Below are 247,739 nucleotides of genomic sequence, written 5' to 3' on the forward strand. Positions count from 1 at the left end.
GTTTTATTATCTTTTACTGCAATATGTTTTTCCATTTCGTGGACAAAACCTAAAGCTTAGTTATAATAATGTGTTTTAGTAAGCAAATATAGATTTTGAATCCTCTTAAGTATTACCTATTGATAGAATTGTGAAAGCCATGTATATCAGCTTTTGCTAAGACAGTGGAGAATCTAAGCTAAACTATCTATAACTCCAGGAACTGAGAGTATAGATTTCTGTGTTATATACTGTACTTTAAAACGGACATTGTCTTTAACATTTAGTGATGCATAAGCTCACAACTAACTCTGTGTAGATTAGTCATTTGTGGTAATTCGCAATAAATATTTCATCCTGGTTGCCTTCCAACTAACACATTTATTGTTGGTAACTATCTTGAACGCACTTTACCATTTATTCAATGACATCACCTCCAATGTTTAACTTTTCTATTCCTTACTACAGGATGGTGCCATAGATCCTATTAATATTATTATAATTATTCCCATTGTACAATTAAGAATACCAAGGCTTTCTGAGTCTTGTTGAGATTTATTGAAGGCCACACATAGTTTGCAAAGCAATAAAACTAAGCTTCTTGGTCCCAAAATTCATTTATTCTTTGCAACATACTCAAAAGTCCACCTTTCTTTCCCTGTTCTAGAATCACAGGAATGTACATCTTCTTTTTTTTTTTTAAGATTTTATTTCTTTCATTTCTCTCCCCAAAGCCTCCCAGTACATAGTTGTATATTCTACGTTGTGGGTCCTTCTAGTTGTGGCATGTGGGACGCTGCCTCAGCGTGGCTTGACGAGCAGTACCATGTCCACGCCCAGGATTCGAACCAATGAAACACTGGGCCGCCTGCAGCGGAGCGCACGAACTCAACCACTCGGCCACCGGGCCAGCCCCCAGGAATGTACATCTTATTGCTATGTTCACAAAACATTTACTAACCCTTAAATAAATTACTCATCTTTTCATCTATGAAAGAAAGAATTGAGTGAGATCATTTCTTGTTTGAGCTCAAAAACCCTGTACTTTCATGAGAGCCAATCAAGCATGAACATGTTCATTATAGTTATTCAATGTCTGGGAAACAGTGTTCTTCTGTTTCTAGTAGAGTCGGGGCAATGTGAAAGGAGCTAGAGAGACAGCTGATCAATATTTGGTAAATAATTACCAGGATGTTAGAGATAAAGAGGAAGTGGGAAATATGTGAACTAACAGGCAGTATTTTTTTAATTGTAGACTAACATATTCTCTATGCATAGTGCTTATGGCTTAGAGATACAGGCAAAAAATAAAAATATCCTTGGCTGCATGCTTTTAATGCCTTCTAGGTGCTTATTATAGGGGTCAGCTTTTTGAGTATCTGCTCGTAACAGTCCTTTCAACAGCTCTCCCTCCCTGATCCCCAGAGGTGAACCTGCACTCCTGGCTACCGTGGACGAGAGCGGGATCTCCTGACCCAGCCAAAGAGAACAGCTGCCTGTGATTCTGGCAGCTGTGGGGGCCAGCCTTCCCTCACAATGGAGATTCAGGACCAGGTGGGCCAGGGCACCGGGAGAAAGGGATCACACCAGTGTGGAAGGAGAAGCAGTGACAAAAAACAGAGCCAGAAAACTCCCAGTGACTTCCCGTTTCTGGCTTCAGTCTTTCCCAAGATCCAGATACTTTCCCGATTGGGGGTTAAATGAGAGACACAAAAAGACTCCATTTTTGCTTAGTTGGGCTAGATTTCTGTTACTCTGTGGAGTCCTAACCGGTTCACTCACTGCAGGAAGCCAAATGCCCTAGCCCTGGAAAACTATCAAGTACATCTCATATTCTGGGCATCTGACACTTCATTTATTGACTTCTTCAAGCTCCTGCGATATGCCAGGCACTTTTTCAGACACTGAAGTTACATCAGTGAACAAACCAGATCAAAATCCCTCCATCAGTGGAGTTTACTCTGACCCTTTAGATAAGTGGAAAGGTACGCTGTTTCCAACGCACACGTCACCCTTCCGCCTCTGTCTCTGTGTTCATAATCTTCACTTCTCTTGACAGGCCTTCCCCCGATCTGCATATGGAAAATTCTACCAATGTCTTAGGTCACATATTCGTTCTTCTCTAATGTCTTTCTTGTCTTCTCAGTAGATAGAATCCTTTTTTGTTGTTGTTGTTAATTACAAAACAACTTCATGTTTTATTTTGTGGAATATGGTTATTTGTTAAATTGAAAGACCTGGCATAAGGCAAAATGTGAGATTTTTATTAAATTAGTGTAGTATACACTTAAAATCACATATTTATAAAAGTTGGCAAAAGATAAATTAAAATGAAACTTTATCTGTGCTACCTTATAACGCTATTGCACTTGTCCCTTTTGATGGGCTGAGAGTTTTATGTACATATCTTATTTGCCTCCCAGATTATGAACTCCCTGTGGAACCAGTTCTCCATTTTATTTATCTGTGTGCAGCAAGTTCATTTATTGAGATATAATTTCCTCTTTCTCGCTGTTGTGTTTCCAGTTTCAAAGCATGAAAAGGTAATCTTCCCCCTTTTCTTCCCACCCTTGGTGTTAGTCATTCATTAGGACAGGAGATCCTCTGTAGTCTTGTCTCAGAAGGTGGAAGGAATATACTGGCTACTTCCTATGTGACAATATGTCTTCAACCTGTGAATGCATGGTTGCTAAACTGACTAAGAAGCTTGGCCTGCACCTTTCCTATGAGAGAGTTTCTAACAAGGCAAAGAGAATGAAAGCATAAGATGTTCTTTAGCCTTTAAAGGGTTCTTTCTGTCATGAGAACTGGAATGTTACTTTAGCGTAGCTTTGTTGGGGGCTGGCAGCCTCAGTTCACTGCTCAGTGCCCAAAAGAGAAAAAGAATACTATAATGGGACATCCTTGCTGTCAATAAATCTTGAGTGTTAAAGAGGAAGAAAGGGGGCCTGTCCCATGGCATAGTGGTCAAGTTCATGCACTCCGCTTCACAGGCACGGATGTACTCCACTTGTCAGCCATGCTGCGGAGGCATCCCATGTACAAAGTAGAGGAAGACTGGCACAATTGTTAGCTCAGGGCTAATCTTCCTCACAAAAAAAAAAAAAAAGGAAGAGAAGTAACTCAGATGGAAAAAGCTGTGCCAGGGCTTCTTGTCTGTGAGTTCTAAGACAGGAGACTCTTCTGTTGCGATTAGAACTTTGAAAGAGTTCAAGGGAGAGTGCAACATCAGAAGACTGAAGAGTCAGTGTGATTCATATCTAAACGTAATATGTTCTTGTATAGAAAATGTCAGGGTGAGGGAGAAACTGCTTTTTTCCTTTCTTGTGTTCTTACGGCTGGACTAATAGTAAAATTGACACAAGACCAGATTAACAGGAGGAAAACCCAGTTTTATACACAGGTATTGGAGCCCATAAAGGAATGATGCTTGAAGAGTGAACAAGCCAGGCAGAATACATATATCTTTTACACAAAGAAACAATGGATTTGTGAAGAATTGACAGGACAAAGACACTTAGGTTTGGGGTATGTAAATAGTGAGGAATTTAAGCAGAGTTTAGGCTGGAAGTAGTCAATTAGCAAGGTTTGTCTGTGCGGGCTTCTTGGCCCTGAATCCCCAGCTCTGGGGAGAAGGATGCCGAGGAGAGCTCCTTTCACCGGGGAGAGCTCCTTTCACCAGCGAGATTGATTTCTGGCCTTCAGGGGAACAGAGATGGGAGGGTCAGAATGCCCTCTTTGCTTCTCATTAACCTTAATTAAAAATAATTAATATACCATTGTGGGATATTTTGGGGGGGCCTTCCCTGGGTCCCAACAAAATTAAAGGGAATTTGTTATCAAAAGTTTCTACTGGGTGTCCATCTCTTGGAGTTCTGAACCTTTTAGTCAGCTGCTTTATAAAAACTTAATTAACTGTTAAGTAACTTGGGGCCCGGCAGGGAGAAGGGGGCCATCCTTGATCTTTGGCTAAAAATTTTGCAAAGTAATGTTCAATTCATTATGTTCTGAATTCTGGATTCCCTTGCTCAGAGTTATAAATGGCATTTGAGTTTTAGGGCAGAATATGTTTCCAGATTCTCCTGTGATTTGTTTGGGAATCTAGGCTCCATGAGCTGGGTTCCTCCCTGAAGGAAAGGGGTCTGGATGCTGGTGTCTGGAGTTGAACTTGGGCAATGGTCTGACCTTGGCATGGTGACCCAGAGGATATAATGGTGATGCCGCGAAGGCTGCAAGTGGTGGCAGGTCTTTGGACAATGTGGTGAGTGATTCCAACATCGATAGAAAGTGCCAGAGCCAGAATCTGAAGCCAGACTTTATGATTCTAAACTAACAGGACCACTGTGTCATTACCTGGCTTCAAATCCTGGCTTTGCCCCTTGTGGTGGGAAAGTGGAACTCAGCTAAAGCACAGTACTGATATGATCCCACAATAAACGTAATTTACCACTTCAGGACTTTGCTTTTGTGGATGTGAATTTCCCAGTACTTTTTTTGTACATGCAGCATTGTGCAAACATTTACTACCAATCTTTCCTGTGCCCCAACCATTTACTAACACAGTGCCTTTAGCAGCCACTATTTCAGAAACAGAAACCATTTCCTAGAAGAAAATAATGAACTCTTATCTTTACTTTTCAGGTTAATTTGTCCTTTTGAAAATGAGCCTTAAATGAATGTGGAATTTACCTGCTATTAGATAAATAAATGCAGAAACTGCAATTAAGAACCTCTTTTAGAACTAGAGCCAACTAATTTTTCAGCAAGTTTAAAGTTACAATTTACAAAATTGGCCTATTGGTTTCCGAGTGTCTTGTCAGTACTAGAAGGTAGACATTGGAAACTGGTAAAGTCCATACATCATACCAAAAAAAACTTCAGCTATTTTTTCAAATATGATATCAAAATATTTGAGGGCCTCCCCTCTTGAATTTACTAAATCAAAGCTATTCTAGGCTTGTGATTTTTCACTCATAGATTGCCATTGTTTAAATCACCTGCGGTATATTGAGCCTAAATAACTGGAATTGTTTTTCTTACTGATTTTATTTCTCTAGTTTCTCTAGCATCAGTGTGTTTGTGGGTACACAGAGAACTATTTAGAACTTTATTAAAAGTTTCTTTAAAAAAATCATTAAAATTACTCCTGATTTTCTCTCTCTTTCTGGTAGTGGAGAAAAATGAAGGGTAAGGATTTTTCCTATCTCATCACTATGTTGTATTTTAAAATAAGAGAGTAAGAGAGGGAGGTTGTGGGATTCTGATGCAGATCATGAGATCTCCCAGTCTCCCCATGCCTTCTCTGCCATTCCATCCAAAGCAATCAAAGCCAGAATTTAATTATAAATCCTCAGACAATCATTTCCTGGGATTCAGTTACATCTTGTTGGAAGATTTCCTGCAATTTCCTTTCAATTACATAGGCAGCCATTGGTGTTGGAAAAGGAAATAATGGTATTCCTAAACCAAATAAATAGGTTTTATGGACAAGATATAGTAATACACAAAACTGATTTCTCAAAGGGGAATTAAATATATAGATGTTTATCTGATGAGGTCAGCATTGCAATATTGGTTCAAAATGGGTATTAAATTACAAAACTACTTTTTATCATTTCCTATAAGTTCTTCCTTTATTTACAACTACCTAAGCAACAATTTAAAAATCACTTTATCATTTCACAGTATATACATATATCAAATCATTATGCTGTACACCTAAAACCAATACGTTATATGTCAATTACATCTCAATAAAAAAAGTCACTTTAGTGTTCTGTATGAATTTTCAATTTTAAATCCTTTATTATTTGGGGGCCTGGCTTATTTTTGGTCTTTTTTCTTCAGTTAAAGTGTCATAGCACAATATCAATATTTATTGAGGATGACATCAAGGTCATTTCTCATAACAACAAACTCTTTGCCTTTCCCTAAATAAACCAGGAGCCATCATACCTTCAATACTTTGCTTCCTTCATTTCCTCTGCTCAGAGACCTTCTCTCTGACCACATTCCCTCCACGCTTTCTCTGTGCACCTCCCCACCACCTGACCCCACCCCATAATCCCTTTGGGAGCAAGAACTATGTCTTATTTATTATTTTATTCCCCAAACATATCCCAGTGTCTGTGTTTGAATTAAGGTATTTTCTGAAGATGAGCTGATGACATCTGCTGACTACTGATGAATCAAAATCCCAGAATGAAATTCCACTAAAATTTACAGGTAGGCTAAAATAACTTTTTAAACTTCATAAAACAGAATGTCAACTGACATAAATCTTTACCACTGCTTTAAGGAGATGATAATCCTTGAGGAATTGTGTTGCTGGAAAGTTCTCATAGATCATCCAGACAAGGGTTCTTGTTTTAGATAGGAGGAATGATGGCAAGAGAAGTGATGGGACTTATGCAAGGTCACACAGCTAGTTTTATGCCACAAGAGTCCATTCAAATTTTTTCCACAATCTAACTATGAAGGAAATTAATATCGAGTAGGTGCATCAGCACATAAGGAGCAAAATGGAAGTGAGTGGAGTATTTCTAGATATGCCACAACTGATTTTCACTCATGTTTTGACAGAGAGATGGATGTGATGGAGTGTAAGATTGCAGTTACTGTTTGAGAAGGTGATGGACTAACCAACATTGGTTTTAGCAAACGGTAAAGACAGTGATCGTCCTTCAGTCTAGCTCCACATGCTGATCTTAAATATTAACCACAAAGTGTTCAAGCTCAAGGACATGAGCACCAGGTACTCAAGAGTCTAACACTGACAGCTTTCAGGAGTGCAGGTCCAAAGAGAGCAAATGGTCTTGAAGTTCTAGAATTTCTTTGTAAAGCCAAAATGTAATCTAAAAATATATTTTCTGTTTCTTTAGGCTGATAAACCATATTTATGTGGCAGTTATCTTTCATAAATGGAGACAAAATATAATGTTTCACATGCCTGAGCTTTGTGCCTCTTTCTTTAAATATATGAAGTCTTCATAAAGCTTTGGCTCTTGAAACAAGATCAAAGTACATCATAATATTTAAAGCATTATGTCCATATCTACTGCCACAGGAGGATAAAGACAGAAAAGAAACATAAATTAAATTTTTTAAAAATGCATGACCAATCATAAAAAAAACCGTTACTGTGCTGGTTCTATTCTCTGCTCACATGTGATCTTTCCCATCCTCTTAAGTCAATCACACATTATGCTTGGGTTTTTACAGGGTCTATTTCACGCAGCAATTTTCCCATCTTTGCAAAGAGGAGTCAGCTAACGCTTGTGCTAAGAAAAATATAGTTGATTACTTATTAGAACCCAAACATCAGTTTTCCATTTTAATATATCTTTAAATCAACCACATCACTTGTGTACATGTTGAAGAGGTTTAATTAGGGTTTTTTTTTTTTTAATGAAAAGGGCTTTCTTTATACTAAAGGAAAAGCTGATATTTATGAAGACAACTCTTTATTTACAGAATAAAACTGAACTTTGCTATTTGTCAAGAGCATAGCCAAACTACTGGTAACGTATGCAAGTGTCATTAGAATTAGGTGCTGCCATGTTTCTGTGGAGATTAACGCTTTTCACACATCCCTAAACAGTTTCAGTCTTCAGAAATCCATTTAAAAGCTCACACAAATCATATGTGATTATGTCTCTTCCTCTTTCTTTCCTTGGGAAAAGCAAGAATTCCACTGTGGGCCAAATAATGGACAGAAGTCTGTCAGGGCCACTTCAGGGCTTCAAATTCTTTAGAAGAGATTGGCAAATGAGTGGGGAAGACTCGTGGAAAGCCAGATGGTAGTTACATTTACCCTAGTCTTCCTAGAATGCCTTGGAAATTTGGGAGCCCGTGAGCTGAGTTGCTGCTTCTGGGATTGCCCATACTCGTATCAGATAGCAGAGCACTAAAATGTCTCACTCATGCCTGGGATCCCTTTAGACTTGAGGGTGGGAGAGAGGTGCTAGGCAGCAGCACTCTCATGCTTAATGGCAAGTCTTCCCTACCTGGTCTTCTGTGGTCGGATGAAAGGCAAACAGATTTCTCTACTTGTTATGGGATGATGAAATGGCTCAACCACTTTGTCTCAATATTTTCCATGGCATTTGATACATTAGGAAGCTCAGAGACCCTTTTACTTCTTTCCATGCTCCACTCGTTCTCTTTGAAAGTCTTTTACATTCTGGTTTTTATCACTACATAAAAGTAACATATTTCTCCTCTTTGTGCGGAACAGTAGGCTGGATAAGCAGGAAAGGGCTCCTTCTGGTCTGCCCCTCTTTAATTAACACATAGGGATGTGACCATTTACATTTTTGTTCTCCTTACTCTTTCTGCAACTAAGCAAATACAAAATGTGGATCTTTCCATGACTTCAGCAATGATGAAACTCAGAAGTCATTTGCCCTACTTCACATGGTAGTTACTTCTAAGGTTTTATGTATATACGTATTTCAGCTCTTTTATATATCTATTATATATGTATAGATACTTAGCTGTTTGTTAACTTTGTGTCTCTTCTTTTCTGCTTTCCTGTCACTCTCTCTTCTGCTCCCCAAGACAGCAGTACCTTTATTCACATCTTCATCTGCCTGGAGTCTGCTCTCTAGGGTGTTACAACAGAGCTACCTGTCCATGAAACATCTGTTGTTCTAAAATTTTACCTCTGATTCAGTCAGGGTCCTGCAAGAAAATAGATGCTATACTCAAAAGGGATTAAATGAAAGTAATTCAATAGAGAAACTATTCACTAAGTAGGTTAAGATGATTGACAAAACACCCAGGAACCAGCAATGGAGAGAGCCAGTGCCACCCCTGGCTCTTCCCAGGCAAGAGGAGGGCGCAAAGACACCAGATCCCAGTGATATCTGGCGCTTCGGGATACCCCACAGGAGGTTTCCCAGAGAAAAATGCAACTCCTTTTTTAGGCCAGAAGGTGGGGTGTGGTGGCTGAGATCTTCCTATTTCCTGCTAATGCCTGCCTCGGGCTGAGCCCAAAGGAACCCAGGAGACAAGGGTCTGATTATGTCTAACCATGGAAAGTGGCCTTTGGGGGCTGAGGGTCTTTCTCCTGACCCGTCCCTGAACCTCTTCTACCTGACATCTCACCCCTCCCACCACTCCCTTCCCTGGACATGAGTTCTGCAGCTCAGGCCGGGGCAACCTTGTTCCCAGGGCCACCGCCCTTGCTGGGCTCTGCAAATGCTCTTCTCTCCAAGTGCACATTTAGTCCTCCCTACTGTTGCATGACACTGGGTGCCACATCATCTGGTTTTGGCTCCCTTAAACCTGCTCTGTGTCCAATCCCTTTATTCACACTCTCTCGATTAAAACTTCCATTCCTTTGCAAGCATAGGCAGGATAACTTGCAAGTTCTACCAGATGTGAAGGGCTGTTGGGAAGTGGGGGGAAAGGACATGTCCCATCTTCTCTCTAAAAACACTTTTTTCTCTTTCCTTAAAAAAGAAACACATGGGGCTGGCCTGCGGCCGCGTGGTTAAGGTCACGCGCTCCGCTTCAGGCGGCCCAGGGTTTCGCTGGTTTGGATCCTGGGTGCAGACATGGCACCTCTCATTAGGCCATGCTGAGGCAGCGTCCCACATGCCACAACCAGAAGGACCCACAACTAAAAATATTCAACTATGTACTGGGCGGATTTGGGGAGGAAAAGCAGAAAAAAAAAGGAATATTGGCAAGAGTTGTTAGCTCAGGTGCCAATCTTTAAAACAAATAAACAAATAAACATGAATTTAAACCATTTTACAGAGATGAGTAAAATCTTTATAAGATGGTTCTGTTTAATACTTTTACCCTTAGCACAGTGCCTAGTATATGGTAGGTACTCAGAAACAAATATTTTGTTATTCAAACATTACTATTTTCAAATTCTTAAAATGATTTAAGAGGAATAATAATTAAAACTTCACAACAGTCTCATGAAATAGATACTATTATTATGATCATGGTTTTATAGATGAGAGAACTGAGACTCAGAATTGTTGAGTAACTTGGCCAAGGTTGCACAGTAAGGAGATGATTAAGTGTGGTTTTGAAGTCAGCACAGTTTCCAAAGTACCTAATATTACCATGAGTTCACACTGTGTTGTTTTATATAAGGTTAGAGAGTTTTATATCATATTATTCACATTATTAAATCACAGTGGTATGTCTTTGGGCCCTAAGTTCAAAGGCAAATAAGTGGGAGATGACACAGCTGCTCCTTGGTGCTCTGGATTACATCACGTTACGCTCACACAGGATGTGATGGAGGAAAGGTATTTCTACATGTGGCCAACCCAGGATAGTTTCTAGGTGTGTGGTAGATCTACAGCCTGGATTTCTGCCAAACATATTGGGGGGTGGCGTGTGGCAGAGTGGGAGGGTGGCAGATGGCAGCTCTTCCTTCTCACTTGTTTTGGATTCTTCAATCTTCCACAGAATGTGAAACAATGGAACTATGTTTGGAAATACTCTCACCGAGTCAACAAATCAACTAAACACTTGAGGAGTGGAGGGGAGTAGCTTGCCTCAATCTGGCAATGCTTTAGTTTCCAGAAGGCTACATTTGTTAAAAAGGGACAGGCTAAAAAAGCAGAACTGCTGACCACGAACATTTGACAATAGGAGTGCTTTGGCAAAGCTTCGTGTTGCAAACATCATACTCAAGGAGGTGTTTTTTTCTTGACTCATTTTCTAAAAACGAGTGCTTTCTGGCTCTGCTTGATATCTTTGAAGACACCAATCACACAAAAACATGACACTTCCTAAGTTTTAAAGCCTTGCTTCTCGAAGTGTGGCAGTGAACTAGCAGCATGGGCATCTCTTGGGAGCTCGCCAAAATGCAGAATTTTGGGCTCCACTTCTCCCTGCTAAGGTAGAATTTGCGTTTTAACAAGATCCCCAAGTGATTCCTGCACACATTAAAGTTTGAGAAGTAGGGCTGCAGAGTACAGTTGGCAATGACCTTCACGGCCGGCCTCGGCTCTTTCAGCCCACTTCCCTCTGCACCAGAACGCGTACATCAGCCACTCTGCCATGCTCTCCATTACCCAAGCACTCCTGCGCAATTTTGGAAGCCCTGCTTGTACAGACTGAATCAGGTACCCCTTTTTGTCTTCAACCAAGCAAACTGCTAACCTAGCTTCCAGTAACATTTTGTATGTCAATTGTCCATTGTGAGCCTTTAAGTAAAAATTAGCTTTCCAGTTTCTCTTCCCCCAGGCCCATTCTGCAGTCAGTCACTGTTAACAATTCCTTTCAAAACTTTTCAGAAATTTCTTGTGTATATCCAGGCATCTGAAATATATATGTTTTATATCTTTTTTCCAGAGATGGCATCATACTATATATATTGATGGATGCCTTGTTTGATTTACATAACTTATCTTGAACCTCCTACCTTGTTATTATTTACAGTATTTCAGTATTTATATAAACAGATACACCAAAATACCAACACTTACTTAATCAGTCCTCAAATGATAAACACATATTATTTACAGGTTTTTTATCTGTTTGTTTTGTTTTTTCTATTTCAAACAAGGCTAGTGTAAGCATCATTTTAGAAACACTTTTCCCACTTGTACCAAGTTTTTCTGTAGGCTACATTCTCAGGAAATGGCTCTGCTAAGTAGAAGGGTACGTGCCTTTTAACTTTGGTAGATATGGCTAGACTTCCCTCAAAAGGGTGGCAACATTTTATATTCCAGCAATAGCATTAGATACCTGTTTCTCACACCTCTGCCATCAGCAGGAATTATCAAACTTTTCTTTTTTAACTGTGAAGTGATATCTAGGCCAAGTCTTGACTTCACTGGGAGTTTCCCATAGACGTTTTCTAGGAGGTACACAAAGATGTGTAGAGAAGAAAGAAAACGTGCTTTTTAAGAAGATGAGATATCGCGTACAGACAGGTGTAAGGTTGGGTCTGTGGATGTGGCTAAAGTTTGGACGGATGGGCAGATGGCCAGATCACACAGGATCTAGCACACCTGCTACAGAAGAAAAGCTGGAACCAGTTCCCGAGGAAAACAGACGAATATGGTGTTGAAAAGTTAAAACCAAATATTTTGTTTTTTCTTTCCATCAGTTTGAGGGAGCCATCTATTTTATTTCCTGTCAAGGCATTGACTAATACTAGCAATAGCCTTATGATTGGCTTATTTTCTCCTAAAACCTACTTTAGCCAAGGTGAGTGTGGTTGGCTAATTGTCAGGAGGACAATGTTTAGTAAATCTGGAGGCCAAAACATTTCTTTTCTTTCTGTTGTCCCAATTGTGCTAATATAAAGTTTTCTATTATGATTTTACTAGAAACTGTATATTGAAACCAAAACTCTCTTACTATTACTGCCACCCTCCCTTCTCTCAATGTTAGATGGTCACAATATTATTCTTACGAGAGTTCATATGGAAGATTGACACCTGTTCTCTTTTCCTTGCATCCCCAAATGAGACAGTCCCAACAGAACGTTGACAACAACTCTTTTAGATATCCTATTTCATTGCTTCACTTGTTGGACATGAAAACTAAATATAATGCCAATTTATTAAAAAACTATAAATTCATTTTTTAAAAAAATAAGAAATAATTTTTCACAAACCAGCATACTAATCAAACAAAATCCAGATCATAAGACATATGTGACTAATGATACCTTTTTAGGATAATGAGGAAAATGCCAAAATTGAGTCACTTATATGTCTTTAATTATCAATAGATATATGAAATGGGTCTATTAAATCTAGTCATCTTGGATTTGGTTGTTATTTGGGTGATCATGTTCCAGAATTAAACTTATTTACACAGAATGTTAGAATTAGAAAAAATCTGAGAAATTATTTAATTCACGCTCTCAGTTGTCAAAGAATTTACCTTAGGTCTGTAGAGATTTGTGTGCTTTATCTTTAGGTCCAAATTGCTTTTCAAAATAAATAAAATTAGTCTAATTCAAAATTTTTTTCCAGTAACATTTTCTTTTCTTCCCAATAGTTGTTCCTTCCACTGTGAAGAAAAATTTCTACCATTTCCTAGGCTTTTCATATCTCTCAAAGGATTATTTACCCTGATAATATAATTTTTTAAGAACGGGAGCTTAGATTTTAGAAAAAATAATTTATAAAACTGGACATATGGCTAGTTAATTATCTTAGAATGTTGCATTTCAAAAAGTATATTTAAGGACCAAGTGAAAGATTTCGAGTATTCATCCATCGTTAGTCTTGTGCTGCCTAACTACCAGTTCTTGGAACATTCGTCCTTGAATCCAGCATCTTTTGAGTCTCAGATCTTGATATGCATGTCCTAGTTGCTCAGAAGACACTAGGAGGACTCCCTGAGAAGCTCTGTATATTTGGGAGTATATGATGCCAATTATAATCATAAACAATTATTTTCTGAACACTTTTAATATCTGAAAGACACTGAAATAAACTACTTGACATACATTATCTTTTTAAAATTCTGATGAGGAGATAAGGCAGCTGAAGAAACTCAGATTCTCAGAGAGGTTAAAGAAATTGCCTGTGGTCACAGAGCTAACCAGTGGTAAGGAACGGGATTGTCTGACAACAAATTTCCTCCCGGAACTCTGCTAGGGTAGGATACAGATTGAGAACTTCCACTTTAACGTTGAGCTGAGTTACAGCTTCAGAAAAAATGGAATTCACATGTACTATCAGTTCATTTGGATTTCATTGTATTTAATATGTGTTTTAATTAGGCTCTATTATTGAATTAATTTTTATGATTAATATTCTAAAATAGAAGAAAAGATCTTTCAAGTTCTTCTTGGGTATTTACTATAAGATCAAGTAAAGTTGCAAGTAACTATGTGATCTTGGCATTGGGAAACTAATATTTTTTTTTTTAAAGATTTTATTTTTTTCCTTTTTCTCCCCAAAGCCCCCCGGTACATAGTTGTATATTCTTCGTTGTGGGTCCACCTAGTTGTGGCATGTGGGATGCTGCCTCAGCGTGGTTTGATGAGCAGTGCCATGTCCGCGCCCAGGATTCGAACCAACGAAACACTGGGCCACCTGCAGCGGAATGCGCGAACTTAACCACTCGGCCACGGGGCCAGCCCCGGGAAACTAATATTTTAAAGGAAGAATTTACATTTGATATTGGCAATAATTTTTCAGGTTGTAAGTCTGAGAAAGTCTCTATATCAAACCCAAAAGATTTTTTCTCAAGATAAATAAAGAAAGTAGCATGAGTGATAGAGAGTTGCAAAGATTTCCAAATGTATTGCAGCCATGGAATCCATCTTTTCCTTTTGGAATTTGATTTTTCCTTTTAGATCTCATTTGCAATTTGCTGTAATTTAATTTTTATTTATTTATTTTTTAATTGACTAGGCTGAAAAATGTTATGTAAAGTCCAAAATATAAAGGAACTAGATAGCAATGATAATTAATTCAACATTCATTCAATAAACATTTACTGAGACTCAGTATATGCCCAACATTGTGCCATGGGCTGGGATGTACTGGTGAAAAGAGATGGTCTGTTGCTGTGGCTCCACTTTGTCTTGTGAAGACAGAGCAGATGGCCGGGTCAGTGCAGTAACTGCTAAAGCTGAAGTTTAGGTTAAATTGAATTCAGTGTCATCTCTTAAGTGGGAGCATAATCCGATCCTCATGGAGACTTTGAGAGCGTTAAGTGACATAATACATGTGACTATGACTAGTATAATGAATGATGTGTTGAAATGATTCCATAAGTAGTTAGTAATACATATAAAGAATAATTAATTAACCATATTATACAAATAAATGTATAAATCAGGGAAAATGTACTAATCCTAGCAACTAAAGCAAAGAATTGTAACACATATCAGCCCTTATACTCTCTGAATGACTTTGGAGCAGGAAGACTCTTGAAATAGGTCGTTATCAAAAAACCCTTAGGAATTGTACCCACCATTGTGTTCAAACTACATACACTATTGAGTCTTGCCTTGTAGAAGAGCAGAAGAAGAAGTGGATTTGGCATCTGGAGATATTGAGCTTTTCTTTTCTTACCTGCAAAATGATAACAGTAATGGGACCTATTTATAGGATTGCTGTGGCTCTCAGAAAGGGTCATGTCTATGAAGGTACTTGGAAATACAGATATAATCATTCATATATAAGCTATTATCATTATTTCGATTAAATGAAATGTAACTATCTGGAACTTTTGTGTGTGTGTGAGAGGAAAATAGACCCTGAACCAACATCTGTACCAATCTTCCTCTATTTTGTGTGTGGGACGCTGCCACAGCAGGACTTGTTGATTGTTATATAGGTCCATGCACGGGATCTGAACCTGTGAACCCTGGGCCACTGAAGCGGTATGTGTGAACTTAACCACTACAGCACCAGGCTGGCCGCTGGTACTTTGTTTGTATATACATTTTAGCTTAAGTTTCTTAATTCACAGATATCTTAGAGCAAGACTTATTTGAATTTGTAGTACAGCATACAGAAAAGAATTTCTAACACTTGGGAAGTGTGTGTATGTGTGTGTGTCTGTGGTATGTGCGTGTGGACTTAGCTATTTCTACCATGCATTTCAACTCCAGAAAATGTTGGGACTGAATTGCTGAACTGTTTGAGGTAACAATTCATGGGCAGATATAATTTAAAGTTCTGAAACTCTAGTGTGTAACCTGTATACTTTTAAGGGCCAAGAGCTATCGTTCAGTATGACTTCTAAAGACATGAAAATGATCTTAAACTCAAGACTTGTTCCAGCCCAGTGACTTTATGATTTATGATTATGTAGTATGAGCCCAACTGCCTTCCATGAAGGGGGGATGGTGCTAAGCTGAAGGCCTTTGATATTCTGAACTCTTTGATGGGTTTGTGCATTTACATCTGGATATATGAGCTATGGAAAGCTGGACTGCCGTGCATACCAGAAGAAGAATTTGGAGCTCTCAGAGCATCTTGCAGGGAGGGGGTGTGGAGCAGAAATGGAAGACAGAGGGGAGAAATCTATTAAACTTAAAAGATGATTGATATAGATAAATCTCTGGTGGAAACTAGTGACAGATGAAATCTGGGTCTCATTTTTAGAGTGATGAGGTGGTATTCATAGAACCAGGACTCCAGGACCCAGGATGATATAAGACTTTAAGTTCCTGAGAAGTTGCAAAAGGGTTTTGGACTTCCAGACTATGGAATTGGCAGGTATTTCAGCAAATTATACCTAGATCTTCAAGGGGGCAAACAGGTCCCAGCTTACACGTTGAGTTATACCAGTAAGACGTGTTTATTTATTTGCAATTTTTAATCTGTCTGCCTCCAAAAGGAGAAATACCACATTTGTTGTATTATTTAGTATAATAAAACTTTACATAGGAGAGTTAACCCAGGTCAGTGTTTCTCAAATGTGGGGAATGTGTGCATGATGGGGTGGGAGGGGCAATTTTACCCTCAGAGGATACGTGTTAATGTCTGGAAATATTTTTGATTGTCACAACTTGGAGTCATTACTGGCACCCTGTGGATAGTAGCCACAGATGCTGCTCAACATTGTATGATGTACAGACAGACTCCACAGCAAAGAATATCTGACCCAAATGTCGATAGTGCTGAGTTGAAAAACCCTGACTTAAGGCAATCTCTCATCTTACAAATGAGAAACTGAACACCAGAGAGAGTCAGTGACATATGCCAAGTCACACAGTGAGCAAAAGAAGAGGTCCTTTAGTGTTTTTGCCATCACACTATATAATTTCTAAAAGCTAAAAATGGAACTTTTGTAAAATAAAGCTTCTTAGGGACAAATTTAGGCTTAAGATGTGCTAAACAATTACATAAATCTTTAAAATATAGTACTGCTTGCATTGGGAAATTTAGGCCACCAGGAAAATGGAGAATTTCATTATGTCATGGATCTTCCATTGTATGTAGTAAAAGGTATTTTCATGATATTTAACCAAAGTCCTGTTCAGCATAGTGGTTCTCAGACTTTAGCTACCTCACAATAATCACCTGGAGGACTTGTTAAATCATGAATTGCCCCGCCCCAACCCCAGAGGTTCTGACTCAGTGAGTCTGGATCGAGCCCTGAGAACCTGCATTCCTAACCAGTTCCCAGGTGATGCTGCTGCTGCTGGTCAGGAGATGACACATGGAGAAGTGCTGGCCAGCATTCGTAGGTGCTCCACGAATATTGGCCAAATGTTGTAGGTCACCAAAAAATGTAATCTCACTTCAGCATAGATTAATTAATAATGCTAATTCATGTTTAGAGGAATATAACTACAGATGGCAGAACCAAAACTAACTTTAGACCTCATTTAACTCAAATCCCTTGCTTTAAAAAGGAAGAGATTAATATAACTTTTTAGGCTTCATTTCCAGAAAGAAGACTCCCTTTTAACAATAGCCAATAAAACAGTATTAAATGAAAATCATTTATAGACAATTTGAGTACTGACAGTGTTATGCTAAAGACTGTGAGTTACAACTAAATATGTAAGCTTTATTTTTAACGTTACATTTATGAAGAATATTCTACATGCCAAACTAAGTAAAACTCAGTCTGAAGGGGGCTCTTAGGCCAAGCTAAATCTATGGGGAAAATGCCTATTGACATCAGTAATATAAAATCAGGCCCTGAGGGATCATAACCGTCTCTTCAAATTATTTGGGCAAACATGTACATGATTAATCAATTAAATATATCATAAAATGGTAAGCAATAGATTCCCATCATAAAGAATCAATGCACTGTTGTTAATCATGAATAAAAGAGTGAAAAGTACCCCGAAAGCAATTCATTTCAGCAGCACTCATTTTCATTCCATTAATTTAATAAAAAGAATGCAAGAAATTTCAGATACTTGAAAACTACCTGTTCACTTAGTGAGTGTGCTCTAATTAACCTGCCTCCTGCCAGTCCTCATGTAGAGACGCCCAATGACCGAATATTCAACTTTCCATTTACCTCTTTAACACCATGAAGACAGTTTACACAGCCTAATTCATGACGTCCTGTCTAAGGCACTGAACTTCACTTGCCAAGGGCACTCAGGAAGCCAAAACTTCTCGAACATGCTGCATCTGTCTTCAACTTTTTAAATATCCACCTATCTTTTAAATTAGGTGCCATCTGTTCCATCATCATCTCTGGTTAAATCTTATTAAAATTTCTTGCCAATATCACCCTGCTACCGCAATCTTACCCTGCCACTTCCCCAGGTTTTTCTGCGGCATTCACTAAAAGCCTGCTATTTTAACTAATTCCTGTACCAGGACACAGCTTGAGAGTCTAAAACAGAATCAGCGCTATACTGCTTCTACTTTTACTCCTAGAGTGAATAACTGTTCATGTCAAACCTGGGATTATGCCCCCAAGTCCCCTAAACACAGCACAGTTTGAATCAATGCCGTTGACCCAGCATCATTCAGCGCTGGTGTCGAATGGCGCTCCTACTGCAGCAGTCACCTTGGAACTAAGTAGAGAGGATTTATTATTTGTGCCAGGTTATGCAGGCTCCGTTCTCATATTATCACAGACAATCACAACAGATGACAAATATAGGAAAACATATAGCTCAATTGCAAGAGAAGCAAATTTGCAATCAGACAAGGACAATGTAACAGCCAAGAACTGCAGTAAATCTCTTAGAGCTAATAGCCCCATCTAATAATGCTCTCCTCCAACACCTTGGAGCAAATGGTTTGTATTCAGAGCTTAAACAGTCAAATCAACATTCGTTCCTCATGGTTAGAGATGATGCCTGATAAGCAAACCCTAATTTATGATTCATTTACTCCTTAAGTGTCTTAAAGCTAGGATTGCTAGAAGACTTATGCTTATTCAAGCATGCTGACAGAACCGGAATCTCTTAGTAATTTCTCTCTGCACCTCTCAGCATGGCTGACAGGCATCTGCCAAGACTATAGCATAGAAATCATTGAATCATGCAAAAATATTTACCCCCAAAAGATGTGGTACAAGCTCAGCTTCCTCCAGCTTCCATAGCCCCTGAAGTGTTAATCTGAAGGAGCAGTTCCATGAGTTTTCACAGGCCAGGAGTGTGTCTCCTACACTTGACCTAGACAGCCTTACATAAGAAGCATCGGGCTGGGGAGCTCTCGGAATGTCATCACCAGCAACGGTAAGAAGTATTGGCAGCAGCAGGCAGGCGGGCAGGCTGGGAGTTTGCATGAGAATCATGAAGTCTTTCTCTTTTGAACTGTTTTGCAAGGAGAGTTAAGAATAGCTCAGAAACTGGTCTCCTTCTTTTTGTGGGAAGAATGACCAGAAGGATAAAAGCTAAATCCTCCAGCAAGTGCAAGACACCTCTTTCGGTGTTTGCAGTAAACCCAACAGCATGAATTTTTGTCGGCAAAGTACCGTGCCACGACACCTAAAATGAAGGGAATGGGCAAGCAAAGTAACGACTCAAAGGCTGCCACTGGGAGCTTTCATCTACCTTTAACTCATTGTGGTGAGTATAGGGGGATATGTGTATCTGTAAGGAGAGTGATAGTGGAGGTACGAGCTGGTTTGCAGGATGATAACTAAAGGATTTGGAAAGAGTGTTCACATTCCTTAAACATCTAATTGCAAGCAAGATGATAGCATTTTTAATCTTGTATATCAAATTCAGAATAGGGTGGGTTAAACTGCTTGTGCTTAGTATATTTCAATTCAAGATATTTTCATGAAAGTAATAAGAAAGGCAGGTACCTCTCTGTGGTGGTTTGCAGACAACTGTCAGATGTGTTAATTAATTACATCCATTGTCTATACTAAAAGATAAGATCCGAATTTCAGCGTTCAGATTTTGCGTATAATGAATCTTTTGTTAGACTTTGAAAGCAGTTTCTCAGAATGGGAAAGAGGGGCAAGAGGATCGCTGGGCTTTTGAAACAAGCTTGGCTAGACAGAACTAGGTATCCAGGGGATGCTTTTAAACAGCAAATTAAAAACAGTGTACTCTCCATCTAATTTTCATTCAATTATCTCAAATGTGTGCAATTCAAGTCATGTCCTTGAAAAGTTAGGAACAATAAAACCAGTCCTATATTCTGATCCTGAGTACTGTGATTGGTGTTATTAATATAAGATGATATTATATCATTTAACTATATATAAAATTGTGGTTTGATATGTGGTGTGGGCTAAGACGTATAATTCCCAAGACAACAGAAATAGAGAAGCCATGCATCATTTAAAAATCATCTTAATGTGCTGCTCTTAGCTAGGAAACTTGTCTGTTAATGCATCACACTGAGAATAGAGCAAGGAAATAAGAGAATTTTAGGTCTTTGAAAAAACACAATGATCACTTAACCCCAAGGAAACCAGGATAGAAAGAAGTTAAATGATGTGTCTAAGGTGACACAGAGGAAGACGTGAGCGGAAAATGGTTTCCCTGATGTTCACTTGGGATTTTGCTTACCATACTCCAGTGAGTAATTGTCCTTTGATACCGCTGTGTAGGACTGATGTACAATGGTTTTTTAAAATCACAGAAATGACAGAAAACAAAGCAGGCACTAAATATCTGCTTTGAGCGGCAGTCTGATTTTGGAAAAACAATTTCTGTAGTGGATGGAATGAGAAGTTTTATTCAATTATTTCTCACAACTGTAATGAACATATTAGTGCAGCATTGAATTAAATTTTCAAATTATGAAATAGTGTTCTGAACGTCAAGTGATGGATACCAACCACATTGGTGGTTCAGATGCTTTATTTTGCTCGTGTTGATTGTGGTGCTGGGCTTATCCGTCTCTTGGAGAGCTAATGTGCATGAAATAAGCAACCCATAGGAAGCAAAGAACTGGAGAATAGAATGTTTTAAAATAGATTTGGCATTACTTTCAAGTAAGCTGAGACTCCTGTACTCAGGCACTTGCTTTTTGTCCTTGTATCCCTGCCCCCAGGACAGTGCTTACTGGGCCCTCAATAAATGTTTGCTGAATGAATCAATGGAGGGGTGATTCATACGGATCCAAGTACGGGAGTTGTGTATGTTATTGCTTAGTAGAGTTCCTTGAAGGAGTCATTTTAAGGAATGTGTAAAAATGATTTGTGAATATACCAGTTTAATAATCAAAGTAAGAATAATTAAAGTAACTGAATGCTTCTGAAATACTTGTTTGGAAACTGTTCTTATAAAATTTTTTTTACCATTCTCCTTGGATCAACTTGGTATAGGTTTGGAAGCTCATAAGAGAGAATTCAACTTTCACCAGTTTTAATCAAATAGAGGTTTTGTTTTTCTCAAGAGACATTAAGTTGAGTCAAATGACATTAAGGTAGGACTTAGTCCTGGCAGACCCTCAGTCCTCAGGAACCTCAGCTCATTTTTCCTTCCTCTTAGCCATCCTCAGCACTTGGCTTTCATCTTATCGTTGCCTTGTGGTCTAGAATGGCTGCCTCACCTCCAGCATCCTGACTCCATTCCAGGCAGAAGGACAGGAAGTGCAAAAGGCAAAATGCATGTGCCAGCTGAATCAGCTTTTTCTCCAAGAGTTTTCCCGGAAATCACCTAGAAACTGACTTACATCTACTGGGTCATAACTGTGAAAAATGCCACCCCTCCTGGGGGGGAGTCTACAATAATGGTGTTTTTAGCTGAGCCAGTTGTCACCCCCAATAAAGCTGGGGTTGTGTTTTTAAGGCAAAGGGGTTTACTTTCCCAATATTCATTCTCTCTATCATGTAGATTTGGTAGTTCTGGTAAAATCCTAAAGCATAATCATTTAGTCTAAGCTGATTTATCTTCCAAAAGAAGGAAAAGTCTTCTCATTTTATACCTAGGTCTTCTATGGAAAAAAATTATCCTGCTTTTGAAGTAGAATGTTACTTGGGTAACAGATGGATTTATAACTACACCGTAATCAAATGTATGCAAAGAGAAAGCTGTGGATAAACTTTTCAGAATGAAAAAGGGAAAATAATCCCCTTGCCATTTCACTCCCAAAATAAACTTGTCTAAAGTAGTTTCTTTCTGAAAAGATTCTCACTACAGAAGAATACATGGGCACTGAATTGAAGTTCTAAACCTTGAAATTTCTGCAAATAGTAAGTAAAATGATGTCTCGCTAATTTAGAAAAGAGGCTTTTACGTCATTTTTTCAGTTCTACCTGTTATCTTGCTGGAATCAGCTAGAGTGAAAAGCATGTGGCTTCTCCTGCTGGGCCGTAGAAAGACTTTACAAGGTGTCCTCGCAATTAGATTGCAAGAATGCCTCTCTAAGTCAGACGCTGTTCTTCCCCTTGGGACAAGAAATAATACCGACATCTTTTAAAGGACCTGGAACAAGATGATCTCTCAAACCAAGAGTTTTACTTTAAACTTGTAGAGGGTTCCTGGGTAGACTGGAACAGAAGCTCTCTAATTTTAAAGTAAAAATGATGATATTCTTCATTTCTATTAAACTCAACTTTTATATGGAAGATAGTTGACTTGTGAATCCAACTCGCAATCACCTTGAAATAACCTATTCAGAAAACAATTGAATAATGCACTAGCCTCTGCTACACTAAAAAGCCGTATGGAACATGGTATTCATTTCACTCTCTTGCAGGAATAAATAGGGGAAATTTGCAGAAAAGCAGACTCTATCCAGCATAACTGGAGACAGCAAAATAAAAATATACTTAGTAACTGGCAGGTATGGGTTTTGCAAGTCACAAAACTCAAGGGAGAACACAACTATACCTTTCTTGATTTTCCTAAAAATTAATTTCTATTTTAATGTCCCATTTTTGCCCAATGGCAGAAAATTTAATTATTTCTAGGCCAGCTCAATCACTTTAGTACTTTTTCACTTCACTCAGGTTTAACTCAGTAAAACATACGATTTTTATTTTTCTCCTTTATATTAGAGTAACACTAGCTTTAGCAACAAATACACCCGAAAGTCCTGCTGGCTTAGCACAATGAAATTGTCTGCCTTACTCATGCCAAGTTCTATGTGGTGGGTCCTGGTGGGTAGGTGGCCTTCTGTGTGATCGTTTGTGGATCCCAGATCCTTCTGTCTTGTGGATCCTTTTGCCTCTAGGTATTCAGAGTTAACCAATGGATGGAAAAAGAGATCATGAAGAATTACCGCTACCTCTTCAACCCAGAAGTGACACACAGGACTGGCTTATATTTTAATGGGGAGAAATAATCACATAGCTCCACCGAGTTGCCATAGAAGGCTGAGAAATGTCCCTAGCTGGGAAGTCACTTCCCAGAAGGGAGTATAAGTTATTGTGATGACCAAACTATCTCGGCCTACCTTTTATCTTTGCAGTTGAAGCATTTTTTAAAAAATGTATAGTCTTTTGACTATCATCTTTTGAGATTAAACTAGAGTCTGAGAAGATTTAATCTGGGGGCAGGGGTGTCTCTCCTTGTATTGGTGGTATGATTGATTGTATTTTGCACCTGAAAATGGAGTCACATCATTTTGCTTCTAGTCACAGAGATCAGAGAAATCAAATTTTTAAAAAAATTTTTTCAAATTTTTACACTATAGTACCTGGGATTCAGGTCTATATTTTACATTTTAAATAAACTACCCCAAATTGCAGCAGTTCCACAAGCTGTGAGAAACATGGCCAGCCTATATGAAACTTGAAAGGACGGTTTCTGAACCCATTCTGATGATGGCATCAGCGAATATCTTGGATATCATTCTGTATTTCAGGCACAATGTAAGAGGGACAAGGAGGAAGGGATAGAGCCTATATCAAGAAAGCAGATTTCTCAGAAATCCTCAGAAGACTTCTTCCTGTGTCGTCTTGCCCAGAATTTTTATATGGCCGCTCATAGGAGCAAGAGAGGAGGCTGGAAAAGATTGCTTTCAAGTTAGATTAGTAGATGTTTCAAACAAAATTGGTGTTCTCTTAATAAGGAAAAAAGAGAAGAAAGAATAATAGTTTCTGACTCAACGTTAATAGCCCCACAAATCAGTCTGAGGTGATTATAAACTTGTTTTATACTTCCCACAGGACTTAGTACCAATGGTGTGTGTTTCTGTGTAGGAGAGAGAGAATGAGACAGAGAGAGAGAGAGAAGAGAAGAGAAGAGAAGAGAAAAGGACAGGGTGAGAGAGAGACAGAGAGAGAGAAACATGGAACTGAATGAAAGTGACTTGATATTATCAGAAAATCAGGGTAGTAAAGAAATAGAATGAGCTCTAGTAAAAGATTCCAGGGAGCTCTGAGATAAAGCACAGATAGTTAAAGCATGAAGGATATTCTAGAATAATGGAGAAATAGATTAGCGATCAGTAGAAACATAAGGTGGTCTAAAAAATATATTACATTACATACCTGGAGCCGGTATGTTTATAACTAGTGCCCTTGAGTCTGTGTCAGAATTGACAGAATGAGCCTCACTCCGTCTGTATAGTAATGGCCTGAGGAATCTGCGTATTCCAAGTGATCTCTTTCCTAAGGGAGCTGGGGAAAGCAACTGTACTTAAGTGATGCCACAATCCTAAGCTGAGTTTGTCCATCTAAACATGTGGACAATAAATAAAAAGATCAAAGAGATGTTTTACCAGATGGGCTGGCTGACGTGGTGACTAAGGTGGATGGTGGCCGGCGCTAATGAGGTCCTCTTGAGCTCTGGTCATTGTTGGGGTTTTGAGTATCTGTTGCTGTCTGCACTGCCTCTGTTGCTGTGAATCGGGCTTCCAGCAGGAAGACAGGAGGAGAAAGGGAGGGAAGGTGGAAGGAAGGAGAGAGAGAGAGAGAGATTAGGTGTTGATTGGTGCTGAGGATGAATCCTAGGCAATCCAGAGACTGCTTTCATTTAAAATGTTTCTATAGGGACTGGCCCTGTGGCCAAGTGGTTAAATGCTCCGCTTCGCCGGCCCAGAGTCTCACCTGTTCAGATCCTGGGTGTGGACATGGCATGGCTCATCAGATCATGCTGAGGTGGTGTCCCACATAGCACAAATAGAGGTACTCACGGCTAGAATATACAACTATATACTGGGGAGCTTTGTGAGGAAGAAGAAGAAGAAGAAAAAAAGATTCTCTCATCTAGTGTTTAATGAACCAGGGTGTTTGTAGATTTATAATTTTGCCTTTCCGTAGTTTTCAGTCTTGGATGCTTTTCTGAACAAGCTTGTATATATTCAAAGTAGGTGTTCTACTTAGTCTAGAAAGAGGTGCCCTTTAAAAACAGCTTTGTGTTCTCCTTCCCAGCTGCCTCTCTTCACTAAACACACACATGGCCCAAAATTTCTAAGCTTTTAAATAAAAAGGATAATTATCTAGGTCAGGGAATGTGTGTGGATGGGAGGATGGGGAAAGACGAGTGCCTGGGAAGAAGGAAGAGCCAAATGTTCAATTTTTGTCTTTCCTGGTATTTTCTCTTTTCCAAGTTGGTTTCCCAAGTGGGATCTCAGAATGTGCAGGTCCTGGTTCGTTATCTAATACATTAGATTATCTCCAATATAGTCCTAAAGAGCTGGCTCACTGTACTGTCTTATCTTTTCTGAACCCCCACATTCTAGTAGATCTCTACATAGTCAGCCTTACTCAGGAATTCCCTTCTAGATCCATGAAAAATTCCCAGACCAAATCGAAAGATATAGTTTACTTTCCTACCCACTTATTTTGGCCACGGTTCCAGCCTCACCAAATTGGTTACAGATGTGAGAAATCTGTATGCTATTTTCTGCCTCTCTGAATTTGCTAATGTCATTCTCTGTGTTGGGGTCATTTATCTCCCCTCACCGTAACAACCCCTGGTTTTGCCATCCCATCCTCACTTCTTTATACCTATTAGGCTTAAGGACCAGTTTTTTTAAACAGCATTTCCTGACCCTTCTACCACCACCCAAGTGAAAATTACTACTGCTTGTTGGAATATTACCATGTCCCATAAAGTCCCAGTGTGTTTATATCACACTTTATTACACATATTTGCTTTCATACCATCTCCCTCAACTATCTGGTGAACTATTTAAAACCAAGACTGTGGTTTATTAGTCTTTGAATTTCCAGCACCTAAAATAGAGCCTTCCTGGGACCCAGTATGCATTCAATAATTGTTCCTTACAATAAAAAGTTGTGATTATTAATAAGAATGAAGATGAGCCCCACCCATCTGCTTTCAGAAAGCCAAGCATACACAAACACGGATTTATTAAATAGAAAATACTAGGGATAACGATGTATCCTATAAAAAGATGCTTCACTTTGTAAGAGATCACCAAATTTTCACTGAAAGTGTCATTTAAAAGTTGTCTTTACTTTCAATTTTTGCAGGAAAAAATCTATTTCTTAAAATAAGCAATAGCTGTTCTTCAAAAATCGAACTGTAGGCAATGGCTTGACTTTAAAAAAAAACAAAAATCACATCCCACAAACTAGAAGGACATGCAACTAAGATATACAACTGTGTACGGGGGTGGGGGGCGGGGGTTTGGGGAGATAAAGCAGAAAAAAAAAAAAGATTGGCAACAGTTGTTAGCCCAGGTGCCAAAAAAATAAAAAATAAAAAATAAAAAAAAATAAATGATAATCTGGTTATAGATTTTTGACTGTTCTCTACATATTTTATTAAATACATATGTAGGAATTTAAAAATACTTCTCTCTTTTAAGAAGCTAGGCATTAGCAGTCTATTTGAAAAGAATACCTAAAAATTATAGAAATGATATCTATTACTAACAGAGTTTAAATTTTTATTTTTTCCCTCTAGTATATAAGATGTTTTAGTTTCCCAAAACTCTCACAGTTGGTTTATTATTTTATTCTTACAATAGCCCTATAATTGGTGTTAGATTTCACCGTTCTACCCTGCCTCTCCTTTCATTAAAAAAGATGGAGAAAGAGTGCACATGACTCTTTCAAGTTCTCACAGTTAGATTGCTGATGGTTCCCTTGTAATTAGTTAATTTACTTTGGAATTTATGTTTTCTCAGGACGGGCCTCTGTTCTGTTCAATGTGCTCAATAAAATGTACTCAATAAAAGGTTTAGTGTATCAGCAAACCAAGCAGTCCACCAACATTTCTGTGTAACAGCCTCTATTGCTTTTATAAAGTCTGCAGGCATTTTTCGTTAGAATTCCAAATGAAGCTACGGTGTTTGGAACCCAGCTTTAGAAATGCTATCTTCAGATAGTAAGTCTTGGCTCCCTCATACATTTTGATGTGAAAATCTGTGAGTACATAGAGCTTTAACCCTGCAGAGCGCCCCCTGCTGGAAGGCAGAGTCCTCCTGGAGGTAGGGAATCACGGCTGTAGATGCTGAACTGGGTAACCCAGACCCATTTATTTGTTTGTTCCTTTTGCCTCATCTCTTTTCTATCCTCCCAACTTCAGATGGAGAAAGTCTTGGAAAAATTAGATGACTTTCCTTAGCCCACATAGCTGGTTATCCCTAGGGCTTGGCCAAACTATGGGGATTCTTGACCAGGGTCAAATAAATGAAAAATCAATTATTGAAATAAACAATAAACAGCCCAAATTTTTTCTTGTAGCAATAGCTGGATTATAAAAAATTTAAAATGAATTCCATTTAGCAAAACCTCTCAACATGTTCGTCATAGTGACTTTATATATGCTAAGTCATCCTCTCCTTGCCCTTTTATAACTGAAAAAGTTGAGGAGAGTGTTGGGCTAATGACAGATAAATGTTAATCATAATTTATGTTTGTATGAACATGCTTCATACTTTACAAAACACTTTCACATATTTGATCTCCTAGATCCTTACGAGATCCACATGAGGTCTATAAACATCCCTTATCTGACTCCATGCCTCTACTAAGATGCTGCTCAGGATGCATCCCAGGTTGTGGAACTCTGCATCAGTGATCTTTGTGGCGTATCACACTGTGGTACTCTCCTAATCAAGTGTAGAGCCACATGGATGTGAGGGGGAAAATGGGAGTGAGGAATGTCCAATCCTAACCCCAAGCTGCCACAGAGAGTCTCTGTTACTGCTCAGACCTCCTCTTGGGCTTTTGGAAGAGAAGCTCAGGATTTCAGAGACGGGCTGAGACTTGTGAAATCCAGTGATGAACCAATTTTCAGAAATGCCAAGCTCTGTTATTATTCTGAGTAACAATTAGTTCCCAGATGATTTTTATTTTGGGGAAGAAAATCTCAGAAGTGATTAGTCAACTAGCAGAACAGCTGCAAATGTCTTCAGATTTGAAAACATTGCCCTCTTTGCAGAGGACAGGCAATAGGGCTCCAAATGCAAGGAAATCGTGCACATATAAGGAACTACTCTGTCAGCAAGTTTAATTAGGGAGAAAAGTTTGCCTCTAATTCCGATATTCAGGTGCCTTTAAATCAACCAATCATAGGATTTGGAGGCTGGAGGAGACCCCACTTTTGCTATTGCCCGCATGACTAGCTTGGCAAATATAGAAACAGATGAAATTTGACTTTCGTTAGTGTTCTTTTTTAAAGGAAAATTATTCCTAGAACACATTCTGATCCACAATCTTTCCTTGCTAATATAAGACAATTTTTAAATGTGAGTTGTTTGATATTTAATTGTTGATCCCTAATGAATTGTTCATGTTTAATAAACAATAACACTTGATATATATTAATGAGTGTTAAAAACACAAACTATTTCATTTCTTAACATAAATTTATTTTATAAAAAAGAGCAGAGGGAATATTACCTACAAAAAATACCACATCTTGACCATATTCTCTCTGTAACTCTGGTTCCCTAGCATCCAGGGCAAATTTTGTAGGGGGAAAATGGGGATAATAATGCTGCTTTCCTAGGATTGTTGTAAATTTTAGTGGGAAAATATGTTAGTCACTGGACATGTGGTGGGTGGTCAATAATGTTCACTTCCATAGCTCTTGCTTCCCTCACATAAGTATGGGAATTTTGATCCCTGGTCAGCCAGAGAAAGACTATTTTTAGCCAAGTACACCTTCAGATTAAACTAAATTAGAAATCTTCTCTTTGAGGTTCTTTAAAAAAAAATTTTTTTTGTAAGGAAGATTAGCCCTGAGCTATCATCTGCTGCTAATCCTTCTCTTTTTGCTGAGAAAGAGTGGCCCTGAGCTCATCGTCCTCTATTTTATATGTGGGACGCCTGCCACAGCGTGGTTTTGTAAGTGGTGCATAGATCTGTGCTAGGATCTGAACCGGTCAAGCCTGGGCCACTGAAGCAGGGTGTGTGAACTTAACCACAACGCCATCAGGCCAGCCCCTAAAATTTCTTTTTATTCTCATTTCTCTGTAACAGGAAATGTGGGAGGGCTGGACATATCCCTTCTTCATAGAGAAAGCTCACTTTCAGCATGTGTGTTCACCAATGATCCATTGATAGATTGAATGTTTAAAGCACCCTTGCTTCTGATGTACTTCGCCATTTGCTGTGCATTCACTCTAGCTATTAGCAAGGAATATTTATTGACTCCCTACGCCCCACACCCATCTCCTAGAACATAACTCAAGCCTTTTGGAATGTTTTAGGTCTGGGGAATATATGATGATATTACACGGTGTTGTGTTGAGAACTGGAAATATAAAGTATGTCGGAATTCAAAGGAGAGCAAGATGGCTTCCTCCTTTGCTGGTCTGAGTTATCTTCTTGGGGAAAGTGGGATTTGGGTAGTGAAGTGGAGGTGGGGATATCACAGGGAAGAATATGGAGAGACTGGAGTGGTTAATCTTTCCTGAAGAAAAAAGGGAGGGAGAGGAATATTCCAGAAAGAAGGATTAGGCCAGTTTATCTGGAGCTGATGGTTTGTGCATTATCATGATTAATCACAGGAACAGTTGCCAAGCTTTCATCATAAAAATATTCTCCAGGAGAATTCAAGTTCTATTGCCTATTAATTTCTGTTGATGCATTTTATTTAGCATCCTCAATGACAGAGGACACTTTTTTTCCTGAAAGAAATGAAGGTAATAAGATGAAATTTATTAGAGGAATGATTTATGTGTGATAGTTAAAAACTGAGCAATGTCATTGCCCCAAGCAAATTACAAGTGTTTAGTTTTAGTACAACTTGGCAACGTCCTTGGAATTTCTAAATATATGACTTGACATTTTCATTTAGTACATATCAGTTGACAGTGTATTATCATTCTATATTTATTATTTATCAAAAAATTATGGAACAAGACAATATAGTGCTGTGGTATGCTTTGATTTGGAATTTTAAAACTTGGTTTATAGTCCTGCTTTTACCATTAAATACTCTTTTCTTGTATGACCTTGAATATATTTCCCATCTGTGAGTCTGTATAATCACGTACAAAATAAGTGAGACTAAACTTAAATGCATTTTAATCCCTTCAAGTTTTAAAATTGTGTAATGTATTTTCAAAACCCCCCCACAATCCTCTTTTATTTTTATCCTTTTCAAAAACCGTGTTCATAATGAATTGGATCTTCACAGTTCTAATGGTTGTTTTCTTAGGTGGAGAGAAAATTTTTCAAGGGCTACCTAGCAGCTTTTAGAACAGTTAAATCTTAATGTAAAAACCAACACCCTAAAGAAACAATGAAATAAAGGACGATTTTAAAAGGAGGAGGTCTTCTTTCTGCTCCTGATTGGGGCTTGCAAAGAATCCTGAAATTTGTGTAACTGAACATTCATTACAGCACTTCATGAGGCTTTGCAGTTCTAAAGTGTATTCACCATACAATTACACTTGACCTAAATGGCCCTTTATGGAAGATAATAACGTCTTCAAGCCTCACCACTGGAACTAGTGAGGGATGCCACCATTATGAAAAGTGTGTGCTATCTTCCATGTTAAGGATATCCCCCCAGGAGGCCAAGAGCTGATGGATGGTCACCCCACTTAGGAGTATAGCCAAAAAGTCCCTCTGGTAAGGTTACTATCTCTTCCCACTTCCCCAGAGAAAGATTGAGCTCCCGCTCTCTGAGCCTGCATATGTCAGAGAGAACATTGGCAGACATCAACCAGCACAGACCATTGATTAAGGATGGCTGATGCATCTCTATCAACAGAAGCGAGGGGGGGGGGGGGGGGGGGGGGGGGTGGTTCTCAGAACCCCTGCAAGTAAGCTCATGACAGGCTTCTGCATGGTCATAGTTTCTCACAGCCCTGAGAAACCCTTTCAAACATTCTCTTCAGCCTGGGTCCTCTTTGGGCTTGTAACTCTAGCTACGTATAAATAAATAACATTGGTGCTAACAGTACATACACTTTTTGTTGTGAGGTACTTTTGTCCTAAATGCCTATTGCTATACATTTTTAATTCCCTTCGGAATAAACAGAAGCTTTTCTTTACAAAGTGATTAATGAAAGATTAAGCCCTTTTCTTCTGTTTTTCCATTTGATGAAAACAAATTTATATACCTTCTTTAAGGTTTGAGAACATGGGAGACCTTATCTCTATTTCCCAAAGCAGATTTGAATTTTCTAGTTTTACTTTTTTAATACTTAAGGTTAGTATATTATATAAACCAAAATAAGAGGATGATTATAAAAACTATAATTCACAATAAACCTGCATTACTTAATCATTTGAAGTTAGTCATGGTGGAGTGTAAAAATTGTAGTAAAACACAGGTAAATCTGGACTAAGATTCTGGCTCTATTAGTTAATAACACTGTGACTTCTGGAAGTTACTTAAATTTTCTGAGCCTTTACTCTCATCTGTTAAATGAGGATGATAATCTAAAATCATAGGGTTGTAAAGTAAGATAATGAGATAATGTGTTTGGAAAATCAAAGGCATTCAACAATTACTACTTGCTGTCTCCCTTATTTAGACCTCAAGCCCTTCTTTTGGAACAAGGGTAAACCTGTATCACAAAGCCCCCCACTGTCAAAAATTATCACAGATTTTCTTAGAATTTGAAAATAGTCTCTATGTTATTGACAATCTCTTATTTCTAAATGGAAAATAGAAAATAATTCTAGTCAGGAATTTCATAATAATATCTGACTTACTACTATTAAATCTCTCACTTAGATATGAGGAGAGAATATTGAAATCTAGTAGATTCTTATAAAGTTTGTTGGTAAAAACAGAAGCTATTTTCTAAAGTCCCAATATTATCTTTGTTTTTTAAATACTTGGGGAAATTGCTGGCGTCAGTGGGAAATCTGCACATAATTATATGTTCATTCCCAATGAAATATCGAAGAGATGAATTGGTAGGAAGACTCTTAGAGGGTTCTAGAGTGAGGGAAGCCATACCATAGACCCACCTCCCATGTGAGAGCTTTGTTTAGGACATAGTATATTGTTCATAAAAAGACGTCAACCTCTCAACCTACAAATTTTGTATTGAAGGAATAAGAATTTGCCCTCAACCAATATCCCAGAATATTCACGCTTTAGAGCCTTGTCAGAAACTGTAACATCAAACTCTGTTTTCTGACTCTTATCAAAAGTTAGAGAAGTGGAGTTTAATAAAGGATACCAAGGGCATGCAGTTCAGTCTTTTCTGCAGTTTTTCCAGACCCCATTATTGGGTAAATGGAGAGCTTTATCCTGGGACCATATTGTTTTTCTCATCCAGCATAGAAACTAGATGCACAGAATGATCAAATTCTGGAGAAATCCAGGTTTGATGTGATTACGATCCCATCATTTTCACTGATGTAGAATCATAACAGGCTGCAGTTGAAACCGCCACAGTGTCTGTTAATTGTCTGACCAAACAATTGTTGTTTAAAACCAAAGATCATCTAAGTATGTATCTTTTGGACAAAAGAGAAGGAAAAAAATGTCCAAACTGAAAATTGGCTTCAAACTCAGGTTTAAAAAGGATTTTACATGAGATCATGTAGGTCAAACTAAAAATATATGAGAAATCACTAAATACTGACTATGAAACTTAGCTCATAAATCCTACACTGGAAAGTAGTTGGACAATTCTTTGCTTTCTGGGGAGTGTGAAAACCTCCAGGCACATGGCCAATAGGCTGAATGCCTGGTTAACTTCAGGCTGGCTGGACACTTGCTGTCATTATTGAAAGCCTATTGAAAGGCTCAGGTCTAGCTCTGGCAGGTGGGATCAGGGGAAAAGAGAAGACCATGTGGCCAAGGTTGTCCACCGCAAAGGGCTTCTCTACCTTTGCAAGACAAGGTGTATTCTTGTCTCCGGGAGGAAAAGGAAATTGTTTTAAGAATTTAGATGGCTCATAGATTTTTAAGTATATATATATATATGTGTGTGTGTGTGTGTGTGTGTGTATTTCAAATTTTAAACCAGTTTTGTGTTTAGAAATTAAACATTTTTCTTAGTTTTTGCATTACCCATCCAAGTTGACTCAAAGAGAACACAAGAGATCTTGAGATTTTTATCAGAAAAAGTCAAAAGATGGTTGGCTTCAGGGCTATCTTGTAGGACTAACTCTTATGTCCACCTCATATCCCCTTGGCTCCACATGCCATGATCTTCTGCAACTTTGTACCTGCTTTGTCCTTGCTACCTCTGCTTGTTTGAGTCATGGAAGCTGCAAAGGACACAGGTGGTCACAGAATATCAAGGCCACTGTAAGGAGTCTCTCTCCCTGTTCACCACATCTGGTCTCATGTGAAGCATTATGCTACAGGGATGGGCAGGGTATTAAATCTCTATAGGACAATCGTTGACCAGGGGCAGACAGGAGAAAGGAAGGAGCCAGCAGGTAGATTTTGTCTCCTTTCCCTCTTCTTATGGACAGTTCCAAAGCCTGGTGCTGTTGTCAAGCCTGTCCAGAGACATCCCACATGGCTGAGTGATCAATTGTCTCTTGGTGAAGCAGGCCAGCCTCATCATGCACCACCTGAATTTACTTCCCCTTTCTCCAACTTACTCCCATTTCTCTCTCATTTGCTCCTCTGTGACGGCCTCAGGCTGTTTTCTAGTCAACCTTGGCTAAGACTACAGCATAATCATTAATTACCGCTTGATGAAATAATTATGAAACACTGTACATTCCAACCATGTGCCATTTCCTGACTCCAGTTTAATACTTCTTTTCAGCATTATTGTCATGAAGAAAACAGTAGCTAAAAGCCAGAGAAAAATGAGGAAGACTTAACTGAAAAGTACTAACAGTGGTTTTCTTTGGCAAATTTATTGGTGATTTCTAGTTTCTGTTTTCTTCTTTTTATTTTGCGTATTCCTATTTTCAACTTTTTTTCCTGAAGTGCAGATATTTATTTATGTATTTAAAGGACTAATAAAAGAAAGCAAATGAATTTTTTTTGTATTTTATTTTGAAATATTATGGTTAGTATCTATTTCTTCTAATCTACTTTAAAGGATTATTCTACAAGGTTGTCTTTTTTTTCATTGTTATATCTCGAGTACCAAAACAGAATTTAGTAGGCGTTCAACAAATGTTTGGGTGACTAAGTGAATGTATTGAAGGAAGCTATGAAACAGGTATTTCACTCATTTCCGAAAGATCATTTTGCCTCTCTAAATTTCTACTATCTTACATCTTGCCCTCCTCCGTTTTTACCACCCTAATCCAAGTCCCGTGATCTCTTGCCTAGACTATTGCAAAAGCTCCCTAATTATAACCCCTGCTTCCATGCTTACCTTATTCCTACTCCAGCAAGCAGCTGGAATGACCTTTTGAAAATGTAAATCAAAGTATGTCGTTCCACTGCTTAATGAATCTAGAAGAAAACCCAAAGCCCTTATCAAGCCACCCAAAGCCTTCCATGATCTGGCCTCATTTCCCATGGTGCACACCAGCCTTCTTCTCCTCAAATACCTTGCACTTATTCCCAACTTAGCAGATTTGCCCATACTGTTCCCTTTGTCTGGAATGCTCTGACTCTAGTCTTTAAATGGCTTATTTTCTAGTCAGTCCAGCCTACATTAGATACGACCTCCTCAGCAAGGTGTTTCCCTATCAAACCAATCCAATTTAGTTTCCTCCTGCCTCCTCCTCCATAGTCATTGCCTCTTGCATCACCCTAACTTCCTTTCATCCTAGAACCGACCACTAGTGGAAATTAGCGTGTTCCTTTATTTGTTTAGCTTTTGTTCCTCTCATGCCCCTCCCTCACCCAGTGTACACACACTAGGCTCCATCCTTTAGGTGAACGTGAACAGGGGTTACTTGCATTTGTTCAGCACCTGGTGCGTACCAGACACAGAATAAAGATTTATCTCCATTGCTTAAGTTTGGACTAGTATTTTATAAGTTTCTTTTAAAGTTCCTTCATCTTAAAAATGTTATTCTGAAACCTCAGGCAGCTTTAACAACTTGAATCCAGTGTAGGAAAAACAAGCTAATAAACTACTACTTTGATCAGAGTGCTCCACAAAGAAACTAAATGATATTCAGCTACTTTGAAAAATTGGGTAAGCGGTGGGAAGAGCCTCAGGAAGAACTAACTGTTCACTGCTTCAAACTCTCATGTCGTGTTATTGATTGCTTTCCTTTTTAAAAACCATGCTATAATCTTTCTGGAATTTTAAGATACATTAGTGTTTCCACATTTTTGTGGTTGATGTTTTCTGTTTCACAGAAGTACATGAGTCTTCAAGTTGAGATGATCCTAGTTTAGCTTTTCTTGGAGGCAAATACTTGAGGCATTTCCCTGCAGAATTTAAGACTGCGATTCCCCAAAGCAATTTCACCTAGTTAATTATTCCACTGTGATCTAAAAGACCTTTCTTTCTCACTACTGTATCAGAAATTTGACATCATCAGACAGTGAAGCAAGACGTAGTGACAGCAGAGGCTGAATGATGGCCTCAGCCTAGTCTTGGCACATCTGTATGAAAAGGCTCTAGCTACCAGCTGACAAAGAAGTCAGAGAGATTGCTGCCACCACAAAGCCCTTCCTTGGAGTTAGGAACTCAGGTCAGTGATCCCAAAAAGCTTTGGAAGCTACACTGAGATTTCAGTTTCTTCTCTCCTTATTTCTTACCCCTCAACACACACACATTTTTATACACCCCCAAAAAGTAGTATGAAGCAGAAATCTCTCTCTATATATGTATACATATATATGTGTGTATATCTGTGTGTTGTGTGTGTCATACACACATCCTAGTTCATTGCCTAGTTTATTCACAAAGAACATTTTTCTTAGAAGAAAGGACTTTATATCATAAAAGACATCCCTACAGGAGTTATTTATTTTTATGACATGCTTCCTCTATTTTCCTGTGGTGGAAAGTGCTCTGTAGCGAGTCAGTAGAATTGCTAGCTTCCACACTGGTTTAATGTGTATAGATGGAATTAAAAACACTTTAATGTGCCCTTCAGTCCAATATTTCCACTTCCTGGCCATGTTTAAATTGGGTTTAAGTGCTTCAATGTCTGCCAATAGCATTATCCATGTTAAACAGTGACTGTGGGACATGTGAAATGTTTCGCCAGTGCTTTTGTCTGGAGTCTCTAATGCTGTCTTTATAGAGGGGAACTAAGTACAAGATATTGGATATTTTCCGTGTGCACTGGATGAAATATTTAAACAAATTTGTTGCTGGGAAGGTGTAACAGTCAGATGTATTAACTGCTGTGCAGTTTTATTTCTCTTTTAGTTGTACCCTGACTGTAGCAAGCTTCTCTTTGCAGTAGAACACATCTCTTAAATTTCCTTTTATTCCACGGTTAGTTGATAGAAAGAAAAAAGGCAAATGTGAATGCATCTCCTACCCAATCCTTGGAGTGCCATAAAAATGAAAACATCCTTATCTTATTTTGTAGTCATTTTGATCCAAGAAATAAAATAATTTCACACATATTAAAACACTCCTCAGCAAGAGATTAAGAGGTATGAACATCCTTTTTAGAAATCAAGCTCCAAATATTTAATAGTGGATTCAAAGATTTCTCATCAGTTTAGTGATGCCTGTTGTCTAACTGAAGTATCATATTTGCCCATGAAAATGGGACTGATTCATTGCCTTCAAGCTTCTTGTGTTTTTCAAAAATATCAAGCAACTACTCACTGGTTCTTGACTCTCTTCCATATACTAAGAAACTAAAATGTTGATTTTTCTTGTCTCTTCTTCTTTATGTCCCAGTCTTTTTCTTTTTCTGTCTAGGTTTATTATACTCGCTAGTAAAATAAAATAACTTGCTCAGTTCTGAACAGCATGTGCACCCAGAATCATTCTTTAAAGTGTGTTCATACTGAGACTAGCTTTCTTTACTCTAAAGGAATCTTATTTTCTCAATAATTTTTTTGTTTCCAAGAAGACTTGAGGGCTTTGGGGCCCACTGCTAAGAGGAGAGTAATTAGAATCTTCTTACAGAGTAAGCTTTGTACTTACTATTCTTTAAGATAATAGAAGTAGTTAAAAGGAACCCAAACGTGAGAAACACATACTGTAGAAAAATCATTCTTTTTTTGAAACTTCATACAGTCAACTTGTGGTTTATTTATTCTTAGGCTTAAGGTATTACTCTTTGGCCAAAGTAAAACTAGTTGGTAAATGTTTTGTAGATTTATGAGTATATCCAGAGACTAAAAATAAGAAGTATCTCTGAGACCTTTGTGATTCTTTGGAGATGCTTGATGAGTAACTGGGCAGCTTATCTCACCCACTGCCTGTGTTTTTGAATACAACTCAATTCTTGCAACCTCAGAGCCACTTGGGCACCAGAGATCCATGTCAGGCACAGCATTGCTGTATTTTGTTAATTCATTCTTTTTCCCCTTCAGCATGAAGCGGTTACCTTTCACACACAAACCTCCTATTCGATGTGAACCAGTTAGAATCATTACCAACACGACCTTACAGAAGTACCCAAGTAGACAGTGAGGTCTGGATCCTGAAAGTATCCTCACTTGGTAACCTCCCTGCTCTCTGCATTCATGATTGACCCCACTGTGCTTCCTGCCCAAAAGCTCATACCCATACGATGGGGCTCAGTCTGCCGCAAGGTAGATCAGTTGTTCTTTATTTGGAACCCTAGTTTCCATCATTCTTCTTTTGGTAAGAATGCCAGGATTCACTTTGGACAAATTACCTCTCCTCATTTTTGTGCAGGCAAGATGTCCTGCTCTCTACTGGTCAGGAGGAAGAGAAAATAACTTACATTGGGTCAACTGAATTTTCTCTCTCTCAAGACTTAGAACCTTGAGCAGAGTGAACACAAGTGTAGAAAAAGTGGTCAGAGTCTGTTCGTTTTGGTGGTGGCATTCTGATGAGTCTGCTCTTTTGGACATTTAGAGCCTTGTTGATACTTTCTTCCCCAAGTTGTCTTCTTTAGCCATCCTATGAATCGTTAGCCTCCCCAAAATTCCTAGGAATTTTGTAGCCTTCCTACAAAATATCCTTATAATACATTATTTTCTCTTTAAGTTAGTCAGAGTTGATTTTGTTGCTTGTAACCAAAGAATTCTAGTTGAAATATGTTGCTTTCTTGAGTGTAAGTCTGAATTGCATCTATATTCCTTATGGATTTAATCAACATAATTATTTCTGAATGTGCATTTTGTGTAAATTTTGACAGTTTTAGAAATGATTTCAAAGAGGCACCCAATAGCAGCTTGCATTCTAGGCCTAGTTAAAGAAAAGAGTAAGTTAAAATACTATATTTCTGCTCGTGCAGTAAGTATTTGTTTGGGTGCCTGTAAAAAGCATATTTCTTTGTTGGATTAAGAAGAGGATATAAAATAATAAAATATCCATATCTGCACACTGAAAGAAGATTTAATTTCATAATCTGATGAGGTTATATTAGACACAACCACAGAAAGTTAAACAAAAGTGTAAGTCTTAAGTAAAAATAAAACCATGATACAAAAGATGTAATAAGGCAATCACAGGCTTCATTGCCAAATGAGGGATAGAGATAATGAGTGCTGTGATGCTGAGCAACGTGAGACATGTGTACGTTGAAGCTTTCTAGGGAAGTTTCATAGAGGCCTGGGGGAGATTGGATTTAACTGGGCCAAGAGGGATGGGGTGTCTAGTAGAGTAGTGAGTTCATTTAAGGATATCCCCCAACTCTGCAAAGCATGTCAAACCACAGGAGAGGACAGCTGTAGAGGATACATAATAATTATATTCCCAAACTGGCCTCTGGCACGCAGATACCTCCTTCTTTTTACACCCTCCAATTCAACTCTCACATTAGCTTTTTGATTTTCTGTTTTACCCGGATCGTCTGACTTGGCAACGCATTTGATCAAATCTCAGAGCTCTAGATTCTCCCACTTTACTTGCTGGCTGAAAATTGCCTCTTTCTTTTAATATTGATTTTGGAGTGTCCTCTTGGTAATGCCCTTCTTGCAATTGGCTCCTCTCCTGATATAAAACTGCCCTTTTGAGCAGCGCCTCCTGGATATGTGCCAAGCTTCTCTCCTTTACAGTCCCCAAAGGCCAGACTCAAATAACTTGGAGGACTTGGACAGAGTGAGCGAAAGAGACTCCAGAGTGATAAAGTACAGGCAAAACAGCACGAGGCCAAGAGCAGATGCAGAAAAGCGGATGATATAATCAGGGGAACAGCTATGACTAATTGGGGTGAGAGGACTGAATGGGGAAATAGTGAAGGACTGAAATGATAAAGCAGGTTGGAGTTGATAAGAGTGATAACACCAGAATAATCATATGGATTTTATCTGGTAGGTAACGGAAGCACACCAATTGTTCTTAAGCAGCGCCATCTATATGAACATTGATTGGCTTGTAGAGAGATTAATTTGGGAAGGTTATGCCTGATAGATTGAAAACAGCAAACTCTTGCAACAATCTAGATATGAAGAGATAAGGACCGTGTCCTGAATGGTGACAGCAGATATGGAAATAAATGACTGATACAAGAGCATAATAATGTTCCTAAGAAGCCAAATGGCTTTTATTGTACTGGGCTTATGCAGAAAAATTACCAATGATTATTCTGCAGATTTCAGAACAAATCATGATAATAAGAAACAAGAATTCTTGCTATTTTAATCAGATTACTTGTCAAAAATAGTCTGATTCTTCAAAATTCTTCTACTTGAGATGTGCAGACATAGAATAACCAATACTGTCATGAAAATGGTGGCATAGGAGACCCCAGCCTCCATCCTCCCACAGAAGATCAACAATTAGACAGCTATCCATGAACAAAAACAGCTCTGGGAAAGCTCAGGAGTGCACTTAAGAAACTCCAGCAACACAGTGGAACAAAAAACCTGAGTGCAACCACACAAAAAGAGAAAGATGACTAGCTACCTTTTGCCTGCATCCTCCCACCTCATCAGGCCGGCACTGCTCTGTGCCAAGACAGAATGCCTCTGCTAGAAAGAGTTCCCCTCCCCAAGCAGAGAGAGCCAAGGGAGCAACCAGCTTTCCCAGCCTTTTGGGTCACTGCATGAAGGACTTGCCTCAGTTTCACTGAAGAGACTGGCAAAGCTGAGATGTATAGAGACAGTGGCTAGAAACAAGGAAGAAGAGCAGGGGTTAACAATGTTAGCCTGACAGAAGGAGCAACTGTGACTCCCAGTGATTTGCTCTGCAGAGGCCCCCAGCACCTTTCACCATTGAGGAAACAAATGATCAGCACAGCCTCCGTGGACTCCCCCTGCAGATTTTATCAGTTTTCACCTTATAGGTATTAGCATTCACAGATACCAATTGCCTGAGTCCCCTCCTCTATTCTCTTCCCCACCCTACCAGAGTCCAGGAGCCTTATCACTAGCCAGTCCAGGCATCTGTGGCTGTGCAAGTGCAAGGCACAAGCCTAGACCCCCATGGCCGATTCCCACTGCTATGCCCTTGCTCAAAGCTGGCCTCTCCAACTGTACACATGCACACCACCAGCCTGATGCCTGTCACTGGCCTCCACTGATGTGTTTGCGCCTGTGGCAAGATCCTGTAGCCATGGAAGTGCTGCATGCCTCCAGTTGAGGCGTGCATGGCTGCATGTGGGCCCAGATTTGGCCTTATCTTCTGTCACTGGCCTGCACCACGGGGCTTACCTTCAGCTAGCCCCTCCAGCTGTGTACCTGTGCCTGATGACTGACTTGGGCCTCCACTGCTCTTCATGCGCCCATGGCAAGACCATGCAACCACAGGAGAGCATACTGATAACCAGGGCCCATGCAGCTGCCAGTGTACCTGCAGTTGGTCCTGGCCCTCATAGTTGGCCTTACCAACACCACCCCACCCCTCATATATGTGTCTGCAACTGGCCTCTGCTACTACACAGGCTCCTGCAGCTGGCTCTGACAGCTGAGTGTGTACATACCACTGGTTCTGGCCACCACCACTGCCTGCCCTCATTCCTAGCTGCTAGACCTGGAGGCACTGCTCAGTACCCCCCAAGAGCCCTTAAAGCCACTGCAGACTCCCACAGGGCTCACCAAGGACCACACAATTGTCATTGCTGGTGAACCCAGTGGCCTGAGATGACAAAATATCACACTTTGCTGGGTCCTGGAGCTGCCACATACCCCTACACTTGGCACCCGGTACCGCTGGATCTGGGGTCACAGCACATTCCAATATGTCCCCAGCCACAGTAAAGGACTTTCTTTCACTGAAGTCAGTCCATAAAGTCTGGAAGAGGTGACTGCTTCTTCAAGTATACAGAAACCTTTGCAAGGCTACAGGGATCACAAAGAATCAGGGAATCATGACATCATCAAAGGAACACTGTAAGCTTCCAGTAACTGACCCCAAAGAAATGGAGGTACATGAATTACTCTATAAAGGATTCAAAGTATTTGTTTTAATGATTCTCAGAGAGCTACACGAGAACACAGATAAACAATATGACAAAATCAGGGAAACAATATCAGAACAAAATCAAAAGTTCAAAAAAAGGTAGAAAACAAAAAAGAAAAGAATAAAAATTTTGAAACTGAAGAATACAAGGAAGAACTGAAGAGTGCAGTAGAGAGCCACCAGAGAAGATTGGACCAAACAGAAGACTTAGATGGCTCAAAGACAGATCATTTGAAGTGATCCAGTTAGAGGAGAAAAAGAAAAAGAATGAAGAAAGCCTATGGGACTTATAGGATATCATTAAGAGAAATAATCTATGCAACACTTGAGTCCCAGAAGGAGAAGAGAGGGAGAAATGGGCAGAAAGCTTATTTAAAGAAGTAATGGCTGAAAACTTTCAAAACCAGGGGAGAGATATAGATATTCAAGTTCATGAAGCTAATAGGTCATTCCCAAATTTCAACCCAAAACAATCTTCTCCAAGAAACATTATAGTAAAACTGTCTAAAATCAAAGACAAAGAGAGAATTTTAAAGCAGGAAGAGAAAAAAAAATTATTCATACAAAGGAATCCCCATAAAGCTATCATTGGATTTCTCAGCAGGAATCTTGCAGGCCAGGAAAGAGTGGGATGATATATTCAAAGTGCTAAAAGAAAAAAACTGCCAACCAAGAATACTTCATGCAGCAAAGTTGTTCTTCAGAAATGAAGTCAGGATAAAAACAGTCCCTAAAAACAAAAGCTGAGAGAGCTCATCACCACCAGACAAGCCTTACAAGAAATGCTGAAAGTAGTTCTTCAAGCTGAGACAAAAGGATGCTAATTAGTGAAATAAAAGCATATGAAAATATACAACACACTGGTAAAAGTACAAATAGTCAGATTTAGAATACTGCAATGCTGTAATATGGTGGTATGTTAACCACTTTAGTAAATAGGTTAAAGGAAAAAAGTATTAAAAGTAGCTATAGCTATGATAATTTATTAATGGATATATAATGTAAAAAGATGTAAACAGGGACGTAAAAAACATAATATATGGGGGGGGAGTAAAAGGATAGAGTTTTTGCATGTGATCAAAGTTGTTATTAGCTTAAAATACACTGTTATATCTATAACGTATTTCAAGTAAGCCTCAGAGTAACCACAAAACAAAAACTTATAGTAGATACACACAAGATATAGAAAAGGAAATCAAAATATACTGCTACAGAAAATCATCAATTCACAAAGGAAGACAGCAAGAGATGAAGAAAGGAACAAAGCAACTACAAAATAGCCAGAAAAATTAACAAGATGGCAAGTAAGTAAGTCTTTACCTGTCAATAATTATTTTAACTGTAGATATATTAAATTTATATTAAATATCTAATCAAAAGGCATAGAATGACTTAGTGGATTAAAAAGCAAGACCCAACTATATGCTGCCTACAAGAGAGTTCAGCTTCAAGAATACACATAGACTCAAAGAGAAGGGATGGAAAAAGATATTCCACACAAATGAAAATCAAAGGAGAGCAGGGGTCAGCTATACTTATATCAAGGAAAATAGATTTTAAGCCAAAAACTGTAACAGGAGACAAAGATGGTCATTATATAATGATAAAAGTGTCAAATCATCAAGAGGATATAACAATTGTAAATATATATGTGTTTAACGTTGGAGCACCTAAATATATTAAGCAAATACTGAAAGATCTGATGGAAGCAATAGACAAAAATACAATCATAGTAGGCGACACTTCAGTTCTCCACTTTCAACAATGGATAAATCATCCAGACAGAAAATCAATAAGGAAAAATTGGATGTGAACTATACTTTAGTCCAAAGGGACCTAACAGATATGTACAGAGCATTCCATCCAACAGCAGCAGAATACATTCTTCCCAAGTGCACATGAAACATTCTCCAGGATAAATTGTATGTTAGGTCACAAAACAAGTCTCAGCCAATTTTAAAATATTGAAATAATACCAAGTATCTTTTCCAATCACAATGGTATGAAATTAGAAATGAATAACAGGTGGAAAACTGGAAAATTCATAAACGTGTGGAAATTAAACACCACACTCCTAAACAGTCAATGCATCAAAGATGAAACATAAAGAGAAATTTAAAAATATCTTGAAACAGGGGCGGGCCCCATGGTCTGGTGATTAAGTTTGGTGTGCTTTGCTTCTGTGGCCTGGCCGTAGACCTACGCCACTCATCTGTGGCCATGCTGTGGTGGCGACCCACATACAAAATAGAGGAAGATTGGCAACAGATGTTAGCTCAGGGAGAATCTTCCTCAGCCAAAAAAAAAAAAAAATCTTGAAACAAATGAAAATAGAAACACAACATACCAAAACGTATGGTATACAGCAAAAGCAGTGCTAAACGGGAAGTTCATAGCAATAAATGCCTACATTCAGAAGAGGAAAATCTCAAATAAACAACATAACTCTACTCCTCAAGGAATAGAATAAGGAGAAAAAACTAAGCCCAAAGTTAGCAGAAAGAAGGAGATAACAAAGATCAGAGAAACAGAGATAGAAAAACAATAGAAAAGATTGATGGAATTGATTTGTTTTTTAAAAAAGGTAAACAAAATTGACAAGCCCTTGGCTAGACTTACCAAGAAAAAAAGAGAGGACTCAAATAAATAAAATTATAAATGATACAAAGAATGAATGGATAAAGAAGCTGTGGTATCTATACACAATGGAATACTACTCAGCCATAAGAAATGATGAAATCTGGTCGTTTGTGACAACACAGATGGACCTTGAGGGTATTATGCTAAGTGAAATGAATCAGAGGGAGAAAATCAAATACTGTATGATCTCACTCATAAGTAGAAGATAAAAACAATGACAAACAAAGACATAGAAACAGAGATTGGATTGGTGGTTACCAGAGGGGAAGGGGGGAGAAAGGAGGGCGAAAGGGGTGATTAGGAACGTGTGTGTGGTGATGAATTGTAATTAGTCTTTGGGTGCTGAACATGACATAATCTACATAGAATTAGAAATATATTGTGATGTACACCTGAAATTTACATAATGTTATAAACCAATGTTACCACAATAAAAAAATAAAAAATAAATATAGACAATACATAAAAAACTATAAAAGATAAAGGAGACATTACAACAAATACCACAGAAATACAAAGGATCCTAAGAGACTACTATGATAATTATATGCCAAAAAATTGGATGACCCACAAGAAATGGATAAATTCCTAGAAACATACAGCCTACCAAGAGTCAATAATGAAGAAATAGAAAATTCAAACAGATCAGTAACAAGTAAGGAGATTGAATCAGTAATCAAAAACCTCCCAACAAAGAAAAGCCCAGGAGCAGATGGCTTCATTGTGAATTCTACCAAACATTTATACAAGAACAATTGCCATTCTTTTCTCAAACTCATCCAAAAAATTGAAGAGGAGGGAACAATCCCAAACTCATTTTACAAGGCCAGAATTACCCTGATACCAAAGCCAGAAAAAGATACTGCAAGGAAAGAAAACTACAGGCAAATAGCCCTGATAAATATAGAGGCAAAAATTCTCAACAAAATACTAGCAAACTGAATTCAACTAGTAAACTTTTAATTCACATTAAAAGGATCATACAACATCATCAAGTGGGATTTATCTCTAGGATGCAAGGATGGTTCAACATATGCAAATCAGTCAAAGTGATATAACATATTAAGGAATGAAAGACAACAATCGTATGATCATCTCAGTAGATGCAGAAAGAGCATTTGGAAATATTCAACATCCTTTCACGATAAAAACTCAACAAACTGGATATAGAAGGAACATATCTCAACATAATAAAGGTCATTTAAAAAATCTGTAGCTAATATCATATGCAACAGTGAAAAGTTGAAAGCTTTTCCTCTAATATTAGGAACAAGACAAGGGTGCTTACTCTCACCACTCCTATTCAACATAGTACGGAAAGTCTTAGTCAAAGCAATTAGGTAACGAAAACAAATAAAAGGCATTCAAATTGGAAAGGAAGAAGTGAAATGATCTCTGTTTGCTGATGACATTATCTTGTATATGGAAAGTCCTAAATATTCCTCCAAAAATGTTAGAACTAATAAACAAATTCACTAAAGTTCTAAGATACAAAATCAGCGTACAAAAATCAGTTGCATTCTATACATTAACAACAAACTATCTGAAAAAGAAATAAAGAAAACAATCCCACTTACAATATCATCAAAAACAATAAAATACTTAGACATAAATTTAACCAAGGAACTGAAAGATCTATACACTGAAAACTCTAAGACATCGATGAAAGAAATTGAAGAACACACAAATGAATGGAAAGATATTCTGTGTTCATGGATCAGACGAGTTAATGTTAAAATGTTCATTCTACCCAAAGCCATCTATAGATTCAATACATTTCCTATCATCCCTATCAAAATTCCAATGGCATTTTCACAGAACTAGAATAAAACAATCCTAATATTCACATGGAACCACACGACTCTGAATGGCCAAAGCAATCTTGAGAAAAATGAAGCTGGAGGCATCACACTTCCTGATTTCAAACAGTATTACAAAACTATAGTAATCAGAGCAGTACAGTATTAGCACAAAAAGAGACATAAAAATAGACCACTTGAATAGAATTAAGAGCCTGGAAATAAACCCTCTTATACATGGTCAACTAATATTTAACAAGGGAGCCGAGGATACTCAATAGGAAAAGGAAAGTCTTCAGTAAGCAGTGTTGGGAAACTAGACATTCACATGCAAGAAAATGAAATTGGAGCCCCATCTTACACCATTCACAAAATTCACTCAAAATGGATTAAAGACTTAAATGTAAGACCTGAAACCGTAAAATTCCTAGAAGAAAACATTGGGAGTAAGTCCTTGACATCAGTCTTGGCAATGATTTTTTTAATATAATACCAAAGGCACAAGCAATAATCAACAAGTGGGACTACATCAAACTAAAAAATGAGAAAACAACCTAAAGAATAGGAGAAAATATTTGCAAATCATACATCTGATAAGGTGTTAATTGCAAACATATAAGGAACACATATACTTCAATATCAAAAAAAAAAAAAAAAAAAAACCCCAAGCAATCTGATTAAAAAATGAGCAGAGGATTTGGATAGATATTTTTCCAAAGAAAACATACAAATGGCCAACAAGTACATGAAAAGATACTCAACATCACTAATCATCAGGGAAATGCAAATCAAAACCACAATGAGGTATCATCTCACACCTGTTAAAATGGTTATTCCCCAAAAGAATGGCTATTACAGCAAATGCTGGTGAGGATGTGGAGAAAAGGGAACTCTGGTGCACTGTTGCTGGGAATGTAAATTGGTGCAGCCACTATGGAAAACAGTATGGATTGCTTAAAAAGTTAAAAATAGGACTACCATGTGATCAGCAATTTCACTTCTGGGTATACATCCAAAGGGAATGAAAGCATTATCTCAAAGAGCTATCTTCCACGTTCACTGCAGCATTATTCACAATAGCCAAGACAGAAACAACCTATATGTCCATCAACAGATGAATGGATAAAGAAGATGTGGTAAATGTGGTGTGTATATATACATGTAATATATCCAATGGAATATGATTCAGTCATAAAATCAAAGGAAATTCCTCCATTTGCAACAACATGGATGGACTTTGAAGACATGATGCTGAGTGAAATAAGTCAGACAGAGAAAGACAAGTACTGTATAATCTCATTTATATGTGGAATATCAAAACATAGATTTCATAGAAACAGAGATTAGAATGCTGGTTGCCAGGGGTTGAGGGGTAGGGGAAATGGAGTGACGTTGGTCAAAGGGTACAAACTTTCAGCTAAAAGATGAGTAAGTTCTCGGGATCTAAAGTACAGCTTGTTGACTCTAGTTAACAATACTGTATGACATACTTGAAAGCTGCTATGAGAGCAGAGCTTTAATGTTCTCACCATAACAACAACAAAATGGTAATTACGGGAGGTGAAGGATGTGTTATCTAACCTTATTGTGGTGAAAAATTTCTCTGTATATACATGTATTAAATCATCATATTGTACATCTTAAACCTACACAATGTTATATGTCTACTCTATCTCAATAAAGCTGTGAAAAAAGAAAAAAGGATAATCAGTACTGCAATATTACAATAACTCACAATCTAATATCTATTTGGTGAAGGTTTTGTCCAGACAGGTATATTTTCTCCAATTTTAATATCGATTTAAGTCTTTTATAGTAAGCCTTGGCCTCTGTAGTGGGCAGTTTGGTATTATTTTTTAGTGATTAAGAACACATAGCCTTCAAGTATCTTCAGGAATTTGATGTGAATCAGGTAGCATGCTATTTACCTAGCGACTTTGTAGTTTTGATTAAAGCTTTACAAGATCGATTAACTGAGGCAAGGAAGGCATATAAATCTCTGACATGAGCCTTGGAAAAGAAGATATTATTTATGTTGCTGCCATATTCAGAAAGATAAATGCCATGTCATTTTCTACGTATCATTTCAGTTGTTGCCAAGCAAATAAGCCCTTGGCAAATAAGCCCTGCCCCATAGGGGAGCCTGTGTTTGCTCAATGCAATGCTCTGCGTTTGTTCCTCCCTGTGCTGGTACCACTGTCGGTACTCCACCGCCCACTCACTGGAGCATAGACACAAATACCACCAGGCGAGGGGCTTTGCTGAACTTAATCTCATAAAGGTTTTGTTTTGTCTGGTTTTTAAAATAAACTAGAAAACATGTCTTTTTCTGCTGATAAAAGTAACATACTTAATTTTAAAAATATTCAAACAAAAAGTGAAATACATAAAATACAAAAAAATTAAGAAAACACACCCAAATACCATTATTTAGAAACATTAGTGTATGATGTATATGCTTCTGCACATTTTTATGAACTTATATACACATGAACTTGATAAGAGTTTTAAAGAGTTAAAAACTGGTTAAAATAAGTAGAAATATTTTCAACCTCCTCCCTTTGGAAAATATTTTTAAATACATATACATACACTCACTCTTACTGTGATTGTAGGGACAATACATGACCAGATATGTGAGGCTACCTATGATGGAACTTTGAATCTCATGGGGCCTGCCCCCAGGACTAGAGAGCTGGTTTAGTAATTGTTTGTAATTGAGGGTTCCCATATACATTTTATTTAGGAGTGTCTCCCCTAGAAGGACTAACATTTGGAAGCAGAACTTGCTGATGGTTTTTACTCTGCCACTGCTAAGAAGCAGCACACAAAATCCAGCTTCATTCCCCTGCCCACTGTATCCAAATAAATTAAATTAAATAGTACAGCATCCATATGGTGGCTCTGGGGAGTGGGGACTTCTCATCAGCACCAATGCCTTCACTACTGAGACAGAGAGAGAGACAGATAGAGAGAGACACACAGAGAAAGACAGAGGCAGAGAGGAAGAGAGTGAGAGAAAGCTCTGTAAGATCAACCAAATATAGCACTGAGCTGACAGCTGACAGTTTTAAGAAAAAATCCTCTTGGGTTACTGTATAATACCATGACCCTATCAAGACCACATGAAAACACCAAAATCAACTTTGCCTGCATAGAAGGAATGAATGGGAGGAAATGAATCAAAATGAAATAATTGTTTATTTCAAGGGATTATGACTATTTTTTTCTTCTTTTTGGGTTTCTGTGTCTTTCAAATTTCTACAAAGAACACGTTACTTTTGCAATCTGAGGAATTAATCCTAGATTTCAAGGAAATAATAAATGTATGTTTCTGTAGTACAATGTGTTCCCCCAAACACATGAGGCAAGGCAGACCCCTGTGAGACGACCAGCGAGATTTGTCTAGCCTGGTGAGATGTGTTCAAGAAGCCTACCTGAGCTGGCCAGGCTGCAGAGGACTGGTCTGTGATCAATGAATAGTGAATGTGCACTGAGATTTGGTTCACAGTTGCTCTCACTTTAGTTCATACCAAACCAGCAACAAGCGATGCAGGTTAAAAACCAGATACAGACACAAGTGAGTGAGTGGATGCAGCTCCCCAGAGCCCTCCTTCCTGTCTGAGGAACAACCAAAGAGAGCTATCTATAAGCAGAGTGAGCAAGCTGTAAGGTCATGGAATCCAGAGCTGTGGACTGATTGCCTTTTATATCTTTGGAGGCCAAGTCATAATTCAAGACTGACCTACTACCAGATAGGGCAAACCCTGCTGTCCACCAATACATACGTTCTAGTTCCATTTCCTTTCATCAGACAGGGGGCCTTTTACAGTGAGATCTGTGGAACTTATAGTTGTCGACCAAGGTGTTCCTGACCTGGTTTCCCTCACGGTTCTAGCTTGCTTGTTCCAGACTTTACTTTTCCTCTCTTAGTTCTCTTGACTTTGAGTCATTTAAGTGGGACCATGATAACAGGCTTCTTTTAAGATCGATCTCAGTGCTGTGTAAGTACTAAATCCCCAGACAGCCGAGTGCTGCTCGGGGCTGTCCTAACAAGGTGCAGTGAGGAGGAGGACTCAGGCACGTGGAATTTATAACAGAAGCATGCTCATCGTCAGCATCCTCCCCTCCACCTGTGATCCTCCTTTCTGCCACATTGCTTAGAATGAACTTGGACCATTGTGAAGTTTCTTACTACAAATGAGGAAAGTGAAGGACAACAAAGAAAAGATAGGGACAAAGAAGAAATTTGTTACAAGACTTAACTGAAGAATAAATTAGTTGAATAGATCACTTAGGATTAAGTAATACATGCTCAACTACCGTTAGCTATTGTTATTCTTGTTTTTATTATTATTAAAGGCCGGAACTTTTGTCTGTTTTGTTTTATTCCCCCCAGTGTCTAGAACAGTTCTTAATATAGTAGGCAATCAATAAATATCCTGTCGAATATCTGTTGAATTAATTATCTTACAAAATTTCACTGGTTATTTCTTTTCCTCATACACTTTATATCAGAGAATGTAAGACTTTGTTAGTAAGTTAGTGACAATGCTGGCCCATCGGAGATTCAAAGGAGGCTCGATGATTATTTTGATGTTAAAGTATTTATATACTATTCTTTTCTACAGTTTCTTTACTATACTTTTGAGGTAATGAATTCTTGTCCTTTCATTTTAATAAAACTATCTAAAATATCTTAACACTAAATTAGTAGAAGAGACTGAGATTTTTCACAGCCATAGTGGTGACATAAGACAGTAGCAGAAGTTTTCTATTTCTTATAGAGACGCTATAGAGAAGAGGGTTTGATGTTTCTTCCTAACTTTTTTTTATTATTCTGCTAACTTCTTGCATAAGCTTTATCTCAAAAGACATATTGACAGATTCAATATGTCTTGGTGTGAATAATGTCTTTCATGGTGGCCCAGGACATTCCAGTGCATACAAAAATAAATCATAATTTCTGTAAGTAAATATTAAGAGTAAAAATATAATTTCTATTTAAGTATGTCACTGCCTCCCTATTCCAAGGAAAGATTTTATTCCTCTTAATATAAAGCAAAACATAGCCATAATGACAACGAGGCTCAAACTAGATTTCTAAAATACTAACCTAGCTGTATATGTTAATATTCAGTTATATTGAACCAGTAATTTATATTTGGTACGGGCCAGATAGACACTGAAATACTGTTGAAAATTGTCTGCTATTTTACTGTATTGCATGAACTAAAGAATATGGGAAAATTGTGTTATGTTTGCTAAAGGAACATCAAATAGACTTGGGACAAGGAGAGTAAAACATTTCCATGAGATTTATATCCAAAGTGAGTTCATAGTCATTATTTTTCATTTAAGTACACTATTCATTTACAATTAACTTTGCTTTTCAGTAGATCTTCATTCTTACTAAGCTGAGCCCATAAACCCAAAAAGATCTCATATGCATATTAGTTCTAGATCTACTACTGAGAGGCTTGCTTTCTGCTAGACATTCCATCTCTAGGCACCAAACTTTGTTTGTGGGTCCCTGCAGCTATCCATAATTTCTCATTGCTATTTCAGCATAAATTTCATAAGATTTCTTCCAAATTAGCGTGAAAATTTGGGTAGGAGCATGAGACATCAAGTTTGCATGAACTCTCAGGGGTAGCAGCAGGAGCTGAGCACCAGCAGAAGAAGTATCAAGAGGGAAGGCTGAGGAGAGATGACAAAGGAAATGAGAGGAAGCAAGATATACACAGCACCATTTGTCTTTCCATGGCAGCGTTAGAGAGACTGGGGTCAATTTAAATGATAAATAAAATTCTCAAGGAAGTAATTAGTCAAGTCTGTGGGACTTTTCTGACTCATACTAGATGAGCTTAATTATTTGTGGAACATGAACTCCAACTGCATTTTGGAGACTGAGAAGTCTTTATTTCACTGACCAGAAGAGGGAGCCATTATATAAGGAATTTAAAAAACTTGCAGGGCAAAATGGAACCATAATTTCTCTCTTTGCTATAGTATTATTTTAAAGCATCTTATGGAATCTGAGTTGTCTGTCATCTTGTTTTTAGCAATGGAAAGTAGGTAACATGTTTAACCTCACATATACAGAGAAATAAAATGTTAGGCAATGGCCCTTAGTTAAATAAGCATATACATGGGAGATTCATAGCTTCTCTCCTTGATGGGTAGATTCTATGAGGAGACACACATGTAAGCTAGAAGGAGATGTTGCTTATTTATACTGTAGAATTATAAGCAAATTGGTTACCTTGGACCAAGGAAATTTCAGCAAGCAGAGAACATTAAGCTGCTAATCTTTAACATTCTTGTTTAGGATTCTCATATAGCAGATGAGCTGGGAGAATATATTTAAACTAGGAGCTGTGCTAATTTTTTTCATCCATAATGTACCTTTTATAAGCACTGCTGTCATCATACCCATAAATAATAATTCTTCCCTATAACTCTTCAAACTTTTCCAAGTTCTTTTATATCCTGCTCTCTATTATCTATACTTACCCAGAACAAGGGACAAAACAGAAAAGTTAAATGTTATATTCAACTAAGTAAGGTCACACATGCAGTAATTAGCAGAGACCAAGTAAGACCCTAAGGTGAGCCTTTTAATTGACAGCTTAGGGGCAGTCTACTGGATCTCTCAGCTGGCACTCCAGTTTCTACTATTCAACACACACTTGAAACAAAGTAGGAAACTGAAGGAATGAGTGCTTTTCTGTTGGGTCAATTTTGGGAGGAGACACCAAGAGATGTGTGTAAAGAATATAGTACCTACGGGTTAAAATCCAGAGTGAATTCTATTGGTTTTCAAATTTAGCTGCACTTTAGAATTACCTGGGTAGTTTCTAAAATCCCAAAACCCAGGCTGCACCCCTGAACAATTAAAGCAGAATCTCCGGGATGGGACTCAGGCATTGGTTTTAAGGTCCCCAATTGATTGCAATATGCAGTAAAGTTTGAGAAGCAGAGGTCTTGACTGGTGCTTTTCTAGCTGTAATGTTATACAAACTACTTGGCATCTGGAGCATCCCTACTCCAAGTGTGGTCACTGGACGAAAGCCTCATCATCACTTATAAACTTCTTAGAAAGGCAAATTTGGGGGCCCACCTTAGATCTACTGAATCAGAAACTGGCAGTGCGCCCAGCAATCTGCAGTGATTCGGACATGTGCTAACATCTGAGAATCACTGGTCTAGCTCAGGACTAATCTCCTCCTACTTTATCCCTAGCAGGTGATGACTCCATCTTTCAAAGGGATGGAAGTTATTCACTACCTCATTGACAGTTTTATCCTAGAAACTGATCCATGTTTGTTTTTCACCAGGATTGCCAAACAAGTAGACACATTGTGTTTGATACTGAGTCATTTTTTCTTTCTATGCCTACTCCCCTCCACGTCTAGGATGTTAATGTTCAGAGGGAAGGGGTCAAAAAAAGAGCTAGAGAAAAAAGCAAGAAGAGGAGTAGAGAGAGGTGTTCCAAGATTTTGCTGGTGCACTGAACTTTGATTAATCTTCTACTTTTAGGATTCTTAATCCATCTAATTACATATTCCACATATAGTTGATGCTAGCAATAAAATTTGCATTATCTGTGAGACATCCAGGATATTCAGAAAATAGACATGCTCGTAAGAAGCTGCTTGATATTTAACTAAAGTCTTGTTAGTTTTTTTGTTGCTGGGGTTTTTTTGGTGTGGCTTTTTTTGACTACCACTCCCTGGAACTAATGAAAGATGTGGTTCCTGAGTCAGGAGACCTGGCTTTGAACTCTGGCTTCATCCCTTTTGTGATGTGTACCCTTGGGCAAGTTACTAAGTTTATTTCCTCATTTCTGACATATGACTAACAAATCAGTTTTATGGACTACTCTAAGATAGGAGAGACTAAATATAAAGTGCTTCACACTGTTCTTGGAACATGGTAGAGGTCAGCGTTGTGCTGGAGCCAGTTTGGACCAGCTGGAGAGGGCTAATGGTGCCCATCTCCTCCTACCTCCACATTCAGTGACTTCAAGTAGTTTGCCTGAAATTGGCTGTAGTGGGAGTATTTACACCACAGAAACCAACAAAAAGTACATAGAAGTAAGAGTTGTTTCTCCAGGAGAGCCAGTTATCAAATATTTATCAGTACACCACTGGTGGGCATTCCTTTTGTGGTTGTTTATCTCCTGATGGGCTGATTTAGGAAGTGATTTGCTTTTGACTTATGAAGAAAACAAAAATAGCCAAACATGGCCCCATAATGTGCTATGAATGAAAGAATTCCAGGAAAGTCCTTCCCTGCCATCCCTCTCTCACTATATATTCCTAGGATTTCTCTTTTAAATTCACAGAACCATGGAAAAGGTAACATTAAACTTATGAGCAGACGCTGGCCTTGTCATGGTATTTGTCCATCAGAGCTTTTCCTTTTCAAGCCAAACTGATGAAGTTCAGGGCTCTGCAATAATCTATTTAACTGATATTTACTGAGCATCTGCTGGATGTCAGGCCTTCTAGGGATGGAGATAGCTAAAATAAATAAGGTCTGTAGCTCATGGGGTTATATTATCAATTGAAAGGAGATAAGTAAACAAATAGATAAAATCATAATTTTAGATAATAGTAAATGGTGAGATGAAAGTAAAACACTTTAATGTGGTAGAGAGTGACTAAGGAAGTGGGATTGCTTTCAGTAGACTGATTAGGGAAGGCATCTCTAAGGAGGAGACATTTGAGCTGAAATCTAAGAAGGCACAGCTGTGTTCTGAATCAGAGGGATGTTCTAGGTGGAGAAGAGCAAGAGCAGAGGCCCTGAGGCAAGAGTAGACTAACTGGATTGAAGAACAGAAAGAGAGTGGAACTGAAGTGATGTGAGTTTTAGAAGAGGGCGTTTTGACGTGGGGTACTACAGATACAAAGAGGCCAGATCACGTAAGGCTCTTTTGAGAGTGCTAAAAAGTCTGCCTTTCATGCTAAACAACCTTAAGAAGAATTGAGGCAATAGGGAGAATAGATTGATCAAAATTAAAGTTTCAAAGAATCCCTCTGTTTGATCTGTGGAGAACAGTCCGTAGGGAATCAAAACTGGATCCGAAAGACTAGTTCAGTGGCTACTACAATAGTCCAGGCAAAACAAAAAGGGGGTTAGGACTAGAGTGAAGATGGTAGAGATGAAGAGAAATGGGCAGATTTGGATTATATTCTACAGGTTGAAACAATAGTATTTGTTGATGAATTGGGTATCTATGCAAGGGAAAGAAACAAGAAGGCTCTGAGATTTTTTTTTTTTAATTGAGGGACAGGGTAAATATTATATCTATCAGCTCATTTCTAGTCTGAGATAGGTTGTAAAGAGAATGGGTTGTCTAAATGACGAAGAAAAGAAAAACCTTTAGACTTATTGCAAGTTGAAAAAAAGAGAGCTGTTCATATTGCATCCTTCATTTCAAGTCATTCCTCTAAAGATAAATGATTAATGCATTTATAGTCCATCCAAATTCTCAGATAGCTTTGAGTTGTTAGTGAAATGCAATTACAATGCAGTAAGAAAAAGAGGTTTCCATTAGATCAACAAATAACTACTCTTATATAAAAGAATCACAACATCTAAATTTACACACTTAAGTCTCAGACTTAATGAGTCTTCTTGGATAAAATATTTTTTTCCATTTCTCTACTACTTTTTTTAGCTATTTCTAGGTTTGCTCTGGGAGGCTTTAGAAATGGAGAAAAAAATTATTTTGGAAGCCTTTGTTTTATTAGAATGACCTTAGTTTTTGTGACTGTCAGACAAAGTTACAGGAGATCCCTAGACAGGGAGCATGCTGCGTCCATTGAGTGCCCAGCAATTAGATGACCAGATATCCTGAAAAACTAAACCTGATATAAAATGTCTGTTGAGTGAAATTTAAGAAATATCTTTTGAATGCCACGCAAAGCTTGCAAGAAATTAAGGGAAATTCCCAAGAACCAAAAACAAAGAAGCAGCAGGAAACAAAGCAATAAGATGACACTGCAGCTGAGCCACCTGCAGATAGTGGCTGATCTCCGTAATCCTGAGTCTTGTTGTTGTTACTTATTACATTATTGACGCCTAATAAATATACAGTACAGTGAGAAAGCCACACAGCTCAAAAATGCATATTTGCAGTTCCATGTAAACACCACCCAGGTTAAGATATGAAATATTTCTGGTACCCTAGAATTCTCCCCTATGCCCCTCAAAGTCAATAACCTCCCAAAAGGTTACCAGTCTTCTTTTATTAACAGAATTAAGTTTTTCCTGTTGTTAAGCTTCATAAATTCATTCCTACAATGTGTAATCTTTGATATCTAGCTTCTTTAGCTCATCATTATGTTGGTGAGATTCTCCATGATGACACATGTATCAGTAAGTTGTTCTTTCTTGTGCATAGTATCGTGTTGTATATATCTATACTGCAATATTTATCCTTTTTAACTGTGATGGATTTTTCTGTTGCTTCCTGTTTGAGGCTATTATGAATACCCTATATTTGAACATTCATATAAATGTCTTTTGATGGTTATAAACACTCATTTTTTGTGTATATATGCCTAGTGCAGGATTTCTGGTCATAGAATTCATATATGTTTAGCATTAATAGATGCTGACAAACATATTTTCAAAGTAATTGTACAAATTCACATTCTTGCTAGCAATGTATGAGAATTTCCTTTGCTCTGTATCTTTGACTACACTAGTTATAGTCAGTCTTTTTCAAATATAGCCATTCTGATGGTGGTCTGGTGATATTTCATTGCTGTTTTAATTCTCATTTCTCTGATGAATAACTCAAAAAAAGGGAAGAAAAAGACTGACATTCCAGTGCATTGATAAAGTAGCATTTCTGTTTGCCTTTCTGTTGCTTATTTTCTATATGTCTTACGTCTTTTTTTCTCCCTCAACCCTTCCCTTACTGCCTTCCTTTGTGTTAATAGAAAGTTTTAGTGTTCTATTTTAATTCCCTTGTCACTTCTTTTATTGTATTTTTTGAGTTATTTTCTTAGTGGTTGCCCTGGGGCTTGCAATTAACATTTTAACTTGTAAAAATCCAGTTTAGGTTAATACCAATTTAGTTTCAATAGTATGCAAAACCTTTGCTTCTAAATATCTCCTTTCCATCCTCATTACTTGTGCTACTATGTCACACAGATTGCATCTTTACACATTATGTGTCTATCAACACAGATTTAAAATTATTGCTTTACGCCATTTTTTTAAAATTATGTAGGAGAAAAAGAGGAATTAAAAACAAAAAATACATTTATATTGGTATTTTATATTAACTGATTTGGTTATCTTTATTGGTGCTCTTTATTTCTTCAAGTAGATTTGAGTTACTGTCTAGTGTCCTTTCATTTCAGCCTAAGCGCTCTCTTTAGCATTTCCTGTAAGAAGGTATGCTCACAACAAATTCTTTCAGTTTTTGTTTATCTGAGAAAGTTTTAATTTCTCCTTCATTTTTCAAGGTTAGTTTTCTAGATATAGAATTCTTGGTTCAGTCTTTCTTTCAATATCTGAATATGTCATCCCCCACCTCTTTCCTCCATAGTTTCTAATAAGAAATCATATCTTATCAGGTTCACATTCTCCGCCTTCCCCTGGGTTTGTCATTGTTAACTTGTTGTGGTGGTGGTACTTTTGCTGCTGCTGCTTATTTGTTTAGTGACTTTCCTGAACTAAATCAGCAAAGTCTATATTCTTTGTCATGTGTGGAACCGAAGTCTCTGCTCAATTAGCTTAGTGGTCATCTAATGATTGCACAGAACTTTCTTTAGATGCCTTGGACCAATAAATCTCCCAGCCTTTCCTGAGGGCCTCTGTTTGCCTGTCGGGACATGCCTTTAAGATTCAGGCAGGCCTTAACTTGCAACAGTGCCTTAGCTGTCACTTTCTGCTGATGCAGAGCCTCAAAGTCAGAGTCAGTCAGAGGTGAAGGCTCAGGATTTGTGTGCAGCCCTGGGTCGTTCGCAGCCCTCGGATGCTCACAGCCCTGTACGTGCATGTGGCTTGTTGATTCCCAGAAATATGTTGGAGTTTTACAAAGTCCATTATGGACATCTTATTCCCCAGCTTTTTCTTTTAAATTTCTTGATTGTCTTGTTTATCCCAACTATTAATTCTGCTTCAGGCAGCTGCAATGTTAAATAATTGCAAACAACCCCAGGAAAAAGGCTTTTTGCACTGGGTGAGCTCCGAGTCAGGCCAGATAAAGACAGCTTTGCAAATGGGTTTTCCAAGGAATTGACAGACAATTTTTTGGAAACAGGGCTTTTGGAGAGTTGCAAACCTGTCCTTCCCCCTTTAGGCTGCTGGTTCTCACTGTGATTGTGGGACTATTGGTTTTCAAAGCTACTAGGGAGCTGGCTGTTCTTACTAAGATTCACCCAATTTTCTTGAATAACTGTTCCTTTGGTTAATTTCCAGAGTTCTGAAAAAGTTGCTTTCGACGATTTTGCCAGTGTTCCTATTCTTTTACGGAGAAGTGGGTTTTCAAAATTTCCTAGTTTGACGTTTCTGCTGATGTGCTGAAAGCCCAATTTAAAAATAGATGGAAAATGCAAGTGTATACTTCAAAAAAGAGGATATTCAATTTGACTTCTTACTTTTCCATTGGTTTTTTTTTTTTAAAGATTGGCACCCGAGCTAATAACTGTTGCCAATCTTCTTCTTCTTTTTTTTCCTGCTTTTTCTCCCCCAAATCCCCCCAGTACATAGTTGTATAATTTTTAGTTGTGGGTCCTTCTAGTTGTGGCATGTGGGAGGCCGCCTCACTGTGGCCTGATGAGCGGTGCCATGTCTGCGCCCAGGATGCATACCAGCGAAACCCTGGAACGGCGAAGCAGATCTAAACTCATGATTTTACTTAATATGATGCTGCTGTGTGTATATTCATACGTTTACATCTTCTGACAGTTCTTAAAGGCATAAGATGGTCTTGCACTCTGAAAAACAGAGCTCAGATTTCTTTAAGTGCTTTCAATGTCATGTCTAATTTGCTTTATTGATCTTATAAAGAGGAAGAGATTAGTTTTGTTGGTTTTAGCTCCCAAGATAACAGAAGCAGGGAAGGAAAAAAGAGTTCTCTTATTCTAGGAGGGAATAACTGGACAGGACGAAATGCTAATAGGGAAAAAATGCCAAAGGCTGCCATTTTAAGCTGCCATAATGATTTCTCAGCTTTGTGCAGATTAAAGGGCTTTGTTTTTCTACACAAACGTTGGCTTCCTTACGCCAAGTTAATCATGCCCCTTCTAGCTCTAAGGCAGGAGAGTTAGTGAATTTTAACTTTATTTCAAAGGGAAAAATTTAAAATGTGCTTGCTTGCAAAGATTCACTTCTGCCTGCATTCTTCAGATTTCTAGTATAGGCTGTGGCTTAGAGTCAGGAAGCTGAAGTAGATTGCTTTGCTAATTCTCCCTGGCTCCCTTCCAGATCTCTCTGTGCCCATAACCCAGCTCTAGGTGGTATTCTGGCTGAGCTTTGTAGGAGGCAGACACATTTGGCTCTAAAATAAATGGACAATGTGTGATTCTTTAGAGATAAATGCATCTTTTTTTTTTTAGTTGCAAGTGCCAGGGCCAAATTAGGTGACTCTAAACCAGTTATCAATCTTTGTTCTGAATTTAGGGTCGAAATGAAGATGGTTAGAGTAAGATGAATATATAAAAGGAAATAAATTAGGCAGGAAAATGAAGCATGGAGGAATTCTTTTCCCACTTCTGTTTCCTCCCAATCCTTATCAAAGCTGATTCTGCTGAGGGCATCAGATAGAACCAATATATCAAGATGTGCTGAGCTGTTTAGGGAGATTACAAGGGAATTCTATCTTTACTATTTTCTTAAAAAGAATCAAAATATTTGACATTTAGAAGTCTGGTCATTGTGAGCCTCACAGAATGTTTTAAGAAAAAAAGATATTTCCTATGGAGTTTTTATACTTATTTCTCATCCATAAAATTTTATTACAAAATTAGTTCTTGATTTCCAATATTAAGAATAATATTAAGGACAAATGATAATATCCTAGCTTCACCCAGAAGTGCAAATTTTTAACTATAAATTTTAATCTTTGTCTCATTAAACCTTTGGCCTAAACTGCCAAAGCAAAATGACTATTTTAAATGTTTTTTTTTTTTAAATAGCTCATTTGTAGTAGTGAGAAGTCAAATAACTATTTAGAATGAAAAGTTAACTCCTGAGTGATTGCTCTGGCAAAGCAGCTTATAAGTTACTACAATGAATGACTAGAGTAAGTGTATTTAGAGTTACAAAAATTTGCAGGAAAAAATGTGTACAACCTCAAGTCACTATTTTTAAGTGATGAACAAAAATTACGAAGCTTTTGCGTGGTACACCCTGAAACTACCTAAGTATCATAAAATAAAATAGTATATAATGTAGGTAATATAATATATAATAAAACAATCTAATACATATAACATGTGCATGATTTATAATGTATGATAAAATCAATATAATATTGCTCTGATATTTATAATCATTCACATGTCATCATTTTTGTCTCCTCCCCAAATAAAAGCTCCGAGGGGGAAAGCATTTGTCTGTGTCTTCAGTGTCTGAAACAGGAACTGACAGCTGAAGGTGCTCAGTAAATATTTATTGAATGAATGAATGACTAACTCGTGTATCATATTTAGTTCTCTTTGAACATAAACTGAATTTTGCTAAGTTTGACACCCTAGAGATTAATCGGGAGCGAGAAAAGCTTTAAATTCATGGATTTGATTTCACAGGCTGAGGTGGAAGTGAAGGTGTCAGCATCGCTAAAACTCTGTGGAAAGACCAAAAGTAGATGGGGTTTGGGTGACCTTTTGGGAAGGTTGGAAACTCCACTTTCCTGTAGTCTCAATTTATCAGGAATCTTTCTCAGACCTTGTCTGTGAACTGCATTCTTTCCCTCAATATATTAAAGAGGTTTTCTTTGGTAGTTCTCATCCACATTTTGCTAGGGGTCTAATGTAGTTAAAATCAATTCTATTTAAAATTCTCTAGGGTTAAGAAATCTCAATATGTTCTGACTGAGTTGAAATATTTCCGTTGGAGCCACCTGCTAGTCTGCACAGTATGTAGCCTTTTCCAACCGGCTTTTTTCATTTAGTCAAATAGTTTCTCTTTGCTTTTCATTATTCTGATTGGTTCATAAAGACATTCCAAGCTGTTGCTAGAGTCACCTTGTGGAAGTTAAATAGATGTTTTGTCATGTACGAAACAACATCAGAACTAGGACATGTCAGCAAACATTACATCTGAAAAAGGAATAATTTCAGCTCAATTCTACCAGGTTTTCAAAATTGTCAACAAGCTCTGAATCTTTTCTATATACCTATTGCCCCTTGTTTTATCTAACATTTTTTTGCATTTCAATTGTTTATGAAAAACATTAGATGAAAGTCAAGCTAAAGCACATGATACAGACATTACACATGCCTCCTAAATCTCTTAAAACTGGCTTTTTTCTTGGACAGATCAATTGCTAATGTAGGTATCTAGTTACACGACTCAGAATAATAGGGAGTTAAGTGCGGCATGTTTGTTCTATTGCTTGTTTATAGCTATCAATTATTCATGTTTCTCTTCCTGTGCGCTTCAAACGCTGTTGCACCAATGCTCCCTTCTGTTCTAACCAGTACACAGTTTTTCTCTCCCTTGAGAGAGATTACCATGAACTCTGCAGTCCATTTTCCTTGGATTATGGTATAGTGTTATCTATAGCAAGGAAGAATTTGACTTTTTTGCTGTCAGAACTTCATGTGATTGTCAATCAGTTACGTTGAGATGGATGATAGTACTGTTCAGTACTATTATTTTATTTTGCAGAGTGACTATCACAACTGCCAGTACAGAGATCCCTAGGAATATTCTACACCTTTTTACATATCATTATAACAACCCAAAAGATCAAAATAACCGCCCAGCAAGTAGCAATGATTTTTAGTATATCTTATTTAAAGACCAATAACAGGACTGGATGCTCACAGCTAAAATAACCAGAGGTTTGGATTGACTATTTAGCTAATTATGGGAACTACCACCTCCAAATTTTTTTCTTGGAAAAAGCTAAACCTTTGCAAATATGCATGTTTCCTTGTTTTAGCCTATTGTTTGAATTCACAAATCTCAAAAATAGCTCAATTTTGAAAGATTTTGGTGTATATGTCACATCACTAAATGTTTATGTAGGGGAGGAGGACATTTCCTCTCCCCAGATGTGGGTTCGTCTGGCTGGAGAACGAATTAAATTCACATGAGACAGAATAGCAAGAGAAAATTAAACAAAGCTTTATGAGGAACCATGGCCCGGGGCCTTTCTTCCCGAAGGAAGAAAGGGCACCGAAGAAGTGGGGTGCACAGAGTGGTTATATAGCCCCCAAACGGGGTGTTTCACATATGATTGAAAAGTCCCTTTTACAATAGTCACGAGGCTGTTCTGTCAGCACAGCGCTTGATGGAAACGACAGATAGGTCTGCTGTCCCAGTGAACCCCGCGGGGTGGCAGGTGTGTTGCCTCAGGCTGGGGGTGGGGGTCACAGATGAGCGCCGCAATCGATTCCCCGCCTAAAGAAAGATGCTTAATTTTTAAGGAGACACCAATGTTGGGAGGGGGAGGGAAGTCAGTTACAGGAGGTTACCAGACTAGCACAATAAAATGTAGATTTTAAGTCCTTGTCTTTGGTATTGATTAAGAGTTTTTGGAGAGTAGGTCATCGCCTTTCCTCTTCCTGGTACAGAGAGGGAGGCACCTTTTACAGATAGAGATTTACCTTACAAATGTAAACGTGTCCTAACAAAGGGCAAGTTCCATTCCTCAGAGCCTCCTTGCCTGTCCCAGTTTATCAAAAGCAGTGAGCCTCAAATAATCCTGATGCCAAAGAGACATATCTTGGGGTGGCCAATTTCAGGTCCCCACATTTACTACATATCAAAAGGATGCATGAGACTCTTTTGGGTACTATATTTATACTTATCATATAAAATAGAAGAAATATCATTATTATTTAACATTTATGTAGAATGCATTGTGCTCCTATATGATGGAGAGGTAGCCTGAGCTCATACTTTTAGTGGCAACCTGGCTGCCACACTAACCACTACTACTATTATCAAGTCTTGATTCTGTGTTGTCAGGCTTGTTCTAATTGCTTCATATGGATTTTCTCTTTATACCCTTACGACCATATTGCAAGTAGTACTGCTATCCCCATTTTACAGATGAGAAGGCTAAGGCACATAGGTTAAATAATGCATTTAGGAAACTCAGAGTCATGGCTCAGCTGGTATCCAAATACAGTTCTGGTTCTAGAACCCAAGCCCTTAGCCATTATGTTTGCTATACTATGTCTGAAGGCTATTACACAAAAAAGATACATATTGTCACAGTGCGGTTTAATGTTTGTATATTTTCACTTCCTGTCTCTATTTTCTCCTCCCACACAAACTCTGTTGTGGATTTCAATGAATTACTTTGGAATTCTATATTCCTTGTCCCCATCTTTCTTATCCTGGAAGACTTCTTCCTGGAGGACATTTGAAGCTTTCCATCTTTCAATTAAAAAAAAAAAAGCTAACAGTAGCTGCAACTTATTTAGGGATGCACTGAATTTATCTCCTTAAAGTTTATTTTCACAGAAACAGAAAATACAGGCAAACATGATTTTTTGGGATGACTTTTATTTTTAGATTCTATTACAATGTGTAAGTCTCAAGTATTAACTACAGTATCATTTATGACAAACTCAAACATTTTGAGCATTCATAGATGTATGAAATTTGTAAAGAATTCTATGTAAACGGCATTATTATGTTCATGGCTATTCATTCTTTTTGAAGCAATTCTTGATTGTTTTCCTCAAGAATATAACATAATAAACTACAGATATTAAAAAAAATTGGCGGCCTTTATACATAGCTCCTAACCCAGGCCAGTAACTTGGCCATTCTAATTTAGCGGGCCCTCCTTTCATTATTTCCATTAACATTTCTCTGAAATTGCTATTTAGAACTGCTTTATTTACATATGCATTTTATCTTACCTCTTTTTAATAAAGCTATCAAAATTCTATAAAATCATGCTGAACATCTTGGGTTGAGGTTTTCAACAATCAGCCTTGTTGAGCATCAACAATCAGAAACAGCCCAAAGTCATGTAGATCTTTTGCAAACTATGTACCAGTGAAAAAGGTAAAATGAGATTCTCCCATTTCTATCCAAATTGTATGTATGGATTTGTGTTCAAATCTGTTCACTTCAATTTGATTGTGATTTAAATTTTACAGTGTAACTTCCATTCTATATCATGAGGTGAAATGAGTTCAATGATTAGGTAATTTAAGTATTACTATGACAGTGCCATCTGGAGGGTGATATCTCATATTCAGTACCAAAGAGTAACCTACTTGAAAAAAGAAGTCTCATTTTCCTTCAAGCTTACACTGTACTAAATGAGTGCCTAGTTACAATTACTTTTGTTTTTAATTGATAAAAAGTCACAACCAGACATTCCTGGGAAAACATATATATACAAAACCTAACTATGTTATATTTAAAAAAAAATATTGTTCAACATGGAATAGGTTCAGCATGAACTAGAAGGAAGAGTGACTTTGTAATTTTTCTTTTTTTGAAATGCTAAGAAGAAATTGTGTTGACGAATCAGTTGCCGATATTTTTTTTTTACATAGAAATCAGGCAATGTAAAAATATCAATAGTAAATGACACATAACCTGTCCACTTTTCACACTATATTATATATGCAGACTACAGTTATATTTATATGGATTTAAAATAATGAGGACAGACTGAATTCAAATTTAAGGTGATATTAATATCTTAATTTAATGTATTAAAAAAGTCTTACAAATGTAATATATTTTGCATGGTTCCCTAACTAAATTGTCAAAACCTATTTTCAGTAGACTTAGCAGGTATGTGATGTGATGCTCTACATAGTCTAAGAAAACACTGCATGGTATCTTTTGTATTAAATAAAAAAGAGGCTCAAATAACCTAAGATGAATGATTGAACATAGTTGTAAAGAATCTTTGGCCCTAGATTTAATTTCATATGTACCCTAAGACAAATGTCTAGAAGTGATAATCTCCTTCATGAATGTTATAAAATGCATCACAATTTTAAAATGTACTAGATAGGAAGTTCTGTGGAAATGTCTCATTTGTTTTTATCTATCTCAATAACTTTGTTTCTTAGTCTTTCTTGCTATCTCTCATTCTTTACTCTTATAGGTATGTTTCTTCTTATCTTATAGGTACGTTTCAATCTTCTTTATTTTTAACTAGCCAGAACAACAAAAAATATGTTTAAATACTTATTATAGAAATATAATTTCTTTTTAATTTAAAAAAGCAAATGAATGAAATATGTTCTATATATTTACTTTGAAAACTCCCACAAAATCTTCTAAATAAAGCTACTTTCTACTTCTGTAACTCAGTTTTTGCCTGTGCATGAATAACCTGATAGAAGAAATATCTCATATTCCTGGGATAATCTCATGAAAACATGTATCACGGCCATTTCTTTTCAAGCCAGAATTAACAAGGATTTTTTTAAAAGCTAGATTTATAAACCTTGGTAGGAAGACAATAGCTAAAGCAAAATGAATATGAGCTTGGTAAACTATAAGCTCAGGGTCCTTTATTGACTGATACATAATATACCTCATAGTTATAAAATTTGAAGGAGAAAGAGACACCCTTCTCATTTTATAGATGAAAGACTAGAGGTCCAAAAGGATTACTAGTACAAATTAGGATAGTAGGTTAGTGACAGGAAAGCAAGTGGCAAGAATCCCAGTTGAATGCTCTTTCATTCATACGAAACACAAGTCTGTTGAAAGCTTGCCATAAATTGTGACTTAAAATCTTGCCATACACATTTAGGATGGTTTGGAGGTGAAGCAGTAAATACTGTGCCCAAGTCGTTATCTGCTCAAACATGTACCATGGTATCAAATAGCTGTCTGCATCTCAGGAAGCACTTCATCGAAGGGAAATATCAACTTTGTTTAGTGCTAAAGAATGACTAAACAATACTGCATGAGGAAGCAGAAAATTGTGACAGAAGAGATTAAGAGTTGGGTCATTATCGGTGTTTGGGGGCAGCACGGTACAGTGTAGATTTGATAAATATTAGTGAATAAAGCTTTCTTCAGTTGCTTCTTTTCTCAATTATCTTCACTTTTTTTCTTTTGAGGACATGTACTTAAAATAATTTTTCATGGTCTGTGGCTATTGTATGAACAAAGAAGGATATAAAAAAAGGCAGGCTACGAAGCACAATACTCTAAAGGTGAGTCTTATCCTGGGTGGTGTATGAGTCAGGATGAATGAAAAGTATTTGGTGAAATGAATAACCTACATAGATTTTCCCATGGCATTTTATAGGCATGTATAAACTGGTTCTGATGCAATATAGAATAAATTTAAGCACCTCAAAATATAGAATGACCTCTGTACATGGATAAAAGAATCTTGTTCCCTAATAACAAGATGTTTTAACTAACCATTCATTACTAATGTCCATTCCTTCTAACGGGGCATTTCATTGCAAAGCCAAGACAAAATACTTTTGTAGCTATCCAAATGATAGATATTTGTGTGGTGTGTGTGTGCGCGCCTGTTTGTATTCGCATGGGAAACACGAATGTTTACAATCCTGTGAAAATATGACAAGGCAGATTTTCTACCTGCTGTTTTGATTGATTAAAAGCAAATAAAATTAAATCACCTTTGTTTACTATAATCAATAATCCCTATAGACTTATTCTTAGAATTCAAGTCACTTTTACCAATGCAAAAATAGCCATCTGCTAATGCTGCCCACCTACCTTAGGGAATCAGAGCTAGCGACTGCACTGACTTTGAGAATATTTTGATAAAAAGTTTTGGCATAGACCTCCTTAAAAGAGTCTTATTAACACAAATATATCACCTTCACAGGCTGTAAACAATATATCAAAAATGAAGCTCTATTTTTTGCTTTCTTTGCCATCTTTCTCTTTGTCTTCCTTTTCTGTTTTGTCTTTTTCATATTTCTCTTTGTCTGGCTTTGTTACACTATCATATGAAGGGGGAGAGACTGTGGATGGGGTTGCATCTGTTTTTTCTGTACTTGAGTTCTCATTAACATTATCAAAAACCATATCTTTTTTACTAGGCAAGTCATCATCTCTGTCTCCATCTTTTATATATATGCTTGATATATTTTTGACATTTTGCCGTAAGCGGTAACGTCTGTAAGCACGCTGAATGACAGTAGCAGACACATCCTCTTGTTTTCGTTTTAGAGTAGTTGTGATCGGTTCATAGGACACTTTAGAAGGATTTGCAGACATGAACCTTTCTTCCATCTGTGAACGAAGAGAGTCCATCTCTCCACTTTCACCCAAAACACGCTTTGTAAAGGCAAATAAGATGTCAAGACAATGGATCCGGTCCCCACTGACCATAGGCAGATCCATGGCAATGAGCTGGACTTTGTTTGGTTTTGCTATGAGAAGAGGAGGATCCAGGGCAGCTGCAAAATCAGAGAGCTTGGAGAACTCTATAAACTGAGTGGCATCAGGATCAAACTTCTCCCAAACCTCGTAGAACATCTCAAAGTCATCCTCACTCAGGGGTTCAGTACTTTCCTCAGTAGCAACACTGAAGTTCTCCAGGATGACGGCGATGTACATGTTCACCACAACCAGAAATGATATGATGATGTAACTGACAAAATAGAATATCCCAACTGACGGGTTCCCACAGTCTCCTTCAACTGAACTTCCAGGATGAACTTTTCTTGGGTCACAATCGGGTGGTGCACTGTTGAGAATAGGTGCTAGCAATCCATCCCAGCCAGCAGAGGTGGTAATTTGGAACAGGCAGATCATGCTGTTGCCAAAAGTTTCGAAGTTGAACATGTCATTAATTCCAGCTTCCTTTTTAACATAGGCAAAGTTGGACATTCCAAAGATGGCATAGATGAACATGACCAGGAAGAGCAGAAGGCCGATGTTAAACAACGCAGGGAGGGACATCATCAGAGCAAAGAGCAGCGTGCGGATCCCCTTGGCCCCTTTGATCAGACGTAGGATTCGGCCAATGCGGGCAAGACGGATCACTCGGAACAGGGTAGGGGACACAAAATACTTTTCTATCAAATCAGCTAGAAACATACCTGGTGAAGAGGGAAGGAATAAAAAGGAAATATTTAAATATCCATGCTACAGAAAATCATGACTCTAAACAGTTTTATCTCCCATCTCATCTCTTAGGATTTCAGGACTGTCATTTTATACTGAAAGCAGTTTCACAGCAATCAAAGGATTGAGAAATCTCAAAGAAAATTAGAATTACCATGGTGACATTTTCTCGCCTTTACTATTGCTGGGCCTTATTTTTTTCCTTCACATTAATTTTGTAAATTATAAGGACAACATCTTATACTCATGTAGAAAATTCAAGCAATACAGTAAAATGCTAAAATGCTAAAAAGGAAATATAAATCGCCCAAACTATCATCAACCATAACTATCGTCAATATTTTATTATCACCCAAGACATTTTTCAATGCTAGCACATACAAACATATACACATGAATGTAATCATATTATACAAGTTTTTTTTTGTAATCCAATTGGGTCACTTCATCATATGTCATGGAGATATTTTCATACAAATAACAACAAAATAATTCCTTATAGTTGTATGATGTTTTGTCAAAATAACCACATATTGAAGAATTTTATGTTGTTTCCAATTTTTTTGGCTGAGATGAACATCCAAGTTGGTATATTTTTTCTAGTTGCATGAGCATATTTTGATAATATATTAATAGAAGTTAGGTCAACCAGTATATTTAAAATTTTGTTCTATATCACCAAATCTATCTCCAGAAAGTTTATACAAATTAACACTCCTAATAGAGGTATGTGAAAGTGCTCATATTGCACATGCTTATCAGCACTGTCATTCATCTTTATAATTTTTACTAGAAAATCCTTATAATGTTCACAACATCTAATTGTTCTAATTTATGTGCATTTCTTTTGGAAAAAATAATCCACATTTTTTGTTTATTGGATATTTTGTATTCTTTTTCTTCTTTTTTCATTTTTTGCTGAGGAAGAGTTGCCCTGAGCTAACATCTGTGTCAATTTCCCTCTGTTTTGTATGTGGGTTGCCACCATAGCATGGCCACTGACAACTGGTGTCGGTCTGTGTGCAGGAACCAAACCCAGGCTGCTGAACTTAATCAGTAGGTCACAGGTCAGCCTCAGACATTTTATATTCTTGTTGGCTATTTTCAACTTTCTCTTTTTTTGCATAATTAGGTTGTCTTCCCACTTTTCTAATGGGAGATTTAGTATTTTATTATTGATTTATGAGAACTATTTTACTATTGGAAGTACTAATCCTTTCTTGGCCTTAAATGCTCCATAATTTTTTTTTTTTATTTGTCCTTCATTTCAGCCTTTTTTTTTTGGTGGTGGTGAATTTTCCTCCATAGAACATTTTTATTTTTATGCAGTCATATCTATTGTTTTTTCTTTATAGACACAAGTTTGTGTCATGAATCGAAAGGACTATTCAAGTTCATGGTTAAAAATCTATTTCTACTAGAATCCATTATTTTACACTTTATTCTTTGACTCGTGACCTTTTCACTGAGTAAATGAATAATTCTCTATGTATTGACGTTGAATTATCTATTTGAATTCAGTAAGCTTTTTAAATCACCGTTTTACTTCATCAATGTTACAATGTTATAATAGTCTTAATATCTAGCAATATGTCACCACTCTAATTTTTCTTTTAGATGAATTTTAGAATCATTTATACTGATATTGCCAATTTATTACTCCCATCACACAAAAAGACTTGTTGATATTCTCATTGGGATTACACTGAATTTACAGGTTGATTCATAAAAGAGGGTCACAATGATAGTGAGAGCCTTCTTATTCAAGGACAAGATAAGCCTTTTAATTATTTAAGCCTTCTTTTCAGTCTGTTAGTTTTCGTCATAGAATTCTTATTAAAGTTGTTACTAGATATTTACTTTATTTCTACAGTAACTGTGAACGAGCTTTTTCTTTAAGAACATTTTCTAATTTTTTTGTCCACATATAAAACAATTATTACTGTTGGTACATGTAATTGAAAATTTGTACCTTCTGAACTCTAAATGAATCGATTTTTTTAGTTGACTCTCTTTAATTTTTAAAGAATGCCATAATATGATGTGACGATAAAGATAATTTGCTCCACTGTTTAAACATAAGTACCTCTTTGTTTTCTTTTTAATTGCATCAGCCAACACTGGTACGAAAGAGGCAACAGAGGGACATTCTTTCTTCTTCTTAACTTAATGGGAATGCTTCCACTATTATGCTTGTTGGTAGTGTGAGATTCCTACCTAAGTTTTAATTTGTTTCCAAATATCTTAATTTTAATGTCACCTCTGGTCATAATACTCTTTTTTCAAAAAATTGATTTTGAATGCTCATTCTAAGTTCCGTGGTACTCAGTGTTATGGTTCCAGGTTATGTGAACTTTAATCTTTCTGGGCCTGCCTGTTTCATAATCTGTAAGTTGAGTTTGTATTAAATGATCTCCATAATTTCTTACTGTCTAAAATTTACAATTCTAAAAAGAAATGCAATCCTAAAACACTGGGCAAGGCACATACAGATAAGGAAAAAAAAAAGAGGATAGAAAAATAGCTGTGGTAATGGAAGAGGAGGAAGTATAAAATCATGTACTGTGATTCACAGACATGACTGCGGATGGTTGAGAAATGACTACATTTTACAGACTTGCCAAGTATATGGGCATGAGAAATGAAGATGGCATTTTGTGAGACCTTAACTTCACTTTGAATTCAGGAAGAATTTTCTCAAAGAGTCACTAATATTCTAGCTATTAATATTATCATTAATCAAGGGACAGTTCTCATATGTGCTAAGAAAGGGAAGTGATTTCAGATTCTGCACTGGTCTTCTAAAACATGCCTACATGTAGACATAGTTGCTACCTTTGTGAAGGTAATCTTGGAACTCAAATATCAAGGAGTATTATGTGCTTCCAACAAATAGAAAACTTGTGGCTTTGTGTAGCATGAACCCAGGAATTCTGACACAGAAGTTTTTGTTTTGTTTAGTTTTGTTTTTAAGCTTCCTTCATTCTTTCACTTCGCTTACTCGGAAGCAAATTTACATTCAAGAATTCAGAAACTTCTCTGAGCATGTGTGTTTGGTTTGATTCAAAATTAAAATCTCATTAATAAATGGTCTTACCTACAATGGAGAGAATCACAACCACAAAATCAAAAATGTTCCATCCTACAGTGAAGTAGTAGTGTCTGAGGGAGACCAGTTTCAGCACACATTCTCCAGTGAAAAGGATAATAAAAACCACGTTTATCCAATATAAAACATCAGTCATGTAGTCACTTTGTCCCTCTTTTTCTACCATCATGGTGACCATGTTTAGGCAGATAAGAACCATGATGGAGATATCAAAAGCTTGGTTTGTTACGAGGTCAAATATACATCCTTGGAACTTGTTCTGCAAAGAAACAGGAATAATATGGAATGTAGAGTAAATTTACAAATAGTGTTCACTAATCATTGCACTAGTAACAATTTTTTTAAAAAGGTATGTCTTCAAAACTTGCATAAATTATCCCTGGCCTTGCTTTCCCTATCTTGCTTTCTACAAGGTTATCTACAATTATCCCTATCTTGTTTTCTGTAAGAAATATTATCAATGGGTTAAATCCAAGTGAGAGTAAATGAAAACTTTTTGTTGTTGTTGTAGACTTTCAGTATATCAGGCCAGTCTTTAGTTAGCCTTGTATACGAACATTTGCTTCTAAGCTTATATCCACCCTAGGATGTTATATATGAATTGCCACGATTGTAAGGTAATTTTTTGTTAAGAAAACCTCAGCCCCATTGCCTGAAGTATTCCAAGTTTCTATAACAACGTCTCTAAATTTCTACTTTGTTTTATTATTTTAACTAAAGTGTTGCTTTTTCTTGTACTGATATTACTGCTAAAATATCAGAGACCTATATTTTCCTATCTCTTCCTTGCATAGAACATATATTTCTAGACATAGCCATACTTACTTATTACCTTTCTTGTCAATCTCACTGCTAGTATTATGCTTTCCAGGAAACACATTTCAAAATCCCTTTAATAGTTGTATAGGCAAGTTTTAAAGTATTGTATCAAGATCAGGTAGAGTACTCAAAAAATTAAATACCAGGGCTTTAAATTCATAGATTATGATTCGGTAGGTCTGGCTGAGACCTGGCAGTGTTTCCGTTTAAAAAGTGCTGGGGGATTCTCATGTAGCTAGCTCGGTAATAATTGGGTATCCACCTGTAGGATGCTCTGTCTTTAGGTATGACTCTTTGGTAAGGTGTGTTACGTTGAATATAAATTGAAACACGTGATGCATTTAAATGTTTTTTTCAATTGTTAGAGGAATATAAAGTACTCTTTGACCGCTAAGCCTCACTATTTCCATCTGAGCCTATTCTGGTCTTTGACCCCACGGTAGGGTAAAGTTCAGATTCATGACCAATTTAGTTGCTTCTTTTGCTATTTGTTGTAATATCAAAGATCTACATGTTAGTTTCACCCTACTGATAGATAGCAATCGCTACATTATAAAATCACCATTTGCATAAATAAATTTCATTCAGAAGTACATTCTATTTTGATTCTCTGTAGGCCATTGTACTAGTAGTAAGTTGTGTGCTAATATAAAAGTAAAAACATATATAGTTATTTTTAATTTTTAAAGAAAAACAAAAAATAAGAAGAAATATTAAGAACTGTGATCATGTTCAAAATACATATATTTAGTTATATAAGGACTTTTCAAAAGATTAGCATTCATGTTTAAAAAATAGTACATTAAAGATGAATTTAAAAAATTTGAAAATTTACATGCTAAAGATATATATATATATATACACACACATATACATATATTTATTTATTTTTACCCCTGGCCGAGGTATTGGTTTTTGTGGTTTCTTAGATCCCAGCTTTTTCATTGCATTATAGTATTTCTTCTGCTCTTCTGTCATAAAGATGTCTTGACCTCCAAGGTAAAGAAATAAAAAATAAATCTAGTTAAAACCAGAATCATTGTCTAGATCATTCCTCAGATCATTACGACAGGTTAAAAATGTATTAATATAGAAATGAAATGCATTTTATTATGTGCAATGTAGCTATAAATAAAACCTGTCTTAAGGGATTTACCTACGTGTAGGCTCATGACTCTCCATACATAATGTAATATGTATATAAAATACATGTATTACATACAATAATGATTGGCTCAACTTTCTTTTGGTGAGGTAATCTGTGTTATTTTAAACTATGTGCTGGTATCACATTTTATCTGCTACTTTTCTCATCAGACATTTCATTGCTAAATAACAAATATATTAGGAAGGATTATAAGAAATAAAAGTAGTGAATACTTTTTTTGATGATTTAGCTAATATTTAAGCACTCATTAAGAATATGGGCCAAAATGTGTAGCAAAAATGGTATTAGTTTTATGTTCATTTGTATTCATTTTAAAATGCCATATTCCTTTAGCAGAGAAAAAGAATATACAATAAATATGTAACACACATATCCGTACGTGTATGTGTGTGTATTTCAAGAAACTCTTTAGCTACCTTTTAATTCCAAATAAAGGAATTTTAACATAAACGCTTTATCAGGTGTCAACACTATGCATAACAGAGTTCTAGGTAATGAGGAAATTACCAATAATCCAGGGCCCCTGACCTGAAGCACTTTTTAATTGAACACACAACTTTTAAGATTCAACAGCAAAAGAGTCTAACATCAAAATGAAGTTTCCGAACTGTAAAAGCCACAAGGGGGCCTAGACACTTTGCCTGTTCTTTTAGGGTCTGCTCATGTCTTAAAATTACCTGTAATTTTTACAGATTGATGCGTATTCTACACTGATCTGTAATATCAACTTCTTAGTTATGGCATAAATTAGTATAATCCATGTAATTAGGAATTTATTTTGGAGAATTTCCAGTTCTAAAATCGTTACTGTAGATTCCTGGAGTTAAAAACAATCTGGTTATGGTTTCCCTTTAGTGTTCCTGGATTAGTTAATATTCAGCTTCCTGTTATACTGCATTTTTAAATTTATTAGATACCTAATGATAACCAGACTCCCCTTTCTATCCTAGAGTGTTTTAATTCACCTTTCCTCTTGTTGATATGGAGTCTTTTTGTAATGTTGATATTCATCTGATCTATTGATGCCAGGCTTGAGAGACAGCCTTCATGCCAATTTCAAGAGCGGATCCTTTATAGCTCACTGATGGAGGCTGAATATCAAGAGCACGTCAAGAACTTACCAGAAGAAGCTAAGAAAACACTGGGGACAGAGCTCTGAATTAGAGGTAAAAATCAAAGCAGCAGATTTTGTCTTCCCTTGATGATACCCTGGGTGTCAACATAAGGATGAGTGGAATGAAACTAAGGGGAGATTACAAGATGCTCCCATAGAGAAACTTGCATTGCTGTTTTGTTCTACTACAGCTTATATACACCTTGTGTAAAATGCATTCCTTTAAAAGTTAGATGGGAAACACTCTGTAAGTGAGGCCGGTCTTTTTCTATGTTACACTCTATGTCAAGGTTGTATTACGTAGCAGTGAAGACTTTAGTTCTGGTATCAGATCATCTTCATTCAAATCTCATCTCTGTTGTCCTTGGGCAAGTTTCTTAATCTCTTTAAGGATAAGTCATCTCAGCATTACAAGAGTAACTATCTCATTGGTTTGTTGTGAGGATCAATTGAGATAATGCATTCAAAACACTCAGCACAATGCCAGATACACAAGCCCTCAATAATTGTTAGTTACTATTACTATTGATATTATTAACCTTCCCAATAAGGTTAGTTACTGAAAGGGGTTGCTATACTTAGAATTTACTCTTATGTATCCAGTTCTGTATTAGGCATTTGTGTAAGTATATTACCTACTTTTCCCTTCTATAACTTGAACCCATTAATTTTTGTTCTAATTTTTAGAAGTGTTTTTTGATGAACTATTAAAACCCAATTATCACATGAACTTATTAAAGATGGTAACATTACTTATAAGGATGATGGATAGCTGGAAAAACTAGTAAAATGGGGTTTATTATTTGAAAGAGATATGGGTAGTTGGTAGAGTCATAAGCTGAGATCAACGTATTGAACTTAAAAAGCCTTAAGAGGCAACATTGCCTCGTGGAAAGAATATGGGCTTTGAAGTCAAACAGACCTTTGGATCCTGACTGCCAGTGGACCTGTTACTTGACTTGAAACAAGTTACTTATCTTCACTAGGCCCCAGTGTAAACACTTGTGTAAAGATGCCACTTCCCTTGGTTGTTCTATGGATCAGATGAACTTATATATACAAAGTTCTAGCAGAAGGCCTCTTACGTAGCAGGTTAATTGAAGGGTTGCTCCTGTCTTCTTTCCTTCTCTTAGTAGAGTGGAAAGAAACCCTAAGCCATTCAGAAAAGGGCAGAAAATAAAAGGTTTGCTTAAATCGTAAATGAAATACTGGAAGAATGGTAAGGGATAGTCAGTGTGTCTAAATTAGTAACTTTTGCCTGACAGTAGTGGTAATGGTGCCAACCCAACCCATCTTCCTGCAGTGGAAATTCTTGTTTCACAAATAACATTTAAGAGCAAGGAGATTAAAGCATTTAGGGCTGTGATTGTCCCGTCCATGATCATAGAGCTTTTTCTAGATACATGTTTAATTTATCCTGTGTAGGGAATGTTGGGGAGTCATACGTGTGTGCTTATATATCAAAATACACATATATAATGACTAAAGTTGAAAAAATAATTAAATAGAAAATTAGAGTATACTTTGTAAAATTATTTGCAAGAATAATTATTAATTATTAAAGACTCTCTGTCTAAAGGCATGAATATATAATGTTAGCTAAGTTTGACTCTTGGAAATAAACTGTAAGAATGAAACATGGACTTTTAAAAACATCTTTGAAAAATAAACACCTGTACTTGGAAATGAAAGCATAAATAACATTTAACATTTACTAAATTTTCCATCACTTGCAAATATCAATCATGCACAATAATGACATTTCATTTTATGTATATCCATCTTTTCTTAGACGCTAAGCCAGCATCTTAAATCACTCCCTCTTTGAATTCTATTCCTTATCCCCTCTCTTTTTCTGTGGGTGGTGCTACAGCCACAGTAACTCAGTCAACTTTGATGAGAAAATTGAGACCTCCTAGATGCTTTATTCTCTTACAAATCACAAACAATAGTGTAGACTCTCCCCCTCAAATCTCTTAAATGAAATATCCCCTATTCTCAATTGCTTCAAATGACTAATCTGGAGACTGAAGTGTGGTCCAGGCAGGAAGTAAAGCAGGGTCTGGCTTAGTCTTTGGTCTCTTTCCAGTCATTCTATGCATCATTACTAGATTCATTTTTTATTAAAACTGAGTTTTCATAGTCCCTGGAAAAAGAGACTCTGGAGTTAGATCTATGGTGAAGCTACTTCCTAGCTGTCAGACCATGTGCAAGTGATGTAACCTCTCTGAGAGGTAAAGGGGGGATACTATGCCTTTTAGATCTGTTGTAAAACTTGACTAAGATTACATGCGTGAAGTACTTTACACAAGATCAGACACATCATCAAGTCTTAATAAATATCAATGTCCTGCTTATATAGTAGTCCCCGTGTATCCCAGGGGATAAGTTCTAAGACCCCAGAGGATGCCTGAAACCATGGATAGTACTGAACCCTATATATATATATACTATGTTTTTTCCTATACACTTATATACTTATATATAAGTATATATAAGTATATATATATATATATATACTTATGATGAAGTATACTTATATATATACTTATGATGAAGTTTAATTTATAAATTAGGCACAGTAAGAGATTAACAATAACTAATAATAAAATAGAACAATTATAATAATAACTGTCCTCATCTTGTACTATTTGTCTTCTCAAAACTCCATCTCAAATCTCTATCCAAACTGGTTGGATGGCTATTCCTTCTGGATTGTTGCCTCCTTTATCAGCACTATGCATGTGCTCACACGTTTCTCTACTTCTCCATGTAGATTGTCCATCCTTTTTTCTCCCAGTTGCTACACATCTTCTTATTCATCTTCCAAGTCCTGCTCAATTGTCACATACATCACAAAACTTTCTATAGCTTTATCTATTTTTCCTCTGACTGTCCGTGTACATTTCTTTTGTTGTTTTTGTTAATTTTATTATTGCATTTATCACTATCTCACATTATAATATTTAGAGATACAGCAGGGTAGAGGGCCTAAATATATATATATATATATATATATATATATATATATATATATATGGTCCATGGGATCAACTATTGACTCTATTAAAACTCTATCACTTACTCTATGTATGATCTTGGGTTAATCACTTCACCTCTCTGAACCTGTCCTCATTTATAAGAAAAGGTTTATAATAATAATACCTTTTATGGTTGATGTTATGGGTTGAATTGTGTCCCTCCAAAAAAGATATGTTGAAGTCTAACTTCTAGTACCTCAGAATGACCTTATTTCGAAATACTGTCATTGCAGATGTAACTAAATTAAAGTGAGGTCATACTGGAGTAGGGTGGGCCCTTAATCCAATATGATGGGTGTCTTTTAAGAAGAAGAGAGACACAGAGTGAAAGAACACCATATGACCATGGAGGCAGAGACTGAAGTCATGCTGCCATAAGCCAACTAATGCTTGAGCAACCAGATGCTGGAAGATCCAAGGAAGAATCTTCCCCTAGAGGCTTTGAAGGCCCTGCCAACACTTTGATTTCGGGCTTCTAGCCTCCATAAATATGAGAAAATAAATCTCCGTTTTTGAAGCCACCCAGTTTGTGGTACTTGGTTACAGCAGGGCTAAGAAACTAATACAAGTGATGTGAGGGTTAATGAAACAGAAATCTCAGGGGAGTGCCTCACTTGCAACATTCAACGAATCTTAATTTCCATTACGTGTCTCATTTCTTCTGCTATAATGTAAACACCTTGACCTCTGGAACCATAGCTTATGTTGGTCTTGCTGAAGCACAAGCTCAAGACATGCCACACAGAACAGTGGCTCAGAACAGAATGAAGTAACTACTTACGAAATGTGTTTTGAATAAATAATTAACGCATTAATTTTTCTTAATTAATCAATCCTCTACAGGAAACATTGAAAAAAACCATGGCTTAAAAATAGTTATGACTTAAGAGATCATTATTTTACTATGCAGAGATGAATGACATTAAGCATAGCTATAATTGTATACTGGCCAATTATTTGAAAAAGAAATGAAATTCTAATAAAGCTAATTACTAACTGATATCAAATTAAATTTCATAATATGTTTTTGGGAAAATAATTGTTCAGAATTTTTAGTGCAATGAAAAAAACTTAAAATACTTATCTTCTTTTTCTGTTGGTTGAAATTATCTATGATGACACCAATGAACAAGTTCAAAGTGAAGAATGACCCAAAGATGATAAAGATGACAAAATAAATATACATGTAGAGGCTGTATTCGTATATGGGCTGCTTGTCTACCTATAAAATTAACAAAAGTTAGCAGTATGTTGACAATAACAGTCATCATTTTCTTTTTCACATGGTTTGACAAGGTAATCCAAACAGTGCTATCCTGGATGAACTTGGCTTTTCAGAAGTCATAGCATTGTTGAGGCGCAACATAATCACTCCTAAAAATTTATTCAACAGTACATAAATATTGATTACATGGTTACTACGTATATGAACATAATCTTTAAATGACTACACAGGGCTTAACCATATGTAATACTTGTTCTTAGACTTGTAGGATAATTTAGTAGCTAAATGACATAAAGTATGTTTTTTATTTCCAAAAAAGACTGTAAAAGAGATGATATCATATTTATATAAATTTTGCTGACTTTTTTTCATTTGATTACAGAACTGTCTTCACTGGATTTAACTTTCTTAGCAGAGAACTTATTTCACATAGACTCTCCCATGGCTCTTTAAAATATAAAAATATAGTTCTTATTAACTATGAATAAAATACATTATTTCACTTTTATTTTGATAAACTCATAATTAGTGAGCACTTCTTATTGCCAGGCTGTCCTAAGTGCTCTACTTACATTTTCTTGTTAGATCCTCAGAACAATCCCATGAGGGAGGCATTGAATTATTTTCTTTGTACAGTCAACAAACAGACTCAGAGAGGTAAGCAATTTGCTCAAAGTCAGTTGCAGAGCTTGTGTGAGATGGTAGAGCCAGAGGTGGAGGCAAGCTCTGTCTCCAAATGCTTCACATGTAACCACTAGACTACTATTGGGTGGAAGTTCTTCATTTTGTGTGGTACACACCAAGGGCTGCTTGGAGCTACTGTTTGAAAACAGCCAAATTAAACTAAGAAGCTTTTAAGAATTGTAGAGTTTAGTGTTATGTCAACCAATACTTACATTAACAGAATCAACGGCTGCATACATAATATCCATCCATCCCTTAAATGTTGCCTGTAAACAAAACATTTATAGAATCTGAATGTGAAGCTCATACTCTAAAATAGCCATACATGAGTTTAGTCTATTTATTGTTGCAATGCTTATTAACTAATATCAAATCACTAAGTATTACTGTATTTCAAAATACCAATTTAATATAAAGATGCTATATCAAGAACAAAAAGGACACATTCCCAAGTCATATTCTAAATCTTAGTCCAAGCTAATTATTTCCAGGTTGTTACAATTCCTGCAGACCCAGCCCTGGTGGTATAGTGGTTAAGATTAGGCACTCTCACCACTGTGTCCCGGGTTCATTTCTCAGTCGGGGAACCACGCCACCTGTGTGTCGGTTGTCCTGCTGTGGTGGCTGTGTGTTGCTGTGATGCTGAAAGTCATGCCACCAGTATTTCAAATACCAGCAGGGTCACCCATGGTGGACAGGTTTCAGGGGAACTTCCAGATTAAGCCAGACTAGGAAGAAGGACCTGGACGCCCACTTCTAAAAAAAATTGGCCATGAAAACCCTGTGTATAGGAGTGGAGCACTGTCTGATACAGAGCTGGAAGGTGAGAGGATGGTGCAGAAAGACCAGGCAGGCAGAGTTCCACTCTGCTATACACAGGGTTGCTAGGAGTCAGCGTCAACTCAAGGACACTAACAACAAACAATTCCTGCCAATTTGCACATCAACATTTATTTTTCCAGAAGTAGATGAGATTTTTATGAATAAGGCGGGAAACAATTTTTCTCCATTTCTTAAGGATTCTCTGTGTTAGAAGGAAGTCCCCTTATTCTCATGTTGGAGCAATATTCAGATGGAGCCAAATGACACCAAATGTCAGTCATGGATTAATAACTCTCAAATGCAACAGAACCTATGCTTCTTAACTCATGCTTATAGGCACATGTTCTAAGAAAGACTAAGTGTCTTTTTAAAGTCACAAAGTACTTTATCTTTAATTTCTAGTTAATAGATTATTTAAAGAATGACACATATTCTTCATCCACTGTCTACTAAAACATCAAACATTCATGAAAGAAGTCACTTACAACTTGAAGCAGAGACAGGTAACCAAGTCCAACATTGTCAAAGTTCACCTTCAGGTTTTTCCATCTCACATTTTGACTAACATTCATCAGTGCAAAACAGTCGGAACGATTTTGAACTTCATTTGTAAGAAACCGAGACCCATCTGTGGTGTTAACACACTGATAGAACTTGCCAGCAAACAAATTTACTCCCATGATGCTAAATATTAGCCAAAATATAAGACACACAAGTAGCACATTCATGATGGAAGGAATTGCACCGATGAGTGCATTCACGACCACCTAGTATTCAAAAGAAAGAAAAGAATGATGAGGATTAGTAAAAATGTTAAATGGGCAATATTAATAAAACACAATGCAGAATTAGAGAAATTAGAAAAGCCACCCTTAAATGTTTAATATGTCAAGTCAACCAACCAACATGTCTTAACCGAATGCCTAGTCTACACTCATCAGTATGCCAAGCAAGACAAAACAAGACGGGAGTCCTGTGATCAACAAACTTACAAAAATACGTGATGAATACACAGTGAAACTATGAGCAACAATACAAAACAAAATAACTAAGATAATATGACAGCTTAAATAAATAGAAAATAAATAAAAATAATAAACCAAAAACCTGATATATGTAAGGTGAAGTCGCAAAATCTGCATACTCTAGAAAAGAAAGAAATTTATAAATATAAATGCTAAAAAAATAAACAAAATGTATAAAGGTTCATAGGCCTAGAATTACCAGTGCTAAAATTCTCTTATATAGTTTATACTGGTGAGTATAAACTAGAGCTAGGATTGGGAGTCTTAGTGGTATGATCCCCTTAGATTTAACTGATTCTGCTGGTTGTATGATATGTGAATTCAGTTAAGACCTTGGGACCTCTGTTTCCTCATCTGCAAAATGAGAGCAGTCTTTTCAAATTTGTTATTCTAACTCTAAAAATACATTATAAATAAGCCCTTGGCTAAATATACATAGTACTGGCCTCAGTTAAAACAAAAATGATGTTTATCTTTAATTCTCCCATTATTTCTGCTTCTCAGCATTTCCACTGTTATAGATCACCAGGGCCTCTTGCCACTCCAATTTTCCTGCATGGTGACTACCATGCATTTATCACTGTCCAGATTTTCTTAATTACTCCATCCTTCAAAACCTACCTGTCTTCTTACATGTCAGCTCTAGTCTGAATTTGAGTACAAATGTGTCAAAGACTAATCTGTTAAGTAAGAGCATTGTGCTCCCTCTTTTTTGCAATGTATCAAGCGGGCTCTTAAGACATTTCCAAATGGTGAAACATTAAGGATCTAACTACTTTTGAGATTGTCTAGAGCAAAGGTTGGCAAACATTTTCTTAAATATTTTTAGATTTGGAGGGTTATATAATCTCTGTTGCAAATATTCAATTCTACCACTGTAGCAATAGATCATACATAAACAAATGGGCGTGGCTGAGATCCAGTGAAACCCTTTACACAACAGGCAGCCAGCCTGTCGGCTTTGGTTTCTTGACCCCTGGTCCAGAGCAATAGTTATTACTCTGGGGTCCATGGACCCGTAGAGGTTCCATGCGGACATGAAATTAAATGGAAAACATTATGGTATGATTTCCTTATGGAGAGATGATTCAAACTTTCATGAGATTCTTACAACCTACATGACACTAAAAGAGTGAGGAAGAACAGGATTAGAGAATAAGGTTCAAAGTGGCCAACTCTTGTTCAAGCCTACTTTTTCATCCTCATTTCCTGCTAACCTCCCTACTGTCTTATCACCTAGGCCCACTGATTCTTCTAGTCATTGCTCAAAAACATCTTGTATACTCAACTCTGTGCTTCTCTAACATGTAGCATCTCTGCCTAAGATGACTACCCGCCTGTGATTTGGGGCCCACTCTTTCATCAAGGCTTCAATGTTACTTCCTTGTGAACCCTTCCCAGACTTCTCCAGGCAGCCACTCCCACTTCTATGTTCTTGTAGCACTGTGTGTTTACTGTTTTATAGCAGATGTCACAGAATAACTACTGTTCCACTGTCTGTCTCTCCATGATCATTGTCCCTACTCAGTCTTGGGGGACTGGGGTCCATCTGGGAAAGTCAATAAGCTGAAGTGCCTCAAGGCTCAAAGGAAGTGAACTACAAAATACCTCAAATCATTATTTCATTATTTGACCACCTGACACAGGCAAGCCCTTGATGACTTGTATATGAGAGATGTTGTCAGCACTAATAGTGTCCCCTTCACTTGACTTTCCTAGCATAGGGAAGATTTTCATTTAAGAAGGGAAAAGATCATTACCTAACAATATTATATAAAGGAGGCATTCCTGGAATTGATTCACTCTTTGTTAAACAATATACACTGAAATACTGTGTATATATGCACATGTATACACATTTATATACATAGGCAGTCCAATATATATATATATATGTACATATATGTACATGCATGTCAATATAAATAGTCCATAATTTCTACATACCCATTTTTTCATATTTTATACTTCATTTAAAAACCAAGAATATTGTATTAGAAAGCTTAGTATTTTCTTACCCTCATTCCTTCAAATCTAGATAAAGCTCTTAGAGGTCTTAACGCTCTCAGTGTTCGGAGGGATTTAATGGGGCCAAGGTCTGAGTAGCCAAGAGTGTTTGCGACTAAAGTCACCAGAGAAACCTACAAAAAAAATTTTATTAATCATTTTAATGAAATAATAAAGCATAAAGAAGAAAAGTCAATTTCAAAGGTCACTAAGAGCAGCTCAAGAAGAACAATATGATTTTATATATCAAGTTATCTAGTCATTGCCTAAAAAATGGGTAAGATGGATACTTTTGTAAGGAAATAGATTTAAAGGAAGGTTAATCAAAATAAGAAGAAATAATAGAGGGAAGTTAGGTTATTCCTTATATCTGAATAAGAATCACACGTGATTTTCACACTTTTGTAGCCAATGCTATGTACATGCTTATTAATTCTGAACATTTAATTAGAGAAACTATCAAAATTTCAATTGAAATAAAACCCACGGCATAACAAAGTGTGTGACTCTGAAGCTAAGTCGTAGGAGTGTGGCATTAACTCAACCAAATCTAAATCCTAGTACAAACCTTATTCAAAAGCATTTTGGAGACTCATGATTTTGAGATGGGGCTAATTCCCCACAAGACTGCTCTGCCTTATGATTTCTCAGAATTGGCAGCAAAGATCTACCTAGTAGTGATTAGTGGGAGAAAATCTCAACTGTATTGAAGAGAGCATGAGAACCTCTAGGTGGTCTCACTGGCTTCACATCCACACAGACATCCAGAACTTCATCACGTTAGCCAGACCCACCACCACCACCACACCAGGACCCAACAGAAATTTGTGTGCTTATCACAAATGATCTCAGAAAAAGGAACACAGACAGAAATAAAATCAATACACATTTTGGTAATAGAGCAATATGCTCCTCAATGACCTTAGATCTGGATCTGGAAATGCATTCAGCCTCTGAATAAGTTCTATCTAAACTATCCATTTCTTTTACACTGTGTGTAGAAGGAGGCAATGTCTAAGAACAATGTCGGGAACGCAGCTCTTCCTTATGAATTAAGTATTGACTAAAAGATTCAAGTTTTCCAGGGAAAGGTTGGGACACCCAAGAGTCTACTTCCTTATATTTACCTACTGACAGAGTAGGAAAATTCATTGCTCACAAGTTCACTGCTGCTGCTGTCGGGACAAGTAACCTGATTTATGAATCGGGATGTGTTGTAGGGTTTTGTTCTCATGTAGTTACTTCCGAATGTCGCACAAAATGTAACATTCTTTTTAGTCCTCATGCTATATATCCAGCAGAACTAATTGTCCCTCATATCATTCTTAATTTTAGCCAGTCATTCAGGTCCCTTATTTTCCACTTAAGTACAGTTAAAAAATTAAGTATGCTTTTTAGTCAGAATAACAAGTGTTCCTTTTTTATTAGAAAAAAATAAAGTTTTAAAATGTCTATTATAATTTGAATAGCCCCCTAAGGAAACAGTAGACATGATCTCCAAACCATTGTTAGGTGTCATGATACTGAATATAATAGAAGCATATGATTGAGTAAACCACAGCATAGTCTGTAACTGAGAATATACAGGCATAGACATACATTTATCTATCTCTGCAAGCATATGTATATGCACGATCTATGTCCATACTGATGAATAATGCTCAATCAAGTAAGTTTCAAATATCAAGAAGCCTGAAGAAATCAAAGTCCATCCTCTGAATACCACATCAGATCACTGATTCTGAAACCTGAATACACACCAGAACACTGGAGGGCTTGTTACAGCAGTTTGTTGGGTCCCAACACCAGACTTTCTGATTCAGAAGATCTTGGGTGGGTTCTGAGAACTGTACCCCTAACAAGTTCCCACTTATATATTTACATATACCAAGATTTACTTACCTTTTTTCAAAATCTTAATATTTCAAATTGAAGCTGTATACCTCCCTGAGTTCAGCATATTACATACTCCTAAAAATTGAGACTCACCAATTCAGATTTCCAAATCAAAATAATTTGTTATTAAACAGCCATGTCTCTTTCTTAACTTAAATTCAATTCTACTTGCAACTGTTTTTTTTTACTCATTTTTTTTTAAATCTTGAATTTATCTATTTTTTTTTTAAGATTTTATTTTTTCCTTTTTCACCCCAAAGCCCCTCGGTAGATAGTTGTATATTCTTTGTTGTGGGTTCTTCTAGTTGTGGCATGTGGGACGCTGCCTCAGCGTGGTTTGATGAGCAGTGCCATGTCTGCACCCAGGATTCAAACCAACGAAACACTGGGCCGCCTGCAGCGGAGTGCGCGAACTTAACCACAAGCCCCCGGGGCCAGCCCCTCTACTTGCAACTTTTATTTCTTAAGCTGACTGATGAAAACAACAATTCGTGATAATATTTTTAAATATTTTTGAATATCTTAAATATTTTATAAATTTTAAAAGTTCCAATCATATTTAAAGATTAAGAGAAAAGAAAAGAAATAACTACATTCCTCCTATTATTTCTTTTTATTTTGGTTAGCCTTTGTTTAAAACTATTATATTACCAAAGCATCCATCTTACCATTTATTTTTCTAGGCAGTAACTAGGTAATATATATAAAAAAGATGAATCAAAAAGCAATCAAACAATATGAAATTATTAATATTAGGTATCAAAAATTAGAGGTCTCATACAGACAGCCTGAGAGAACATATGAAGTATAATGTATAGCTACATCTTGGGAAAAAGTTTTTTTTTGCAAACCACCTATATAGAAAACAAATATTTTTTTTTGGTAATGTTTTATATATTGACCTGTTAAAAAAGAGTTTACTGAGCTTTAGATAACATTGCAAAATCGAACTTTTGAGTAGATATGATTAGTTTGGGTTCAATTGTGCAGTCAGATTTTGCTTTTCATAGTTACTTTGATATAATTGTAATTTTGATATCTATGAATGATACTGTATTAACTTATCTTTTCTGAAAAGCTTGATGATGCACTCTTGGTTAAATATTTAGAGCGCTTGTTGGTACTATAAAAATGTGCACGTTGCCCTGTAATTGCAGACATTAGATGGAAAACAAATCTCTAAAAACTATGACTGATTATAGGATGTTCTTTCCCTGACCACAAAGATAAGGTTTTCTAAAATCTAGGGGAATTTTTAAGAAAATGAAGAACATAAATCATTCTGAGAAAAATATAATTGGGAGACTGAGGTCATGGATTAATTTAAGAAAGCCTTTTAAAATAATATAAAACATCATATAAAATAATTATTATATGCGATATATTATTAAATTGCATGATAAAAATATAGTATTTTATTATTATATAATAAAAATAATAAAATGGAGTATGCTAAATAAGAATGAATTGATAATAATGGGTGTGGTACCATTCATTTCTATATGAGATGCCTTGATATCACAAGCTGTTTTAGGATTCTCTTTCCTGACTATTTCAATAAGATGCCTAAAAAATATTTTTCCTTTGTCAAAAATAATGCATAAACTGAAGCATTCTTATGTATTTTCCATCATCCAAGTATTCCCCAGTTCTCTGATTTACTACTTGAAATTATTAATACCTATTTCTCTGCTCCACTGCCACTCTAGAGATGAAGCGTAAATTAGATGTTTGAAACGGGGACAAGAGTTGTGACTCATTTTGGTTTTACCTATCACTGTGACTGAGATAAACATTTTGAAATTTCCTGTCTTTCCTTATCCCTAACACAGAGTTATTTAGCTTCAGCACTCTCATTTTTACATAACTTTCAGCTAACATGTCAAGCAACTTGATATACCCTTTTATTTTCTAAATTTACATTGCATCTTTTTTCCTAAATGTTTTTTTATTTCCTAATTTTTTTTCATCTTTTATTTTCTAAATTTATATTGCAAAAAACCCAGTATTTTATCTTTTTAATCTGTGCCTCTGCCTTTTTCCATTCCCACCCCCCCCACCTCCTAGTTTTTTATTTTGTTCTTATTTCCAACAGGAATGCTATTCAAATTATATATAAATCACATCTTCTCTGATTGCAGAAAACACATACAAGAGTAAATAATGAATATTACAATGATACCGAAAAGAATTTACATTTGTTGAAGAATTTCTCTTTTAATTTTCCACACAGATATATTTCAACTGACTGCATTAATAGTTCTAAAAACATAAACCTATAGTCTGAAAGTACAGAAAGCTAACCAAATTTTAAATATGATGATACACAAGACTAGTGAAGGTTTTTCAGAACACTAATTTGTAAGAATTTTCAAGTTTACTTAAAGTACCTACATCAACAATTAAGAAATCCAGCCAACACCAAGCATTGGTGAAATATGTTTTATAACCATATGCCACCCATTTTAGAAGCATTTCCAGAATGAAGACGTAAGTGAATATCTTGTCAGCATACTCCAGGATAATCTTAATGTTCTTTTTCTTTTCAATATATATATCTTCAAAAGCCTGTGAAAATAATTTTCAAATTTCAATTCATGTACAACTTAAAGCTTATGATTCATGACGAAGCAGGAAATACAAGTCAGACAGAGAAACCACTAAAATATAGTACTGTTATGGGTCAGCTGACTTTATTCTGGTTTACAGCTAGTGTGTAATGCTTATTTCTAGCCTTCTCTAGTGACCTCAGCAGTGACCGGTGGTCACCAGAGATCAAGAGAAAGAGGGTGCAAAAGAATGAAATTATTTACAATCCTCTAAAAGAACCATAATCTCTGACACCTGCAGGAATTTCCACTCATGTGACTCTCCTTTTATCCCCCTTCAAATTTAGATGAGTCCTAATAATTTAAGACATGATTCCAGGGGCAGCTTCTGAGTCTTGCTCACCCTGCACTCTCCTTCCACCGAGCAGTAGGATTTGGAGCCTCTCCTTCAGCTCTCATATGCTTGTGCATTCCCAGTGCTTACCTGTCAAGACCACGGCAGGATGCAAGGGATGGTTTGCTAAACGAATGAGTGTCATAGCTTAATAGGGCTAGAGAATACAGAGGATGATTTCTTCCTTTGAATCTTGTACCAATATTTTATCATTCATTAAGAGCTTCAGCTCTACAAATCATTGTTATTCACTCCACAAATGTGGCACCTTTTAATACTCTCCAAGAACTTTTAGTAAGTGACAGACGATAATACTGTGGTCATAGATACAAGCTCCTTGGGACATAATTGAAATGGACTTTAAAAATTGAGCTCATGGGGCCAACCTGGTGGCACAGCAGTTAAGTTTGCACATTCCGCTTCAGTAGACTGAAGTTCACTGGTTCAGATCCCCGGTGCGGACCTACACACCACTTGCCAGGCCATGTTGTGACAGGAATCCCATGTATAAAGTAGAGGAAGATGGGCACGGATGTTAGCTCAGGGCCAATCTTCCTTAGCCAAAAAAAACCCAAAAACAAAAGGAGGATTGGTAGTGGATGTTAGCTCAGGGCTAATCTTCCTCAAAATAAATAAATAAAATTTTTTTAAAAACTAAAAAAAAAACCCTGAAAAACAAATTGAGCTCACTGAAGACATTGAAAATGATTGCTGACATAAAGAGGTCTAAAATATTAGAATTTTCTCTTTCAAGCTTGAACAATATTCACCATGTTGGAGAACATCCTAAGTGGGTACCATTATACTACTTGTCCATAGTCATGGGCCTGTGCCATTCTTATTCTTCTTATTTCAAGTTCCTCTATCAGAACTTTACAAATGATCCTTAGCACTTTTTGCAAACTGTTGGTATCAATATTGAAGAACATAGAGAAGTTGGGGCAAAGAGAATGGACAGATCTATTAAGATGCTAAAAGAAGGTTCCAGAAGCCGGCAAAAGTTCTGAAAGTCAATGGAACTGAACTGTGCAGGAACTGAAGTCCTGCCTTCATGACTTTGTTGTTTCCCCTTTCCACGTTCTGGAGCAATTAGTCAAGCTGCCTCAACAGAAACTCTGGCAATGCCTCAGTCCTTGCACTGCAAAGACAAGGAAGGGACTTTATCACAAAGAAGGGTGCCGTTCCCAGAACTGAGCTGCAGAGAAGGACCAACCACAAGTCTTGATGCTGAGAACCAAACATTCTGCCTGAGTACACCTTGCCCTGACTAGTCCCAGAGCCTGAAACAGGATTCATCTGCAGGGCTCCCACCTTTGAGGACTAATGTTGTAAATGTGGGAGCAAGGCGGCATTATGTGAGTTCAACTTGATTTGGGGCATAGGCTTTACTGTTACTCATTTCAGTTACCACTCCTTTGTTTCTACCTGGAGTGCACTCCCCTTTCTGAGGAGCCACAATACAGTGAAAAGATATGTTGGCTTTGACTTTAGACTTCAGCCATTGCAGCTCTGTCATTTACCAGTTTTGGGACATTAGGCAACTTTTCAAATTCTTTACCCAGCTTCCTCATTGGTAAAACAAGCAAAATAGCATAATCTCACAGGATTGTTTGAAAATTAAAGGAGAAAAATCTATATAAACATCTTGAAACACAATAAATATGTACTAAATTAGAGCTATTACATTATTTATTTTATTATTAATTAAAGTATTATTAACTAATTACAGTACTTTTAAAATCTACCTCAATTAGCAAACTCCCTGAGTAAAAACACCAGTTTCTTGAAATACCTTTTCCTTTTCTTCCTCATATGATTCATCTGAATTTCAGTTTTGAGAGTGCCCCTCCCCCAACAGGTCATCTTTCTTTTTAGACATTTTCAACAAGAGATTACTCTAAACTTTTCTTTAATTTTTTGTGATCTTTTTTCTGAAAGTCTCAGTCACATATGTGACCCAGCATGACTCATCAACTTCCTTAGTAATAATATTAGGAATACAAGATAATGTAGACACGGTCAAGAGTCCTACTTGCATTCCACCAGATAAGTAGAGTAGACTTTTTGTTATTGCAGCTTCTGTTTTTGCGAGAGGAGATTTGTTAGGGGAGGCAATCCACTGTGGGCCCTCGGCACCCCTGCCTGTTGTTGTCTAAGCATGCCAAGAATGCAATGCCCTGACTGCTCATTTCTCAGGGCTGTTTTTGCACAAGCAACCTTGAGGGCTGAGGTCCTCTTCTAGGACAAAGAGCAAGGTTGCTTGCTGCTTGCTATAAAAGGACGGGTTCCCTAAGCTCAGTGTTCCTCAGCTGTGAGGTTAACTTGCTATGTGTGAAACGTTTATTTAAGTCCCTACTACGGCCCCATCTGACGTGAGGACCAGGGGAACCAATGTAAATATGTTGAAGTTCGCGCTGCTTTCTATACCATGAGTAATAAAGTCCTTTGTCTCTGACTTGGAAGTCTCATATCTTCTACCCACATCCATGAAACAGTTAATTTATTGTAAGTAGAGTAAAATTAAATTCCAGTTCCATGAAGACTGTCTATGAGACAATATATAAAGTTCTTGAGTATTCTGTTTTTAGTATAATGGAATTTCCAGTGGTATCTCTACTTGGAATTGACCCATCTTTTTTGAGTGTCAGCAGGAAATTAAAACAAGTAAGAAAAGCCTCAGGGAGCTTGTAATTCTCCCAGATCTCTTTCAAAGAAGGTTTGGAATATGTACTTGTCCCATTTCACCCTAAACTATAGTCTATTTTCCCTTATAATAATATGCAAGATTCTTCATAAGCTCACATTGCCTATCTTTGTCACAGTATCTCTGGCCACCACCCTCCTCTCTGTATTTGCTCTTCCTTCCATGACACTTTCTACAGTTTGGCAACTTTTAATTTCCTGAATATCTAATACTGTTTTGTACTTCATTCCCCTCAGCCCACCTTCCTGCCTGGAAAATTCCTATTTATCTTTCTAGATCTTGCAAAACATCAGCAACCTTTCTGAAATCCCAAGCAGACAACTGTTCTCGCTCCAGAGCTTAATCATGTATATATTTCACTTACAAACACCTCCCAGTTCTGTAATCCCCGGTGCCTCTCTCTTCCACAATGCCCTCTGAGGTCCTTGAGAAAAGTACCTGGATCTTCTCCATCTTTGCATTCAGGGCAGCAAGGATAATCCCTGGCATATAATAGTGCTCCATAAATATTTACTGAGCTAAACTAAAATTTTGTCCTTGGTACTAACCATAGGGATGAATTCTTAGGTGAAACAATTTACCATGATATTTTTATCTTCCAACTCATTTATTAAAAATACCATCAATTTAATGCATTGGGTGTCAGATCACTTACCAAAGCACCACTGCTGAGCAGGATCATGAGAACAATGAAGCTCTCAAACCAACTGTGTTCAACAATCCTATAGCAGGTTTTCCTGATGTTCCACCAGATTTTTCCTTTCTCTGATTCTATGTTAACTTGGCAGCATGGGAACCTCCGTACACAACCTGGCAAAAAACATGCATGTAAAATCTTCATACTCAGGATAAATAAAATATTTAAAATACATTATTTAATACAAAGTGATCCCTATGACAGTTCCTCAACCAAACAATTTCTAACACTTACCCCTGAAGCTGCAAATAGATTCAACTTGGATGCCATCTCCTCTCCTCTTCTCTCTCCATGGTGTCTTCTTAATACTTGTCAGTAATTTCTAACTTAGAATGTATTCTTATTTTCTGTACTTCTCTGATTTCTCATCAATTTCCTCTACAGTGTTTAAATCACTTAGTATTTTTTATTGTTGAAATCCTAATACAATCCTAATCCTGACACACAATAAGCACTAAATAATTACTTGATGAATGAATGAACTAAAATCTCATGACAAAAATGCACTTCAGGGCCCTCTTTGTTGAAAGAGAAACCTTCCTTAATGTGGATCTAGCCTACAATCTGATGCTGCTTCAACTCCTCTATAAAAAACCCTTTGAGAAACACCATTCTAAGTAATATTAAGAAAATTAGTTGAAGGTCCCATAATCAAGTTCAAAAGAAACAGATCCTGATTAGAAGATGCAGATGAAACTGTTTCAAGTATCTAAATTAAAAAGAAATCTGACTTTGGAATCCTAGATGTAAAACCTACTGCTATAACAAATTGAGGAACATCTTATTTAATTTCTTTTTAGGTATATTCATTCATGTTTCCATCAAACATTTATTATCTTCTTTGTACTCAGCTGTGTACATAGTTTCCTCTTCTTGGGGATCTATTTTTGGTTTTGGTTAGGCAGTTAGATATAGAGATAAATGACTATAACTGGATAAGGCAACTAAAATGACAGATATGCAGGGGTTATTTTGGTAGATGGAAGAAGGCCACCTAACATGGCTTGTTTGCTGAGAAGGTGAGGTCCAAGGAGACCTTCTGGAAGAGGTCCATGGATACTTTCTGGAAGACAATTCTGAATTGAATCAAAGTACTAGACAACAAGAGTTTAGGTGGAATTCCAGGCCAAGAGGTAGCAAAATGTATTGTCCATAGGAATTACAAGCAGTTCAGAACTGTGATGAAAGTAAAGTGTACACAAGAGGTATGGCTGAGAGATAAGGTTAGAGAAATTGGTCAGATTATGGAAAGCATTTTCTTCACCTTAAAGAGCTTGCTCTATGACCTCTAGACATAGAGGACTAAGTGAAGGGTTGTAAGCAGAGAATGATACAGGCAGATTGCAAGTTAAATAGACGTCTCCAACACTTGTGTGGAGGCTAAGATGGAAGAAGAGAAAAAGGAGGGGTGTGGGGAAAGAAAGACCCAGAGCCAGAAAACCATTTAGGGTTCTGGTTCGGTATCCCTAACAAGGATAGCTTAGGGCAACTCTAGTTAGGAACCAGAGCAATAACAGACTCAAGATATATATGGCAGGGAAAATCAGCAGGATTTGTGACCGACTGGATATGGGATGTAAGAGAAGAGAGGAGTCCAGGACAATTGGGTGGGTGTCAGCAATGACATGAAGACCACAGGAGCAGGAGTTATTCGGAAGGGAACAAGTTTGAGATGCCAGTGAAACTTCTAAATACAGATATCCTGTAGGTATTTCCAGGTGTAAATCTTAAGCTCTGGGGATAAGTCTGGGCTAGAAAAGAATATGTAGAAATCTTTAGCATAGATGTGTCCTCTGAGATCAGGACAGTTATTAAAGTCACACGACAAAAGTATTTAGGGTGAGGAGAGCAAAGAGTCAAGTCTGGAACATTCTAGAACAGCAATATTAAGGGACAGAATCCAGTAGTATGCTGCAGCCAGCTCATACTGGCTCTTAACTACCAGTTAAATTGCCAGGAAATTTTGCTAGCCTGTTTTTAAATGCAGCCGTGATCAAAAATTAAATTGTACAAACTTAAAACCACAATTTACTTTTAAAAAAGTTAAAAATAATAAAAACTCTCTAATCACTTTACTATTATATATGCTCTTGTGTATATTTATATGTTCTGAATGGTGGAAAAATGTAATTGGGCTGCTGCGCATCTCTTCCCAACTCCACAGTCAGCGATGTCACGTCAGTAGTTTGACATCTGCCATGGTGGGAATCTTTACATTACAAAAGTCATCAAGTGCTATAAATCAGGGCTTGTTGATTTTCCAGAGTAGACTTAAGAAAGTGATGGAGGAAATGTTAATAAAACAGTAAAAGTTTGTAGCCATTACACTGTGAATGGCACAAAAAGTTGAGGAAATAATCTTTCATTATTCAGATTCTATTATCTGATTCAGCAAAGATTTGCTCACATCACTGAGGAATGAATGAAATTCTGACATGTAGTTTCTTTGTTTCCTTTCACCTTACTGATCAACAGATATGAAAACACCAACCAACCTTCACGTTAAAACTATATTTGTTCATCAATTGCAATCATTAGGTATCTATAAAACAAAAATTTTGGCAAAATTCAACAAAAGCATTCTGTGAGAATCAGTTAGCTATATGGAATGTACGATAAAGAATGTGGTTTATAGTATTATTTGTAAATTGGGCACCATATATCCTTTATATCATTAAAAGTTATAATAAGCTGATATATGTATGTATGTATACTTTCTTTTTCTTTGAGAACTGGTTATTAAACATTTACCTGCACACCAGTGGGACAGGTGGAAGAAGAGAAAACCTTGAAGGAGAAGGAGACAGAGTCGGAGTGGGAGAGATGTACAAAGGCTGCGGTAAAAGAGAAGTCAGAGAGTAAAAGGTTTCCTGAAAGACTGGTGAACAGAGCTGTAACCAAGAGAGGCTAGAAAGGTAATGGCTGAAAATTTTAAAAATTAAATTAAAAAATTTAAAGTTGATTAAAATATAAACAGAATTACTATGAAGAAAAGGAAGAATTTAAAAAGAGGAACTACAGTTAATTCCTCTGTTAAAAATTTTTAGATGAAAAATGTCATTTGGAGGGAAGGTAGGAGGTTGGAAAGCCCTTTTTAGATATTTGTTTCAGAAGTTTGTAAGTTAGGCACTTTAAAAAATCATTTCCTGGGGCCGGCCCCATGGCCAGGTGGTTAAGTTCGAATGCTCCATTTCGGTAGCCCGGAGTTCGGAGGTTCAGATCCTGGGTGCAGGACCTACACACTGCTCATCAAGCCATGCTGTGGTGGCATCCCACATAGAAGAACTAGAATGACTTACAACTAGGATTTGCAACTATGTACTGGTGCTTTGGGGAGAAAAAATAAAAGAGGAAGATTGGCAACAGATTTAGTTCATGGCCAATCTTCCTTACCAAAAAAAGCATACCTTAAAAAAAAAAAAGACTGAAAAAAGAATAATTTCCTTTTCTAGAAAACAATATATTTCATAAAAAATATTGAGTATACCAAGTAATCACTTCAGATAATCATAAAATGTATGTCCTGAAACAACAAAACTAGAATTCTCTTGATGAACTACACTTTTTAGACAATGTCTTATTCAGGCTACTTTCATGATTCTGAAGAGAAATTAGTTCATTGATCCAGTTAATAGGAGGATCTTAGCACTTTAATTTCCAGCTCTACAGAAAGATTGCAAGCTCTGTATTTTTCCCCCAAGTCTCTGATGGTTTTGCTTTCCTGTATATTTTATGGTTACTATCCTTTCTCTCTGGAAGCTTCTAAGTTCTCAGCAGGCTAAAGCTGTGTCTGTTAGGATTTTCCTTCTGTTCACAATACTTCCCATAGTCCTCACTATAGTCCTACGTAGCTGTGGATAGTTGATTTAAATAAAACCGATGTAATGCCCCCAAAAAAGAGTTCTAAAATCTTCTAAGCCTTTAGACACTATCTGAAAGGTTGCATCTCTGTGATTTCTAGAATTTACATAACGATTGGACGAAAACGGAAAAAAATCATGATGAATGGAAAATGTACACATGGCTTCACTTATTTAACGTTAATTATAATTAACATGATCTCAGATCGGACAGAATTTATCTTCATTGTATTTAAAATAATTACCTTACATCTCAAATGTATTTAGTAAAGAGAGAACATTTCACAAAATGATATGGAAAAATAATAAAAGTGTAGGGCCAAAAGTTGACTCCTAGATAATCTCTTTCAGGACAAAAGAAAACCTCAGAGACAGTGGAAACATTTAAGATGAATTTTTTTTTTTATATTAGCTTCATGCTTGAGACTTTAGAATTTATCTCAAATTTAAAAACAAAGACCTCGTGCAGAACAGAATCTATCTGCCTTGAGTATAATGGCCAGAGGGGAGAGCTATCCCTTTGGTTAAGAAGATTTTATTATGTGGGATTTATTTCTGTCAGTCTTACAGTTGAAGAGATATATTATTCTTACGATTGGGGCAAGAAAAGGCACTATACATTCTAATTAGAAAAGTGAGTAAACTTTTTATTTGCAACGACGGTTCAGAAATATTGCCCTCAGGATTCAGCACACCTCAGAGAGTTTCTCTTATTTTGAGGCAGGAGTGCTGGACAGCCTATCTGGCTTTTAAGCCAGAGCATATCCCAAGAGGTTTCCAACCTAGCCAGTTAGCAACGTTATCATACCTTCTTTTTAAAAAGGACTATTAATCAAATGTAAACATAACGAGGAGCTCTCAAACACTTTAATGGGTCCCAATGGGTAAAGGCTATTTCTTTTGGGTGGTTTCATTAATTTGCTCTCGTGATGCATTACATAAAGTCTTTACTGGGTTTCGTCATGTTAAATGAATGCTCTCAAATAAAAAAGACAAGACAGACTACCCATTAAGAAAAATATAACAGCATGATCAGTATAATTAATGTAAAAATTGATTAGGAAAATAAGTCTTTTATTTACTTCTTAAAAATTTCTAAATCCTCTAAAACAAATGTTTTGTTTACATTTTCCTTCCCCAAAGAGACAAAAATAAAAGGCAGAAAGGAGTTGGTTATTGTGTTATTAAAGTTAGAATTAGTTATTAGTTATTTTGTAGGAAATTGATGAACTCAGAACATTTTTGGAAGAAGTTGAGTTGTCTCCTCCTCCCAAATTAACAGAAAATATATTATTCGAAGAGAAAGAGGATGTCTTTATCACACCCTAACCTGATCTTGTCATTTATTAATTGTATAATCCAAAAGAAGTACAGTATAAAACCAAGCAGAGTCATGGCATGTTCGTAACCATACAGGTTGCCAAGACACGTAGATTTAAGGATAGAGAAGAATGCCAGATCTATGGAAGGAGCCTGAAATCTTGAATTATAAAGCTTATGGAACAGAACTAAGACAAGACATGGAGTAAGAGAGAGAGGAAGACTTGAAGAAGAGGAACAAGATGCAAATGAGTCAAGTGACAGTTTTGAAGTTGAAAAGGATCAATGAATGTGAGAAAATGAACAACAAAATCATTTTGGCATTCATCTTCACTGAAAACATAACTACTCTCATTTAACTCTCACACTTCCTTTGAGTTTTCTGCTGCCTTTCAGGGAACAAAAATCCCTGGAGGCCAAATGCTGCTGTAGAGTGGCATTGGTTCTGCTCAGCCCCTGTAGACCAATCACGGACTGGTGAGCGTCATTTCCAATGTACGTGAACAAGTTCCTGATTTCCCACCCTGATAAGGCCACTCATTTTGAAGTCGTCATGTGGAAACATATATTTCCAGTTTCTGAGGCCCCAAACGTGGAATCATCTTTGACTTTTCTCTTTCTTTCACACCCGACATCCAATCCATCTGCAAATCCTTTCAGCTTTAACTTCTGAATATACTCAGAATGTCATACTCCTGCCATCCCCAATGCTACTACGGTAGTCTAAGCTCCCCTCATCTCTCACCCGGATTACTGCAGGAACATCCAAGAAGTTTCCCAGCTTCGGCCCTTGCTATCCACCCTTGCTATGAAGATGGCATGTTGTGAGAATTTAAATGAGATGCTTATACCATCCGTCGAAGCTCTTCTGGTCTGGCCTCTACTATGTCTCTGACCGCAGCTTTACCATCTTCCCATCTCTGAACTTGTTCTATTTATACTGGCTCCTTGATTTTCCTCAAATGTTGTGCATATCTCCACCTCTGGGCATGTGCCATCACTACTCTGCCTAAAATACTCTTCCTTCGTACATTTGCATGGCCCACTTCAATTTTCTTCAGGTCTCTGATCAAATGTTACCTTTTTAGAAAGGCCTTGTCTGACCACTTTATTTATATGATAGTAGGTTCCTACCCCTCAACCTTAGTATTCCCCTTTTCATTTTAGTTCTCCACAGCACGCATCACTTATCTGACCTATGAAATACTTATATATTTATTTGGGTAAGGGACATTGTTTTTTCACTGCTTTATCTCTCTCCAGTGCTCAGGCCTGGGCCTGGCATACAGAATACAGAAGGTGTTTAATAATTATTTGTTGATTGGATGAAACAATGATTAAGTGGTAAATGGTTGAAAAGCTCAGCAAAATTGGTTGCCCTCTTTAATTTATCTGGGGGAGCATCTTAGCCCAGACGTCCAGCGAGTCTGAAGTCTCCAGTGGAGCAGGGCTGCTCAAAGTGATGTGACTCAGAGATGTGTGTTCCGTTCAGAGATTTTGTCTTTTAAAAAATCATTTATTTAACTTTTTATTGAGGTAGAACATACATAGAGTATGGTACACAAAATTTAAATATGTAGATTGATAGTCTCATGTAACTCACACGTGGGTCAGGATATAACATTTCTAGCACCCAGAAAGCACCCGTATGCTCTTTCCTGGTCTGTACCTCCTAAAGGTAACTACTAGGCTGACTTCTATCTTTGTAGATTAATTTTTCCTATTCTTCTCTTTTTTCTCTAGCTTTATTGAAGTATGATTGACAATTAAAAATTGAACATATTGAAGCCATACTACTTCATGATTTAAGTATATATTGTAAAATAATCAACACAATCAAGCTAATTAACATAAGCCATCACCCCACATAGTTATGTTTCTTCTTTTTTTTGGTGGTAGAACATTTAGGATGTATCCTTTTAGCAAATTTCAAGTATACAATACAGTATCGTTAACTATAGTCACATTATTGTTCCTTAGATCTCCAGAACTTATTCATCTTGCACAACTGAAACTTTCACTCTCAGTAGATTTTCAACGGTCAATATCAAAGTTCATTTGAAAATGTGTTTCCATAATATCTCATATATTAAATGCAAATTATAAGTAATGAATAATCTCAAAGTAATCCTCTAAGTATTCTCACTGATATTTTGTAGGATTAAAATAACATTTGTAAAGTTTGATCACAGTAAGATAGCACGTACAGCCTGAAATAGCTTAGCATTAATACTTTCTGTAAAGGATTTAAGTTTTTCTAAAGACTTTTTCTGATTTGAAGCCATAATTTGTTTGATAAGTTCAACTTCTTTCTAGTTATCCTGGATTTTAAGTCAAGGTCATTCATAAAGTGAGTGAAAGAAATCTTGGTAGTATCTGTACAAATTTAAGTTTACATAGTGCTAATCAATTTAATTTCATCACGACGATGAAATACATGATAAAATTCTAAATATCTTTTAAACATAAACACTTCGAAAGCAAACTCCATGTGTCTTGCTAATGGTACTTAGTTCAGCAAACACAAAATTTCTATTAATTTGGTGTCATACTTGTTTGCTTCTCACATAAAATGAGATTTGGCTTGTATTGGAAGAAAATTCTTGCATCCATTGCAGTTTGCACATATCTTTATTTGCCAGTCATTTTGTTTACTGCACGACTGTTATAGGATTCTAGTCCAGAAAATCTTGGAGAACGAAAGCAAGTCAATGATTTCTACAAAAAATACTGACGCTGAGGGTAAGTCCATGAGTAGATCATGAGTCCTTAGCATCGAGGCTATCATAGCTTCTACAGAGATGGTTAACAAAATACTTTAAAAACAATAAGGAAAGCAGAGGAGATGAAAGATAGGCACTGCGCTAATTAATTTATAAGTGTTATTTAATCTCAACCTCCCTATGATATGGGTGTTTTTGTTATATCCATTTCACAGCAGAGGCCTTTGGGATATAAGATTTGAAAATGTGCTCAAGATCTCACAGAGAGTTCGCAGTAGGCCAATGAGAACTCCCGCTAATCAGGCTCCAAAGTTTGTGCTCTAAATTTCTGTCTTATACTGTCAGCTGCTCTAGGTTTGTTTTTTTCCTTAGATGACACAATATTTGCTTAGAAAACACTACTTTCCTAGGTCAAGTTCAAAGTTACTACTTTGAATAAAACCCCTGAAAAATTCCAGGAGTAGTAAGAATCAGTGAGGCAGAGAGTGAAAAGGAATGAAGAGAAGTACTGTTAGAAAAGAATAGACTGAGGCCAAATGTAAAAGGCTTCACATGCCAAAGCAAGCACTTCCGCTTTTATCCTACCAAAGGTTCTCAAATTTTAGTGTGCATCAGAATCACCTGGAAGACTTGGGCCCTATCCCCACAGTTTCCGATCAACTTGTGGTTTCTGTGATCAACTTGTGGCTAGAAAGGAAGAGGTGAGGGCTGACTTAAAGTCTTTACCTTGAGAGGCGGGATAGATCATGATGTCACTAAGTGAGGTAAAGACCAGAGGAAGCTGCAGATTATATGGCGGGAAGCCCACTAAAGTTTGTTTCAAACTTACTAAACTTGAGATGTTTAATACAACAGGTAGATATGAGCAATGAGGAGTTGTAGGCAGATCTGGAACTCAAGACTGAAGTCGGGGTAAAGATAATGACTTAAGAGTCAATAACACAGAAATGGCTGTTCAAGCCATAGACATTAGTAGAACCCCTTAAGGCCAGAGAATAAGAAAAGAAGATAAGCAAGGATCAAAATGTGGGGGAACATCGTTACTGAAGGGATGCACATAAAAACAGTCACTAAAAGAAAAAGGGGAGGAAACTTAGGACTCTCAGAGATGTAAAAGAAGAAAGGTAGAGAGGTAGAGTGTGGCCTCTGAAACCAAGGGAAGGAAGAATTTTGAGAAAGACTGTGGCCACAGTATCAAATGATTTCCTTAAGAGTTAGTGAGTAGCTTCAACGTTTAATGTAAAGGATAACAGTACCATCTATCCAATAAGTTGTGTTCTAGTGACTCCATGAAGCTGGGAACATGAATTAAGGATCTAAATGAGAAGTATGACCATCCTACAATAAGTAGAGTGCTTTACAGTATAACACACTGTCATTGCAAATTATCATTAGTAGAGTATGGTAAGTGTGGAAATTGAAGCGTAGAAAGCTCCAGTGACTTGCCTTTAGTCATAGAGCCTCGACTGAATCAGCATGGAATGGAGTCTTCCGACTTTTTACTGTACAATCCTGGTAAGTATCAGGTTTTAAGACAAAAGCCAAAACACGAAAAACAGATGGTAAAGAAGGTCTCAATTGTTCTCTTACCATCTGTAAAACAGGCCTCTGGCTCATCTGAATTTACAGGTTCAGCCTCCGCTTCTTCTCCTTCTCCTGGCAGAGGGTTATCAACTGTGCTGCACTCAGAGGAACTCGATCGGTTCAGTCTCTAAAATGAAATTCGCCAGCCCCCCAGAGAGTTCATTTAGGGATCATTCAAATCTTGCATTTAAGCCATGTTTAATAATCAGAGTCATGCAAAGTGTTATGAAAAAATATTAACAGTATGATGGCCATAAAAAACATATAAACACACATTGAGGTCAGGAAACCTAACAATGCATCTATGCTTGATCTTTCTATCTACACATCCTGTGAAAAATAAATTTTATTATTTTTAGTATTCTAACAAGTAAGTATTTGGACAGAATTAGCATAAAGTAATATTTTTAAGTAAACTATAACATTTTCAAAGTGTTGGCCACTTTTGTATTTTGTTTTATGTTTAATCTAAATTTGTATACACCAATAATTATGATTTTAGAACAACCAAGACCCTAATAGCAATAATATACAAGTGCCAAATTGCCAATACTTGGTAATTGACAGGTCATATCTGACAGTTGGCAGAAAAAGCTTGCTGATCCTTAAAATTTAAAAAAGGAAAGAAATCAGTGTAAAATGAAATCCAAATGTACTTTTCCCATTATTTCTCGGATTTAAGAATATGTATCAGGATGATATAGATAGAAGGCCTTTCATCAAGCCCAAAAAAGTCAAATATTGTATTGGAATCAAAATGCCAAAGACCACAGCAATTATCTCATCCAACACCACCCATATTAGTCATAAAATTTCAGGATATAGTAGAAAAGATCAGAAAGTATTATTTATAATGTCAAGAGATAGTGGCTACTAAAGTGAGAACCACATGCAAACTCTGAAACAAAGATTCAGTGAAATTAAACATGGCAAACTAACACATGAGAGGAATGAATTCATTGTCATTATGATCATATAACTGATCATAACACAAACAAGCTTTTCCACCCAGAACTTTATGATCAAACATGATGTTTGATCACTTACACATACACACATACACATACACAGAGATTTTTAGAAAAAATACATACAGCAATTGTAGCAAAACTCTGTCAAATTTTCCTAATACTGTTTTATAAGGGGTAGAGCAGGACATCAATGGAAGAGTTCATTTTTCATTCTCATTTGCTAAACGACATGTGAATATTGAAAACTACTAGTTATTACAGCACGCACTTCTCTTCTTAAGATCACAGCTTTACTTTTTTTAGAATATTTTAAATAAATGAAAGTGCTCAAAATGAAGAAATACTCATTTCAGTTAAATTGATTCTCCAATCTATTAATTTGCATTAATATCATAGGCCCAATATAAAATATTAGCTTTTAGACTTGGAAGCTAAAATTGTTCTTTATGGGTACCACATTAAATTCTCAGTGCTACTATTATCACACAGTATTCAACATCAGCAAAAAAGGCATTGATAAAGTATTTTACATAAGGAATGATGTAAGTTCTTTTTATAACTGCAGTAAAGGATTATGAATACTCTATTAAATTAATACTTCTAATCTGTGTTGGCATAGAAGCACTATTTCCACTACATTGAAGAGTTTTAAAATACTGTGAGTTAGGAGCAGTATCAGTATGAAATTTTGTTTAAAAAGCAGGTTATTTAAATGGATTGAACTCATCTAAAATTACTTTAAAATAAAGCAAGTATAAATTAATTATGACAATATTCTGTAAGACTTAAGGCTTTAAGATATACATTACTCCAGGAAGCAATGGGGAAATTTATAATTACTAATATGTCCTACTGTGCCAATTGCCACAAAAACTATATTCCAAAGACTGCAACTATTTAGTGTCCTCAATTCTTGACCTCTCAGCAGCAAGTGAACTGTCACCAGGGAACTGAAAGACAAAGCATTATGATTCTGTGGAGATGTGACTAAGTCCTTCCCTCCTGAAAAAAAAAATGACTGGCTTGGATTTTGAGGCAAAGCAGTGGGAGGAATTGCTGATTGAAAGAATACAAAGCCCCTCCCCACTATTAGCCAAATACCGACAACTAGGAAATAGCTATAATGGTTTTCTCTCAGCTAGTAACAACTTTTAAAGAAAATAATTCAAACTTACAGAATTCTGACCAAGGCTAAATTAATGAAAACATCTTCAACCTCAGTATTTGGTTTTCTCACTTTTAAAAAGAGCATTAACAAAGAAGACTTATGCCATGTTAATTTATAAGCAATTAAAAATTAAGATGATTGGATATCTTGTCATTGAAACCTTTTCTTTTCTGTAACTTTTATAGCAATTTGTTGTCAATTAAATTCAGAATTTGGCTCAGATTTTGTATCATAAATTACAGTTATTCAAAATTGTTTCTTACTAGAACAGAAATTATCAAAATATTTAATATAAACTATAAATTGTACCACAAGCCAAATTACTGTGGCCTTTTAGAAATTCAATGTTTAGAAAGTTTTTAGGAATTCAGTGTTTTCCTGGGAATGCATTAAATATTCACACAGTAGCTATTTCAGTACTGTATATAATATTAAATATTTATCTGCATATCATAGCAATATAGACACTTTAGTTCTAAATTCTTCAGCTTTTAAATTCAATACTTATTAGAGTAGAAATTTGTTTAACAGAGTCCAAAAAAGATGCCTTTAAATAGAACGGCTAACATCTATAATAAAAGTCTCCTCTTGAAGGGAAATTTATTTAATTCTCACAGCAGGCATTGCTAGATTTAACTATTCAGGCTTCTTTTATTCTTGTTTAGTCTACAGAGAAGATCATGTCAATCATTTATATCATTTTATATAATTAATTACATGATTATTTTTATTTTTATAAACTCAATCATTTGTTGGTTTCCTTTCTTTAATTTTGGAAATGGAAGAATGATTATACTATACCAAGGGCAGTGAAATAAATACTTACTTTAGTATGAAAAATTTCCCTTTCAACACTAAAAATAGGTCATTTTGTAATTTTCATGTGGACTTTATTTTTAATAAAAAGTAAAATACACTTTTGTCTATTACTTCTTTGTTTGTCAACAAAGATAATCTTTTATCTTTGACAATCTACCTATAAATAAAAATAAAAATAAGTGTAAATACAGGATCACAGAAGAAGACTTACTCGTATTAGGAATAGGAAGTACGCCGTAGTTAGCATTCTTGCCTTTTTATTGAATAATATGATGTTGACTGTAGGAACTTTCTAAAATTTTATCATTTGTACTTTAAATAAAATCTATATACTTGATTCAACAATTTTAAATGTACAACAGTATATAGTGAAAACTAAAAGTCCCCTCCACTCGCTCCCTGATCTGTTCTCTTGAGCTAACTACTATACACTATGTATATTCTTGGCATATCTTTCCATGCTCTTCAATGTGCATCCATAAAACACTGAAGTGGTTTTGAAACATTCCTAATGTTGATTATAAATTTATGTAGCTACTGGAGAAGCTCCTTTCAATTATTAAAAATATGATCAAATCAAAATCTTTATTATTTTCCATGGTTCTCCTTTTGATTGCCTTAAAGGTTGTTTTCCACAACATTGTATGTGAGGAGAGACTGTTAAATATAGGTGTTGTATTAGAAATTGCCCCAAGCTGATCACTTATTGATTTATTACTGACATTTCCTGAGAAAGTCTAATATGGATGGTAGTTAATGTTAGTTGGTCATTTCTTGTTTTGAGAACTATGAAATACGATTGTGTAAGAAATTGATAATCTGGCGCTCAAAAGCAGAAAATCATCAAACATATAGCAGCACTGAAGAAAATCCAGAACTCAACAGAAACCTTATTCAAAGTGGATGGTTGGTATTGAAAACATCCCAAAGATGTTACATCTAAAGTACATACTCATAAGACTGTTTGTGTCACACAACAAAAGAAAGATATCCTTTCAGGAGCAGAGAATAGTTATTTCACCTGAGCATCGAAGCGAAGACACAGAGGACAGCAAGAAGATTGAGAGAAGTAAATCAAAAGGAAGGAATGGGCATAAATGAGAAGAAAAATTATGGGGGACATTATTGATAAGCTAAGCTCCACTGTACGTCAATAAGCAAGAAAGACATCTTTTAATTAGATTCAAATCAATATCACCTATCTTTTAATTTTACAGCCTAATTTTATAATTGATATCTACAATGAGGGTCGTGAATATTATGGAGCAAACGGTAAAGTTCAGAATAAAAGATCAAAGGACCTTTAGAGAGGAATTCCACAGATAGTTACTATGCTTTGTGTGAGTAAAAGTCCAATGTTTTCCAAGTTTACCATTCTATTATGGGATAACTTCAAGTTTAAATATTCTTTTCTGGTCTAGAACCAAAATATACCTTCCTCTCCCTTGCAGTTGCTAGGGTCTTTTTTTGCCTTCTGGAGAAATGCAAGCATTATCTTCTTAGAGCCTTTTTAAAATTGGAGATCACCTATGAAGTTACCACTTGTGATTTTCATCTTGAAAGTAATTTAGTTTCTTTACATGATTTAGCTTTCTGGGCCCCTCAAGGTCCCTCCAATCCTTTTCTGGTTGCTCTGAAATTCTGATCTCTCTCAGGATTCTGTTTAAAAGGTAATGTCCCAAGTTAGAAACTACTCCAGATATCCTTCATCAATGGGAAATTAAATAGTATTTTCCTCTCTGTTATCTAGATTTTCATTTTACTTCCACTTAATTTGGCAGAAAATTGTCAGTTTATTTACTAGCTAAAATAAATTCTTGGCTCACATTATAATTATGGGCACCAAAAACTCCAGGAGTTTTTCAAATAAAGGGCATGAAAACAGAGTTTTTTCCTTTCCTCGTGTTCTTTGTTTATTGTTATTAGAGAAACTGTAGGCCTTTTGGGAACAGCTGCTCATTCAGCAGGAAATCCACTTAACAGTTCCATCAGAGAGTCAGCATGGTATACAGTATTGGATGTTGGAGAAATAATGAGCTCAAATCTCAGTCACCACCAGAGAAATTCAAAACAAAGTCAATGATCTCACTGAGAGTCCTTAGTTTCCTAGAATCTTCCACCTAAGGCACTTTCTATCCAATAACTGGATAACTTAGGTAACTAAAAGATAAGATCTTGAATACAAAAAGTGTGAATATTAATAAAGGGAAACCTCATTTAAAATGGGGGGCCAGAAGGCGGAGCCCTCATCCACTACCATTCCACATCAATTGTAGGAAGGATTGTCAATTATAGACTTCAACAAGAAGAGATGTACATTGCATCCCTAAAATGAAATCGACTACCCCAGCAACTCAGTCAATGAGAAGCCATTACCACCCTGAACTCTCGCTTTCCATCAATGGACTTTTGTTCAAAACAACCTCTCCCAACTTCCTCCTTTTTATCTATAAAATAACTTTCTTCTCCTTTGCTTGCTGGACTTGCCTATGGCTTTTGCTATAGCTAGCTTGTCCCAAATTGCAATTCCTTTGCTATACCTGAATAAGCCCCTTTTGCTGGTAAAATAATTGGCTCTTTTAGTTTTAGGTCGACAACACAAACAAACAAATGAAACAAAGATTAGCCATATTAGAAGGTTGGACTGGCTATAGATTTCTTAGTCAGATCCTACAGTATCATCTTGGAACTTCTTCCTAATGAAAAGGCAAGTGGCATTCACCAAGAAGGTCTTGCAATATAAAGTGACCAACGGTATTTAAGGGCTCTATGTACTAACACAGAACTGCTATTTGCAGAAAATAGATATTTAAGTAGCTGGAATATAGTGGGTCAAATCAGAAAGAGTATCTCAAGAACTTTAGAAACAAACATTTAAACAGTTCTACTATTAATGTCTGCTAGAATATTGCAACAAGTGGGCAAATAAGAACTAGAATATAGGCAAACCTGACTGCAAAATGTAATGCAAAGTGTAGGCTCTAAGACTCAAGCTCAGCCCTGGTGGTCAAATGGTTAAGATGTTGTGCTCTCATTGCTGCATCCCGAGTTCCTTTCCTAGTTAGGGGACCATGCCAGCCATCTATCCATTATCATACTGTGGTGGCTGCATGTTTCCATGATGCTGAAGGTTATGCCACTGGTATTTCAAATACCAGCAGAGTCACCCATAGTGGACAGGTTTCAGTGCAGCTTCAAGACTAAGACTAGGAAGAAGGACCTGGCCGCCCACTTCTGAAAAAATTGGCCATGAAAACCTTGTGAATAGCAGCAGAGCACTGTCTGATACGGTGGCGGAAGATGAGAGGATGGCACCAAAAGACTGGGCAGGGCTCTGCTCTGCTGGTGACAGAGTTGCTAAGAGTTGGAATCAACTCAATGACACTAACAACAACAACAAAAACGAATAATTTTTTAAAAAACCAGAATGAAAAAGAAAAATTAAACTACCTATACATTTGAATGATTAATGCCATCTCCTAAAACCACCCATAATGAGGAAGGACAAGGAAAGACAAATTCCAATGAATGGAACAATTACCAGTTTTTTCAACACATGGATTTCTAATATCGCAAGCAAAAGGTAAAATAAAAATTGGTACTGATAAAACATATCTTTCCTAACCTTTACATAGGTAGCTTCTGCCAAAGAAAAGTACCATATTTCAAGTCATTCTTCCTAACTGAAATATCCAGAGTTTTTGTTTACCATGAGAATGACCACTCGTTAACACGCAACTCATGTTTTCTAACACTAGTTTAGTAAAAATATAGTAATAATAATTTAGGAATTAAACACACACAAATACATATATATATTTCTGGAAACAGCATTCTCAAAAATTGTGTTTTTTACCTATATATATGTAGATACTATTGTCTATGTAAGCGTGAGCATCTTTATTTAGGTGCTGGGGGAGGAAATTTACTACAGTCTGGAATAAAATTGTTTTCTAAGAGAATATTGCCTCTAAATCACCATCAATTTGAAATACAAAAATATGTCTTTCATTTAGGAGCATCTTTAATGTTAACTTTGGGTAAACTGGAACAATATGTCTTTTTTTTAATTGGAAAATGTTAGCATTATTATCCCTAGGGTGTATCAATTTCTGGATAAAATTTAACTTTTATCATTGCACAATGGAAAACAATAATATGAACATCCCAATAATAACAGAGAAATTCAAAGTATGAACTGGATTATTAAAAAAAAAGGCAAGATTCTTATTAACAGGGAATTTTTTCCCCCAAATAACTATCAGAGTTCAGTCATTCAACAAGGGATCCTAAAATTAAAATATTATACCTGGGTAGTATATTTTCTTTCGTGCTTGTTAGAAATATTAGATAAGGCAATCCATATTAATCTGTTTCTAATTTTAGGGAAAGTGTTTTATATCTGATTGACAGATTTCATGTTCATTTCATAATATGTTCCATTTAAACCTCTTATCTTCCAGAGGCTGCTCTGCATATCTCCTCAGGAGATCCGTACATAATCAGAAACTTATCCTCATCAGTGTGGACTATTGCTTCTGGAATCAAATTAAGCATTTCAAGCAAGTATAACTCATTCATTCAAAGGCAGGGCCTAGTAAATTATTGATTGATGCATTTTATATATGATCAAAAAAATGAAATGTTAATTACTGAATTGATTAAAGGAATAAAGGCCTAATTATCACTGTGCTTAAAATCATTTCAAAATGTACTCAATGTTTGGCTTGGAAGCTGGGTATTTTGGCTCTTTCTCCACTTTTCCAGATGTGTACTCAGAAAGCAGCTCACGTGTATGAGTCTGTTTCCTTATCCGGAAATACAAGGCTAGCACTAAAATGGCCCTTTCCTGTTCTGAGATTTTATGCTTATGCCTAAAATATTTCTCTGACAAAAATTATTTCTTAATAGAGTTTTAATTTACTGAGTTTAAATGTGACAATTTTTTTCCAGTTTTACTGAGATATAATTGACATATATAGTGGAAGGTGAAGATGTACATTGTGATGATTTGGTCTATGTACATATTGCGAAATGTTTACTCCAATAAAGTTAGCTAACACATCCTTCACCTCATACAATTCCCATTTTGTTGCTGCTGTTGTTATGGTGAGAATATTACAGCCCTACTCTTGTAGCAATAAATGTGACAATGTGATATACATTTGTACATATATAGCTTAAATTAGGGAGAGAAGTTGATAGAGGTTTTCAAATTAAATGTTGCTTCAAAGACTTCTGTTGCATTCCATACCTTACTTTTATAATCCGTCCAATAAAAATCTATAGATCATGCATTTGAATCACTGAAGGACATGAGAGATATATCAAAGAAGTCATCAAGAGAATAACAAAAAATGATGGAATTGCCCCAGTGACATGCTGTGATGTCAATTCATCTATGGAACAATTGTATATGTTTCTACTTTCTTGCAATGGAACAGGCAGAAAGATTTTGTAGCTGAAGAGCATGCATGACACTGAAAAAAAAATATCATATATGTATGATTTTTTTTTAGGTAACCTGTGTAAAAGTGGTCACATATGTCTCTGCCTGGTTAAAAGCACAGAGCTGCATCCTTGATTGATCCAGTTTGTTTTTACCCCTGTGAGAAGTAAGAAGGTTAGGGACTAAAGTTTAGAAATGCAGCACGAGGGAACAGCTTAGTCAACTGATTTAAAACGTTTAAAGTCACATACCTGTAAGCAGAAATTAGTCATATGCTTGACAACACATGCTACATGCTCAATACAAAGCAACACATTTGAAACACAGTAAGATTAAATATCATGCAATATAGACTGAAAAATAATGAACTATAAACAGTTATATAATTCTGTTATTTAAGAGATGAATTTAAGTACTACAATGTGCTAAGGCAATCTTTTGCATTCGGTTTGCTCTTCATAATAAACATTTTTAAATAAGTGATTCTCAATATTGGAGTGGGGTGAGAGGAAGTATGTGAAGATTTTAAAAACATATTCTAAAATCAGCATTTCTTGATTTACTTTTAATCATATTTATTCAATTTTGACATTTTAAACAGCATTACAGGAAAGGGATGTTTCCAAATTTATCAAAATATAAAGATGAAAAAACATTGATTTAAATATATCAGCCCAAAATTTCATTGTTTCTAGACACATGAACAAATCCAATAAAGATGAAAGATTTTTCATATAGTTTGAAACCAACATGCAAAACAGAAACGGTTTAAGTAAAATTCTATAGGAGTGTTTTGTTTTGTTTTGTTTTGGTAAGAATGCAGGCATAAAAGATAAGAGCAAGTGTCAGCTTCCCCCAAAGCTATATAGAACTAATTCCTAAATCTCACCAAGTCAAATGAATTCCTGGAAAAGACTATTATATTTTCTAAAATGCAATAAGAAGAAGAAATCTAAACTGCCTTCAACTGCTTTCTTGAGGGAAAAAATCTTTCTAAAAACTCTAAAGAGAGAGAGACCTGATAACAATGTAATTAAAACCACCAGATAGTAAAAAGAGATAAAATATTTAACCTTAATGACTGCAAATATTTAAACTTTTTATCAAATCAATAGAATGAATGCATTTAATAACAAGTAAGCACATTTAAGTTTCTCCAAAGATGATAGCTTTCAAAACTGAATACTGAATAGATACATGAGCAGATGGATAAATGAATGAGTGAATCAGGTGAACAATATGAATGATTGTTCCTCTGCCTGGGATTTCCTTCTCCACCGTATTCACCCAAGAAAATGATCTCCATCCTTTAGGGTCTGGCTCAAGTGCCACCTCCTTTCAAGTACCTTCAGCCTGACATAGTCTCTTACTCAATGCATCTTCAATGGTTTATTATTCTGTTATGGAATGTGCTCTGTTCTGCTCTGTATTATATTATTGAGGTCGATTACAGCCTAATAAATCAGCCTTAAGGAGGATTAGAAGCTGAACCTGAATCAGCAAATGCACAATACCATTATAACAGAAAATTTGACCCTGAATTGCAACGTTACGGGGCTATAACAGAAAATAATTATACTCCTACTCACTCTCTTGACTTTCTGTGATTTGTATTATGGTGGTTAAAGCTTGGAGTTTGAATTTTAAAAGACCCCTAAAAACATCAGAGATTAACGAGCATCATTTCTTAATCTTTTAGTGTCTTAGTCATCCATGAATATAGATTAATAATATCTACTTTCCCAGGTTGTTATAAGGAGGAAAGTTACATAATGTATATGAAAGTGGCTAATGTACACATTTTTTCCTTGGTCTCCTTGGTGCTTTCTTCTTTTGTGTCTACCGCTCAAGTGTTGAGTTGATCACTTGTGCTCTTTCTTTCTATGTTCCCTGCAGTGTAGTGGATGCTGTGGTGCACTGCCCAGATCCTCCTTTCAGGCAAGCCACTCATTCCTCCAGGTGCCAGGAGTGTTGGCAGCTGAAGGCTCACAGCTGAGTCCCTCTCTGGAAATTGTAACACAGAAGAAAGCTGCCTCACCCAAGGTTTCCTCCCTCCCCTGGAAAAGTGGAGGGAGAGCCTGCATCCAATGACTACTTGGTGCAGGGTACAAAGTCCTGACCCCCTTGCTGCAGTTTGGGACTACTCCAAAGCGTCAGCCCAGTGCCAGAGATGCTGTAGTAGTTTAGGCATCTGTTGCAATTGCAGAGAATTTCAACTTCTTCCTCTGCCTAATCGTCTTATGTCCCTCACTTCTTATTGGTGTTAGGTGTTGTTCCTGAGAACACTACCCAGTAGATCTCCGAAACACAGATTTCTCTCTCAGAATTGGTTTCCCAGGGACCCTGACCTCAGATTGTCTCCCTGCATAATCCCAAGGTTAACATAAATTAACATACAAAATTCCAACCTGTCTACAACTCTGACTTCTCTTCTTAAGAACTACATTTCCAAATACCTACTGTTCAGCATCACTTAGCATTCCTGCAAGTAGCTCACAATTAAGATTTCCCCAAATTAAACTCTGTATCTCTCCTAAAGTTTCTCCTCCCCCTGTATATTTTTAATAGCATCAATGTCTATCCAGTCTTCTAAGCCAAAACCTTCTGTTATGAGTCAGTTTGTATCTCCCAAAAGGATATGTTGAAGTCCTAACTCCTTGTACCCTTGCATACGACCTTATTTGTAGATGTAGTCAAGTTAAGATGAGTTTATTAGGGTGGGCCCTAATCCAATATAATTAATGTCCTTAAGACGAGAAGGAAGAACATCGTGTGAGGACAGAAGCAGAGATCGGAGTGATGCAGCTGCAAGACGTGGAAGGCCAAGAATTCACCACCACCCCCAGAAGCTAGGAAAAGGCAAGGGAGGATCCACTCTAGAGCGTTCAGTGTGAGCATGGCCCTGCCTAGACCTCCGCTGCAGACTTCTAGCCTCTAGAACTGTCAGAGAATAAATTTCTGCTGTATGAAGTCACCACATTTGTGACACTTTGTTATGGCAGCCACGGAAACTAACATACCCTTTGAAACAGTTCCCAACTCATAGATCCACGCCCTGAGCCCTTATAGTTTAACTTGCAAGTGTCTTAGAGTTTATCCCCACCTGCCACCATCACTCCCTTAGCTGAACACTCATCAATTGTCCTTTGGATAATTACAATAGCTTCCCAGCCCCTCACCTTTCTCTCCTGCTGGGTTTTATTACACCCCCAAATAAACTTTCTTTAAAAGGACGTTTGCTAACAACAAAGTATAGCAAAACGAGACCTTAAAGTTTCCTCTTTCTGTTAAATAAAAAGAAATTTTAATCTCTTGTCATGGTACATCAAGCCATTCACTATCTGGCTCCAATCTACCTCCATAACCTACTACTTCCCACCGAGAATACAAATCCTCACTTGTATTTAATGGGCCTTTTTTGCATCTGGATGCTTCCACATGTGCTGGCCCTTTACCTCTACCTGAAATCTCTCTCTCTCCTGATGTGCCTGATGAATTCTTTTTGTACCATAAAACCCACTTCCAGTGCCATCTCCTCTGTGAATTATCCCAATTTATTTTCAAGATCACTTACACTATCCCTATCTTGCCTCAATATTTTGTCTAAAACTCTGTTTTAATTATTTTTATGCGTTTAATTATAATTTCTGGTTTCTATATGTGTTTCTTCTCGAAGGCAGGAATGTTGCTTTACTCTTTATCACTTAGGCCAGTGCCAGAGACAAAGAAGACCTTCAGCCTACGTTTACTAAAGAAATGAGCACACCGATGACATGCCTTTCTAGGGTCTAGCAGGAGTATGGTAATAAGCAGTTGCTCAATAAATCTGAGTTAAAAAAATGAATAGTGATGATTTATAGAACATGTACTCAGACGTATTTCTTTGCAATTTTTCCTCCCACAATGATCAAAGTGAGGGCTTTATATGGCCCTCGCTTCCTCAAGGAACAGGAAGTTTTGCATAAATGTGTTTGCAGTGTTTTAAAGGACAATCTCTTGAGGGTGGGAAGTTTGATTACGTAAAATTTGAAGGTTTCATTGATTTCCTTTCTCCAAGGACCTCAGCTAGCTCCATCACAACTTTGATACAACATTTCAAAACACTAAAGAAGTATTAGGTAAAGCTAAGTATTTGCATTTGGCTTGAAGAGGAATAAATGGAGGATCTTTCTGTGAGGAAATTTTTACACAGCATGTTTTCCCCTCTGCTGAGTACCCAGGATGAGCAAATTCACTTAAGCCAGGCTTGATAAGTAGATACATTTGTCAAAAGAGCAGTAAAGAGGATTTGGGATATTAGACTCACAGCGAGGAAAGGAGCTTTTCTGAAAACTCTAAGAGTTTATACTACTTTAAAATCATATGAAGCTGTTATGTTTTTAAATATTTGGAAAAATAAACTGGATAAATTTAATGTTTTTCTCTGAAATTTGCATACACTTCCAAAATGAATGTTACAATTCTGTGAAATGGCTCTATTTCTATCTTTTCATCTTTAGAGAAGGAAGTAATCTGTAACAACTGAAAACAAACGGAATGTCTTTATAACTCGCTAAGAAAGAGCTCTCTAGTTTTAAAAATTAATTATGAATTTAGTTTTCTAGAGCCCTCAATTTTGAAACTTGGCATGACTGAACAAAAAACCACACTTCTTAAGAATTTAGTTAAGCTGGATGCCAATCACATTAAATTATTGCAGCTGGGTGAAGCAATTTTTTATTCCCTAAGCAACCGTTAGCACAGTGCCTGAAGCACAGTAGATCTCAATAAATATTTATTGAATGAATGGGTGCATTGCATGCTTCGTTTGAGGCTCATAATAATAAAGGGCTTCCTTGCTAATGGTCAAAATCTGCACAGTGTGTTGTTAATGTTTTCTGTGTGCTTAGAGCTGTGTTGCGCTCCAGGAGGAAGCTGATTCTGAGAGCCGCCATCAGTTCTGTGTCTGTGTTCTGAGAAGCAGTGACAGGAGTCTTATTCTTATGGGTCCACTTGAGATTACAGCATGCCTTTCTTGGCTCCAAGACAGGCTCTGTCTTCAGAGAAATGCTGATGTTCTATTGACAATTATTTTCTCAGAACTGTTTATGATATTTTATTCAACACTTTATTTGAACTCATTTCTGGTCATTTTCTGGTAAGGTGTTTATTATACAATATTTTGATTTCATTCTGGAGTGTATATTTAACAGCCTATCAAGACAAGGAAAGCTGTCTATCTGAGAGCTGATACTAGAAGAGGACAAAAACATTTCCATAAAATATAATGGAAAATAGGACGGTAGGCCATAAAAGAGAGGGGTTTTTTTTGGATGGGGAGGAGGCAAGGGAGAGAGGTGTCATAGGTCAAAGATGTTCTTTTGTCCTGTTCAAAATGCAGATTCTCAAGTAGGCAAAAGGGAGAAATATCCCCAGTTCCTGAATAAATAATATCTCAGAAACCTGGATCAAAACAATTTGGGATGAATTTAGCTTCATTTCCCATGCGAACTCAATCCATCACAGTGGACACTGGGAACACTGCCAATAAGGACTCTGAGGTTACATTCAGATTTAGGCAGAGAGAATTCAGAGGATATGGCCCAGAACAAGCATTTGTAACAAGCTCCCTAAGTGTCTTTACACACTAAAATTGTGAACCACTGATCTACATCACGCTGCTTCTCTTAAATTTAACCTGTAGCAAATGGCTACAGTGTGTACATGACAACTCAATTCCATACCCACAATAACTGTTAATTGGGCACTTACTTTCCCACAGGCATTTGTCTAATTATTTACCTAAATCATTTAATCTTAATTACAATTCTATTTTGGAATTGTTAGGAAACTGAAAAAAAAAAGGTTTTTGTAAATTGCTCAAGATCATAGAGTTAGTAAAAATCAAAGCTAGGATTTAAGACAAATATTCTGTCTTCAGAGGCTTTATTCTTAACCATACCCCAGGGTAGTGCATAAGACGTAAATAACCTAAATGTATTGAATCAGGCATTACTTTCCATTGGGTAACCAAGATCTGCCTCTTCGAGCAAGGTTCATCAAGAACATGGCAACCACTATTTTAAAGATATCCCGGGCATGAAAACATAAGAAAGTTACCAAGGGGGGAATAAGCAGTTGAAAAATCTGGGAACTTGTGTGGGAGCTGAAGATTAGGGGAATTAGAGCAGGGAGGTTAGCCTGGAAGGATCATAGAAACATTTTAGATAAGTAAAATCTGCATTTTTTCAGTGGTCCCAATTGAAAAACAAACCAAAAATAAGTCATACCTAGGAACATTTACATCTCCAGTAGCTAGAAAGAAAGACTCCAGACATAGAGTTGGTGACAGCTTAACATTATCTCTAAGTTACCTACCAAATTTCCTACAGATCTTGAACTCTCATTATTTCTCAAGTCCAGGAGATAGTCAAGTAGGTTTGAATGTATCCAAGATGATACTCTTTGAGATAGGTCATGGAAAATTTCTTACGAAGAAGGGCAAATTTTCAAAGCCCATAATTTTAAAAAGTCTGAACATTTAAATGAAAATGATGATGAATTCAATCATAAACAAAATAGCTAATTTTGGAGGGGCTTACCAACTCAGATACTGTGCTAAATGATTTAAAGAGATTAGTTTATGTACTCTGTATTATAACCTATGAGGTAGCCCCAAGCTCCTGTATATTATACCATGTAAACTACAGATATGAAATAGAAAAAAGTATGTTTTTTCTCATGTAGTTATGACTATAATGTCATAAAAAAAAAACTTTGATGATAACAAGACTATTAGAATGTTACCATCAAATGGTCTTTATATAACACAGTTTAAAGGCACTAAATTTCATGCATTTTAGGAAGAGTTTATGGGATAGGTAGAGGAGTAACTTTATGGATGGTTAAAATGGCTATTTCAGTAACCAGTCTACAAATGAAATCAGTAATTATAAAAGACAGCTGGCCACTGTGACGTCACAAACCTCCTCTGGACGCCACAGGGTCCATAAACTCTTCAGAAGCATGACTCAGACTCCAGGGGAGACAAACTGGGTATTATCTCCAATAGGAATGTGGGCTTATCCCTGAAATGGACAAAGACAGGGGACGGGAGGTGGAAATAGGACTGACGTATGAATCACAAGACTGGGACTCTTGTCATGGCTCTGCCTTGAACTAGCTTTACAACTGTGGACAACACCTCTTCCTCTTACTGAGCTGGCTTTCTCAGTTAGAAAATGAGGTGTTAAATGGGCAGATCCATAAGATTCCTTTTAAAATGTTATAATTCAACATACTCAGAATAAGAATTTTGCTAGCAACTAAGGAGATCCACGTAAAGTTTAGCTACAGGCTTTGAGCAAAGGAAAAATAACCAGATAAGAAAGGATCCTCCCAAATATTAAGACAAGTGGTGTTTGGTAAACTTTGCCAAACTACAAGGGCCTTAATACCTAGAATCCCAAGCTTATTCAGAAAGTTTGCCAGGCAATTAGGGTTTACAATTCTAATCTTCATTGGCAGAAAAATGGGTAATTGAGTTAGTTTGCCTTTCCACATGAAACAAGACCCTGATTACTGCTCCTGAAAATGGAGATGGAATCAAATTTCCTACATCCAAGCTAAAACAACCACAGCTTGCGAATTTGGGAGATATTACTTCTTCCATGTAAAGGTTTTCAAAATAAAAAATAAAACATTTAATTCCTTACATATCATCTTGGAAAGAATTTCTTTGGCTACTTAGAAATATATATTCATAATTTATTTGACCATCTATTCACTCAATAAGTATTGAGCATTTAATAAGTGCCTAGTACCACTTATACGGTCAGTACACACACACACACACACAGACGTCTGTGTATCTTTATTCCAAAGTCCACTATAAATTCATGGAGAGCAGATCTTAATATAGAGTTAAGCATATAGAAGGTGTTTGATAGATACCTGTCAAATATGACCTAAAGAATAGAAAAATAGAGATGTCATAAAAATGATTTGTCATATAACTCACATATGGTTATTATACTCCACATTAATAAAAATACAGTTCAATACATACTTTGAATATATGCAACCAGGTATGGGGGAGGAGAACACAAAAAAGTTTTAATAAAAGGTTCCTGCTCTCAATGAGTTTATAATACTCTGATACATATAATAATTTCTCAAAAAATTTAAAATACAAGACTAAATAATAAATCCAAGAAGAGGCATAAAGTTGTGTGGGGTTCAAAATGAGGAGAGATCATATCTGTTTGGAAAGAGATTAGGAAGGATGCCATAGCTCTACTACTTTTCAGCACTCTGAGTACTGTTGTAAGCATTGTACGTCTGTTAATTCACTTAACCTTCACCCAACCCTATGATGTAAGGACTAACAATTTCACACATGAGGAGGCTGACATCTATGTCTTTAAGGATGAGTATGGGATTTTGAATGAAGAAGGAAATCCCAAGCAAAGTCATGCAGGTAATGAGTGTTTGTGGCTCAGAAGGAAGTTAGCTTGGCTTGGTGTAGGAGCTCCGGGTGAGCGCTGGGCGATACAGCTGGTCAAAGCTGGTTGGGGCCATAGTGTGAAGGCTTTATCTACAGTCTGTCACTTGGGAGACTTTGGGGACCAAGGATAATTCAAAAGAGTGACTTGATTAGGATTGAACCTGAGTAAAATTAATTAAATAAGTGGACTAGAGTAGACGGAAAATGGAGGCAGAGACGCCAGTTGGGACTCCACTTGGAATGATTTGGGCAACAAGTAGTGAGTATGAAGGCAAAGGTGACAAAGAGGAGCGGTGATTCAACAGACACTGTGGGAGGAGACTGTATGTGACTTTACAACTGATAAACGGGATGAAGGAAAGGAAGACTCACACCCAGTGCTTTCAACTACAGCTAAGAAGGATTAAATCAATTATCAAGAACGAGTAAGTAAAACCTTACCAGATGAAGCTTCAGGAATCTGATGTGTAAACTCACACACAAAAAGTTACCCATCAGAATGCAATATTAGAAAGAAGTTACGACAGCAAAAATGTGAAATTCTGATTCATTTCATACTAATTAATAATATGAAACACAATGTGCATAAAACAATCTTACCCCTTTGCTGTATTCACTCTCTGAATCACTGCTAAGTTCCTCGGTATTCATATTTTCCAAATCAGATTCCCCAGGTGCAATTGGCACTGTCACTGTGAGGCTGGGATTATGAATAAATGATTGACAATCACTTTCTTCCATCAAGTATTTGTCCACGCTGCTTCTAAAACCACCGGTTTTATCTTTGTCCTTGTGGAAGTTGTGATCTTTGCTCATTTCAGCAAGTGTGCGATTAGAGATATAGTTTTCCTTCTTACTATTTAGATCTGCTCGTCTTATCTCTTTAGAAATCTTTGGCTTTTTGGAAAATGCTTTTAGAATAAATTCACGTAAGGTTTGTTTCACATAATTTATTCCCTTCTTAATTCTGGTCACTGCAATCTGGAGGTTGTTTGTATCAGTGTCTTCTTCAATTGCTGTAAGATTGTCTGAACTAAATGAGCTCAATAATAAAGCCAGAAATAGGTTCAGAACCTATATCAGGGTGGGGATGGGGTGTGGAGAAATGGGAGACAGGAAAGAAAAAAGGAAAATAAGCATGCTTTTCTGAAATACAGACCTAAATACAAACCAGTGATGAAGATCTCTGCACTTCACAAATAGATGAGAACATGTGATGGGTAGAGGAAAGGCTAGACTCCTTATCAGCTCCTCCATATCCTAGCTCCTGGGAACTCTAGGAGCTGAGGTCACCCATACATGAAGGACTAGCATGGGGAGCAAAGAGAATGCTCCCTTACCATTATCGTTATGTCATGCCCATGTTTATTTCTGCAACAAAGTCCCTTGGTAAAATTTCCTTTTATGGGCCTAAAAAGACCTCCTAACATTAACCAATAATTAATATTTGTTACCTGTGAGAAACAAGTAGAACAAGAATGTGTTGCTTTGATACACTTATATATCACAGGATGGATGCCACCATAGAGTTAGTTAACACCTTTATCACATCACATAATTACCATTACTTTTTTGTGCCGAGAACATTTAAGATCTACTCTCATAGCAACTTTCAAGTATATAATACAGCAGTGTTAACGAGAGTCACCATGCTGTATATTAGATCCCCAGAATTTATTTGTCTTATAACTGGAAGTTTGTACCCTTTGACCAATGTCTCTCTCCACCCCTCAGCCCCTGGTAACCATCATTCTTCTCTTTGTTTCTGTGAGTTTAGCTTTTTTAGATTGCACATATTCAATAATATACTTCTGTCGTGTCACCTCTTCATTAAGAAGAGGTACTACAGTAACTTTCATTCCAGAAAAAATCATAACAAGACTCTAATATTTTATCATAAATACAGGATATCACAAATGAAGATGAAGTCCATTCTGTATCACATATCCAGGATCATGTGAGACAGGGAAAGTAATATTAACAAGATGTATATTCAATTCAAAGTCATTCTGATTAACATTCTTCACCAGTTTCCTGTTGTAGACAAGAATTTACTAAAATCTTCTATTTCACTGAACTATCCTCTAAAACTTACGGTTTTAAACCATTTTAGTTAATTGGTAATAAAATGACATAAGGAATAAATGAGGAAACAAAAAAGTGATTGCTCTGTTTAGCTTATAACTCTAATATGTAGAGAATTATATCAGAAACCTAATTTTTTGTTTCTTTCCTTTCAGATCCTAATTCTACATCACTGGTAATTCCTTAACCAAAAGTTGGTTGTCAACTTTGTGAATTATACTTCTGTTATCTTTCATTATCACTAGCAAATAATTAATGTCAATCACTATGAGTCAGTCATTACCAATTCCATATGGAATTGGGATATACTCACCGATACATCCCATCTATTTCTAACTATAAATTTATATTGCGTTTCAAAGTAAACCATTACTCTCGCACCTGTGTTCATGCTTAAATATTATATATTCTTCAAAGGCCCACTTCAAAAGCCTTCCTCGAGTCATTATTTAGAATTTCTCACCTCTTCCAAGTGACATGAGCATTTTATTTTTACCTCACTGCTAGCACTTACCACTTTTTCTCCTCTGATAATTTTGTGTACCACTTTTCTCTGTCCTAAGAGACTGTAAGCACCTTGAAGACAGGGATTATGTCATAGACACATTTTTATCACCTTATAATACCTAAATGCATTGCCTCTCACAGAAAAGCTACTAAACTCAGAAGGAGAACCAAACAGAGAATGTGCATTTCATTGGAAGGAGTTTATAAGCCTATATAAAACTAGGAAATTTACTACAAATTGAGGATGAACAAGAATTACAGAATGCTAACTCATGATGTCTAATTTTTGTGGAGTAAGGGTCTAGAATTTGCACTGCATAGTTTACTCTGTGTATGTCTGGTCCAGTGACATTTAGTATGTGACTTGATGAATGCAACTTTCTGCCCTAGGCTCTGAATCACATTTGACACAGGGGTTGCATGGACAACAAAATTTAGCAACTTGTTTCGAAGCCAGTGGGAAGTGAAGGTACTAACCATATGGCTGTTACCATACCCTACCTCCTGGGATACCTGGTGAAGAGTCTGGTGCCAAGCTGATCAACTATACTAAGCCAACATGGTGGCTTTGAAAATTGAGGTGAGTGGCTCATGGAAGAGCATCTTATCCCAGTTTTCTCCTGCTTGTAAGCTTGAAAGTTTTCACCAATATGTAGGTATAAGGAAGAAAGAAACAAATATAGAAGGAATACAAGCCAAGAAAACACTAATGGAGAAGAAAAAAGATGACTTGTAAAAGAGATGCCATACAGCAGTGGTTGGCAAACTATTTCTGTAAAGGGCCAGATAATAAATATTTCAGGCTTTGTAGGACATAGAGTCTCTATGGCAACTATTCAACTCTGCCATTGTAGAGTAAAACAGCCACAGACAATATGTAAATGAATGAGCATGTTTGTGTTCCAATAAAATTTTGCTTATGGAAACTTAAATTTGAATTTCTTATAATTTTCATGTGCCATGAAATGTTATTTTTCTTTTGATTTTTTTAACCATTTAAAAATGTAAAAACCTTTCATAGTTTGCCGGGCCATACAGAAACAGGCAGTGTGTTGGATGTGGCCCATGGCCATAGTTTGCAGCTCCTTGCTACAGATGCTAGTCTTATATGTGACTGTAATGAAGTGAGACCAGTCCTTTCATTTGCCTCGTTCCATTATAACTTCATTTTTGTTACTGTTACTTTAATCATATTCTATTAACATAACTTCATATTTAAATAGACTTTAAGAGGCATGAAAACCACAGACAATTCATATGACAACATTATCAAAATAAGAGAATAAAGTACAAAACTTTGCATTAAAATAAATTGGGGGTTATTATGAAAAATATAAATATGGTTATCTGGCAGTGAAATTAAGACAACATTTCATTTTCTTTTCTGTTCTTCCCTGTATTAAAATGATCAATATTCTACTACAATTAATAGGTTTAGATCTAATTAATCCTAAAATTATAAAAATAACTGATTGTATCATCAGATGACAATTTGCTACAGAGAAGGTTAAATATGTGACTATCTGATTACATACCACTAGGTTTCCAATCACCATGACCATCATGTAAACAATAAGGCACATGGCTTGACCAGCGACCTCCATACAGTCCCACATGGTCTCTATCCACTCTCCACAGAGCACGCGGAACACAATCAGGAAGGAGTGAAAGAAGTCATTCATGTGCCAGCGTGGGAGCTCACAGTCTTCGTTGATTTTGCAGACACATTCTTTGTAGCTCTTACCAAACAGCTGCATGCCGACCACGGCAAAGATGAAGACGATGATGGCCAACACCAAGGTGAGGTTACCCAGAGCCCCCACTGAGTTACCAATGATCTTTATCAGCATGTTCAGTGTTGGCCAAGATTTTGCCAACTTGAAAACACGGAGCTAAAAGTAAACATAAAGCTTAATATTAATTATTATGAAAAAGTTCTTGATGTTTCCAATCTTGAGTTTTCTTCCAAATTTTAACTTCTAAAATACTTTTGTTACTACCTAGCTAACATAGATTAATTCTATTGTTTATTTTCGTCTATTCTTAATATTCCAATCATTTTGTTATACTTGCCACAATATAATTACCACAAACATTTTGAAAGAACTGTGTAATTTTAGTTCAGGATTGCCATAGAAGCCTCTTATCATGGTATCAGATATTGTTTCCCTTAGAATTGATAATGTACCTTAATTCTATTTTCTGATATGTTAAAAAATCTTTTATGCTGACATAAGGATAAAGCCCAACATCTTAGAGAAAAATGCATTAAAAAGTCTTTAATATTTTAAATATTTTTGATATCAGACAACAATTGTTTTAAGGACAATGATTTGATTTATCGAATCCACAAAGTAATGAACATATTATAAGGGTTGAAACTCTGTAAACCATAAGCTTCTTACTGTGAAATAAATTATTGCCTTACTATTATACTAGCATATACAACTGAATATGTCTTCAACCTTAAAATTAAAATATTCACGTGGTTTTGAGCTCTTTAAGGCCAGTTTTTACTGAATGAATTTTATTTTACTAGACATCAAACCCTAATCTTGTCTTTTGATTCAAACCTCCAAAAGTTTTAAACAATAATACAAAACCAAAGAAACACTCCTTTATGTGTAGAATATAACAGTAAAATTGGTCTATATTTACCAGTCTGAATGATCGCAGAACTGACAATCCTTCCACATCTGCTAGAAAAAGTTCCACTAAACTTAAAGTCACAATAAGGCTGTCAAAAATATTCCATCCTACTTGGAAATACTCATATGGATCCATGGCAATTAGTTTTAAAACCATTTCAGCTGCAAAGATCCCAGTAAAGACCTGGGTGAAAAATACAATGTTTTTCTGGTATTATTAGAAGGTACATAATCAACATAATGATGACAATGACTATTTGTTTAGCATTTACGGTGCTTCAGACAATGTGCAAGATACTTTCCAAATGTCTATTATTATCTCATTTAACCCTATAAACTAGGTATCACTATTCCTATAGCTCTAATACAAGCATTCAAGGGTTAAAAACCTCTACCTCTCCTGTCAGCTCTCATCATATCATCTTAGTAGAGCACATTAAAATTTCAGATAACTAAACTTTTGGCAAATTAACACAGTCACTCTTTGCAAAAAATTTATGTGGGTCAAGTTATTCTGGAAGAAAATGAAAGGAAACAGGTTGATACTGAAATTTTGAGTCAGTCTTTTTTTCTGGTCTGACTACTCAGAGTAATAAAGAACATGTTGACTCACTCTTTAAAGATTTATCGGTAGAAGAGGAAAAAGTATTTAATTGATACAGTGGAAGCTAAAGTAAGACTTCCGAAGCTTTGACACAAAAGTGCATCACAAAACATCATTAATTCATGACACTGGTATCAAAGACTCACTTAAAAAGGCAACAGTGAAAGATTTGTTTATGAATCATTCAGGGATGATTTGACTCAAAGAAACTGACCAAAGAAGGTTCAAAGGGAAATGGTTAGATCTATAACTCTGTGAGTCAATTTTATAAGAATGCAGCATCAAGAAGACCATCAGGGAACACCCAGACTTGGGATTGTGGTAATAGATAAGAAACACAGTGAATTGTTTTTAGATTTGCAGTGATGCAGTCAACTCAGTGAGAAGCTACTGATTTTCATGATCTGGACCTCCACCAATAATTAGAACCTAGATGGTCCTGTCTTTTTCCAGAGGAGTAGAAGGGAAGAAGAACGCTAACTCAGAGAGCACATAAGGTACAAATATCCTGACGAGGAATATTTGTAAGCAGTTTGGGAGAGAAGATCGATACAGAAACAAACTCTTTGACTTCAAAGATACATCGGTTTAGGACCAATGCAAAAGTGAAATTATCTGATATAAACATTCACAAAGATATCTAGAGTTATTCATGATTTATGAAGAGTCATAAGCTGGGACCCTTTGGCTGTGAAGTAGAGCCTGTGCCTGTTTCATGCAGACTGTCAGAAACTAGCACTTTTTGTTTGCCATAAGGTGTTAAATAAGCTAGAGTGTGACCAGCACTGTATTTTTAAGGGATCACTCTGGTATCAATTGTCTTAATCAGATCTTATATCTTCATGAAGCCTACAGATCACCTTCTCACCTGCCCTTGTGTCTTCTGTGCCCAGTTCAACCCTTTTGGTTTCTCAATGTTCTTGTTCTTAAGGCTTGTTTCTGCTGATTGATTGAAAGCACGATGATGATGATAATAACAGTAACAACAGGTTGAGTACTTACCATATGCCAGGCTAATGAATTAAGTAGAAAGTGTTTAATTCTCCCAACAATATGATACATGAAGGATTATTGTCATTATATTATAAATACAAATTATTATTCTTATTTTGTAAATGAGGTATTATTATTTTATAAATGAGAAAAATAAAGATTATAGAGATTAAAGTATCTGTCCAAGGTCATATAACCACTAAGAGGCAGAATCAGGATTCAAACACAGGATTTGAGGACTCCAAAGGCCCAGACGCTTTACCTATTATGTCAAAACAAAGCATCCATAGTTTTTCTGAAAATATGTGGGGTATGTACTCACAAGGAATCTGCAATGTAATTATAAAATGGGTAAGAAAGCATCAAATTTTTTAAGTGTGCTCCCAAGAGACATGCTGGCAGAAAAAAAACACTATCAACTGCTAAGGTGGTGACCCTGTATGGAAATAGTACTGTTACTTACACAACTCAACACTACAGCAAAATTATTTAAAAATAGCACCAGAAACTTGACTCCGTACAATGATTCATATTATGAATTCTGGATACACATAATTACCTAGCTACATATCTATCTGACTTAAAAAAAAGAAAAAGAAATGATGATCTTGACAACCAAAAAGAGAAGTATGGGTCCATAACACACCATAAAGGACTCACCAAATTTCCCACAGTGAGCACATTTTTGAATTCATCAGTCATTGGGTGGTGCTCCATAGCCATAAACAATGTGTTTAAAACTATGCAAATGGTAATAGCAAGATCAACAAAAGGATCCATTACAATAAAATGGATAAGCTTTTTGAATTTTATCCAATATGGAGAGCAATTCCAGATCAAGAATGTGTGTGCAAATCTGTACCACCAAGGTGGACATTTTTGCCTGGATTCTTCAAGTTCTGGGGGGAAAAGACCAAGAGAACATAAGGTCAATTATTTGTATATTTTATTGCTAACCAGGTACAAATCAGCTGTACATTTTAACATTGAAATAAGTCTTCCGGTTTAGACTTTGCAAATTTAACAGTACTGCTTCTATGAAAACAAGCATATGCATAAAAATCTTATATCATATGTTCCTTTACAAGATAAAGCATAAGGGAGGGAAAGGCAGAGAAATTAATGACCCAAAGCAGATCTGAGCCTCTCTCAGAGAAACGTGTACCTAACATGGGATGATAAACAAGAGAAAGATGTTTTCTTAATGGAGAAAGGTATATTTTCCAGCAATATGCATACATTCCCCCATGTCCTTAATCTCATGACAACAATAAGACAACTCTATTCAGGTAAAGCTCTTGCTATTTCACACGTGAAAACAATCCCAGAACCAAGAGACTAGAAATAATTTATGGAGTGACTTGTGCAATAGCTATTTCATACCATTAGCCATTTACTTCTCACCATAAATTTAGAAGGTGGGTGAAAACTTTGTCTGGGCCCATCATTTGTTTAGGGGGTGGTGAAGTGGTAGCCCGTGGACATGATGGGACCTGGGGCAAATGTGGGAAGAGGGGGTGGGAGCCAACACACTGTAGAAGCTGCCATCCTTTGACACTCTTCTGAGTGTATCTCAGGGTCTGATCACTACTGTTCACATTAGACTCTCGAAACTGCTTTCTCCAATGCCTTTTCATCATAATCTTAACATGTCATATCACATGTTATCATTTGACAATTTTATGGAATGCTCAGAGGCAGCAATTTATAGACTTCTGGAAGTATTATTTTCTTGCATATTAGAAAGATGATAAATTCAAAGACACTATGTAAAGTTTCTAACAATACAAAGTGAGAGAACCACTCAGCCTGAGTTAACTTTGCTTTCTTCATTCATTACCATTAAGCCATTTATATTTGAAAGGTCATATCATTCAATGCCTGCCTTTAATTACAAATAACTATCCATTTTTTAATCACATAAGGATGATTCCATTAGTACCCATTGGTTATCCTTACTATTGCTTATAATCACTTTATATTCTTTGAATTCTTCCGAAGAATTTGATGTGTCTATTTAAGGCTGACCAGGATTTACCTGAATTTTATTTAGCAATCTGTATGGTAAAGAGAATATTATTACACACCTTCTACAGTGTTCGTTAATATGCTTGCTCTACTCATTGCTCTTTGTCTGAGATTGGGATCATTCAACATGTCCTCAGAAAGAAGATAAGAACTGGAACGTCTTTTCTTGTGTATTTGGTTGGTTGTACCCTAAAAACAAAGAGATGATTAATTTAAGCTTCAAGAGAAGAATCCTGATAAATTATAGATATAAAATAAAATCTTGCTTAGGTAGCTTTAGTAAGTAATTAAAAGTAGAGACTAGATTGCTGGGTTTGAATAACAGCTCTGCTACTTACTGGCTGTGTATCACAGCAGAGTTACCTAACCTCTCTGTCTCAGTTTCATCATTGGTAAAATGAAAATAATCATAGTAATTGCCTCATATTCTTGCTATGAAAATTAAAGGAATTAACATCTAGGAAATGAAAAACAAAACAAGCTATGTGAAAGCAGCAAAACAAATGTTATAGCTGTGTGTGTGTAAAGAGGTAGAACCTCAGTATTCTCTAACAAATTTCTGTAATTATTCTTGGTTGAGGTAACAGCGTTAATGGAGGCAACTGTACTGATCGTTTCTTACTGCCAAGGGGGATCTCATGAACTGCTCTGAGTAGATAGTGATAAATGATTCAGTTTGAAGAAGACAATTAAGATCGATGGGAACTGCAGCAAAATGGAGAATGGAAGCTCCATCTAAGAGAGGTGACCACTGTTCAGCTTTAAAGGGTTGCTGCCATGCAGGAATACGAGCTCAGTCTTACCAGATACACTCATTTTTATGTGAAAACGTCTTATTTCTAAATCTTGGCAAGGAATTCAAAATTAAAACGCTATGCCAGTTCGGTGCAGGCCAACAATACACACACACATACTCATACACACATATATACATAACAACTCTACAACTCTACATTTATCATCTATCCATCTATTTGTATGTGGTATGTCTGGACATGTGTATGCACACACCATTTTACAAACACATATATACATAGTCCTACAGTTGTAAAGTTGTATAGTTGTTTGGATATAGTTATATATGTGTGTATATCAAAACATAGGCACATGGGCATAAATATGTGCATGTGTGTGTATGTATACGTGTAAGTGTCTGTGCACAGACACACACACACATATGTCTACAGGCGGCTTTTTATAGAGATCTCTCTATAATCATGTTTTCTCTGATACACCCTCTAATTTACTGACTTCCCAGAAGGAGAAATTTCTTTTTCGCCAAGTCAATTAAGAATTTGTTGATTAAGCAAATTCTTCTCCATGCTGACATGTTTCGGATGTTAATGTTATATTATTTGTCATGCAATTATTTTCATCGAAACTGCACATTATGCCACACTAGTATGTTTTTGCATTTCTATTGAATCTCAAAGTATCCACTAATTACTCTAGCTTTGTAGTTTTTAGTTTTAGGATTTATAGTAATACTTATTTTTCTATGGTAAAAAAAGAGTTTTAAATAAAAATGATTCATTTAAAAATATGAAATAATCTCAAATCTGATATAAATTACATAATATTTTACAGCTAATACACATAATTTAAAAGCAAGACACAATTAAGATCTGATTCCATAGAAATTTAACATGCTCATTTGATAAGGAAAAATACCTCACCAAAAGGGCTGAAGCTGTATCATGCAAGCATAGAGGTCAAAGTTACCTAAAAGCACATGCATTCATTCATTCACACTGAAATGTGTGTGTGGCTGTGGCTTTGATGGAACTTTATTCTCACTTGAAATACTACATTGTCTGCAAATATGAATATGTGAATAAGTAGCATGAGTTCAAAGCTTGTTAGGTTAGGTAAAGCCCTTGCTGATGTTCAGTAATGCAGTGTAACATTGTGAATGGCCTAAAGAGGTAACCTAGAAACTCCAGAAAGCAGAAAGACCTGACTTTCAAGCCTAATCAGACCTTTTTCTCTAACCACTCAATGACTCCAAAACTCTTGAAATTGTTGTCTTGGAATGGGAGTTCTGTTTTATATGTGTATGTTTATATTAATGTATATGTTTTGGATATTATGTTTTTATTCATAGACTCCAGACCAAAGAGGTTTTTTGTTTTTTGCTCAGGAAGATTAGCCCTGAGCTAACATCTGTTGCCAATCTTCCTCTATTTTGTATGTGAGCCACCACCACAGCATGGCCACTGATGAGTTGTGGAGGTCCATTCCTGGGAACTGAACCTGGGCTGCCAAAGTGGAATGTGCTGAACTTAACCACTAGGCCACTGGGGCTGGCAAGTTTTGTTGTATTTTATTGAAAATGATAAGTTTCATTTAAGGATGGAAAAAAGCATAGTTATTCTAAACCATTTCTAAGTTAAGAAGCCTATCGGGGCTGGCCCCGTGGCTGAGTGGTTGAGTTCGCGCGCTCCACTGCAGGCGGCCCAGTGTTTCGTTGGTTCGAATTCTGGGCGCGGACATGGCACTGCTCATCGAACCACGCTGAGGCGGTGTCCCACATGCCACAACTAGAAGGACTCACAACGAAGAATAGACAACTATGCACTGGGGGGCTTTGGGGAGAAAAAGGAAAAAAAAAATAAAATCTTAAAAGAGGACTAATTAAATATGTTAAAAAAAAAAATAATAATCCTACCATACATTGGAGAGAAAGTGCGGTGTTTAAGAGCACAAGCTCTGTTTGAGCTTTAGGACTACCATTTATTAGCTGGATGACCTTGCACAAATTGCTTTATTTCCCTGTGCCTCAGTTTCCCCATTTGGAAAACAGGGATGATAATTTATTACCTCATAGGGCTATTGTAAGTACTAAATACATGTTTGCTATTATTAGTAGTATTATTAAACAATTTAAATAAGATCCATTGCAATAAGGTATATATTAAGTAGTGACTTGAAAAAAATTGCAGTAGGTGACATATAGTCCAAATTTCCTCACAGATATGGGACCATTATGAACCAATAAGATCAGCATCATCAATGCATGTTCTGTGCTGATAAGTATATCTTTTATAAATGGTATTCTCAAGGGATGATTTATAATCTTCAAGTATAATATCAATAGATAAGTACCTTTTTTAAAAAGAGGGGTTTTAAATATCTTTTGAATTAGCTGTCTACAACACACAGTATGAGGATTAAGTTAATGAGTTAAAGCTGTGTTTTTAACATAAGAAGTATTGCAAAATGCAGAGCCATTCACAGGACCAGAGAGAAGGTCCCTTCAGCAGAGAGACTGACTGATGCAAGAATAAGGGCCGAGCCATGCCTGAGCTATTTAAAACGTCCTTACGCTGTCATCAGAAGTTGCCTTATCTATTATCACCTCTGGCAGAAGCTGTCCATTGGGGAGCATGAGGGCTGAGGGTCCATCAACCAGGGAGACCACACCATTGCAGTCCACGGCACTGTGCATCTTCCCGTTCACCGGCAGCATTGGGGGGGACCTACTGGCTTGACTGATGTTACTGCTGCGCCGCTCCCGAGGTCTGTGGGGCACGAACAGGGAGCCCCTCCTGCTCTCATTGTCTCCAAAAATGCTGTGCTCATCATCGGCAAATTCAGTCTCAGATCCAATATCTTTTCCTCGACCTTTGAAACTAAAAAGACTTGTTCTGCTGCTGCGCCTTGCGGAAAACAAGGAGCCACGGATGCTGAGTGGTGACTGCAGAAAAAACAAAAGATGACATGTATCTGCTGAAGCACCTAGAAACAGAAGTGGAAGCACATAACTACCACTGAAGCTAGTGACCTGAGGGCCAGTGACTCTGCACTGGTTTAAAAGAAACATATTTAAAAATAAAGCAATCCAGCAAGAAGACAAAATCATTCCAAATAAGGGATGAAAAGACTGGAAGAATTCATCCTTTTAGGACCAGGTAAATTATTCGTTGCTGGAGAGTTCTCTACTATTCCAGCGTAGAGTGACTTCTCCATTCTTTCTGTACCTTTCATTTTGCTATAAAGAACATATCACTTAAAAAATGAATTTGGTATTTATATCTGCTATTTAGCTTTTCATGTATCAATCCCCAAGTTCCATAAGTACTGAAACTTTCTTGAGGCCAAAGACCACTCTATGCTTCTTTGCATTCCATTGCTTGTAATCCAACTTACATATTGAGAGCTCAGTTAAGGTGTGTTAAGAAAGATCTTTTAATACCAATGAGTTTACAAAGTGATAAAATATTAGAACTTGGAAAAGAAGTTGCCCAATACCAAAGAGGGAAAAAAAGTCACATTTAGATGACTCACTTCCAGGATAAACTGTGCCCACAAGCCAAATTGAACGCATATTCTTTGGAATTATCTAATTCAATAAATGCTAGTGCTTCCTATGTAAAGGACAAAGTGGCAGGCTTTGTGGAAGATGGAAATGAGTATGACAAGGTCGTTGCCTTAAAACTAGCTTGGACTTCTTGTCATATTTCTTTTTATTGATAGAGCATGTATTCAAGGTCTGTCTCCCCAAGTAGATTACCAATTCTTTGAAGGCAGGGACTCTATCTTTTATTTCTGTTTATATCTGGCAGGGTCTTGCAGACTTTGCTAGAAGCTAAAAATTTTAAATGAAGACAGATGAGAAGAATAGTAATTCTGAGTGGGGCACCAAACAGCAAATTGGCAGCAGTGGAGAGGACAGAGGAAAATTTGTGGGACAAGTGACACCTGAGCTAATGGGTGAGCCTGTGTGGTACTATGGCAGGAGCAAAACAAGGAAGAAAACCATCCCACTTAGAGAAAACCACGTGTAGTAAGTAATAAAGGTGTGAAAGTACAGGATGTTGGTAAGAATGGACAATTATGGTGGCCTGAGGGTACCTGAAGGTAGAGAAAGGTGGGAAATGAGGCTGAAGTCAGTCCGCAGCATGGATAAGATATGGGGCTGGTTCTGTAGTCAGTACTTTTCAACAGAGTTTTTTTGCTTTGTTTTTTTTTGTTTTTAAGTTGAGCAGAGGGACAGCTTTGTTTTAGAAAAACGATTTGGAAAGGTTGTGCAATGGAAAACAGGGAAGTGTTAAGGAGAATAGAAGCAACGGTTCATTTTGGAGGTCCGTAGGCAAGGAGACCTGAAATATGGAGGTTTCAGTGGAAAAAGGAAGAAACATAAATTGCACACAAGCAGAAATAAGACTATGGGACTAGATGTGAGTAGCTGATGCAGTTGTGGGTGGGGACTGGCAAGGTGTCTCCAAACTTTCCAGCTTGGGTGACTGATACTCTGGTGACACCAGTACCTACAGTGGTGAAGAAAAGAGGAGAAACTAGTCTAAGATTAGTTTTTAACCAATGAGGCATGACAAAATACAGTCTAAATAAAAATGTAAAAGTTAATCTTTACTGTAAATAATTCCTTCATTTCTACAATGGTTCTCACGAATATTTTGTTTTGAAAATTTGTTTATTAGAGAAGATATGACAATTATGAAACTGTAAGCTTCTTTAAAAATGGTCAAATTAAAAATCTATGTACATCTATGTTCTTTCCATAAATGACCAGTAATCAATAGGTTTTTACCTAAAAACATACTGATGAAGTCACTCACTCTCTTTTCCTGAGGTCCCTACCCTCAGAAGGAAACACTGTGTTCTATAATACTGCCTCCAGGGAGATGCATTTGACGGTTTCTGAGGTACCTGGTTAGGGGTAGACAGTCTCTTTTCGTGTGCTCGCCTATGGCCTTCAACACCAAGGTGGAAACTTTTTCTCCTGATACTCTCCTCTGACTCCGATTTGGACAATTTCTCATCATCTCCCTTTTCTTCCCCACTGGAGAGCTTCTTTTGATTTTTTTTCCTTCTTCTGTTTCTTCTTTCTTTAGCACTTTTAGAGCTCAGTTTGGATGTCTCAGAAGAACTCTCGGAGAGGCCCATAATTCTGCTTCTCCCAATACTTGTATATTCAGCTGCTGCCATTGCTATTGCCTGTTGAACCAAGAGGTCACACACACAGTGAGTCATTCCCAAGTCTTGGAAATCCTATTACGAGAGAGGAAATCCTCTCTACCATTAATTTAATTACACCGTGCATATAATCATATCCCTTGTACACGAAATAATGTCATTTTCTTTGCACGATGACCAGAGAGCTTACAAAGTATATATTTATTGCTTCTCCTGCATTGTAATAAAGCCCCATTGTGCTTTGAAATTAAACTATTATTTACTATTACTCTATTTACAGTAAAGCAATCTTTAATGGTACATGGGAAAGTTTTACTAGGTAATTCTGGGATGTGAAACTCACATAAACCATGTGTTAAGATAATTTGGTTTTATATCTTGTCCAGGTAAGTAATTCAATATTATCATTAGAATCTGACACTCTATAGTTTAATGAAAAATTAGTTGCCTGAAAAGTAAAATGAATTATTACAGAATAATATCTGAAGAAAATGAAAGAGATTTCTTTCCTAGTGGTTCCCTGGGAAATTCCTGGGATAATCTAGTGCTACCCCTTTACAATCATGCACCACATAATGACATTTCAGTCCATGACAGACCACATATCCAACAGTGGTCCCATTAGATTAGTTCCATATAACCTAGGTGTGTAGTAGGCTATTCCATCTAGGGTAGTGTCAGTACTGTAAGAAAGGAAGAAATTTTACTCTATCCTTCTAGGTTCTTCTGGCTGGTCTAAGAATTAAACTGACATGAGACAGGTTAACAGGAAAAAAATAAACAAAGGTTTAATAGCATATACTTGGGAGAAACCCAGAAAAACCAAGTAACTTGCCAAAATGGCCAATGCCCTCCCTTAAATGTCATCCTCAGGTAAAGACAAAAGAAGATGTGGGGGATGGGAGGAGTCAGGGACTTCAAAGGGAAAGAAGGCAATTCACAGGTAGGTGAAAAGGAGCAAATGTTTGGAAACAAGTGTTTTGCCACATAGAAAGAGAAGAAGACAGAGAGGAGCCCAACACGCAGACTTTTCTAGCTTTCTCTCTCTCTACCACCTAGTTCATGTTGCGCTAAGGTGATAGCTCACTTCCTGAGACAGGTGTTTTTAATTTGAATTCTTTTAGGCAGTTAAGGGGGAAGTAACGAGACAAACTTTCTGAGTCTTTTGTTTTTTAAAACTAATCAGCCCAGGGCCAGCCCGGTGGTGTACTGCTTAAGTTCCCAGGCTCCAATTTGGTGGCCAGGGTTTCCTGGGTTCAGATCCCAGGCACCAACCTACACAGTGCTCATCAACCCATGCTGTGGCAGTGTCCCACATACAAAACAGAGGAAGATTGGCACAGACGTTAGCTCGGACAATCTTCCTCATGAAAAAAAAAAAAATCAGCCTAAAATAATCCTCACATTAAAGAGAGACATTTTGGGGTGGTAAATTTTGTTCCTCCTTCAGTACACTCCATGATGTTCGCACAATGACAAAACTGCCCAACAATGCATTTCTCAGAATGTATCCCCATTGTTAAGCGATGCATGACTGTATTAAAAAAACTAAGTTTTTATTATTAAAATAAACAATCTTTGTGAAAATTTGGAAATAAAAATATTGTGGACAAAAAATAAAAATCACTCATAACCCTACAACCCAAAATAATTGGAGTAATATTTCTTCCAGTCTTTATACACATAATTTTTAGATTTTTTGTATCTTATATTCAATTTTGTATCCTACTACTTAATACATTGTTGTACTAACACCTTTTCCTGTCATGATATATTCTTAAAACACATAATTTTATGGCTGAATAATACAAAAATGTCATAATCCTCTTAATTTTTGAATTTTTGAAAACTTAAGTGCTTTCTAATGTTTAATATTATTAAAATACTACACCAAACAAGTCTCTGCATCAAAGTTTTTCTACATTACAGATGCAGAAAATCTACCCTCCTCCCAACATATTAGATTCCTCAAAGAGATTTAACTAGGTCAAACCATCGAAGAAATTTTAAGACTCTTGCAGAATATTTGAAATTTTGATTCTCTTAGTATAAACCTTCTCAAATGTTTCCACTGAAGCGCCCCTTTAGAGAGAGGAGTAAGAAAAAATCTTCAAGAATTTGTGACTTAGCCTAAAGTGGCCACAATCATAAGTATGCTTTTCTTAACAACTCATGTTTTATCTTAAAAATCATTGCAACATTAACAAAAATTGATGCACATTTTGCTTTCTACCCCATAGAGTACCTGTTAATGTTAACATTAAAATAATTTTCCCTACATTTTTGTACAGAATTGTTACTCAGGGGAAATACATCATATATGTTTTGGGAATTTGCATAATGTCATACATACTGAGGCATCGTGGGTAACAGGCTTATGAGGAACAGCTTAGAATGGTCTTTGTGCTGGAGGGAGCTGATTATGGGCAAAAGAGCAGTGGGACAGATGTCAATTCTAACTCAAGCCAGAATTGGTTCCTTTGACCACACCAGAAGGAAAACGCAGTTTACATTAAGAAATCCATTAAGGAAAATCTCCTTAGGGAAGGCCACAGGGACTCTGTTGTTCTCCTTTGCATGTCTACTTCTAGGAAGAATTTTAAACCAAATAATACCTCAGCTTCTTCTTGCTCTTTTTTAAGACGATCCAACATCTGTTGAAATTCTAACTCTTTTTGCCTAGCTTCTTCGATGTTTGCCTGGTTCTGTTCTTCGTAGGCCATGGCCACCACAGCCAGGATCAAGTTTATTAGATAAAAGGAGCCCAGGAAGATCACCACAACAAAGAAGATCATGTAGGTTTTCCCAGCAGCACGCAGTGTCTAGGGAAAAATGGAAATTATTTTAATAAAACAAATTTCTTTGTTTCAACTTGAATGGCATGTTAGGCATGGGTAAATAGGGCAGTTCTGTATAATCTCATATTATCAAAAATATAAAGGAATAAAATTGTATCTCCATGGAAGAGAATGTTTTAAAATACACACTTTTTCAGTGCAAAGGATATAGCAATCTATTAAACTTGTACTAAAATTAGGTATGATTCTTGATTATTATTAAGTATAATAATAACCTTGAATTTTTTCTCCACAATCTGAAAATTTCTCAAAAACTAGCTGCTTTACTTATTTTCAAATTATAGGACCAGATAATATCTAGTCTTTTTTACTAATAAAATTCTATCTTTAACAAGAAGCAGTAATAATGATAGATTATGTTCACATAAGGTAGATAGCCTTATTGTATGGATTTATCTATTCATTTTATATTTATTTTTAAGTAACATGTACTAAAAAATTTAAAATGTATATATGGTAAAACATTCAAATAGTACAAACAGGTATTAAATGAAAAGTAAGTCTCTCCTTTCAATCTCTAATGTCGAGTTACTCATATTCCCTTTTTGTTAGTTACTGTGGTTACTGATATCTTCTCTTAGATAAATTCTTGGTAGTGGAATTGTTAGATTAATGAGTATACTCATTTTAACTTTCATAGAAATTTCCTTGTTACCCTCAGCAGTGGTACCCAGAAATGGGTGAGAAAGTCTGCCTCCTCATATATCAGTCAAAGATATATATATCTTTGTCATTATGACAGGTAAAAAATTATGTCACTCTAATTTTAATTTGTATTTCTTTAATTTTGAGTAAAGGTGAGCATCTTTTTGCATATTTAAGAAGTCATTTGCATTTCTTTTTTCCTGTGAAGTATATTTTCTTATAATTTCTGTACTCATTTATAATAATCTCAGAAATTAAATAAACATAAAACAGGCCAAAAGAAGAATCTGCAGCAATTCTGAGCAAAGTGATTCATTATTATTCACGATTCAGAATAATCATTTTGGTCTCCTTCCTCTTGGGGTTGGGTGCTGAGAATATATAAGTAAAACAACGATAGAGCCCACAGGTTCAAGAGGTTCATATTCCAGTTAGAGGAAATAACCATGTGAATTAACAATTACAGTAGAAGAGATGGATGCTATAAACCGAAGAATATTCAAAGGGCATGGAAGTTGAGAGGAAGGAGCAATTGACTTCAGAGAGGCAAATTTAGGAAGGGAATTGAGTCTTTAATTCTTATAATCGTTTGTTAGGGCTGCCATAACAAAATACTACAGGCTGGGTGGCTTAAATAACAGAAATCAACTGCTCACAGTTCTAGGGGCTGGAAGTCCAAGATCAGTGTCGGCATGTTGATTTCTCCTGAGGCCTCTCTCCTTGCCTTGCAGATGGCCACCTTCTCCCTGAGTCCTCACATGGCCTTTTCTCTGTGTGTGCATCTCTGCTGTCTCCCTCTGGTGTCTCTCCTGTCCTAATCTCCTCTTCTTATAAGGACACGAGTCAGATTGGATTAGGATCCACCCTAACAACCTCATTTTAACTTAATTACCTCTTTAAAGGCCTTAACTCCAAATATAGTCATTCTGAGGTACTGGGAGTTATGACTTCAACACATGAATTTGGGGGGATGCAATTCAATCCCTAACAATTGTACATGGGAGTTCAAACAATAAAGCACCGTGAGCAAAGGAGCGTCTGGTGTTCAGGGCACTCCAAGCAGGGAGGCAGATGTGGAAAGCAGTCTGTGTGTGGGTGTGCTATAAGAGAAGATTACAGCATATTTCCTATCATTTACTTAGGACCCCATGGCATGCTGTATTCAGAGAGAGGGAAAGAAAACTAGAAATCAAATAAGCCAAGAAAAGATAAGAAAATAATTTATGATTTAAAAAAGTATCCATGCTAATAGTGCTGGAAATAAACCATGTCTAATTTTCGTAATAAGACAACAGTTTTCTCCATTCTAAATAGAATAAAACATCTCATATATAAGGCTGGTAAGGAACATCCATCAGATTTTTATGCCATCCAAAATGCAATGAATATTTCTCTTGGCACTCACTTGTTGGTAAAGGTTTTCCCAGTAATCCTGGGTCATTAGCCGAAACAAGGCTAAGAAAGCCCAACTGAAAGTGTCGAAGCTCGTATAGCCATAATCGGGGTTTCTGCCAGCTTTCACACAAATGTACCCTTCTGGACACTGACTGCATATGAAAAAGAATATCACAAGTTAGGATGCCTTCAGAATGCAAGCTAAAGAGTACTACAGAACAGTCAGAAACTCAAGGATCCTTTTCTAGGGGGACACTATTGAATAAGGATAAGGAACACGTTATCTGGAGTCAGGAAGAACCGAGTTTGAATCCCACCCCTGCTACTGACTAGTTGGTGACTTTGTCAAATTGCTTAAATCTTTCAAGGCACAGTTTCCTCTTTCTGTGAAAACAGGAAAATACACCTACTACAAAAGGTTAAGATTGTTATTAAGTTTAAAGAAGATCATGTATGCAAATTACCTAGCCTGGTTCCTGCATTTAGAAAGCATTTGATAAATGGTAGTAGCTATTAGTTTTTCATCATCATTGCCATCAAAACTTGGAAACTTTCACCAGATGTCTTACAATAGTTCTTGTATCCATAAAGATTGATTTGTAGACCTCTATCAAAACTGAGTCCCCTCAAATTATTCTTGGAGTGAATTAGAACCAAAAATAGTCAAAATATAGCAATTGTGTAAGTTCACAAAGATTTTCAGCTTTAAGACTTTTTTCTTTCTAAAACTGGTGGATTGGTATCTACGATGCCATTACAGTCATGTGCCGCATATTGATGTCTTAGTAAACGATGGACCACATATAGGATGGTGGTCCCATAAGATTAGTACCATCTAGCCTAGATGTGTAGTAGGCTATACCATCTAGGTTTGTGTAAGTACATTCTATGCTGTTTGTACAATGACCAAAATTGCCTGATGACGCATTTCTCAGAATGTATCGCCATCATTAAGCGATGCGTGACTGTACACAAACACAGTGTTCTGAGGTGTCTTTGGGAGCAGCAACATTATCTTGTTTATTTTTAACGTTCCCAGTGTACACAGAGCCTGGTGAGGAAATATCTGGGCAGGGGGAGAGCAAGACAAAGATCCTGCAGCAGAAATGAAGTTGGTGTATAGGAGAAAGAGAAAAACGGGTATTTGCATAAATATAAGATTCTTAAAACATCTTTACTCAAATCAATGGGATCCTTTTGTTTAGAGTGGCCAAAATGTCACTGCATTTAGTCACCTATGAGTCATACTTTATTGGAGAATGAGTAGAATTTGGGGATGGAAAGCAAAGTTGATTTTATCACTCTTTTTTCCAGAAAGAAGAAAGCTTGAAACTATCCAATCACCTCGTGGTGAGGTTTTCTGGAAGTAATTTTTCTACTTTCTTAAGGTTTGTATGACTTGTATCTTGTTTTAATTCAAACATTACCTCAAAGTCTTGCTTTCAAAAATATTCATTAACTAGGGATCTTTTAAAGTCTGGACTTGCTGTGGGACAGAATGGGTCAAATAATGCCATGAAATACGTGAAAATAATATAGCATCAAAGGTTCTGATTAGCAAACCGAGTATGCTTTTCCTTTTTTTTGCAGCCTTTAGACTAAAACGAAACAAATATTACATACCCTGAATCTGTGCTGAAGCCACAAAGGAGAGCATCTTTGGATCCCTCCAAGTAATAAAAATATTCTGTTTAGGAAGAAATTGAACAATATAACATTATGGAGTGTAAGCTTTAAGAGTGATATAGCAGGTGAGTTAATTAATATAGACATATTCACACACATTCAGGCCTGGTCCCAGGAATACACATTCATTTATTTTTATATTCTCATATAGTTTCCCTCAAATGTCTATTAATAACCTCTTATGGGCCAGGCAATGAATACGATGATAAACAAGATCATTAGTTTTATGGTACTTTCTTTACGTTTAGGTAGAGGTGGAGGTTGGGGATAGAGGAAGACACTTAAGTAAATAAATAAATATACAAGGTACATTCAGATAGTGATAAATGCCCCAAAGAAACTAAATTAAGAAAATGTGATAAAATGTGGTCAGAGAGCCCTTTCTAAAGAGATGACATTTTAACTGGACCTAAATGCTACAAAGAAGGCAGCCATTCCAAGATCCTGGTGAAGAAACATCTTGGCAGGATGAAGAGCAAGAGCAAAGGCCTGAGATGGAAATGAAGTTGTTGTATGGAAGAAACAGCAAATGGCCAGCCTGGCTACACTGTAGTGAGTGGGGAGGACTGTGGTGGCAGGGGCAGACAGGGGCCAGGTCGTGTAAGGCTTTGCATGTCCTGGAAAGGAGTTTGGATTTTAAGTATGATTAGAAATAATAGAAGTGGAAGGCAAAGACATGAGAGAATAATTACCATTTTAAAGCGTCACTATGGTTGCTTTGTGGACTATGGACTACAAGAGAGCAAGTGTGGAAGCAAGGATACAAGGTAAGTGACTACTGTGAGAGACGACATGGCTAATGTTCAAAGAGTAGCTGTGGATATGGAGAGAAGATGAAAATAGAGTGGACAGGGATTTGTGGATGGAGTGCACGTGGGGTGTGAGGAAGAGAGAGGACACAAAGACAGGTCCATTGGTAAGACGGTGGTGCCAGTTACCGAAATGAGGAAGACTGGGGAACAAAATGGCCTGAGGAAAAACCAGGAGTTCTATTTTAGCTGTGCTTAGTTTGAGATAATTATTAGGTATTATAAAGTAGGTGATCGGATGGATATGAAAGTCTTGAGGTCAGTAGAGCTATCAAGGATGGAGACCTAAAGATGGGAGTCACCAACAAGTAGATAGTTTTCAAAGCCATCAGACTTGATGAGTTAACCCAGAGAGAAGGTGTTGCTGGGGAAGGGAAGAGAAGGAAGGGAGCCCCTGATTGAGCCCCAGAGTAGTCCTGAAAAGGTACAGTCAGCAAGGCAAAACTACAAATGGACAAAACTTGTCTTCTGACATTCTCTTCTTTATTCACCAACCAATATTTATTTAGGAATTACTAAGTTCCAGACGTTCAGGATATAGCAGTGAAATAAATGCACACTTCCCCTTTCATGCATGGTACACTTTGTGGCCATTTTCAGATGTAATGGAGACTTATTCTTAAGACAGGAAGCTGATCCAACCATCTATAGTAAAGGTATAAAGGATTTTAAAAAATCCATTGTTTTTAATAAGGGCCCAACTTCCTATTTGGCTCAAGTCCAAAGAATAAAGATATAATTATTAGGAGGCTTTTGGAGTAAAAGTAGAAGAAAGACGTTGAAGTCAGATACACCTGGCTTTGAATGTTGCTTCTCCCCCTTCCTATGTTGGTACATTATCTTACCACTTTAAGATTTAACCACCGTATCTGTTAAACGTGGATGAGAATTCTTCCTTTGCAGAGGTGTTGAATGGTATAAATAGGATACTTCATGTAAAGCACTTAATGCAGTGATCCACACATTCTACACAGCTGCTCAAAGAGCAGCAATTATTAAACTATTCAACAATTTCAGATAAGATTAATTGATTGACTTACACATCATCGTTTTGTCTTACACAGAAGACAAATTTTAGAAGACACAAAGAAAACAATAAAGCCTCTTAGTTTGAAGTAAAAATTTACGTGAGAGTGTGCATGAACAACTTTATTGAAAAAAAATCCTGTGCCTCAGGAGGGTGGGCACACAAGAATGAGGATGGAGGGGGTTAAGATGCAACTTTTTATACATGAGCCTTCAAGATATTTTTCTTAGGGAAGGATTACTTTAGAATTATCCTTTAAAGTAACACTGGTTCCCATTTACCAATCAAGGAGCTGCCTTGTAAGAATGGGCTCTTGAGCTGCCTGTACTAGCATGTGCAGGGCTAACATACTCAATCCAGTACAAGAATGATGAAAGGTAAAGCAATGGGACTGGCTCACTCTCGTCTTGCAGAATACTTTAATTCCCAAGCAAGTGGACATTAAATTATTAGGATAATTAGCCTCAAGAGAATTTAAGGTTAACATGTAAAGCAAAAATGTAATGCAAAGAAAAATGAAAACATATGTCCACAGTAAAACTTACACATGAACGTGCATAGCAGCATTATTCACAATAGCCAAAAAGTGGAAACAACCCAGATGTCCATCAACTAATGAATGAACAAAATGTAATACATGCATACAACGGAATATTATTTAGCAATAAAAAGAAATGAACTACTACTACACGCTACACGGATGAACCTTGAAAATATGCTGAGCGGAAGAAGCCAGACACAAAAGGCCACATATTGCACGATTTCAATTATAAGAAATGTTCAGAATAGGCCAACGCATAGAGACAGAAAGCAGATTAGTGGTTGTCAGGGACTCGGGGGAGGAAGGAACGGGGAATGATCGCCAGTGAGTACAGGGTTTCTTTTGAGGGAGATGAAAATAGTCTAAAATTAGAAAGTGATGATGGTTGCACAACTCGGTGAATACACTACAAAACACTGAACTGTACACTTTAAAAGGGGGAATTCTATGGTATGTGAATTATTTCTCAATAAAGCTGTTAAATAAGTATAATGCAGTATCATGGCAAAGGCGGTGAGTAGTAATGGATAAGTCTCCACTTCACAGTAAAATACAAAGAGGGAAAAAAAGAAACAGAAAATTACAAAATTCACACAACAAAAATATGGACTGATATTCAATCTAGGGCAGATTCTGGGGTAATTTTCTACTGACTTGAGGGCATTGGAGCAGAATGGTAAAAAATAATTGGTGACCTAAACATTCCGTGATTAGTTTTATCTGACCTGGTTCAGAAAGACAGCTTATAGCAACCTACGTATGGCTTGGGCTTTCAGAATCCAGGGTTTATTCCTTAACCAAGGGACAATAAATCAACTTGGAGAAGACTAGTTCAGGGGATCAGGTAGAGGCAGACTGCCTGCACATGACACACTGCATTCTGGGAGATGCAGTCCCCACAAAGAAAGAGCTGTACATGAAGGAGTCAGGAAAAGCCCTGGTAGTAGTGCAGACCAGTAGTATGAGACTATCCCCCTTTATGCCAATGGAACCACACTATATAAGGCCCAATAGTTACTGGAAATTTAGCTATGAACTCTGCACATGAATATTTCCTTCATCTGTAGTAGCAAGGAAGTTTGATGAGCGTCAAAGTAGAGAGTGTGCAGCACCAAGGGAAATTTATAAATTTTATGTTATTGAACATGAGGCTAGACAGTGATAATGAATTAAAAAAGCACCTCCAACGAGGCTTTGCTGTATGCCCCAGAAAAGAGTTTTAGAAGATGTTCAGGTTTTCTATGTAGGTTGCCTTTACCATTATAATTCTTTGATGTCTTCAAGAATTTGAATTCATTTACCTCACAATTTTCTCATGATCTATCAACCAACTCTTGGATTCAGTTCTTTCTTTGTCCAGTTTAGAATCCATGAGCATTCATTATCATCACTGTCTTACAATTCCCTCAACTTCATGCCTCTCTCACAGTCTATCGTACTAACCTGGAAGAACCCTAATCCCACACATAATCTAGCATTCGCCTACTCCATACTTGCTCCCAAGCGGCGGAATGTTATTGGAGAAACTCCCACATCCAAGTGAATGATTCCATTTTAAATAGATGATCTCTGATATAAAATTGGCACTCAAAATAGACTCCATGTTCCATTCCCTAAGATGACCACAGAGTGCATTCACCTCAAACCTTCTGCAAAATTTCCTCTTCTTCATTTGCACTGTCAGTCAATGATCCCATCTTACACTTTTCTGAGGAAATAAAAGCCATTGGGTTTGACTTAATCCTTTTCTAATAACTCTTCAGCCTGCTCCTCCATCTTTCCTCCTGCTTCAATGGTGGAGATGTCTCTCCTCTTTTTTCTTCCACTTTCTCAAGGTCTTGACTTCTCCCGTCTCTCCTGAATTATTAATCCATATTTTACTTCTTATTCATTTCTATCACTAGAAAAATATCCCTATGAAAATTCATCTTTAAAAAAATACCAGCCATTGTCCCCATTATTCTGCTTCCCTTTACAGCCAAATTTATGAAAGAATTTTCTAAGCATACTGTCTTGTCTTCTTCCTGACATCTTATTCACCCGTCACCATCTTAGTCCAACCTTGTGCTCCTAGTACTCTACTAAAATTTTCTCATGAAAGTCTCTGATGATTTCCTTGTTGTTCAAGCTAATGTATATTTCTCTATCTTCATTATTCTTAATCCTTGGTCTTGCAGCATCATTCAACACAAGCATTCCCTTTTCCTCAACATACTTTCTTCTCTTGGCTTCACAATTAATATCTCTGCTTCTTATTTTACTGGTTCCTCCTTCTCTGTGTCTTTCTGGGTCCTCCTCTCCACCTGATTTCCTAGGGTTACGGAGTTGAACATCTTTTAAACACTAAATTTGCTTTAAACTTCCTTTGCCAATTCTCTACCTACTTATAAACGTCAGGGTTTTCCAGAATGATGTATGTGTGTATATATCCTTTCTTTCTACTGATTACTTTGAAATGTGTAACTCCAAGCCAGGCAGTCCCTCTAATCTCTGTGCTTATATCTCCAATTGTTTACTTTTTATCTCCACTTGGATCTCTCAATGACATCTCAATTTTAATGGGTTAATAGTGACTTTTCCCTACAAACCTGCCACCTTTCTCTCAATTCGCATTGCCACTCATCCAGTTACTGTAGTCAGAAACCTAGAAGACTTCCTCAAGCCCTCCTCTGTTCTCTAATCCATCAGCAAGTTCTGTAGATTTTACCTTGAACTTACTCATCACTGTCTACCACCACTCTAGATGAAGCCACAATCTTCTCTTCTTTGAATAAAAGAAGCAACATCATAACTGGCCTTCCTTATACCAATCTACCATCCAGCCTTGCCCAACCAGTTCTCCATATGGCAGAAAAAGTGAGTCAAACCACTGCATTTAAAATAAAATCCAAACTCCTTCCCATGGGCTAAATCATCCTTCATGATATGATCCCTGCGTTTTTCTCTTACTTTCTCCGTTGGCCATCTGTCTCTCCTTTGCTGAAGTTAACCACACTACTGTTTTTCCATTCTTTAAATACAAAATATTCTTTCTTGTTTCAGGGTCTTTCCGCATGCTATTCCTTCTAACTCAAGCAGTAGCCCCCATACACCCTCCCATCTACACTTACACTATTTTACGACTTCTTATCATCCTTTAGATCTCTGTTTAAATCCTTGGAGAGGTCTTCTCCTTTAGTTGGTATCTCAGTCCTGGAGATTTACTTTCTTTGCATAGCATCTATTAAACTTGCAATATTTTTTATTTGTCTGTCCATTCCCTCTTTTTAATCTTTCATTCCCACTAGAATATAAAGTCTGTGAAAGTAGGGGCTGAGGCCATCATGTTCATTGCTATAGCTTCAGAAACTTGCACAGTGTCTACCTCAGGGAAGCACTTAATAAACACACGTTGATAATTGAATGCTGGAATAAATACTGCAGTAAGACCTGGCTTCTACGACCCGGAAAACAGGTAGGAAACCAAATTCAGACTTGACACAAACATCGCCTCTCTAAAACTATACTTTAGAACAAAATCAAGAATAATGTACAGAATTGGGAGAGGATTGTGGGGTATAAAATGTCATTGTTAGCTAAGCTGTCATTCATTCATGTACAAATGCAACATGAAGATACATTGCAAAATTCAAGGGCTCTTTCTACTCCTTTTTTTTTTTTTTGAGGAAGATAGGCCGTGAGCTAACATCTACCACCAATCCTCCTATTTTTGCTGAGGAAGACTAGCCCTGAGCTAATAACTGTGCCCATCCTCCTCTACTTTATATGTGGGATGCCTGCCACAGCATGGCTTGACAACCATTGCGTAGGTCCACACCCAGGATCTGAACTGGCAAATCCTGGGCTGCCAAAGTGGAAGGTGAGAACTTAACTGCTGCACCACCAGGCCAGCCCCTCTTTCCACTGTTTTCAAAAAAAAAAATTGCTTGAAACAATTCCAGAAGGTTAAAAAAATCTTTCAAATTATAAACTCAGGAACAGGGCCAAAATTCAGAATAAAAGGGCTGATAGTGATCCTAGTAAAAAAAGTTAAGTTTAAATAAGAGTTGTATACTGATTCACAAAACAGAATGTAAATGTCAACAATTACCTATAAAACAAATTTTTTTATGGCATATAAATTGAGAAATAAAATTCTTTGGAAATAAAATTTAAGATCATATTAATCAAAATCAGAAACTGGAAAAATAAGATAAAAAGGAAGGAAATACGTACTAAATTCCTCATCAAATACTGGTAGTAAAGAAATATACATTAAATATTTTACTTGAAAAACTTCAGCTTTCTTGTTTTAAGCTTCTATTTTTTTCTGTTTTCTTTATTTACAGTATTTTACTATATTAGCTATATTTTATTATTTTTTTAATCTTCCCCAGTGAGTGGGAAAATAAACATTTAGTAAAGTAAATAGATGATGTATATGTTTCTTTATTATCCGAGGAGAATCCTGACCTTTACTGCCTGATCTCCTTCTGTCAAAGGCACATATATTTGAAAGATTTCTTGCTTTCCACGCCACCTCTGGATCTAATTATCTATTGAGGTTTATGGGCTCATGCGGGCAACATCATACGGACACATGGCAGGTGTCAGACAGAAAGTACAATCTTGCTCAAGTTCATTCTCACCCAAATTCATCAACAGCTCCAGTGAGAGAAACTGTATTAAGGGTTAGTTGTTCAGAAAACATGAAGTTCGTGCTTTCTGTGAAACACACTTGTGAAGTAAGCAGGCTTCTGAGACTGTGGGTACAGATCACCTTATACGGTACCTACAGAGCTACTTCTGATGAATTAAACCTGGATGTGACGCCATTGCTAGACTGAGGGAAGCCATTAGAAAGAGCTGTGAAACTCATCAATGGTTCTAATATAATGATAGCGTTGATAAAGCACAGTAAACTGTTCTGCTTTACACAGATCTTCAAAAATAATATCGAGACATTTTGATATGTAACAATATTATTGTTATAATTAACTATATGATGTTAGAAGTACAAGTGTAAAAACATATCATATAATAAATAACACTATAAAGTAAACATAATTATGAATTATCCAATAATATTATATTATATAAAATATATATCTTGTAATGAAATGTAATGGTTAATATTATTAATTCATAGCTAAATTTCTTTCTCCAGAGCAAATTTATTCTTTTTTATCATACAAAAATTGAGAATTATGGAACTATCTCATGTTTCCAGTACCAGAACAGCTAAAAAGCTTAGAACCAGGGAGATTTATGAAAATATAACATATGTAAATTTGCACTGTAGCAACTTTTTATATATTTGAATAATTTTGGAATAATTAAAATGAAAGCAACATTTAATTGCTAAAAGACAGTAATACTTTTAGCCTTATTTCAGCCTATTAACAACTGTAGGGACGCTCTTACTTCTAAAGTCTTCTTCTTCAAGGGTATCCATTATGCTTTCTAATGTTTCATTGTTTTCAAGTGGATTCCGCAGACATTTATGCTTCAGGTTGCCCATGAAGAGCTGCAGCCCGATCAGCGCAAACACGCTCAGACAGAACACGGTCAGGATCATGACATCAGAGAGCTTCTTCACCGACTGGATTAGAGCCCCCACGATGGTCTTCAGGCCTGAATACAGCAGGGGGAACAAAAGATGTTCCTATTGAAATAAAGCCTCTGAACGAGAAACAGAAACAAAAGGCAAGCATTTCCTAGAAATGCATGCATGATAGCAAATCAATGACCTGAGATAACCTAATTCAGAAAAAGCCTACTAGCTCAAAAGGGTGGATTTGCTGTTTTATATATACATTTTGTTTCTATACATTACAGTAAATGATTAGAAATTGTAAAATATTTCCAAAGAATAGCCAAATGGTCAAAGTGAAAAATTTGGTTGCTCAGACCATATCCACACTCAGTTGTGAAAATAATTTTTAAAAGTGCTAAGTCAGTAAATGCTTGTCAAACAAACCATCTCTCTATAATGACACCAAAACAAAGAGGCTGAATTGCAGCAGATAGTTACAGTTTACTAGTTTTTCAGTTAAGAAATGGTTTGTTGAGGAAAGATTAAAAAGACAGTGTGTCATGCAATACTCCCATGCTGATATTTTTTCTCTCTTTTCTTAACTATATGAAAAGCAATTAAAACAAGTTGAAATTTTCAGTCCTGGAAAAGGAAAATGGAAAATGAACTGTTAGGAGGGAAAATTTCAAGTTGAGATGTGAGCCAAATGGTCATCTTCATCCTCTAAGACCCATGCAATTCATTAAACTCAAAGGCTGACTTTTAATAACAATTGTGAAAAACGTAAGAAGTCAAATTTAATTAAAATTCCATAAGAGAAAGTTTTTCTTGGCTTTCCTCCAAAAGAACAAAGTCAGCCTCGGTGTTTAACCCCACTCTCACCTGGAATGACTGAGATTGTTTTCAATGCTCGGAGAACTCTGAATGTTCTCAACGCTGAGACATTGCCCAGGTCCACAAACTCTGTCACATATCTGTAATGGGGGAGTTTATACACAAACACAGTGACAACACACACACAAACAAACAAAGAACAACTCCCAAATAGTTGGAGTTATGAGTGGCCTAATGCTTCACACCAATCACTTCTTACCTGGGATTACAGAAATAGTTTTCAAAGCTCTCAATACTCTGAAAGTTCGAAGAGCTGAAACATTGCCTAGGTTTACAAATTCTGTTAAATACCTGTAGAATTAAATCAGAGTTATTCAGAATTCACACAGAGTCTATGATACTTACCTGTACCTTTAGTCAAGGTATATCCCACATTTAGAACTTATTTAAATGTATCGTTCTGCAAGTCTTTTTTTCCATCGTAATGAATTTTATTTAATGTCAGCAAAATACAAATATATTATTAAAATGGTTTCATACACTTAAATGCCTAAACAATGAAATGTTTCAATTATTAGACCTCAACATTATGGTAATGTAGATATTTAATAGTACCCTATAAAACATCAGCGGCAAACCTTGAAAATGTATGCTATGGAAGAAGCCAGACACACAAGGTGACATACTGTATGATTCCATTCATATGAAATGTCTAGAACAGGCAAAATCCATTGAGATGAAACACACATGAGTGATTTCCAGGGACTGAGGGGGGGAGGGGATGGAAGTGACTGCTTTTTTGAAGTGATGAAAATATTCTGGAATTAGAATGGTGATTTGCGTACAATTTTGTCAACATACTAAAAAAACACTGATTTTCATGCTTTAAATGGGTAAATTTTATGGTATGTAAATTATATCTCAATAAAAATGAAGACCCCTGAGAAGAGGCAGCCTTCTTCCACACAATGTGGTTTTATCAGCAGGCAGTAGGTGGAACAGCAGCTGCCATCTGTGACCAGGAAAGGAGTGAGCCTGATGGACAAGGAGGTGGGGGAGGGGACTAGAGGAGACTAGAAATCTTAAGACCCTTCTATATTCTCTAAATTCCTCCAATGAACATGCATTGCTTTTACAATTTAAAGTAAAGAAATGTTTCTGACAAATACATTTGGGAAAAGAGCAGCAATATGAATAAATTAAAGTTATATTTTAATGTCATATTTTTCCCTTAAAAATAAACTATGGATGCATATGCAATACATATACAGTGCATTAAAGTTAGGTACAGTGTGCAGTGACAGCCCTTGCAAAAATATTTACTTCTATATTCCAATATACTTATTCGCTCTTGAATAGGATAGGTTAACAACAAAAAAAATCAACATGCTTCTAATTAAAGGCCTGAGTTTTTTCTGTGATTCTTACAGGTTTTATTAGGCTTTAAATAAGAACTTGGAAAAAGTGTGAACCTAATTGGCACCACATGGACTGTCCATCTAAGTGCATCTTAATGACGTCATATACCTTTGAGTGGGAAATGTTCTTTCTGAAAAGATCAACATTTGCCTATCAATACTAGCTTTCATATAGTATCCTTTAAATACAATCATTATATGCAGGAAAAGTCAGACCCCAAAGCTTTGTTCTTACTGGAACATTGTGCTGAGATTTTCATGAATTTGGCATTTCAAAGAACTGAAAGTACTTACGCAAAAACAATGACGACAAAATCAAGCCAGTTCCATGGGTCACGAAGGAAAGTGAATTCTCCTATACAGAAGCCTCTTGCAAGGATTTTTACAAGTGATTCAAAAGTATATATTCCAGTGAAAGTGTACCTAGACACAAGAATCCATTGGGATTAAGTGTGAAAAGAACATGGTACCATGGGAATCTTTATAATTTACTGTTTCTGATCAACCAAAGGAAGGTATCTATTGGAGTGCGTCTTTTGGTTTATGGACCCACTATATTAGAATAAAATGCAGTAACAGTCTTTCCAGAAAATCTTAAAATGTACATATCAGAAACTCTTCCAGAAAGCAGAGGTGTTTAAAATAACTAAGAACATAGGTATTAGATCTGCCTAGAAAATTCCTGTATTGTTCCTATCAGAAATATACCCCAAAGATAAGAAATATGTAACATGTCGAAGAACAAGGAGGGGATCTGATAAGTTCACTCTTCTAGAAAAGATTGTAGCATCTAATTATTCTATTCTACTGCTTGTGGGTTAATACTACAGATGAGAAAAACATGATTGAAAGGAAAGCAACTATATAACATGAGAAGACAAACACCACAATTTTTATAGATGCAGTAACTTACTGGCAAGAAAAGGAAAGGATAAAAAAGATTATACTAAGACTATATTAAAATGTACTTATCCCCACTTACTCTACATTCTTGGTCCAATCTGGAGGGTTACTCATGGTCATAAATATGCAGTTCGTCAGAATAGTGCACATGATAAGCATGCTGAATAAGGTAGCTTAGAATCAAGGAATATGACAGAAGACCACAGTAGGAACTTTGAATATTTGATAATGACGTTTCTTGAAATACTAACAACTTTTCCTTAGAAAATAATTCTAAATAAGCTTATAGACTTTTTTTAAAAATCTCTTTGAACAAGGGAGTAATAGATAAAAGTCATTTATCCGAAAATGGCAAAATTGCCATTCTCCCAATCTTCTCAGAGACCTACACCAAATTATACTGCAATTGATAAACTAAAACCAGAGTCTTTTCAGGTACAAAAGGACTAAAATCCAAATTTAAATAACTACATTTTAAAGAACCATTGCAAGTAAGCATTTTAAAAAGGATATGAGTGTACTAAAATCTTAATAGATATTCTTCTTAGAGGACTGAAAGGAGAGAGTATGTACAAGGCAGGTGTGGCATTGAAACGGAAGATTGCTTTCCCTTTGTTCAATACTATGAAAGTCTGCAGGAGCAAAAAGAAAACAGTATGAAATGAGAATCCAAAATTTCAATCTAGTACATTAATATCAGCAGTTTACCTTTCCATGTGGTGGTGTCATATTAAAGAAACATTGTCCTCAGACTCAAGCAAAGTAGTTCCAATGCCATTAATGTAGCTATATATGTCACGCTGGCCAATGAACTCCAAGTCCATTTCTTCTCAGTTAATCAAGAAGTGAGCCATTTATGAGTATATATTGGTTAGGGCTCCCAAAATACAATATTTTCTCTATTTCATATCCCTTGAACACCCACATCAGCAACAATAACTTATGGCCATTGGAATTAGTTTAAAACACAACCTCCTTCTTTCATTACTCTGCATTTTTTTTAAGGTATACTTTTTTGGTGAGGAAGATTGGCCCTGAGGTAACATCTGTGGCCAATCTTCCTCTTCTCTCTTTTTTTCTCCCCAAAGCCCTAGTACATAATTATATAGCCTAGTTGTACATCCTTCTAGTTCTCCTATTTGGGATGCCACATCAGCATGGCTTTGATGAGTGGGGCTAGGTCCATGCCCAGGATCTGAACCAGCAAACCTTCAGCCACCAAAGCGGAGCACGTGAACTTAACCACTATGACACCAGACCAGCCCCTGTTACACTGCATTTTAAGCAAACCAAATAGAAATCAGCTATCTTGATTTTTACCATAACATCTTAAGAATTTTAATACTTGTTGGCTACTGTCATGGTTAGTAGCAAACGTTCCAAAATAGGAGTTCTTCCAAAAAAGTACTTTCATAAATTTAAGGAAAATTAGAGTTGGAAGAGTCCTACTATCCAGTTCAATTTTCCTTTTAGATACAACACTAATAACAGCTAAAGTAAAAACACAGATTAAAAGACTTGCTTGCTACTATCCATGGTAATTTTTAAAAATAATATGAATAGAACCAAATATTCTTAAAATATGTTATTGTACCCACGGCATAATGAGTGACATTCTCCATGGCTTTGGTATTTAATTAAAAAATTTAAAACCCAAACAAATAAACAGCAACAACAACAGAACATTAAAATAACCTGAGGGATTGGCTTGGAAATCAGAGAGACCAAGTTCAAACCCTTGTCTCATTTTCCCGCAGTTGGCAGGCAATTACTTGTGAAATCTGGAAGACACGGACTTGGTCTTTTTTGGTGTTGTTTAATCTGACTTTTTTATACAGGATGAGTAGGCTTCTGGTAATAAACATTTTTCACCAAATTAGAGACATAAGTTCGAGTATCTTGCTTTTTCATTGTGTGTGGCAGAGTTCTCAAGAAAACAAACCAGAATCTATTGTTTTCAGATGCTCTTGTATATTTCTGGTCTCTTTCACTATACCAGTGATGTCTAAACATAATTTAATATAAAGTTCACTTTTACATTGAAAAGTAGTTTTAAAATTAATACTTCGTCTTTGAGTACAATTATTGTTTTCTTAAATAGCAATACATTGTGCTTTTTAAAATTCGTTCATCCATTATTTTCCTCAGTTGTGCAGTGAGCAGCGATGGCATAAGAGGTAATGAAAGGAGTTTGAACATAAATGAGGCATGCGTTTTGCATGCAAATTACTTCCTAGAAAAGTAATAAGAACACGATAACTCGAATACAAGGCAAGATGTGACAGGTGTCAAACAGAAGTACAAATGGAGGAGTATGAAAGTAAAGAGGGGACAGGGTCACATGTCTGTTAGAATTATCAGGGAGACTTCATGAACCAGAGGTCACCTGGGCTAACGTGAAAATCACAACATTACTGCCTAGCCTTGGCAAGATCGCATTACCTTTACTTGAAATTAAAGAAGAAAAAAAGAATTAGTTTGCTATTTTTAAATTTAAATTCCCAATTTTCATTAGCTTTAAAAACTTCTTTAGGAATGTTTGGGTTTATATACATCCAGGAGGTCCTTGTAGGCAGGAAAAGTAGGCATGCCTATGAAATTTGGGAGATCACTATCAGTCTCTAGTAAATTCTAAAATCCCACTAACAAAGGCCTAGATGTCAAAGTCTGAATCAGTTCTTCTCATTTTGCTCATTTATTTAAGGATTTGTTGAACATAAAATTAGAGAATTATGGTGCTTAAAGAGCATACACTTTGGAGTGGACAGATATGATTTGAAACACCAGATCCACCATTTAGCAGCTTGAGAGCTAGCACTTATTGTCTGTGACGCTATTGAGTTTCTGGTACATTGTAAATTCTTACTAAATGGTGGGAGCAGCTGCTGATATTACAGGCTGAACAGATAAGGCACCAAGGATATGTTCTAAGACATCCAAGACAATGTACCTGTCCTCTTAATACCCATAGCCAAGAGTGACTGGTAATTTACTCTTTCTTAAAGACAAACTTTCTCTTATAATAAAGGTACCACATGACACTATTACAAAGCACTTACACATTCATCACATAAAACCATACACATTTACCCATAAAAATAAAGCCCTGACTTCTACGGTTAGTTTATTAAGTGTTCTTTGTTTTAACAAAGCATTGATAATTACACTGAAATATAAATTAAAATCTGAACTCAGGCCAAATTAGGGGTCATTAAGTTGTTGGAGTTATTGTTTGTTCGTTTTTTTGTGAGAAAGATTGGTCCTGAGCTAACATCTGTTGCCAATTTTCCTCGTTTTGCTTGAGGAAGATTCTTGCTGAGCTAACATCTGTGCCAACCTTCCTCTATCTTTCGTGGGATGCCGCCACAGTGCAGCTTGATGAGTGGTGCTAGGTCCGCGCCCAGGATCCGAACCTGCGAGCCCCAGGCCCCCAAAGCAGAGCACACGAACTTAACCACTATGCAACCAGGCGGTCCCTCATTAAGATTTTTAATATAAGCAATGAACACAATGTAGCAGAATAAAATTTGTGTCAATTAGTATGAATAACATGAAACATAAAAAGAATCAATCCGCGGAGAAGTCAACCCTAAAGCCGTTAAGTGGAAGTCAAAACTATTTTTATCAAGAATATTTGAGGAGTTAGGACAAGGCATAAAACGTTGCTAATTTAAAGCTCCAAATCATAAGAAAATAAAAAGACTCCATCATTCCTTTGGGCATTTGTTCACATTTTAAGAATAGAGGACCATGAAAAAATAGATTACTTTGTTTGACCTAGTTCTACCCGAGTATACTGATGCGGGTGTGGGTTAGGCTTTTGATGTGGTTGGTGCGCTATTTGAAAGAAGCTGGGGGCCAACTCAAGGGCTTGGAGTTCTACCCCAAACCTTCTCTATTAAATTAGTCTATCACATAGCTAAAATTTCTCCATTAGTTAATGTCTATTGTCCTCTATCCAAGTTCAAACATTTTCTCTTTACCTCCCAAGTCATTTTAAGCCAATATTAGTTTGTATCTCTGACTTGGGGATTATTCCAGAAAGATCCTTTTCCTCCATAAGGGGTAGCTGGTTAATTAACATGCAGGCCCCCTTTGGAAATGGGAAATGCAGTAGATATCCATGCAGAGCCAGAAATTTTTCTGGGTGAAGTAAAATCAGAAAGTACTTTTTATTTTGCCTGTTTCATTATTTACTCATTCATGATTTTGTTCATTTTTGCAAAGTTGTTATATGACCAAATCTAAACTAAACTAAGAAATGTGGCACAATAGAATATCTCAGTAGGGAGTCAAACCAACTTGAATTTAAAAGCTACAACAAAATTTACTAGCATGTAACATTTGGGAAGTTACTTAATTTCCCCAATCCCTTAGTCTCATCTAAAAATAGGGTATTACTTCCTAACTCACCAGCTTATGATACATAGATGTGCTAATTTGTATAAAAAATCCAGTGCCTGACACAGAGACCCTCAATACATAATAGCATTCTTCCTTTCTGTGTCAGAATACAGACATTAATTAGAATGCTGTGTAATATTTCACGGGCTTCTCAGGTATCCCGTTTTCTATTACTGTTCTGTCAACTCGTTGAGATGCTGGTTTTAATGTGAAGCAAAATATTAGGTATTGCTATTCATAGCAACGACCACTGAGGTAGTTCTACCATCAAAATTAACATCACATTTTGTATTTCTCAAGACATTGCAAATATGTTCTTTATTTTATTTGCTACATGTCTTATCAAGAAATATTCCCTTTTATTTATACAAACAAATCAAAATTATTTTTAATGGACTTTATCCTGCCTTTCTTGACCTCTCAAATATAAGTCTGCAGATGCCATGCAGCAAAGAAAGCATTGTTGGAGAAAGTTATGGAACCTGCTGACCTAATCCTTTACTGTCTCCTCTTTGTCAACTTCAACCTGGTTGTGTTTGCTACTGTGTCAGAAATTATTGTAATCCCATTCTCATTTTCAACAGAATACCCTTTATAGAAGTTGTTTCAAACTTTCTCCCATTTCCTTAATGCAGTCAACAGTCTGCTCTGCTGCTCTCAACACTGACTCTCAAAGGTCATTTTCGACTCCTGTAGTAAGAAAAATGTTGACACCATTTTACGTGCATTTTCTCTGATGTGTCTCCATTTACTTCAACCCATCAGACTCTTAAATCCATCCTCCTATCTTCCCCTCAAGACTCAGACAATAAGATTCTCTTGACTTTTCCACTGCAAATACAATCTGATCTGTAGCTTGTACCTTGTCTGTTAACATCAGCAACTAGCTACATCACTCCAACTCTATATTTTTCTCTTTGGCCAAGAATAATTTTCTTTACTTTCAAATGTCCTATTTATACCCTACGTTAAAAAGGTTTTCAATTTATTTGGTGCCTCATATAGGTTTTTGATTTATTTGGTGCTTCATATGACCATCTTTCTGGTGGAAAATTTCTCAGCATCTATGGACTGCCAAGCACTTCCCCTTCATACTTGTTACCCACCACTATCTTGCTTTCATTTCCATCACCTAACACAAACTGCTTGCAAAAAGTGACTAACTCATCCTCCTTGCTCATTCCAATAGTCTTTCTCTATCCTCAACTTTCTGGGTAATTTTATGTGATACTCTCTTCCCTTCTTTTTTGAACAATGGAAAATTTTCTGGTTTTCGTCCTACCTCTCTGACCATCTCAGACTCCTCTTTCTCTCCAACACCCTAAACGAAGCGACTCTCTAAACTCCATTATGAGTTGAGCGACTATACATATTCCCATGGATTCAGCTGTCACCTCCCTGCAGATGCATTCTGGACATATCACCAGGTCTTATTGATCAAATTGACAATTATTTTGTTCCTCCAAGTATGCATTTGTACCATGTCCAAAAAAGCAGAACATTTTACTGAACACATTTAAGAAACCAAGGAAATCAAAATGGTATGTCAGTGACAGGACCAGTGGTGACGAAAAATTAGAAGTACCTATTCTGAATATCCTACATATATATTTAACTGAACGTTTTTGTCATGATGTGGTTTTTCAATAAATTGTACTTAATCTCAATTTAAAACATCTTTCTGTACAAAAGAAGCAAACAGAGACTGCATCACTGCGATCATAAGACACTTACTTTTTTGTCTGCGTAATAGGGGTCCAGGTCCTCCAGAGGCTCTGACACCATGCCTGGAGGGATGTCCCTGTAGATGAAGGGCAGCTGTTTGCCAGCTTCCAAGTCACTGCTTGGCTTTGGGCCTTCTTCATCATCATCTTTCTTTTCTTCTTTGGGTTCCTTTGTTTTTCCTTCAGCGATACGTTGTTCAATGCGGGCAAGAGACTGTTTTGTGAAGTAGACGAAGCTCTGAGGTCCTGGGGGAGGCAACATTGCCATCTTTTCATCCTGTATATTTCATTTCCCCTTCAGCTCCTTACGTAAGAGGCCTAAGTGGAAACAAAAAAAGCCTTAAGTTTTGGCACATTAAAAATACTACTACTAATAAACAGATTTTTGGTTTCAACTACAAGAAGTAATGTGTTCACAAAATTATCATGTTGAATTAGCATTTACTAAGTGATTACTATGTGCAAGACTTAGTTTCCATGCTCTCTAACCATCTTTATTTAAAAATTTGAACTTAACACTTCATAGCTTTTAAAGTAAAAAAGTGATGGGGCTGGTCCTGTGGTATAGCGGTTAAGCTCACATGCTCCGCTTCGGTGGCCCAAGGTTTGACAGTTCTGATCCTGGGCGTGGAACTACATACTGCTTATCAAGCCATGCTATGGCAGGTATCCCACATATAAAGAAGAGGAAGATAGGCACAGAGGTTAGCTCAGGGCTAAGCTTCCTCAAAAAAAAAAAAAAGAAAAAAATGTGAAAATGATGAAAAAAAATTTTTAATTCTGTTTACTTTTCATCTGTATTCACTTTTGGTGCAATTCAACTCAACTTTCTTCAGTTAAAAGTCTTTATGACAGTGCTTCTGATAACACCACTCTTCAGGTTCTCCTCTTGCCTCTCTGATCACCTGATCCTCTTCTGTCTTACATCTCATAACATGCCCACACTCTCACTCCTCTGTCTTGGAGAAACTCATTTCTGTGAAATGAGGTGGTGGAAGATCATTTTACTCTATTTTAGACGTTTATATTTTCTTCAAATAAATACATATCCCTTTACAAATCAGAAAAATGTATTTCTGTTTTGAATTAAAAACAATTTTGGCAAATATTTTAGGAAGAACAAAGCAAAGGAAAGAAATTTGGGAAATATTTGTGATAGATTCAATTAAAAAGAAAAAAACCCCACTATAATATGCATTCAAACCATAACTTCCCTAATTAACTTATATGTGTATACAAAACATTACAAAAGCTACAGAAAAGAAAAATATGAAATAAAAATTTCATTTCTATATATTAGTATTTTGCAATGTTCTAAATAAAAGAGTTTGAAAAATAATAGTTTCTATTTTAAAAACAGACTCATTAATTTTAAAAAGTCAAGGTAACTTCATAACTCCTCCATTAGAAAATAAAAATGTTGTGTTCTTTCTTTTTTTGCATTAGGATTGCATGAGAGTTGGGACGCACCAATTTCCATTGTGTCAACCCACTGTGAACAGCTTTAAAGATTGTATGTTAAATAATATCATCACACACAGAGGGAAGAAGAACTAAAAGAAGCCATGGTCTGCTATGTTATTTTCCAATGCTAAATATAAAAATTAAACAATCACAGTAGTGACAACACAGGTTATATACAGTCACAGAAAGGGGTGGGAAGGCCTGAAATTAATTATGGTTTTCCAGGTTTCTCCTATTCCCATGTCAAACAAAATAAACTTCAATTATCCTTAAAACAAAATGGATGACTTTCCCCTCAGTTATTCGGACACAGTACAAAAACCACCTTTACCAGAAATCTATGTATGTTAAAAAGAGGTGGAAAACCAGTTTAAAAACAGCAGAAAAATAATCAGTTAGCAACATAAATTTATATAAAAATTTATAAAGCAAATCTAGCCTTTATGAAAGATGCTCTTTCTATGGTTTATCACAAATTGAGTCTGTATTTTGTCATGGCATGTATCATCACATTTCTTTTTTAATCTGCTGGCCCATCTTCATTTTAAATGTTTTTACCAATTACTTATTCTGGGCATGTTACTATATTAGATATTTAGAGCTGTGAGAGTAAGGAGAAAGCACAGTTTTTGCCTTTACGGAAGATACATTCTAAAAAGGGACACCAATCACACCAAATCATACAGCAAAGACAAACCTAGTTTCACTGTAGTAAAGGAGACTTCAACTAGCCTAAATAACTCACATCCTTTTTTGATATCCTGGTGTAGAAACAGAGATAGAGGCATGTGTTCAGGAGAGAGAGTATCCTAGGTAATAGGAAGTGGTGAGTTCCTCCGATTTAAGTACAAAGTTGCAAACATTTCATTTCTTTTTAAAATTTATTTTATTGAGGTCACATTGGTTTATAACATTACATAAATTTCATGTGTACATCATTATATTTCGGCTTCTGTATAGACTGCATGGAGTTCACCACCAAAAGTCTACTTTCTGTCTGTCACTATATATATGTGCCCCTTTATCCCTTTCACCCCCCCACTCCTACCCCTCTGGTAACTACCAACCTGTTCTCCTTATCTGTGTGTGTTTGTTTATCTTCCACATATAAGTGAAGTCATGTGGTAATTGTCTCTCTACATCTGACTTATTTTGTTTAGCATAATACCCTCAAGTTCCATCCATATTGCTGCAAATGGGACGATTTTGTCCTTTTTATGGCTGAGTAGTATTCCATTGTGTATATATACACCACATCTTCTTTAACCATTCATCCATTCATGGGCACTTAGATGGCTTCCGTGCCTTGGCTGTTGTGAATATTGCTGCAGTGAACACAGAGGTGCATGCATCTTTTTGTATTAGTGTTTTCATCTTCTTTGGATAAATATCCAGAAGTGGAATAGCTGGGTCATATGGTATTCCAATTTTTAATTTTTTGAGAGACCTCCATAGTGTTTTCTGCAGTGGCTGCACCAGTGTGCATTCCCACCAGCAGAGTATGAGGTTTCCCTTTTCTTCACATCCTCTCCAACACTTGTTATTTCTTATCTTGTTAATAACAGCCATTCTGACAGGTGTGAGGCGATATTTCATTGCGGTTTTGATTCACATTTCCCTAATAATTAGTGATATTGAACATCTTTTCTTGTGCCTGTTGGTCATCTGTATAGCTTCTTTGGAAAAATGTCTGTTTCGATCCTCTGCCCATTTTTTGATCAGACTGGTCATTTTTTTCTTGTTGAGTGTTTTTGATTACTGTTTCAGTCTTTACTTGTGAATAGTCTGTTCAGTCTCTATTTCCACTTGATTCAGTTTTGGGAGGTTGTATGATTCTAAGAATTTATCCATTTCTTCTAGGTTACCCAATTTGTTGGCCTATAACTTTCTATAATATCTCTTATAATTCTTTGCATTTCTGTGGTACCTATTGTAGTTTCTCCTTTTTCATTTCTGATTTTATTTATTTGAGCCTTCTCTCTTTTTTTCCTACTGAGTCTAGCTAAGCATTTGTCAATTTTGTTTATCTTTTCAAAGAACCAGCTCTTAGGGGCCAGCCTGGTAGTATAGGTGTTAAGTTAGGGCACTCCACTTCAGCAGCCTGGGGTTCGCAGGTTCAGATCCCAGGCACAGATCTAGCAACACTCGCCTAGTCATGCTGTGGCAGCATCCCACACAAAATAGAGGAAGATTGGCACAGATGTTAGCTCAGTGACAATCATCCTCAAGCAAAAGAGGAAGATTGGCAACAGGTGTTAGCTCAGGGCCAATCTTCCTCACACACACACAAAAACCCAGCTCTTAGTTTTACTGATCCTTTCTTTTTCTTTTTAGTCTCTATTTAATTTATTTCTGCTTTGATTATTATTTCCTTCCTTCTACTGATTTGGGCCTTCACTTGTTATTATTTTGCTAATTCTTTTAGGTATAGTGTTAGACTGTTTATTTGAGATTTTTCTTGTCTCTTCAGGTAGGCCTGTGTTGCTATATACTTCCCTCTTTAGTACTGCTTTAACTGCATCCCATAAGTTCTGGTATGTTGTGTTTTCATTTTCATTTATCTCTAGGTATTTTTAAATTTCTCCTTTGATTTCTTCATTGATCCAATAGTGATTCAGTAGCATGTTGTTTAGTCTCCATGTATTTGTGACTCTTCCAGCTTTTTTCTTTTGGTTGATTTCTAGTTTCACATCATTGTGGTCAGAAAAGATGCTTCATAAGATTTCAGTCTTCTTAAATTTATTGAGGCTTGTTTTGTTTCCAAAATATGGTCTATCTTTGAGAATGTTCCATGTGCACTAGAGAAGAATGTGTACTCTGCTGATTTTGGATGGAATGTTATATATATCTACTAAGTCCATCCGGTCTAGTGTTTCATTTAAGGCCAATGTTTCCTTGTTGACTTTCTGTCTGGATGATCTATCCACTGATGTAAGTGGGGTACTGAAGTCTCCTACTATTATTGTGTTGCTGTCAATTTCTCCCTTTATGTCTGTTAATAGTTGCTTTACATACTTTGGTGCTCCTATGTTAGCTGCATATATATTAATAAGCACTATGTCTTCTTGGTGGAATGCCCCTTTTCTCATTATATAATGTCCATCTTTGTCTCCTGTTCTTTTTTGGCTTGAAGTCTATTTCGTCTAATATAAGTATGGCTACACTCACTTTCTTTTGGTTGCCATTTTCTTGGAGTATCATCTTCCATCTCTTCACTCTGAGCCTGTGTTTGTCTTTAGAGCTAAGATGGGTCTCCCAGAGGCAGCATATTATTGAGTTTTATTTTTCAATCCATTCAGCCACTCTGTGTCTTTTGATTGGTGAATTCAATCCATTTACATTTAGAGTGATTATTGATATATGAGGGCTTAATACTACCATTTTATATTTTGTTTTCTGGTTGTTTTATATTTCCATTGTTACTTTTCCCCTGTACTGCCGTCTGTCACTTCAGTTTGGTGGTTTTCTGTCATGTTTTTCTCAGTTTGCCTCTTTATTTATGTTTTGTGACTCTACACTGACTTTAAATTTTGTGGTTACAATGAGGTTTGTGTGAAAGATCTCATAGATGAGATAGTCCTTTTTCTGCTGATAGCATCTTATCTCCATTTGCCTATGCAACTCTGTCCTTTCCTTTTCCTCTTCTATGTTTTGTCACAAATTATCCTTTTTTGTGCTGTGAATTTGTTACCAAATTGAAGTTGTTACAATAATTTTTGATGCTTTCTTTCCCTTTAGACTTGATGTTATAATTAAGTGTTTAGTAACCTATTCTGATATAGAATTACAATTTTCTGAATCTGTCTACTTATCACCTTGCACAAAGCTTTGTATACTTTTGCTTTTTCATTTCAGGCAGGAAGGCTCCTTTCAACATTTCTTGTAAGGCAGGTCTGGTTGCAATGAACTCCCTCAGCTTTTGTTTGTCTGGGCAAAATGTCTGAAGGATAACTGCTGTATAGAGTATTCTTGGTTGATAGTTTTCCTCTTACAACATTTTGAATATACTATTCCATGTACTACCAGCCTGTAGAGTTTCTGAACACTCTACAGCTGAAAAATCTGCTGATCATCTGATGGGGGTTCCTTTGTAAGTTATTTTCTTCTCTCTGGCCACTCTTAATATTCTTTCTTTGTCATTGACTTTTAACAGTTTTAATATAATGTGCCTTGGAGAAGGTCTTTTTGCATTGAGATATTAGGAGCTCTATTAGCTTCATGTACTTGTATATCTATTTCTATCCCCAGGTTTGGGAAGTTCTCAGTTATTATTTCTTTGAATAAGCTTTCTGCTTCTTTCTCCCTCTCTTGTTCTGTGATACCATTATTCTCATGTTGTTTTTCCAAATTAAGTCAGATATTTCTCATAGAATTTCTTCATTTTAAAAAAATCTTAGTTCTCTCTCCTCTTTCACCTGAATCATTTCTAGATTTCTATATTTGAGCTTGCTAATTCTCTTTTCCATATAGTCTACTCTAACTCCAGTGCTTTTCACTTTATTTTTCATCTCATTGCGTTCTTCATCTCTAGAATTTCTGTTTAGTTTTTTTTTTAGAGTTTCAATCTCTTGGGTGAAGTACTCCTTCTGTTCATTAATTTTATTCCTGACCTCACTGAACTGTCTTTCTGAATTTTCTTGAAACTGTTTGAGTTTCTTCATGACAGTTGTTTTGAATTCTCTCTCAGTTAGATCACAATGTTCTGTGACTTCAACTTTGGTTTCTGGAGAGTTATTATTTTTGTTCTGTTCTACTGTGTGACTGCAGTTCTCCATGGTACTTGATGAGTTGATCCTGTCAGCAAATTTGTGGTAGTAAACACCTTTCTTATTTGGGTAAGGATTTGGTTACTTTGATTCTGAGTTGCTTCTGGTTGTACTTGAGAGCCTGCACTTTTCCTCCTCCACTGCCTCTGCCTGAGGTGTTGTCAGTGCCCTCCTTGAGCTGCTTGTTCCTCCAAGGTTGCTTGTGCATTGCTGCTTTTGATGTCACTGCAGTCATGGGTGTTGCCACTGCAATCACCAGGCTGTGAGCACTTCTGCTGCTTCCAGGATCACCTGGGTCTCGTGTTTTCTTACTGGCTCTCCACAGGTTTGGGTGTTGCTGCCCTATGTATCACCTGTGCTGCTGCTCCCAGGTTATGGTTGTCTGGGGGTGCTGGCAGCACTGCTGCCAGGGGTGCTGGGTTCATGGATGTTGTTGTTGCTGCCAGGGGCTTGGGGTCTTGTATGCAGCCCCCAGTGCTGGTAGAGCTGGTTTTGAGGGTGCTGCCACTGGGGGCTGTGTCATGGATGGGTTCTGCTGTGGCTCCTGAAGCCTCAGTTTGCAGGTGCCACCTGCCATCACTCAGGGAGGTACAGGGACTAAGTTGTGAGTACCACAGCCTCTGGTTGCTGGTGTGTGCCAGTGTGCTTTTTGAAACTTCAGGTCAGTGCACCACCAACACTGCCTGGAGTATCTGCATTCTGGATCACCATCACCAGGGGAGGAGCAAGGGGCTGCTCCCTTGGTTTCACTGCCTCTCAGAGGTCCAGTCCACCCACCTTCAGCTGTATAGATGTATGGATCTCTCACACATTCTGGTGTGCTGTGTAAGGAGTAGTCTGTTGTTCAATGGATGTCCTCTGGTTGTCACTTAGAAGGGAAAGACAAAGGGAACAACTCATCTGCCATGATGCTGACGTCACTCAAACATTGCAATACAAATTTCAGGATTCTTTTATCAGTCTCTCCAATGGTGAAGAACTAAAAACTTCTTATAAATAGTAGATATACAGCAGCATTTCATGGGAGAGAATATGTCAAACCCCATACAATGGCACATTTAGAAATAAAAACACATGTCTCCTTGTGGATTTAAAACTATGGAAGTATACACTTATGAAAAAGAAGTACAAGGTCAGTCCATTCTGCTGGCCACAAGCAGCTAATATTATTGCTTTTGAAGCGAACTTGGATAGTGAATTGACTTTGTGTTTACTGTTTATCTTGGGTTTTAAAATATTTTACTAAGATAATTTACTCTATTATTTCAATACCAGTAAGAAGAGACATATATTTTGACGTAAAATAAAGTTGAGATGATTTTTTTAAAAGAATATAGTGAAAATCAAGGGACATTGCATGTGCACATCCAAAGTAGCATAGAGTGAATTATGAAAGATAGAGCGAATCATGACACAGCAATTCCACTACTAGGTATATATTCAACAGAACTGAAAACATATGTCCCAACAAAAACTTGTACATGAATGTTCACAGCAGCATTATTCACAATAGCTAAAAAGTGGAAACAACCCAAATGTCCATCAACTGGCAAATAGATATATAAAGTACAGTGTATCCACACAATGGAATACTATTTTACAACAAAAGGAAATTAAATGCAGACACATGTTATAACATGAATTAACCCTGAAAATCCTGTGAAAGAAGTCAGACCCAAAAGGCCACATATTTGTATGAAATATCCAGAATAGGCATATCCTCATAGACAAAAAGTAGATTCTTGTTGCCAGAGGCTGGATGGTGGGGGTAATGGAGAGTGACTGTTAATGGTTAGGGGGTTAATGGTTAATGGGAATGGAGTTTCATTCAGGGGTGATAAAAATGTTCTAAAATTAGATAATACCAATGGTTGCACAACTCTGTGAATATACTAAGAACCACTGAATGCATACTTCAAAAAGGTGATTTTTATGGGATATAAACTACACCTCAATAAAACTATTATAAAAACGATCTAGAAAATTGAATCGTGAAAATTGCCTTGAGAAGAAGAAAAAAGTCTAGTAAAACAGAAACAAATGTGTATATTCAACACCAATCACCTTATGAGTCTCTACAAGCTAAGTATAAACATGAGATTGCTTCTTGTCTAAGATTAATTCAGGAGAAGCTAACGTTTAGTTCTAGCACTTAAAGTCTAAGCCTGGTATAGATTATAAAACTTTGGTCACAAACCAGGTGACTTGATTCCAGAATTAGAAGAAGCTTTTTAGAAACTGCACTGTATCAATAGAGAAATAAGGCAGTGAGTACAGCCGCCACCTGGGCTTGGGAGATTCCTCAACACTTTTGGAAATCATAAAGGTGAGGGGCAGTGGTTACTTGCCTCAGCAGACTTTCACTGTACATATACCTGGTCTCTTGGAGAAAAGGTGGCTGAAGAACTCGTATTTTTGTACATCCTACATTCAACTGGAGGGGGTTAGCTTTTTCAAGATTTGACAGAAATTCAGGTAAGTAGATGCTGTGAACTCAGATGTCCAGTCACCAATTCCACTCTTCCATTATTCCTATTCTTTTTTCCCTCTTTTTCTTCCCTTTACTCTCTCTCTATTTATGCACACCCTCAACATAGTTTCTGAGTCACTAAAGTATATACAAACAGCAGTGGCAGGGGGTGATGGATGTCAGTGGTACCACACATAGGAGATGTTTTCCTGATCCTGCTAAATTGAAGGAAGACACTAAGCACATGCTTAACATCAGGGTCTTTGGAAAGTAAGTGGAAGAGACTCTGATCAGATTCTGTGATCATCCTCTAGTTTTGAGGGTATAGGGGAAATCATTACCCCCTATCTGGATGATGGCAATAAATGATGTGTGCACACTTTATTTGGGGGGGTGAGGAAGATTAGCCCAGAGCTAACATCTGTTGCCAATCTTCCTCTTTTTGCTTGAGGATGATTATTGCTGAGCTAATATCTGTGCCAATCATCCTCTATTTTCTATGTGGGATGCCGTCACATCATGGCTAAGTGGTGTGTAGATCCGCACCTGGGATCTGAACCCATGAACCCTGGGCCACTGAAGCAGAGCATGTGAACTTAACCACTACACCATCAGGCCAGCCCCTGTGAAAACTTTTTGAGCATAATTTTGCAATATCTATCAAATACATATCTTAAATATGTTGATTCATTTTTATTGCCAAATAACCTCCCTTCTAGGAATTTATCCAAAAGCAATAATCTCAGATGTCTTCAAATATTTATGAAGAGGTTTACTGCAATGTTTTTATAATATTGAAAAATTGTAATCAATCCAAAAGTCTTAACAGTCAAGGTTTCATCAAATGAAATATGAACATAGGATGAAAAACTGAGCAGCTTTTAAAGAATGCTTTCAAAAACTACTTAATGAGTTATAAAAAATGTTATAAAGGATAATTAATGGAATGTAGGTTACACACACAAAAACATATGTATTCCTCTGAACTTAAAAAATATATAGAAATAAAGTCTGAAATTAAATGCACAATGTGTTCAATGAAGCTCACCCCTAGTTGAGAGATTATGGATTATTTTTATTAATGTCTTTATACTTTTCTTTATTTTTCAAATTTTTACAACAAAAATGTCATGCTTTTTTACCCAGAAAAAATGTACTTTAAAAATAGGCATTTAAATTTGTTTGAGCTGAATTTAACATATTCAATAAAATCAATCAATATTTATTCTCTTCATGTTTAATTTGCAATTTTGAAAAATGTATTATTACTGTATTTCCACTTCTTATTAATATTACTATGACTGCATCTTCTTTGGAGTGAGATCACAATACTGCCCACAAAGACAACTTTTGTGTTCTCATGACTATTTTGAAAAATCACCATTTAATCTCATATTAGAAAATACTTGGACAACTACTGAAAATAAAAAGTGAAAGTGTTACCCTGCTATCTAGTATTTCCTACAGTTAAAATAGATATGCAAATATTTGATCTGAATTCTTTCCTTACTGTCTATTATCAATGTGTATATGCATACATCCTCTATCTATCTACCTATCAGTTTATTTTTTCTTCATACACCATTCAAGTCAAAGCAATATCAGCTTCCAGTTCATGACAATGGTCTTGTCTCATGTATTTATCACTCCCTGGCTTCCAAATGCCCATTGCAATGAAAACAACGATGTACAGTAGGGAATAGTTTCATGACATCATCGAAAACCAGAGCAAGACACTAAAAAGTTTTCACAAATATGAATAAGAGATAGCAGATGAGATTACCCTAGTGAGGAGATCAGAGCAGAAACCACAGCCTAGAACACTCATCTGAGAACGTTAGAACAGAGAAAGAAATATTCCCAGTAAAGAAGTCAGAGACCTGGCACTTGGTGCAAGTAGGGCAGAAAACAAGTTGACTGAGCCAAGGATTACCTATTCAACAATGTTTAAGGTCACATTTTCCCACTTCGCCCTCTATATTGAAGTATGAAGCAGAATATTTTGGTTTATCCCCAGGCTAAAACCAAAATATTAATCCCCGAATTAACTGAGGTAACAACTAGCATGTCCAATTCCACCTTAGCTAGACGCAGGGTGGAGTTGACAGAAAGGTGGACTCTTCTTGCCTGTTCCACACCCATACATCTGAAAATGTAAGCCGTAACAACACACTAGACACATACACAGAGCTTACAGTCACCCCTCCCTTTCAAGGTTGGATTTGTTTGGTAAACAGAATTCTATATTCTGCCTATACAAAAACAGAAGCAAACCCGACCAACAGCAGTGTATTTTTCATTCATAAATATTACTAGGTAACTATGGATAAATTGGTAATCAAGGACTACCAAACATAAAACTGAAGGACTAAGATGAGCAGACTAAACTAAGAATTTAGAATTAACATTCTCACAGAAATTTGAGGAGGTACAGAATCTATTGTTAAACAAGAATAGGCTACCAAAAAAAAAGGAATAAAAAAACAGCAAATATTCTTGGTAATTAGAGGCATGATTTTCAAAATTAAAAATTCAATAGAATGTTTGCTGAAAAGAAGTAGAAGTCAGAATTTTAGTTACTTTTTAAGGGTACTTCACAAGGAAGTGACATTCTCAGGTGTGGAAATGTTCTAGATTTTGATCTCTGTGATGGTCACATGGGTATATACACATGTAAAAATTTATGGAATTCTATACTTTAGATTGTGCCAAAAAAATTTCTCCTAAAAAGTAGAGCAAAAGAGCAAAGAAAAACTCAAAATAAAATTCAGGAGATAGGGAATAATCCAGGGAATTCCAACATCAGTCCCATCTGAGTTTCCAAAAGCGGAAGCAGCAAATGGAAGAGAGGAAATAATAAATGATAGAAGAAAATTAATCAAGTCATCAGGCTGAAAGCATGAAAGTGGCTCAATTAAAAACGTCTATTCTAGGGACTGGCCCAGAGGTGTAGTGGTTAAGTTCACATGCTCTGCTTCAGCAGCCTAGGGTTCACAGGTGCAGATCCCAGGTGTGAACCTACACACTGCTTATCAAGCCATGCTGTGGCAGGCATCCAACATATAAAATAGAGGAAGATGGGCACAGATGTTAGCTCAGGGCCAATCTTTCTCAAAAAAAAATTTTTTTTAGTGAAAATTTACAACTCTGATAATAAATACACGGTTTTGAAAAAAATCCATATATTAGACCCATTATTTGATATCTTTAGGGTAAATTGGAGACAATTGGAAATTTATTTTATTAATATTTCTTGCAAGGGACCAATGCGTCACAGTGCAAACCCTCACAGGGTTAAGGAATGTGTTTTCTACTTTCTCTGCCTAGATAAATACTGAACATTGTATCAGGTGCCACCCATGGCTGGCTTGCTGAATGAATGATTTTCAGTTGTATCAGACTTCATTAAATCTGACACCAATTCTTCCATAACTAAGTTTTAGATATTATCATTACATTATACTAATACCAAGAACCTGTAGTATGGAATTAATGAGTCTTATTCTCTACTATTTTCTTAGATACTACTGTTTCAAAAGTTCTTTTCACTTATGTTAGGTAATAGAAAAGGGCAGGTAAGTGTCATTTGTCCCTATTGCTAGCAAAGAATGTATATGTCAAAATGAAGGTATACTCCATCATGGTTCTCAAGCAGGGTGTAAAAAAGAACCATCTGTGTAACTTAAAAAAAAAAAAATCCAGCATCCAAGGTTTACCAAGAAAGGTGAAATAAAATTTGGGGGGGAGGGCCTAAGCTTGTCTACTCTTAAAAGGCATAAAATATGTATGTGAATCTATTGTTAAGAACCATTTCTAAAGCACCCAGTGTGGTAAATCAAAAATATCAGATGAATATGCATAAATGAATGACCAGGCTTTCGTTATTCAATAAGAGAGGAAATTCAATCAAGAACATAGACAAGTTTTTGGATTTTTGGTTTTTTTGAAGAGTAGGAATGCAAAATATCAACATTTAAAGTCTCCATTTTAAAATATAAATGATAACCATGAATAGCATTTGATAAAACAACATGCACTTTGAACTCTGAATCTGTATGATGCTCAGTGAAAGACAGAAGAGTTGGAATGAGGAGAGAGAAGGAAGGAATTAAATAAAAAGCTTGAAGGAGAGAAGGAAGATGACAAACAAACCAAACAGGAAATGAGAATATAAAAACAGAAAAAGGGATGAGAGATTAATAAAAGTGCTCTTGGTCCCTTAGCATACTTCCAGCTATAAAGTCCAAGACAATGAAAAAGCAAAGCAAGTTCTTCATCATATTGAGTTTTATTTTGAATTCTCAATATTTTAAGCATCACTCATGTTACTCATATTAGTTCATCACTGTTAGGTCTGGAAACCCCATTTCGTATTCCTTATTCTCTCCACATTCATTTGAGGCATACAGTGCTCCTCCTTGGAGTGTCCCCCATACTCACTCATCCTTCAGACATGTCAGCTCTCATACAACCTTAGATAATCTGTTGCTAAGCAGTAAGAAAAGAGAAGGAAGATATACTGCTGCTGTAAAATAACCAAAAGTTACATTTAGTCTTTCCACATATTTATTTTAAAAAGTTGATCTTCCTCCTTTCAGGGATAAATGACCACATTGTAAAAAAAGACAAAAGACATTAAAAGAAACACTTTTATTTTATCAGCTTAAGAGTTAAAAGTGTGTTACTACTTTATGAAGCACTATTTAGGAATATATACATTTAAAAAAATAATTTTTCACTTTACATGACTTTATACATTTTCTTTTTGAGTTCTTGCAATATGACTCAAATTCCAAGAATGTAAAATGGACAAAATCCTTCAGAAATAATTAATGTATAACATGATGTGCACTTGTATCCAATACAGAAAAAAAAATGTATACCATGAAATAGTCTTGCATTCGATACACTAGTTTCAGTAGCTCAAAGATCAGCAATCATCTTGACCTTCGCCATCGCAATCCATGTTCGACATTTTATAGCTGTGGGTCTGGTGCAGCTGACTTAAGTCTGACTCCGAGTCTGTTTCCTAGTTTGAAAAATGGGGTTAATAATCACCGCCTCAAAGAGTGGTTAGGATTGGGATGGTTAAGTCTGTAAAGTTCTTAGCAGCGAGTTTTGCACATACGAACCATTTACAAACGGTGCTCTTAATATTATTAACTTGTCTCCTCCTGCCTTGCTTTGGTCAGTTTCATCATGCATCTGTAATTAAGATCTATTAATTATGTTAAACTTGAGGATATTTTAATTTATAGGAATTTATTAGCCTTTTAAACATGCAACATTTCACATATATGTATAAGATAAACAAAGATTTGGTTTAGACTAGTAATTCAAGAAGAAATTCTGGAAGTAGAAAGCCTGGAGCTTGAATCCTGAGTTCACCACTCACTGGCTATGTGACTTTGGATATCCAAGTTATGCAACCCTTCTGGGCCTAAAAACACTGAAACATTTAGAACAGTACCAGTTACTTTGTCAAACATAATGTTAGACACTATAAGTAGTGCTAGGATGAATATTGATTGCTCAGATGTTTAGATTGCTGCTGAATTTCCTTTAAGTATGTGAAGACTTGAAAAATACATTTTTTTAGTTAGACAAAGTTATGTGGCTCAAGAACCATCATTAAGATTTTTTCTTTTTTAAAAAACATTGAATTAATATTTCTGAACAGGCTCAAAGGGAATTGAATTCTAACACTTGGTTCACCTTCTGAGAAGCATTTAAGCATCATTAATGGAGTCTCTGAACAGAGTACAAGACTGATCCCTTCTTCAAGCAAAGAAATATAACAGATAATCTCCAGAGAGTTTTAGGGACTCTGGGTGCCTGGTACGGCTCTGAACATACTGTTCTGAAAACTGCAAAGATGAGGAGCAGCCATCAGGAAGCTGCTGTGGGGGATTCCTCTACTCCTCAGGGTTTCATGAAGCCCTTCATATGGGGATAAACTCTGGGAGGGAGATGGGGATGGGCTCCCTAGATGTTCACAGTCCAACTGTGAATCTCCCAGAAATCACCGAAGTGAACCCCAGCACTAAGTCTTACCTAACACTGGGTGTCTTACCTAATACTAGGTGTCTAATATTGGAACTCTGAACTGCAGTTCCCAATTGATTTATTGGTAGGATATGTGTGTAAAATGTCCGTATAAGTTTGTAATATTAATTGTAGTTTTGTATTGATTTTTACCAGCATACTTTGTCTTACATATGAAATCTACATTTAAACAATGGAATCAGTTATTCTCTTAAAATTGACTAATAATAACATACATCCAAAATTACACAATGTTATAAACAATTATGATCTCAATAAAGTTACTGGAAAAAAATATTTCCCATAGAATTCTTTTAACAGTGTTTCATTTGGCAACTTTCAACATTTCTTGCAGAAAACAAGTAATGTTTGTACTTCTTGTTTGTTAAATTGTGTTTAGAGGGATGAAGGTATGATACTTCCTTATCCCCAAGAGCAGGAGAATAATTACATGCTCATAACTGTAGAATAACCTCAGGCTCTGTTTTATATTCCATCACTGACTCTCTTACCTGTAGCCAACACATTCTATATACATAAAATTAAAATCGATCCAATACACCAATTTGAAGATCTGCCAAAATCTGAATCAAACTGGGTCAGATCTAAATTATTTAAGACAGTGGACAAATGTAAAAATAAGTAAAATAGAATGTTTTATAGATGCTCACTGTTGTGAAATGAAAAATTGCTTTGAAAACAATTTCTCTGGAAACAGAGAGTGATATTTTCCCCACAGGTAAAATTTTGGTCAGAGTGCCCTTCATTTTTGAAGCATTCTCAAGGTGCAATGAATCCATACATGAGCATTTAAAAAAGCATTTAAAGATAAATCATGGTTAACATCAACAGTGATAATTTATGTTGATGATATGTACCCTTGATATGACATGATGAGAATGGAACTTTACTTGCATGGTGTTCCTCCCCAAACTCGTAACTTCCATCTAATCATGAGAAAAACATCGGAAAAATTCCAATTCGGGGACATCCTGCAAAACATCTGATCAGGACTCCTTCAAATTGTCAAGGTCATCAAAAATAAGGGAAGTCTGAGAAACTGCAATAGCCTAGAGATGCCTAAGGAGACATCATGGTAAAATGTAATGTGTTATCCTGGATAGAATCTTGGAAGAGAAAAAAGACAGTAGGGGAAAATGAAGAAAGTCTGAATAAAGTAAGGACATTAGTTGATAACAATAATGTATCAATATGGTTTCATTAATTGTGACAAATGCACCATACTAATGTAAGTTGTGAATAACAGGGGAAACTGGGTATGGGATACATGGGAACTCTCTGTACTATCCACATAATTTTTCTGTAAATCTAAAACTACACTAAGATAAAAAGTTTATTTTAAAAAGAAGAAATCACAGATGTAGAATTACACTAATATTATGTAAAGTTAAGAATGTCTCGGGGCTGGCCCTGTGGCCGAATGGTTAAGTTCACGTGCTCTGCTTTGGCGGCCCAGGGTTTCACCGGTTCAGATCTTGGGCGTGGACATGGCACTGCTCATCAGGCCATGCTGAGGTGGAGTCCTACATGCCACAACTAGAAGGATGCACAACTAAAATATGTAACTAAGTACTGGGGAGATTGGGGAGAAAAAGCAGGGGAAAAAAAAAGAGAAGATTGGCAAGAGTTGTTAGCTTAGGTGCCAATCTTTAAAAAAAACAAAAAGAATGTCTCAGGAAACTTGACTTTATCAAGTAAATACATTGCCATCATCTATAATGTACCTAAGTGATAACAGACCTATAAATGTGAACTACTTTTAATTAAAATAGGTTATAATTAATACATAAAAAACATATTTTACACAGTATAAAATAGCATCACCTTGATCAATAAGGGATCTGTGAGAAATGCTGATCAAATTTTTAAAGTCATTATGCTTGAGAAGATAATTTTCTATAAATGTACCCTCTTGGGTAAGGAATGAGCTTAATTTATAAACACAGAAGTAGAGTGGAGTCACAATGTCTGAGTCCTAATTATACTTAAGGGCCATTATGACTAAGTAGGCTAAAAAATACATCTGTAAAGGATTCTCTGTGTGTTTTCCTTTAGAGTAAAAGTAGTTTAACCCACTTGGTAGTTTTAAGCATACTAAATATTTTGTAAGTTGTTAAATTAAGACTTTTCTATTTATCTGTCTTGATGTTGTTAAGACACAGAAGGCCCTCTTTTGGTTTCCAGGTTTCTTTAGGAACTATGGGGTAATGCTGAGATGAAAGAAACATTTTTGACTCAGAAAGTCTCATTTTACTGACATCTGAACACCTGATAACATCATTAAAGCAAGACAACAGACAGGTCCACCCTGGCTGTCAGGTCTACTTAACTGTTTCTTTTATTTCCTTTTTTTTTTTTTTTTTTTTGCTGAGGAAGATTAGCCTTGAGCTAACATCTGTGACAATCTTCCTCCACTTTATATGTGGGTCGCTGCCACAGCATGGCTGATGAGTGGCTGATGCCTGGGATCCAAACCCTCAGACCCAGGCCACTAAAGCAGAACATGCTAAACTTAACCACTTTGCCATGGGGCTTGCCCTTAATCATTTCTTATAACCATGAAGGCCTCTTTTGCCACCAAGGCATTTTAAAATCCTCTCCTATGTTCAGCGACATCCTCTTTGCATTTTCTATTCATAAACGCTACAATCCCATGATAAAAAAGAAAGAGGAGAAATGGGAGAGGCAATGTTTACTTCAGTATGAACTGTTATGCTATAAGCTCTCTTCCAGAGAACTGAAAAATCTTCCAGATGAGTCTGGAAGCTCTGCTCTATATCTTGACACCAAAGGAAGTATTGACATGCTTCCTACACCCAGGCTCAGAACGTGAGAGGAATATCTAGATCATATGAATCTTGTATGTTGAAAACAAGGAACACAAAGCTGAAACATTCAAAGACAACAGGAAGTGCAGTTTAGTAATTGAATAGTTCTACTATTTAGATAAGAAAGTGAAAGCTGCTAGAGGGCTGAATCTAGAAAAAACAAAGAAAAATAATCATTAAACCAGGTTTGAGTCCAGTCCTATCTGTTCCCTGAATTCTAATGAAAAGGCCTCTCAATAGTTTTTCATTTAACTGATACCTGAATACCTGATCACATCATTGGAGGGAAGCAATAGACGGATCCACCTTGGCTGTAAGGAATACACTTACAAATTTGGTTCCATCATTGGCAGGATGACTACCGCACTTATGTTGCAAACCAAGACTTCTGTCAAGAGTAAATGCTACGTCACATAGGACACTAAGACAAAAGGCATTGGGACTGTTCTGGGTAAGCTTAGACACATGGTCATCTTACTTTTTAGAAGTCCTTGGAGAAATTACGAAATAGGACCTAAGATCCTGGCACTGTCTTGTAATACTTTTCCTTTTTATGGGAGCATATGAGACTAATTGTCATGATCATTATTCTTTATTAAGGTATGCCACAGTTATCTGTGCTTTTCTGCAAGATTTTATGGCAGCACAGCAGTACTAAAATAAACATAAGCAGAACTTAAATCTTAAATTCTTGCAATTTAATCAGACTGCCATCGCTACTGTTTGGAAATCCCTTATCTTGCTTAAATGGCATCCTAGTGGGTCGTAGAGCCTAGAACCATTCAGACAATGGAAGATTCCCAACCTCCGGCTGAAGGCTGGAAGCACCATGAGTTATATCCAAATATTGCTTGGCACTGCATTTAATACGCAATAAAAGGTCTGTGAAACCCCTTGAGTAATCTTTTAATTGCTGTCTTGAAATTTCTGACTTATTTTGATCAAAATATACAAATATTTTTATCTCTAATTTTGGCAGACTCTCCAATACTTCTTGAGTATTAGTTCATATTTTTGAAAACTGCACAAACTTTCAGATTGCCAATTATTCTACCTCTGACGCTTTATTTTACCCTTTGCCTGGTCTAGGTTCACTAAAATCAATGGTTGTACTCCATTATATGCAGGTGTTTAAGTGGTGGCCATATTATTTGTTTTGTTATATGAAATTTGAAAATTAACCAAAATCTTTACACTTAAGTAGGCAGTAAGGAGACTGGAATTCAGACAGCCTTTATAAATCTATATAAATCCTCTATTTCCTCAATACAATGCCTCAATTTGCTTTTAATTTTATATAGATTCTTAGAACGGCATCAGAAGTAAATAGTAAAATATAGTACAATCTTATTCACTATATTCACTATCTTCACTATGGATCTATCTTCACTATGGATCTATCCAGCTCATTCCACTAGAAAGCTAGTTCGAGTTGGGGTAACTCCCCCCAACCCCCTAGTCCCTGATAACTCCCAGTCATCTCTCATGCCTCATCAGTACTAAGGCGCTCTCCTGATAAGATGGGTTGTGTGCACTTATCTGTGTCACCACTTAACTACTGTCCATAAATATATATAGTTTCACTTAACCGATTGTTAGAATTATATGTCTCTATGAACCTCTGAGATTATGAAATCCTAGAGAGTAGAGTTTCTTTAGCTTGTAATTGTGCTTGGAAGAAAGTAAAGCTGCCACTTAATCTTGTAGTCTTTGTGGTCCCTGACAATCCAGAGTATTAGAGGGACTAAAAATATCCTAGAGTGACAGAATTCTGTGTTTATCCCAGTCCCGGTTGCACGGTTTGTTTAGTTTGGAGGAATTTATTGGACTGTATACTTAGGATATATGTATTTTTCTATAAGTATATTGTACTTCCTGAAAAGCTAAAAAGGATGAATGTGAAATAAAAAACCTTTTTTCAGAAAACACAAACTGAGAGAATTCATCACTACACTAAAATATACATTAAAGGAAGTTTTTTAGGCAGAAGGAAAGATCCTAAGAGCAGAACAATGGAAATGCAGAAAGAAATGAAGACCGTCAGAATGGATATATACCTGTGTATATGTAAGGACTGACCGTACAATGCAAAGTAAACAATGACTATACGAAGCAATAATGATTATTTCTTATGGATTTTTAGGCCTACATATAATAAACACTGTCCATGAACTCTCTTAGTATATACTGTTGCATAAAAATTATTATTTTTAAAAGTAGCCTTATTTTGAAAGACCCTTCAATAACTGAAAATTAGAGAATGAATCTTAAATGACCAGTCATCAGCTAAATTATTTGCAATATTATTATTTGTATTAAAATTTATTTTTAAATGCTATCAAAAGAAACTGCTAACAGAATTATCCTTAACAGAATATGCTTTGGAGATTTTTATTTATTAAGCTACAAAACACAAAAGCAATGACTTATTATTAATTATGAATATTCAATATCAATTATCAATATCAAATATTATTAATTCCTTATTCTTCAAATTACTAAGACAGAATAAAGGTAATCCTGATTTTAAGATCATCCTCCAAAAGAGTATACACATAATGATTGTTACATGTGATGCTAACATTCCTTTCATATGTTCGTTTCACATTATTTACTCTTCAACAAATATTTTTAAGTGATTACTAAATGCCAGACACAATGCGAGGTGCTGGGGACACCAATACAAACTAGGCAGCCTTGGTCCTTGCGTTCCAGGATTTACAGTCTATTGGGGAATATGGGCAGGTAAACAATTTCAGTTCACCTAATAGATGAAAGCAATGAGAACACACAAGAAAGGCACCTGACCTGGACCCAGGAAAGAAGATTTTGGTCAGGGAGGGAAGCTGAATAGAAGTTCGCTGGTTGTACCATGACTTGTATCCCTGCTAAGTCCTCTCCCTTAACACTCTTCCTTCCTAAGATTGTTTCTTACGTGCTTCCTATGGCCCAGGAGCTCTCTTTGTCATTTTTTAGGTTTGTCCTCAGTCTGATTATCTTCACTACTCTCAGCTTTTTGAAATAAACAATCATCTTTAGCTTTGTCCTTCCATGGAATTTGACATGTATAATTTCATAAACTCTTTAGATTCTATTCCTAGATTTGCCTAATCTCAGCTTATTCTAATTTATAATTTAAACGTTTGCACAAAGCTTGCAAAGACTATATCATAATTTAGCTATACTGTGGACAATATAAACCAAAGTCCCTGTATTCTGTAGATTTTTTTAAAAATCTCAGATTTAGAGAGTTAAAACTCCCCAGTTCATGGCCCATTGTCCTCATTGGCCATGCAAAGCCTCTCTTTATTACTATTTTTTCCTTCATCAGCTCCATATCCCATTCCCCATCACTCCAGCTCCCTCCCATTCCCATCCTTAGGCAACCATCCCAATATGTTTACTATGCATCTTCGTGTTAGTATATTTTTTTGAAAGTTGAATATTATCTTGGATGTATATGTCTCTAATTTCCATAAGTTTTGTGTTACTGTATACCTCATTCTGGTTCTTTCTCTTTATTTTTTTTTACTATGCTTTTAAGCTTCACCCATGATACTATAAGTACATCTAATTCGTACTTCTAAGTACTGCATAATGCTCCAATGTATATTATCAAACATTTTACCTCTGTTCTCTTGGTGAGAACACCTGGGTTGCTTTCTAGCCCCCTGCAACCCAGAGACACACCCAAGTTTATGGACCTGTAGGTCATACAACTGAGGGGGAAGGGAGTTGTGACAAAAATGCAAAACACAATTACAAATTAGATACAAAAGTGAATATTTATTAAAAGTGAGCTCAGAAATTAACTGGATTGTCCACTTTTAAAAAACTAACAAATACACAAACATCACAAATTCTGAAATTTAATTAATTAACTCCCCAGCACACCTTTTTAATATTTCTACTCCATTTTTGGCTTAAAGCTCTTTGATTATCTCTTCACAGGGCAACAATTTTTGTAATAAAGGGAATAGAGGCAATTCAGTCTTTCCTTCAGCATGACTGACTGGAATGTGTGTGTGTGTGTGTGTGTGTGTGTGTGTGTGTGTGTATGTGTTTATTACTGACGGTTGAGCAAATTTCTTTGAGCTTCACAACTTGTAATGGCATGCAAATCTGTAGTATTACTGTCAAATTTGGGAAAACAACCATCAAGTTCCTTTCATATACAAGATGCAAGATATCAGAGCATTTAATGTCCTTGTTCAGAGGCTAATCTAAAATACTCTGAATTGATGACACTCATTAAACATTTTGTCGTCAATGTCCTCAATGTAGCGATGTATAATGAGTTTTACGTTAGCTCATATATTTGGGTATTTCCTAGTAAACTAGCAAGAAATTTATATCTTCCCCCCAACATATTCATATGATTTGCTCTTCTTCATTAACTGGATTATCAAACAATCCAGAACTTACTTAATACTTCTATAAGAAAGATACCATTTCCTCTTAGTCAGATTCTGTTTCTACTCTTGCTTCTGATATAACAACACATTCTGTTATATTTCACTGCTCAATGTTAGTATAATTCCTGGTGATTTCATTGATCTTATAATTTTTGTTTCATATTGCACTAATTTTGTGTCTGAATTTTCTCAGTACTTTAATACAAAAAGTTAAAAATGACAAAGTCCTTTTCATATATATTTATATTTATGTGTGTATGCATACAAATATATTCAGTAATGTGCAATTTTCAACTTAAAATATTCTTGTACTATACCTTTCCAAATTGCAATTAAACTCTTATATTTAAGTTTATCATATTTATGGAAAAATATCTTGCATCTCATTTGTATTTGGGTTTCTCAACAAATCTTTACAGATACATTTTAGAATTTCATTATACCTATTTTGCGTAACTTGGAAAGCTTTGTAATAGGCAGAGCACATAAAAGGAAATTCCAAGCTGGCATTTGTGTTTAAAATATGCCATCCATGAAATGCAACCAAGAAAAAGAAATGTAACTGTTGAAAAGTACCAAAGTAATCCCAATTTCAGGTGCTGGGGAAGCAGGTGTTTTCTCTGGAAAGATTAAAGGAAAGGGCTGAACACAGCATCTGTTTCACATACTTCTTAGTGTTTTTATAAAGTGCTTGTAACAAATGTACACAAAAGCGACTGCAAACCACATAAATGCATCCCACCGAACTAAAAACAATGTATCTCCAACACAACTCCTCTTTGCTACAAACCAGATACGCCCACAGCTACTCCAACACTACCTGACAGGAGAGAAATTATGGTATTAGTTAAAATATCTTACTTTCGTAAATCTTACCAAAAACATATAACCATGCGAACACATTGCTAGGACTCCTCTTAAACTTCATTACTTCCTCAGTAAACTCAGCTCTGTCATCACCACCAACAACGCTGTTATCAACAACTTTGTATGTGTCCCTGTATGGAGCTGTGTAAGACTTCCTTGGCAATCCATACCCGGGAGCATCATTGCTGGGTCCTAGGGTACGTATATACTTAAGTATCTATGTAGTGCAAAGTTCCTCTCCAGAATGCTGCACCTTTCTATTCTTCTATCTGAGTTCATGAAGGTTCTATATTTCCACATTCCCACCAACACATGGCATTATTCAGTTTTCTAACTTTTACCAGACTAAAAGGTAAAGAGCATGTCATCTTTTTGGTTGAATTAGCACTGCTCTGGTCTATAATGATGTTGAGCATCTCTTCATATGCCTGTTAGCTTTCTGGATTTATTTTTAAGTGAATTCTTTGTTCTTATCTTCTGACTTTTCTATCATGATTGTTGTCTTTTATTGGTTGATTAGTAGGTGTTCCCTGTATATACTAGATTTTAATACCTCAGTTTCAGAATTGCAAATATCTTCTATTCTATCATTCACTTTGTCAGTGGTATCTTTTCTCCACTGAATAGGCATCTTTAATTTGCCTTATTTTAATGCTCTGAAAGTACTGCTAATATAGCCTTCTTCACCTCTCCTCCCACGAAGATATCTTGTAGTATGTCTTAGTGCATACTGAGACAAGTCCTTTCCTTTCCACTTTACGTAAGGTTAACTTATCTATACATGACCATTTATTCTTCTATTTCATCAATTTCCCCCAAAAGCCAACGGAAACTGATAGAATAATTTATGAAGAATTTATAATTTTATAATATTGTCTTCCCATCCAAAAGCATAGAATGACTCTCTAATGAAGCAGATAATCTTTCATGTCCTTTATTAGAGTTTAAAATTTTTCTACATAAGGATTTGTGTACTCCTTGTTACATTAATTCTACATACTGTATAGTTTTATGTTGCTATTGTAAATGGTGTCCTATTTTTAAAAAATATATACATTATAGTTGGTAATTGCTACTGATTTGACTTTATATCCAGTGATCTCCTTTAATTTTCATTTCTAAGAGTTTGTCAATTACGTTTTCTGCATAGATATCTTCTAGAAATAGTGACTATTTTATTTTTTTCTCCTTTTATTTCTTGGAGCACCAATAAGGTGTATGAGTAGCCATTTAGTGTCAGATACTGCATTAGATCTGGTAATTCAATGATAAGACAAAATGCCATGCTCTCAATTTTAACTCCTTCTTCTTAACATAATCTACTTTTTAGTCCATTACTTTTGCACTCACCTTATCTCTTCATAGTTCACTTATCCAATTAGAGAATAGCATAGGTGGGTCTAAATCACTGGAGAATTCTCTAAACTAAACAATTACAACTTCACATATTAGAAAAGCACCACAAATTATCTATTACCTTGGTGGGGAGGAGCTATCCACTGTCATTAGATGGCACTTAAATTCAAATGTAAGATGACACTACTTGAAAGTTAACTACTTGAGGTAAAATGCTTTCCTTTGCTTCAGTCTATAAAGCATATCCATTTTAACCATTCTGTTATTCTAGGTCTGATTGCACATACCTGACCAATCTTACATAATCAAGTATTAATTTGCTTCACTTTTTAACCCAAAGCAACTTACAGATGTGTGTATGTGTATGTGTGTATGTATATATGTATATGTCTCTCTATATATACACATACATATATATATTTTCTATCCAACATCCAATCTTCCTTCTTATTTGGGGTGAACAGGGACTTCCCATTGTGTGTAGTGGTGATGGGACTTGAGCCCTGCTTCTTACTGTGGAAATCTAAGGAAATCTATCTTTCCTTTTGCTCATTAGTGTGGTGAGGCCACATCTCCTAAGCTTATCCAAATGGATTCACTTGCCCTTTACTTTGACCCTGGAATGGGTGAAACCAAACGAAGGAAGGTCTGGTTAGAATTCCTTTGCGCTGGAGCCTTTGTGCAGCTATGGTAGGGTCCAGCTGTGGCAGAATCACCCAGCAGGCTGGCCAGATGAGTCTGCCAAACAGCCTCTAGTCCTCCCTTTGGCCTGCTCATTTCCCCAATCTCATCCAGCTTCCCAAATCCTTTCCATGACTCTGTGAGAACCCAGCACCTTCCAATAAATCTCCCTTTGGCTTAAGTGAGCCAGCGTTTGTTTGTCTTGCTTGCAACCAAGATTCTCGTTTAATATGAGGAAATTACTTTTGACTTACTGTGTGGAAACTAGGTTATGAACAGAACCAGCTAATTTTAGGGCAGTTTTACTAAGTAATTAAGGCATTTCCTCTGAATCATCTGAAAAATAATTATTTGACCTCAGAAGACATGATTTAAAAGAAAAATAATGTAGTCTGTAAATGTAGAATTCATTTCATATTACTTCCTAGTGTAGAAAATAGCTATAATGATTTTGCTTATAATCTCTGTTGAAAATATATCTGCAAAATCAGTAGGCCAAAACTTCCATCATGGACTAAACTCAATTTTTAACATTCATTTTAAATAAACCGCTCTTATATCTCCCCTATTATTATTCTCAGCCTTTAAAAACAGGATCATGAACACGTAGATGCAACAAACTGAAGCCCATTCTTTAACCTGACAGGACCATCAATCTTCAATACACCAATTGGTTACAATAAAACAAAATGATTTTGATATTCTAAAATATTTGAAAATTAAACTTTATTTTAAAATTACATTTTAATACATTTCAAAATAAAATATTTGTAGTTTTTTATCCTCAGTAAAATCTGGAACATATAAGAAATATAAATATTAATAATCAAGAGATTAAAATCATAATCATAAGAATGCTATATTATTTGATCTTGGCCTAAACTGGTGGTTCTCAACAGGGCAATTATCCCCCACCCAACTTCCCCTTAGGTAGGGTTGCCAGAGTTAGCAAATAAAAAAATCAAACATTCAGTTAAATTTGAATTATTTCTAATTGCCTATGCACATTTTGAGATAAATAAAACATGCACAGAACAGACTTATTCCAAAACTTTATTCATTGTTTTTCTGAAATAAATAATCAGTATCTAAATTGAATACGTCTTTCCTAAATGTTCCCTTGATGATTTGGCTTTCATTAACAGCTCCTTGTTCTGCAGAACTTGCTTATAAAATTCCTTGCAGCTAGAGTCTAAGTTCCATTTACATTGTAAGATATCTTCCATAGTGATGCCATCCAACTTATTTCATTCTTTTGTCCACTGAATATTCATTAATGAGAAAATATGTTTAACATTATATTTATCAGCTGGAATGCTGAACATATACTGACATAAATTTAGGAACTCTGAGACTTGCTATTTCAATGAAGTTCCTAACACATGACATAACATCTTTTCTATTCTTCAGGATTAGGTTGTATCTCTTGCTCTATGGCTTTTTAAAATGCTGTCCACTGACAAATAAGAGCACTGCCATGAATTTTAATTCTCTTCTCTGACCACGCATGATGATTCTTTTTCCCACTCTGGAAGAGTATTTAGCAACATCCATACACAAGAATCAAATTCTTCAAGGGATGAAATCCATTTCTAAATATAGTCATGACAACTGCCATAATACTAACCCACTTCAAGATGGATTTTTTCCCACTTGTTCTCAAGTAATGCTGTCCCTTTTAAAAACAGCCTTGGCATTTAAAGGATAACATTTTCATTAATTTTTTCTTTAATACATTCCACAAGTTCTTTTAAGCACTAGAGTACTCGATAACATTCTCTAGTCTTCTTTCAAACCACATGATCCTATTGCCTAAAGAGATACTGAAAACTATGAACAAGAAGTAAGTAGCCTTCATCAATGGGTTATTTTAAAAGTCAGCAAGACTTTGTTGGGACTTTTCAGAATTAAAGTATGATTTTGGTGCTTCAAATAAGCTGAGGATTCTCTCAACTGCAATGTTAAAGAGAACACTAACTTTCAGAACGCAAGAGAACTGAAGAATACTGAATGCAAACAAAATTACGAAAATACTTTAATCATTCAGTTTGAACAGAATAAATGCTGAAATAAGAAAACAATTTCATGACAATTACTTTACTGTCAATATAAAAGACACCAGATGCTATTCATCATGTACCATGTGGCAGAACAGCCAACACCGTCCAGAGACTCATTTATGCTTTTCTTCAACTTTGAATAAACATTGCACCTTTAGGCAAACATCCACCAAATTTATATTTGCATTATCTCCACAAAAAGAAGTATAATTTTACGATTTACTCCTAATTCAATAAGAGAGCAGAGTGTTTGCTATGGACATCTAGTGGAAAGAGTCTAGGGAGGCTGCTGAACATGCTACAGGAACGCCTCCCACAGCAAAGAATTACATGGCCCAAAATGTCAACCCTACTGAGTTAAGAAACCTAGGCTTAGATCACAATTTCATCTGGAGACCTCTTTGATTTAGCACTGGCCAGGGTTTTTAGGAATTTACTTGCTAATTTGGCTCTAATTGCTTTTTACACTATCTAATTGCTGTTTAGATTGTGAACTCCCTGAGGGGATGGCTCAGTTTTTAGCTCTCTGTCTCCTGAGGGGTATTGTAGGCTGTCAGTAAATCCAAAGGTGAGTCACTGTTTTCAGTTGTAATCATCCCATTGTCCTTAGTTTTGGTACTCCTATATAATACTCTCTATAAGGAATACCTGTGCCGAGCTGTAGACACTGGACATTGACACCAGTTCATCTGGGAAATATTGACTGATTATTTCCACTAGTTTTTAAGGAATCATGTCCTTGAGCAAATTAAGTGGAGAGAAAGGGGGTTGGAGAAGAAGGTAGATGCAATAACTGTAAATTGATTTAAGCAGGAAAATGATCAAATTTGTATTTTATAAAGCTCAGGTTTACCACAGTGCAAAGGATGAATTTACAGGAGAGATCACCTAGCAAGTGAATGAAACTGACAGGATTGGGAGTGCACAGTAGCATACCGAAGTGCAGAGGTGTAGTCATATTTGAGAGAGAATGAAAAATGAGAATTTATGGTTGAATGTGGGACTCCAGAAGTGAGAAGAGAATCAAAGATTACTTTCAGGCATCTGACTTGGTCAAGACAATGCTCCCATCATTTCTTACGGTAGGAAAACTAGGAGGATGAAGCCTCAACAAGAGAAAAAATGTATGGGTCTAGTTTTGAGCACAATGTGCTTAATATGTCTGGGAGATATAAGGTTTACATGTCCAATGAGTAGCTAGCCATCTTGTTCTGGAACTCAAAACATAAGCCCAGATTGGAAATAGTCATTTTGGAGTCCCCAGCATATAAAAAACTATTTGACATTAACCAGGAAAATTCCTACTCTCAAAGGTTAATAGTCCTTAAGAAAGATTTGTACACAAATTACCATAGTACAAAGGATGATATAATTACTTGAACGGAAGTATTTAAAAAGTACTTTGGAAACAAGGAAGTAGAAATGTGTTTAAGCTTGTAGGAAATACAAGTTGGACCTCTACAGAGGAACATGGTTGAATGTAGCTTTCTAAAGGCTCGACTGACTGTACAAGCCAGGATACCTTCTTCTTAAGCCTGATTCCAACACTTAGAAGCTATGTCACCTTGGTCCAGTTACTTAATTGGGTGCCTCAGTTTACTCCTCTGTAAAATTAGTATGAAAAGGACGTTGGGGAATTAAATGAGTCAATGAATATAAACTCTTTAGAACTGCACCTGAAACAGTAAGACCTCAATAAATGCCTATAATATTGTTGTCACTATCATTATTAATGAGGCAGAGGGAATCATTATTAATGAGGCAGAGGGAATAACATGAACCAAGGGGTTAACGCATCAAAACACAGAGAGAGAAGAGTGATATCAGTATCATGGTGGAGTGAGCTCTTCCCTTGGACTCTCCCCTCTAAGATACAACCAAAAGGACATTCATACACCAACAGAGGACAAATACACATCACAAAAGCTGTTTGGGAGACCCAAGCAGCCATACACTGAAGATGGGGGTGGGGCTGGATCCTCCAGAGGAAGTGGAGGCTGATCTGCAGGAGCTCGGTGGAGACAGACGGGCTGCAGTGGTGCAAAGTGAGCAGGGCACCCTGTCCCCACCCAGTACTCAAGCTCCAGAATTGTCCAGAGCATGGTGCAGTGAGCGTGGTAGTGGTGGGGAGGAAAAGGGCACAGGCACTCCAGCCCCAGGTTGGCCTGGAGCACGGTGCAGAGAGCTTGGCAGTGGTGGCGGGGAAAGTGCACAGCTCCAGAGTCGTCCAGAGCACGGGGTGGAGAGTGTGGCACTTGCGGAAGGGAAAGTACGCACCTGAGAGAGGCGCCCCAGCCCTTGCCCAGTAATCCAGCCCCAGAATTGCCCAGAGCTTGGTGTGGAGAATGTGGCAGCCATGGAGGGGAAAGTGAGCAGGTGAGAAAGGGGCCCCACCCCTACTCTGTACTCCAGCCCCAGAACCGTCCAGAGCACAGCAGAGAGAGTATGGCAACAGTGACAGAGAAAGGGAAAGTGCACAGCCCTGCAACTGCCCAGAACTCCATACAGAGAGACAAGCAGGGGCTGTGGGAAGTGCTAGGGAAGGAGAGTACCCCTCCCTCTACCCAGTGCTCCAGATCTGCCATTGATTAGTCACTCAGAGAGAAAAGCAGTCAGCGGGTGGAGCTGGGGAGCTCTTGCTCACACTGGGCCCAGAATACACAGGGCCTGATCCTCATCCTGTGGCAGTATGTGGCAGCTGTGACCTGATAAGAACACCATGAGGAAGCAAAAATCTATGCCATCAAGCAGTATGAGTAGGTATATTAAAGCTCCAGACCAGAAGGAAAGTGACAAGAACCCAGAAACCAACCCTGAAGGAACAGAAATCCATAACCTAAACAACAAAGAATTCAAAACAGCTATCATAAAAAAACTCAAGTTACAAGAAGACACAGAAAGACAAATTAATGAATTCAGAAGCTTCTTCACAAAGGAGATTGAAGCCATAAAGAAGAACCAATCAGAATTGTTGGGGATGAAAACCACAATGGATGAAATAAAGAAAAATCTGAATTCCCTAAACAACAGAGCTGACAATATGGAGAGAATCAGCCAGTTATAGTACTATAGAAATGCTTCAGAGGGAGGAGAAGAGAGAACTAAGACTAAAAAGAAATGAAGAAGCCCTCAGAGAAATATCTGACTCAATCAGGAAATGCAACATAAGGATTATAGATATTCCAAAGAGGGAAGAAAAGGAGAATGGAGCAGAAAGCTTGTTCAAAGAAATATAGCTGAGAACTTCCCAAAACTGGGGAGGGAGCTGGAAATCTACATGAAAGAAGCCTCCAGATCTCCTAACTTTGTCAATGTAAAAAAACTCACTCCAAAGCATATAGCAGTGAAGCTGGCAAGAGTGAAGGACAAAGAAAATATACTAAGGGCAGAAAGGCAGAAGAAAATAACTTACAAAGGAACCCCTATCAGGCTTTCAGCAGATTTCTCAGCAGAAACCTTACAGGCTAGGAGAGAGTGGAGCGATATATTCAGAATCCTGAAAGACAAATACTTTCGGCCAAGAATACTCTATCCAGTGAAAATCACCTTGAGATATGATGGAGAAATAAAAACTTTTCCAGATAATCAAAAGCTAAGCTCATTGCCACAAGAATCTCCCTACAAGAAATCCTCATGAAGGCGCTCATACTTGGAAAAAAAAATAGGAAAGGGGCTACAAAGCCCTGAGCAAATAGATGAATAGGTAGGCAATAATCAGAAAATGGCAGCTCTCTATCAGATCAGGTTAGTAAACACTTAACTATAACATCAAGGATAAAGAAAAGGAAAACACCAAAACACAAATGACCTCATCTTTTTAACCACAATCTCACAACACAAGATGGAAAAAGATACAACAAAAATAACTTAGAAGGGGAAGAGAAAAGGATGGAATCAGTATAGTCTAAAGAAATGAGACTATCAGAAAATGGACCATCTCAACTATGAGATTTTTTTTTATAAATCTAAAGGTAACCATTAATGAAATAATTAGAACAGAGACATTTACAATAAATGAGGAGAAAACAAAGAAAACCAACAGAGAAAACTACCTAATCAAATTGGTAGTCCGAAATACATGGGATGAGAAATAAAGGAAACGCAGAAGAACCAGGAAATGTGCGATAAGATGGCAGTATTAAGCCCTCATATATTAATAATCACTATAAATGTAAATGGATTGAATTCTCCAATCAAAAGACATAGACTGGCAGGGTGGATTAAAGAACAAGACCCAACCATATGCTGCCTCCAGGAAACATATCTCAACTCTAGAGACAAACATAGGCTCAGAGTGAAGGGATGAAAGACAATAATCCAAGCTAATGGCAAAGAAAAGAAAGCAGGTGTTGCCATACTTATATCAGATAAAGTAGACTTCAAGATAAAACTGATAAAGAGAGACCCTCTATAGGGGAAGTATATAATGATAAAAGGGACTCTCCACCAAGAAGACATAACACTTATAAACATGTATGCACACAACACAGGAGCACCAAAGTACATAAAGCAACAATTAACAAACCTAAAAGGAGATATCAATGATAACACAGTAATAGTTGGGGACTTCAACACCTGACTTACATCAATGGATAGATCATCTAGACAAAAAGCTAACAAGGAGATAGTGGACTTAAGTGAAAAACTAGACCAGATGAATTAATAGACATATATAGAGCATTCCATCTAGAAACAGCAGAATATACATTCTTCTCAAGCACACATGCAACATTCTCAAGGACAGACCATATATTGTGAAATAAGGCAAACCTCAAAAAATTTAAGAAGATGGAAATCACATCTACTATCTTTTCTGACCATAATGCCGTGAAACTAGAAATCAACTACAATAAAAAAGCTGGAAAAGGAACAAAAATGTGGAGACTAGACAACATGCTACTGAACAACCAATGGGTTGTCGAATAAAGTGAAAAATCAAAAAGTATTTAGAGACAAACAAGAATGAAAACACACCATACCAACTGTTACAGGATGCAGCAAAAGAGGTCCTAAGAGGGAAATTTATATCAATACAGGCCCATGTTAACAAACAAGAAAAAGCTCAAATAAACAATCTTAAACTACACCTAACAGAATTAGAAAAAGAAGAACAAAGCCTAAACTCAGCAGAAGGATGGAAATAATAAAAATTAGAGAAGAAATAAGTGAAATTGAAACAAAAAAGACTGTAAAAAGGATCAATGAAATAAGGAGCTGGTTCTTTGACAGGATAAACAAAATTGACAAACCCCTAGCCAGACTTACAAAGGAAAAAAGAGGGAAAGTTCAAATAAATAAAATTAGAAATGAGAGAGGAGAAATTACAATGGATACCACAGAAATACAAAAGATTATAAGAGATATTATGAAAAACTATATGCCAAGAAACTGGACAATCTAGAGGAAATGTATAAATTCTTAGACTTTTACAACCTCCCAAAATTGAATCAAGAAGAAATAGAGAATATGAACAGACCAATCACAAGATATTGAAATAGAAATCAAAAGCATCCCAAAGATTAAAGGCTCAGGACCAGATGGCTTCTGTGAAGAATTCTACCAAACTTTCAGAGATGATTTAATATCTATCCTTCTCAAGCTCTTCCAAAAAATTAGGGAAGATGGAACACTTCCTAATGCATTCTACGAGGCCAACATCAGTCTGACACCAAAGCTTGATAAGGACAACACAAAAAAGGAAAACTTCAGGCCAATATTGCTGATGAACATAGATGCAAAAATCCTCCACAAAATATTGGCAACCCAAAAAAAGCAATACATCAAAAAGATCATCCATGATGATCAAGTGGGATTTATACTAGGGACACAGGGATAGTTCAACATCCACAAATCAATCAATGTGATACACAACATTAACAAAATAAGGAATAAAAACCACAAGATCATCTCAATAGATCCAGAGAAAGCTTTTGACAAGATTCAACAGCCATTTATGATAAAAAATCTTAAGACAATGAGGATAGAAGGAAATTACTTCAACATAATACAGGCCATATATGACAAACCCACAGTCAACATCAAACTGAATGGGGAAAAACTGAACACCATCCCTCTGAGAACAGGAACAAGACAAGGATGCTCAGGCTATCACCACTCTTATTCAAGATAGTACTGGAGGTTTTGGCCAGAGCAATTAGGCAAGAGAAAGGAATAAAAGGAATCCAAACAGGGAGGGAAGAAGTGAAACTCTCGCTGTTTGCAGATGACATGATCTTATCTATAGAAAACCCTAAAGAATCCATTGGAAAACGACTAGAAATAATTCACAACCACAGTTAAGTTTCAGGGTACAAAATCAACTTACAAAAATCAGTTGCAATTCTGTACTCTAATAACAAACTTACAGAAAGAGAACTCAAGAATATGATTCCATTTACAATAGCAACAAAAAGAATAAAGTACCTAAGAATAAATTTAACTAAGGAGGTGAAGGGCTTATAGAATGAAAACTATAGGACATTATTGAAAGAAATAGATAATGACATAAAGAGATGGAAAGAGATTCCATGCACATGGATTGGAAGAATAAACACAGTTAAAATGTCCATACTACCCAAAGCAATCTACAGATTCAATGCAATCCCAATCAGAATTCCAATGACATTCTTCATGGATATAGAACAAAGAATCCTAAAATTCATACAGGCCAATCAAAGACCTCAAATTCCTAAAGCAACACTAAGAAAAAAGAACAAAGTTGGAGGCATCACAATCCCTGACTTCTAAATGTACTACAAAGCCATAGTGATCAAAACAGCATGGTACTGGTAAAAAAAACCAGACACACAGATCAATGGAACAGAACTTAAAGTCCAGAAATAAAACCATACATCTACAGGCAACTAATCTTTGACAAAGGTGCCAAGAACACACAAGGGAGAAAAGACAGTCTCTTCAATAAATGGTGTTGGGAAAACTGGACAGCCACATGCAAAAGAATGAAAGTAGACCATTATCTCATGCCATACACAAAAATAAACTCAAAATGGATCAAAGACTTGAAGATAAGTCCTGAAACCATAAAACTCTTGGAAGATAATATAGGTAGTACACTCTTTGACATCAAACTTAAAAGGATCTTTTAAAATACCATGTCTTCTCAGACAAGGGAAACCTAAGAAAAAATTTACAAGTGAGACTTCGTCAGACTAAAAAGCTTCTGCAACTAGGATCAAAACAGAAAGCCAACCCACCAATTGAGAGAAAATATTTGCAAATTGTATATCCAATAAGGGGTTAATCTCCATAATATTTAAGGAGCTCACACAACTGAACAACAGAAAAACAGACAACCCAGGGGCTGGCCCCATGGCTGAGTGGTTAAGTTCGCATGCTCCTCTTCAGCGGCCCAGAGTTTTGCTGGCTTGGATCCTGGGTGGAGACATGGCACCACTCATCAGGCTATGTTGAGGCAGCATCCCACACGCCACAACTAGAAGGACCTACAACTAAAATATATAACTATGTACTAGGGGGATTTGGGGAGAAAAAGCAAACAAAAAAAACGAAAGAAAAAAAAAACAAACAGCCCAATCAAAAATTGGGCAGAGGATATGAACAGACATTTTTCCAAAGAAGATATACAGATGGCCAATAAACACACAAAAAGATTTTCAACATCACTAAGGGAAATGAAAACCAAAATTACACTAAGATACCACCTTACGCCTGTTAAAACGGCTATAATCACTAAGACTAAAAATAACAAATGTTGGAGAGGGTGTGCAGAAAAGGGAACCCTCATACACTGCTGGTGGGAATGCAAACTGGTGCAGCCACTATGGAAAACAGGATGGAGATTCCTCAAAAAACTAAAAATAGAACTACCATATGACCCAGCTATCCCACTACTGGGTATCTACCCAAACAACTTGAAATCAACAATCTAAAGTAACATATGTACCCCTATGTTCATTGCAGCACTATTCACAATAGCCAAGACATGGAAATAATCCAAGTGCCCATTGAATGATGATTGGATAAAGAAGATGTGGTATATACATACAATGGAATACTACTTAGCCCGAAAAAAAGACAAATTCAACCCATTTGCAAAAACATGGATGGACCTGGAGAGAATTACGCTAAGCGAAATAAGCCAGACCGAGAAAGACAAACACCAGAAAGAGATGACTTCACTCATATGTGGAATATAAACAAACACATGGACAAAGGAAACAGTTCAGTGGTTACCAAGGAAAGTGGGGTGGGGGTGGGCACCGGAGGTGAAGGGGAGCACTTATGTTGTGACAGACAAGAAATAATGCACAACTGAAATCTCACAATGATGTAAACTATAATTAATTCAAATAAAATAAATAAATAAAAAAATTTTTAAAAGCCCAGGGCCTTACGGCTTCTCGGGAGAATTCTACCAAATATTCAAAGGCAATTTAGTACCTATTCTTCTCAAACTATTCCAAAAATTGAGGACGATGGAAGTATTCCTAACACATTCTATGAGGCCAACATCACTCTGATCCCCAAATCAGACAAGAACAACACAAAGAAGGAAAATTTCAGGCCAATATCACTGATGAACATAGATGCAAAAATCCTCAACAAAATATTAGCAAACCGAATACAGCAATACATTAAAAAGATCATATACCATGACCAAGTGGGACTCATACCAGGGACACAGGGATGGTGCAACATCTGCAAATCAGTCAATGTGATACACCACTTTAACAAAATAAGGAATAAAAACCACATGATCATCTCAACAGATGCAGAGAAAGCATTTGGCAAGATCCAACATCAGTTCGTGATAAAAACTCTCAATAAAATAGGTATAGAAGGAAAATACCTCAACATGATAAAGGCCATATATGACAAACCCACTGCCTACATCATACTCAATGGGGAAAAACTGAAAGCCATCCCGCTGAGAACAGGAACAAGACAAGTGTGCCCACTCTTACCACTCTTATTCAGCATAGCATTAGAGGTTTCGGCCAAAGCAATCAGGCAAGAAAAAGAAATAAAATGAATCCAAATAGGCACTGAAGAAGAGAAACTCTTGCTCTTTGCAGATGCCACGATTTTATATATAGAAAACCCTAAAGAATCCACTGGAAAACTACAAGAAATAATCAACAACTACAACAAAGTTGCAGAGTACAAAGTCAGCTTACAAAAATCAGTGGCATTTCTATACTCTAATAACAAAGTAACAGAACAAGAACTCAAGAATACAATCCCATTTACAATAGCAACAAAAAGAATAAAATATCTAGGAATAAATTTAACCAAGGAGTGAAAGACCTATACAAAGAAAACTATAAGACATTACTGAAAGAGATCAATAATGACATAAAGAAATGGAAAGATATTCCATGTACATGGATTGGAAGAATAAACATAGTTAAAATGCCCATACTACCTAAAGCAATCTACAGATTCAATGCAATCCCAATTAGAATCCCAATGACATTCTTCACAGAAACAGAACAAAGAATATTAAAATTCATATGGGGCAACAAAAGACTCCAAATAGCCAAAGTGATCCTGAGAAACAAGAACAAAGCTGGTGGCATGGCAATCCCTGACTTCAAAACATATTATAAAGCTATAGTAATCAAAACAGCACAGTACTGGTGCAAAAATAGGCACACAGATCAATGGAACAGAATTGAAAGCCCAGAAGTAAAACCACATATATACAGACAAGTAATTTTTGACAAAGGAGTCAAGAACATACAATGGAGAAAGGAAATAAAAGGTGCTGGGAAAAGTGGACAGCCACATGCAAAAGAATGAAAGTAGATCATTATCTTTCCCCATACACAAAAATAGACTCGAAGTGGATCAAAGACTTGAAGGTAAGATGGTAAACCATAAAACTTCTGGAAGAAAATTTAGGTGATACACTCTTTGACATCAGCCTTAATGGGTCTTTACAAATAGGATGTTCACTCAGACAAGGGAAACAAAAGAAAAAATAAACAAGTGGGACTTCATCAGACTAAAGAGCTTCTGGAAGGCAAAGGAAACCAAGATCAAAATGAAAAAAAACCCACCAATTGGAAGAAAATATTTACAAATCATATATCCAATAAGGGGTTAATCTCCATAGTATATAAAGAGCTCACACAACTGAACTACAAAAAAATAAACAACCCAATCAAAAACTGGGCAGACGATATGAACAGATATTTTCCCAAAGAAGATATACAGATGGCCAATAGGTACGTGAAAAGATGCTCAATATCACTAATCATCAGGGAGATGTAAATCAAGACCACACTTAGATAACATCTTATACCCGTTGGAACGGCTATACTCACCAAGACAAAAATAATAAATATTGGAGACATTGTGGAGAAAAGGGAAGCCTCATCCACTACTGGTGGGAATGCAAACTGGTGCAGTCACTTTGGAAAACAGTATGGAGATTTCTCAAAAACTAAAAATAGAATTACCATATGCCCCAGCTATCCCACTACTGGGTATTTATCCAAAGACCTTGAAATCAACAATACAAAGAGACTTATGCACCCCTATGTTCACCGCAGCCTTATTCACAATAGCCAAGATGTGGAAGCAACCCAAGTGCCCAACAACTGGTGTGTATATATATATATACACAATGGAATACTACTCAGCTGTAAAAAAAGACAAAATCATCCCATTTGCAACAACATGGATGGACCTTGAGGGCATCATGTTAAGTGAAATAAACCAGACAAAGAAAGACAAACACCATATGATTTCACTCATAGGTGGAATGTAAACAAACTTACAGACAAAGAACAATTTAGTGGTTACCAGGGGAAGGGGTGGGGGAGGGTGGGGACAAGGAGTGCAGGGGCACATTCAAATGGTGTTTCACAAATATTAATGTACAACTGAAATTTCAGAATGTTATAAACTATTTAGACCACAATACAAAAAATTTAAAAAAAAAAAACACATGGAGAAAGTTAAGGAAATAACGAGAAGCCCACAGAGTACTTGGTAGCATTTTACCCAAGGATAGATGACACAAACCAGAACTTGCTAGCAGAGTAGCAGTGGCAGGCATTCTCCTTCTACAGGAGTCTTTCCAGCAATTTTTACAGCAATCAATGCAGCAGTGCACATCCAAACAAGTCCTAGGAGGTGAGGTCCACATTGAGCAAGGAGTCACGCCACTTAAAGCCCACATGTCTCACATGAGCCAATATGGGTTGTAACAACTCTGTATGAAAGAGGCATGCCCACCTACATGAGTCACTGCATTAAGGGTGGTCCAAGGTAAGATGACTCCATCAGGCATTTAGAGTTCTCCCAGCTCAGATGGGCTCTATCAATTGGGGATTATTTTTCCTCTTCTATTTAAGTATTCCTTATATTTAACTTATTCTAAAGGTTACTGTTACAACCTAATGTATATGTATATGACAGCACTATACTTACACCATTTGTTCTCTCCTCCTCTCTCTGCAACTTGCACTTATTTTTAAAAACTTATTTTGAACTAATGTTAGACATACAGAAAAGGAGCAAAATTAGTACAAAAAATTCCCTTATGCCCCTCATCCCACTTCCCATAATATTAACACTTACATATAGACATAATAAAATTATCAAGCACAGAAAATTATCATCAGTACAATATTATTCTCTAAATAGAAAGCCTTACTTAAATTTCACCATTTTTTTTCATTGCACTTAGTTATTCCATTTTCTTAGTCTCTTTTTGTCTGTAACAATTCTTCAGTCTTGCCTTTTCTTTCATAACCTTGACACTTTTGAAGAATACTGGTCTTTTATTTTATAGAATGCCCCACAATTTGTGGTTTGTACAATGATTTTTCATGGTTGGAGTGAGGTTATGCATTTTTGGCAAGAATACTACAAAAGAGATATGTCCTTCTCAGTGCATTATATCAAGTGGTTCTTCATGTCCAAGTGTCTTATTACTGGAGATGTTTATCTTGATCACTTGATTCAGCTGGGGTCTGCCAAGTTTCTCCACTACTGAATTACTTGCTTTGCCTTTGTTGTCAAGTATCCTGGGGAGGATAACTTAGACTACGGAAATTGGTTTCTCCTCAAACATTTGCCCATCAATTTTCACATTCACTAGTGGATCTTGTCTGCAATATTTATTACTGTGGTGTTTGCCAGCTGGTGATCCTCTGTATCTCAGGGGTCGCCGCTAACATAAGCTAAGCAATGTGACTGAGTAATATCATTCACACATCTTTATCTGTTTCCAAGGAAACAGAGCTAAGAGGTTAACTGAAGGTCGAATTGTCATGGACAATGGGAAAGGCCAAAGTTAACCTTTTGCCCACAGAGGCTGGAAGCTTCTTAGGCTACAGAGCAGGTTGTGATGCACAAATGCCTGCATAGGAGAAAGGGAAAAAATGGAGAAGGAAAAGTTTCTAAGTTGGATGCCAAGGTATAGCTGAGAGGGATTCATTCAATGTATTTTTCTGGAAAAAAAAAGTCCTCTTATGCCTCTAGTTCTCTTTTTAGAAATCAGTATCAATTCTTGGAGTTAAGCAGGGGATGGAGGGTAGGAATGGTAATCTTTTGGCCCTCATAGTTTTGCTGTCTCTCCCCTCAAAACACTGGATTTACCCCTACCTCTTCCAGCTAGTTTTCATAGGACCCTATTCTTTTCGGTGGAAGCACTCATCACATTTGAATTATTTGCTTAATGTCTATCTTCTTGGCCACAGGGTAAACTCTGTGTGGGTAGTGACAAAGTCTATTTTGTCCTCTGTATATAGCACAGTGCCTGGAATATAATGTTGATATACATTAATGACTTATTAAACATATGTGATAAAATGGTTAAGTTCTATGGTATTACGTGTACCTCCACGTACCAGGTGTCCCTATGTAAACCGTCTTATTTGATCTGATTTACATAGATGTTAAAAATCTATATTCTTATGTTCTTCTTTAAAAAGCAAAGTGCAAAACACAGCATCACTTAGTAAAGAAAGACCATCATATGTGGTAGGAAAAGTACTAGGATGAACCTGAAGAAACCTAGATTCCTGATGTCCTGGCTCTTACTCTTGTCACCTATGAGACCACGAGCAGGTCACCCGGCTGACCCTAGCACCAGTTACCTCACTTGGAAAATGTAGAATTTAGATGATGATCTTTAAGTTCTTTTACGGTCTGAAAAGCTTATTTAAATAACTATAACATTTCTGAATATGTAATACTACCAGAATTTGTTTAACTTGTTTTGAGTGAAAAGCACAGCATCCCTAAATGATTATTTAATAAATCCTTCAGCATTATTTGATAATGAGACTGCTGTTTGAAAAAGTAAAAAATAAAAAACCTAAAATTGGCTCATTATCTGGAACAAAAGAGGAAATGTATGTGTTCTAATATTCCCTCTCACCTTCTTTCTTTACAGGGGAATCCTGAGTAATCTGCCCAGTTGACAAACTACATGATGCAGTTTTCCTCACTTTTAGGGATGTGACTAGCTCTGATTAAAGAAATGTTGAGAAGTGTTGTATGGAACTTCCTTGCAGATGCCTGAAGAGGGAGAAGCTGACTCCTGCCTCCCTCCTTGTGCCTTGAACTTGGATATTAGCACCCCAACAATCATCTTGTACTACAACATGACCTTCTGGTTGGAAGTCAGAAGTAACAGAGCAGGAAGGCAGAAGGATGTGGGCACTCGGTGCCTTGTGGAGCCACTCTGTGAGCTCTGGATGTCCACCTTGGGCTTCTATAAGTGAAAGTAAAACCTGGGAGTTTAAGCTACCATGTTCAGGCCTCTATTCTTAGCAGCTGAATCTAATTCCAAATGAATAAAGCAATATTCAATAAGTATCAAACTGTGATATTAACTTCATATTAAACTGATTAATTTTGAATAAAGCTGTTCTTAGTAACATGATATACAACATTGAAACACATTTTACCTGTGTCTGTTCTTTTATATTTATCAAACGTTATGCGATTTTCACAATTTCCTTTCACAATTATTCCTAATTGTAAAAATTTATCTTACTCAGTGTCTGACATGTTACCACCCAGGTTGGTTCCCAAGCACAGACTTTATGAATTGCAGAGGACTATAAAAACAATCCCACAGCTGAACAACTTTCATACCATAATTAATATTATGTTTCCAAAGAGAGGAATAAATCACAGAGCAACTATATATTAGGTACCATTCAAGAGGAAGTTCAAGGCACAGCAAAATATCAGTTTTACTGATAAGAGAATCCCATGGAATATAACCATGAATCCAGAGGCAATATTTTGATAAGACTCCAGTAATTATAGTATATATAGACCTTGGTTCAAATGGTCTGTATACACATGGCTATGTTAAAATAATTCTTCTTAATTCAAGTTTTTCAGGACCAATAGTACTAAAATCTCTTTTACAGCCTAGAAAATTCAATACTTTAAGACTGCATTAATTACTATCTATTGAGGCTCACCAATTATTAATCATCTTGATTTAATATGCCAATCTCAGATGGCAATTATCAGACTCATTGTTCTGAAAGGAACAGAGTGCAGCAAACCAACATTAAAATTTAACCATCAATTGACTTTTAGGATGCAGCAAATACTTAAAAATGCACCTCACCCTAAGAGGGCAAAATACTATTTAGTGCCTTAAACACATTTCTACTTTTCCATGACTAAATTTAGGGTAGATCATCAAAAAACCCTATGTCACATATATTCCAGGCATGAATTGTCCTCATTTGTGTTCACTTTATTTGAGAGTTTATTGTTTTGGAGCATGACATTTTTAAGGCTGTGACAATTAAACTTCTGTAGTGGGAACGGATGTTATTTGTTAAGTTTTCATTTGCAAACCAACCATTTTAACTGAGTGGGGAAGCTGTTAAGATCCTGGAGAAGTTCTTTTCACAATTTTTGACCACGATCGGCAGCGCAAACTATATTTTACCCTGTGGTTGAGTATACATATTCACCTATATCTGAAACAAAGGTTCACAAGCAATATTTGCTCTTACTATAAAATAACACTCACTGATGTCCTTTCTTCTAGTCTACCGCCACTATGTTTGTGTGTGTGCGTTAAATCTACATGCTACAACTCACTAATCCCATTTAAAAATATACTCCACAGTGATTGGAGCTCGAAGAAATCTAAGTCAGTCCTCTCAATTCACAAATAAGGAAACTGAAGTGTCATCTAGAGGGCTGCCTTGTCCAGGATGATAGAGCTATGTAGAGCAGAGCCAGGACTAGGACCAAGGTCTGCTTATCCCTGGTCCAATGTAGGAAAGGGATGTCTGTGTTTTTAAAAGTTCAAAATTCAGAAGTATATGGCTTCCAGTATGTACCCGTCATAAAGGTCTTGGACTGTGAATCATTGAAGTTTTTTTAATGGTATCCCCCTACATAAGCTTTTTTTTTTTTAAAGGAAGATTGGCCCTGAGCTAACATCTGTTGCCAATCTTCCTTTTTTTTCTCCCCTCCCCAAAGTCCCAGTACACAGTTGTATATCCTAGTTGTAAGTCCCTCCAGTTCTATGTGGGGTGCCACCACACCATGGCTTGAAGAGTGGTGTGTAGGTCCGAGCCCAGGATCCGAACAGGTGAACCCAAGGCTGCTGAAGCAGAGCATACTAATTTAGCCACTATGCCAAGAGGCTGGCCCCTGAAGTTTTTAATTGATGACTCATTTGGCTTTTTTCAGCAGACTTGAGTTTAGAAATTCAATCAGTGAGTAGTTTATCTGGTACATTGCCCTTGTAATTAAATAAAACAATCCCCAGAAACCTAATTGAAGAATGCCTACCCAACTGTAGCACCTAGAAGCTACACTTTGTTCGTGTGTTTATGCCACATTTCTGGCACATCGCTCTTTGAAAATCAAATTTAAAATGACAGGCAGGTTGCTCCTAACTTCCTTAAAGGCATGAACAAGTAATTGCAAACTCTGATATTTAATGTGTCGCAGAAAAGGCTTATTTTGTAGGTAAGAATCTGTTATTGACAGCGACTTGATTTGAGAAATTCTAAATTTGTAAGTTAGATCTTACTGTAATTAATGATTAATAAATATGCAAAAATAAGTGAGGAGAAGGGAAAATTAAATAAATGTGTTGGAAAGAAAGTGCATATTTTTAGTATTCTTTTGAAGTATAACAAATCTACTGATCCTTGTACCTTTACAGGCCCCCACCCCTAAGTGTAATGAATTTATGAAGGCAGAGGAGAAGCTTCTTAAATCTTACCTTTCATCTCAATATTTCATATCAATTCTCTATATTTAAACAAAAAGAAAAACATTAACATGAACAAAATTGAGCCCTTGCATCTAAAAGTCCGCTCAATGAGTATTTGTTAATTATTTGCAAATTCACCTTTGCAAAGAAAATTAGTGTTAGTATAAAAATCATCTTAACAGGAAGAATCAGCTCTTGTATTTAAATAACCTCTATAGAATAAAGTGGTAAAAAAATAAAACAAATGAGGACCTTAATGCAGAATATAAGTATGTATAACATTTCTTAAGATATTTCTCTCTGAGATTAAAGTAACCTGTCTACAGAGGCAGCATATATAGTAGGAAAATCAGAAGCTCTGTTGTCACAAAAGCATAGGCCCAAACTTTGGCTTTACCACTGTTGTGCGAAGAGCAAGTGACTTACCCTCTCAGATCCTCAGGGACTATACATGTCATTTCCCTGGTGAGAAACTTACCTGGCTGACCTGTTGGGAAGAGGACAGGAGATAAGGCATATCAGGAAACTGATTAGCTTTACCCTACAGCATTATAGCTTTAAAATAAAAGATAAAAACACATGGGAAGCCTGTCTCCTTTCTTTTTTTAATGATTATTGTTATTTTTTTATTGAGGGAACATTGATTTATAACATTATGTAAATTTCAGGTGGATATTATTATATTTCGACCCTGTATAGACTGCATTGTGTTCACCCCTGAAAGTCTAGTTGCCATCTGCCACCATACACATGTACCCTTTACCCCCTTCACCCTCTCCCCACCTCCTTCCCCAATCTGAAACCACCAATCTGTTCTCTGTATCTATGTGTTCATTCGTTTATTTTCCACATATGAGTGAAATTATATGGTAATTATCTTTTTCCATCTGATTTATTTCACTTAGCATAACATCCTCAAGGTCCATTTACGTTGTCGAAAATGTCAAGATTTCATCTTTTTTTATGGCTGAGTAGTAGAACCCTGTCTCCTTAATGAAAATGAGTAAAAACAAAATCCTCAAATAATACAAACAGGGAAGAACGTACTTTTAGAAATTTTGTAATTTACATTGACTGCATTTAACATGGGGTTTCTTCCATGCTATGCAATTTTAACATTGACATATATTATTTAAAGGCAAAATACAAGTGAATTTTTACTAAATATTGTTTCCACATCAATTCCACTGCTTCTTCTGTTGTACTTTCCCTCTTTCAACTAGTACTACTGATTCTTGGTTTTCTAATTTTTATTTTATCAGGTTTCTAATGCTTTAGACTCAGCCCTCTAATCACATCATGAAGTTTATTTCTTGAAACACAAATGTATGCCAGGAATATAGTATTATGTATTTCCTCTATATTTTATTTTTATATTTCTTTGTATTTTTTCACAGACATTAATATGCAAACATATTCTCTAAACAACTAATTTTTTTTGGAAACTTTTTTAATTGATAGTACCTTTATATAGATAAAGATATGTTGAGTTACAATGGCTTTATAATTTTTATAACTCTTTCACATATAGCTTTGCTCTGAAATATAAAACGCAAATATGTTTTTCCTTTTTTTGCTTTTACAAATGGTTACATTGATGTTTACAGAATCTACAGTATTTGCTGAGTCATGTTGTCATGTTTAAGGAAATAATGGAACTACAACTAGAAGTCAAGTTTTGAACTGTGAATTCAGTGCCTTCCACCACTTCGTACTGCTTTAGATAGGTCATTTTGACAGTAGATGATGGAAGAATTGGTCACAGAAAGCCTAATATTTGCTGTTAAAAAAAAAAAGCACCAGTTTAGCCAGTATGTCTAAATACAAACATGGGTCTCTTTGTTTTAAGACTGTCATAAAGAGACATTTGGTGAGGGTTCATGGAATGAACTAGGCCCGTCTGCGAATAAATTCTTCGCTCAGGGTTGCTGTGGAAAAATGAAAGATCCAATTACAAAGTCTGAAAGGTTTCCTATAATTAGTGATTATTATATTACTTTTGCTTATGATACAATACAGAGGAAAGGAAAAATGGGAGGGGAATTGCTGTTTTGTTTCTTTATTATTTTCCTAATTGCTTTTTTACTAATAGCTTATATTTCAAGAAAGCCAAGCCATAATCATTTCATCAATAACATTGACCTGTCATTTCATTCAGGAAATATAAGGCAAATTTTGCTCGTAACTTTAAGAATACTAGGAGATTCTGGTCTCTCTTCTATCATCTTTTAAATATACTTGCAGAACAATGTGGTCAATACATAGGAAATGTCTCAGACTTACATTTCTGTGTGTGTGGCATATGTGTTGATCAAAATAATTATGAATTGAGTGACAATAGTGAATACTTGCCAAAAATCTTGTCATGATGATACTATCCTTGACATCTGGGAAATTATGATATCTTACCAACAGAATAAAGAAAAGCAAATAAACATACATGAACACATACATATAGAATACATACCACTAAAAATACACCGTATTTACTTTAAAAGAATTTCGAATTATTGGGTTATTTTAAGGTTGTGTAGGAAACACAAGTGATTTAAATCTGTGGTAAGACCAATCTATTCAGTCAATGCCATATACAGATGTTGTGTTTGGTCATTTTCTGATAGACTAGGACAAACATGAGCCCTACAACATGCCAACAGCCAATTCCTGCAGTAAGTGTTCCTCCCTTTCCTTAAGATGTGATAATTATAGGGTTATGTTTTCAATCCTTATCAGTAAGAAAATGTGCCAGACTCATTTTTAGCAAAATAATGATAGTAATAACAAATTGAGCATCTCCCAATACATGAATTTATACTACTGCTAAATTCTGAAGAATCTACATGTGTAACTTTAAAATGTTATATGCATTAAAAATATATACAAAATTGAAAATTTAAAGACAAGGATAAAAAAAAACCCCACTCTTCCAGCATCCTTCTTAGGTATGCATATTCCACTTGGAAACTACAGATTATGAACATATCCACATGTTCAGTCATAACCTCCTAGATGTCCAAATCACAACCTATTTGACAGGCAGCTCGGGTCTCACATCCACTACCAAAACTTCCCTGGAATCTGGAAAATACACCCTTGTCTGTTCCTATCTTCATAGTGTAAAAATACTTTTAGCACATAGAATACATTTGGTTTTAAAACTAGCATTCTTTCAACATCAAAATTAATGTAACAGCTCTGCAATGTCTTGCTAGGTGTTGTAAAATTAACTACATAATTTGGTATAGGTTAAAAGTCTTATTCATATGAAATAATTATAAGACTGGTTTTTCTCAGTGTGGTGAAAAAGAAGGCACATAAAATTTTTGTCATATCCTTTGCTAGCTTTACAGGAGAAAATTAAGTATTTGGGATAACCTATTTAGAATTTAACTGATAATTTACTTTGACAAGAAAACAAGAAGGAAACTCTTTACATATGGGAGCACCAAGCTTTTAGGAGACACTACATATGTTGATATTTTATAGAACTGAGAATGTTTGTGTTTCAAAAATAAAGTCCCAATTGATGCAAAATACCTGCCAGAAACCTTTTCTGAAAAAGAAAAAAAGTGTCTTTATTTCTCTAAGTCTCAGTTTCCTCATCTAAGAAGTGGGGATGACAATAGTGATCCACATTATGTTATTGTGTGCATTAAAATATGACAACGCATATAAAGCCGTCTACTCTACATCGATACTTTGTAACATAAAGTGCTGCGAGAGGTGCAGAACACAAGAAACACTTAATAAATGTCGACTCTCAAAATGCTAAGGGTCAGTTGTATACTTGTGTGAGACAGCTGGCTAGGGTCAAGGAGGGTCGTCTGAGAATATAATACGTCTTTCCATGGAGGAATGCTAAGTGTTCCTATAGAGATCCAATCCATTGTATTAGCTTCAGATAACATCATATTCCAATCAAATAAACTAAACTGCACAAATACTTAACGGAACAATTATTAGCCACATCACATTACTTAGAATAAATGAAGCATCATTAAAACCACATTTTGATATATTTTTAACTTCATAAAGCTTTTTAGTATCTATTATTTCATTTGAGCCTGACAACATCGCAGTGCTGAAAAAGATACCATTAACCATCACCTAGAAGTTAACACACATGTGAAACATGAGAAACCACAAAGTAAAGCCTTTTGGTCAGCAGATATCTTAAAAAACTAAGGATTTGTAATTTTTTACATTGGCTTAGGTTGAGGTCCTCCTAGTCATCTGTCACAACAGTGAATAGCGGGCTTGATCAAAATAAATTAGAGAAAGAAAGAAGATATAGCTGAGCTGTATAAGTAATCATCATTCTAGCAATTCATCAGCATGTGTTAGATCTTGTGTAAAAGACAAAATGAAATTTCCTGCTTCTAATTATTTTCCTCCACTGCTAATAACATCTGATTTATTTTGACATTCCTTTTAGTGATCTCTGTCATGTGTGTTTTCTGGAAAGTCACCTAAAATCCTTTGTGCAAACAGGAAAAAATAATCAAGCAAACAAACCCAGAGATGAAAATTTCCACCACTGATGTCACAGATGGGCCTTTAGATGAGAAAACCTAAAATATGTGGGAGGAGAAGGTCACTAAACAGAAAATTCTCTTCCTTTGATATGAAGCAGGAATGCAAGTCAGAAAGCAGTTGAGTCATGTCCTTTGTTATCTTGGCAAGCAGCTTTTTCTCAAGGCACCAAAAGGGAGCTTTGACCACGTTTCAGATGTCATAAAATTGACAAATTAGATTTGAGCCAATTGTAATGCAAATACACCCCCAATTATTCCAAGAACTAAGATGGGTATCCAGTGGCCTAAATAAAGACTTCGGCTATCATCCATATGGGAGAATAGCAATCCAATCACTGCTTTATAATACGTCTTGATTTAGTGGTACCCAAAGTTCTTGCACAGCATCTCTATTCTTAGGCTATCTTCAGGCTATTTTATGACAACATTGGTACTGAGTTGTGGTGTGCATAGTTTAGAAAATTGGCTAGTGAGAAGGGAGCTTTTACAAAGCTATAAAGGCCATCAGGAGAGAATATGATTTCTGAAAGCAGGTGAAGTTTGGTTGTGCTATGGAAGAAACTATATTTATAAAACAGCTACTCTGTGTAAGGTACTGTGTTAGAAATGTAACCTTTTCAGCAACACAAGGATGTGTTTTTATCATTTCAACTCATGGAGACTTAAGAGATGTTCATTTGATACTGCTGGAAAGGGGGTAAAGGTAGGCTTTAAACTCATTCTGCCTTGTTTTAAAAGCTCTCAGCAGGGGCCGGCCCCGTGGCTGAGTGGTTGGCTTTGCGCGCTCCACTTCGGCGCCCCAGAGTTTCGCCGGTTCGAATCCTGTGCGCGTACATGGCACCGCTCATCAAACCATGCTGAGGCAACATCCCACATGCCACATCTAGAAGGCCTCACAACTAAAAATACACAACTATGTACCGGGGGACTTTGGGAAGAAAAAGGAAAAATAAAATCTTTAAAAAAAAAAAAAAGTTTCACCATGTTGAGGTCAGTAGGCTCTGGAAAAGGCAGGAAAAATAAACTAGGGAAAAAGGGATTATCGACTGACATAAAGATGTAAGTTACAAGGAAACACAATAAAAATAGGTGTTTTAAATCAATAGAGGAACAATAATTTTAAAAAAGAGGTATATTTGCCAGTAGCTCTTGTTGAAGGTGAAGGTATTTGTTGCTTTCTTTCTTTCCGAGCTCCCAGAGTTCCATGTTACCATGATGAGGCAAGAGGTTGCTGTCCTTGGTTCTGTTTTCCGCTACTACCACGTCCTCCCCAAATAAAACTAATGATACTTAGCTTGTATCTTTTTATTCTCACCCCAAAAGAACATCTTCTAACGATAGAAATTATAATGTTAGGGGGAAAAAAACCCTAAACACAGGCATTGTAAATTATACTTTCTAATACCTTTACTGGAAAACAACTAGACCTAGCATCCTCCTTGAATCTTGAAAGTATTCTGCACTTAAAACGGCCACCATGGAACACGGGATCAAGGCCTACATCACTAGTCTGCTTATTGGGATTTATGGGCCCAGGAGCTTTTGTCATCTGCCTTGAAATTACCAAGATAGAGAATTCCATACTGAAATCTCAAGAAGTGTCTCGCCCACTGAGCCTGTAGATTAACCGGCGCTGTGTGGGAGGTAATCTGTCCTGCCATTTGTAAACAAACAAGGAAAGAAGGATCAGTGAGGCCCTAACATTTGCCCTCTCTTTCCTGCCTTTGTCAATTTCTCAAACATGCCCTGGGCTTGGTGAGGGGATATGAAAAAGGAATAGATCACCAGAAAACCTTCTCATTATTTAGGTCTACCCTTAATTCCAAAATTTAATACCAAAGACCATACACCTTTCGCATAAACATTTGCTCTTTTTTTCCCAAATGAGTCTACCATGACTCGGCATTTCTCATAGATCATTGCAGTCTTGCCTCAGGGAAGCTGAACACCTTTTATTCATCTCAACAGAGTAAGAGGATTTACCAAGATTCTTAATGTTTAAAAACAACTCAATACTGTACAACAGAAAACATATTAGACATTTTAAAGTATACAATGCTCGAGCCACGTCGACGACATAAAGATGGGCCTGTAGGGGCATTTCTTCTAATGAATGGGAAGTGCGCTGCTCAAGCCAAAAAAAATTTACCCTCTGTTTGTGAAAGATATAATTCAGCTGTTACCTTGACAACAAAACTGGGCACATTAGTGACCTAAGGGATTGCAGAGTATACAGCTATTGTTCCAACTCCAAAAGGAATTGGAAACTTACTAAACATAAAGCAGGTGCAGAGAAACCTCTCATTGTTCTCTGTGAAGCATGGGTTCAGGTGGGAATCGAGCTCACTGAAAAGGGTATATAATATATAAAAGTACATAACAAAGTAAGTACTTTCTAATAGTAGGTGGAAAATCCAGGAGAGGAAAAATTCAGAAAGACAACAAAAATATAGAAAAATGGACATCTGCACAATAGTGTTGAGACTATCATCCAAATCATTTGAGCCCCAGACTGGCCAGAACTCAGTTTGCTTGAAGAGCTGGATATTTCACATGAGAAACAGAATGGGGATTGAAACTGGGACTAAGTCACCCACATGTCTGCCACATTTCTCCACATCAATTTCCTGATATCTGCCTGGTCTACTTTTTAAAATGTTTTTATGTATTATAGTGATGCTGAATTAATAAAAATGGTATTTAGAGAACACAAACAAGAAGTATTAGCATTGTGAGTTTGCCTAAATCTTGGGCACTGGTCCATCTCCCTAGCCCACTGCCCTCTCCCCCTTATTGGTCTTCACTGGGATCTTATATTTTTGGAGTATTCTGCTGTTTCCACTGACACCTATAACTTCTGGATCGAAACATAAAATATTTTAATTATGGCAAGCAACTATTTAAGAATACAGATGAAAATAATTTCACAACATTTTTCTAAGTCCAGGAGGTTCATGAATCTTTGCTCTCTGAAAGTCTTTGACACACAAGGGATATATTTCCATGCAAATGGTCACACTGGGAGATCATCATTCCTAGTGGGTGATGCACCTCCTGTACAAGTTGTGTTTGTTTTCCCTGGCTTAGTAAAGTGCTATTTAAGTGGACCTCAATTGAGGTGAAATGCCTTGAGTTCTGTGCTATTTAGAATGCCTCTCAACTAAGTGTTTCATAATTAACTAATTAATGCTCAAAACACACCTGCAGCACTGTTAGTACTATTTCATCATTCTTTCTGAGTAATAAACACATTAAAGCTTTATGTGAAGTAATCAATAAACGACAATACTCAAAATAAATCCAGGAATCAGTGTCTGAAGTACCTGGAATTGACTGGTAGACTATCCTCCCCAACCCCATCCTTCACATGCACTTGAAATTTATGTCTCAGAATTTAGGGGTCTAGCACATTCTGATCTAGCACTTTTATGATGGGGCCATGAGACAGAAAAGGATGGACATTTAAGAAAAACATAGGATATGGTTACCAGACAAAATACATGGTGCCCAGCTGCATTTGCATTTCAGATAAACCCAGGACCTCCATAAGGGACTGGCAACTTTTCATGAGCATGTACCCGAAGGACTAAGCCTCTTTCCTATAGTCAGATGGTGGGTACTAGAATCACGTGCACATTCAGGGAGAACACGTGGGAAAAATACTGTCCACTTCCCAGCTGACAACCTGTGACTCTCAGAGAGGATGCCAGGCAGCAATCAACTCATAAGCCAATGAAAATTAGCTATTATACCACCTTTGCACAAGTGCAATTGTTTATTGATTATCATATAGATTGCTTCCTACAAATTAGGAATGGAAAGGCTTTCTACTGTAAATATATGAAAAACAACTATTTTCCAGTCTCAAGGTTTCCGGTCTTTTTTCTTCTTATCCATAAGCTACATATTACTGTCAGAGTGGTAAATAAAACAGATCACATCACTTCTCTATTTACAAATCATTATGGCTCCCCCAGGGCTTATGAGATTAACCTACAGGAGCCTTTCCAAAGTGGTCCCAGCCTCATTCCCTGCAGTTCACCCCCCCCTCACCATCCAGGACTCCGGCTCCTTCAAAAGCCAGTCTGAATGTGATTCCACCCAGCCCCACTTCCCTTCAATCTTCACGGTAGTTAACTCTCACCATGACCTGACACCTTATTCATCTTTCTACTCCTGATATTTAGCCCAATAGGACACATAGCAGGTAGTCAATAAACATTGATTAAACAGTTATACATTTTTTCCTCTATTCCTAACTCCAGAAAGGAGGGAAGAAAAACGGTGAGGAAAAAATTCAAAACTTAAGCCCCCAGTGAAAAAAAAAGGAAAACATCACAAAGTTATGTAATGAGTCTCCACTTCTCTCTTGTATTTATTATTATTTCTATACAATTCATTTGATTGATTTCAAATGTCTGCACTGAACCGGATGTTTTACTCATCTACTGAGTACTTTCTCCTCATCTTACAATTTAGGATTGTTAAACATTCTCAAAGACCAGAGAAAATTAAAATATTGTCAATTCTGTAAATTAGAATATCTCCACTACATTTAAATTAGGGCACAATGTTACTAAACACTCTAAGTAGATATTGGTAGTAGAGTTCTAGAGAACTCTAAGTGGTAGAGCCTAGAGAAACCATGTATATAAAAATGTTTCAAATGAACGGACCTGGGCGGCTACATTTTCAATCGAAAGGCTTTCTACTATTCGTTCATAGATTTGACTGTGACTTGCCGTGCTATTCCTAATCCACCTCTGGACAATAAGAACACTTATAAAATGGATAGTTTCAACCAGGCCAGTTCTGTAAGGTTCTTTTCAGTATGAAAATTGTATGATTCTATTTTTCCTGCATGTATAATTTCCAGGTAACTTGGGCATTTTACATAACCACAGAGATTATCGGACAGGCTAGTGAGGAGGCTCCTCCAGGCACCTGTGTTCATTCTTGTCTGGGCTGAGTCTGGGACACCCTTCTCTTTGTGTGCAACATCCTCACCACTTGGTCTTACGAACTACGCATCCCTCTATGTGCCTCGGCTGCAGAAAACCCAGTAAAATGAGCACTTCCTCCCTTCATCTCTGCTGACTTTGAGGGTTTAGAGATTTAAGAATATGGGGAGAAATTTCAATCTGGGGAAGAGGAATCAGTGTGTATAGAGGTGTGCTCAGGAATTCACTAATGAAATTTTTTAAATGACAATTACTTTTGATCATTTCTTTAACTGTGCTTCCTATTATCCTAGACACATGGAACTGGGCTCTCAGGGACTCGTCTGTAAAAGGAGGTAGACTATAATTTCTGAGAGCACTTTCAACTTAGTCATCCGTGATTCCATGAATATAAACACGTTCTCTGTCAATCATCTTACAATCGCCTGCTGATGGTCATCAGGGATAAAGTGAAAGGTTATCCATAGCTTAAAAAGAACATTCCAAATGCATGCATGACCTCAAGTGGGTTAGTAGTAAGTATATTAATATAAGAAGGGTAGCATGTTATTAATCAAAAGATGGTTATGACTAAGAGTGACAAACAGGAATTTCTAGAACTATAAATACAGTCAACGTTAATGCTATTTGATGGTGACATTTCTTCACGACTAAATTTTCTTTAAAAATTATTTTTAAAAAGCTTATTTGGAAAGCTAAGAGAAATTTTCATGAACATACACACAAATATATGTTTTTAATTAGATATTTAAGATATGTGTATCTAAGTCAAAAAATCTAATTTGGGGACACAAAGGCTTCTATTGGAAGAATTTTACAAGATAACAAAATATGAAATGCCTAAAACATAAGGAACAATAATATAAAACAAAAACAGTGTGGGGGGATGAGCAAGTCAGAAATATTTCCTTTATAATGCTTTAGCAACCACACACTTTATAGTTCACAGAAAATCATGAACTGCCTAAATCTTGTCATGAAAAGTACGTACTCCTGCGACTGAGCTGAGTAACACAGAGATGATACATGTCAAGGTAAAAGCATGTTTCTTCTTCAAGCAGGAGAGATGGGTCACGTGATGATGTTCTAGTGCAACATCTCCGTGGCTCCCTTGCTGAAGGACTGATGTATATTTAATCACTTTATCTAATGGATGTGATTTCTCAAGTCACAGTTACCCATTAGGAAAGCTCTTGCTCTGGTTCAGCTGAGCACTCTGATTACATTTCCTGACTTTGTGGTTTCAGAGAGGCAGAGCTCCTGGAGAATTCCCTGGCTGATCCATCTGTCTGCTATGGACAAGAGAATACATCGTGATCATCTAAGTCGTTAGGCTGGGGGGTTGGGTAGAAAAACCACATAGATCTAGGATGTCCAAATCTTTTAAGCCAGGTGCCCATGTAGGTAACTTTAATTACCTTTCTTTGTTTCCACCATAGTGACTTATCCTTGATTAGAAAGGGAACAAATCTTATTCTGGAGTTTTAAATAATTACTATGAAGCACATCACCAGTATACCTGAGACGACTTACGAATATGTTTATATGTAAAATAATACAGTGACACTTGAAAAGTCTTCTCTTTACTCCACTGTACTGTGATAGACTGTTTTTTACTGTTGTAAGACACAGTGAAAAAAAAAAAGAGGGCGAGACTATACCAGAAATGCTCTTTCCTACTGTCCTCCTTCTTTGGCATGTTCTTAAGGAACATGTACAATGTTTAAATTATACTTGACATGGCCAGAAAATAAATCTTGTATGTGCCTGTAAGATGGGGAAAAAAACTGCTAACTTGGAATATTGGTAAGTTTTCCTATCATAATTGAATGGAGTATTTAGTTTTACACAGCCTAGTTTAGCCAGCTTAATGGAAAATTTAAAATAGATAAATCCATGCTGATTTAATGATGTATTTTTAAAGATGGCTCTACTCAACTAATATTTATATGGTTGACGTATGCCTTCCTTTGCCATAAGACAAGAAATAAAGGATATAAAATATGATCTAAACAACAAGTAAAGTTCAAAAGATGAAAGACTATGGCAAATTAATGATGGTGATAAATTAAAGAAATAAACCTGCTAGAAGAGCAGAGTGCACTAAGACTGAAACTAAGAAACCAAATAATGTGTTAGCAAGGACGTTATATCCTACACGGAAGTCCAGGAGTATTTAGGAAAGCAATCTCCAAACACAAAATAGTAATCACTAACTCAAATATCTGTGTTGCTTTAATTTAAATACATCTTCAATAGAATTTTAATGAATTCATTCAAAGTAGTCTGTTTCAAATCTGTTGATTTTTCTCTTTAGTTACCATAGCATTGTAAGATATTCTCCTATTTCTGATCAAGATACTTTTGCCCCCACAATTACAAGGAGATATTGAGAGTTTCAGGTTACTCAAACTTAAAAAAAGGAAAGAAATTCCAAACAGCAGCTTTTTTAGGAAGCTGAGCATTCCACCTGAAAGGGGGCTCCATGTTTAAGGGGGCTTCATGTTTAAGGGGGCTCCATGTGCTGCTCCATTCTGTTACCTCCATCAGTTGAAAACTAGGTGTCATTTCAGTGCAAATGAGACGGGCCACATTCGTGGTTTTCAGTTTATGAGTCTTAGGGGTTTTCAGAACAATGAACTGTCTTCTCTAAACCAAGATTTCAAAGTTTTAAGTACCCCATCTTTCCATTTTATCTGTTTTTCTTATTGAAGCACCACAAGATTTCTTTTGAAAGAAAGAGTTGTACTGTAGAAAATGCTTGAAAACCTTTAGTGGGATAATACCAAGGAATTCTGGATCAATTATACAACAGTCATTCAAAGCACAAGAGATCCTGCCTTTATAATGGGAACTTAGATGATCATTCCCATTAAAAAAAATCCTCTATGGCTGACCACCACCTACAGAATAACCTGCCGTGTCTTTTGTCCATCATAGAAAGCTTTTCCTAACCTGATGCTGACAGCCTCTTTTCTTCTCCTATTTGCAATCCACCTTCTGGCTACATCACCCTACATTTCATTTCCCTAATGGGCAGCTGGATTATTTTATGATCCCTGCCTTCTCAAGATGCTTCCTCTATCCAAAGAGTTTCAACTATCCCCATCACTGGATTACTTACCTTTTTTTTTCTTTTTTGGTGAGGAGGATTGGCCCTGAGCTAACAGATGTTGCCAATCTTCCCCTTTTTGCTTGAGGAAGACTGTCCCTGAGCTAACATCTGTGCCAATCTTCCTCTATTTTGTATTTGGGATACCACCACAGCACAGCTTGATGAGATGTCTGTAGGTCCATGCCCCAGATCGAACCCACAAACCCCAGGCCACTGAAGCCAAGTGTGCAAATTAACCACTATGCCACCAGGCCCACCCCTCCAGACTACTTACCTTTTAATTTCAGCTCAACATCTCTTATATGAAGAGATCTGACCTTACCTCCTACCTTCCTTCTCGCAAATATAAACTGAACTCTTCATTAGCTTCTTCTCTCATCTCTCCTGTCTACTTTGGGCTCCCAACTGCCCCCAATGCAGATTTTTATCATAGCTCCCATAATGCCTCATTTCTTTCATCAGTCTCCATACCTGTCTTCTTCAACTAGACTCTAAGCTCCTTAGAAAGGAAACTTGTCTTAGCCATCTTTTATCACCAGTGTATAGTATAATACACGGACATGACAGGAACTCAGCTGTTGAATGCTTGATGAATGACGACTTCTAACACAAACACTTGAAGAAGCTTGTCTTTAAGATAATAAACATCACAATGATTTGTAAGCAAACTTTATTACTTAAAATTAGAATTTTTCAATATATATATATTTTTTTTCCAAGGAAGATTAGCCCTGAGCTAACATCTGCCAATCCTCCTGCTTTTGCTGAGGGAGACTGGCCATGAGCTAATATCCGTGCCCATCTTTCTCTACTTTATACATGGGATGCCTACCACAGCATGGCTTGCCAAGCGGTGCCACGTCCACACCCAGGATCCAAACCAGCAAACCCCGGGCTGCTGAAGCAATATTTTGAGAGTGTCTTCAAACACCTACAATAATCAATAACTATCATGACTTTACACCAGAAACATTTCTTTGAACTTATGGCACTCTCAATTTTTCTTCTTCTCCTCATTTAAAAAATTAAAACATTCAGAAACAAAGCAATTCCTTACCTTATATGTAGTCTGATGGATGCAAGAAATATAAACCTCTGCTATTACAGTCTCTCATTTTAACACACCAATGTAAAAACTACTATCTTCTTGAGTTTAATCAAAGCAGTCCTTCCAACTATCAACAGTAAAGTTAAATGTTTGATCAGATGGATGAGAAGGGAGACTAACATGGTGGACACACCTAACTAAGCTTTAAAATTCTCTAATTTTGAATTACACTAGTCATAGCAGAAGTTAAACATCCATTAGGAGCGTTCTTTCATTTTCACCAGTGCTTGAGCAGCCTGAAATTGCAAATACTTTATTTGAAACATACATTTGACTAAGAATAAATCACCAAATGTCTGGATCTCTAATAAAGTGATAACTTAATTGTTTTAGAAACTTAGGCACAGACATGATACTAGATTGTTAATTAATTCTAACTTAAATTTTGCCATTAAACAATGCAGTTTATTTCAAATCTGTAGGTAAATAACAGAGTCAAGTTATACGGAAAACATTTTATTATTGTAAGCAAAGATACAATCCTTTGCAGAGAGTTGTGCATGTAACTAATTTGGAGTTATTAATATAGTTGAACATAAATATAGCTAATTTTCATTTGTAGAAAATTTTGAAAATATTGAACAGCATAAAGACTAACATAAAATTAACTTAGAAAAAAATCACTGATGATATGTTGAGGCATTTACTTTGTCTCTTAACCTACATATACACAGCCAAAATGCTTTCCAAGAAGCCTGTAAAAATTTATGTTCCCTCTAGGAATATATAAGCACATATTTTTTCTATACCCAAACAATATTAAGTATAATAATTTTTAAAATGCTTCCCAATTTGATAGTAAAAAAAAGTTTTCTTTTTGTTTTTTGAGGAAGATTAGCCCTGAGCTAACATCTGCTGCCAATCCTCCTCTTTTTTTGCTGAGGAAGACTGGCCCTGAGCTAACATCCCTGCCCATCTTCCTCCACTCTATATGTGGGACGCCTGCCACAGTATGGCGTGACAAGCAGTGCATACGTCTGCACCCAGGATCCAAACTGGTGAACCCCAGGCTGCCGAAGCAAACTTAACCACTGCACCACCCGGTCAGCCTCCCAAAATGTTTTCTTTTAATATGTGCATTCCATGGAACGATTTTGTTTCTTCTTTGATAAATCTGTTTATCCACGTTGTCCTTTTTCTATTGGGGCATTCATCATTTCCTGCTTTGATAAGGAGTCTTTTTATGCTAAGAATATTGACCTCTTTTCACAAAAGTTTCTATTTATTTATTTTTTGCCAGTTTCATCTTTTCATTTTTGTCTTTGGCAAATCTGGTTTTTGAAAAGAAACAGAAATGCATAATTACTACTTAAAAGAACTATGAAGTTACTTTATAATTAAAATATTCACAATTTTTGTACACAATTATATTTTTTCCTAGTGCAAGAGCAGAGTTTTATTTTCCAGATATATATCTGGGAAGCACAGGCCTAGGAAACAGATATGCACACAGCCTTTGGAGGCTTGTCTGAGGCTGAGAGCCGTTGCTCATGTTACCTCAAATGGAACTATCCATCTCGAACTTTGTGTCTTCTGTTTTCTCAGTGTTTGAGTCATGCACCTCCTCAGATCTTCTGTACAGCCTTTCTTGCATTTGGAATTTTGTACAGTAAAATTTCTTTAATTCAGATAACTCCATTCTAAATCAGGCTAATAGTTATATATATTATAATTATGTATTATATTATATTATATATGTTATATTATAATGTTTTATATTTTTATACACATTATGGTTTGCAAAACACTTTTAGATGCATCACTCATTCACTCAAATTCATTCCATACATATTTTTAAGGACCCATTATTTGATTACAAGGCTAAGCTTCAGAGCAGTTGGTAACTCCAAGAATAGAACACTTTTAAATTGAATAGGTGGGCCCAAACTGCAGTTTACAACTCTCGTTTTTTTCCCTAAATAGCATTCATATATTTATTTTTGAAAAATAAATATAGCCACAAAACTCAAAAGTATGTATAATGAAAAGTAACTCTCCCTCTCTCCCTTATTTCCCAGCCGCCCAGATTCCTGGGTGGGAACCACGGGTACCAATCCCTTATGAATCCATCTATGTGGTTTTATAAACACATACACACCTATTAACTTTTCATACAAATAATACCCTACATATACACTACTTTATATTTTGTGTTTGTCACTTGAAAAGATACCCTGGAAATATTTCCATTTTACTATGTATAGAGCCACCACATCTTTTTATAACAGCTATTAAATACCTATTTTATGGATGTGCCAAAACTATTTAGCTATTTCCCCTTGTAACTATTTAGGTTGTTTCCCACAGCCACAATGATTATCTTCTCATACATAGCTTTGCAACATGGAATTACATTCATGAGACAAATGCCTGAGAGTGAAATTGCTGGGTCATAATTGTATCTACATTTTTAACCTGGAAAAAAGATAATATTGCCAAATTACTTTTCATAGAGGTTCTACCAATTCATACTCCCCACAAAGAATGTGTCAAGGATTGTTGGCACACCTCTTCAACACAAAGTTTTATAAAATTTTTCTTCTTTGCCATTTTAAGAAGTGGGAAATGATAACTTCCTCTTTCAGTTTGTGTTTTCTCTTATGAGTGAGGCTGGAGATATTTTCGTATCCTGAGAAACCATTTGTGCTTCCCTTTCTGTGAACTCTCTGTACACAGCCTTTGTTCATTTTTATAATGGGCTATTGGTCTGTTCTTATTAATTTAGGAACTCAACATCAAAATGAAATTAGCCATTTTCTATGGTATATAATACAAATATTTTTATCAGTTTGCTGTTTCTCATTTCTTTTGGTTTATAGTGATTTTTGCCCTTCAAAGCATTTACAGTCATGTCTCACTTAACAACAGGAATACATTCTGAGAAATGCATTGTTAAGAGATTTTCCCCTTGTGCGAACATCACAGAGTGTACTTCCACAATTCTAGATGGTATAGACGACTACACACCTAAGCTGCTATATGGTACTAATCTATAGGATCACTGTTGTATATGCCATCTGTCATTGATCAAAACATCAGTTGTTCAGCACATGACTGTACTTTTTTATTAAACTGAATTCACCAAGCCTTTCTCTAATGGCTATTGTGTTTACACACCTTAAAAAAATTTCTACTTTAAGATTTTGAAAAAACTTCTACCTATTTTCTTCTAGTAATATTTCTTCTTCCTTGCAGTTTATATTTTATATTTTAAATATTTGATTCATCTGAAATGTATCTTGGATTAAGTTGTGAGGCAGCAATCTGAATTTATCTTTATCCAAATGGCTATCCAGTTGTCCCAATGATACCTATTAACTAATATTTCCTCCCACCTCTCTGAGATGTCATCTTTATAATTCTCATATATAATTGTGTCTATTTCTGAACAGTATACTTTCTTCCACTGAGATATGCATTTGTACCAGTACCACACCATTTTAATTACTCTGGTTTTATGAAATAATTTAACATCTAATGGGGTTAGTCCTATCAGATATCACTCTGTCTTGTGTATATTCTCCTAGCTAACCAGACTCAGGTTATCTAATGTCAAAGGGTGAAAATCTTTTTTTTAATTTCATTAGGATTGCAGCAGAATTTTAAGTTGACTTAAAAATAACTGCCACCTTTTTTAATACCTTCTCTTTAGATCATAAACACAAACTATACCAACATAAGAAAAACGAGCTGAGCTGGCTAACCACTTTAGAACTTCTAACGTTAAGTATATCATCTATAAATTAAATATAATAGTCAATAAATAAGTAATCAGTCATTTTAATTAAGCACTTTCCTGATTGTTGGATTCTTACTATTGCATCCTTCATATTTAGCACCATGTTAATCATATTAATAAATTCTTAAAATGATTTTTATTTCTTAGAGATGCATAACTTGAGGTATGACCAACACTAGCCTAATTGCTTCTCAGGCAGAGTTTTTATGGCATTTTACGGTATTCAAACAATTTGCAAAAAAACCTTGTTATAATGTGATAACTTTATATTTGGGGAGGTAGATGTATAGTTAGGGATTTACTTCTAGATTCTTTGATGAGAAAAATTATCAATAGATTGTGATCTAAGTCTTTCATAACACTCTGTAATGATTACCTTTATTATACTTTAAGATAGAAGTTGTCTGTGTGTGGACACACAAAATATAATATTCCTCAAATTAACAAAAAATTAAAGTTTATAGGGCTGGCCCCGTGGCCGAGTGGTTAAGTCTGTGCGCTCCGCTGCAGGCGGCCCAGTGTTTCGTTGGTTCGAATCCTGGGCACGGACATGGCACTGCTCATCAAACCACGCTGAGGCAGCGTCCCACATACCACAACTAGAAGGACCCACAACGAAGAATATACAACTATGTACTTGGGGGCTTTGGGGAGAAAAAGGAAAAAATAAAATCTTTTAAAAAATTAAAGTTTATAATCCCAAGAAGCATGTTACTTTGGGGGAAATTAAAGTTCTTGTCAATTACTGCTGGTATATCTTAAAATTTTAACAGAAAAATTCATATATTCTCATCTATACATTATGTATGAAGGAAAATGGAAAAACATTTCTTGGTTCACATTAACCTTCTCTATTAGTCAGAATTATCCTTTCCTGAGAGCAGAAAGCCAACATGGACTTAGATGAGCTCTAGGGTCACTAAAATACAACTGCAGAAGAGGTCCTAAACCTTTTTATAAAGGTTTATTAAAAAAACACTTTTATAAAGTGTTACATAGAGAGTGCATTTCCACTCTTTGATTATGCACATATCCACTTCCTCCAAAACATCAGCAGGGTTGAGGAGAAAGGGAATAATAGCTTTGGGGCCGGCAAGCTTAGGTTTGAATTCCCTGATTATAACACATAACTAGCTCTGTGGCATTATGCAAATTCCTCATAAATAAAACGAGGAAAGTATCTGTCTTACAAGATTATTCCTTGTAGAGGAGGTAGAATAGAAATAGTTTCTGTAAAGTGTCTACCACAGTACCTAGGCTAAATAAATATTATCAATATACTATCTTTTTTCTCTATATATACTACAATTTAAATGATAAACCATGAGCTGGCCATTAAAAGTAAAACCGCATTAAAATCTTTTCTTTTTGGTGAGGAAGATTGGCCCTGAGCTAACATCTGTGCCAATCTTCCTCTATTTTATATGTAGGTCGCCACCTCAGTATGGCTGAGGAGTGGTATAGGTCTGGGCCCAGGATCCGAAGACTTGAACCTGGGCCACCAAAGCAGAACATGACGAACTTAACCACTATGCTACGGGGCCAGCCCCTTATCAAAATTCTAAATGGAGAATACTTGTTACTTATATTTTATTTCATTTTCCTAACTTGTTTATGGCTTTAATCTAAAACCCAGGTTCACAGTAAAACAGGAAGACAGCATAACATAGTTGGTAACTTTGTGGCTCCAGAGAGAGAGCTGGGTTCAAATCCCATCTCTGCTGCTTACTAGCTTGTGTGCTTGGGCAAGTTAATCTCTCTACAGCTTGGTTTCTGCATCATAAGTCAGGGATGAAAATTATTATCTGATAAGATCATTTTAAGGGAAAAATGAGACACTGCATTTTAATCATTAAGCACATTTCCTGGTACACTTTAAGCGCACAATACATTCTAACCATTCACTTAGCACATTTCCTGATATATTTTAAGTGCAAAAAAAATTTAACCATTATTATTAGTGATTTTTATCAACTTTCTTATAAAATTGATTTTGCATGCCTAATGTTCTTAAGGAAGGAGAATAAATTTGGTTACTTCATAATAGATAAATATTCGTACTGCCTATGCAGAACCTTCTTTTTCTTTATTTTTGCTGAGAAAGATTTGCCCTGAGCTAACACCTGTTGCCAATCTTCCTCTTTTTTTTTCCTGTATGTGAGTCACTGCCACAGTGTGGCCACTGACAGACAAGTACTGTAGGTCCATGCCAGGGACTGAAGCTGGCCCTTTGAAGTGGAGCATGCTGAACTCGACCACTAGGCCACTGGGGCTGGCCCCAGAACCTTTTCTTCTTAAGGAGATTTTAATTTAGGTATTTTAAAGATTAAAATAAATCTATGATAATTGCAAAACCAAGACTACACTGCTTTCTACCAACAGATGGCGAAATACATCACATAGTCATTCAGTGCTTGCCAACACAAGGCTCGATACATGTGTGCATTGTTTTTAAGTGGTGACAAAAATTTTTAAATCCATCAGCCTTGTTAAATGCAAACATATTGAGAATACTGAAATTTTTAATAACAAAAGAATTATAATATGATGGAAATCAAAGTAGAAACAACAAAATAATTGAAAGTGTAAGAAAATAAGGAATGTGGCAATTGCATAAAAAATTAATCATCTGACAGTAGAAAAGATTCTCTAGGACTGAGCAGGGTCATGCAATAGGTTGAAAGTGCTGAGCCTGGGCAATGGCCAGAAAGACACAAAGAGACTTTTTTTTATTTAAAGGGAAAATGTTCTAGCATGGGTCAGATGATTTTTCTTCATTAGTAGTGACTGCTCCAGAACTTAATGCTAAAGCAAGAGTGGGTCTGATATTCATTCAAGAAGGTATAATCCAAACGTAGTGACAGCTGTTCATGAAACATTCCTGGCAGGCCAAGAAGGGTTCAATATTACAAACAAGCCTTTTGCAAACTAAAATGTTCATCAACAGAGGAACTTCTTGTGTTTCATAATTCTCTACTCCCTCCTAGAACTAGAGGCTGTCACTATGACACGGCATGTAGTAGCCCTGGCCTTAATCTGGGAATGTGATGAAACCCATACAATATCGTTTAAAATGTATTCTCTTTTGAGGTTATTCCCGTTTAAAAGATATTCAGAAGATGAAGGGTATGGTTATTTTTAAAAAGAGGTGAATTAAATGTATGATAGTATTTCTTACTTTCTACCATTTTGAGACAACATTTTCAGAACCTCATAATAGATGTAAACAGGCTTAGAATAGTGGAAAAAATTCCAGATTAGATAGTGGCCACAGAGTAAAAGGAAATGAGAAGAAAATAATTCCTATCCTTTCTCAAATTTATATTCTAGGAGATATCTGATCAGAAGACTTGGATTCTGAGAAAAGGTGAATATTTAGGCAGAAGAGCGTATAATAATTCAAAGACAAAGATACTTAGCTTTGAGTTATAGGCTTTACTTATTTTGGCTATTGTTCTAATTAATGCATTGAACTGCTTAAAAACAAAAAGATGTTCACAATGTCCTATTTTCATGACAATATAAACTGTACTCACTGACCTTGAGTTTTCATAAATAGGCGCCATTTTTCATTTGCTGGTAGCTACCCAAGGGGAAAAGGTGCTGCCTATGGGACTTATCTTCCACAAGACTGTCTAATGGAACAAGAAATATCTGTGGTACAAACTCGAATCTTCAAATTTCTGTTCTCAGTAGCAAACTCTTCTAAAAACACTTCTAACAGAATTGATTAAAAAATTAGTATCTTCACTAAGAGTTACGAGAAAGAGGAAAGAGGATTTTTGAACTTATTTTACTAAAATGAATCTAAGATTCTAAATAGCAGAAGTCACTGATTTACTACACACTTAAGGAAACAAAATAGTCTTTCTTTTTCACTAATTTACTCAGTTGTTTCCTCACTCAAGTATTATTGAGCACCCACTCTGTGTGAAACATTGTCCTAGAGTTGGAGGGGATGTAACTGTAGCAAGAGAGAATTCTTGCTTTATGTAATTATATTATCTAATACCTAGGATCATAATATAAAGAGTTCCTGAATCAATTAACTATTTAGCAAGGAATCAGAATTCCTAGACTACAAAAGAAGGGACCAAACTCCAACATTTTTCAATAATAGGATTGGTCAAAAGGATGAGTGAATACAATCAGACAGCAGGAGAATATGAACATATGATATTAGGAATCCCACTGCGTTGCTAGTACACTCTTCCAACAATTCAAGAATTTGACTCTTACCATACAAGAAAAAAAAGAAAAACTTAGATAGAAGTTATTGAAAGGAAAGGTGAATGTTCAGAGTAAGGAGTATTTGAATTACAAAGCAGACCCCTGGGAGTGAAAGATGAAGAAAAGTTGGAGACTCTTAGACTCTATAATGTCTATAGGAATTGGAAAAAATAATCACCAATGGATCACAGACATAAACATAAGAGCTAAAACTATAAAACTATAATAAGAAAATATAGAAGAAAACCTTCAGGACATTGGATTTGGCAATGATTTTTTGGATACGGCACAAAAAACATAGGCAGCAAAAGAAAAAAATGGATAAATTAGATTTCATTCCAAATTAAAACATTGTGTATCAAAGGATACTATCACAAAGTGAAAAGGCAACCCAGAGAACAGACAAAATATTTGCAAATCATTTAAGTGATAAAGAATTAATACCCACAATACATAAAGGACTCCTACAACTCAACAACGAAAACAAACAACCCCATTCAAAAATGGCCAAAGGACTTGGATAGACATTTCTTCAAAGAAGAAATACAAGTGGTCAGTAAGTACACGAAAAGATATTCAGCTTCACTAATCATTAGGGAAATGCAACTCAAAACCACGAGATGCCACTTCACACACAGTAGGGTGGCTATTATAAGAAAAAAAAGAGAGAGAAAATAAAGGTCAGTGAGAGTGTGAAGACATTAGGACCCTTAAACATTACTCGTGGGAATGTGAAATAACACAGCTGCTGTGGAAAATCGTATGGCAGTCCTTCAAAAAATTAAACACAGAATTGTCACATGACCTTGCAATTCCACTTGTGGGTATATATGCAGAAGAATGAAAAGCATGGACTCAATCAGATTTGTACACCAATAGTCACAGCTGCATTATTCAGAATGGCCAAAAGGTAGAAACAACCCAACATCCATAGATGCATGAAACGTTTAGAGTGAAGTTCATTCAGCTATAAGTGATGAAATGGAGAAAAAACAGGGAATGTGGTGTATACACACAATGGAATATTATACAGCCTTAAAAAGGAAGGAAATTCTGATACATGGTATGACATTGATAAACCTTAAAAATATTATGTGAGGTGAAATAAGCCAGTCACAAAAGGACAAATATTGTATGATTCCACTTATGTGAGGTTCCTAAAATAGTCATCTTCATAGAGAAATAAAGAATGGTGGTTACCAAGGACTGGGGGTAGAGGAGGGAATGAGAATTTATTGTTTAATGAGTATAGAGTTTCAATGTGGTATGATGAGAAAGTTCTGGAGATGGAAGGTGGTGAAGGTTGCACAACAATGTGAATGTACTTAATGCCCCTGAATTGTACACTTAACCATGGTTAAAAGGGTGAATTTTATGTTACGTATATTTTACCACAATAATTCTTTTTTTTTAAATTCACAAAAATTTCCTGGAAACTGTAAGGAAGAGATGGTCCATAGGACACCAAAGTCATAGCAGTTAAGAGTGGGTCAACTTTGACAGGATACATGTGTGTGTCCCTGTTATCTATTTTGTCAGGCAGTTCTCCCTCATATCTATACACCACCACTATTTCATGGGAAATAATTATACAATAGATATAAAAATTAATCAAAATATTACTGTACTCTCACCATGTTTTAGTTTCCAGAATTTAAACATTTAAAGATACTCTCAATTGTAACCTCTGTCATATTAGCCCTTTTTTCTTCAAATGGTAATAAGGGCTTCTAAGAATCTAATCTATTACAGATGGAAAGAGAATATGAAACATTTACATAAAAATCATAAAAAAAGATGCAAAGATTAATTTTGTCTGGAAATTAGGAGTTTCCCAATCATTTATTTGGATTGTGTGGTACCCACGTCCAGAGTAACATCCAGTAAATAAAAAAAAGGAAACTTCATCCCCTTCCAAAGTTTGTCCCAAGCCAGTCATTGCAGCATTGGCTCATCATACAGACCTCCAGGCAGACTTAGTAATCTTTCCAAATTGAGAAAAGTTCCTTATCTTCAACTACTTTCTACCTTGTTCTCTGAACTCCAGCCACCCTGACTTCCTTGCTGTTCCACAAACACATGAACTATGCCTTAAGGCTGTTGCAATAGCTGCTTCCTGTGACTGGAAAGATTTTCCTGTTGCTGAGCTAGCTGCCTCATTTCCTCACCTCCTCCAGGTCCCTGCTCAAATATCGCCTCTAAAAGCCTTTTCTAACCACCATTATTAAATAATGCCTCCTTCCCTTAATTCTTTCTATCCTGCTGTATCTTTCTTCACAGCAAATATTATAATAAAAGGACAGATAGTGGTGAATATTTGTTTATTGACTCATTTTCTGTCTCAAAACTAGCATGAAACCTCAATGTTTTGTTCACTGCTGTATCTACAGTGTCTACAATAGTAGCTACTCAATAAATACTTGCTGAAGGCAGGAAGTGAATAAAGGAAGAGGGAAGGAAAGAAGAAATTACTGTTAAATTTCAGAAAATATAAATGCTGAGAATAGTGACACTGAGCGTTCTAGGAACTGACCTGGAACAACTCAGCATCCCATTACCACCGCCCTTGGGATCTCTGCCAGCTTGTCCCTCCCCACAAACCTCAATAGCATTGAGACCAACTTGGATGCCAACTCCTGATCTATACTTTTTGGAGGCCAACCAGACAGGGCTTAATGATGGATCACCAGAGCAAGACAAATCAGTTGGAAATTTTAGTTCTAACTTTTTTTTTTACCATCTGACTGCCAGTCCACCTCGCAAGCAAATGCTCCAACAGATGACTCTCACTTTTAGGAAAGGATTTGAGCTTCAGCTTTGTAATGCATCAGCTTGAGTACACGTTAAAATATTTTGTCTCATTTATGCAATTGTCATCAATAATTGGTGAACCCAAATTGTGGGTTCCAGAAAATAAGCAGGAGTGCTGTGCCTTTCTTGAGTGAGAAATAAGAAATATGACTGTCTTTCATCAAGACCAATAATGGTAAAAAGCTAGGTTTGAGAAGCATAAATTACAAAATCCTTGTTAACTTCGTCCTCCTACATTCTTAGAAAGTAAGTTTCAGTGAAAAAGAGATATTTTTAGTAAAAGCTGAGCACATGGGGCCAGCCCGGTGGTGCAGCGGTTAAGTTTGCACATTCTGCTTCTCGGCGGCCCATGGTTTGCCAGTTCGGATCCCGGGTGTGGACATGGCCCCACTTGGCAAGCCATGCTGTGGTAGGCGTCCCACATATAAAGTAGAGGAAGATGGGCACGGATGTTAGCTCAGGGCCAGTATTCCTCAGAAAAAAAGAGGAGGATTGGCAGATGTTAGCTCAGGGTTAATCTTCCCCGGGGGAAAAAAAAAGCTGAGTACATAGTTGTACAATAAATGATTCATTTTTTCAGCAAATATGTATTAAGAATGACTGTATGTTAGGCACCATGCAGGGATGCCAATATGAACAAGCTATGGTTCTCCCTTAAAACCTTAACAGTCTAGTGGACAACCTGCCAGTCTACAATCACTAGAACAGACTGAGACATATCATAGAACTCAGGGGTCCAATTTCCAATGGTTTTTATATCCCACTCAAAGTAGAGTGTCTAAGTAGATAAGAGATATTAAAAGAAAATCTTTTGCATTAGAAAATCATTATAAGGGTAATGTAAAATAAATTAATTTTCCAAAAATGTCTTAAAATTCTTAAGAGTAACATTAAAACCTTGAATCATTAATGTTAAAGAAATACCTTAACTGACATAATTCATTAGCTTTTTGCAACTGTAAGTTCCACGATTTAGGTTACATTTGAGCGTATCAATTTGTGGTACGAAAAAAATTTGTACTCCTCTAATTAAGAATGTCTGTATTCTTAACTTCTAGGACATAAGAACACTTTAGATGAACACTGTCGACCTATTTCCTTACCCTGTACAAGGTCACTTTGCTTTCTCTACTTCTCCATCCCCAACACCCAAGATCTCATATGTGCAACTTCATTCCCTGTTTTTTCTCCAGTTCACCACTTATAGCTGAACAAACTTCACCCTCGACATCTCAGGCACATATCTCTTTCCGTGACTACTCGTTTTCTTTCAACTCTTGTTTACCTTGGGAAAGTCCTTTTTCCTATTTGGATTCCCTCATAACGAAACAAACAAAATATTCTAATTGTGGCCAAGTCAAGTCAGAATAGTACAATGACAACCTTAGACCAGGAAAGAAAAGTCACTTAACTTCTAAAACAACCTCAAAAACACTTTAAATGTATAGATACATTTCTTAATGTCATAATGTTTTCAAACTTCCTCCTAAATCTTAATTTCAGTTTAACACAAAGGTACTTCCCAAGAACCGGCATTCAAGATCTACATGTAACAATCTTCAATTTTTCTTTTTCTTGTTCTCTAGTATTGTAATTACATAGCTTGCTACAGTTAATTGGTTATTTCAGCTCCATTACGCATATCAAAGGCTTTTGTGGTAATATAACCACCAGGTCTACCTGTGCGGCAGATGTGCAACCATATTCTTGGGATAAACAAGGTTTTCTTTCCTTTAAAAAGCATGTGTATGTCACTCAGGTTTAGTCGCCACTTGAGTCTTTGGGAAGGTTATGTCACTTCTGAGCCTCAGTCTTCTCACCTTAAAGGGTGGTCGTGGGGATTTAAAAGGAGCATTTGCAAATCCCTTACTGTCTGCTGGGCAAAAATGAGACTTCCATAAATGAGGCTGTTCAATTAGTTATTATCAGTAATATTAACAAGATGTAAATTGTGCTGTCCATATTTTCCCTTATGGCAGTGTACCAGTTATACATGCATTTTCTGTCTTCATGATGCTTCCATGGCCCACCTCTTACAACACATAGTCTACTATTTTTTGTAAGTGAGGAAGAATTGTGGATTGCTAAGGAAAATAATAAATAAAAATGATTCGGTTATTACCCTTAATGTGATGATCTGCTTTACCAGATTCTGATTTTTGTTGATGTCTCACTAATGAAATAAAGTGAATGGACATATTGGCAAATGCTTCCCTCAGGCTCAGACATCTTATTTGCTGATTTAAAAATTCAAAGTGAAATTCCTGATTGAATTACTGGAGTAAGTTTGGTTTCACACATAAGGAAAAAATTTCATGATATGCCTTTTTAAAAATTTCCTATCAAAGTAGATACAAGTTGTTTAAGATGCACTAATAGGACATCTTGCAGGTCAACTCCTCCACTGAAATGCTCTCCATCAATGCAGAATTCTGATACAGCAGGTTCAAAAACATAAAGAAAATATAACTCGATAGTTAACAAATTCTTGATTTTTGAACGTCTGTCCCATGTTTTCCTACTGGTAAGTTTTTAGACACTTTGTATAAACTATTTGTAATAGCCTATAACTGACAACTTTACCAACAGAGTCTTATAAAGAATTCAGAATGGAATGGTCCTCTATTAGAGATGTGTAAGTATAACTGTGTTTAAAAACAGTCAGAGGAAACTGCATTATTAGTATTCATTGAAATAGAATTAAAAGTAAAAGTAACAATGATGAACTTTAGATGCTGTACCATTTGTATTCAAAATATAATCAGAATACATTTTGGTTATAAATATTAATATATTTATTATATAAATATTAATATAAATATTAAGTTACCAAATATCTGGCTACCATTATTGAACACCTCCTTATCATGTGTGAGACATTAAAATGGCTTTTTTGAATATATATATTAAACCTAATTCGTACAGCAACCCTTAGTAATAGATGCTGACAATTTTATAGACAATGAAGTTACATTTGAGAAGTTAAAGTATTTGAGTAAGACCACAGGTTCAGCAAAAGAAATATGTAGAAAAACACTTTTTCACTACACTAATATGAATATAAATTTATTCCTCTGTGATTTTAGTACTTTATAAAAATATTTTACATAGATTCTGAAATATAGTAGGAATGTGATAGGAATTTTCAGAGAGCCTCTCTGCACGACCATTCCACAAATATTCATTCCTGAAAGTCTGTTGGGTGATCTCCTACGGCTGTGAGAACCTTGTTCCCAGTTGGTCCCTGGGGATGCCATTTTCCTTCTTCCTACCTGAATTACCAGGAGACAAGTTTGTCCAGGGTAACAAGAATATGTATTATGTTAAAGGGGGAAAAATCATCACTTAAACTTTGTAATATTTTATTCCATGAAAGGATCATCTATAAAGATTGCTCCCATGTCTACCTAGATGGAATGTTAACTTTAAATCATCACACAGAGAAAGTGAAGGCACAATTTACCAATAAAATTCTACTTATCCTAATCAAAATGTGCATACAGTTAATAAATTATCCTTACCCTAAGCCCTAAAGGATGTACTGTCTATTGGACTTGAAAGAATAATCATTTAGTGGAGTTTAAACCAAAACATAAACAGATATTTTATTATCATATAGCATTTCTATCATTGTCTCATTTTACTTCTCTTTATGGATCTGAATATTTAAATTTACTTATTTTTTGCATTTCTAAATTATAGGTCCTCAAGAAAATGACATATTTTTATTTATTAATTTATTTGTTTTTGGTGAGGAAGATTGGCCCTGAGCGAACATCTGTTGCCAATCTTCCTCTTTTTTTTCTCCCCAAAGTCCCAGTACATGGTTATATATCCTAGTTGTGTGTCCTTCTAGTCTTTCTATGTGGGATGCCACCACAGCACAGCTTGATGGGTGGTGTGTAGGTCCAGACCAAGGATCCAAACCGGCAAACCCAGGGCTGCCAAACTGGAGCACCCAAACTTAACCACTACACCATCAGACCAGCCCCTGATGACATACTTTTAGATAATTACATTAGATTCTAAGATACATAGCTTATAAGCAACTAGTACAGTTGACAGACACTACATCCAATGAAATCATCCCTACTTTCTAAACTCAATCAGATGACACAGGAAGTCCAGTTTGGCATAGAACACATAGAAAATCTCACTAAAAATCTCTATAGAAATGTCTTTGTACTTACATTTTAATGCATGTATCTAATCTTATTAATTCCTCTTTAGAGGCCTAATTTTCCAGTTATTTGTATTAATAGTTTGACCTAATAGTGCAGCAAAATTTGTATTACTAGCCTATACTTCAAATGTTTGGAAGACGAGATGTAGAAGAGAAGAAGATAGAAAAAAAGAAAGGAAAAGGGCATTCACTGTAGGGCAGAGATGGAAGGTTAATGACATTGTGGACGTACTGACTCCCTCTAAACTTCCACGTGAACAATCACAGGTGCAATTAGAGTTTTATCTTATTTTGATAAATGATTCCGAAAGCTTTGTAAAAAATCCAAGGAGACATTTTAAAGAAATTTATGATCAATAACAGCAGTCTCTCAAACACTTGACACAACAAAAGGAAATGATAAAATGAATAGCAATGAAATTACAATTAAAGTAATGGTCTATTTTAATAAAAATATATGGCATTTTTGGCTCCCTGTTATATCACTTTAAAAATCCAAGGGCATTCCATTTCCTACATCTAAAAGAATAACAGCATGTTTTCACAGAAAATACAGTTATTATTCTAAAGAGAAAAGAAGAAAGAACTCTTCTCAGTGGGGCTAAAAAGATATCAAATAATTTGATTCTATATATAATGTCAACTCAAATTTTTCTGTGGCAGATTATGTTTATGGGCACTGTTCAAGGCATTCCCTCCTGCTTCCGTTCTTTATCATGGTCTGGCATTTTCCCTTATCACCCAGAAGGGTTTGATTCCTCCAAATTTCATTCCTCCTTTAGCAGCCAAAAGCTGATGGCTTTCCCTGTTGCCTGAAGCCATTTCCTTCCAGCTCTGCCGAGAGGGAAGAGTAAGTTAAAGCTTCAGTGAAGAAATTTCATTGTGCAGGATGGCAAGACACCAAAACTCTCCTCTCGTATTCCACAAAAGTAGTCTATCCACATTCTGTGAACTCTCTCCCATAAATCCTCACATGAAAATTATTTTTATACAATTGTATAATATCCATTTTATTATGACCTTGCTATCTTAAGTGGTAATCTAACTCTACATAGTTCTGAAGAAGAAAGCTCTAAAACCTCTGTGTAAGAATAAATTAGCTAGTTTGTGACCTAAAATGGAGGGCCATCTTCAATCAGTACCCAGATGCACTCTAACACATTACAATAACCACAACTTGTCACCCTAATAGAAAATCTAATGAAATCCCTGGTGACAATTCACGAAATGGTTTAGTCCTTAAAGAAGAAACATGAGTGCCCAATTCTTTACCAAAACACCCAACAGTGTGGCGGGTCACTTGCTACACAAAAAATATCACTAATCAAAACTGGTCACCTAACAGAAAGCTAAATTTTCAACCAAATGTTAATAGCAAAACTACTTGTTTGTTTAACATCTTTAAGTACAGCCTCAAAAAACATAATGGAGGGATTTATTGCCACACAAAGAGTGTGTGTGTGTGTGCATGTGCGCACGCGTGCAGAAATTCCAATATAAATATGATACTATCATTAACCAGTATGAATTTTGAAGCCCTCTCTGCCCACAATAATACTGATGGATCTTCATGGATTAGCCCACAATGTCTGTCTGAGCCTTCCTTAGTGAACACTTTGGATTTGCGAGATAATTTGCCCCTTGAGCCTGGAGTAAACACCATCTTGAAACCTGCAGGCACTGGATCTATGGCTTCACCTCATATTTCCACCAAGTGAGCTCACTCAAGTATCGATATTTATTACAAACCAATATTTTAAATTTAGCGATTATTGAGGGACTTCACATTCTTGGTAAAGGATACAGATTTAAACCTAATACAGTCATCATTGTATTTTAGGAGTCATTCATACTAAAGTTATATTGGCTTAGGTCAATTTCTTGGCAGAAATACTCCAATTTTTCTTTAAAATATATTTTAATCCAATTGTGGTCACTGCCTTCCTAAGAACGCATGATATAATCTACTTACCTTTGAACACGTTATTGCCTACACTGCTGAGAGATGGGAATACATCTCAGGATATTTTAATTTTACCTCCTCAAAATCATAGTATAGGATTGTACATGTACCAGATACTCAACAAATAAAAAAGAAATTTAATCATAAAGTTTACTGGGTTGATGTGCTCCATGGTGAAATGAGTCATATCTTTGTACTTTATTATTTACATAAATACGTAGGAAGCCCCCAGTACTTCATGCCAGGCACTGTTCTGGAAGCTTGGTCAATGACAAGGGCTTGGTCTCTGTTCCTTTGGAACATTTGATAGACAAATCCACAAAATATCTGCATGCTCTAATACGCACTATGAAGGAAGGAAACAAGACACCAAGACAGAGACTAACAGATGACAGCCAGCTTTAAGAAGGTGATCAAGAATGGTCTCTCTGAGGAAGAGAACTTTGAGCTGAGATTTGAAGTTGGAGAAGGAGTTAGCCATTCAAAGAGTAGAAGGAACAGTCCAGGCACTGGGAATAGCATTTCAAAAGGCCTTAGGAAGTGAAATTACTCCAGGTGTCCCAGGTACTAAAAGACCAGTGTGGCTGGAGCATATAAATGAGGGGGAGACAGGTTCGGCGCGGTTGTAGAAAAGGGCCAGATCAGAGAGGGAGCTGCATGCTGACAGAAGGAATTTGTTGTTGATCAGTTTCTGTGTTTCTGCATTTATTCCTTTTTTCTATGCAGTCATGAGCCAATGAATGCTTTTAAGGAGAGGTATGATGGTATTGCCTTGTGTGGAGAGTGAATTGCAAGGGAGCAAACTATGGAAGCAGAGAAACTAAAGTGAAGCCCGGAGCAGGAATCCAGGTAAATGACGATCATGGTCTGAACTAATCTGGTGGCAGTGTGGATAAAGAAAACAAGGTGGGAGAGATATATCTGAGAACTGTAATTGCACAGAGATAAGATATTGGGAGATAAGACTGATAGATCTAAATATGGACTGGATATGGTTGAAATGCTCTCATGAGGAAGAAAGAGAGCAATCAACACTTGACGGATGGTGAAGACATCTATTCAGATGATGAAGATTGGGGGAAAGGATCTGAGACAGTTTTAGGGAAAATCATAAGTTATTACCATTATGACATTGAGAATGATCCATTTACATTAATAAACTTTAAGCTCCTTTACAAAGTCATGCCTCGTATTAGAAAAATACCACACAAATCCTTCCAGCACTTCCCACTCTTTCATATATCTAACGGGAACAGAAATTAGATAAATATTAATTCTTTTATTCATGCAAAATGCAAGCTTCTATTTTCTTTCCTTGCCAAAGAGAAAGTGGGTTGGTCTTATTGAAGAAGGTGAATAGGACCTCGCTGATTCCACTTCTGAATTTCTTACTTTTTCTTTGCTGCCAAAACTCACCTCAGCAACAGGTAGCAAACACAGAAGCACTACCACAGGAGGACTCCCATGATTACCTCTGGGTCCTAGGAGACACAAGGATGCTCTTGGCAGAGAGCCAGACCTGACTCATCTTTCTTCTGTAGAAGCATCAGGTACCGTGTAAGCCATAGGAATCATGGCATACTGTATACCCGGCCTCTCTAAAAATATGCCACTGTGTCCCAGGACTGCACAGTGGTTCCCTTTTAAAGGGGAATTTCCAATAGACAGGTATTTTAAACATCTACACAATACAAAAACTTATCTTAGGCAAGACTATTATCAGTTGTCTAAACAGAGGGGACACTCTCCATTACATCAAATTCATATTTTGTCTCCCTTTTGTTGTGAATAAGTTATTCTAACAGTCATGATAATTCCATACATAGGGATCAGATCAGATTTCAAATAATCAACAAAAAGTTTCAAAAATCCTACCTACCACGGTTTCTAAGAAAGCGAATGCTTATTTAAATTTTTAAAAACAATGGAAAAAGAATTAGAAGACTTTCCAATAAAATAAACTATTTAATAATTGTATTTGGTTTGCAGATTCTATAGAGAGAGGTTTTATTGATGTTAAAGCAAAAATCATGAAAATATACTTTAAATTACCAAAAGAAAGAAAGAAAGAAAAACAACAATGTCTTTCTCCTGCCCACTGGGACGCAGGAGAAATAGAGAAGAACATTAATTGTGTTTCTGAAAAGAACTGAAGCTCCCAACACTGACACACAGAAACTGAAAATCCACCATTCTTTTAAAAGCTTATGTTGATTTTATTTTATTGAAGTGAGCTTTTTAAAAACTCCCCTCACCTTCTCTCATTTAAAAATTGCTCTTAGCTTCAGAGGAGATATAAAAGACTACGAAGGCTGCAACTGTAATAAAAAAATACTAAAATAATGAGTAAAATGTTCCCTCTAATCACAAAAGTTGGCATTATAAGTTTCTAGTTTGGTAATCTTGCTTTGATCTTTTAATTATTTAATACAAGTAATGAAAATACCTATTTCTTTCTAAAAGTAAATGACAGTTTCAGTTGAAGTCGATAAAAAGTTAAAATGATTCTGAATCTTACCTGAATTTCCTTAGAAAACGTTCATTCGTTTGAAAAAAATAAACTGTGTCGCGAAATGGGGCTAAGCCGGCTTGTCAATCATGTGTGTTTGTGTGCTCCGGTGGGGTGCGGCACTGCTCCGCGGGCCCCACAGGTAGTATCAGCTCTGCTGATTCTGCACACTCACCTTTGCAGATGGGAAATATAACACATGCTTTCTGCTCGTAAAGAATACGACCTGCCCCTGGAACCTAAACCCACCCAACAACTCTGCTAGCGTAGACAGAAAGAAACAACAGACTGGAAACCATCAGGTATAGGTGCCTTGCCTTTCCACATTTTCAGAACCCGCCAGCAAATCCACAGGGTCAAAACCAGCAAAAGACCGGCCTTACAATAGGAATAGTTGCCTTTCCAGCTCCTCTTGCTCCAATTGCTGGGACCTCCCCGCCCAGCTTCTCCCCTACTTTCCAGGTGGCGTAACACCGGGTGGCCAAAACCCAGAGACGTGAAAATGGACACAGGTGGGTGTGGCGGTTGAAGAGAACACTGGCGAGAGACTGGAGGCTTCCCTGCCCGCCAACCGGAGGAGCAAGAGAAAAGGCACTTACTTGCAAGCTTGCCCGCCGATCATGCCCACCCAGAGAGCCCGCAGCACCTGGCCCCAGGAGAGGGCGCGGGCTTCAGGGACCCTTCCTCGCTCCCGGCCTCTCTCGCCCGGCGTTCTCTCTGCTGCTGTTTCTCCCTCTTTCTTTGGGCTCCTGTTGCTCAGCAGGCGCCTGCTCCTACCAGCCACCGGCACCCAAGCTAGCCCAGCCCCAGCCAGCCCAGCGGGCGCAACTGGAAACCAGACACCCGCCGCCGGAGCGCTGGCGAGGGCCGGCGTGGAGACAGCGCCCCTCCTTCCGGGGCGCGCCCAGGGCAGCGGCAGCCCCGCCTCCCGCGGGCAGCAGCGCCGAGGTGCTCCTTCCACTCCTCCCTCCCCGCCCTCGCCCCAACCTCCTCCCTCTCGTATCTCTCGGCTGGCGGCGCAGGGCGGGGACCCGCCTAGGGGCGCGGTGGTGGAGATGCTGCATGCTGCATCCAGTGCGCTAGTAGAAGGCAGAGGAGGGGGTCGCACGACTTCCCATGCGCGGATACCCCGTTGGGTGGGGCGTGTGTGTGTGTGTGTGTGTGTGTGTGTGTGTGTGTCCTGCAGCCAGAAGAGCCCTTCCCTTACCTCACCCCCGCCCCCATCACCCCTTCCTCCCTTCCTGCTCAGCAGAATCTGCTAACGTTTCCGAGAAGCCACTTAGTATGGCTTGGTGGGGAGCAGACGGAGAACTCCGGGCGGAGGAGGTGGGGACCAATGGCAAAGGCCCGGCCAGTGCCTCCTGGGCCCTGGGCTCTGAGGATTCAAGACTGGGAATTGGTTCCTTGCTTGGGGCTTTGCCCACGGAGACTGGGGCAGTGGCGCGCAAGACCTGTCTCTAGGCTGCGATTTTTCTTTTCTTTTTTATAATAGATCGATCGGATTGCCGAGTCTTCCAAGCAGGCAAGGAATGAATTTTCTTTCAAAGGTGGAGTGAAGAGTCAGAGGTTGTTGTGGGTGGAGAGGGAGATTGGAGTAGAGAGGATGCCTTCCCAGACCTGGGACCCGCTCATTTGGATACACCATCAGTCATCGCTTCTGAGTTTTAACAGCTGGGTAGGAACGACTGTGAAAAGAAATCTTTATAAATCCTTTTGTACGGGATGTGTGTTGTGTGTGTATGTTTTCTACAGCAGCCTGCTGGCAGGAAGAGCAATGAAAACAGGATTGAATTATCTTTCTCAAAGACAAACAGGAAATTTCCACCAAGGGGAGAAATCAAAGGATTAGGTCGGGGCAGGGTGGATTACTGGATTCAAGCCTTTGAAACAGGCAGATCACTTTGCAGTATATATATGAGTGATGGACATTGGCAGCTGTAGTGTTAATTTGCTTCCAAACCTTATATTGTGTAAATGACAGTGTAAATACAGGATTTAAGCCCCAGGGTTTACCTTTCTCTGCTGCTTACCGAGCTTCAGAGGTTTGCCCTGGGGCTTTGGACCTTATATTCTTGACTTGTAAGATGTGCTATTGAAGGAAGGAAACTTAGTTTCTGAGGCTGTCCACTGAAGGGTGAACTGGGTCACTAGTGAGTAATTCTCAACGCCACATCATGGCCAGCTCACCTTCTCTTCTGTGACTGGTTGCAGACAAAGGAGCAAGAATTCAACTGTACTAGGAGTGACAGCCTTTTTGATTAGATGCAATCAATGCCACTTTCTTTTTTTGCCACCTTGAAGACCCCCTTCAACTAAATTGTCTGATGCACTGAGATATAAAATGAGCTCAGTCAACCCTTTTTCTTACAGTTTTCTGACATCCAATCTCCATCGTATCAGGGAATAATCGATATGACATTTAGAATAATTAGAACTCACAGGATTTTAAATCCATGTCACTTTTTTCCTTGAGAAGATAAATTAGAACCTAAAACCTCTAGCTGATTAAGACAATTTAAAAAAATGGTCAATGTCTCTAAAATTATAAAATGTGTTCAAATGATTAGTACAGATTTGCTCAACAAATTCCAAAATACTCAAGCTTTAAAGAAGCAATCAATAACCAACCAGATACTGTACATATTTTAAATATAGAGTGAGCTTATTGGATTTATTATTCCTAGAGATGAGGCAAAATGAAAACAAAATAGATTCAAGATCAATCCATAAATAATGGCACCATATAGAATTATTATAGGAAATTAGGATCACCTTTGGTGGTTAACATCACTTGGGATAGTGACGGAATATTAGGCTGGGTCATCCAGTGGTTTAATGAAGTGAAGCAATTTTTAATAGTGGATGAAAAAGTACTTCCCACCAGTGTGGTAAGAAAGGAATTTGGTATCCCTCTCCCCTGCCAATAAGAAAATAATAAATAATATACACCATGCTTTGTCAATGAGTGTGTGTGTGTATACACATATTCCACTCTAAGAGTCCATTTACAAATACATACTATTCTCAGTGTACCTAGGTTCTTGTTAGGGGTTTTCAAAAATAAAACCTCCTTGGCTGTCTGAGGGATCCCTGGTGAGATTTTGCCTGTGAGATCATTGACAAAGCATGGTGCATATTATTCAGTATTTTCCCAATTCTCTTTCATCTCCCAATTATTTATTTACCCTCCATCTATTTATTTTTTGTGCCATTCTTACTTTCCCAAGCATTTTGTAATCTGTTGCTTTTCATCTATGAAGTTTTGTTTTTATTGCTCTTTCAGCATCTCTGGGATTTTTGTCTCTGTCTAAATCCAGAAAAAGACTATCTGAGTCTATTACTGAATATTATACTAAACGCACCTGAGAGTTTGCCAAATACTAAGTGGTAGTGTCACATGTAGACGTAAGTAGATAGTGCCATTGGCAAGGTTAAAGAGTAGGCTTGAATTATAGGAGGCAGAAATGATACCTGGTTGAACCAGCCAACAACCAGTAATGTACTAAAACTATTCACAACTAATCTTCTATTATTTGGGTAGAAAAAAGTAGAGGTGTTTATACTTTGAAATTAACTAATATTATACTTCAAAACCAGAACAGGAATAAAGAATTTTATTTTACTTAGTGGTAACATGCAAATCCACACTTCCATCTCTTCCACAATTACTACTCCAGTTTTCAAAACTATAGTTTCTGGAGGAGAGATAAATAGACAGTAATATGAAGATAAATTAAACAATACAGTACTGATAGAGTTTATTTTTCTCATTAAATAGAATTAGAAATATACATTTATCTTCTAATATCTGCTACATGGAAATACTCGAATTAGAGAAAAAACAATTATGCTGTTGTGAAAATGGAAGAAGAAAGCTACAAGATTTTCGTGTACACAGAGCTAAAAAAGTATGATTCAAAAGCAGGTTTTCAAAGTAGGACTAAAAAGAAATATAACTATAATTAAAAACATGCTGCAATATACAAGGAAGATTCAAACGTAGGTTGGAATAATAAGAAAGATTGATAAATTATGCATAATAACAGAAGAAAAGTGATTTCCTAAACGTATCAGCATCAGAGTGTTTGCTGGTCTAATTTGACATGGTCTGGGCTTTTGTGCCAGCAAACCTTGTGAAGAAAAATACACGTGTTTTCTCTTGCATGTAGTAGATGCTTAGTAAGAATATTGATTGATCAATCATGAAGAATTTTTCCCACAAGGTCAAACAGCCCACCAATGGGTCCTTTACCAGAACAACGCTTTTACTGATGATGCACTTTCTGTGGAATGCTTTTTGATCAAAACTGCTGTTATCAAAACCCCCTTCCTGCTAAAACCTTAAGCTGACAAGGTTACACAATATATGAAACATTTGTTTTTAGACTTTGGACAACGTGATACATAAGGCTGATTCCTGAAAGAAGGGAAATAAACAAGGTGAATCCTAGGATCGTCCCAGCTTACTCAAGGAAACCGGTTTCCAGACTGTGGCACTGGATGTGGGAAACCCAGAAAGAGCCCTACAAGCTCCCTGAATCGAGAAGATAGAAAATAAAGTTTGAGTGGCTGAGGCAGCTAGAATTTGTGGACAGAGTACCTGAGAGAAGGGAACTGCACAGAGCAAGGACGGCAGAGGTCTGCAGAGGAGTGCTCTCAAGTTTGGCGTTGATACTGATGTGCAATTGTGTGAGAACAAAACACCTAAGGCCAGGGAAGGAACTAATGGAAAGCAGCAGGTCAAAAAATTCCTGGACCTCACACAGAGCTAGAAATAATTTGTACTCCCCCAGCCAAAGTGGAAAGACCTTGTCCCGTGTGAGTTTTGGGTAGGATGTATAGAAGGATATTGTCTTAGGAGTGGGGCTAAATTAGCTTTAGATTAAAGTTGCTGTGGATTTACCCTAACAAAGCTTAAAAGCAAGAATTAAAAGGACCCAACTGGTTTCTCCTTGCTTAATGCTAGCTGGAATAAAATCCAACACTTTCTAAAAGACCCAATAACATAAAATTAACACTGACTGGCACCCAATTTAAAAAATGACCACACATGCAAAGAAGAAGGAAAATGTGAGCCACAGCCAGGGAAGAGTCCGTCAAAGGAACAGACCAAGAAATGGCAAAGACAAGGGAATTTACTAATTAGGATATTAGATTCCATATCATAAGTGTGCTCTGTATGCTCACGACAGTACAGAAAACTCTGAACACCATAAGGAGAGAAACAGAAGATACAAACCCCACCAAAATGGAACTTCTATGTATCAAAAATACAGTATCAGAAATGAAAATTCACTGAACTTAAAAGCAATATTCACTTGGAAGGATATTTAAGGAATATATATGTATATGCAAAATAGAAAAGTAATGACCCCTGTAATCCCAGTCTTCACATACTAACAAGTTGACTGCTGTCTTTCTAGACTTTTTATTCACCTGTATAAATAAATATATCACTATTATTTGAAACAATAAAATATCAATGCAATAATACTTTTAATAATATATTAATAATTATAACTATTGTATTAATAATATTAATGCAACAATAATAATTACATTAACACAATGATTGCAATCCCTATGAATTACAATAATTTGTAGGGAGCTGTGATCATCCTTAACTTCGTAACAAGTATTTTAATGTATTATATTTGCCTAGCATATTATAATTATCAAGTTCACCCTCAAGGATCAGCGATTTTCTTTATTAAAGATATATAAAAGAGGTCCTGAAGAGAGCTCCAGAAGGGAAATTTTAAAATATTTCAGCAATTATCACTAGTAAAATCAAGATGTGATTTCCCCAAGCTCATTGAAACAGCTATTTCAATGTATTACTTCTAGTATTTTTACTAAATTGGAACTTTCATTATGTGACATGAAATGTGGTTTGGAAATAGAGGCATCATTTTGTGGTTGTTCTGATTTCTGTCAGAAGTGGAGTGCTGGCAAATTTGAGCGTGTGGACTAGGACATGGGAAGAACTGAGTTTCAGCAGAGCAGAAGATGTCAAAGCAAAGATGGGGATGGGACATTTGAGAAGGAGGAAACAATAGAATAAATGTTCCCAGCTTTGGATCAACAGTTCTGAAAGATTTAGAAGCCCCGAGAGCAGGGTGGGGCTGGGGCAGTCTGCTGGGCCCAGGGTTCAAAGGGGCTTGGACACGTTTGTGAGGACTTGTTGCTATTTCTACATCCCATATTCTAAGGACTAAGTTTGTTCTTCCAAGATTCCCACACGACATTTTATCATGTAAATAATAATCAGTTAAGGTTTATCTTTGAAATCCCAGATTTTCAACCGATTAGATTACCATTATTCTGGGGGAGTTTTTGACATTAAAAAATTTTACCTTGTTGTGTTTTAAGCAATTCAGTAAATAGACTCAAATTTTTACAGCAGTGAGGAAAGATCCAAAAACAGAAAGAAAGAAATCAGATTTCTTTAAAGCGGGTTATATTTGTATAATGATGAATAAGTTATGGTAAATTTTTAAATTTTCGGCCCGTTTTAGCAATGTCTGAATTAGCTAACTATTCCAAACAACATGCTGATATTCTGAGAATGCATTATTATGTGAAATGTAGTGAAGATAGGTTGAATGGTAAATAATACTATATTTTTAAAAATGGTTTGTGTGTTTTTATGAAAAATTCAAAAACCTAGTTAGGTTTACCTCTTGAAATTATTTTGACTCTTGCCATTGAGATTAATGATAACACTTGTTCGAGTTTTAGTATGGGTCAGGCGTTGTTTTAAACACTTTACTGTTGGGGCCAGCCTGGTGGCGCAGCGGTTAAGTGCATAGTTGCGCTTCGACGGCCCAGGGTTCACTGATTTGGATCCCAGGTGCAGACGTGGCACCGCTTGGCACGCCGTGCTGTGGCAGGCGTCCCACATATAAAGTAGAGGAAGATGGGCATGGATGTTAGTTCAGGACCAGTCTTCCTCAGCAAAAAGAGGAGATTGGCAGCAGATGTTAGCTCAGAGCTCATCTTCCTCAAAAAAATAATAAAAATAAAATAAATTACACTATTAAAAAAAACTATACTGTTAAACCCATTTAATCCACATAGCACTCTTAGAGGTAGGTAATATTACCACCCCCATTTTTGCAGGAAAGAAAACTAAAATGGGAGAGGGTAAACAACTTGCCCAAGGCGACACAGCTAATGTGTGGATGAGCCACGGTGTCAGCCTAAGTAATCAGGCTCAGGATCCTGTGTGCTTAAGCACCAAGTACATTACCTCCATAGCCAAGTGGTTGTTATGTCTCATAAAGACAATACACACATTTGAAAGAAATGAAAATATTGGCCAGGCTACGTTATAATTATGAATTGAAAATAAAATTTAATAAATGTAGAAGAACAATATAAACACGAAGTAAGGAAACCTCTCAGGAGTGCATTTATTCACAAATAAACCTGTAGACTGAACTCAAACACGTCCGAGAAGTTAAACTGCATCATAGTATAATGCAGGGCACAGAACTCACCTACCAGTTACTGCTGTGTCTTTCACGGGGCGTGTCTCAAGCTCAGTGCATTGCTGTTTTCTTTTCTGTAAATGGGAAGGTTTGTACTAAATTATTTTCAAGTTGCTTTCTTCTCTAACCTTTTAGATCTGTTTCTTTTATACGAATATGTGCAATTTTCTAAGTGAAATTTAAATTAAATATTTTTTCATCGAAACATATTGCCTACTGGGGAATTGTTTTTGTGAGCAATGTATATTCATATTTCTCTATGACAGCCACTTTTGCAAGGTGTTGCCAAAATGAATAATTAATGTCTTTTGACGCAATTTAAGAGGAGTCATCAAATGAGACAAATGAATAGAAGCCATAGGCTCTACTATGAAATTATCTTTAGAGCACTGGATTATGACTATTTTCTTCAGAGGTAACCCAGTACAAATTCTAGCACACTGCATACAGTGGGCATTCTGTGCATACTATTAATTTGCATTATAAAGTTCAAAATCAGTTTCCTCCTCCCTCATTCATTTTTGATAAATGCTACATCTACTGCCACCTGGTGTTCAAAATAAGTCAAATGTTTTAGAAAGTCATTAAAAACCTTTTACATTGATTGTTTTTGACTGTATTTCTTAGAGCAGTTTTAGGTTTACAACAAAATTGAGAGGGAGGCACAGATTTCTCATATAGCCCCTGCCCCCACACATGCATAACCTCCCCCGTTATCAACATTACTCATCAGAATGGTAACTTTTTTTTTTTTTGCCATCCATTACCAAGGATCCGTTACCATTACCTTGACATATCATAATGACCCAAAGTCCATAGTTTATCTTAGAGTTCACTCTTGGTGTTTTACATTTATTTGTTTGGACAAATGTATAATGACATGTATCCATCATTATAATATCATGAAGAGGATTTTTCACTCTCCTAAAAATCTATGCTCTGCTTATTCTTTTTTTTTTTTCTTCAGGAAGATTAGCTCTGAGCTAACATCTGCTGCCAATCCTCCTCTTTTTGCTGAGGAAGACTGGCCCTGAGCTAACACCCATGCCCATCTTCCCCTATTTTATATTTGGGATGCCAACCACAACATGGCTTGCTAAGCGGTGCCATGTCTGCACCCAGGATCCAAACCGGTGAACCCCAGGCCACCAAATCGGAACGTGCGAACTGAACCGCTGAGCCACCAGGCCGGCCCCTGGTTATTCTGTTTTCCCCTTGCCCCTCCACCCATGGCAACTGCTCATCTTTTTATTGTTCCCATAGTTTTGCCATACCGTTGGAATTACACAGTATGTGGCCTTCTCAGATTGGCTTCTTTCACTTAGTAACATGCATTTAAGGTTCTTCCGTGTCTTTTCATGGCTTGATAGCTCATTATGTTTAGTGCTGAATAATATTCTGTTGTCTGGCTGTACCACACTTTACTTATCCATTCACCTACTGAAGGTTTGGCAATTATGAATAAAGCTGCTATAAACATCCATGTGCAGGTTTTAGTAAGTTTTCAACTCCTTTGGGTAAATATCAAGGAGTATGATCGCTGGAACGTATACTGAGAGTGTGTTTAGTTTTGTAAGAAACTGCCAAACTGTCTTCCAAAGTGGCTGTACCTTTTTGCATTCCCCCTAGCAAAGTAAGAGAGCTCCTGTTGCTCCACATACTCACCAGCATTAGGTGTTGACAGTGTTATGGATTTTGGCTATAATGGGTATGTAGTGGTATCTTGTTGTTTTCAGTTGCATTTCCCCAGGGGCATATTACGTAGAGCATTTTTTCATATGCTGATTTGCTATGTGTATATATTCTTTAGTGAGATGTCTGTTAAGGTGTTTTTTATTTATAGAGTTGTTTGTTTTCTTACTGTTGAGTTTTTAGAGTTCTTTGTGTATTTTAGATAACAGTCCATTATCAGATGTGTTTTTTGCAAGTATTTTCTCCCAGTCTGTGGCTCCTCCTCTAATTCTCTTGATATTATCTTTTGCAGAGCAGAAGCTTTTAATTTTAATAAAGTCCAGCTTATCAATTCTTTCTTTAAAGGATAGTGTCTTTGGTGTGTATCCAAAAAGGCATCCTATACCCACAGTCACCTAAGTTTTCTCCTGTGTTATCTTCTAGGAGTTGTTTTTTTTCCAAAGATTTTATTTTTCCTTTTTTCTCCCAAAGCCCCATGATACATAGTTGTGTATTTTCGGCTGTGGGTCCTTCTAGTTGTGGCATGTGGGATGCCGCCTCAGCATGGCTTGATGAGCAGTGCCATGTCTGCGCCCAGGATTCGAACTGACAAAACCCTGGGCCACCGAGGAAGAGCACGTGAACTTAACCACTCAGCCACAGGGCCAGCCCCCATTTAACTTATATTTTAAGGGGTCCACACTTGCTATGAAAGCCTTCCTTGAATCATATAACCTTGTATTCTATTCTCTTGATTTAAAACAAAGCAAAACAAAACAAAACAAGCATCTCAGTGATATATAAAAATTTGAAACAAAACAGAAGGATAGTAGAAAGAGGTGTAGAAATTGAGATATTTAAAAAAAATTTTTAGGAAAATTTAAGTGTAATTAAAATTTTTGTGAAACATAATTGATTTTAAATATCTCACATAAAATTTTTGAATTTATGAGCAAGTCATTTTTACTTCTTCCATTACAATAAAATAGGTTGGAGGAAATTCAAGATCTGGTGGTTAGAGATACCAGATAGAATCACTAGCTAGACAGGAATCCAAGGAGTGGAACAGGGCAATGCTTGTAGAACTGACGCACAGTCTGAGTAGCATTGACAGCAGGTGGGTGATGGTATCCATGGGGGACACATACTCTTCAGAAGAGACACGCCTACAGCTCTCCAGGAAAGTCTATTTCGTTTCACGGCCTTCATTGTCTTCTGAGGCCTCCTAAACTCATCTTTTTTTTTTTTTTAATTTTGTCACCACTTTTCTTGAGGTAACACTGATTTGTAACATTATGTAAATTTCAAGTGCACATCATCATATTTTGGTCCCTGTGGACATGAATCACATCATGTTCACCACCTAAAAACAAATTACAATCCATCACCACACACATGTGCATAATCACTCTTTTTGCCTTCTTCCTGCCCCTCTTCCTGTCCAGTAGCCACTAATCCAATCTCTGTCTCTATGTGTTTGTTTGTTGTTGCTATCTTCTATTTATGAGTGTGATCATATGGTATTTGACTTTCTCCCTCTGACATTTGGCTTACCATAATACCCTCAAGAACCATCCATGTTGTCAGAAATGGCAAAATTTCATCTTTTTATGGCTGAGTAGTATTCCATTGTGTATATATACCACATCTTCTCTATCCATTTGCCCCTCGATGAACACCTAGGTTGCTTCCAAGTCGTGGCTAATTGTGAATAATGCTGCAGTGAAGATAGGGGCCACATGTCTTTACACATTTGTGTTTTCATGTACTTTGGCTAGATACCCAGCAGTGGAATAACTAGATCATGTGATAGTTCTATTCTTAATTTTTTGAGGAATCTCCAAAATGTTTTCCATAGTGGCTGCACCAGTTTGCACTCCCAACAGCAGTGTATGAGAATTCCCTTCTCTCCACATCCTCTCCAATTGTTATAGTTTCCTGTCTTGTTAATTCTAGCCATTCTGACAGGAGTTAGGTGATATTTCATTGAAGTTTTTATTTGCATTTCCTTCATAATTAGTGATGTTGAACATCTTTTCATGTGCCTGTTGGCCATCTGTATATCATCTTTGGAAAAATGGCTGTTCAGATCTTTTGCCCATGTTTTAATTGGACTATTAGGTTTTTTGTTGTTGAGTTGTATAAGTTCTTTATATATTGTGGATATTAACCCCTTATCAGATATATGGTTTGCAAATATCTTCTCCGAATTGTTAGGTTGTCTTTTCGTTTTGTTGATGGTTTCCTTTGCTGTACAGAAGCCTTTTACTTTGATGTGGTCCCATTTGTTTATTATTTCTATTGTTTTTCTCACCTGGTCCAACACATTATCTGAAAATATACTGCTGAGACTGATGTTGAAGAGCATACTGCCTATGTTTTCTTCTAGAAATTTTATGGTTTTAGGTGTTACATTCAAGTCTAATCCATTTTGAGTTAATTTTTGTGTATAGTGCAAGATAATGGACTACTTTCATTCTTTTGCATGTGGCTGTCCAGTTTTCCAAACACCATTTATTGAGGAGACCTTCCTTTCTCCATTGAATGTTTTTGGCTGTCTTGTAAAAATTAGCTGTCCATAGATGTGTGGGTTTATTTCTGGGCTCTCGATTCTATTCCACTGATCTGTGTGTCTGTTTTTGTGCCAATACCATGCTGTTTGGTTACTATAGCTTTGTAGTTTATTCTGAAATCAAGGAGTGTGATTTCTTCTTTTCTTTCTTTCTTTCTTTCTTTTTCCTTCCTTCCTTCTTTCTTTCTTCCTTCCTTCCTTTCTTTCTTCTTTCTTTCTTTCTTTTTCTCCTTCCTTCTTTCCTTCCTTCCTTCCTTCCTTCCTTTGTTTCTTTCCTTCCGTCATTTCTTTTTTTGGCAAAATATACACCAAAGTCTCTCAAATTTCTTTGTTTATTTCCATTACTACTCCCACTATCTTAGCTTGAATGGCATGAACTTTTATCTGGGTTATAGAAACATGCTCCATACTGCTCCCTCAGCCTTTGGCATTACCAATTCTAACCAATTCTCTACACTCCCTGTTTAAAGAGTGGTCCTCAGGATGAAGGTCAAATTCCTTAATTTATGCATTGTCTCTGGTGGCAAGGCCTTTGCTTTTGCACTTTCCTCTGATGGGGCACTCTGCCTCAACACCTGCACTTAACCTACTTCTATTATCCAGCAGATCTTAGGTATCACACCCTCTAAACCTTGCTTGACCTGCTAAGTATGGGTTAAATTCCCCTCCTCGATGCTTCCATTATACCTTGAACTTCTCCTTATCAACATTTATCACATTTTATTGTAATTGTTTGTTTAGTGCCAGCAAATGCTTCCCCAAAAAGTGATGCTTGAGCTGGACCTGGGAAGTGGTTCATGAATTAGTTAGGTGGGTGGGGTTGGAGGAGGAAGACACTCGAGGCAGAGATAATATTGTGTGCAAAGACAGAGCCCTTTGTGCAACTACAGGTAACTTCAGTTTCTGTCTGGACGAAGTTTAGGAAGCATTTGGTGAATGAGAGAACAGAAGCCAAGAGAGAAGGAGGGATGAGGTCATAAAAGATCTTGAATATACCTGCTAAATTGTTTTGACTTAATCCAGAAGGTGACTTTTTAAATTTTTGAAAATATGAATTATCACCATCATATTTGAATTTTAGAAGCATTGCTCCTGTTAAAAAAGAAAAATATATATTACTCTAACAACACTGTGAAGGATGGGTTGAATGATAATACAGAGGAGAAAAAACAAAGACCTACAGAAACCAACAAAGTAAAAAAAGAGCGGTATGGTCAGAACCGATAGATTTTTTTTTTCCTTTAAGTAAAATTGAAAGGAAGTAAGTATTTATTGGAACCCAATAGGAGAGTAGATAGAGGTATCTAGGATAAACCAAAAGTTTTTGACATAGGTGATAACAGATGGCAATGATGATTTTATTAACAACCCTCCTCTCTCTCCCCAAAAGAGTTAGTATTATAAAAGAAGTAAATTTAATGTGGGAAGACAATGAGTAAAGTTTTATACACATTGAGTTTGAGATGCTGTGGGACATCCAAGTGGAAGTGTTTAGGAAGAAATTTAGATGTAGGGACTCAACATAGTGTTGTCATCAAAGAAAAATCCAAATATGATATTTAAAACCCATATTTTAAACCAAAGGAGTACAGAGAACATAATCTCAGAGTAAAGTAATGTCTTTAATGGGAAAAAAACTTCTGTCAATTTTTACTTTCATATATATATATGTAGATAGATAGGTATAGCTATGTATTGCTAATTTTCTAAATTGAGAAATTACAACTTAATTTTATTTAGCAGTATCACATTACATATAATTATTTTCTTGACTTATGCATGTCACTTTAGGGATCCATATTTGGTAGCAAAACACAAAGAAGAGAATAAACTTCTGGTGTACCCAGGATCCAGTGTATCACAGTTAGTAACGTGTAGAGGATACTGCGGCATGTTACCATCCCTCTTCAGGAACAATGGACTGGTTCCCTAAGTTACAGGAATTATGGGCTGCTGATGGCTCATAGCTGTGATCCTATATGGGAATTACTCTTGACTGCAGGGAACAGTCTCACTCAAGGTGTGGCCCCTCCCCAGAGGCAGCCCATGGCCAGTGGCTGGTTAATGTCAGGGTATAAAGGCCCAGTCCCTCTGCCTTGATAGAGGCTAGAAGTTGCCCTGAGTTGAGTGATGCTGCTGTTGCAACTGCACGGCAGTTCAACTTCTGCCCAACCTTGTTTCCCTTGCTTCCCCTCAGCTGTAATTCCTGAGAGGACGTCCCGAGGAATTTCCATACTGCTCTTTATCTCTAATTCCTGGGTCTCAGAAGAAAATCTGTATTACATGGGAATGTTGAGGAAAGTGGAGTCAATTGCCCTTTTATGCTCTTCTGGGGAAACTGTAGGAGTTTGAAGAAAATAATCTCCAGCCTCTAACATCTGACAATATTTCTGACTTTTCCTTGAAAATCTGAGAGTAAAAGTATTGGAGGCCAGGGAGTAAATTGACTAATTGTTAGAGCCGTAAGAGCTATGGAGACGGCAGGGCCCTCCAAGCTAGATGGCTGCTAATAATGAGAGTGTAGACTGGAGATACCAATACCTATTATAAAGAAGGCAGAGGTTGAGGACAGGTGAAAATTCCTCTTCAACTTGTACCAATCATGGGCCGACACTGACAAATTCTTGTCTGGAGATTTTATTACTATTTATGGTACTTTTTTACCATAGACGTTGTAATGTGATAAAAACATGGAGTGTACCCCAACTCAACTGATGCACAAAATGCCTGGACTTAATGAACACAGATAACTTGCACTCCAGGTTCTTATCAGAGAATTTATTACATTCTGTGCTTCAATAGCACCGTTGAAAGAAAGGCAATATTATCTGGAGATTCAGCCAACCACATGTACTTCTGATTTGTTGACATCCAAAAAAATATGTATCAGCAGCAAACCATCAGTCAACTGTAAACTGAGACCCAATTGATACAATTGCTCTTCCTGACCTCTTAGGCCGTCTGCCCACAGTAAGGGATGTTATCATAAGCATCAGCTTCGTGGGAATTGGAGAAGGAAGAGGATGGTGACAGAAGGCTGAAATGATGGCCACTGGCTAATTGTAGCTTTTAATGATCTACCCTACAGGTTTTTGGAAGCCTCCTATATTATACATATTTGGAAAATGATCATCAAGCTGAGATGGCAAAGACATTGTTGTTCTCAGGAATTAAAAACACTATGACTCTATTTTGACTGATTTATTTATTTCCTATGACATTCTACTTTCAATCACTTTGTT

The 247,739-nt window shown here is 36.6% G+C and overlaps 1 protein-coding gene across 1 annotated transcript; it reads right to left on the reverse strand.

The window, feature by feature from the left end:
• Window positions 1–66,616: 66,616 nt before the first annotated feature.
• On the reverse strand, window positions 66,617–233,404 carry SCN9A (sodium voltage-gated channel alpha subunit 9). The gene is made up of 27 exons (XM_046658915.1): window positions 233,361–233,404; window positions 156,438–156,745; window positions 150,813–150,931; window positions 150,379–150,468; window positions 149,691–149,819; window positions 148,238–148,329; window positions 147,033–147,242; window positions 139,190–139,253; window positions 137,577–137,718; window positions 135,284–135,490; window positions 132,402–132,689; window positions 130,057–130,428; window positions 126,791–126,920; window positions 125,364–125,602; window positions 123,117–123,290; window positions 121,994–122,350; window positions 118,467–118,940; window positions 100,981–101,101; window positions 91,446–91,600; window positions 87,538–87,711; window positions 83,259–83,381; window positions 80,701–80,982; window positions 79,606–79,659; window positions 78,569–78,706; window positions 73,056–73,160; window positions 71,331–71,601; window positions 66,617–68,208 (listed from the first exon to the last, which is right to left on the reverse strand). The coding sequence occupies exons 2-27, from the start codon at window positions 156,693–156,695 to the stop codon at window positions 67,016–67,018; spliced, it is 5,961 nt and encodes a 1,986-aa protein (XP_046514871.1). The 5' UTR covers window positions 156,696–156,745; window positions 233,361–233,404; the 3' UTR covers window positions 66,617–67,015.
• Between the last annotated feature and the right edge of the window lie 14,335 nt (window positions 233,405–247,739).

This window comes from Equus quagga, chromosome 4 (genome assembly GCF_021613505.1).
Source record: "Equus quagga isolate Etosha38 chromosome 4, UCLA_HA_Equagga_1.0, whole genome shotgun sequence".
Taxonomy (NCBI): domain Eukaryota; kingdom Metazoa; phylum Chordata; class Mammalia; order Perissodactyla; family Equidae; genus Equus; species Equus quagga.

Excerpts from the sequence above, each read along its gene's own strand:
- SCN9A (XM_046658915.1), bottom strand. The coding sequence starts at position 156,695 with ATGGCAATGTTGCCTCCCCCAGGACCTCAGAGCTTCGTCTACTTCACA. Across the intron at positions 150,469-150,812 it reads ATTAAGATTTTAGTACACTC|CTTATTCAGCATGCTTATCA; the intron begins ATATCCTTTTTA and ends ATTCTAAGCTAC. Across the intron at positions 137,719-139,189 it reads GGCTTCAGCACAGATTCAGG|TCAGTGTCCAGAAGGGTACA; the intron begins GTATGTAATATT and ends TTTCATATGCAG.